Consider the following 262,343-nt stretch of genomic DNA (forward strand, 5'->3'; position numbering starts at 1 on the left):
TTCAGTACTACTCAACCTGGTCCACTAAAAAAGGTAAAGTGAAAATATTAACATAACATTACTTAATAAAATAATGTTAATTCAGCAGTTCTGGGATGCTGGCTAACCATGACACACCAGTTGTTATGGTGCCATGATTTTGGCATAAACTTGACAGCCTACAGGTGTGTGACCTTACTGACATCTGAATGGTTTTCATGGCGCAGAATTTCCCAGACGGTGGATACCGATACAGATGGGGTACATCTGTGATTCAGGGATTTAAATGCAAATTATCCATCGGGTGATCTGAGAATAAACTGACTTAAAGGACCAACGTGTAGGATTTCTGTGGGATCTATTGGAATGAATGAAATAGAATACTCATTTTCATGAATCATCTGAAATTAAGAATCTTTCAGCGTTTTTGTTAAAATGAGCCCTTCTTTTCTACATAGGAAGCATACCCTGTTTCATGTAGTCCACCATGTTGCACGGCCATGTTTCTACAGGTGCCCACAAGGGAAAAACTAAAAACTGGCTCTTGAGAGGGCCTTTTATCCTAAGCCTTCCATAACCTGAAGGCTGCTGTAGGTTCTCCTGCACGCTTGGAAAGGAAGGAGGTATTCAGTTGGTTGCCATCTGCAACTTTAGATGTCACTAAATCCTACACACTGGTGTTTTAATGTGTTCTTATTTTCTAATCAGTCTATCCCGGTGTTGGTGACGAGGCAAAAGTAAGTGTGTGCAGGCTGGAAAAAAAAACAGACCGGTCCATGAATGTATTCTTTGAAAGCTGTTCATCTCCCATAGGTAATGTTGGTGAGAGTCACACAGTCTCCATATGTATTATGGAGTTGCAACCTGTTTGATAGCATGGTACGATGATCCTGGGCACGCTCTGTCTCCAGTTTCCTCTATATGGTTGGATGCACTCGCAATACTGTTCCCATTCACAGGATTCCCTGATTACTGCAATTAAATCTAATTGGCATCTATGACAAGGAGATCCAAGCCCCAGAGATGTACATGTACCATGCTCTTTTTTTTTTTTTTTGCGCCATTCATATGTTGCATAACACATGTGAGTTACTGGGTCACCCTTGCTCCTCTGATATAAATAGTATCACATGGTTAATGCATTGGTGCCTTCCAGTCACTCTCTTGCTGTTCATATCTGTCAAATACCCCTCGGCTCGAGGTAACAGATGACACGTTTAACAGATTTAACTGAGATTTTTCAACCTTTTTTATCCTTTTTTCATGGAACTTCACTGTCAATCTCTAACTTAAGTGAATTTACAGTATGTGTTTTTTTGTTTTTTTTGTTTTTAAAAAGGGGGATGTTGACTTAATGAGCGTTCACTTAACATTAACGTGCTGTGGGATTTCATGCGCTCCCTCTGATTAGAGAAGACTATCAAGGCTTCTCATGAAGATGTTCAGTTTCATTTACAGCAGCGTGGTCTGAAACAAGGAGGTGAGGTGACAGTTTAAGTTCACGTTTGGTCAGTCCCACTGGGAAAGGTTGCTCTTCTTTACTAGTTCAGTTTGCTCACATCGGTTTCACCACTGTCTCACAGTTTGTGGAGAAACAGATCGGGAGAACTCCCTGGAGAGGCCGTGATAGAAATGTTGGCCTGATTCATGTCTGATCTCTGTCTCTTACTGTATTTCCTTTTTTACTTATACAGACTCAGACTAGGTGGGAGGAGTGGGTGACCTCACCAATACAATGTAAACCATTCAGGGCCTCTGGCTTGCTGCTTCTACAGCAAGACTGCCCCACTCCTTCGGATGCAGGATTCAATTAATAGGTAAACGTCTTCTCCTGGAAGTAGATGAAGATAGCTGGAAGAAATAATGATTAATAATTAAAAAAATATCACAGAAGAAACCAAAACATAGGCAGTGAGGCGCATAATCTGCCATCAGACTCGTGGATTCATTCAGAGTGACTTGTAAAAGCCTTAAAAACTCAGGAGTCATGTCACATTAATAAAGTTCAAACACAATTTAACTTAAATTAACAATTTACTTAAAACAGGGGTTAAAGCTGGAAAAGATTTGTGACACATGCGCTGCGCCATTTAACGACTGTTTAGTCTCCTTCTCCTGTCTCTTTCTTCTTGATACAACTCACAATGATGAGAAAGAAAAAAAAAAAGGTTAACTTCCTTCAAAAGCCTTAAAGCAAAAGTAATAAACGTTTTGAAAGTGTCAGGAGTAGAAAGTACAGATAACAAATAAATACTCAAGTACAGATACCTGAACAGTAACAAATTATTTGTACTTCATTACTGGCCACCACTGGCATTGACCAGTTTTGACAGCAGGTGTATATATGTATGGAGCATGTATGTACTGTGGGACTTAGTGGCGTGGTTATCCACTGTTCAGCGTGGTATCTTACAATGTGATCACACTGGCAGGTCAAAGCAGCACCGCCTGAGAGCTCACTTCCCCACTGTGTGACAGTGCAGCCGACGAGCTTTGAGAAAATGAAGGTTCAACTTCAATGCACATTACGCCACTCACTCACCGCAGTGATGAGATTGGAGGCTTTGAAAACACACGGATCTGAAGCACCACCTCGACGCAGGCTACCAGGCAATTGTTGCTATGCTACCGCAGCAAGCCCAATCAAAGTGCAACGTGTTGCTCGTCGAGGCTTGTTCCACATACTTGTGAGGAGCGCTGTTTCTACTCAAAGCCACAGATGGCACACAAGACATGAGGGGAGTGCAGGCGAATGCCGCCACTTTGCTTCACCTCAGGTTTCTGCAGGGGAAATAACAATGTAAACAAGCCAGAACGATGTAGCACATGAATTATATCCACTATTGATCCTAATACTGTATGCGGTCAAGTATATATGCCACAGGAGGGCAGATGGAAATCCCTTTTTCGATTTATGATATCAGACTGGACATGCATTCATGATTATTTAACATTGTCATAAAAATGAAAGACATTCGACTTCAACATTTACTGCTGCAAGTTCATGCTTGGTTGTTCAAGTATAATGGAAAATTAATGAACACGTGCTGGCTGGCCATAAACAAGAAAAACCATGGCCCTTGGTGGAAATCAGGGGAAATGGTATATATATTTTATAAAGATCGATAACGTCGACATGAGGTGCTTATCCACAGGGGATCAGAATAATCAGCCTGAGCAATGAGATATGTCACTTTACCCTTGGTGAAATTATTCTTAGTTTTTTTTGTGCAATTATCTGTAATAGAGCTTGAAAAGTACGCTTTTTTTTAAAAACATTTTCTAAATAGAGATTTTGATTATCAGCTGTAATGTAATAACCAACCCGAGGTAGACTTACAACAAGCTGCGAGATTGTGGAACCATGTTCTAAAAGCCACAAGTCTGAATGATATCAACTATGGTTTAAGAGAAACATGTTTTATTCACAATGTCAAGGAGAAGTACTATACTACCCACAATCCCCAGGTGTAATAGTAATGTCTTGGATTGGCTTTGGACCCCCAGCATGGTGACTTTTTCTTTCTCAATTTTGTTAGTTGTTTTTGCTCTGAATCAACTGTTTTATGGTCACAATTCATCTCGTGACTGGGCGTCCTAGTTCCATGTTTTAAAACTCTTTTCATGAGGATTTTCTGAAATGTCAATGGAGCAAATAAATGGGAAATTTACTCCTGGAACCAGACCTGTTCTTAAAGTGGGTGGTCACTGTAAGGTCCTATACAGAGTCTATATACAGCGAGTAACTTAACACAGAGTCTTGCCTGTTCCTCCCTCAAGGTGCTTAGAAAACTAGCTGTGACACCCCGCAGGCAAACGCACAACCAACTGACCTGAAACACTCGTCCTCCCCACCAGAGAAATGCTCACAAACATGGCACATGGCTTGCCGCCTCTGGAATTAACATGGATGAAGCGCAACACTTAATGCTAAATAGGTTCGCTACTGATGAAGGACAAACACTAATTTGAATCTGTAATTCTGGCCCTTACCTCACCCGTGTCCCTCTTCAGCTCTCGGTGCGTTTCATGTATGGGACATTTGGCGTGGTGCATATTTAACCAGGGCCCCCCCCCCCCCCCCCCCCCCCCCCCCCCCTTCCCCGTGGCCTTTTATTGATACAATCCAAATGAATAATTAGGCGTTTGTAAAGGTCTGGCATGAGGTTAATCTTACCAATGGTTTATCAATATCAAAACAGCACATCTGTGTGCGTATGTCGTCCAGCCAAGTCTTCACTTAGTAACAGCATTACCTCTTCCTCCCTCTTGGGAGTGAGTGCATGTAAGTATGTAAGTGCATCCTGTCTGCACGTGTGTCATATATTCCTCTTTGCTTTTGGCGTATTTTATTTTTCATTTATGCTTGATTTGAGCGCGCCGTTGATTTATCATATCACGACTTGAGGCTGTGAGGCAGAGGCTCCATTTGGTCATTCTGTAGTTCCTCTGGCAATGGGGTGACTCGTGTGATGCCCTTATTTGCATTCAGCGTCCTCAATTCAGTTTTCCTTACATTGAAATGTCAGAGCCCGATGCCACAGCCCGGTTGCCTTGAGAATACAGACAATGGATGTCAACACCAAAACACAAACACAGATTCCCCAGTATGCATCAGAGAACGTGTATTGTTTCATAAATAGTAGCATCTTGTCAAAAATAGCACCGTAGCATCCCTTCCTCTTTTCCTATCTGTATTCTACGTGGGATTTCTACACGGAACTCCTACGAGAAAGGGTTAATGAATTCCTCACACAGATAGATATTGCCATGGAAACAGCTGCGTGACTGCTTGCAGCTTGTATACACACAGGGAAAAAAAACAATGGTGCCAAAGGTATTTTAAAATTCAGTGAGCAGAGGCTTTCCAGTCCACATAGCTGCATTTAAGATTTTTTTTTCCTTTTTTTTTTTTAACAAGCACAGAGCCACAAAGAGTGAGGAGTGGCCACCTTGCTCCTTCACCCCATGTCCTCCTCCTCCCCTCTCTCTCTCTCTCTCTCTCATGCTCTCTCCCTCTCTCTCTCTCTCTTTCTCTCTCCGTCTCTCAAATTGTGATTGGCATTGGAGATGCATTTGAAATCACTACGGAGTTATTGCATTCAAAAAATATATACGGTCTGGATGTGTTGGACGGGAAATAATACTCTGCTCTGTCATTTGCTTTGGAATAACAAAATACCCCCACACACACACAGACATGAATATACACACACAAAAATAGACACACGCTCTAACACAATTTCCAGCAGAGAATAATTAATTCACAATATGATACAGACCTTAGGCAATGTGCCTTACGGTTGAGCTGAAAAAGAAGGAATAGATTAAGGGACGTGATGCAGCTTACACTCTCAAATACAGATATGTACAAATACACAAAACCATGCTTGGCTGCACACACACACACACACACACACACACACACACACACACACACACACACACACACACACACACAACATGCAATAATCATTTGTTGCTTTGTTTCAAAACAGGTGATGCAGCACTGGCGGGATAACCCAATCCATCTCGGCACAAAAACATTCAGACTTTCAGCGCCACTAGCCGTCCTCCCAATAGCAAGTCAATAGTCTCACACTCTCACTGCTTTATGCTTGAGTCTGCAAATATGAGTCTATAGGTTGGTTTCTGCTGCATTCACTGCCTGCACTCAGTTGCCGGAGCAAAATAACTGTATTTAGATTCATAAATATTTTGAGATGCATTGAAAAAGCTTTTAAAGTCCATACAGAGGCGCCGGCACGGTGATGCAAGGAACTGTAGGGGCAGCGGGCGCCGAGCGAGGGGTGTTCGGTAAACAAACAAACAAGAGGAGATAAACAGGGACAAGCAGAGACATTAAAAAAACACAGTTAAGCACGTCTCGTGACTTGCAGGAAACTACGGTACGTGGTGCTTTCTCTCCATGTTGGACTAAAAGGCTGTCATGCACTCAAGCTTGTTGTTTTATTTTTTCCTCCTCCAATCAGAAACAAGAGCAGGGAGCTCTCCCAGGAACTGAACCATATTCCATCAGCATGTGTCCTGTCCATTGCGCTGGATGTTGAGTGTGTAGCACGCTCCGATTTTTTAGACAACTGCACGATATTGTACCAACAATAATCTCCGTGCTTTGTGTTAAAAGCGATTCTGTTGTGCAGGTGTGAGATAATCAAGATCTTTCGAGGGATTTTCGTTTTTTTTCGTGTTGCAGTGTCACTGCACTGTGTTAAATTTCTCTACAGGAAAGGGAATTTGCTTTGAAAGGATCAGAGTGATGCTTCTTCTGTCTGTGATATTGCATTTGATAAGATGAGAATAAAAACTAAACATGAGCATGAAATCAAACGGCCACAGACAAACACAATGACACCGAGTGTTCACATGCACTCGACAAAAATGAATCTGAGCTATTTTCAGGAATCAACAAACCTCGGCTATAATTAGTCGGAAAATGTCACAGGTCGCGGCTCACGCAGGATCCGTCAGTTCATAATTTCAACTCAGACGTGTGCATCAGCCTATTGTGTTAAGTTTTCCAGCCACGCTCACCCGGGCTAATTAAAAAGAGACGGACTTCGCCAATCCCCTCGCCGCACAGCAGGACGAACTGTGGTCAAGTGTAATTACACAGCTGAAAGCAGATCATAACTGGATAATCATTTTTTTAGCAATTCCTTTTGGGATCCAATTCTCCACTGGGAATTTTTAATTGACCAGATAGCTCACAGCTGCCAGGAGTTACAAGATTAGGTGACTATCATAGCTCATCACACGGGCACAGAGAAGTAAGTCATAACGCAAATTAGTGGGAGGCTCTGTGACTTTGTCAGGCAGGTAAAGATATTATCTGATTTGCTAAATGAGCTATGGATGGACACCATCATTTTTTATAGCTAGATGTTACACGGCAAGCTTTTATAGTGACATGCAGACATGAGACATTAAAGGCACATTTCTTAGGCCTTCAGTCTAAATTATTAATATTTCCAAGAAATCAAATTCGGAGGTCTGTGACCAGAATGTCATGTCTCTAATACAATCAGCGCTGACAGTGTGCGGAAACTCAATCTTGTATTTGAGAGAAATCTACAAAATACACCAGGATCCCTTTCTCAGACTTCTGGATCGCACTGTATATATTATGTTGTGAGTGTTTTGCAACCATGTCTCATAAAACTGTTTTGGCACAGCTATATAAATAAAAGGCAACAATAAAAATGTTGTGTAGGAAACAGGATAACGTTTTCTGTTAGCATAATGACAATATTAATTTTTTTGGTATATGTTTTTCTAATACATGAAAAGGTCACTGAAAGTATCACAGACAATGCATTTGTTTTCCAACAAAAATATTATTTGTATCTGTTATCAGTTCCACGTTGGTCTTGATTGTAGTTTTAATACAACGTGTTATTAATATGTTGAAAAAGAACTACAACACAGAGACATTGCAAATTATACATGCCGCCAAAACATTTATCTTAAAAAAGAAAACAATTTTTAAAGCCTGATAGAAGTTGCATTCAATGAATGTTATAATTAAGACCTACATAAAAGCATTTAAGACCTACTGCATACTATTTTAATCATATTTAAGACTTTTTAAGGCATAACACATTAAATTAGAGACTTTTAAAATTTTAAGGGCCCTGCAGAAACCCTGTGAGATGAAATGATCCATCCCACACTCGTAACAGGGCACTTTTTTTATCTCCAAGTGAGGAAGTAGAAAAAAAGAATATTCACAGGTCATATACTCCAATCATCACTGAAGTGTACGTCATGCAGGAGAGCCAATAAGAACAAATGGAATGGTTTAAGCTGTTATATCGATATTTAAGGTTTATTGATTGATTCACAATCCGAGCCAGTACATTCAGGAATGCGCATGAAAATATTCCATCTCAAAGGTTGCTGGTAGCAGTTGAACGTCAACACATTTAATCACTTTTTCTATTTAGATAACAACACCATCTTAAAAAACTTGATCAGCAAACTAATGGTTTGATCAATGATTTGTAAATTGTCCGACATATTTACCTCTGACTTGCAGATCTTGCATGTTTGAATATCTTCTCTAATCCATGACTTGAATTCTAGCTCTGCCTGCAGATGGCTTGCTATGGAGGACATTGCTCTCTTAGAAATTATTACACTGGACATTATAGCAGTTGCCAAAACATACAATTCACATTTATCACCGTTGCTGTCTGCTTTACATTTTCTCTAAACTGACTGGAACTTTCAAATCTCAATTAAAATGCTCGAGATGCATCAATAATCTGATATTCTGTTTATTTATCCGCATCAAAAAGGAAAAACACATATCAAACTTCCCATGTTCATCACTGAAACAATAGCTATGATTAATCATTTAGGGCCCCAGATGAAATCTCAGCGTCTGGTGAGTTGTGTTGATTCACTGGTATTGATCAATAATCCTGTCAGCCCACCGCAGATATATTATATTCATTTTTTTGCGGTGGGGCAGTAAAATCTTACTTATTACCCCTTTACAGTAATGTGGAGCTGTTATTTATCGCAGACATTATTTAGCCTGATATTCAGCTTTGAATCAGCTGTGGTTGTAAACTGAGCCGCTGTGTTATCACCACACTTCATTATTATGTCTGCACATGTGTCACACAATCCTGAAAGAAAACAAGTTAAAATACATTTAACTTTTCCACAAAACTTGTGTTCTTAAAATGAATACAGATAAAGAGTTTAAATGTCCCACTGAAGTGAAATGGCACTGAAATTGATGGGTTGTAAAAGCTATCTACAATTTTGTATCTAGCTGGTCAGCAGCAAATGGAAGGAAAAGTGCTGTCTCCAGGTTTTTGAATGTGAACCTAGTGAAACAGTCAGTATATTTATTGTGTTTAAAGGATACCTCTAATAAATGTGTGTGTGAACAATACTTTGTGGAGTTATTATCTACATTATTAAATAATAAATACATACAGTGCAATACAGCACATTTGATCATCATGGGATTTCCTAGGAAAAGCACATTGAAGCAGATGAATGTGGAGTTAGACAGATGTACCAGTTTGTCTTCATCCTTGAAGAATTTAATTTCATTTAAAGAGATACTGCACATTCAAATATGTTTTTTGAGCTGTTAACTAAATTATATGAAGCTATGTTCTTTCTTCTTTCTGATGAAATAAGCTAATGCCGTTTTTAAAATCACGTTTTTTACCAAATTATTTAAATTAAAAACAATGCTTATGTCAACTGTTAGGACATCTCTACGTCATGATATTTATATATATTTGACAATTCTGTTGAAGTGTGTCTGTTGCTTTTGGGGTCGTTGCTCTTAGCTAGCTAACCTAGATATCTTAGCGTTAGCAAGCTACATGGCATGTTGTGTGTGTGGGGGGGGGGGGGTAGGTGGGCGTGTCTTAGCCCTGCCTCCCAGCACTGGATTCTCAAGGCATTTTCTGAATTTCCAGGTAGAGACTGGTCAACTAAGACTTTGGGGTGAAGTTCCACTTAAACTGAAAAATACTGTTTAAAAATACTTCCAATAAAGCATAAATCTCACCTTTGTGCCACTTGTTGCAGTTTGTATTGTGATGTTGACTTGTTGCCCCTTGTGGCTGTTTGGGGGTGAAAACAGACACACAACAACTTTAGTTTTCACCAATCCGACAAATACTAGAGTGTATTTTTGGCTTCCTGACCTCAGAGGATAATAATAGCCCATTATGGCTTGATGCATCACAATGAAGTAAAAGATTGCACTTGAAAACGTACAAGCCACACTGAGCTTTTCTATTCGTGTTGGAGACGAGACGATCCCAAATAGAACAAAGTGCACTTCACTTACAGTACACTGCATGTGATTCAGCGTGAATCAACAACTCTAAAGCCCTCGCTGAAACGTCTGCCAGATTTTTTCTTTTTTGTTATTCTTTATTCCCTTATTTGTATTAACTCATTTGTTCTTATACATATGGATCCCATCACCTGTCATTTAAATCTATTTTCAAGAATAATACCTAAGTAAGTAAAATTAATGTTGATTTGTGGATAATTGTACTTGAAAGAAAAAATCACTGAACTAGAAGAGACGGGTTGATCTTGTTTAATATTGTCAGTTCCTTTCATTATTTAAATCATTTAAAAGTGAGGTAGTAAAAGTGAGGTAGAGGTGTGACATGCTTCAGGTCGTGTCTTCAGACACAGCTGTGTGCTGACCTTTAGACCCTCACCCAGACCCAAACAGCAGATTACAGCCAATCTGTCAGCGTGCCCAATGCTGTCAACATGTCCACTCCTGTTGACACACTTACCAGCTTCTGTAAAAAGAGCCATGTTTTAGTGCTGCAGCTTTAGCTGCACACACAGAGGGAAACCACTGCAGAGGCGCATAGAGGTTCTGTAGCAAAGAAATCCTTTTTGTAATTCTTAAAATCTTTAGTATAAGATATAGGCAGGTAAATGTGATTGCCCGCTGGATCTACTTGGAAAAATCCAACAAGATCTAAATTATCATCTCAGGAGCCTAAATACGTAACTTATCATGTTGCTTCAGTTCTTTTATAGCCTTCAATCTTCATTTTTCTCAAAGTTGAAGTTCAGGTCCATATGAACCTCTGAATTCATATGCGTTCCTTTGGACTGGCTTGCTGCTCCATTAGTGCACCACTACTTTAGACAGCTGAAAAGTGCCAAAATTGTCCCTTCTCCATTATGTCTACAATTCCTGCTTTTTCCACTAAACCCATCACTGGGAACTCCCAAGGATGCAGTTAAGCCTGTCTTGGCTGAGATGTTGATGGAGACTCTTGAATCTCCTACAGAAACTGTTCAAGCTCAGTATTTGCCCCCCTCAAGGTTGACTGTCTGGTAGCAGGCAAACCGACGCTTCTGAGGAAAGCCTTGTAAAAACTGTACCCACTCTGCTGGACAGATAAATTACTGTGCCCACGCACTCAGAGCCAGAACAATGAGCTTAGCCGCTTGCATCCAGACTCGCTCCAGTACATTATGTTGCTGGCTGACCTGTACCAAAGGTTGGTCACAGGACAGGGACACCAAGTCCAGGACGGCCATTGTAATCCAGAACCTGTTTAAGAGAACCATCAATTTAATGGGAAAGGGAGTAACAGAGGCCAGCTGTGGGCCACAGGTTTATGTATAATGACCCACAATAACCATCAACTGTTGTGCAGTGCAGTGGAGTCCAGGGTGCCTTTCAGCCAAGCCATGGACAAAGTCCAAACCAGATATGACAGTCCAGAGGCCATCCATCCAGGTTGATTGTTAAATGAAGCACTATTAAAAGGTACTTGACCTCAGCTGTCACCGTGCACACACAGGCAGCTTCTGCAAATGTCCCTCGGTTGCGAAGCCTCTTGGCTTTTCCCAGCTACTCGTGTCTGCCAACCCGACCACCACGAACAACCATTCATGATGGTTGTTCCAGAGCTGCCAATGGAGAGCGGTCAATACTAGCATAACAAAATCATCTACTAGCGAGCTGCATTTGTAAATCCAACCAATCATGTTGATCTTTTTTCACTGTGCACATCCTATAACTCACGTGAACAGGCTCAAATTAAACCATAGATCAAATGAATATCAATGAAAATCCAATGAATATGATAAACTTGCCTTCAGAGGGCTGAAGGCAAGTTTATCATATTCATTGGATTTTTTTGACTCGCACCTGGAGCTTAGTCCTCTAACCTTACAGGACGACTGGTGACCAAATACAGTCAATAAGTTGTCCAGTCATCAAGTGTTCCGGTCGATAACGTGCCATATTTCTTCACAAGCTGGATTCTAAATGGACAATTAGCCTGAAGGAAATCATCAGGAAATAAATGTCTGTCATGTTTTTTTTTTGAGCAAACCTTGTTTATCAGATCTGGAAAATCCAAGGACCGAGTCAAACTGCCCTTAGAAAAACATTTGAATATTGGGGTCTTTTTAGGCGTCTATGCACAGGTCCATGTCTTCATTATCCATCCATAGGTATGATCTGCACCATTTATCAGCAAGTGCAATTGCTGACGTCCTGGACATCCCAGTTGTAGCCCACATGTGATGTTCAACAGAATGCTGCGTCCCTCTCATATTTCAGCCGTGTGATTCCATCAGCAGCGGGAATGGCACCGGCGTCAGTTTCAAAGAGGAAATGTCCCTGCTGGAGAAACAGATCAGAGTGGTTCTCCTGGCAGAGATACAGTGCTGGTTTTACTGCCAAACATGATTTTGTTTGGACGTCTCAGTCCTTGATTCAGAGAATTAAATTATATTTTTTACATAAAGGGGTGATTGGTTCTTCACATACAGTTGCTGTAGGAGAGGTAATGGACAGCCTTGGTCAGTGGACCACAGCACCCTCAAAATGTAGAGGAAATCGACAGAACAGAGTGCAAATTCAAAAAGGCCACAGTTTTTTCCAGGACATATTATTGACTTAGAAATGACCGCTCATACTCCAGAAGTGAATAATTTACAGTAATACTGTAATCCATCTAGCAGACCCAAACCGTGAGTTTATTCTCACAGTGGTTTCAAGTATTGACTCCATTTGTTTACCCCAGAAACAGCATCAGTTTTTTTTTTCACATAACCCACCAAGTGGTATTGCTGTGGGCTCTTGAGGCCCACTCCCACCGCCCATCCAATTCCCAGGCTGTGCTGTGTATTTACAGTATGTCATTCACACACACTCATCACATACCAGAAGTGCTTCAAGCTAAACTACTGCTAGCATGGCAACATGCTCACGATGACAATACTAGAATGCTAATGTTAACAAATGGGATTCACCATTCACCATTCACAATTCACCATCTTCGTTTTGTGTGTAAGCATGCCAAAACATGCTAATGGCTAATTATCATTCAACAAAGAAACAAATGTGAATATCATAGTATTTGCCGGCATTTGTTCAAAAGACAAGGAGACAAATTCAGATTTTGACGGCAAAGTTCTTGACGTTCCACCTCAGGCCAACAGGAATACTTTCAAGGCAAATATGATATGGTTTTTGATATATTTCTGTCTGAATCAAGGATAGAGCAACACTGCCACACATATACCTCTTTTAAAGCAAAATTAGCGAGTATACACAGGTTTTTTTTAAAAAGGGCAAAACCCGCTAAAAAGGACATTGACTCTGTTCCCAATAGTAGTAGTAAAGATTTCCTTTCTGTTTTTTCCCCCAGTGCATCATGTTTGACGTCACACATGCACCATACATTCAGACACTCTCTCACCTCGTTGTCTTGCCAAATTAATGCTTTTTTTAGCAGGGTGTCATGTTGAGATGTTGGAGGGTGTTAGTTGGGGTTTTTTGACCAGTGGAAACGGGCCTATAGAGTAATGATACAAGCACGGCTAGAAAAACCTTTTGATTATACAGTGCCCCTACTCTTGTCATTATTTTATATTGCTCGTATAGGCAGTGTGACTGGAAGGCTTCCATATGATTTAGATCACTGTACAAGCCAAACCACTAAAGCGTGTCGTCTGGCTCATTCAAATCCCAGTGCTTCCAGATCACCACTTAATCTCTCCTGGCATAATCAGATGATAGTGAAACAACTGAGGCTAGCATTGTCTGCCCATTTGACACCATGCTAACTACGCCAAGGGCCCTCACATTTCTCACCAACATATGCACATTTGTAGTGGCATGCTGCCACTTCCACTTCGTTTGTTGACACGTTTTATCGATTTTTTGCTGCCTTCTCATTCTCTTAATGTGCATAGATAATGAATTGGATGTTGTCACTTTGCAGCCATTGGCCTTGCTAACAGAATTACGTTATTACTTTGAGATTGTCGCAAGATTTGTTTTGTTTTAAGTCTCTGAGTGATTTTTACTGTTAAGAATTTACATTTAAAATGCTTGGTTTCCATCCATCTACTCTATATTTCATATATATTTAGCTTTGAAATGCAGGAAAAATTCAACACAGGGACTTTACATTCGAGGTTAAATGAGACCATATGTTCATATGTACAATGAGTAACAGAGGTATAAAATAACCTGAGGTCAATGCCATTTTAGTCATGCGCAATCAGCAAGCACTGTTCTGTTCATGGCTCATTGGCCCCACTGATTGTGATGAGATCAATATATGGATAGGCCGGGTGAGGGAGAGGCTGGATTTTAAACATGTCCTTCCTTGGCCTTAAAAATTGCACCATTTGATTCAGTAATATCAGTAAGGACAATAATATAGCTCTTATTTACTAAGTATTAATCATCACAATTATTAATTATATTACTCATGGGCATGAATGCATTCAGTATATTATCAGGCCTACAGTGCATAAAGACTTTGATCAATACAAGTTAATAATTCAATATTCCTTGTCTCGCTGGCCTTTAAAGGTTTATACAACACAGTAATACATTTGAAACCTTGTCTATATTTTGTCCGTGTGACATGTTAACCCATTGTTATGCTGTATTGTTAGGCAACCTTAACTTGGTGATTATGACTCGGTTGGTCGGACGTTAAGGTTGATGGGTACATCTGCAAGACACAGACAATTGTTCTCTCTGTGAAACTCAAAATCGTGACATATTCAAATTTCCATAAAACATATATTTACACCTCAAACAATACAACAATGATTTGATGTGTCCTTCATCCAAAACTGGGTTCCTAGATTGATGATTTGGAGCTTTTGTGACTAACGACAAAATGAGATGAGCTGACGCAGAATGCAATAAAAGAAAATAGGATGCCAACCATTTTTGAATAAAATTCAGGGGAAAAAAAAGCACAGAGACCAAAAGGATAGAGATCTAGATATTTGTGTGGCTCTGGTAAGAAGGAAAGCTTGCAGACCTGCATTTCAAGGGGCACAGATGGATGACACAAGCTGTTGATGCCTCTGCTCCTAATATACTTTTTTATATTCACATCATAGTGCGACGATTCGCCACACATCCATTGCACAGTCTGACACAGATTAGGACCAAGATTTCATCAGACCCATCTTGCACAGTGTCACATGCAATAAATGTATACAATCATTGTTTAGAGATTGAAAGGAAACATAAGATGCGTTGGGTGCACGGCCGAACACAACCCGGGTTTGTCTAGGGAATGCTTATTTTATCTAGTAATACCTTCAATCTCCTGGAATCTTTCAGGAAGATTCAGCTGATTATCAGCTGCATAGCAAGAAATAACACGGTTATAACAATAATGTCTTATTTACAAATGTCCTTCTGTGAATTTTGATGATGAATTAGCGACTCGTGCAGGGGACTCCCTGCTTTCTAACAAATGAAGTTGTGATGAATCATTCCCCTTGCCATTCTCCAAACCCGCCCCAAGACTGAGCACAGAATCTGCACCAGTAGCTTGGATAAGGTTAAGTTAACTAAACAAATATTCATTCAGTCTGCACCTCTTTTGGTGGTGTCTTCTTGACCTTTGGTATAATACATCTCTTTGGAATATTTTTTATATATAAGACCACGAATGATAAATAAACACCGACATTTTATTCATTATTCCATTATACCATTATTCAACTTTTTTCCCCTGGCACAAATAAATTCAATCCCTCTTTTGCATTCATTTACTCGGGATAGGAAGACTGAGAGGAGATAGTATTTTTAGAAATACTGGACTTCATTAAATCACACAGTCGCAGCAGGGAACAACCAAGTACACCCACAGTCTAATGCACTTCCTACCAGGGACCAACTCAAGGTTTAATAAATTGCCAGGAGGATCCACTGCCAGGAGCATCGCTGAAGTTATATAAATACACACGTGTCTCCTGTCTAATGGAATATATTTTGTTAGATATCTGACATTTGTGTTCATTGATATTAATTTTCCTATTTTTCCTACAATCGTGTAGATTTTGTTCTGGCCCTATAGTGATCTCCAAATCGCACACGCTCCCAACAGGAACAGCTGCGGAGCCCACACAAGGGGAGAGGAGGTGTGTGTGTGTGTCTGTTTTGTGTGTGTGTGTGTGTGTATGTGTGTGTGTGTGCGAGTGCATGTATGTGTTTGTGTGGTTGGGTTCAGCCAAGGGACCTGAGCTGTCTCAAAACAGCTGCGCTACTCTTTTCGAGAGGTGGCCTCACCAACAGGAGATGGGAACAAATAAATCAGGCGAAACACATATTAGTTTATCATTGTCTGAAATATATAAAGGAGCTAATTTAAAGCTAGTTCTACAATGCATACAATTATTTAAATCATGCCATGTAAATTAATATTGCTTTTATCCGACTCAATCTGCTGTTTAATAATTTAATGCTATAATTGAGCACAAAATGCATTTACTATAATCACAATCAATATTACAAATGAGCACATGACAGACTGACTGCTTCCTCTCTCTGCCTCTCTGAGATGGTCAGTGTTGAATTAAGCGCACTTGAAGCCTGATTATGCATTCTTCCGTGATGTGGCCTTCAGTGGCCACTAATTTAGAAACAGAATCTTCCCCAGGGCTTCTTTCTGCTTTGCTTGGAAAGTATATATATATATATATACATATATATGCATTCCCATATAGATGATTCACCTCATACTCCGATGCCACGAGGTTGTGAACTCATGGGCTGGTCCTGCTGGGTCAGGGTTTGGACTTCCATATTTCTCCTGGCAGGCTGAGCCTTCCGCACTAAACCAACCCGAGGAAGTAGCGGTCATTACTGCAGGCAAACCGAGCCCTTCTCTTGTGGTGTCAAACCAAATGTAAACTAATCTGTCAACCTAAATGTGCACAGCTCAGTATTCTGCATGTCTTAGGGCCCCGAGGGGAGAAACTCATACACTGTACAGCATCAAGCAAAGACAAGACCAGAGCCGACTCAAGGGCCTGGAAAGCAAATGGATTGTGCAGCATGAGAGAGGGTAGAGAACCAGAGATTTGGAGGAAGTTATAAAGTGCAGCTTACGGTGTCAGGGAAAGGTTGTGTAGCCAATAGACATTGATTTTTCCAGTCAAACTAAAAACTGTGATTTGAAAACACTAACTATATCATCCCGATAAATGTGTACTATGTTATAGCAATAATTAATTAATGTCTTATTACCTCCCCCGAACTTGGAGCATGGTTGTGGTATTGATACATTACATTTTGATGACGATCCGGATCAGGGGGCAGATCCAGGAATAATTTTTCCCATTGCAGGATCGGGTGTTTTCCCAGTTTATAATTTATGGATCTTGATGAAAACAAATCGGGCATATTTAGGCAATTGACATCTATACGTTTGTGCAATTCCGTGCATCTTGATTGAATTTAAAGGGGCTGTTGGGCCTTGGTGGAGGTGTGTGCTCTCCTGAGTGCAATTCTATTTAATCATGATCCAAAAACAGCATTGTGAGAGTGATATTCCTCTCAAGACATTTTATGTCAATTACATTTGTTTACTTTGTGGCCTACTTCTCTCATAAATACATTTTGAAATGTGTAAAGAATAGCCAGCATCACCTGTCCCTTGGGTATCTCATGTGGATGTGTGTAAAATGTGTCACATTTGTGCCTCCTGATCTCATCTGACAGAGCTGAGAAAAAATGGTGGTGGCAAAACACTGCTGATTTGTGCAGATGTGGACTGTCCTCAGGGAGCCCTTCTGCACGCGCTTCATTGATTTCCCAACTGAGGGTAACTGTGGAACCAGAGGTCAGACCCCAGTGCCCCTGCACAGACACTCACCCTTTTACAGGAATAGGATGTACAAGTGCAATATCACATTGTACACACATGTCACCACTCATGTCCACGGGCCTTTTGCTTCAGCGAATGAGCAGCGGCTTTTAATACGAGGAGGAAAATTCCAAGCAAGACACACAGCGACAGATGTAATTCCAATAAGTAACCCTTGACATCCTCTGGTTAGTCGTGTAGAAGTCCAGTAAAGCTATCGGCCTCTCCTCTTCTGGTAAAGAGAATTAGAAGACACTACATCATTCGCCCCGCGCTGTCAGCCCAGAAGTGGCGTGTGACTGTGTCCCTGCACATTCATCATGCCATTACCGCTGAGGGGTAGCAGCCAGGGCCAAGGGATGAAAGGGAAAAAAACAGACAGAAAACATGTCATTTCTAGGACATTTGTAATTGATTTTAGTCGGCAATGCTAAAACATCAAGTACTGTTCACTGGACCAGGATTTTAATAACATGGCGTATTCCATCATTGTCATTTCGCCGTTCAAAATCATCAATCTGTTTGTCAAGTTGCCTAAAAAGCTCACAGCGTAATGTTGTGTTTTCCGTATTCAGCAACATTCCTGAAATACTGTATATGCAAAGAAAAAACAATGACACAATCTGTTTAAAATAGATCTCTGCTGCACAGTGTAGCAGTTAAAGAATGGGGTGATTTTTTTAAGCAGGAGTGATAATAAAAGTTGTTATCATTTCTGTTTTAGAAGATTTGTTTTTGTTTGAGAAGAAAGAAAAAAAAAAAGGCAGTGCTGACCTGCCCCCTTGTCTTACCATTGTAAGTGCTCTTGTACAATCAGGGCCTGAAAGACAGGATTGATTTATGAATCTACCTCCTTCTGCCCCGAGGTATTGATAGACCACTCGTCACACTGCATCTCATACCCGCCATTGATTGCGCTGTATTTCAGGGTGGGGGGCTGTGACCTTAGATACTGTTGTGGATTGCCTGACTGTCACTCACTTCACGTCAAGGGTCACACGCAGGCCCTCCAACAACCCATAATACCAGCGTAACACCAGCGTAACACCAGTCCCCCGACTGTGGGTGAGGAGCACTCTCTCTGATTATCAGTGCTGGACTGATATATATTCTCTCCAGGTCAAGGTAAAGAGACAGAAATAAGAAGGAAATTGTAACACAGCACAAGAACGCATCAGCCGCACTTCTTCCAGTCTCACCTTACAAAAATAAATATGGTCAGAGATCTTTTTCAAACATACATACATCCGTTTCATACAAACAGTACTTTATAAAAAAAATACCTATTGGAAGGTCAATCACAAGTTTGTTGGAACATTTCGCTCTTACATCCTCTGTCCTTCTCTTTTTTGTGTATTTATCTATTTTTCTTGTTGTTTTGTCTTGCTGACTGTTTCTATATATGTTTAGTCTAATTTTTCTGTGATCTAACTTGTAATATGTTCTCTGTGTGTCTTTCTCAATCTTTTCCCTACTGGGGGACAGCAGAAAACCTGCTGTAAAACAGTTCCATACTGAGTCAGGCCTTTGAAGAAAAAGAAAAAGAGAAAATGATTTAAAAATGAAAATAAAAACGTGTATGTGTCAATTCTTCAATTCTTTAGAGACAGAATCTTTGAGGACTCCATTGCAGATTAAACTGACTAAATAAGATGGAAAACGTTATCACATGTTTTATATGAAAACTCCTAAAGCTGCAAAATAAATGGAATGGAGTAAAAATGTACTGTGTTTCCCTTTGGAATAGAAATGAAAAATAAAGTAAAAGTATCTTAAATTGTTCTTGAATAAATGTACTTGACTTTCCAGCGCTGCTACAGCGAGACAATATGAACAAACCGGGAACAGCTGCAAATAAATGGCTTTTGTTATGATGAAAAATGGAGCATAAGGACATACGGTGCTGCAATGAAACTAAACAATCCTTGCAAATGAAGTAAAGTGTGAAGTCCAGACAGACGGAGCAGAACGACTGTATATATAAAGATACTGTATCTTTATATATACAGTCAGTGGGCTGGCCTCAAGACACTGTCAGAGATTCAATAAGACACAGAGCTGATGGCAAAGACATCCTTTAAATGAGAACCTGCCGTCTGTGTTATATATCCAGTCTCTATGCATTCTAATCATATGCAGTACATATGTCTATTTATAACTGCCTGTGTTTACCTGTGCTGGTGTGTGTGTGTGTGTGTGCAGTGGGCTCCATATGTGTTTTCCATAATGAAACCCACTTGAAACGTCGCAGGTTTGCACTATTTGCGCCTGCATGTATGTTTGCGTTGGCATGTGTGAGTCGTCTGTGGAAGTGTGACAGGTGAGGCCTCCTCCTGGCCCCGCTGGGTCCACCTGCTCCCTCGCTGGCAGGTGACACAGAGGGGGCCGACCGTTGCCATAGGAAACGGACAGACCGGTGAAAGGGTTTCTTTTAGGGGCAATCTGGAGGACCATGGGTGAGCACTTAGTTCCTTGGGGCTGCTGGCATCTGTTGGCGCTCGTGGACTGGCACAAAAGGGCGACACGTAATTAACTTCATTATCTCACCTGGCATTGTGAGTCTGGGAGCTAGCATATTCTTTTATCCTTTAACGGCGTGCCGGCAGTACTAAATGTACTAAAAAAAGAGAGGTTGTGCATCAGTCTCAGTGGAATATTTCTTATTTATTAATGTCTCCTGCTTATGTTGGATTTGAGTTCCTCTGAGCCCCCCCATCCCCCCCCTTCATGTTACTGTAATATCTCCTATGACTGTCTCTCCCCCTCTGTGTGCTTTTGTGCACCTAATGCCACTGAGCAATACGTTTTCGCTGCCTGGAGGGATCCCGCACGTGCAATCAAATGCACGTCCTGTTTTTTGAATAAATGGTTGAAAATGTTTTGATGAAGAGGTGACTAATGGATGGGAAATCCAGGACGGAATTAATTGCAGATGCTGGATTGATTGCGTCGCTTCTGACAGGATTTCAAATGTGCGTCGTGGAATTTTTTTGACTGAAACAATTCAGATAATTGTTTTTTGCAAGTACAAAGTCAAAAAAAATGACACACGTTCTGTAATAATCAAATCATAACCGAAGCCCCAGTGTGTGTTTCAAAAGAGGGTGCCATACTGCAGTTATTGTCTGAGGAAGATGCCAGTAAATTTGCATTTCTCAGCAGGATCCAGTAGGGAGGGGGGGGGGGAGAAATGGGGAAACCCCCTTGAACCGAACAAAGCCCACAGAGGGTTTTCGGTCTCATGAAAGTGGGCCTCACAGTGGTAGCAAAACGAATGGCATCCAAAAGTGTGTCTCACGAGCGAGGCGTGGGTTAGCACGGAATTACTCCACAACAGCATGCCCATTGGCTCAGAGAGGAAAAGACAGCTCAATCCGCTCCTGGGGGGGGGGGGGCTGGAGGGGTGGACAGCGTGGAGAGATGAGGATCCACGGGAAGCAGGCGTGCAGGGGAAAGAAAGAAAAAAAAAGACCTCCACAGAGCATCCGGAGAGGAAACGGCGTGAAATATGGAGCTGAACAAATCTGATAATAAGATAAGAGCAACAAAGGTCTATCACATAGAGAGAAATATATATATATATATTAGACATTAAAAGCTTGCAATATAGTTGCCATGGAGATGAGCAAGTCTCCCAAGCCTCGTCATTTCTCTGACTCCTCCCGTGAACGTTGGGATAAAAATAGACATGGGCAGAGAACAAAGAGCTATTTAAAAAAAAAAAAGACAAGATGAGTGAAGAAAAGAGGTTGTGGAAAAATGTGTATAGAGGTCCATATGTGGGTTTATGTATATAGGTGTGTGTGTGTGTGTGCGTGTGAGTGGGTGTGTGTGTCTGTGTTTGACAATCACGGATGAAATGGTGTGAAGTCACCATGCAACCGTGTTTCTCTGTCAAATGGTGGAGCAGAGTGAGTGACAGACACACAGCCTCTTTGTGTGGGCAAGGAAATCCCATCGTTAGCATCCGGGCATCATTGTGTGAACATCACATTGTATTGTGTGAACATCACATTGTATTGTGTGACAAACATTGCATTGGATATTGAAATTAAATATGGAATCATGGCCCAGTTCCTCACGACACAGATCTTTTTTGAGGAGCGTTTGCCTATGAAGTGTGTGAACGAGCTAAAGGTGACAAACTTAAGTAGAGTCAAAGCATGGATGGAATGGGTGCAAACTTTTTTCCCACAATGCATTGCACAGAGGAAGTCACTCTACTCATCTTACTCCGGCCTCCACACTGCGAAAGGATTACTGTCTAGTATTACTTACTGTATTTGTGTTTTATCAGCTTCATTAAAGTGAAGCTGACAAAGCAACTCATTCTGAAATATTTAACTATTATGATGCTGGTAAAGGTTCATTTGTATGATGGAGAATTAGGGTCAGTTGAAGCAAACAAGATAGTGTCGTAATACCACAAAAAATAAGGCGTAAACGAGGAGGAAGTCGTAATATGTGGATAAAGAAAAAGAATCAGGAACAAACTGCAAGGAGAACTCATATTTGCCAAAGTTCCTCTGATTCAAAATCTTGAACCAATATCATTGTTTCTTGAGAAACTATGAAACTCCTTTGATTATCACATAGATTTAAAAAACAAACCTCACAATCGACCACTATCAAACATGTCCTCCTCCACTAAAGAGGCCTGTGCGGTTCTTTCTAAAGAATAGACAGTTTTTTTTTTTCCTGGCTCTGATACCTATGACAACGTGGTGCTGATGAGCCAAAAGTATGAGTATTTTGTTATTAGTAAATATTATTTCTTGTAAAATTCTGACTTTATTGTCAAGTTCTCTGAATGTTTTTCCCCTGTCAATGGCTCTAGTACTCGTTGTACATTTGTTATACTTGTACAGAAGTAAAAATTATGACAAATGCTAGATTTCAAACGTATATTCAAACTCACTTAAGACAGACAAAACAAGCTTAATATTGAATAATATCATATAATACTTTTATGTAGATAGATCTTTTTGCTTTCAGAATAAAGACGCTTCAGACGGCAAACTGCTTGAGAGGCTTATGTTGATACAATAATATAAATGTTCCTATCAACTTATTAAATAGTTTTCTAATGTTAATAATGTGACATTTCTGAATTACAGATGAAAAGTTCCATTAAATCCCAGCGCATTCATTACCACCACCTCCCTCACTGCTACACACCTGGGATCAGAGAATGAGACCAGGGAGTAGTCGACCACTGGTTCAAATCCCTTGGTAGAACTACAGAGAATATAATGCACATGTAGTTGTTATGAGTTTGTATGCACAGTGAGGAAACGCTGCTGGTTCAGTCTGGTTTAAAGGTAAAAACTGTGTGTTCAGTGTGACTGGAGGAAACCACAGTCGTCAGAGATACAGATTGTAACTGGGGGTGACACCGTCATTAAGAGTGTGGTGTTGTAACTCTTTGAAAAGGAACACAAGGAAATTCTTCTGTGGTCTGCAGGAGTCAAGTGGGTTTGTTCCGGACTCAGGGGAGAGGACCCAGAGAGAGAGACAGGACCCGGAGAGAGAGACAGGACCCAGAGAGTGGCAGCTGACCCTGGCTTCAACAGGACAACTGCTAATGGGACGACCCATCTGCTGCTCTTGTTTTCCTGCCCAGCGCCCGTCCTAACGCCAACCTCTGGACTTCTGTTTCTCATAGCACTGTTTACACCAACATCCTCCATCCGCAATTTCTGGTGCATGAAATCAAATGGCAAATGATCAGAATAGTGGAAACCAGCAGTGGACAGTCACAAAGTACATTTTTAAAAGTATTGGTCGAGGGTTAACAATTTGAATTGTTTTTCATCCTTGTTTATTTTGAGGTTATATTGTTTTATTTCATTGTATCTACTGCTTCTGCTTAGTTTTTAGATTCTAGTGTTCTATTTCATTGCTGCTTACCTCAGTATTTAGTTTCATTCCCTCTCATATATCTTGTGATTTGGAATGACAAGAAGTCTTCTTGAATCTTCTTGAATCTTGATTTACTTGACTGCATCCATTTTTACTTTATTGTACTTACTTACTGTAATATGGGCCTTTTCATGCTATATCAACTTAATGCTTTTATTTTGCTGACAGCTCTTCTCTGTATACCGCGATGCATGTTCCACAGCATATAGTTCAATATGCCCAACACTATAAGCTAAACATGGACCACCACAGTGTTGTTTTCATGTCGATATATTAATAATTTAAAAGCAGAAAGACCACTGAGCACTTTTACTTTTGATCCTTAAGTACATTTTACATTTTTAAACACATGACCTTTACTTTCAATGTTTTTTTTTTCTGTTTCTATTTCTGACTTAAAATAATCCCCTGAATTGTCTTAAATAAAAAAAATTCTGTATCTTTTGACATTTTAAAAGAGCTGATGAAGTGGGAATCTGTGAAATTTAAGAAAAATAAATATTAATCCTAATGATATAATAAAAATAATATAAATTTTCAACATGATCCCAGCAACCTTCCATTAATTCACCTACAGATCTGATGCTCAAACTGACGAGCAGAGGGAGAGATTGTCTGTAGTGATGATGCGGTTGTTCCATTAAGAAGTTAGGGCCACTGTCCCCTCGGACCTCTCTAATTTCCAAAGTGCAGAGCATCACTCTCGTCCACGGCGTGTATAACAGCCTCTTTTCTTTTGCACTGGATTTATAGCTGCCATCAGTTACTTGTCTGCATGCCAGACACCAGAGTTATGGTGATTACGGTGATGCGAGCGCCCTCTCCACTTCCTCATTCCTCCGTCCTGCCGCCTGGATGAGCAGCACATGGATCAAACCTGCCTTTGCAGCACCATCTGGTGACCACTGCTGTGACTCAGGAAGCCTTCTTACAGATGAATGAGGGGGGAGGAAAAATAGAAATTCAACTCCAATACTCAGTTTTCTTTGCCGTCTGCTTGTAATACCACTTTGCTCCTCTGGATGGTGTCTCAGCCCTGTGTCCTTCCTCCTCCATGATGATGTGGAGGACCTGGTAACTCGCACACAGTCGACCAAATCAAGAATTCCTCCACGTTTCTGCTTCACAGTTTGCCCTCTTGCTCTTTAAACTATTACTCGTTCCCACATATGGATGAGCTCCTCGTGGACTGATTTGTGTTGGCCCTCGCTCGGCCCCTGTTATTATTTCCCCTCCACCCCTCAGCTCTGATTTAAGCTGCTGAGCAGGTTCATTCTGCCAAAGCTGGAGAGACTAATGTTTTCGGTCAGAAGCCACATATATAGAAATCGGTATCTACGACCTGTATATATCTTTAAATATAACGTTACTTTTGTTATCTTGTTTCAATTTGTGGTACAAAAAGAAATCCATGTTCAAGAGAAGTACTTGATTTCCCTCTTTAGGTCCAGTTTATTTTTTAAATATCCAGTACTTCTACAATTGACCTTTAATTATGTACTAAATTTCAATTCCATGTTCCATGATATTATAGGGGCGGACCCTGACCTTTGACCTCTCTAGGCTGAGTAGGTATTCTTTGATTACACCCAGTATGAGTTTACCACTTTGCTAACCCAATAATAAACCAATATGTTCTGATCCTCTGTGAGTCAAGGTTTGCTCTGTTCCCTCATGATGTCAGGGACTGTACTCGTGACAACGTATTGCTTTTCATCTTTATTTTCAGCAAGATAAAATTAGCATCAGTCAGAGTCTCCTGTAACAAGCAGCACAAAGAATCTTAAAAATAAAATGAAGGTCAGGTTGGAAAAAAAACTTTGATTCTGTTCTTAGACAACAGATCGAAAAGAAAACGTCATCACTCAGAGAAAAAAATGCAGAAAGAATGCCTGTGCAATAATGTAAAAACACTCCATGACTGGTAAATGTCCTGCATTAAAAAGCCTTCTGAAGTATACAAAATACATCAGAAGAAATACTGCTCACTGAAATACATTTTTTTTAGCAGTAAATTAAATAAAATAATTGTTCTTTGATTAAACATATTAATGCTATCACATTTATGACCAGATGTATTAAAACATCTACATTAATGAGTTGAATAAGGCTCATAACATCACCCAGTGTTTCGAACCGTCGTGGACCTTGCAGGACCCATGCTTACACAGAGTCAACCGTTTGGGACGTCTTAACATTACTAAGACCCTCTCGTAAAATGCGGGCGGCTTCTCAACCACCACCTCGTCTACCATTCAGAGATGTCCCCCATCCTCTCCTGTCCCTCCATGTCCTCAGACACGGCTGCTTCAGCCTCAGATGTCTGAGCCTGTGCCAGTGGTTCAAACAGCTCTTGGGACAACTGTGGTGTGTGTGTGTGTGTGTGTGTGTGTGTGTGTGTGTGTGTGTGTGTGTGTGTGTGTGTGTGTGTGTGTGTGTGTGTGTGTGTGCAGTGGGCCCACTTCATTCAAAAGTTAGGGGTGAAGTTTCAAAAGCAAATATACTACTCCAGATGAAGGGGTGAAGATCCCGCCAGAGGTCACAAGATAAATCTGAGGGGTCATAGTACAATAGAGAAATGAAAAGAGAAATACAAATTCTGCTTCACAAATTAATCAAAACTTTTAATTCTTTTTCTTCTCTTTTTTTTCCTTTGTTGGTTTTGAGAAAAATTGGATTAATATGTTTCTTGGCCTTGAACATTTTTCTCAATACCCAGTGTGATGGGTCATTATGGGCTGGACTGCTGTCAATTCATATACATCTGAAATGGATGGAGAGGCACCTTTTTGTAGCTGGAAATCACAGGTTAAATGATTGACAATGTGTTGTATTATGTGTTTTTCATCTTTCAGTATAAATAAAAAGTGATTAATAATCTAAACAACATATTTTGGCTGCCAATTCTTACACATGAGATCTAGAGGAAGAGGAACTGTAGAGGAATGATGCCAAGAACAAATAAACTAACACTTAGCTGTTAGGACTATTTCATTCTGAGGATTGTGAATCAGAGGAAACACATGATGTAAGATACGATTAACTCCAGAAAACTTATTTTGTGCTATGACCGGAGACATAAAAGCAGAGACAATGAAAACTTCCGATTTGAATAATGATTGTGACTCATCATGACCTTAATGTGCAGAGGAGTATATAAACAAGCCTGTCGTAAAGTGTTTCACAGGAATCTCCTGCATAATGATGAATAAGCCCTTACTGTTGTGTTAAGGGTAAAGTTATATTTATTTGAATTCACACGTACGGGCACAGGTCAAATGTATGTTTATTTCTTGAGAAATTAATAGTTTGACAATTGTACAGTGTTTTTAACAACTAAATAAGCTTAGAGTCTAGTCAACGGACAGTTGTTTTACTGTGAAAGCCTTCGACACAACCTGTGACTCCTTCACCTCCACTCACGTCACTGTCACTACCGATGGCGAACTAGCTAGTGCATTGAAATGGATCATATAAAGACAAGAATAGCCAGAGGTGACTACGTTCTCAGTGGCTTTGCCAAAAAGTATTAGCGCTTGATAGCCGCGAGCTAAGTACATCGTAAGTAAGTACAAGGAAAGAAATTGACGGCTGCAGGAGTACAGGAGCTGCAACAATTCACAGATACTTTTCCATGAACAAAAGTCAACCACCAAAACAGGAGGACAAGGAGGAGGCCATAACCCATTTGATTTAAGGACTGTAGTATGTAGCATGTGTGTTTAATCACAGGTGACGGGTCGGGTGGGTCCGGATTAGACTTTGAGATTATAAAAAAAAAACAATATCTGTTCACACAAGCGTTTGGTCTCGGTATCAGTTTCAATCCCCATCCAATACGAACCCACCTGAAAACGTATATCACGTGACCGGGTGTCTGGACATGCCTGTGCAGGTGAACACAGGAAGCATTGGGTTGTCAGTCGCAGAATTCCTGCAGATTGCTTGAATATCAGCTCTTCTCCTACACATGTAAACAGTTTCATCAATGTAAAATGCAGAATTTAACAGCGCAAAAGCTTCTAATAGATTATCCATGTTGCGTTCTACAAAGGTACCCGAGGCTAAAGCCGGTTGTTTTCTTAACGAAGGGGGTCATGTGACAGGAGCCTGACGAATCAGCGAAGGCTACGACGGGACTGAAAAGACCCAATCAGCTAACTGTTGTGTCTACGTCATCGTTTCCAAACGTCTCCATCTCTGACCGTCCACACTAAAACACAACACCGGAGTCCAGCAAAACAGGTCCAGCAGCATTTGTAAAACTTTAAGCAGCTATAAAACTCCAGAGTCATGTGGACACCAGGCGTATCCAGAGGTGATGCACTTTCAAACGAAAACGTAGTAATGTGGATGTAGCCTGAGTTCAGCTCTGATGTAAACTGTGCACTTTAGGCAGATACACAAAGGGCAGCAGCAGGATTATTGGTTCTTGTCTCTAGCCTACTGTCTCTGCGAGTGATTATGAACACAGAAAGAAAATGCTGCCCCCTAACCACCGACAGAATTACATTTCATGGTGAAGAGTTTGACTAAGTAACTGCGTCAATACAGCCCGATTCACGAGAACACCCTCATCTCAGAGAATGCAACTATTCGTACGTCTCCCCCAGCTTACATTGCAAAAATCCACCTCGTCGCTCCTCTCATCACTCTAATTTCCCTGGGGCCTTTATGTATGAGGACATTTTTAAGGGTTGGGTACAAGCTACACACATACACTGCACCCGTCCCGACACCCCGCTGCCATCATTTACTTCCTCGCGTTGCTGCCGAGTGTGTGCATCTGTGATAAAAGCCTGTCCTTTCTCTGCCGTTTGGTATTCGCAGCTGCAGCCTCACTTTGTCATGTTGGTTATGATGGCAAGTCACTTCGGAGTGCAGTCTGTGCTTGCTCTCTTTTTACGAAGGACACACACCATTAAAAAGCAGCGTGTAAACCTGTCATTCTCTCCGGAGACCTTTTCTTGGTAGGTAGATGCATTATTTGTGGCACCTTTTCTCGCACCCCAGTACTTGGGAGGTCCTCCATATTTTCTGCCGTTAGCCTGCATATGGCACTCTAATCAGCTAAAGGGATGCGTGATTTACATTCACTGTCAGCGCTCCCCTTCCTCTATCACCACTCCAGACAAGGTCACCCGAATGCAACAGATAGCCTGTCCACTCATTCTTATGACACATCGGCTGTTAACCTGAGGGACACTTCTATTTTGTCCCGCGTCCCCAGAGACGTGCAGACATATCTTTACACATGTCATCTACCAGGGACACACTCTCCAAATGAAGCCACTAATTTTAGCAAATAGTAAACCCTTTCTAAATATAGCCACTTAGAAGCAGATCATGAAATAGTTAGCAAATATTATCAGAGGTATTCCTAATGATTGGATTTGCAGCATATTTTCTTATCATACATGTAATGACAGGTATGTGATGTTTTGCAGAGATAGCTACAACAATTAGTAACCAATGTTTCCAGTGTGATCAGAGATATGAGCTGAAGTTGGCGCCACAGTTGAGGAGCAAGACACTCGTGTCACGGATGTGAATAATACAAAGATTCAAATCTTCCACCATGAAAGTTGTATGCAACATGAACAGGTGCCAGATATTTTTAGACCGTCTGTCGTGTAAAGCCAGTCTGAGTTTTGCTCGTAGTCGAGTGCAAATCAAATAGTTTTTTATGAAAAATAACACTGAGTGACTTTAAGCCGTAGAGGTTGAATGTGACATGTAGTGTAAAGTGCTTTGAGTGGTTGTTAAGACAAAAGCACTGTCAATGCAGTGAAACCTTTCACCCATCAGGTTAACTCGTTTCCATGGTGATGATTGGTGGCAAAACCCCAAAACAGAGTGATAAATGGACTACATTTTCCAGTCTTAATGACCACTCAAAGCACTTTACAGTACAGGTCACATTCACCCATTCATAGAGCACTACTATATTCTATGCTTTTTATATCACACATCAGGGGTAATTTGGGGTTCAGTCTCTTGCCCAAGGACTCTTCAGCAGGAGGAGGGAGGGATCGAACCACCGACCTTGCAGTTAGTGGACAACCCGCTATAGCACCTGAGGCACAGCAGTAGTGTATCCTATAGTTGATAGTGTTTCTACCAAGTTTGGGGAAAAGTACAATAGAGTATTGGGGCCATATTGAAATAAATTCATTTAAAATAAATTAACGAGAAATAATGTAATGCAATGTAAATAATTTAATGAATTTTGAATAGAAATGAATCATCAAAATAGTTCAGTAAACTACTTTGTCAATTGACTGAGTGTTCCAGCTCCAAAAAGGACCATAGCGGACAATATATCACATTAATTGTGCTCACTCAAATCAGGATGCAAGGATAAATTAAGTATCCCTGGAAGCCAAGATTAATTTAATTCTTTGTACTTTTCTTAGTCTGACAAAATGTCGAAATGTCTTAAAACATGAAAACTGCGCAATGTATAAAGTTAAAACCTATTTGCACTAGTTTCCAAGGTATCGTTGAATATCCATCAGACTGTTGTCTCAAAAGCGAAAGTGATATACGGTACAAAGAGCTGCCGTCACATCAGCTGTCCAAAAGAGAGGAGGGAGCAGACTCCACAAAAGCTGTTTCCCTAATTCATTTGGGATGTTAGGTGCTGACAGCAAAAACAATTCCTGCAGCTGCAGGCGCTGATTTCATCAAGTCCTCTGGTGCTCTATACAAGAGCCCAAATAACAAGGCAACGCAACCAAACAGCAATCACAGATTAAAGTGTCCCAATGAAAAAGCCCCTGAATGACAATCCACCTGAGTGGACCAGAGACTGTGGCACTATGGTGACTCAGAGCTTTAAGAACAAACTCACCTCTAAACAGTGTTAAATGCAAAAAGAAACTGGGTCACGACAATCCGACAAATCAACGCGAGGAAAGGAATAGAATATATAGTAGAACTGTAGCACATGGGCACAAACACACCGAACAGGCTTCGGCTTTGCCTCAGTTTTGCAGGGCGTCCCATCAAAGCTCAGCATTTAAGCCGTTTTAAATTATCATGTGTGTTAGGCCCCTGCCAGATCACTGAGGATTGTGATACTGCAATAAAGAGCAAGAAAGAGGAGCAGGATAAAGAGGGGAAAGGGAGACGTATGAAGAAGTGTGAGTCTGTACGGTAGTGTGCGAAGGAAAAATAGGCCAAGGCTAATCCTCAACATTACAGCTCAGCATATGATTTAGTGGGCGCTGGAGTAATTGCGTAACCAAGTAAAATGCCATTAAGTCATGAAAATAATATTGTTTTCCTGCTTTAATCTTTCTCATTCGGAGTTTCTAACACCTACGGACCTGTGAAATCTTTAAACATTGCCAAATCTACAGCTTACGTGAACTCCTGAAACTAATTCTTTTAACATTTCATGAATTGATAAAAACTAGACTTACAACTCAAAGTGAGGATTTTTGAAATGCGGTTTGCCATGAAACATGGCATGCAAAGTGCTTCAAAAATACACAAAACGTTGTTTTATTGTAACACTTCAGGGCGTTTTCACACCTCCCTTGTTTGATACAAACATTGCTTTCAGTTTTCTGAGCTGAAAACTCAGACTGAACCAAAATAGCAGGTGTGAAAGGGCCTCAGACCACAGTCAACACCAACGGACCAAAATTTAGTCTGACCAAATGAGGTGTTCTGGTTCATGGTTCAGTTTGTTTGCAGTTTGCTATGTATTGCAAAAGTTTTGAATGTCCTCCTGAATTTGCAAACTAACCAAATCAAATGTAAACAATGTAACAAAGACATGAAACTTGGTTCTGAACATGGTCCAGACCTCAGGTGTGAAAACGCCCGAAAAGACCAGGCAACAAGCCAAGCACCATACAAAAGAAACAACCCTATTACAACTCTATCTACCTGTACTCATGGGATGGCAGTGGCTGATAACAGAACAAGTACTTTTTAAGTATCATGCTCAAACACTTATGTTAACTGAATTAAAACCCTAACTTTCACCCATCCATTATTTATACCGCTTACCGGGTCGGGACTGGGCTGGAGCCAATCCCAACCGTCATTGGGCGAGAGTACACTGTGGACAGGTTGCCAGCGTATACAAAGGCCAACATACAGAGATGACCAACCATTCATACTCATATTAACACCTATACAGTCAATTTAGGGTCTTTGGACTGTTGAATAAAGCGAGAGAAAACCATCGCAGACATGATGACAACATGCAAACTCCATACAGAGGGTAAGAAACTTGACTCAAACCAATAACCTTCTTGCTGTGAGGTGACAGTGCCCACCACTTCACTGTGCCGCCTAAAAGTCTTACTTACCTAAGAGAATATTATGAATATTCTATTGTTACAATGTTTTTTATGTAAAAGCATCGGCCCGAACTTCTTCACAGCATCACTGTTTATTTCCAGCCTCTCTCCTGGGTTCCAGCTATTGGCAAGCTGAGGGGTTGTTCCAGTTAGATAAAAAGAAAATGCCCAACATGTAGTCTTCGCAATCAGGAATGCCGCCGAGAGAGTTGTGCACGCATGGGTGGGATGATAACCCAATCTTGTGATGTAAAAGACAGGGAGGCTTGCTTTTTAAGAAAGAGCAATTTACAATATGTGATCACGTCGCCAGATACAAGACGAGGTGTCAGAATCTAAATTTGACTTGGAGCCTCGCTGCCTTATCAAGCTGTGCACTCTGTTCCTGGGAAAACACCGGAGCGTGGCTGGACTTCAGATGGGCAAGTCAGTGCTCAACGGCTCCACTGCTTATTGGAAAGTAGAAATCAAGAAGTAAATATTAGAGTGTGGCGAGTTCATACTCTGAGTTATCTGCCCTGTCTCCTGTAAATTAGATTGAGCACTCACACACTCACTGATCACACACTTTTACCCAGCTCCAGTTCATTATTTCAGTTTCCAGAGGCTATGTTATTGGAATAAATATCTGAAAAGGGTGGCAAATAACATTTTACAGTTAGGATCAATATAAGCTGTCTTTGTAATATGAAGAAATCACGTGATGACACTGGGTGTGTGAATGTGATTCAAAGAGATAAAGTTGCACTTATTGAGCAGTGAACCATCCATTCATGTTGAAGGTCACGGGGGGGGGGGACTGGGGGCAGACTGGATGCGGGGTTCACCCTGGACAGGTCGCCAAAGTAAAGTATCATAGGGCCAACAATACAATCTGCATGTCTTTGAACTGCGAGAGGAGGGAGTACCCAGAGAAAACCAAAGCAGAAACAGAGTGAACACGCAAACTCCACACAGAAAGTCGAACAGAGATTCAAACCGGGAACCTTCTTGCTGTTAGGTGCTAACCACTGCACCACCGTGTCGCCTGCAGTGAACCATTCGTCGGTGTGATCAGTGAACAGAGAGGCTGACGTCACATGTGTTGATCTAAATGCATAAAACATGAGCGAGCAAAGGAAAGCTGACACGGAATACAAGATAAAACAATAAAATCACTGTTTTGAAGTAAAAGAACTGAAGAGAATCTGAAACGCTGGACTTTGCGGCCCCCCCCGGGGTGCACACACCCTGACATTGTACACTGGCTCACAAGGAATTCAAAGGTGTAAAAATGTACTCTCTGTAGCAATGTAGCGAGGCTTACATGGGCGTTGGTTCGACGTACAGTGGAGAGATGTTAATTGCAGAAGGTTGACTGAATTGTGGCTCATGAGCAGAGGAGAGAGTTCGAGAAATCTTGACGCGAAGAGATGAAAGCAAGATAAAGCTTTCTTTAGGTCACCGAGGGATAATCAAGGAGAATGAGAAAGACTGAGGCGCCTTCTTCACTTGATCATTAAGACAGAGATTGGACTGGGTGTCCTGGCGGCTTAGCTCACTAAAGCGAGCACCACGGCAGCAGCTTCGCCCGGGGTCAAACTAGTCTGGGACAATTTGCATGCTGACCTCCTCACGCCCTCTTTCCATCCTGTCACTAATGTTAGGCTCGAAAATATGAATTCATAATCATTCTTCTGAAATTAAGATTTTAAATTTTAATACACTGAAACAAGTACATTTAAACTAATGTTCAAGCAAAGGGCTGAAAGTGCTGAACACATACCCATTATAAAGGTAGATTAAATCAGCTCTTAGCTTACCAAACTAATTTGTTATAATAAATGTGTATTTTTTGGTAAAATGATGATGTATTTTCGCCTACTGTGTTCCACCTTGTATATGTGAGCACTCTCTGCTAATGAGAATACCCACATTCTACAGAAAGAAACGTAAACATGTCCGACCGCACTAATTCTGTGTGACACAATCAATGACAAGGTCACACTAGTTACTTATGTTGTATGCACTGCACTATGTCAGCCTTTTAGTCTGAATACTCAAAAAATCATTTCGTTTTTTGTGACTCAAAGAGTGATTGTGTCGTATCTATTCATTGAGCCTGCGATCTGTCCTCCATCTGTCCATCCATACATCAAACGCACTTGTCGCATTAATTAAGAGGTTCTTCAAAAGATGTTAAATCGAAACCTGATTTTTACGTTCTGACATCAATACATCAATTTCATTACCTCTGCCAAGAAGGTCATGTTTTCATCCCTGTCCGTTTGTTGGTTGGTTTGTACGTGAGCGAGATTACACAAAAAACAACTGAACGGATTTCCACAGAACTTGCTGGGCCTTTTGGTGCGGATCCGGGAGCAGATGTGTATTTTTTTTTTCACTTTCTTTGACATAGCAAGACAGTGTTTGTTAACATTTTCACCATTTTACCAGAAAAATATTCATTTATCTCGTAAAAAAAAAAAGGGTTAGGGTTAGGGTTAGGGCAACTGAATATAAGTGTGTGAAATGTGGTGCAGCTTGAGCCTTGGCAAAGGTGTGTGCTCTACTGAGTGACAGTCTCGGCATTTTATAATGAATCATAGTCAAACAAAACACATAAGCTAATTCACTCACATTGGTAAATGGTATATATTCTGCATTTTTAACCCTAACCCTAACCCTAACCCTTGATGACCACTCAAAGGGTTTTATGGTCCGGTTTTGCCATTCACACACACACACACATTCCTACAGTGCATCTATGTGCGGCACTTTCTCAATCACACATCAATCACAAAGCCGTCTGGGGCAATTTGAGGTTCAGTGTCTTGCCCAAGGACACTTTGGTATGCAGAATGGAGGAGACAGGGATCGAACCAAATTGCTTAGTGGACGACCCGCTGTAACTCATGAGCCACAGCCCACAAACAATGACAATGCTAACCTGCTGATATTAACAGGCATACTGTTGATACCATGTTCGGTGCCTGAGACAGAAAGCACAGCTGAGGGTGATGGGATTGTCAGTAGTTCTGCAGGTATTTGGTGTCACCCATGTTTTTACAATTATTTCCGAGAGGGGCAGTACTATCTGTAACATATCACAATCCACTCGACAGTTATTTAGGTATTGCAGTTTGGATCAAGTCGCTGCACAGAAGAACATTCAAATATGAACATGGTAACCAACGGCACCTGGTTATAACTCTGGTAACTGCAGCCTGTCCATTGCATCTTGTGATTTTCAAGTAAAACTGTGATCACAAATCTTATTCGAAGTGACACGCAAACTGCATTTGAACTGAGTGGGAGGAGAGCAGCACACTGGGGGCATCCACCACCTCAAACTTGACTTACTGATGTTGTGTATATATAGACACAGTATATACACTTACAGCAATTCCTCCTTTTCTGTTTCCAGTGTGGGGTTAATAAGACCAGTCTTGACTGCGTGAGTGCATGCCACGGGGAACACTCCCCACTGTGATACCTCTAAGCCTGTGTTACTCATTCCCTCCTCCACAAATGTTTTCCAAGAAAATCTGATCATTAGTAGGAGATGTCTTCGAGGTCCAAGTCTGCATTTCTCACCTCGACGTTACGTCTCCGCGGCCCATCGGTGGAGGATGAAATTTATGGCAAACTAGCTCGCTACACTGTTCCTCTCCCACTCTGTGCCCAGAGCAAACACGGGTTATTTTCTTCAATCTTGAATGTGCTATTCAAAATTGAGTCCAGCTGTGTGACGGCACAGCCACCTCATTATAAATGTGTACATTCATCAGATTCAGAGGAGGGAGTCCTTAAATGTCGGCCATGTGTACAGTATCAACTAAGTAACTGTGAAAACCTGACACTGTTTGCTGATAATTGTCCCTTCTGGGATTGTATAAAGAGAAATAATGGCTCTCGTGTGCTTTGTTGGACCCAGACAGTGTCATTAGCTAAAAGCTCTCTCCACAGTCAACAGAAGATCTCCACGCTGTGAAGTACCACAATCAGAGAGATTAAAACATTGTGATCTACTAAAACAAAAGAAGGAGCCGGATCAAACTGCAGTCTGTAAAACTGCAGCGGCGACATGAGGTGTTGTATAATTCTGCAGCTTCAGATCGCGTTTCTTTACAACAGATCCTCAAACGCAGAAACCAACAGAGGCAGAGCGGAAAAATAGGCTTTTTGATTTCCTCCTTGTCAAAAATAAGATGAGATTCAATAAATCCTGGTTTTGTGAAGCTTCTATTTGATGAAATAGTTGATCAACAACAAAAAGGTAGTTTTCAAAAATGGATTAATCATTTGTCAGATAAGATAAGGATGTACCCTTATTGATCCTCCATAGAGGAAATAAAAAAATTGGCACAGCAGCACAAAGAAGTGACAGCTCTGAATTAATATGAAAGAAATAAAAATACTACAAAGGACATTAGACTATATAGTATAAATACAATATTATTGATGTTTTTGTCAGTGATTGTGTCCAGTGAGTCAATCCTATTTAGTCATTTATGAAGCTGTATATTTACTGTACCGTGTTGTATTGGACTGAATTGTTCTGTATTTTTAAAAAAAACTTCTCTGTAAAACAAACAAAAAATATATATTAAAAACACAAAGAGAAAAGACAAACCCAGACGTGGCTGCAGAGCACCGAGGTGTGAGAGAATTATTTTGAGTGACGGCGACCACTGTTCACAAGCAGAGCAGTGTTTTCGGTCCTGATAGAAACTGCAGGATGACTAAGACCCACCACAGAGCTGGCGTTTGTTGATTTAATATGCTTCACTGGAGGCACCGCGACTGTCTTGGCTGCACATGGTCACACTAGCTACTGTCAAACCTACGCATACCTCTGTGACACACACACACACGTTGTTCTTTTGTACGTGTGCGTTGAAAAGGACAGAAACCATGGTCTGTGTTCTGCAGGCTCTGTCCTTTAGGATGTGTCAGGGCTGCGCTGATGCGCTTTGAGTTGTGACATTTGAATTGGGGCTTAAAGTCACACAAACCCCGTCGGTGTTGATGATTGCACTGTTTCCTTTGGCAGCTCCGACAGATTTAGGCGACTACAGAAGACTTAAGGTGACGGACAACACGAGGGACATATTGGTCCATTGATCATACGGAGGATCCTCGAGCCCACGGGATAATTGCTTCAGGGCCTTTCACTACCATACCCCCCTCCTTTGACTGCAAAGGTCGCGACCCTTCCAGCATTTCCCCCCCTCTGCCTCCGTGTTGATCAATCGAAATCCCTTTTATTGATCCTCAGAAAATGGGTGATTTTGTTTTTTGTCTCAGGAACCAAAGATCCACTTGTGATTTATGTGAACTTGTCATTCTGACTTAAAGCTTAGGAACGCCCACAACAAAATGAAAATAGCCGGCTCGGACTTTCCTGCATTAATTTAATAACTGCAACCTGCCACGGCTGTATATCGCAGAAGCCACAGATCCCGTGAGATGAATTTTTCGACTTGAGGCCCCAGATACAGTGAAGTCGTTTCTCTCGCAGCACATCCACCCGCTGCTCATTTTTTATCCGCCTCTGAAGACGCCTTTGGCTGTTGATGAAAGCCTCGGCCACTTTTTTTCTTTTTCTTCAAGCTGTAAACTGTTCACAGTTCCGCCTTGGCTGCAGGCTCAGAGTGTTCCTGCTGTATTTATGCTTTTTACTTTCTATGGCTATTTACTTCCTATATCCCTATATCTTCCAACGGCACAGCGAGTTCTCCCGAGTAAACACAGAGCTGAATGATGGAGCTTTATAGAAGGTCAGGCCTTATAGGTTTGTTTTCTTTTCCATGACAGCAAGTTTTATTTTTGGATGTTTGCATTTGCCCTTCCCTGAATACCCACACTGACCTAACTTGCGCCTGCTCAATAATTCTTTCTTATTGCTATTTTCCACTTAAATTGCCATAATGATGTATGGGTGTCTCTCACAACACATCAATAATTAATTTCTGTTGGTTAACTTTGAATTACTTCTCCCATGCGCTGCAGAAAAAGCTCAAGCAGTTGGTTCGAACCGTATCGACGGGGAAGACTCACTCTGCAGAGTCCCTGGTCTTTCTAGATAAGCTGCTCTCGCTCGTCGTTCTCTCAGTTCAGTTTCTCTAGTTAAATCTAGAAGTCTTTTCCACAACAAGGGTTTGACAAAGTACAAGTGATCGGCCTTACTCGTGGTGTTTTACAACAAATTAATTGGGGATTTCAAATCTCGGTTTAATTTGTGGATCCTCGTCCGTATGACTGCTTCAAGGAAATGCTTTCCGGCCAGTCTTTTTGTTTGTTTGTTTGTTTACAGTATTCTCCAACCTGAAAATGATTAGAGCATAGTGTCTGCTTCATAAAATCCACATCACAGATACAAACCCTTGAAGCCTTATAGAGCTGACTGTCAGACAGGAGGGGGTTTTTGTGCACTTAAACCCACCATGGCGAAGAAAGAAAAAGGAGAAAAATATTCTATATGAAAGTTTTTCCATTTTTAACTTAATAATGATAATGATTAATAACTAATAGTCAACTACAAGCACTGCTGATGCTGTTGTCTTTGCTGTAGTGAAGTTCAATTCTGCATTTTACAATGATACAACTGCTCGGATGTATACAAACAAGCTATTATTCGAGTAATTCCTGTATACACTAGCATGCACATTCCCAGTGTATGTGAACGGTCATGTGATATGGATTTTCAGGCGTGTTAGTATGGTCGTTAAAAAAACGCTGTTTTCAAATTAAAATAATAGCATTATAGATGTCGTCTAAATGCTAAGCAGTCAACTACTTGAATAGACTTGTAAACCATTTGCAATGTAAATGTGTTTTACCCTCAAGACATGGAAAGTAACTTTTCTCAGCATCCTCCTCCTGATCCTCTCTGACTGCTTTCATCTGTGTTATGAATTAAAAACAATAAGCATGAATTCAAAATCTTTTCCCATCACCCCACTGGTCTAAATTCACATTATAAGAATATGAGGAATGTGTCTCTCTTACATTTAAAAAAGGGCATTTATAATGTAGCTCTTCGTCCAACATTATTAGAATTTGATGAGCGCTATCAATAGGCTCTGTCACTGTTTTACTATTACCATAGCATTCTTACAGAATGGAGCTTTTGCTGAATTTCTTTGAATTAATATTAACGTTAAATATGCATTATTTATTATGTCCTTATTATTCTATTTAGCATCAGCAGCTTAAACTGAGAGCTAAGATTGATGTAATGACACAGAAAGAGCTCTGAGAATAGAGTATTGTGCCGTTTCAGCCCCAGGGACCCTTTTCTACAGTTTCCTAACATTTGATACTTTGAGTTAAAGTTTAGAAAATTCCTTAGCTATGATGCTGTCAAAGAAATTTCACATTCCACAAGACCACGTGTCTCTGCCAAGGTCCAACAGTCCCATACACTCATGAATATCAGTCCCCTAAACGTTTTTCATCATTCAATCCATGAATTATTCCCAGAGAAATCAACTAAAATCCGGAAACACGTCCTTTCTCACAATGTAGCCACCTGATCAGGATCCACACCAAAATATAATGGGTACTTTCCTGACCTCCGTCCAGTAGTTTTAGCATAATCCTGCTAACAGTCAGACAAACAAACATAAAAAACACACAACCTCCTAGCCTGGCTGAAAAGGAGTGCTTAGGGGAGTCTGTACCTCCTCAAAGGATAACGGCCCATCTCGCCAATTTGAAGAAAGAGAAGTTTTGACGAATATTTGCTGATATTTTTAGTCAATATTGTGCGTAGCTGTGACTGAATATAGTAAAACAATAGAAGTTGAACATAATGAGAGTGAGCAGCAGAAATGTCCAGTCATGTGCCACGTGGAGGACTGATCAGTGAACACAGTGACCTGGGTAGTCTAAAACAAAACCAGAGTTGATGGCTGTTTCCGTGCTACATGGCAGATGACTGACTATACAACATGTAGAATATGATTGTTTGCATTAACCTTTATTTTACCAGACATCTTCTTATATCAAACATTGTATGTGTGTTTATGCGCAACCCTGTCTCCCATGACAATGAGATTCTCTTGCTTACTTTTTGCCAAATATTATTGTCATGACTGCACAATTTACTGATACTGATGCTGTAAAAACTGTGAGTGACACAGTTTTTATATGCAATCAAAATTATGTGTTGTCTAATACCACAGTGACATTTGAGGGAAGGTATTGTTCATATTAAAATATAGTGTGTTGGGATCAACAGCTAAATGACACACAGTAGATCAGTATCCAGACATATGTATCGGTGGTATTTACTCAATACAGTATGCTTGTATGAGCTGACTGTAAATAGAAACAGGTGTATATTTTTGTTGAGTGCAAGGGTTGAGGGGATATTAAATATTACGCAGTAGAAAGTATTTTATACGAAAAAGTTGTCTTTCGAGAAATAAACAGCACAAATACACAACTGGGAACTGAAGTCAGTGTCTGATCCAACAGCACAAAACTGTGTTATCTCTGGAGAACCATTTTAGAAAACGAATGTAAACTTCAGTTGGATGCTCAGGAGCCGAACGGGCTTCTGGGACGAGCAGTGCTCGAGCAGTCTCCAGAGGCTGACTGCATGGACCCTGTGTGTACATCTGGGGACGAGCGTGGAGGGGGCTCAGTTTAAATATATTGCTCTTTTCAGCCATCTAATCAAGGACTAATTAAGGACCAGGATACTGAGAAAATGCAATGAGCCTCAATTAGCAAGGTGATGGGATAGAAAACTAGCTGCGCCCAAGAACCAGGATTGAGAGGCATCGCTGCAGGCCGACACGTTTGGCGATGAGCACCTCTCGTCCAGAGAGCGGCTACACATCCTGTGTGGAAAATGCCAGAGTCCCATCTGGGATTATTTTGAGCAATATGGCATGAATTCAGAACGGTGCTCAGTGTTTCCCATTCACGCAGCGGGAAACCACTTGGCAGTCATTCACTCATTATACATTTTAATATCACCAATAAAAAATGAAATAAATGATAAATTAAACACTACAATAAAATATAAATCTAGAAAACAAATGAATTTACAACTCAACATTACTGCATCATCTGTGCTCACCAGAGAGTAGTGTCACGTTCAAATTTATACCGACACCAAAGAGGTTGTGTTTTTGTGTTTGTGCAAAAACTACTGGACAGAAAACAAAAAAAGTGATATGGTCCAGGGAAGCCATTCAATTTTGGTGCGGATCAAGGATTTTTTTTTTTCACTTTTGTTAACATTGTGAGAAAGGGGTTATGTAACATTTTCCGTGATCCCTCAGAGAACAATTCGTGGATCTTGATGACAAAAAAAAATCAGGCATGTTTTAGGGACTGATATTTATGAGGGAGTGCAATTTGGCGCAGATCCAAATAAAAATCTGGATCTATAAATTTAAACGTGGTTTCATTGGGGTACTGTTGGGCCTGGGTGGAGATATGTGCCATTCTAGATTTAATTGTTTTTTATCCAAAGAAACACAAAAATCCAAACAAATACACATACACAAAATATACTAAGAGGAAAATAATCACCAAGAAAAAACCTATGGATCTAGGTCACCGATCCCTACAGGGCATCACTACGAGAGATCCTTGAGGTTCATTAAAAGTGAATACCGAGGCTCTAAAGCCGATTCCTTGTCTCCGAGGTCTCTAGCAGTCGACAACTCCAAGTACACAATGTCCAGGTGCCTCAGAACCCAAGCACGAGGAGAGAGGGGGAGCTGGGAGCCTTCCAATGCAACGCAACCAATTTTTTCACCAGCTCGTTTTTAATTAAAAGAAAGGCCCAACTTTGACAAGTCATTCAGAATGAGTGTAATGCGCGAGCAGGGCAGCTCGGGGAGGTGGTGCCACCCGCACAAAGTCAATTTCTGGGTGAACATTCTCTACAGAAACACTCAACACTGGCTTTATCATTCATATGATTCTGATCAGGACATAAAAACTCTGGGTCATTTTGGAGTGCACCCACAAACTCCCTATTTGTCATTTTGTTTACTGTAGGTATAAGAGTGTGGGAGACAGGGAAACAGTTACAGGATGATGGATGGAGTGAGGACTTGTTAACAAGCAGCGATATTTTTCAAAAGCAATTACTGTACCATCGAGCTCCTTTTTTGGACCATGACAAACAGTGTTTACGTGTCCGATCCCAAAGCATTTTGGTGATTAATTACAGGGCTGACAGTGATTTGTGTAGCTTGATTTTTATGTGATGATCACAGCACTTCCTCTTCTGAATGCCTTCTAAAGCAATATGCAGCGTATAAATGCAAAGTCTGGCTGTGGGATAAATGTGCACATTACATCAGAGAAAAAAAAAAAACATCATTGTGAAAGTGTTTACTCAGTTGTATTTGCCAAAAGGGATTCTGCTCTCTGTGGTTCCTTTTTTCCCCCGCAGCTCAAGATCGAATAGGCCCCAGTGGCATAGCGACTAGAGTCCTGAAAATGCACACGGCTGAGATGTGGACTGCACGTCATAATGACGGACAAAACCTGCAGCGACATGCCACTGCGAGTGGATTTGATTACTAGGGAACGAGGAAAGGAAGTGGCCGGGGCTGGTTAAATGAGTAGCGATGAGTAGCGTGGCAGAACCACTGAATGACAGGGCAGCTGATGGCTCAAATGAAGAGCTGACAGCATCAGTGAACTGCCTGGCACTAAGTGCTGAGAGTAATTAGTGCTAATTAGGATCAGTGGATGGCGAGCTGATGTGGCGAACATAACTGGTGTTCCCCGCCTGAATTTGTGCGAAGCTTCATCTGTAAAATCTGTATATTTTGTCATATTCATGATGCGAACAACATTGTTGAATGGAAGTGATAATTTGATGCAGCAGCTACTTAGTGCTGCCACAAGGGGGGACGCTCATTGGTTGAAGCCCATCACAACAGGCCGCGCGCATCTGTAAGAATCAAACAGCTGCTCAGTCTTCATGAAAGACGAGGCATCGAGTCCTCAAATCACCTCGTGTTTATTTTATCAGCTCCGACAACCCCTGCACCTGTGGCTCTCACACACACACACACACACACACACACACACACACACACACACACAGAACAACAAGAGCACAAGCCCCTTGGTTGGATTTTCAATACGGGATAATGAATGTAGAGAAAACTGAAGCCAAATGACTCATTTTCAGGGATATGAAATGTCGAAAAGGTCGTGCTCATTAGGTGCAGAAGAAAAGAGGAGAAAACAAAAAGGAATTAGATGAATGTAACAATAAGACGTTTACCGACTTCACATTGAGATACACGCGTTCACGCCTTGAAGCTACAGGGTGCAACCTCTTGAGGTTTAGGTGTGTCGCTCAGAGTCACCACCATCCCCCCCCCGACCAGAAGTAGCAGTTATCAAGTGATAAGACTGTCGCATTCTTATCCAAACTGAGCTGGTGTTGGTTTTGACAACCTCTGAGTGTGAAGCCTGCTTCTCGAACAATGAGCCTGTGAGGATTACAGTGCTCTGTGTGCTCAGAACCGTGCAGCAGAGGTCAGAGAAAGATCCAGACGCTGCGAGGCATTTGGAAACTCTGAATTTGAAATGAAACTTTCTCAAATAGTCTGTTGTAAACAATATTTGTCAAGACCATTTTTAAATAAAGGCTTGCACTTTCCCCGCGTCCATTTCCGAGAGAAGCCAACATGTTTTTGTCCACGAGCTGGGACTAATTAATAAAAGCAGCCGAGACAGGCACACATCTCAGTGTCAGTTTTTCCGGAGTTTATAATTATTAGCCGGAGGACACGATTATGCCGGCGAAAGGATTTTTTTCATGAAAGGAAGCTACAGTAAATGCTAGGCGTGCTGTGAGTGCAGACAGTGTGGAAATGGCACATTGTGCTTGATTCATTCAGCCACTTCTGCTCCGCCACATCTTTTAAAAGGTAAGGATGGAACAAGTTGTGATATCGATGTAAAACCTCATGTTTCACGCCGGTGGTAGATTCTCATATACTGAGGTTATACATAAAACAAGTCAAGGAAGAGATTAAAGAATCTATCTCGGCAGGAGGGATTGATGATATAGGCAGAAACGTTGAAGATTTTCCCCCTCAAATCTTCAAAAACTGCAGATGCTCAAACTCTCTCGCTTCACGGCTCACAAGCTGAACTGGCCGACACCTCTCCCTCTCTCTCTCTCTCGCTCTCTTTCTCCTCTTCCATGGGAGCTCACAGCTAATCAAGTTTATTTCCGCCTCCAGTTATAATTACAGTCTCAAAGGCCTTTGCAACAAAACAATAAATGAAAAGGATAAATGAAAATGCCAACCCCCAACCTTAGACCCCCAGCGAGAACAAGGGGAGAAGCCTTCCGTGGAAAACTTAATTAGGGAGAAGATGCTAGAAACCTCAGGGTGGACCTCACAGAGTGGAATCCCGCTGTCCCGCCCTCACCTTCCCCTCCTCAAAAGCTGCGAGAGGTGATGAAAGTTTAAAAAGCCTGCAGGTTTAAAAAAAAAAAAATGGATTAAGTGTTGCAGAGATTCCCATTCCTGGCACAGATGTATAGGAAACAAACAGTTTATAAACCGTGACGGAAAGCGTGATTCATGAATTTGTTTTATCCTGTGCTGTACCATGAGCGTCCTGTTTTCCAAGTGGGAAGTTCATCATCATAATGTGCTCACAGGTAGCACAGCCCCGCTGAGTGAGGTTACAGCAGAAGAGTGCAATAAACAGGCTGTTATATATGATAGGAAATAAAAGTTTAAACCAGATCTGCCTCAAAAAGCAGTGAAATCGTCGTCGTCTATCTCGCTAAATGGTTTCCAATACAAAGGGTTGCATAAAAAAACAGTGGTTACCAAACTTGAAGTATAGAACCCCACCAGTAAGAGGGGGGGTATTTTAGCATTTATTATTACAACAGATTAATAAAATTGTATTTGAAACTAGAATTAAAAAAAAAAGTGTCCTTTTAATTTGTTTTGTCCCTTCTTAATAATAATAATAACTTCATTTGTATAGCAATTACCTAAACAAGGTTACAAAGCACTTCAAAAAATCCATGGCAAATAATTAATGAACTAAAATAAAAGCTATTCAATTCAGTTCAATCTTAAACGCCAAATAACTTGACCCCCGATGACAGATCAGCAACAGCATCAGTTGCAGCAGGACAGTTGGCAGCACGGAACACGGCAACGTGTGCAGGTAAATATCTGTGTATGTTGGGGGGGTCACACGCTCTGGCACTTTTATTTTGGGGGGGGGGGGGGTCAGAGGCTGAGAAACTTGGGAACCCCTGCACTAAAAGATACCTATAGGTTCAGATCTTATAGGTTTGAGATGATATGATATCTTGAACATCAGAGGGTTTGGCTGCAGGAGCTGCTCATGTATTACTCATGACCGCTAAGCGTTTGTTTGGTTTGCCGCTCGCCGCAGTCGTCTGACGGCACGAGCTTCCAGCACATTAACATGACTACCACCGTCTATCCTACAAATACTGCACGTAACATTTAGCAGTGATGTAAGGTCAGTTGATACTTTCAGCACCTCTGCAACATGTTCGAAATTATAATATGTAAAGAGGAATAGAAGAGGACATTGCTCAGCATGCTTGTGTCCTGCAGTCACACTGAGGGAGGCAGCTTTTATTTGAGATTTGCGTGCATGTCTCAGAACCATTCAGTCAAATAAAACACGTGAGTAACATGTGTGTTATCTAATACCTCTTATTCACCCAAATTTCTTTAAATCCACAAAAAAAAGGTGACTTAAGCCTTTCTCGTGACCATTAGTGGATTTTTTCTGTTCTGTTTCATTCTGTTTGAGTCATGTTCCACAACACAAACTCACCGGAAACAGAGTTATCTCAACTGTCCAGGGTTGCATCTTTGCTAGATACGAAAAAAAAAAATGCTGTTGCACGTTATTTCCGAGATGTTCAAAATGTGTGGCTGTCTACGCGCCTGAAAGTTCAATGCACATCATAAAGTCAAGCAGAAAAACAGCAGCGTCAGCATCCGAGCCGATAAAAACCTGTCTACTGCAAAGCCATTTGACCAGGGAGTGAACGCTGGTTGTATCCATTCCCATTGCAGAAATAACAGATGTTAGTGGATATCGGTGGCCAAGAGAGCTCGACGCACTGCAAATTAAGAAAACCCATGCAAATAGAAAAAAACACGTGGAAATACAGAAACACACTGCAATTAACGGAAACGATACTGGAAACGATTTCCAGGGGCGCCGAAAAAGTGGAGAACCTGGCTGAAGTTCAATCCTTTGTGAAGTTATTGAAGTCTGCTACTTGTCAGTGGTGATGGAACCTGGCTGTAGTTCCATGTGTCATCAAATTGAGGAAGTTGTTTTCTTAATGAAAACAAAGTTTAGGGGGGGAGGAGCAAACAAGACAGAAACTGCAGGCAGTGTGCTTTCTGAATCAGGCTTTACACTGATTCCAAAGTGTAAAAAAACTGACGGCAGCAATTTTTCAAATGCAACAAATTGATTCATTATTGAAGGTGAAAATCCAACTCATAGGTCACTTGTGTCAGGTGGAGCTAATTCCACTGCATTTGATCTTGCACATTGAATGGGAGAGAACAGAAGCAGGTCGGGCACACACATTCCCACCAACACACCTGGGAGTTGACACAGTGCATGCACAGTCTTGTAGTTATTTGCTGCTGCATGAGCAGGGGTTAGAGGTGACTTGCATAAGGGCACCTTGAGCACCTCCGGAGATGTCTCATTTTTTCCTTACCCAGATTATTCTTCCCCCCCCCTGCTCATTTCTCTGATGAGACCACCCCAAGGTCACAGAATGGAGGGGGGGGGGGAGAAAAAATGATCTGCTCCCATTTCCTACTCCCGCAGTGACTCACATGAGACTGCTTTATCACTGTCAATAGCAGCTCACAGGGGCTTGGCATCGCTTGTCAGCCGTGCTGGGACCTTGGGCACCTGCGTCAGTGCTCAGAGCCCCCCCGCTGAAGAAGTGGGCCCACTCGCTGCTGCTGCTGCCTGGGAGGCTGCTGTGCAATAACGCACAAGGAAGAGGAGGAGGAGGAGGAGGAGGAGGAATAAGAGGGGGGTGAAGAGTCCCTTCCAGCTGTCGGGAGCATCACTGACAAGCTGCTCGGTCCTCCCCGAAAAACGTGCGCGTGTGTGACAGATCACCGCTTCCCGAACCAGCCCTCGGGTTCAGGGTTTGCCGCTCCTGGCCAGCGCCAATCTGAGGTGGGTATAAGGAGGGGGCGGGAAGGTTAGTTTGAAGAGGGCAGAGCTTTGCGAGAGGACCCCCCCCCTCTCTTATATTATTTCACCGCTGGTGAGGAAAAAGAGAAAAGAAAAAAAAAAACAGTGGAGAATAAGAGCTGAGGGAGAAATCAGTCGGACCCATCGTCAGAAGCTCATTAACTCGGAGAGAAGAGGAGGAGAGAGGAGGAAGAACACGCCGCTGATACACTGCTGCTGGTGAGAGGATGCTTATTCTTTTTTTTAACATGCTTGTCATTAACCTGCGCTATGTGTGTGTGTGTGTGTGTGTGTGTGTGTGTGTGTGTGTGTGTGTGTGTGTTCCGTGTGACGCGGGGAGGGTTTGTCAGGTTTTACGCACATGTCCGCGGCATGGGCACGGTTCGCCAATGCGCGCAGTGGCACCGTTTCATGCACATGCAACAACTGCTGTTTGTGTTATGTACCGCAGTGTAATTGATGGTTTAACAGGTCTCCCCCCTGTATGCTGCTGCTGCTGCTGCTGCTGCTGATGTGGATGCGGTGTTGCGCGTCGTTCACACACTGGAGCCTGGTATGATGATAAAATAAAATAAAGAAAAACACTTCGCTTGGGAATTAAGTAGTGTTTTCTTTTCTTTCTCTTTCTTTCCTGTTATTGTGGGGACGCAGTTCAGGCAATGGCGCTGTTAAATGTGTTTTGACTTGACTTGTGTGGACTGGTGGACACAAGGCGACACAATGCGACACACGGCGGCGGCTCCAGATGGAAATTGTTACTTTCCCGTTAATGGGCAATTACAGGACGGCGCGCGTCGTGCGTCCTGCACCGGTTTTTTTTTTTTTTGTTCTTTCAAATTCCTGCCTCCTGCTCCTCTGACCCTGGATCAGTGGACATCCTGTCAGAAAGAAGAAAAAAAAAAAACAAACATCCGCAACCAGTGACAGAGGCTAACTTAACCTTGGAACAAAGCCCCCCCACACCACCACCCTAACAGCGCAGGGGTCTGGCAGCTGTCTGCGCCCACCACCCCCAGTCCACAGCACAACAACACTGCCAGGAAAATTCATACCGGTGTCTTTGTTTGTCTTATAACATTAGAGACTTTACTTGAGAGCCGAGGGGAAACAACACATATTTATATAAAATGTTAATTTCTCTTAATGGTTGAAGCTAAATAGATGTGAGAGACACAATCCTGCCTCTCTCTCTCTCTCTCTCTCTCTCTCTCTCTCTCTCTCTCTCTCTCTCTCTCTCTGCTTATCCCTCTCCCACTTTATCTCTTTATCTCCTCACCCCTCCTCTCAGCCACCGACTACATTTACCATTATTCCAACTATTGACCATTTTCAGAATGAGACATTATTTTGATTATGGTGTTTACAGAAGGGCAGCATGGTGATGGTTAGCGCTGTTGTCTCACAGCAAGACGGTCCCTGGTTCTAATCCAAGTTTGGCCGAGGTCTTTCTGTTTGCTTGGGTTTTCTCTGGGTACTGAATTGACCGTAGGAGTGAATGTCATGGTTGTTTGTCTCTGTCGGCCCTGTGTGATACAGTGGACACCTGTCCAGCGTGTACTCCGCCTCTCGCCCATTGTCAGCTGGGATTGCTGCCCCTACTCCCCCCTACTCCCCTAGGAGGTTGGCTAAGCAGTGTAGATAATGAATGGTATGCATGATTACATGAGTTGATAATATAGAATATCCCATTCATATTCCTGTTCACGTGTCACACAGCATGGTCTGATCATGGCCCATCATTACGTACAATATGTCCAACATTCCAACGACCTTCTTGCAAATGTCACAAATGCAATGTTAGCACACATCCAAACCCTTCATAATATCCATTTCCCCTCAAAAGCACAGCATAACTATGGTTTCTCCCTCACTCAAGAAATGTGACTTCTTCATAGCACCATCCCCTGCACAGGCATCATCAAGTATGTATGTTGATGTTGCAAAATACAGTGAAAACTCCAATAGGACGTTATAATGCAGTTAAGACGTATAAATGTCTACATAATGAGACTAAGTTCAGAATCCTCCCCATGTCTTAATTTGATGATTGCTTATGACCTTATTCAGGTTAAGGTCCTCGGAAAATGCAGTTTACATGGCAGTGTCTTATTCAGAGTATCGCTGGGTTTATATCAGAACATTGGCAACCATGTTCACAGTAGGGTGTCAATGGCCTCGTAAGATTTTGCCAACATCCAATGTGTGGAGGGCAGGCTCTTTATCATCACACCCAAACAGCTTAAATAATTCAAATAACATCAAACCCTCTGCAGAGGCCCATGCAACTGTCTTCTTAAAAAATCGTGTGGAGTCGTGTCAACAGAGACCACATGAGCACGACCCGCTCAGAATTACTATTGCATTGTTGTTTACCTTGTTTTTTTGCCGCCCCCCCAAAAGGGAACGGGGTGGCACATGAAGGCAACAAATGGTTTTAGCCGTGGAGAAAGGATTGGCTGGAGTCCCCTGACTGACTGACTAAGCACCTATATGCTCTTCAAGGTGATTTGAATGATGCATGTGCGTGGGAAGCGTGGTGATCGGTGGCCCTTCTCCAGACAAGATGCGCGTAACAAACAATCCTGCTGGTTCTGCATATTTAAAAAGTACTGAGGTGAAAAATGTGTGCACACAGGCTTGACACGCAGATATTTCACATGAGAAGGGGCAATGATGTAGCGGTTATTTGCTTAATCTTTTTCCTGCTTCTCAAGCAGCCGGTGTCAGAGGCCATGGTCTGGGTTTAATTAGTGGCCATCATCCAGGTCAAGGTTAAAAGCTGTCATTCACTCGGAGGATCATTTCCCACCCTCTGCTCCGTCTGTTGCCGGCCAGTTGCCACATTAGCAGGAGACCTTTCCCTTCACATCTCATATTTCAGTTTTTTGACCGCACCTCACATTTGATGTCATGCACAGTCATCTGTGGCAGCCTACCCCCCCCCCCCCCCCCCCCCCCCCCCAAGCCATCTCTCAGTCTGCGCTCTACACGCTTCATAATGCAACGACTCCCCAGACTCGTGAGTGTGACCACAAGTAAATGACTTTTCCCAGCCAGTTTCTTCATCTGTCGAGACATACGGAGCAGTGAGGGAAGGGAAGCGACATCAAACTTATCGGGGTTGTGTCAGGGAGAGCAGATTCTGTTTGAAGGAGAAGGTGTTATCTTTTCCCGGGGAGGTACATTATAGATACGCCGTGCTCCTGCATCTGAAGTGGCGTGATTAGAGGATCTGTTTGTAATTGCTAATCTTCGGGTTCTGCATGCAAACGCAGGGCAAATTGAACGCATGGCGAAGAAGACAGAGGCAGATTGTTGCAGGGATTAGCATTTCTATATATTGTTCCTCCAGGCACAGTATAAGGGATGACGCAGTAAAAAGCAAAGTATCTCAAATTATTTGGAAATGAATGGGAGGAATATCTTCCAGAGTGTTAGGGGAAAGCCCACGTTAATGTATACATCCTGCTTTGGAGACTAATCAGTAAACACACACACACACACACACACACACACACACACACACACACACACACACACACGCGCACAGTGAGAAGCTTGTTTTCGAGATGTCAGTGTGTGCTGAGATCAGCCACACAGCTCAAGTGGAGATGGGACCACAGCGTAAAGCGACTGGCTGATGCTGATAATGATACCGGCTGACGGGTGGTAAAATCACGAGAGCCCTCTAAGTATGTTGGACGACTGCGATCATGTCAGTCATGACCAAGAAGCTCTGAGGGGAAATTTAGAGCTCGGCTCCACACGGGCAAAGATGATGAGAAGCGGAACAAAGCAGGACAATGAGGAGGCTGCGTTAATACAGTCAGGGGAGAGATGCAGACACACGAACACCTCGCTGCTCCAGCACAACCAAACATAATTTGCAGTGAAGCAATTGAATATTTTAAGGTGTGCGGAGGACTTCTGCATTACTCCGAATCTCTCAACATATACTCACTGCCTGCAAGAATTTCACTTACCTCCTTCATTACCTCATTATTTCCCCATTTATGTGCAGGAGAGGAGTAAGATTAATCACTGGAGCTCCATTCACACAGGAATAATGTTACCTCTAAACACCCACTGATTTATGATCCTTTATGTCACTGGCCTTGAGCCTTTACACATTTTCTGCCAAATCTGTGATTTGAGTGAAAAAAATCCTCAATCCGACGACTTGCATTACTGATGCTGGCAGAGACAGAGGAGTCGTGACAACAATGTTCCCATGCAAATGTACATCCCCGTCATTTAGGGACTAAAAATCCGCTTGGCAAGACTGCATGAAACGTTTTCAACAAGTACATTAGGAGCACAGAAAATCATCGACTATTGTTTGATGAACGACCGCGAGAGCCTGTGCAACAGTTGCGTGGTTACCACGTTCACATTGTTCACGGTAGATAATCGGTCAGATCAAATTTGTCATTTTTAAAATATAATTTTGCATTGTACTTCAGTAGCTGTAGTATACTTGCCAAAAAACAGATTTTCAGGTAGAGAATGTATTTGTTTGTGGAACATTGTTGTGGTTCAGTCAGCTTTTCTCCAAATGAATCCGTGAACTGTTCCATTATCACTACAGATTTTAACCTTTTGTACCTCACTCTCTGTTTGTGCAGCGTAGGAAGGAAAATAGCAGGAAACCGCTGTTACAGAATCACATCCTAAAAACAAAAACAAATATCAGATATTTAAGTGAAGCTTTTCAGATTGGAACAACTGGAACCTGCATTTGTGTTGGAATTAATGTCTCTGTATTGTATTGTATATAAGACAAGTGCAGTGCCCATTTTAAACCTGCCTGTTCGGGAATGGGCTGTTTGCTTGGTCTTTGGTGATGGTGGAGTTTTCTTTCTGAAACTGTTAAAGTGACCTGCAGTAATTCAGTCAAGGCAAGTAAAGACCTGCTGCAGGACTCGGTCCACAGACAGTCAGAGACGTATTCCCACATAGGTGACTAAAGGTCGTACAATGCCAGCTTGATCGCTCTTATTTCCCCCCACTCTCCTAAACCACATGTCTGTTCTGTGCTGTGAACTTTAAAGGTGACAGGTTAGTTAAACCTGATAGTCAAAATCTCTCCAGTGCCAGAAGGGCCCAGGAGCCTGGAGCCTCTGGGCCGACAATAATGGAGAGGTAGAACGACTGCAGGTCCTCAGAAACCCCTGACGCACATTCAAGACCTGAAATGTTTTTTGACGACGGAAGATAAACGCTGCATTTAAAACTGTAAAAACCTTCTTAAATCAGTCCAATCACCCATTAATGTGATGGACCGGCATTGAAAAGGAATTAAAGCATTTAATATTGGACGTTTGATTGAAGCTGGCAGAAGACTAAAAGGTATTTTAAAGTCAAAGACAGTGAGCGGTCAGGTTTTTGTGCCTGGTCCAGATTAGTTGAGAAATGTTGCTGGCAAAGACGGTGGGTAATAATTTTGTCAAGAGAGGTTGTGTGGCACAAACTGCAGTTAAGTGTGCTGTGACGTGTTTGTGATTGCAGAGGCACAGACAGTCAGAGGATTAAACCTTTTACATGGCTGCTAACCTCCTCTACATGATGCCTGGCGTTGATATGGAGAGAGGTGCCGAGTGGTTTCTGGGATTTGAAAAATGAGAGAAAAGCTATAATTGTCTTAGAAATATTTTTCTAATGGACCTGTGTCACCATTGTCCCGAGGGTGTCATAATCTCCGACACCAATTATTTTTTTACTGCATCGACAAGGAAACTTGCCTCGTGGAATGTCAAGACATTACCAATCAGTATGAGGCGCTCAGGAGCACGTATATGGTTTTCTGGTTCTTTTTGCAGCAGCCTGGTGTTCACTACACAATATTTAATCAAGAAAAACAATTCACATGTGATTCTGCGTTTGCGGCCCGCAATGAATCTTTCCAAAATTAATTTGCAGTCCTGACATATTCCCTACCGAGTGGCCATCTGCTCCCATCAAAGTGCAGAATCATAAAAACTAAATAATCAACACCAGCATGGAGAGAGCATGGACCAAATCTGACAATGCACGTAGATAGCACCTCTTGGGTTGGTACTGTTGCCTGATTTGGCTTCCTTTCATCCTTTAAAGGGATAGTTCACAAATGAAAATTCACTCATCATCTACTCACCACTATGCCGATGGAGGGGTGGGTGTTTGAGTCCATACAACACTTCTGGAGTGTCAGAAGTAAACTTTGAAGTCAACGGTGGCCGACACTTCAGAGGTAATAAAACCACAGAAACAACATAACATGCCTCCATACTGCTCGTGTGGTGGGATCCATGTGTCCGCAAGCCCCAACATTCATATTCCACTCGAAACGAGGTCATTTACACTGTGTTTTAAGCCTAAAAGTCCACTGGAAGTGGCTCAAAAAGCGGAAGTAGTGTGTCCGAGAATGCACCTCAGAAGATATCAGCTGACATTTAGGCTGAAAACAAACTGTGAATGACCTCGTTTCAAGTCGAATATGAACGTCGGGGCTTGCGGACACTTGGATGACACCACACGAGCAGTATGGAGGCATGTTGTGTTTTTCCTGTTGTTTTATTACGTCTGAAGTGTAGGTCACCATTGACTTCAATTGTATCAGATGCAGCTTCTACAAAGTTTACTTCTAAGACTCCAAACGAGAAGAGTTTCCATAGTCCATTTTCCGGTGAACTATCCCTTTAAGACGTTTGATCTCACTGGGAAAGCAGTGGCCTTAAGATAACACAGCGTTGATCATTTAAAAAGGTCCAGTGTGAAGGGTTTTTCGTGGCACCTTGCAGTGACATGGCAGCTGCAACCATAGACTGTATACGAAGATGGACAACATGTCTCCACTTCCCTCTATGCAGAGATAAAGCCATATGAACGCTGTCATCTTGCACCGAAGACGCCATTTGGAGTCAGAGACTGCACAGAAACGTTCAGGGGATGCAGGGTTGCGGAGCCGTCATGTCGTCCATCTTTATACACAGTGTCTGGTCGCAACTAACTGAATATCCCTCCACTCATCCTTCTCCTTCCAAGCAGAGTAAAGAATGAAAAATTAGCGGTGCAACATGGCAGATTTCCGTGGAAGAGGGCTCACGATGTAGCTGTAAAAAGCTCATTAAGAGCAAATGAAAGCATAACAATTCTTAGTGTCAGGTGATTATACACTAATGAAAACACAACTGTGAATATTATATATCTAATTTCAGCAAATACATCTCCCTCAATCCTGCACACCGGATCTTTTAAGCAGACTTTTTCCAGAATAAATTACCAAACACTCATGAGTCCCAGGTTCTCGCTTGTGCGGATTTACCGCTTTTATTTCTCATATATGATAATAAATGGAAAATGTTCCGGTCGGGGACTGTTAGCCAGAAAAACAAGCAATTTGAGGATGTCACCTTGGGATTTAGGAAATTATGACACACATTTTTAAGTATTTTTCTGAAGTATTTAGGACTGAACAATTAATCAAGAGAATACTCAGCAGATAAAGAGCTAATAAAAGTAATAGAGTAAGAAGGTAATAAAAGTTTGCAGCAGCTCCAGTGGACAATAAAGTCAGAGCCTACCTTTTACAGGTTCAGGTTTGAGCCATGTAAAAAGAGACTTCATCACAATGTCAAGCAGTCAGTTTTATGACATAGTCTATGCAAAGGACTCTAATATTTCTATGGTAATTCAAAGTATTTCTGTACAGAACACAACAGAGACCATAAGTCTCAGCCTCGTCTTTATGCCATACTCTAATATGGTGTAGGTTTGATGATATCTGTGGAATTATTAGTGTTAAATGCATAAGGGGACGTCACAGTTTAAATTATCAAATAAATAGTTCATCTAAATAGTTCAACGATCTGATCGTCGGCATTTACCACAGTAAATCTGTGAGTCAAGGTTATGATGACTGACGAACCTAAAGCTAAAAAAAAAACTATAAAGCCTCAATAAACAGAAGAATCCATGGGAATATGGAATCCAAAACCCTGAGATCAGACATGGCAGCAGGGATGGCCAAATAAACAGAGATGATAAAAAAAGAAGGTCTTAATTCCGACGTCAGTGTGCTGGAGGCTCCCTCATAAGCTCAGCACAGAAACGGCATGGTCACCGTTCAGCTTTAACCTTGACATGGAAACTGTCTGGAGGCTCCTGTATGAGGATTTGGGGCCGGCCGTGCAGGAATCTCAACTTCACAGACAAGCTGTGGCCGGGTCAGTCTACGAGAACATAAACATTATCAGCTCCTGAAATCGATGATGAAACAGTGAGAGGTGAGAAGATGCCAAAGGAGGGAAGGCGTGATCCTCACTCGCTGCTTTCAAAGCCTCACTGCAGCATTTTACAGCGGTGCTGTGCTCACACTGTAGCAGTGTATGCTGTCGTCATTGTAAGCGCTTCAAATAGAAATGTTGTGGCTTCTGGAGATAATGTTTCTATCTGAGCTATTAAATATTCAAAGTAGGCTTATAATAGGGATAACATGGTCAGGGATAGGTTAAAACACAGCACTCTGGTTAGGTGCCAAGGGGGTTAAGAAAATGCATTATAAATGTCATGTAAATTATTCTTTAAAAGGCTAAATCTGGTCAATAGGTAAAAATTGTTGAAGTACCTACAACTCAGGTTGGGCAGAGGAGCATTGATTTTTACCTCCACCAAGGAGGTAATATCTTTTTTTGTTTGTCTGTCTGCTAGATGGCAGAATTACTCAAAACCTACTGGATGGATGACCAGGAAACTTGGTGGAAGGATGCGTTATGGGTCAGGAGGAAGGAACCCATAACATTTTGGTGTGGATCAGAATAAATGGGCAGTTTCTTTCTGTGCAGTGTTTACCACTAAATGAATTGAATCTATGGCGGTTGCGCTCGTGCATCACTCTCACTAAAGAGTTAAAGACAAGTTCTCGTGTGAGAAAACTGCATTGCATGTCACTTGTGGTGACGCGCACAACTGCAGCTGAAACTGTCTCAAGATCTTAAGTTTCACCTGGCTGGCACCAGGCTGCCAGAGGAGTGTTTATGGATGTTATGTTGTATCCTGCGTCAAAAATACAAACTACACATGAGCTGCAGTTTTTTAAATGCACTAAAAACACCAGAATAAGACCTTTAGCGCAGCCATGGGGCCAACTTCTGAATTCTGATCCAAGGTAATCGTTAATGGGGCTACACTTAAACTCTCTTACAGGCCCAGCTGTGTCCTGCACACAAACAGCATTCCTGTCAGAGCAGTATCACTTTGATCTTGTATCTGCTCAAGAGTGCATGTTCAGGATGGTCTTTAAAAGCAAAAACAAAACTGATCTTTGAGTCTGTAACTGAGTATTTTGAGGTGCACAAATGCAAAAATCTATTGAAGGCACAAATACCAGTCAGACAAAAGGCAGGACGAAAGTACACGCTCGGCAATCAGCAGGGATGCCACCCTGATGTCGCTGAGCTGGACAGCCAGACCTTGGTTTTGCCTTGATGCATATCCATGGACATCACAGACACACGAGCGGACAAGTCTGTCGCGCGCCGACACCCACCTTGAACAAGTTTGACTGCATGCCAAGAATGTGAACACACTTATCTGTGAGGACAGGATGACTTGCAGCAGTGACCGCCCCCCCCCCTGTCACAGGTTAACGTGGCCTTTTCCAGTTCTCCTTCAGACGGACAGAAACTCGATAATGTGATGCGTTTCTGTGACACATAATTCTGTTGTGTAAAGTTTCAACAAATAATTATAACGAGAAGAGTTTTCAACCATATTTCAGGCTAGGATTCACCCATTGCTTCCTGCGTCGAGTCAGTAACTTACCAGCCCTTTTCCAAAAGGTGGCAATAACTGCTGTCTATTTCAGGCCAACCTTGGAGCCCATTGGCTACTGTCTAATGACTAATTTGCCTTTTGGGTAGGGCTGGGCAATTAACCCAACATTTTTCAAAACCGACATTTATAACCTCTAACCGACCTAATTTTGCTCATGTCGGTTAATTTGGTTGATATCTACCCCAAAGCGTGCATTCACGAACTGTGTGGTTTCCGCTACGGTCCGTGCTGTGTCACCCTGCTGCATGTCCTCCCTCCTCACTCCCCCGCTGACCTGCACTCACATTACACATTCATAATAAACACCAACACTAATCAGAATTTATAAGGACACGTAGGCTTCAGGACTTTAGTTTGTGTTTGACGAATCACGTATTTAAAAACAGGAGAGGAGTTCCTCCTGCAGATTATGACGCAACGAGTTGTTTTAACTTCATTGTTGGAGAAGAAGAGGTGCAGAATTGCTTGTTGACCGAAACTGAGCAATGCACCGAGGGAAGCTTCCCATGGGGGGGTTATAAAATAATCGTTCAGTAATCGTAATAGAGGTCAAAGTTTGAAGTAATTGTGATATTGATTTGAAGTCGTATCGCCCAGCCGTACTTTCGGGCTTTCATGGGGATTCCATTGTAGACAGCCAAACCAAGACTTCTGTTTGCCATACACTGTTTACATTCCCATGAGTCCATACAAGTTGCACATTTCTCACATCGCACAAAACACTACACAACAGCAATACTTTTTGTTGGTGTTTTAGGTCCAGATGACATTTTGGCTAATCTCTATTAATAGCAATTTGCTTATGAAATTAATTTGAATGCAGAATGCTAATAGATTGCTTTCCAATTTCAAGCACTTCCTTTGAGGTCAGTTTTAATAATTAATTAACCTTTTTGTTTAATGAGATCCCAGCAACGTTTTTACTTTTCTAGTAACCGTGTACTGGCCTCATTCAAATTCACTGGAATACAAAGCTTAATCATCATAAAAGCAAAATTCAAATGTGGAGTTATTTTTCCTCCCTCGGTTTTATAACAACCTTTTTTTAATGTTTTTACTCCTATTTTCAGTGTAACAAACCTGATTTTACTTGATTTTTATTTTACCAATAAGGCGCGCACACACACACACACACACATACACACACACACACCCATTAAAGTGAAACGAGTAGGGCCTGTTTAGTGTTGTGTATGAGTAACGCTCAGGGTTTTTGAGAAGGAAGTTTGTCACTTTTCAATAATGGATGAGGAAAGAAAGGCATACAAATTTGGTTCGAAGCTGTTGTTGGAGTTTTGAAGTCCTATTATTGGACTATTGAAATAAATAGTTTGTACCGTTGGCGATACTGGCCAATATTTAACAGAATGACAGAAACTATTAATCAGTTTGCCAGAAAAACTTTCATTTTACAATCTCGCCAGTATTGACTGTATCCACTGAAGCAGGAGTAAGAGTGTGAGTCTTTCCATTGTATTAAAACAGTGCCAACAGTTATTGGACAGGACAAGGGCACTCTGTTTATAATCATCAATACCTTTCAAAGGGCGTTTGCATTTATCAAGTGCCACACAGGTCACAAATACATGTTTTACATACAGATCAAAGATACTATAAACAGATTAATCCACAATGTGTAAGAATCAATCATAAATAAGTACAAATAGCTGAAATAGCTCTTTTTTTTATAATTTCCATGTAAACACCTATGTCATGTTGGATTATCCGGCTCGTCGAATCTTTTCAGACCAGCAGTGTCTGGCATTTGTTCAGTCTGACAGTGATTGTGTTTTTTCGAGTCGATAAGCATCTTGTCTGAAGACACTGGTGACAGAAATAGATTCACAGTTCCCCGAGCTTGTTTAAAAACTAGTTTGTCACTTATCTTACACATCTATTGTTAAGATTGAAGGCAGGATTGAATGATGTAACACAGCAGTGTCAGTGGTGTGATGATGAGTGTGGTGAGTCTGATCTGTGCTCTGCTGACTGTGATGGAACACTGAGTCCTCGGCAGATGCCGGCAGGTGTGGGAGTCAGCGGCTGAATTCAGTTATCACTTTCACTGATAAATGCCCTTTAGAAAGCCCAGGATTCTACATATTGTAGGCCTGCACATTATGTATCTATACCTGTGTTTCCCATTAAATATCTTGCCTGCCATATTCACAGTTTCATAATGAACCCAAAACACTTACTTACGATAATAATAACGAGATAAAAGAGATCTTTAAATAGGTGTGTGCAGTGCTATTTGCCGTGTGGTTCATACCGTTTTTACTGTTCAAGCAGATAATCAGACTTCATAGTTTCAATTTAAGCTGTGCCATTCATCACAGTTCTTTCCCTCAAGCTAGAACTCACTCTTAAGTCTGTGTACCTGTCACTTGGACTCTGTTTCATGTGGGATGGACCTTTGTGCGTGTGCACTCCTGTTACTAAATTAGATTAAATTGATTCTGTATACTCTAAATTATCCATATTATAGGAAAACCAAGGAGTTATTATCACTGATAAAGTCTAGTTTGTCACAGTCATATTTTCCTCTGACTGCAAAGAATTTAAATTGTGTGAGGCTGCCCAGATTAGAAACCAGAGAAACACTCATCAGTGTGTGTGTGTGTGTGCAGATTGCAGGAGCACTGGAGCTTATTGGCCCCACACTCCAGTCGTAGCTTGAAACAGAGTGGCATGAACGCAGCTTAACTGAATCCTGCTCAGCCCAGCTGCAGTCAGTCACACTTGTTGTAGTTGTGTTCATCACAGTCTCTGCCCAACCAGCAAACTCCACCAGAGTGATACGTTTCTGCACCAGCAGTCAAAGCTGCTTTGATCACCAGAATCACTCTCACCAGTGTGTCAGCCTGTGCAGCAGTAGCAGCGGCAGCAGCGGCAGCAGCGGCCCACACAGAGCACACACAATCACGCTCGTCACAGATACTCTGTCACACTCACATGACGCAGCCGCGGTCCAAGCAGCCGGCTGCACTCTCTGTCTGCCGCGATTGGCCATAGCTGCAGCCAGAGTCGAACTCACCCTTGCTGCGTTCAGCATCGCTGTCGCCAGAAACGTGCTTACCTCAGCCACAATCAGTCATGCTCACTGGAGTGCTGCACAGCCTGAGCAGCTGGCACTGTACTCTACATGAGACCAAGCAGCCATAGTTGGAGTCACACTTGCCAGAGGCGCCCTCACAGCTGCCATCATTCACACTAAGTGGGATCTTACTGGCCCCACAAAGAGCCCCAGTAAATATCCCATCCACAAAGACTCACAGCAGGACCCAAAGCTGATCACAAGCTTGTTCAAAGTCACACTCACCTCATCCCAGTGGAAGAAAAGTGATTTTCATCGAGGCCGAGGAAAAGATATCTGAGAACGGTGGAGGATAATGGAAAAGCTATGAATTTATTTACGTGCATGTACTGACATTCACAGATAAAAATTTGAATATATCTTCCATCATCTGCGTGGTGTAATGAGAGGGTAATGAAATTTGATGTGCGTCTCTGGATTTGTGGGATCCACATTTGCAGTGTAAGGTCTTCTGCACAGTCCCTGCTCTCGAGATAAGATTAGATTTTTCTTGCAAGCTTAATGTATTTCAGGCAAGACCACCACCGTTGCCTGTGGCCAACACACCGACATATCTGGCTGAGTGTTGATAAGTTAAAAGATGAATTGCCTGTTCAGTCAAGTGATTTGTTTGATATACATGTTATCTATAATAACATCTATGACACTGACACACCCGCATTTTACGCGGATTCCCTATATTTCAATGAATTTCAATGAATTTCATTCCAATGTCCAAATAGATCACATTTTTGGCATGTATTAAAAAATTGAAAACATGCTGTGTTTTTCACCCTTACACTGTTTAAATATTTACAGTGTTTCAGTCAAGCGTTCAGTCACTTTTACCAAGGTTTTGATGCCCTCCGTAAAATCTGTGACACATTCAGATTTTTGTTTTGCCATCATCTGTCTGTTTCATGCAGGAAGCTGGAGCTTTACCTCAGCCACAGATTCAAAATTTATATCCAGAAATAAAAAAAAAGGCTGTTGCTGCCGTCATCATAAACATTTACACCATATCCATGTGGTTGTAATACACATCCTTCACTCTTTACAGTATTGACCTGAATGAAAAAAAAACAAGAAAACATATTGAACACAATTTCTGGCTAAGTGCTGAAGACAATCCTATAGAGCTTCAAGGTGAACCGCAGCGTAGATGTTTGATTTATGGTTTAAATTATTCTGCAGGACCAGTCTAGTGCATGTGCTGAACTCTGCTGCTCTATGTATGGTTATTACAAGAGAGTGAAACCTTGCATTCCAATTACACGTGGGCTATATAGCTGTCATTTATGTTAGTAATGACCAAAGCTTCTCCTGCCACTGAATTACCAGGCTGCCTGTGAATACTTTGCCTGTTAGTGTGATCGATAGCTTCTGATCAAGCCACTTCAGGTTCTTAAGTTGGATAGATTCAGTGACGTCGTGTAAAGGTCTAAGAATACATAAGCAGGGTGTAGTGTGTAAACAAACTGCGGCTGTGCATTTTCTAAATTGATTTTCTAATGTACTTACCAGTCTTTATCAACATTTACCTTGAGCTACACACCAAGATGTGTTTGACCAATGACCCACAGCAAAATCCATCTGATTGTGTAGATTGTACAGTAGCTTTACTCTACAGCTCGGCTCGGTACTGCTGGAGAAGCCAGCAAGAGATCACGCTACACTTTTGAAAAAAATGCAACCGATGCATTCCACCTCCACCCATTGGCCCTCTTGTCAAAGAATGAAATTGGTCGTGTTTATCACAGTCCTGCGAGGCCCACAGACACCAGCTTTTTTTCCCCAAACAACTTTATTAGTGATGGTAATTGGGCTGTGAAGAGGATCTCAACAAACCCTGAAACAACTTGCCCAACCCTACCTTTAAGTTTAGAATTGATACCTTAGCAATATCAATAAAATCCATGTAACTAGATACTTGTGTACTGCAGTGGTTGGCTGTCCACAATATGTTGAACTTGCTGAAAATTCTCAACCGAGTTTGGTTTGCGTGGAAAAAGTCAAGGGATGACTTCATGACAATTCACCCCGAGGGGGGGATATGAATGTCTGTTCTAAATGTCATGGGAATCCATCTCATAGCTGCTCAGACATTTCACTCAAACTTGCAAATGTCAACCCCTTGGTGGCACTGTAGGAAATGTTAGGAGATCACCGAAATCATTTGGGTTTATCATCTGGGGCACATGAACGTCTGTGCGAAATTCTCTGCCGGTCTGTCTAATCGATGTTGAGATATTACACTGGATAAGTGAAAACTGTGACATGCTGGGGCTCTGGAGCAAACCGTCAGAGGCCTAATCTTTTGTCTGAGCTAAATTTAAAGGCAAACCGGGCCAATTTTTTATGGGACATTTCAGCCCTGGACCAAAGTGGCAGAGTGACTCAACATGGCTCTCCATTAGTTCACGCTGCAAGCACGGACAAATTGCTGCACAATCAGGAGCGACAGCGAATAAATGTCGGGAGAGCAGCTGACATGTTCATGCACAGATCATCTTTGTTCCAATAGTGATACGAAGTGATGTGGGAAGCATTTGATTGATGGCAGTGACATGGAAGTCCCATCGGAGGATAAACAGCCCATCTCATGTTCTCGCAGTGGTGCGTCTTTACTCGGAGAGACACCACAGGACCCGGCAGACATGATGAAGTCAGACGGATGTTTGCACTGTGCGCCCTCTTTATGTTGCTTTCCCTGTTTCTCTGGTGACTTTGGAGGATTATCTGCCAGTCTCGTGAATGGACTTGCTGAATTGAAATATTTATGCGGTTACATTTTTCAGACTCACTCTATGACCTAGATATGGCTTTGATTTGAGTCAGGGTGGACTAGGTTAAAGGATCACCAATTAAATGGTGCTGGAGATAGATTACATTTTTTTCATTTATGGCACAAATGATTTCTTTACAATTTCCATTTCTATACGCTACTTTTTACCTTTTTTGGATCAACCAGGCAGATGATACCCTTCAGACTTAAAACCGCTACTGACTATTGGCTGCACAAAGGACCACAAACTGAGACCTCCTGTGCTTGAGATGTCTGAGTTTATCGGTATATTAAATAAATGGTTCATTACAAGATGGAGATTTCAGAGAAGATCGGTGATGCAGTCGGAAAACTTATTTAGTAATAATGAATGTATTTTCGTTCAATAGATGACTTTAATGGCAGATACTTAGTCTGAGTACATAATGTCATTATTTGAAAGATAGCATTTTGTTGATAGCCTTTTACTTCTTATTTTAGGTTCTGGATATTACTTTTCCAATTAGTCAGCGTTCTCATGGCCTATACAGCTTATTATTTTTGGTTTTTACGATTAAGACTTTAGTCTGAATTTCATATCAAGGACTCAAAATCACATTGGCTCTAACGTCCACACTCAAACTCAACAATGAGGAGCTTTACGGGGCCGGCAGACCCCCTTGGGTCCAAAGCAGCCCACCAAGCAAAAACTGAACAATCGCACAGTGGTGAGATACAACGATTTTTGAAAATGAATTAGGTGACCAGTCAGCAGGTTAATGAAGAAACAATTATTGCCACCGCAAACAAGTGGAACCTGCTGTTAGCCATGAATAATACCGGAACCCTCAGGGTCAATTAGCGCGGGGCATCATCAATTCACATGTGATTTCACAGGTTTCCAGCAGGCGGAACAATGTCGTTTTGAACAGGGGTCCACTGTGGCCCGGCTCCAAGAGGCTTTCAACCTCATTGTTCATTTTCACCTGCGAGTTCAATCTGCCTGCGGGTACTGTGTCATCTCATGCAGTATGCCCGCTCTCCCTTCCAAATGCATATCTCAGTACTCCATCTCAATTCCTTCCCACTGCCATTTATCCACTGCTATGTTATTGCTTGCTGTATCTATTAGATGCATTTTCTCGACACCCTCATTTGTATTCCCATTGCATCGTTGCAGCAGTAGGTTACCATGCTGACCCGCGATATAATTCCCAGCGCCGAACCAGGCTGAGTCAACGTCACTGTGAACTAATTGGCTAAATATGTGACTAGGCAGAGGACAGGAGAGGAGAGTCATTTTTAAGAGTCTGACAATGTTCTGCTCGGGTTATTTTGCCTTAAAGCTTCTGTATAATGTAGGAGTCACTGTCTTATTAAGTGTAATCCAACTCCAATATCCCCATTCGTACTTGTATCTAAGATACGAGTCTTGTTTCCTTTGCTTAAATCCTGCGTGATAATTAACTGTAAATGGAAAACTCAAATGCTTCCTTCTCTGAGAATGTTTTGTTCGTGGAGGCAGCTGCAGGAACGTTAACAGCCACAGATGTTGCCATGCAGCCAACTCCCACTGAAATAAAACAGTTTTTTTACATTTTTTTGCAAGTGGATCAGTTTTAAATTTTGCATGGATGAGAGGAAGAAAAGACAAATGCGGCAGATGTGAACTTTTTACTCTTACAGCTGCAGGTAACATTTACTCACTGCAGAGTGCGCAAACCTAACATCCCAAGCAAGACATGCATGCTCCCCTTTATTCTCTGTTACATGGAAACATGCTTGTGCTGCACAAAGTCACAGGTTTTGTTCAAGGTTGTGTGTTTTCACAGCACAGGTCTCCACCTTAATGGAAATGCACCATGAGCACTGGGCCAGTGTATCTTTCTTCCCATTCCCTTCCTTCTCACTGTAAGCCAGCTTGGTTACCCCTGCTAATGGGCAAAGACTTTGTTCCAGCTGTAATCATAATCCATTGAGGAGATGCAGAACTTGTCACAGTCTGAACGGAGATATTAATTTCCGCTCCATGTGGGACCCCGCTCTGCCGGCCATGTAATGCTATCAGCTTTGAAGGAATCTTGTCTGGTTAAGCCTCATACAAATGTGATTCTGACATTCATTTTCTTGCTAAGAAGTGCTGGGAGGAAATGTCTTTTCAGAATAAAATTCTGGCAGTATCTTTGGGTTACTTTTGATGCAAATTATTAATCAACAAAATTAAATTGACTAATAATTGCAAAAATGTCCGTATGTGGATGGTATATCTTGAGAACCATTCCTCTCATTGGCTTCGCACTTGGCATGTGTATTGCTAAGGGTCCAAGGAAGTGCGGTATTGAATTTGGTGTAATTTTGACATACGATACTTTCAAAATCAATAAACTATGAACAGCTTTTTGTGCTGCAGTGGTGGTGCAGCTTCAGGGTTCTGTGGACTGAGTCCTACAGTCGGTCTGTACTTTACCGCGGTTCAATCACTTTTACAGTTTCAGAAAGAAAGCTGCAACCAGCATCACCACAGACCAATCAAGCAACCTATTCCAAACAGGCATGTTCAGAATGGGTACTGCATTAATAGTCTTCAAAGAAAAGTTGACTTATTATTCTACCTGTACTTAATAATCTAAAAATCATAATAACTGTTGAGTATTTAAACTCCAAGGAATCAAATGCTCCATTTACAGTATCAGTCACTGTGCACTTACAATGGCAATAGATTAGTCTTATGTTATTATTTATCATTATCAGGTAACTGTTGATTGCACAGTGTATGTTTATAGAATAATGGCACCATGAGCTTTTAGATCGATTCACTCTTAGCGTGCACTGTATCTTAGTGTTAGAACAAGTGCTGATTATGTTATTGTTCTTTTTTTCTTTTTATTTAATAATGCTTGATGATTTTACTCAAATTCGCATTTGTGGCATTTGCACCATTAACCTTACAATAGGCTCTTAAACTGTTAACAGGATGTGTATTTCTTACAGTTATTGCTCACATGTGGCTGATTTACTCTGCTGCCATTATGTGGAACGCTGCTATCTGAGAGGAGAACATAAAGATGTACCAACTTGGCCATTGGGAGTATGCTAAAGGTTAAAACAGTGCAAGGTCTGCAGTCAGCACTGTTGGTTGAGTTTCAAACAGTGGAACAAGACCTGAGGTGATACGCGTGCACAGGTGGTGAGTGCTAGAGAAGGTATTGCTCTCCACCAAGAATCCCTGATGAACTCTGACGGATTTTGCCCACGAGGCAGGAGCCCTGTCCCAGGTTTCAGTCGCTTTCCAGTGGGTTTTTTTTCATTTCGTAGCTGTAGTGACTTGTGTGCACATGAGCAGCTGTTTGGTCTTCTCTGTGTCTGCTTGTAGAAGTCACACTGATTTACATTATCCCTCGGATAAGATCTCTTCCTCCCAGTAGCGAAATGGGTTTTATGGCTGGCAAAATCACCCCATTAAGTTCATAATTATGTTGCATTCTAGTCTGGAAACAAAGCTTAGGTATTTTTCTCAGTTCCACTCTTCAAATTAGAATTATTTTAAGAATAAGAACTGATTGGAACCTGTGAATTATTTATGGAAAATATTGCGTGACTAATGGTTTGCGCTCTATAGAATATGGACTGTCTTTAATCATCAGGATTATTGTGTCAACACTGTTCATCGAGCTCTGCTGGTATCAGTGACTGAGAACGCACTCCAGTCGTTTCTGTGTTGTATACTTTGCAGATTTGATAAATGGTTATCAAATATTGTAGATTCAGCAGTATCTATAGAGAATAGCCCAGCTGTGCACGGTGTGTGCAAACATGCTCAACTGGGTAAACGTACAGATCTTATTCATTTGGAGCTTGACATGTGTGTGCTGTTGACGGCTGTGGTGGCAGTTTCTGTTTAATAATGATACTCTATTGTATAATAATACACACATAACATTGTCTCTCGGAAAGTTCAATTCTAACACCTGCAGGTGGGCTCACCCCACACAGCCACCTATTGTAACGTGTATAGAATGAGCACAGAGCATAGGAGAATCACTTCACTTATACAATCAGAAGCCCCTCCCTGCGAGGAGCCAAAAGGTATTCTTCAGCCTCTTGATGTCTGACCAGGTTGGGCAGAGTTCCTGTCTCAGATCTCCGTCCCAGACCCCTGGTGTGACCTCTGGTGTGAGACAATCTGTCTCCGAGATCCTCTATCTTCATTTACAACATCAAAAGACCCCAGTCCTGTATACAATGCAGAGTTCCCATCACCCATCTCTATCAGACACACTAAGTAACCCCTGCAGTGAAGCAATTGCTAAGACACACATGTGGGGGCCATAAACACTTATAGTCCCCTCTGCAACTTTTGTAAGTCACAGAAACACATTTGTTATCTACTTCTTCTAAATACATATCTGTTCTTATATTAAACATTACACAAATGCAAAATCTGCCATTACACGGCTTATAGCGATATTGAATCGAGGTGTTTAACAAATCTTTTTCATTCAGACACAGAAGGGACTGGGTTCTGCTCCCCCACTTTTACATGGGAAATACGAATGAACCTGAATGTCCCTCAGTGGCGCACATGCCTTCGCCAAGGTCCAACAGTCCTCTAATTTCAATCAAGCTGCACCAAACTGCAAACACTCATAGAAAAATCCTAGGAAAAATCTAAAAATGGTCTTGCAGTGTTAAAGAAAGTGATACAATAAAATCTGCTTCCGTTCCCTAAATGTGTCATAATGTTTTTTCATTAGGATTCATGCATAATTCCCTGTCTCGCAATATTATAGAGAGTGAAAAATAATTCCTGGATCTGCCTCCTCATCAGGATCCTAAACGACATCCTTCCATCAAGGTCCCGTGCCAATCCGCTCTGTTGGTTTTGTGCAATCTTGCCTCAAATCAAACCAACCAACGAGGAAAACGGACAGGGGTGAAAACATAACCTCATTACTGGAGGTAAAAATGGGTGAAATAGATCATGCGGTCCAGGGAGCACTGGGGACTTTGCCTCGGCAGTGAGATATCATGATGATATGGAAACCGAGTTGACATGTGGATGTGTTTAAACATCCCAGGACCTGCAGGAGCTTGCTCTTCTCTGCCGTCTCTGTTACTGTTCCATCACTCGTCTCCATTCTGCTGCTGCCCAGCCATGATGAGAGGTTAAGCCCCCGAACGTCTCGTCTTGTCAAGTATCAAGTCGTCGTCACCGTCACCCACAAGCACGCTTGGAACACATTTTTGTGTTTGAGTTTCATTTTACTTTTTGAAATAAAAAGGGTCTGAGCTTCTTGCTAATATCAAAATATAACAGTTTACAGTGCTGTGACAGTGTTTTGCTTTTAACCACTTTGGCCTCCTTTCGGAAAACCACATTTCTGTTGTTCCTGCTCCACTGTTATGTAAATTCACACACACACACACACACACACACACACACACACACACACACACACACACACACACAAGAAAAGTCCAAATCTGTCACTGTAAAAATAACTCCATCTGGTATGTTTTTTTATTAATTTCGTTATGCTAATAAACAGCTCCTGTGCGTCGACAAGTTTAGCACCGTTTTTCACCCCTGAATGTGCAGCCAGTGGAGACTGAGCTTCAAAGTAGCCTAGATCTCGGCCGAACCAGCCAGTGAGGTTCGACTGCCAAGTTTAGGACTTATAAAAACATTTATCAAGTCACTTCACCTTAAATTCAGAGGAGATCAAATATGTTTAGCTTTGATTAAACTGGACCATCAGGGCCACTTGGGCTTTTTCAGTCTAGTTTTATAGTTATTTCCAGTCCTTTGTTTGTAGACTCGCTCCGAACATTAATTAGCTAAGCCTTGGCACAGCAAGAGGAAATTGACAGCATGAGATTTATCTTTCCCCTGCCCCAAAAACAGCAACAGCTTATTGTCATGTAGTGCCGAGTTCATAATGGATCCTCGGTACTTTCATTACATGTCTGTGAGGAACAAACCGGAAATCTTGACAAATTATCACCGCACTAATACAACCGTGATGGGCCCCAGTGGAAACAGTTTTGCCCGGCAGCCCGGTGGATTGATTAGCTGGTAGTGATGCAGCGTATAATGATCATAACAACGTACATGTCCACAGTCACAAAACAGAGAGGAAGTGTGTCCTCGCTCATTACTGGTCCACCTGTGGTCCCTGTGCAGAGCATCGTCGAACAACTGTGCTTCCCAACCTGTTTGGCCAGACACACATATCCAATCACGTTGATTACCTCAGCCAAAGAGGTTATGTTTTCACCCCCGTCCGTTTGCTTGTCTAGAAGCGAGGTTTCGCAAAAACTGCTGGACGGATTACCACTTCCAATCCTGGAAGAATGCAGGATCGAGACATGTATTGACATTTTCACTGATTTCCCAGGGAATTATTCATGGATCTTGATTAGAAAGGCACATTTATGGAACTGAAATCTATGAGTGTGTGAAATTTGGTGCAGCTTGATGGAATTTAAGGGGATTTCTGGGCCGCGGCAGAGATATGTGCTCTACTTTGTGCCGTTCTGATGTTACACTACTAATTGTGTCAAACTGGATCAGTCAAAGTCATTGATACACTTGGCCAATCAGTGCTATAAGTTTGTATACTTTTTCTTGAGAAGCTTGACATTGTAAGTACCTGCAACCATCTATCCATACAGTGAGTCCAATAATAAAGCTGTTTCTTTAAGAAAGGCTAACCTTTTATCCTTTTATCCAACTATTTTAACCAATAGTCCGTCAACCTTATATTTAGTCATCTGTTTCATAGCCTTACTTTCAGCTACGTTATTTCAATTGTTTATCCATTCGCTTTATTTTGAGAAATTTCAATTATTTATCCATTACTTTTAACAATTTCATCATCAAATTTTGAGTTGTTTATTTCAATCATAATAAAGCCAAGCAAAATATTTTTTATTCATTACCCACTGTTAACTCTTTCAGCTGTTTATCTACAACTTTTTTGAATCCCCGGTTGGGAGCGACTGATCTCCACTCACTTTTCAACTGAACTCCACTGTATTTGTGAGACACATTTAAGCGTCAGTGTCAGTACGGCAACATAAAACTTGTTGAAATAGAAATGACTGAACTTCTACATACAAAGATAAACTGGATTACACCAATATTTCAAATGAAACGTGAGATCATTTTTGAAATCCTGTTTATGCATTTAGTTGAACAATGAACTGCAAAGATCACTGTGTCGACGCACAGAGCATGACCGTCACATCAAACAGTAGTGACGGGATTTAGGTCTATTTTTAGTTAACAGCCACTTGGATTACATGGCTATAGAGCTGTGTCCTAAATTCAACAATCACTCCAGTCGACAGTGTTTATTGGCTGATGAGGTCCCTTCCTTGACATTCTGGGGTGCACGTTAAACGCAGGAGTGGGACTCGTGTTTGTTCCACGGAGCTGTATGATATTACAGTTTGAGATTGCATCTGCTGTCTCCAGTAGGGAACTGCCACATCTTGTTTAAACACATTGTTCAGGAGCATAGTTGTCCAGTCAGATTACTCAGCTAATTTGAATCAAAGGTATTTGAAGCCTTTTAATTCTGTCAAGTGATAGCGTTACTCATCGCATATGCTTTTTTTCCCCCCCAGACAAAAGACGAACTGACAGTAGAACGGAAAACAAATGTTGGAAGAGCAGGAAATGGAGAGCTCTTTAGGTCTACTGTCACCTTAGGCGAGCTATTTTTAATTTGCCAACAAAAGCGCGTCTATTCCTATTTGTCATTCATTCTAGTTCCCGTGTTTGAAGCACAATCTGAGCCCCGGGGACTGCTGAGCCCCTGGTTTGTGTGACAGGTACTGGTGAGTCGGGTGCAGAATTGTAGACAGCGGCCGGCAGCCAGTAATTGAATGCCTGTTTGTCTTATTTTTATGGAAAGAATTTGTCGGCACTTGTAAATATGCTTTCCTGATGATTTTTCAATCTGGCCCTAATTGGTGCTTGTGTTGAAGAAACACGAACGGAACCGAGCAGAGATGATGTAGATGAAGTTTATAGACTGAGTAATCAGAATAATTAGATCTTTACTTTTTTCTCTTTAGTCCTTTGAAACTTAACTGTTTGTGTTTACTGAGCACATCATTACACCAGTTTGTGCTGTGTCTCTTTAATGAGAACTCATCCTCCCTTCCAACTACAACAAAGTACCATAACTAGCAGTGGTGAAACAACTCGGTTTTAACCTGAGGGCAAAGAACAATCAAAGTATTTTAAAAGATGTGCTCATACTGGACATTCAGCGTCTTAAAAATGACACAATAACGATCCCCATCTAAGTGGAAATTACTAAAATCGGAGGCAATCTATCCGGAAATTAGTAAGGCAATTTGCAGACAGACACTATAATAACAGGAAATGATACCTCCATCTCCAGAGGGCATCCTGCAGTTTGTAATAGGGAACATAAAGTCCTCAGATAATGAATAACAATTCAGAATTAATTCAAGCCAGTTTACAAAACGTAGAGAAAGAATTATAGTTGCAAACACTGATGCCTAATATGACACAGGGTTCCCACTACACTCATTTTGCAATAGCACGCCCGCCACTGCTAAATTATTGCCACAGTTGCTTCAGGATTAGGGCAGACACACATTATATGGGCCCGGTATCTTCGTACTGCGTCGTATTACCCTGCGGTCTGTTCTCCCTCCACACTCCCCCGCTGACCTGCGCTCACTTAACACATTAACAATAAACACCAACACTAATCAGAAGTTATTAGGACCCGTATATTACTTGTACTGTTTACTTTTGGTTCGGTTTAATTTGATTCGCTCTACAGTTTATGAGATGCGTATTTACACACATTGCCCAAAGACCAATATTTTGTGCGCACGCAGTTCATCTGCCACACACATCACGATTATGCAGACACTCAGGACGTCAGGGTTAAAGTGACCGGTGCAATCTGGATTCATGATAAGACACCATCGATTAATCAGTAAATAAATGTGTCACGGCGTTTGTGAAGCGACGCCCCCGCTGATCCAGCAACATAAATATTAGCACAACAGGTTTTTATAAAGATCAGCTCAAAGTGTGAGTGATAAGAAAAGAGCAGAGGAGCAGAATCACATGTTGACCAGCGCAGAGTAATGTGCCTCAAGGCAGTGGCGCAGCCAAAGGGGGCCAGGTGGAGCCACCCTGATAGAGTGAAGGCTGTAATCAGAGTTATTCCCTTGAAGGCTGCCCCTGGTGCTGAAAGAATCCTGGAAGAAACACTGACATGTGCAAAAAGAAAAACAAGCTGTTGGAACAGCAGTATGTTTCTGTTTCCCAGCTTTTATTGAGCCTGGGAAGATTGGTTTAATTTAACACAGTCTGGAACTTGGCCTGCCCTTGAGCATGAGACATCTGGTCATAAGGAGATTCTGCTCTAAATGTGGCCACTGGTCCATTTTTTTACAGGGTGTTGGGTGAATGCATGTAGAACAACTTGGGTATTCTCGATTTCTGGTTGAGATATCCAGGTCAGGTTACCTCGCTGGAAAATGTTTGCTTGTGTGGGACCGTCATTATTTCTGTTTCATGTTACAAAAGCAACCCACAGTAGTTATTGTCAGTCAAAGACAGAAGATAGATGGATGGATCTTTTATTTACGGCCAGAAGGACTCAAGTCAAAGGTCAACAGAGATGACTGTAAACATCTGTCTGTGCGTCAATAACACCTTGTGGCTCTTGGATTTACGATGCAAAATGACAATACATATTGACTCTTGTCATGTACCTTGTTAGTGTTAGTGTACATATTAAGTGAAGTCAACGCCTCTTGATCTCCACCTGGAGGCTAGCTGCAGAATAGGTTATAAACTGACATGTTAGTGCAAAGGACATGCACCAAACTAAAAAGTCAAAGTACACGTCAAAGACATTTTTTGTTACAGTAGTTCTTATCACACTGATGTACGGTCAAGTGCTAGTTGAAGCTATAAAAAACGGTGTGAAATGTCGCGATTGACAACTGAGACCGACTCGTGATTGGTTGAGTGGGTGTATCGCACTACTTTCTTTGCTACAGCAGCGACTCTGGCTCCACGATGTGTGCACGTTGACAACATTTGTATCTAGAATCTTTTGGCACATTTCATTTCAGTGGGAGGAAGTGGTCAAAATAGTTCAGCCATTTTGGCATTGCAGCTTTTTTGTTACATCGGATGCCTACGCAGAAAGCAAGGCTTGTACCGATGATCATGTTATTCATCGAAGCTTAGTTTTTACCTTTTGTTGCACCCCACAAGAATCCAAAATGCAAACCGCAAGAAACTCTGCAGCCCTGGGTCTTCACACGTAACAAATAATGGTCCGCTAAGTCAGAAGCCTTTGGCTCACACTACTCGCTGCCAGGATCAAGACTTATGTTCTTCATTTAACTCGGCGTTGAGCTACAATCAATATTAAGATGGCTTTTGCGCGGCGTTTTCATCTCGGAGCGTTCACAACTGTGCCGTACGTGAATGGTCACAGGCTGGGGCGCTATTACTGCAGCTTTTATATTCCAACATTAGGCTGAAGTGCGTCTTTATGTCCGTTCATTTGTTTACTCCTCGTGCGATGATCTGTGTTGTGCAGGAACACAGGGAGCACACTGTTTTCGCCCCAAGGGAAGTGTTTGATCTCGTCTCTGTATGGTGCAGCAAAGCAGGGGTGAGTCTCACAAAAGCACAATGAAAGCCTTTCAAGTGCGACACAGCTGCTACACGCGTGTCGTATGCTCGAGTGGCCACGTAAACGCCGTCCCTCAGTCATTTGCAGATGTTTGGCTTCCTCTCCCTCATCTTGCCGGGTTTTCTTTATTTTCTTTACTCTTCTTTTTTTCAGGCAGCGTTCAATAGCAGACGTGCCGATTTCTGCGTGCATGTATTTTTAATGAGAGGTAATTTAGTCCTTCTGTAAACTGCCAGACTGCAACCTCCTCATAACAATTACCAATAATTACAGTGTGTCAGAAATATGCAACATCCAGAGAGTGACAATATAGAGGAGGGGATCTACATGTGTACAGCTGTATAATGTTTGTTTCAGAGCTTTATATTTATTCACTTGGTTTTGGTTTGGGGATATTTAGATGGGTTGTTTAATATTGAATGTATTCAGTTTGTGTAGCACTACGGACATTGCTTATCCTCATGCCTGTGAGGGTAATAGGTATAGATAAGCTAAAGGGCTGATATGAAAAAAACATGGTTATGATGCTGGCTGTGCGTCACAGTATGTTTAAAAAAACTGTTTTTGGACCCTCCCCTACACTCATGGGAAAAAAGTGCAATATCCTGCAATGTTGAAGGGGAAACAACGAACCCATATAGAACCCGTATACTACTGAAATAGGAAATCAGTGAAGGGTTTCTGATGTTGTAACCACATATCTTAATAAAAACTGATTTCATCACACAATAACACATTGGAGATAAAATAAGGAACTGCGTTGAATTTACCAAATATTCCACCCACTCTTGTTTCTGAATCAAGAGCTGCTGACTGAACAGACCTCATTTCAAAATTTTTGATTTAACAAAAGCAGATATAGAAGAATCATTAAAGAATCCTCATTAATCAGTATATTAGAAGTCAGAAGTGAGACAGCAGCACCGTGGGGACTAACTAAGGCTTAATCCCCGTCCGGCACATTCATAATGAAACTGAATATGAATCCGGTCTGATGTCCTGCTTAATGTCGGAATAGTTGTTTGACTATCACAAATAAAGCAATATATATGAGTTTGAAAGCAGACCTGTTAACCAGACTTGTTTAGGATCAGCAGCTGGAGACTGAGAGAGACACCGAGCACCGGGAAAAACATTATAAGCAAAGCTAATTACTGTCAGAAAATGATGCAGGTCTACTGCTCAGTGAGACAACAGCTGTGTTTGCGGCTGCTCTATCCATAAGCTCTAGTTTTCCATATGAGGTGATATGGGTTTATGCGCAAAGTGATACATATAAATGAAGCTCTGAGTGCCTCTAGTTACTGTGGAGGTGCTGATGATGTAGTCTGTGTTCCAGCATCGTGACTGAATTAAATATATGTACAGGCCATAATATTTAGAGATACCTGCATCAGAAATGCCCAAAATGAAGGGTCAGGCATCAGCAATCTCATTTATTTTTTTATACTGTTACTGTATGGTTTAACACTTAAAATATCTTTATCTTTATAAACTGTGGCAGCTCTTTAACAGCTTCTTAAAGAAACCTATAGTTGTGTATTCCTAGATTCATATATTTGTGTTGTTTTTCAGTTATGACTGTGAGATTAATTAATAAAAGAAGTTCTATTATATAATGGATGTATTTGTTTTTCAAAGGGGTTTAACCTGAGCCAGAACAAACAACGATAGCAATCATCACTTAATACAGGGTTAGCGGCACAAAGATGTTAAATTACATTATATAATTGTCTTTTTTTTAAATGCACTGGTATTGCATCCAAGTCCAGGTATCTGAATCGATATCTAACTTCTCTAATACAAACAGAAGCAATCAACATGTAACTACAGATAGTCATGTATAAGACAAGTAATCAATAATTATTGTGTTGTGCTTCTAACGACTTGTGTGATTGTGATGAGAACGATAAAACCTCTATGCACATCCAAGTCTTGCCCGTGGCCAAAAAACGAATAGCACCTTCATAAAACAACTCTTCTCTTTTTATGCGAGCCACGTTTAATTTTACAAATAGATCTTTTCTCAGAAATGTTTTAAACATTTTGTAGACATAATCCAAACCAAATGAATCAATCAAAGATATGAACCAGACAAAGCAGGGTTGAATTTGAAATGAACAATTAGAATGAAAGCATCTTCAATGTGTCGGTCATTTGATGTCCATCACCTCTGTGATTATCTGTCACTATAAACATATCGAGATCAATTGAGTCAATCCACTGAGTATAGCTGTTGCTCTTATTTCCACAGGGGTCTTCTGTTTATACTGATATGGCTGCTGCACTTTGGAAGACCAAATCTCTGGACTTGGGCTTGTGGATCTGTCTCCTGCTCCTCAACCTCCTTCCTCACGCCAGGTACCGCCACACACTGCTGTCTCTCCACCTCTGCTGGATGTTTACCACCTCCCCTCCCCTCTACCCGTTTCCTTCCCTCATCTCCGCCTCTGCTGTTGATGTTCTCGTGATGTGTTTTGTATTATCCACCTTCATTAATCAGGCTCACTGCTGCGGCAGACACTGCGATCATACCATTAGGAGCGAAAGTTCATCTATATTGCAAGGAGAGGAAAAGCACGACTTGTTTTTGTTATTTTGCACGGTGAGAAGGTCCCAGCTGTGACTGTCAGTCTGTCGGAAGAAATAACCACACCTTGAAAACGGTCTTGGTCAATGAAATAAAATAAAATAAAGTGCAGGATTGCAAGGAAAATCTTTATCATTGACCTGAGAAGTAAAGAGCATTCTTTGTGTTTTCTCCTACGATCTCAAGGACTTCCTGGACAGCACTGTGGCTTTCACATTTTTCAGATATTTTGGACAGGGATTAAAATAGAGCCCATGCCACCTTGTCCTACATAAGGTCTGGGGGAAAAAACAGCATCACGGCAAAATAAAGTGAACATATCCACCCATCGTATCTGCACCAGTCTCAATTTCACTGACTGGTGAATTAATTTGCATTGTGCAGCAGACCACAGCCGTGATTCTCCATTCACAGCATTTTTAACTCCTGCGTCCTGTGCACATTTTTTCCAGTCGGTGTGTTAAAGTCAGCAAAAAAGAAGAAGCTCCAGCTTGTGCAAGTCATTCTAAACTCACCGCTCGTGAGTTCAAATGAAGAGATCGCACAGGTTGCCGTGTTAGCATTGTTGATAAGGTAAGGTGTTGTGGCAGGGAGCATGCAGCGGCGTGAAAAATCACTTTACGATTTTTGCACGCAATAGGAAAAGGCTCCCTGCGCCAGGTAGAAAGCCGACCGGGGAAGGAAATCGGAACGGTATGACAGGGATTAGCCCAGTTTGCTTTGTCATGGTGCCACTTGGCTCTCTGTGCTTATTAGGAGCACACAGCGCTTGTAATTACATATATTAAAAAGAAATGTGGAGCCAGGGGAAGGTGCAGGCCAAACCTGGCAAGAGTTTATGAAATTATTTTTTTGCATGTTAAGTTTGTGCCTTACTCTTTGTTCTTTTTCACTAATGAACATAGTAGTTCACCTGAACCACTGAGCTGCTGTTTGACAGCTTCATCCACATAAATATATCTAGAATATCATCGGTGTGGGGTGACTTGACTGAGCCTTGACCTTAAAACCTTCCAACACCTTTGGGATGAAATGAGCTCATACAAATTACTTTGAATGATCTGCTGCAGTTATACAATGTACATTTAATGTAAATAATATATAATTGTACGCAAATATAGCAAAATAAGTGTCAGCCCTGGGAGCAGAGCCCTGCAGCCACATCCCCCAACGTTTTGTGGGAAATGTTCCCAGAAGAGTAGAGCCTATTGTCCTAGTTTTGATGGAATGAGGTTCAAGGCTTAGGTGTTCACATTACGTGACAGGAGAGAAGGGAAATATTGTTATCAGGCATCAAAATTTGTATCATATCTGAACACACAAACACACACAATACACAGGTTTATTGATTCAATGCAACTTGTATTTTCCAAGCATAGAAAACAAATTCCCTTTGGGCATTCTTGAGACATCAGGTTCACGAGGCAAAACATGTGCTTCGTGAGAGGAGGGCGCAGTGACCTTGACGTTTGACAACCACATTCTCATCAGTTCATCCTTGAGTCCAAGTGAACATTTGTACAACATTTGAAGTGTTCTTGAGATATCATGTTAACAAGAATGGGATGGAACCGACAACTCCAAAATAAAAGGTGCCAGTTTGCCACAACAGCAACCAAAATATTTTAAAATTCTGTCGGCAAGCTGACTCACTGCAGACTCTGATCTAGATAAACACAGCGTAAAAGGTCATACTTCTATAATCTACAGATAATATGTAACCACAGGAAATATAAAACATGCTCATTCAACCACTGCCCAAACTCTTACTGCTACCTTGTCAAATAAAACACAGTTATTTAATATATTCAGTGTTGAAACGTGACCTTGGTTTGACTATTCAACATGACGCCATAAAGAAGATTGACGATTGAATTATTGGCATCAGTGCCCTGGCTGTTAATGAAAGAAAAAATGGAAAATCAATAGATGTGATGAGAGCAGCAGTTAATAATAGAAATGTATGAAGTCTTGACACATACAGGAACGAGAAACTGTCACCGCACTCTTTTCAGCAGGGCTCAATTCATTATGCATGGGCCTAACACAGCAAGTGACAAGGATTTTTTGCAAATGTTAATCTTTCTGCTTAAACATGATGTTGTGCACATATGCAATCCTTGCACAGCAGGCTTTACTTAGCACTTTATACTCAGCTGAACTTGTGCTGCTGTAAATCAGGCTTCACGTTAGTTCATTTGAGGAAAACATTTGTGTTTGCTGCCTCTGAATAAATTCAAAAAACAAAAGATGAAATTTGCATCCGAAAGGTGACAGGCCATCAAAAATACAAGTTGCTGAAGTTTAGAAATGAGAACGTTAGCATGCACAAGCTCCCCAGAATATCGAGATATCAGCGGAGCCGTTTCTCTCTGAGACCTGCTCCCTCCCTGATGCCGGCTGATGCTATCAGCAGCCTCTAAATCGGCTTTACTACAGTTGAGGAAGGAGACTTTCCTAATGGATTCAGGTGTAACAGACAAATCCTCTATATAAGGGTCTGTCATTCTGCACGTCACCAAATTTTCTCATTTCCCGCACACTGGGAGACGAGGCACGATTAAGCTATTATTCCCAAGAATCCATGTATTACATGTAAATGAGGAGAAAGTGTTTATCTTCACCTAGTGAATGTCTTTCATTCCGTCAGCTCGCCTTCCCCCCAGCCCCCGCTACTCCGGTCGACACTTAACAAGCTCGGACAGTCGGGCCATCTTGTTGTCTATTGTGTTTGTAATCTTTTGCCAGGCTGCCGGCTGACGTGGCACGTAATCAATAGCTATACGAGTGCTATATGTTCACTTTGCCAATGGATTGGCTCTGAAGTTGCCCAGCCTCGACTCGCCTTCTCACCCCGTCTCGCATGAATTATTCACAGCGTGGCAGAGAGGGGCATCACTTTGAGATGTGACCCGGTCAACAGATAACATTCTGTTTCTGTTGCGTTGTCAAGGTTAATGTGTCACAGGTCCAGACAAGGGTAATGTATTCATGGCTGAGCCACTTTGCTGATTGAATGAGCAAGCAAATTGTTTCTTCTTGGAATGGAGAGAAAGGAAAAGTCAAAGGTTCACTGGGCGTGACGAATGTTAAATTATCGGTCAATATATGCCTTCTGCTTTTAATTACTGACAACGAAACAGCAGTCGCCCGATATGCTTTTAATGAAAATTGTTTCAAATTAAGTGGCCAGTCAGGTGTTTTACTCACCAGGTTAACTGGTGAGGGTTACAGTGCAGCAGAATCATCATCTGTCTACCAATTCCAGAAATCTATCTGTCTGTGGTTTGCATATCCCAAGAACCTCTCATCAGCTTCACACTTGACATGGGTATTGTTACGGGCCCAAGGCAGTGCACTATCAAATTCAATTGGTAGAATTAGAATGAACAGCTCTTCTTTGCAGCTTCGGGGGTTCTGTGGACTGAGTCCTGTCTTTACTTACCGCGGCTCGAATACTGCAGGTCACATTTAGTTTCAGAAAGTAAAGCTGTAATCAGCATCAAGCAAACAGCCCGTTCCAAACAGGCAGGTATAGAACAGGCGCTGCACCGGTATCTACAATTGGGCAAAGAATCTGTTGAGCCTGTCTGGTTCCCTGTATCTCAATTATAACTCATGGCTGACTTCTTAATTCTTTTCATTGATCTGTTTTCTAATTATAGTATTTAACAATAGTTTTTGTCAAATCCATATATATTAGCTGGTAAGTCTGATAAGAAACCACCCCACAGCTGGATTTCTTAAAGAAAGTGCAGACGATATGTCAACAACTGGGGAGATGTTGCTCAGTGGTGCCATGTGAATCCAGCGTCCATCCACCAACTGAAATTTCTTTAAACCTTTTCATTGATCTGTGCTCTAATTAGTTTTGATTTTCAGTCAATTTCCTATTGACATAGCAAAGTCTGTGGCCAATGATCTTCAAAGTTACCATTAGTGGACATCCCCAGCATGCGTGAATCAGACTGAAACAGGAATGGATTTCCCAGGAGGTGTCCACACAGCTGTACACTGAACGCAGACCACTCAGCTCTGGAAATCCTCCAATACTAAGCGGATGTCTGATGTCTCCTGGAATGAATCACTCCATGAAATGATTAAATCAAAGTGTGTTTTCTGTTGTTTTAAGATAGCTCACAAGTTGTATCTCCGTGTTTTTTTATGTTGGTTATTTCTTGTTTTTCCTCCGGGAAACGGCTCTGATTCACTTCACATTGAGCATTGTCTCTGAAACACAATCGTTTCAGCGCATCCCGTATTCTTTGCCACCAGCAACATCCACCCCCGACTCCCTCTCTGAAGAAGAATCCGAGTCTGAAGCAAAGCTGTGGATAAACACGCCGCTCAATACAGATTAAAATCCCTAAACCTACAGTAACTGCGCCTTTGAATGTGTTGCACAAACTGACTCAGAGTCTTGTAAACAGGGTTTTTCCAGAGAAAATGTGAAAGTACAATGACACAAGAGAAATAAATGTACTTTTCTTTCTGATTTACAGCAACATTTGGCCCCTAAATTGTTATTTCATTAAGTGATACGGATAAAACTATCATGGAAGTATAAACCAACAGTTGCCAAAACACAAAGTCACTAAAGATGTGCAGTAATAAGGAATTCAACATCACACAAAACCAGCTGTATTGCATATTTTAACAACCAAAAGAAATGTGTCAGACTTCTTTGGCGGTTTATCAAACAGCATTATGGGGGCAACAGACAATTTAATCATTCCTGCAGGGAAGCTGGTTACGATTCTCCAGCCTGTGCTTTCAGAAACCAAGTGTTTGGCAGAGTCGAGATAGTCGCTTCTTTTTGAGAAACTAAATCACAGCTCAGCAGCTGTTGATCTACTGACTGAATATCCACTTATTATATCGATGCTGCTAGAATGGTAATGACGGTAAGTGATGAGTAATTACCCTTTGATGACTCCATTAGTTCTTGTTGTTGTGCTGCTCGTCCTCCCCACTTACAACTCACCAATGTTTGGTTTGGGGCTCAAGTAGGAATGCGGCTTGTGCTCACAGCAGCTCAAGAGGGAAACATGGAAACACAGTGTGGAGTGAGATGAACGCACACTGGGCAGGAGGCTGAAGTAGGCCCGATGAAGTAGTATCGAGACCCAGCCAGATTTCACCAGTTTGCTCGAAGTATGAGCGAACACAAGTCTAAAGCGACACGTCAGAAGTTGTTAGGAGTTTTGAGCCATTGGCAAAAGTCCAGATTGTGTAGTCTGGAATAATCTAAATGAGTCCAAACAGTCAGATGGCGCCTCAGACTGACATTGCACCCAGCATTCTGTCTTTGGTTTAGACAAATGTGTTTTTGACAGATGGTCGGACTTAAACATGAAATCCAACCATCTGCCAAAAAGACATTGTGCTTTTTGCTATAACTCTGATAAAACATTAAAAAAAAAAAAAGTAGAATAGCACTTAGTAGAGCGTGTACCTCTGCCAAGGCCCAACAGTCCCTTTACAATTCAATCAAGCTGCAGCAAATTTCACACACAAGTTCCCTAAATGTTCCTGACTTTTGGGTTTATCAAGATCGCTGAATTTCCCTCTAGGAAAACTCTGAAAACGGTCTTGCAATGTTAAAGAAACTAATGCTTTCTTCCCTGACCCATTTCGCATCCTTCCACCAAGTATAATGGAAAACCAATCTGTAGTTTTTGTGTTATCTTGCTTACAACGAACCGACCAATAAACAAACGGACAGGAGTGAAAACGTAACCTCCTTCATGGAGATAACCAGAGAACAAGAAGGGTTGTTTAACTTCAAAATCACTTTGTCAGTTGTTGAAGACAATTACTTGTCAACTTTTATGTCAAATACCTAGTAGACAGAAAGACTATTTGATTGTCTATATAAAATTATTTGGATTGTTGTTCATTGTGTGTTAAACATGAGCAAACAGTATTAATTGAAACATACACTGCAATAGATTTGAAATCTAATTAAATGTTCTTTAAAAAAAATAGATCCATTCTTCAGGGCACCAGCAGAGTCTAGACCCTCAAGGTATTTATTTGTTGTCCCGGTAACATGAAAAATGACTGCACTACATCCCACAAAAGAAAACGAATAATGCGTCCGAATTGGTCATATAACGCTTATCTTTATCCAGCTAGCTTGTCTTTCAAGGGACGCTTGGGCGACATAAAAGAAAGTCAATTATGGTTTTATTTTATTGACAGTTTTGCTGCCTTGTCAGGTTAACCAGTGGCAGTAACGTTTATTGACGTCGTATTACCATAATGGTGCAACACGAGCAGGGAAACATTTACTATGAGCGTCTGGGACGGTCGGCAGCTTTAACTCGTCGACCAAGGACAAAAGATTGTGCAACAGACATGAAATATGGGCGCTTGAGTCATTCTGGTCCCGGCTCTGGCCGTCGTCCAATAATTAGCTATGTGTGATGACTTCTAGTCTGGTATTGATTACTTTTAAAATGACTTACACATTTATAAGTTGTCAAGATATAGAGTTTTATCTGCATACAGGTGCAGGGTATTCACTTCGGTCAATTGTGTTAATATACACTTAACTCTCAAGTATTGATTGTGATATTGAAGCTGTCCGATAGGAAGACATTTCTCTTTCTAATAAAGAAGAATACAAATGAGTGGCTAATAGATGCCAACAGTGCTGCTGATAGATGACACTGTAATAGCGGCCGATTCCTTCACAGTTCATGTTCTATCTGTTGCTCTACCACCTCCTCACAAGTGGAGGTGTGATGTTTGCCACCAGTTTGTCATATAGCGATTACAATCTAGCCCTTAAGCTTCTGACGGCATCTCAGGTGTGTGGGATCGCTAATATGTCAATTTATCCTGGTTTCCAGTCCACTGGGCCCATTCTCAAATTCCCTTGCCTCATTAATCCAGCTCAGCTACCTGCAACTTTCAGATGTGACATGAAGTGCGTTTCCTTCCATTAATGCCCCGGTAAAGAGAGCAGAAACTCTGGAAGTTAAAGAATTTATACATGGCCGAGATAGAAAAGTTAATGTGTGGTGAGAAAAGCAAAATAGAACAAAGTGCAGAAGAAATAGACTTAATCATGACACACATCCAACATGTGACTTAGCTGTACATTGAAACTTCTGCTTCATTGAGACAAAACATTATGACCAATAACAACATCGGATGTGTGTGGAGGTGCCAGGTTTCCACTCTGATGTATCCAACCCCTATTATTTGTCTAACACAGATTGATGGGAAAATAGATCCATTTGCATTTTCTTTTCTTTTCCACATTTCTGGAAATTTGGTTCAAATACGAGTGACACTAGGATGAAAACGGATGATGTTCTCATTCTTTCTCACGTCAGAAACATCTTCAAAGCCATAGTTTTGCTGTCAAAAGGACTGAATTTCACCATCATATAAACATGAATTTATATACCATGTCTGCAGGTTTCAGCTATAACAATCCAATTGATTGGAAAATAGTTCAACTCCTAACTTCATTAAATTCAAAAGACATTTTTTTGACACATTTGCCAAAATTCCAGCTCCTTTTGAGAGGATTCACTGCTGTTCTTTGTGCCATGTGATAGTAAACTCAAAGGCAAATTTAGATGTTTCGTGATTAAGAAATGTCAGTATTTGTAGATATTTTACAGATCAATTAATTAATAGGTTATTTGATATATCTATATTGACATCGATGGTGTTTTGTTACATGTTGTAATGATCATATTTCCAGTTTCTACGGTGGTGGGGCTGCAGCTGTGTGGCTCTGCGACTCGAAGGTCATCTGAATGTCCTGAATGTCGCAGTGTGGTTGTGCTGCACAGCCCGCTGTGACTGACATAGGTTGCTACGCACGAGCGCTCACTGCAGTTGTAACAACACCTTACAATGAATGATGAAATAATTCAAGTAAACTAGTAAATGTCACTGTGAAAAACTGAACATTTATGTTTTGTTATGTATTCACTGAGGAAAACCCCTTTATTCTAAAGTGTGACAGCATACCTGTGATTAATATGTTGGAGTAGAATTAGTAAACATACACATCCTTAGCTCAGCAAACAAAACAAACGAAAGAGAGAAAAGAAAGTGAAAGGAGCAGATCATTCATAGATGAGGAGAGAGCACACGTGCTAGAGAGATGGAAACCGATGAACGGGATAACACCGCTTGTCAAGGATGCGATTAATGAGAAACAGGAGCTTGAGTATTTTTAGCTTTTGTGCCACAGAGGACCAAACACTGACATACGCTGCCCGGACAGATGGGGATACATATGTTAGCTGTAGAACCTGCTGTATGTGCCCTTTACCTGTGGCTTCAGCATCACTAAATCAAGAATGTATAGGCTCTATAAAGAAGATACACACCAGCACTCAATGGTCTGCAATTTCATGGAGCGTTGAATGTAACGACTGGATTTATGTGTCAACATGTTACAATAAACTGATTCATTGGATTCTGTTTGTCCCTCCTCCTCTGGATGAAATAACTCTGTATTCCTAGAATTTTAATCAGATTTTGAATTTGGGGGGGGGGGGGGGGGGGTTGGCCTCAAGATCATCAGCTCTTGATTTGTTTTTAAACTACTTTTCCTGAGGCTCTATAGGAAATGATTTGCCGTTTGAACTCGTCGACCGGTCCTGCCATATACCGGAAAAAATAAGCACATTTTTAAAGAGTCAGCTTTTACAGTTATAAACGATCTCTTCACTGCTGCTGATGCTGGAGATTGTGTTTCTGTGATTCCTACCAGTGCTGTATGGCTTTTATTCTCGAAAGTAGGTGGGTGTCACAGACGTTCAAATATTGATCTGTATTTAAGACGATTCCCTGTTGCTGTAACGAGGGCGTTGTTCAATCGAGCATATTTCATTTGTGGCATTCAAAGTAACACACCTACTTTATGTCTTGTAGATGTCTTTATTATACCTTTATTTTTGTCACTGTTACATTTTATTTAAACAGATGACCTTGAAATTATTGTTTAAAATGTAATGCCAGGAAAACTGGACATAGCCAACGTAGCTGTCACTATGTTTTGAAATAAAATGTTGGCAGTTTTTCATTTCGTGTGAACCTAAACCTCTCAGAGGACCAATGAGGATCCTGTGTGTGGCCTGAATAGACACTGGGGAGACAGTTCTTTGGCCTCCCTGGGACCTTGGTTGTCATGGCAGTGGATTAAAGCTAGTTAAAGATCAAGGACAACAAGACGGAGGAAAATTGTTAAAAATCCAAGATCAAGTCAGGCAGAGGCTTTTACAGCGATGGATTGGGGAATTTAGACTGTGTGGGAGCAGTAGACAGGATGTATGTGCGCTGAATGAGAAGAGGAGATGAGGAGACGATGGACCAGACCTGTTAGACTAAAGACAGGAACAAATGATGCTCTACAGTTAAAAAAACGATTCTGCATTTGAGTAGATTTATCTCACTTATCAGAAATCTCATCGTACACAAACTGTAAACACACTTTTCTGTAACTTCACCAAATATAAACTTCTGAGCCGCTACAAGCAATTATTGAGTCATCTTCCACAAAGACAGCATCCGTTTTCTGAACACCATCAACTGCTGGGTATAGAACAGCAGTGTTGGGCTGTTTGTTGGTAGTACCAGCTGGAAATTAACATTTTTTTCCAATAGATTTTTACTTTCCTCCCTTTGTTTCACTGTCTGAACAGACTGTGCTTGTTAAACACAAGTTCCCAACGTTTGCTTTCCAATGGTGATCAATGGGCCAAGGAGTCCCTCAAATTGGCTTCCACCTCTTGCTTTAAATGGAAGTGTTAAACAGATGCTGGGGAGGAAGTGCTGGCCGTCTCTGTCAATGGGCCATTGAACTTCTATTGAAAAAACCTTTTCCCTGAGTTGAAACAGTTTTAGTGTCCTCTGCACTGAGCAAGACTCTTTGGAAATCTCTCGGCAATGTATGAGATTTTTTTCAAGTCAATACAGAGGGTAAAAGTCAGCGCTCTGAAGGGAGCTTCCCTCAGGACACATAGGCTAACTTGGCGTACAGTGCAAACACACATTACAAAGTGTGTCCGGTGGACGTGTTACAGGCATTTTCTGAAAATGTCCCCAAGGTTCCTGCCTAACAAAGTGTTCCACGCGCAGCCAACTGGGAAAAAACCTTGGGGGGCGATCCAAAACAAGCAGCCCAGCTGGTATGAGAACCTGGGGGCCCCACAGGAGAAGCTGGGGGAAGTTTGTGGGAGGAATGCATTGATCATTGAGCATTGTAGGTCAACAGCTCTACAGTGGATGTAGAGTGAAAAGTGTATTGATGGGATATTTAACAAAACCAAGAGTCTAAAAGTCACGTATAAATCCAGAGCTGCACCCAATTGCCGCTGTATAAAAACAAGTAGTGCAGGGAAAATACTTAATCTAAAAAAATAGCTAGCAAATATAACTCTGGACCTAAAACTCATGTAACTAAGCACACGATCCGACCAAGGAGACAGGAGAGCAGAGAGATTAAATACATAAGGGAGGTAGGGATACTTGGGCACAGGCGAGACTCTATGTGGCAGGGCAGACAATCACAACAGCAACAGGAACAGATAAATTAAACAATGTAACAACTACAAAACAAGTCTATAGACTACATGTGTCCAAAAATAAATCAAAAGTCCACAAAGTCCCTTTAAATCCTTCACCCGGAGCAGAAGGTTGATACAAAATCCTTTGTGCATTTCTCTGTACAGTGAGTTCTTATGTTCTGAAGTATTTTTGAGATATTGTAGGCGTGGTCAAATGCTCACACGTGGTAATTCACCATGTTAGTTAAGCATGTGAGTATGATGGAAAGTTATTATTATTATTGTTATTACTATTACAATACATCCTGGAGGGGGTAAATGGTGACAGTGTGTAACTTTCATGGCTATGCATCCAAAAGTTGTATTTAGGTCGAAACAAAAGAAAGCACCCATATGGTGGCACAACAGGAAAAGTAATGGAAACACCAGAAACATTAGGATTAATCTTCTGGGGACCATGAATATCTGCATGCTAATCCATTCAGTAGTTGCAGAGAAATTCCATTCTGGACAAAAGTATGGATCGACCAATCCCTACAGCTTCACTGCTAGCATGGCTAAGAAATGCCTTTTTTTGCATTATGAGAGTCTGTTGCAGTAAAGATATGATAAAACCTATTTATATAAAAAAAATTAAGTTCCCCTTCTACAAATTCTTAAAAAATTTAAATATATACCATTTTAGGGCTGCTCCCTTTAAATGCTGAAACCAAAGTGGATAAAAGAAGTAACATGACAAATGTTGTCCTCGATGAACGACTGTAGATACGGCAGTTCTCCCTGGAGTCGGCCTCAGCCACTGTATGTGAGCTGATAATAGATTCCACCCTTCAGCTTCTCTTGTACATATTATCTGCTCGAAACAGGCAAGTGAAAGAAAGGAAGCAACCCGAGACAAACCCTATATTTAAAGGAAACAAGGCATCCATTGGTAACAGACAATATGCTGCATAATGTGCTGCTGCATAACATTATTAGTTTATTGTTGGTAGACATGAGGCAATGTGAGTGGGAGGATCTGGCAGGGAAGATTAGTTATGTTGTGAAGGTTAACTCATGCATGAATTCAAGTTTGGAATTTACTATTTATTACATAATCAAGAATGTGCTAATTAGACGTCCTCCTCCCCCATGCCTTTTTCTGCACATTGAAGGATTTAGTTGACAGGAGGATGGAATTAAATATTGGTTGCCACATACCATACACAATAAATAAAACAGTGCCTCCATAACTGCAGCGAGGGAAAAAAAATCATCCGCTTCCAATATATCCTTTCCACAAGGCTCACTAATCCCCTCCATTCGATTTTGGTCGCCTCCAGCACTCAGCAACAAGATAATTCAGTGAGTGCGTCCAGGCACTTTAAGCAGTGGAAGGATATCAGGATTCTTATCAGTCATCCGTGGCACACCCGTCACTCCATAGGGGGCGACGCACCCTCGGAGAGAGGGATGGTGTAGTTGGATGAAGACGTTGAGGCATATTTCCTAAGGTGCTCACTCTGAATTCAGGATGCATGAGCAGCAACAACAGCTGCTGCCAATTTTTTATAGATGAAAAGCTTGTTGGTATGACAGTGACAGAGGCAGAGACAAAGAGGCTGTTTGTTTTAATCCTCTCTTATGCTCTTATCAGAATACGACAATATCCACCTTTCTCTGCCATTGACATCAAAGGACTTCACCCATTTAGCGCAGCACTCCCCTAACGTTGTCATACTGAAGATGGATGGAGCAGAACTAGAGATGTTGTCTGTTTTTTATTTCGAGCGTTCATGTTACAAAATAGTCCACCAGGACTGGGTGCTTGCGTGTGTTTGACTATTCAAAGCAGCACTTTGCCAGATGTCTCGTCGGTCCAACCCTGCGCTTTCGTGCCAGAGCGCTCCAAACTGGCACCTCTGCAGTGATGCTGGGCTGCCCTCATTCAAATTCATGAGCTGGCTGATGATTTTTCCATCATCATCAGTTTTGACCTCATGATGTACTAGTAGGTGCGACTTAAAAGTCCAGCCAAGAAACTCTTCACAAACATTTTTACAATCTGACCTTTCTGACTCCTCCATCTATCAAAGGAAACCGCCTGAGTCCATTCGCTTATACTCACAAAGCCAGATCCCTCGCTGTCCTTTGGTTCGTTCGAAAATTCTCCTTTTAATGGAGATACATCAGATTAAGGAAGTAAAAACACCTCATGGGACCTTTTCATTGACTGTAGCTACACTGTGCATAGGAAGGAGGAGAACACTGACCAAACACTCAGGTCTTACGCGGTCAAGTTTTCTTCTGGCCTCTCCTCCGCCTCCTCTGAGCTCTTGTCTTTGGTAGATAATGAAATGCACGCCCTGCCACGTGCGCAGAGCCGATTTACAAAAATAGTTTCACACTCTTTCAAATATTCAACATCCAGCAGCTGTAGGATGAAATAACTGACCTCGCGAGTCAAATCAGTCACAGAGTGAAACGTCTGCACACAACCGCACGCTTGAACTGCAACTCGGACAATTACTCCTCCGTCACTCCGTCAGCATCTTCCGCTCGTACTGCCACCCCCAGCGGCTCTCATTACTGCTCACTTCCCTCCAGGGTTCACCCACTCGCTCCACGCCCCCTGTCTGGCAGCAGGCACCCGTGTGCCCTGAGAGACCACTGCTACATCTCTTCCCTGGCCAAAGCCTGTAATCCCTCACCTGTCAGGCTGGTTCAGTGCACTAACCTTGGGTCCGCGCCAGCCCACTCACTCGGCTCTCGCCCGTTCCACTAACTCAGCGGGTTCGGCCCACACGCGCTTTTCTCCCACCAGCTCGCAAGTCTCGGACCACACAATCTCATGTCAGAGAGGATACAGGGCCATCTGTGACCGTTGATAAACACCATCAGAGTCTAAATTGTTTCAAGTAAACCGGAGTTAAACAGTTCAACAATATACGGGCACTTTTTTATTGTTGCCGTGCGGGACGTTATGTGCGGAGCGTTTTATAAAGAGTCTGTGTTGCAGAGTGAAGTTAGAAAACTTCAGGGTTCATCCTACCAGGTTTATCTGTGAAGCCGATGAGATGAACAACTCAATATGTGTTCCACATACAGACAGACAGACATTTGTGGAATTAGGAGGTCGATTTAAACTACTGTGCACTAATAAATGCTACATATTTGCATATCGGAACATTATATTTTTCAATTTCTTCTCCACCATTGAGCTTTGAGGGAGGAAAAAGAAAAAGCACCTACGCTTAATTTCAACCGAGGTCCACTGCAAATTCAGTGCCTATAAGAAATGGGACTGAGCAATAATTAAAGACATGATTTCTACGGAGCATAGCCAATTAAGAAACTTTTTTTTTTAACAGGGTTACATTTTAATGCAGTCTGTCTCTTCTGAGAGAGACTGCACTACAATGAAAGTTCAAAGCCTGTTTGCAGACACAGTATAAAGTTGTTTAATTGTCCGTGTGCTCCAAGATATATAATCCCTGACTTAATATTTCTCTATGTTCTATCTAATTAAATCTCACTACTGTTGGAGCGCTTAATGTGCCCCTGCTTTATACTGCGATGGATACCCCTACTAACATGGTACCTTTCCTATGTAATGACAATGGCTCAATATGAACTCATCAACATACATGCTGCATGGAAATAAATCAGACGACAGTATTTTTTATCTAAAGCCATTCAGTGTGTTCAGCTGAATGTTGAATAACTGATTTAATAGCGTTTAACATGCCAACAAAAATCCATTGTAGCTTTTCGTTCCAGTCCAACCAGCCTCAGGTGAACATTGTGCAGCACTCACTGCTCCATTAAGCCCGTGTTGGATGCAGCAGTGGTTTTCTTGTCACAAATAGTGAAGCATGACTTCTGAATCTTGCTACTTTTGGAAAATGTCACACTTGTCAGTTTCTGTTACAGTGTGTTGTTGCTGCAAATGGGGTAGTGTTGTCGCAAATCGAACACGGCCGCTGTGCATTCACCGTAAATGACGGTCGCAACGTTTGACTGCAAATGTCGGCCGATGCAACATAACTGCCGGCTACTTTGCTCACTTGGAAATGATAGCTTAATTTCTTGTATGTGCTGACTGTTTTTCACGACATGGAAATTACGACACCATCTTTTCTCCAACGACGTGTCCTTCTCCCCCTGCCGCCATTTTCACATGCTTGGAAACGTGCCGGTGGTCCCTCCCCTTCCCCCACATATCCAGAATGGTGACTTTTTGACAGTATTGAGTGCACCACCCAGGTGCATGTTAACATACTTGTCAGTGTAAACACACTCGTGCGCTCAAAAGGGCAATTGTGGGTATGGAGGTACACAAGTTTAGACACAGCACCTTTACTAAAGGAGCTTTTTTTCCAGCTGTCATTTTGTCTCGTCATATCAGCAAAAAAAACAGACATAATTATTGACATTATTGATTAACCTTCATTTACAGTAATTGTCTTAGTGAAGTCACCATGCACAATAACACGACCTTGGCAGGGAATTAGTTACACTAATGCCTAGATGTCAGTAAAAACTAAAAAAAAATCTATGACCATTATAATAATCTATACATGCAGGTTGCCAAAATTAGCATCTATCCATCCATCTTCCTACTAATTCCAGAAATCTCTCACCAAGACCTGTTCACCTTATCGGCTTCACACTTTGCATGTGTATTGTTAAGGGCTAAATGAAGTACACTATTAAATTTGGTGCAATTTGAACACCAGCGACCAGCCCTCTGTAGCAGCAGCTGCTGAGACTCATCAATGAGAGTGATGCAGTTGATTACGACAAGAGAGCCTTAATGACAACAGCAACGACAACTGATTCTCCAGTTCTGGGTTCTTCTTATTGGGTCAGGCTGCACCGAACTTTGGATAAACAAGGTGAACACCTCTTTGTGCAGCAGGGGGGGGTGCAGCTTCAGGGTTCTGTGGACTGAGTCCTACAGCAGATCTTTCCTTGCTGTTACTTGCTGCAGGTCACATCTACAGTTTCAGAAAGAAAACCGCAACCAGCCTGACCAAAGTGCAACCAGACTGTATGTTATGCCTGTCTCAATATAGTTGTATTGAGACACTGAATATTAAACTATTAAAGACTAATAAAATAAAATAAAGCGGCTGGAATGATTATGTAACCTGTATTTTTCAAAAAATCATATACCAAAGGAAAACTCCCATCGCTTAGTCCTCATCGGTGAATCTAAACAGCTGGCTGATCTTGGAAGAGGTTTAAGTGTGTGTGTGTGTGTGTGTGTGTGTGTGTGTGTGTGTGTGTGTGTGTGTGTGTGTGTGTGTGTGTGCGTGTCTGCATGACAGAGTACGAGTGCTTTGGTGAAACACGCAGATGGGACACACCACACGAGTACTTTGTTTTTCTGAAGTGGATATTTTAGTGAGGAGAATGGTTTCTTAGGGACCAAAGGTTTCTCATTAAATTTTGAATTTCCACTGGTGCAAGCAGAGAAGCCTTTTTGTTTGATATATGATTCATGTTAAGCGAGATATTACCTTTTCGCAGTCAAACTAGTCCCAGCCATTTCCCAAAGCTTTTTGTATTCGGTGTTTTTGTGTGTCTGAGCCGCCTCGGACATGCACGCCTGTCACTTTTTGATAAGGGGCCTGATTGAAAAGCCAGAAATGTGTATTGCATTCAAATATTCATCATATTCTAACCCATTTTTTGGTTCAGCTTAATTATACAGTGAGGTGCCCATTTGACAACCAGAATATATCAAACTGTGACCCATTCAATAAGGTTAAAAGGCTCAGGCTCAGTGGACTGCACAGTGGAGATACTGAGCTTTAAGTGTCTGGCATCATCTGGCTAATAATTAGAATGTTCCTCTTAGCATTGTTATCCGCAAGGTTTCATCCTGGTTTGTTTTTCATCAGCCACGTCACCTTGGTAACAGGCAAGAGCAATTTAACAGGACAGCAAACACTCATCGAACTGATCTGCATTTTTAATGATTGTGATTTTCCTGTGGCTTCTTCACAATAAACCCTGTTTTTCACCTGATGGATGCTTTATACTTAATATTTTATAATGTAGATTATAGATGTATAGCTTTTGTCCTAATTTTCCAAGAAATCCTGTTTATTTTCTCTCTTTCTTTTGGGTGGGGGGGGGTTCAGAAATCCTTATGCATTATACTGTAAACAACGTGAACCATTTAGGAAGTGATCTGTGGAACATGAGGGAGTCCTGATGCCTAATTGTTATTTATTTATAGCTCACACATAATAGCCACTTAGCGAGACTGGAACCATTTGCCCAAACGTCTCAAAATTAGGATGTGCATATTTTGCATGTATTGAAAGTGACCTTTACCTAATGAGTGTTTTAATGAAAGGGGTTGTGGCTCCGATGGACTCTTTATGTTGAGTTGTACTTACAGGAGAGATTAAGCCACAGAAAGCCATTCGAGCAAAGACATATATTATAGTTTAAAGAAAAATTCGGGTTTCCCTTTAAGCCCTCAATTTGTTCAAGCCCCGTCCCCCTACCAGTGTAATGCTGTGCATATGAGAGTGCATGCACATGGAGTGGTTGTTGATGGGGGTTACGTGGATATTACAGGTCAGTTCCTCAGGGGGATTCTAGTTTAATCAAAGACGGTGCTGATTAACTCATCAGTGCTCCACCTACAGTATAGTGGCCTTTTCATCTCCCCTACAATATTGTTCTGCAGGGGATTGTGGGCCAAGTAAATTAATAACCAGTGGCTGATAGCGTGTGATGTATCCTCTCGCAAAACGCTGCCGAGTGTTGAATATTTGGGAAAGAATTCATTATCAGTTATCTTTGCATGTTTGTTTGTTTTGTTGGTTAAAATATTGTGATTCCAGCCTGTTAAGACAAATACAGCAACACAAACACAACCAGACAGTTATTATACAAATATTGATCAAAGCCCAAGGCTGATCAGTGATATCAGATTTTCACTGTGAGAGAAATATTAAACAGGCAGGAGAAATCAGACCGAATTTCTTATTAGAAAAACGTCAAAACTGAATCAAATTAAATATGTTGTGTACTATACTTAGATTATATTCAAAATAACTTATTTAGTTATTAATTATAAGTCCTGCCTTGGATCACGTTTCATATTTAGAACAAAGTGTTCTCACAACATGTATTTTTACTGAAAGCTGGTATACAGTATGCAATGTTTTAATTCATAAATTATTGATGTATCCATCTGTGCGACGGAGTGTCACAACACATAAAGCCCATAAAACTGTGTAGTAACTGTGAGAATATAGATTGCATTAAGCACCAAACACCAGGCTTTCGCACCACTGTACACTGAAGGCATGTTGATCCCAGTGCTTCGCTAATGGAGCCATGTATCAACGCTTTTATTACACAGAGTGTGTTTTCATGCTTTTGAATCCATCTTCCTCTCCTGCATTTCTCCCTACAGGGCAGTAGTTGGACACAGAGAGCCGCTGCCTGATGATAGCAAAGACAATATCACCATTTTCACCCGGATCCTAGACAGGCTGCTGGATGGATACGACAACAGGCTACGTCCTGGGCTGGGAGGTAAGCAACCGTAGATGTTCGATAAATCAGAGACTTCGCAAGAGAGGAGGCTTTCAGGCTGCTTCACTGAGCCTCTGTTTTATGACACAGATAACTGGGGTAAAAATGCAAATCAGCACGTACATCCTCTTTTCTCTTTATAAAGATGTTGTTATTATGTTTTAAGTCAGTTTACATATTTTATTTCATAGTGGTGACATAAACTAAAACAAAAATAAATATTTTGTTCAGATGCAAGCAGCTTGTTTAATATTGGTCTCCTTCAGTTTTTTATTCACCACACTGATCACTACACATATAAATTAATAATAATTTATCCGAAACATAACTCACTCATTTTCTCATTGCAGATGTAGCTACGTTGAGAGTCATGGTAACAATCTTGCACTGACGTCAGCTTTTCATTTTGTGCAGCACTGTAATAGAAATCTGCCTTCCCCTGGGTGAAGCCTTTGTTCAATCATGCCCAAATGGCAAATAAGCACATATGTCAGTGCAAATCCCTCTAATTGGTGCTTTTTCTATCTAAATATTTGCCCCCGGAGGACGAGAAACCTAACAGCAAGCCCACATGCTCCAGCAGGCGTTGCCATTTCTAAGCCAGCCAGCTGGAATGGTCACTTCTGCTCTAATGCTCGCTGCTGAAGACACGAGCGTGGCTACCAGGGCTTCGGCGCCACCAGGCCGGATGACCTGGACTCTGTGGCAGCGCCCAGCGAGAAGAACCAGGCACAAGATGTTAATGTCATATTGTGCCTCTGCTCACGTCTTCAAGGGCAATGGGATGGCGAGGCTCGCACCAGTCATGGCTCACAGTCATGGAGGTTTCCTCATGTAGAGCCCTGACTGAGTCCTTTTGTGGAGCAGTGAAAGCAAACAGGCTATTCCTGGAATAACGGCACAGTGGATAATTTTGTGTTGCAGATAAATTAATCTAATATATCGGAAAATATTATGACATTACAGGACGTTGGAGTAACTTTGCAGATTATATTTTCCCTGAGCACGATTCAAAGACCTTGGTTTAGAGTTTAAACCAATTGGGGCCCTGCTCAGTGTAGCCAGCATGCTCATTCAAAGTCAAGGTCATCTGTCTGCAGACGGACAAGACGACCAGTCCTGTCCTGTCGGCCGCCCCCACGCCCCACCAGTCACGTGGCTCCGTCTCAGACCAGACAGAGGCTGGAGAGCACCATTTCATTTCATTTTCCGAGGCATCTATTAGCTCTGCCCTATGCCCTGGTGCCTTGTTGTAAACAGCAACGGGGCAACTCATTCAGTTTCCCCCCGCCAAGGCCTGCCACGCAAACTGCTGACTCGGTGTTGTGATAATCACGTATTTGCGAGAGCTATTTCTGTCGCAGGGTTGATTAATGTGAAAGTGGATCTCCTCTCTCAGGGGGGCCCTTTGCCAGAGGACTGGAGACTTCACCTGTGGGTGGTCGCCGAGATCTGGGAGACAGTTAGAGCCATGGATCCATTCACTTTTGGAGAGAGGCCTCATCACTCTCTCGTTGTTGCACCACTGGGAGCAGCTATTTGTCTCGCCAATAGCTCAAAAGGCTGCTTTACACATTTGCCCCAGAGGAGCTGATTCAGCCCACGCTGAGGAGGGCAAAATTTGATCTGTCACGACTTTCATATCATGCCCTGCTTAATGTTTTATTAAAGCCATTTCAGTCATTCCACATCTCTGAATTAATGTCTCATTTAAAAGTCTTGAGCAACCTACTGCATAATATTTATTATATTTGATCATTGTTGGCGCATCAAGAATCATCTTTAAACCATTGTGACACAACAGAAGCAATTAATGGGCTTGTAAATGTTAAGTGCAACGACACATGTAATTATAATTACAAGAAATATACGGAAAAGCCTCATAACAGTCATGCCAGATTCATACTACAATAGACTACATCATGTTTAATGTGATTATAATGTGTGTATAGAATGGCCTATTATTTAAAAAAAGAAAAGAAACACACACACACACACACACACACACACACACACACACACACACACACTATAAAGGCTGAGCTGCTTCATTTTATTCCCGAGCCAGTCGTCCCTTAGGGACTGTTAAATGTTTTTGGGGCAGGCTAACTCAAATTATTTTGGGTCAAAAGGGATGTCTCCTCCACAGATATACACTCAGGCCTGGCTCAAAGCCGATTTTATGCTGTAGTGGACAAAAATAGCTTCAGCAAAACAAATGGTGGTTTCAGTGAACAAAAGACTTCATACAGAATGTAAAGGCAATATTTATGCCTCTGAAATGAGGTTGAAAACAACGCTCTGGGGGTCAAACAGTTGGGAGTGCTTTCCAACAATGCATGAGTCTACATTTCAGAAACATCATCTAATGCTGTTAGTCTGGTGTTACGCCCCTTAAACCCTCAATCTGTGGGAAAACTACGGCATAGTTTGGACAAAATGATGCACAAAGACCTTAAGATTTCAGGTGCTGATCCGTCCTGGGGGAAACAAATCACTTTAATCCTCAGTTCTTCCACAGTTTGAAGAGATCCTCTCACCCTTGATTACGACTGAATCTCTGTGTGAAGCAGCTTAGTTTAATGCCAGCAGGCAAACTTTGCCTTCGTGTACACAAACAGCCAGCTTTACAAAGACTGTAGCAGAGCTTTTCGTATGCGGACGACACTGTGATGGGTTCTGTTCCTTGTTGTCTCTTTCCTCAGAGAGTGTGACAGAAGTGAGGACAAACATCTACGTGACGAGTTTCGGGCCGGTGTCAGACACAGACATGGTGAGTTATTTTCTCCTCTCTGCGCCTCTGCTGTAATCAGCACCGTGAGTCATCAAATCTAAGCAGGTTATTAGGCTTTATTCTGCTCTATTTAAGTTGGACAAAAGTACTTTTGTCGTTTTGGATTCGGCAACCTCGTGAGATTTCCCCCGGCAGAATAATAGAATTTCATTTCAGTCAGGATTTCACACACTGGGAGTTAACAACCATCGAGTTGGAGGAGTTGGAGGATTTATTTAGATCATTCCAGCTTCAGCAGATACATTTGTATGAGATGATTCTAAGAGGAAAACATATAAAGTTACAGCATATATCAGGAATAGATATTTATCCGTAGATGGTTATGAAAACACAAAATATGTATATCTCAGGTGCAATAAAAATCTAATTGTTTTCAAAACAAACACTTCCATCAGGCAGGAAAAGGCTGAATTGTATAGCAAGCAACCTCATGTTTTTCCATGTTTTCTCTGTGGCCACAGTGTGACAGACGACAGCTATTTCAGACCAACGTTCCTGCTGTACACTGCTCTCTGCATGTGGTGTTCTACCTGTCCGCTCGATGTTTCTCCTGCACATTTCCTTCATGACAAATCGGTTTTTTGTATTTTTATTTTTTACACAGTTTTTTGGCTACTGGCCCATTTTGTTTTACTTCATGCACTTCAGCTGGAAAACCAAGTCGACTATTGATGGAGAACTAAAGATGAGAAGGTGTGAAAATTCCATCACAGAAAACGTCTCATCCTGAGAATCTACCTGAAGTACTAGATATATATATATATTTTACAATATTATTAACTCGTGATATGATTCTATTGCAGCTGATGGGCATGCACATTTCATTGTTAAGTTACTACTCAGCTGGTGTCAAAAAACCAATGGTGTGAAGTTCTTCAAAAGCAGAAAAGACAGCATTTAAAACACTAGTCTCTTACAACAGCCAAAAACCGTTCAAGGAAATTACATTTCAAATCAAGGAGACATATTGTAAATGGCTTTATTGGAGAAGTTCTATCAGAGGCGCCGGATGACTCCTTTTAACAGCAGATGCTGGGGATGGTTTGCAGTTAGTCTTGGGACCTTATGCAGCATTTGACAGACTTGATCGTGCAGCTCTAATTGACCGCCGTGAGCACTGGGTGGTTTTCTCTGGCTCGGTTCGGAGCTTGCTCGTCAGCCTGTATGACATAGCAAGATTAGCGCCTGTTGGAGAGCTGAGTTGAGTTTTTGTGGTCTCACCAGGGGGGTTTTCACATCAACGTCTCCGGAGCAGCTTACTTTAAGACTGCAAGACTCAAACTTTACATAAGTTGGCAAGTGAGGATCTCTAGAGATCTGATGGACATCTGTAAAGACCATTACAGTGGATCATAAAAGAACTCCCTTTTTCCAGTGATGCTGTATTGTAACGGCGATATGAAGCCGATTGCTGGAGCCATTTGTTCTAGAGATGTTCCAATGCAGGCATCGGAAATGCCTCCAGTACAGTTAAAAAAAAAATGCTGGGGTGATCGTTGGCAAGTGCGCAAATATATGTACCGATCCAGTACCTAATCTCAAAAGCATATTAGTTTCACCCAGATCAAACTGTAATTTCCTTTTCCCAGAAATCCCTTCTTCTTCGCTGCTCCGAAACAGCAGTTGCGCTGTTTTTAGAGCAGCGAAAAGGAAGTGATTTGAAGTAGCGTGGCCCGAGCACCAAACTTTGAAGATCACATTCATACAATTGTGATCAATACCGTACTGCTTTTCAGCCATTGGCACAATAATTAACCATTGCACATGAAATATACTGAACCTATTGAGATTCAGCTGGTCTTTACACATATTTTTATCAACACAGTTTCAACTTCTTTTCCTATAAAAACGATATATATTTTGAAATTAAATTAAATCAAAAAACTAAAATCCTGGGTCTGGACACGCCTTCTGCCTTGTTGAGACCACCCCTGCCATTGCAAAGATCCACTGTGCGGACCACAGTATGCTGAGCTTGCTTTGTGGGAGACTGTTCACGCTTTTACTTTATCACAATAGACAGTGCTTTATCTTTTGCAGCAGATATCACCTTTGGGGTCTCTCAGGGCTCAATTCGAGCCCCAATCTTTTATTCTCTTCACATGCTCCACTTGGCAACATCATGAATCAGTGGCAAACAGCACAGAGGACAGTCCGTAGCAAATGTGACGGCTGCGCGGGCACCACAAACCCACTTGTGGTGTTGTTTTGTAAACAGGGCCACAGTTAGTGTGGACACAGCAAGGGTTTTCTGTGTCCTGTCAAAGGCAAAATAGTGGTTACACACTCCCGCTTAGACCTTCATCTCGTAATCAATGTATGAATTGTGGGTGCCAAGGTTTTATCTGTTCCCAGATGTGGACACGTAGCATCAACATATTGATTTTTTTTTTCATTTTTGCATTGCAGTTTTAGATTTGAGATCAGGATTATGCTGATCATTACGCAGGCGAGGTTCCTTCTGGACTGAGGCTACGCTGCATTTTCTTGCTCTATGTGCAGTGTATGTGTGCGTCTGTGAATACACGGCTTCTGTAAGTCTTCTGTTAATACATGCAAAGATCACCCATTTGTTTTTAATTCATAGGACACTGGTGCAGTGCCCGTTCTAACCTTGCCTGTTTGCTTGGCCTGCGTTAATGCTCCGGAGCCTACTTCAAAATGATTCATTGTCAAGTTGATGTGACGCCGATTTTGACCCGCGGTTTGACCCAGTTGCCGACCACCGCTGTAAAGTTCATCTGAGGACATAGAAGAAGACATGGTCAACTCGATCCGCAGACTGACTGCTAGCACACAGCCCCGCCCCCCACTGACTGCTACAGATACAGACGTGCCCAGTGCGAAGTCGATAGGACGAACGGTTGGCGAGATATGTGTTCCACATACAGACAGATCGACAGATAGTCAGAGACATTTGTGGCATTAGTAGGTGGATGTGAATATTTGTAGTGTGAATAACGAACCCTTTTACTTTGTCTTACCTGTCAATGCTTTTTGTCAGTATCTGTTTACTACTCTATCCACATGGTTGTTGGCACAGCACAGAGTTCTCACCAGATGTCCCAAAATGTGTGCACTTTTTGTACTATAAAATTGGGGAAGATGTATTCACGTAACTCAGATGAACAATTATGGAGATGCACTACTCATTTCCCTTACACCGCAGTGAGTTCCTCAGCTGCAGAGCTGTTGTGTGGGACTGCAGGTCGACACTAGGAGCTCTGGGGCCCTTCAAGCGGAAGAGGAGGAAATGAGGGGACAAGACCAACAGTGACACAGTATAATGACCAAATGTTGATATTACGCTGCACTGGGGGCTTGACCCCTGGACTTGAACAATGAACGGTCTGAATTCCACAAATTTGTGCCTATTTCCAAAAGGGAGGGCGGGGAGTAGCTGGGCGGACGGCTCAGTTTTATTTTTGAGTTGAGAGAATAACAAAGGCTGTTGCACTCGGCAAGCAGAGAGCTGGACCAGGTTTATAGAATGGGTCGTTGTGTGATGTACTGAGGGGCGAGGTGTTTTCATGACTTTTTTAAAAGCGTATTTGTGCTTTGAAGACAGCCTACAGGGCTGGTGCTCGGAGCCGATGAAGGCAAATCTGCAGTAGGTCAGGGTCGTGCGATCGTGTTTTCTGGTTCATGGGTTTCCAGGCTAGTGAGTTCAGAATGAGTCGGATGTTTTATTCGAGTGTCTAGCAGGACAGCCTCGGTGTATTGAGCATTGCAGTAAACAGATCGGGGAAACATAGGCATGGAACAGTTTTCTAGGTCAGTTAAAAGAAGAGGAAATAACTAATCCTGGAGGTATTTCAGAGGTGGAGGGAAGCTTTTTATGTGTTCACCAAAGAAAAGTCCTGTTTTGGAGACAATTCACCAGAGTTTAGTAGATTAATTTGGGGCATTTATCGAATCATTAAAATAAAGAGAGGTAAATCAGCTGTATCCTGCTACGGACATAAAAAAAAAATATCTTTTAACTTTGTCTAAACCTTGTTATCATGTTGTTACTGTGTCATTATTTTGTCACAGCTAGTTGTTTTCTTCTAGATTCCTTTAATGACTTATGTAATGAACCTCATTAACACTTTAATAAGCTTTAAATTGATAGTGCTCCATCTCAGACTAAAATACCACCTATAAATACCCCTGCTTTGGATGCAATGCAGGAAACTGAGCCCTAGATCACCCCTGCTGGTTCAATATCTGTGGGCTCACTCACTCACACAGGCGGAAACAGAAAACCTATCAAACGAGAAAATGAAAGTATGTGAAGTCAGAAACATTTTATCCTGGTTGATTCTTGTAATTAATTACCTTGGAGCTGCAAAAAGATATGAAGAAATGTATTTAAGGCTTATGTTTTACGTATTTAAGAATCAGACAAGATACCTTTACCTTGGTGATCAGCATAACTGTAACATATGAGATAGAGGAGGGCACAGTGAGTCCAAGAGGCTGAGATCACTTCAGATTTTTAGATTGGGTCTAGATTGTTCTATCCGATAACTGATGTTTATATTTGATGTGTGCGGTTTAGTTGTGTTCCTGAAACAAGATTTAGGCTCAAACTAGACACTTCAATTTTAGAAAATGTGTTAGATTTCCACTCACAATCATGAATGTTCTCCAATTGTTCAGCCATGACCAGAAGGCTCACACAGCGTGTACATGCCCTTCACTCAGACCAGCCTAGCTTCTATGGTTTTTGTCTATAGGACACATTGTGTCATCATGTCCTGGTTTCACCTTCACTGAGTTTTTTTCAACGTGCACAAGCACAGTGTGTCAATTTGGCAAGAAGCTGGCAATGGCAGAGCACAACTTCTGACATGACAGCTCCTGGCTCACCCCTGTGCACTACACAACAAAGCTGGAATTTGGTCTGACTGAAACATGAGTCATGCATCCCAGAAATTGAGTCAAAAAATGCCTCAAGTTGTAGAGGTTCTGTGTGAAATCTAACATTTACATGCAAACTCGATCATGGAGACAATGCCAGCATACTGATATTGTCCATTTTGGTTTTTACTGGTAACATGAAACAAAAGTAAAGCAGAGGCTCCATTTTTTCAATACTTTTTGTCCAACCAGTCATTACTGGGACTTTACAACTGCAAATGTCATACTCATGAAGTAAAGTGAGGACAAGGCAGGGAAACACAACAGTCAGTAAGATACACTTTTTTGGGCACCATAAAAGTACCAAATCATCTTGTGGTTGCACAGACATTTCACTGGATAAGTGAACATGTTCTCTTGTTGGTGGCACTAGACAAGAAATTACCAGTTATTAGGACCCTCCTCTGGGACAATGAATGGTTGCACCAAGCATGGCACTCACTTCAATAGTTTAAGTGTGGAGCAGAGTGCTGACTGACTGGCATTGCCATTTCTAAAGTCATTTTACAAGCCTGGCTGAGATGTGGAGCAATAAAATGCTTGAAGAAACTGTTACAACTGAAATCTTCCTAGACAGAGCACACTCTATTCCCCAGGCATCTCATAGTTTATGTTGCGTACAGCCAGTGGTCCAATTACCCATCTCTGCAGCATCAAGTGTCCCAGAAATGACCGCTTCTCACTCAGCCTGAGGGTCAGTTGTTCAGCCTTCACTCAGACCCCAATACGCCACATCTGCCGTTAGTGCGCCACTATAACAACAGGAGGGAAGCTAACTGTATAATTGGAGTGAAACTGGAATATTAGGCCAATAACAAAGCTAACCCTCTTCAGAGTTGTGTCTGGCCAAGGCAGATTCCTGCGGTGAGTCACACCGAGACCCAGAATGTGGGTTGTGGGTTGCTATCTTGATGCTGATCTCTGGTAAGTATAGGTGGGTGTGTATCTCTACCTCAAACCTCCCTCTTCTCACATTGTCATGTTGATTGTTCTTAGTCTTTTGTTTCCATTTGCCTCCCTCCCTGTCAGGGAGTCTATGTTGTCCCATCTCTCCGATGTATGCGGCATCATGGCACATTTACCTGTCTCGAGGTTTGACAGGTCTGTTCTGAGGAACTGGAAGCGGTTTAGGCTGTCACTGGTACTGTGCTGAAGTTTGCTTTGACAATGTCAGTGACAGCTTGATATCAGTAAGGGATGCACGATCTCTGGGGGTAAACATTTCTGGAATATTTGAGATATTCAGCACACAGCCGTTTGCCTAAAATTCAAGTCCAACTTTAAGCAGTTCAAGGTCTTCTGGAAATAACAGATGGAGGTTTGTGTTGCTAAAAGTTTAAAGGTGAACTCCTGGATTCTGCATCAATCACATTGTCCTTGTTCAAAGACATGCAAACCCAATTAAGCCCATTTTCACGAGAACACACTGAATTTTAAATAAGTATTAGAATTCCAGCACGAAAAAAAACCTGTGGTCTTAAAATAGGGCTTAACTTTTTCCTCCCACCATACAGGTCATGATGTTCCCCACTGTTACAATATGATTCATGTGCAGGTCAGGAACAACTTGAAAGCAGAGCACATACAGTCTCATGGCACCATATTTTTTGTGAAAATGCCAGCCACAGGTAAAAGGACCTTTGAAGACTTTAGTGCCCTGCAATCATTGATGACTCAAGTAGGTTCCCAGTTGTTTTTTTTCAGCAATAGGAGTAAGCTATTGTATTACACCTAGATTTACATGTTCATTTTCTGAGCATTGAGAAAATGACCCAACTGCAGTCACACCCAAGATGACAGCGTCAAATCAGGTCATGTCTTCGTGATTCTTTGCCGTATGCTGTGCTATCGGAAAAAGCCTCTTGAAATATCTGAACTGAACTTTTGTGCTTCTCATTCGTAGCCCATCACTATATTGTTTGACATTGTTCTTGCATCGGTGGTAAAAAAAGAGGTTAGTAGTGGTTGAGTCTGTTGTGTCAAACGGGATACAGGATAATTAGCTAACTATTTTTTAGTTTGTCTTGGTTTTTTTTTTAGTTGCACAAAATGCAAATGTTCTCTAAATGACAAACGTCCAAAACATTGCTGTAAAGACTGATTTGTGACACAACAAAATAAACCACCCCTCCACAACTTTGGTGTAGCACAAGAACACAGCATTTAGTGGAATTATGGATTACGTACCCTCGTGACAGCACCTGTACAACAAAAGACGTGTAAACTCAACATTTGCAGAGCCCTGTCTTGGATCTTTAACGCTCTCTGCCACTGCCAACCAAGTCGAGCCAAACATAACGCGCCCCCGCCATCTCCATACATTGTCTAAGTTGACAAATTCTGTTGTTTTTACCCAGTCTGAGTTTACACATGTGTCCGATGACACTGTTTGTGTATGTGTCTGGCTGGCTGAGTGTCAGCGAGAGAGTAGTGAGCAGCGGAGTCACTGTGTGTGTGTGTGTGTGTGTGTGTGTGTGTGTGTGTGTGTGTGTGTGTGTGTGTGTGTGTGTGTGTGGTGTGTGTGTGTCGTTAACTTTCCCTCAAGACTATCAAACAGAATCTACACATTTTGTTTGTAGTAATCAACTGCTTACAGTGATCAATTTGGCCCCGGAAAAACGTGATCACTATAAGCAGTTTCCACTGAAACAGAATGTTGTCAGGAGGCAATCTCGTGGTGCCCTTGAAGGTGTGTGTAGATTTAAGATGATGCCACCTTTATCACACAAAGTTACACAGATTTGGCTAATTAATGTTATCGGGTTCCCTTTTGGCATTCAGATTAAATCTGAAATGTTATCAAACAGGCATTTTTGGTTGTGGCTTTCACACCAAATCCCCCACCATTGTCTTGTTGGTCACTTTTATTCTTGTCACGTGATCATCAACTTTATACTCTGTACATGAACATTCTGCTACAACCACACTTGCCACTGCACAAAAATGAAGGGAATTTTGCGCTGGTCATTTAGAGCCAGAGTCTGGACAGCGGTGATTTATGGTATCAAATAACTGAACCAATAAAACCAAACTACTGGAAAAATGAACCCTTGAACGTACATCATCGTGATAAGAACGACCTAAAATGACATAAACTGTCATGTATTTGGCATGTACTTTGACATTTTTGGTTTAGTTTGGTCCATGTCCCATCGGTTAGCATTGAGGAGGTGGGGTTTAAGTCCCATACTGCAGCCAGCTATCCAGCTTCACTTTTGAAGAGCTGCCATGTCGTGCATCTTTATAGACTTTCAGCTCAGAACTGTGACATCCGACTTAAGTATTGGTGATTAGTATTTTGGGTGAAGTTTTTCTTTGATGAATGCGCCACCACTAATACCCATAAATGAAAGACGGTGTGGGCAGCTATGTGCCTGTAACACCGGTAACAAACTACCGCACTAATATACAATTGAACACAACTGTTACAAAATGTCTCTGTCATTTCCCTCTTGAATGTGAAACCACTTGAGTTTTTGTTTCTGAGAACAGTTCAACATAGCTCGATAATTCCCTGTTTTTGCTGGCTTATGTTATTGCATAAACACATTCACTGCGACATATTCTTAATTTGTTTGCTACCATTTAATTCCAGGGCTGATTACATCTGTGGAACAAAATGTTAGTGTCTGAAGTGGAACACAATTAACTGCAAAAGCCTGTTTATGCCTCAGAGCTGCAGAGGCCGGAAAGCACCGAAGATAATTGGAGTTGGTGTGGGATTCACAGCTCATTGAAAGTCTCGCACAGGTTACACCTCCAGCTGGGAAAGGTGGATGGCACACAAGATGCGAAGCGAGGAAGAATAATTGACAACAGGAGAGCAAGAAAGGCCCAGTAATTAAGACATTAATCAAATCTTTGAGTAATCCTTCCAATGCCCAGAGTGTGAAGTTCACCGGAGCCGGGTCAAATTGATACGCTGCCGCCAGGAAGTGGTCTGTCTCATTACCATGCCGGCTAATCGCAATGCTATCTCTGATTGCTGTCAAAAACTAGTCTTCATGACATATATCAAATGTAATTTTTTTTTTCTTAATCAATTGGGGAAAGAGCCCGCTCGCACAGTGTAATATTTCGTCAGGGCAGGGGCACTAAATCAAACCTGTCAAACCAGTCGGCTAATGTAGATAAACAAAATGCGCATGTCAAGAACATTGGACAACAAGTTTCTCTCAGGGAAATATCAATTTCCTGGAAATTAGCAACTTGTTCGGGTCCCTGCCGCTTCAGAGATATCCAGTTGTTCTTTATGTAACATATTACATTAAGCAAAATTTAATTAGTTGCGAGATTACCCAGATAACGAGTCAAATCTGCATAGATGACCAGATCTGTTACGTAAAACCAAATTAAGACTAAAATGTGATGGAATAACTAAATGTTTAGGATTTAATGAACTCATTAATTTAAGATAAAAGGCCGCATCCATATTTTATCAGATATTAGACACACCCTTCCTGCCATTATCATAGAAGCAGACGTTGTCATTTTTTAACGTCAAGGCTCATTTACCCAAGTCTACTGTACATCCTACCTCAACTGCCAATTTATCAGAGGCTCTGTTTCCTCATTTCCTTCACATCCTTCTCTCGGCGCTGCAGCCCTGCTGTTAGCTGGTTCCCTGCAATGCTCTTTGTGTTCCTGACATGCCTCTTCTCTCGCTTGTGTTATATCCCCCCCACTCTTATCGGTTTCCTTTTCTGCAAAGCAATGCTTCCTTATTTACTGTGTTCAGTACTTAACCCCTGAGTTGAACATGTTGTATACCCATTTAGTTATATAGCATACAAGACAGGGACTGTAAAACAAATCCATATAAACACATAATTACTGGCGCTGCATCCAAAGAAAGACCGGGTTAATGAGGATCCTAAACTGTACAAGAATATTGTAATAATTAGTTGTCTCTTTTTCAGCTATTTCTACACAACAGCTAATTAGATTTAACCTGATTTGACCAATTTAAACCTCTCCACCTGAGATACAGTGGAGGCTGACATACATGAAAGCCTAGTGTTTGCACTTTGAAGTTCACAGTATGTGTAGGCCTGCTGCGAGTGGGTCTGCAGCGAGCGAAAGAGACAGCACCATCGAAATCATGAAAAGTCATTCTTTCAGCACGTCTGGCAGCCAAGTGCTTGAAGTGTTCTATACCTTTGTTGGTCTTTTGTCATATGTTTCCACCTCTGTGTTTCCTGTTTCTCACTGTAGTCAATAGATGCAAAAAAGAAAATAATCTTAAAGGAGAAGATTGATTTTTAGATTTGAAAGGGCTGCAGTCAGTTTGGGATTAACCAAATTTTTAAAATAAGCCGAGCTGTGAAGGACCTGTATTGTGAAATGATTAGTCCATCGATAGAATATGAATAGATGAAAGTTTGATGTCTAAATAAATCCTTCTTCATGAGATAGATATCTGCCTCTTAAGCCTCTAAACGCTCCACGATGTTCAACAGCTATGTGTGTTAACTCTGGCAGGTAGCTTACGGAAGGTTTATCAGAGCTTTGTAGCCGTACAAGCTGCCGAGTCAGGGGATAATTCTCGGTGGGTCTGACCCCTTTCACAGCACACACTTGCTTTTGATCAGTTGTTAATCTAAAATCATTGATTTCAGCAGCTTTAAAGTCATTTATCAAGCAAGAAAAAGCAAAACATTTGCTTGTCCTGGCTTTTCAAACACGGATCTGCTGCTTTACTCAGTTTTATATCACTGTCAACAGCCAGGCTTTACTTTGAGACTGTTGTCTGGCCAACAGTCTCCGAAGGAAACCGCACTGAAATTCACTCGATCCAGATTTTTATTTTGATCTGCACCAAATTGCACAAACTCATAAATATCACTCCCCTAAACGTGCCGGATTTATTTACATCAAGATCTATGAAACATTATCTGAGAAATCAACCCTGATTTGGATCCTCGCCAAAGTTATAAAAGTTCTTTCTTGCCACACACCTCCACAAAATGTTATTGAAATTGTTTTGCATAATTCTGCTAAAAAATAAACCAACAACCATCGGATAGGGGTGAAGACATAACCTCATTGGCAGAGGTAATGATGAACTGGGGCTCTTGAAACAAATCATGGCCATTCTGCCCTTTTTAAAAGTTATGTTTACATCATTGGTTAATTCTAGGAACATAAATATGAATAGTTAATTAATAGATTCTGGTTAAATATAAATGTTTTACAGTTGTAGAGTTGTTGGAACTTTATTTAGGAGTGCCTCGGTGACCCAGTACTCGCAGACACATAAAACTTGTCTGCAATGTCCCACTTTCGATCCATCCAGGGACAGCTGTGGCATGTCATCCCCCTTTCTCTCTCTCCCCTCCATCCTCTGCTTTCCAATAAAGGCACGCTGCCAAAAACATAGCATATAGGCATATAAAAGGGATCTGTTTGTGTATTCATAAATCTGTTTGTAACCCTGCCATCCAGGTGCCATAAATGTGTTTTAAAATGTCATTTCAAATTACAGTTGCTTGCTATACAGTAAATCCATCCGGGACCATAAAAGAGAAATCTGAAATCTAGTTTTGGGCCGAAGTTCCACTCTGTCAAGGAGAAATCAATCACTCTGTCCCTGGAGGAACGCGAGCTGGCATCCGAACTGATTGTGCCATTTTGCCTTACATGGAAATCGACAATGCTTTTTCCACATCCCGGTCTTTCAATTCAAATTAATTCCCAGTGTTTACAGGGGATTTCTGTTCAGAAGGAAAACAAATGATTGCTCCGCCCAGCTGGGCCCAGCACACTGTTTATTCACTGTTCACTCTTTATTCATCGCTGGATGTTTTACACTGAATGGGATGTGATTTGGCCACTCACACAGAAAAAGACTGGAGGGAGATAAAGTGCCCAACATGAGAATAACTGGGGCGATGGGGATTTAAATGGTCTTTCTGTGCCAGGAGGGAACAAACTTTGCCTGAGTGTTGCCTGAAAGTTCACGAACAAGATACAGAGGACACTGAACAATAGATCACAATATAGCGTGTGTCTGATAAACTAAATATGATAAAATAATCGTTGAAGTAGCTTAGTTTTTCAATTATTTGGACCTTGGAAGAGAGAGCAGCGCGTTTGTCACACCTTTATGTGTGCGAGACTCTCTGTGGGCTTTATTAAGAGCACCGCGGTGAAGGCAGATGCGGCGCAATCGTTTGATGGTTCTGTCGGTGTGCACTCCATCAGGAGGTCAATCACATCAATTAACAGGCGCCCAGCATGCGCAGTTTAGAGGAGCCCTGTTGATTTGTGTTGAGTGGGAGCCGTGCACCTCTCCTGCTGAGGGTGATGGCCTCCTGTTGTTAAAGCAGCTGAGAAATGACTTTATCCGTTTCCCCCCCCCCCCCTCGTGGAGCCAGTTACAGCCGACATGGCGGGCAACTGCAGCTCGTGAGCTCGTCCACTGTGCGAGCAGGAAGCACAAAGACAATCGGAGAGAAAACACATATGCTGTGTTTTTATTGATCGCTGATAATGTGTACTGTTGCGGGAGATACAGAGAGCTTCCATCCGTCTGACTCCGTTCAGACAGCTGCACTCAGTCGGCAGCGCTGCTGTACCAGGCAGACCAGGGAAAGGCTGTTGCTAGGACACCGACTCCTACTGAAAGAGTAATGTGAAACAAATTCCTTTTGACTGGCTACTTCCTGCATTCGTTTTTATTAACTTTTTCATGTGTTGATGACAATACAGAAAGACTTTGCTGCATATTAATTAAACATGAAACAGATGTATTACAAAGATTTTGCACTGGAGCTCATTTGTGTGGTTTGAACAGTTTGAACATCGGAAGGAACACTATGTTAACAGAGTAGTTATCACATGACACAAGAATACATGACTTTAAAAGACACAATATTCTCTCCAGATGCTTGTATGTGTAGCGGCGTGCCTGTATCTTATTTTCTGTTAGAGCGGTTAGCGGTTGACGGACAGTAAAGGATGCCACACGTGTGTATCTTGTATGTAAAATGGTGACAGTTTCACAATTGCCACAAATCTTGCATGTTTTTTGGTCACTTGTTTACTTTGTGAATATCAAAATGCATGAGATGGAGTTTCCTTAGTTTGGATTTCGATTATATTTGGTTTAATAATTCGTGGCTCATGGACCACAATGATCGAAAAGATGCTAATCTGTCAATGAAGACAGCATGTTGAATATGCTGGGTATTTATTTAACTGTCCAAAGCACTTGCAGCCTATAATAGTTTTACAAAGAGTTAAGTATTCAAGGTACTCTTCACTGCTAAAATGTTGACTTATTGAAACATGATTGGTCCGTTTCAATAAGTGTTCCTGTGCCCGTGAGGTTTCATTACCATTATTCATTAAAACTATGCTTTTGCTAAATAGTGTCTGCTGTGGAAATCTTAAAGAGTTAAATGGATTTATCACCTCCATGCAACCAGTACTAAGTCCCAACTCTCCAAACTGTCATGTTGCCAAATAATCCCTTGGCCTCTCTTCCCCTCAGGAGTACACCATCGATGTCTTCTTCCGTCAGAGTTGGCGGGACGAGAGGCTTAAGTTTGATGGGCCCATGCAGGTTTTACCCCTCAACAACCTCCTGGCCAGTAAGATCTGGACTCCTGATACCTTCTTTCACAACGGAAAGAAATCTGTGGCCCACAACATGACGACTCCCAACAAGCTGCTACGACTGGTTGACAACGGCACGCTTCTCTACACGATGAGGTGAGCCTTTATTCACACTGCCAACAGGGCCACTTCCCTGTTGAAGGGGTTACGTGACAAGACTAAGAGTCTATGGCGCTGCTAGCATCTCAATGAGGCTGCACTTAAGGTGCGTTCACACCACATAAGAGATGTGAAAGGTGCCATAAACCACGGACACAAATGTTGTCAGACGGAAAGAGGTGGTCTCGGTCCGACTACAACTGAACAATGGTTTGGTTCATACGCAGTTTGAAAACGCTTTTTAAGTATGAACCAAATGCAGGAAGTTGAGACAGTATTAAACAAAATAAGAAGAGAAAGAAGCTGAACAGCTCACCAGATTGCTTATGTCAATGATGAAGCAGTCATTTTGCTGGTAGTAACACAATAATGATTCTACAGTGACAACAAAATGAACGAAGTGAACCAGTTCAAATGGAAAGAATGAATACAATGAGTAAATAGACAACACACCGATGTCTGACACACGCCCGTCTACAAACCAATGAATGTCAAGTATATATACTGTAGATGCAGCCCACGTATAGGTGATGACTGGACGTGAACCTTGGTTTGGACGTTGGTCACAGATGTGCTGTCAGCTAAATGAGTCAATGTAATGTGTAACTCCCCTCACTGGTGACTGCTAAAAACAGCTGCACGGTGACACATTAACATAAAATACTTTGCTTGTAAAGACCTAGTTTTGTTCTGAGCTGAACGTAACAGCTTGAACAAGCAGCAAACTGAAGACAAAGACAGAACCAGCACCAGATGTAACATTCTAATGAAAGCAGATCCAGGATTGCTCAACTTAGAAAGAAAAACTTTACCAGCGTAGACAATTAATATATGAACTTCTGAACTGAAACAAACTAAATGATTCAAATCGGAAAAAGGGGTTTGTAATGTTTACCTCTAATATGAATGTCACTGTAGTATTGGACAAATTTGAAAATTTTAAACTGATCATGGTGCCATGTGAAAAGGTTAAGGGATCACCCAACTTATTACAATTCCTCCTGAGCAGAGTATGAATATCAATTTCAGAACAATTCATCTCACCGGTTGTTGAGACCTTTCACTTGAACAGCTCATATGTCAACCTCAAAGCCTCGGCGCCGGAGGGATTAAAACGTCAGCTGTGTGGAGCTGATGCAGCAGCTCCTTGATTTCATTTCATCGGTCCGAGTGTCAGACTGTGCAGCCAGTCTGGGCCACATGTGTTTCACAGACAGCTCAGAAAATAACAATCATCTGATCAAAGAGTTGCCACTGTGTCTGTGCCGTGCCTAAAGTGGACTGTAAATAGCTGCCGAGACAGTCAGAGTCGGCGAATGCTATTATCTACATGACTGGAGCAAAAAATAATTCGTTGGTTTCAACTCATCTAATCACTGCATCTGTCAGTCAGGCGGCGTTCCCTGCAGCTTTGCGTCAGAAAATGGAAGAAAAGAAACGTTACGGTCATCCAAATGGTCAGTATTGATTTCCGAGGGTGAAAATGAAATGGGGAGAGTTTCATATTGTGGCTCCACCCGAGTGGATTGGATGTGGTGGCAGTCCTGCCAAGGCCAAGAATGACATTTGCGCGCTAATGGAGTATCACAAGGACAGATGTGTTTGCGTCACCAAGTAAATGTCGGGTAAGATGATAAAGAGATTGCATGAGGACACAGAGTAAGATAAACCACCGTCAGACATTTTGGGAACCAGCTCATTGGTCTTTATATATCCAATGTGAGGCTGCATTTTTTTTTTTTAATGATTTCAAGCTACCGAACCCATTTCTGGAGTCACTATCTTCTGTGTTGCACTGACACTGTGGTTTATTTGCGGTATTAAAAGCTGCAAATGATTCATTTAGACCATTGCTTTTTTTCAAATGTATCCCACAAACTATGTGTATTGTTAAAGGAAGTCTGCAGAGAAGAGATTGATAACGTAGGTTTTACTCGGCACACTTCACATGTATCAGGCTTAAGAATGGGACAGAAATCCATTTGTTTTAATAGGATGTCGAGTGTGGAGTACATCACCACAGTACCCTGTGTTGACCGGCACTCCTTAACAAACAGCTGCTTAAATCCATTTAATCAGCACGTCGACAGCATCTGCACTGACGAATGCTGTGAAGGCCTCCACTCTGCAGGATTGCATCATTATCTTTGGATTGAGGGAGCTGGTATTGTCTGCCGGTGCTGCTGCTGCTGCCCGTCCTGTGCTGGAATGAATGATAGCGAATATCAATTTGTGAATAATGCAAAATACTCATAGAAGACGGCGGTGTATATTTTTAGGTCAAACTTTTAGCGAGAATGTATTTGTTCACAATGGCACAGCCGTATTTGACAATATCCATTTCATAGTGTTGAAGGAGATTTTTAAACAAAAACTAGGATCCATTGGACCGATGATGCACAACTAAACACTCAGTGCTGTGCAAATACAGTTGGTGCAATGCTGCCTTATAGAGGAATTATTTCTGGATTTTGAACACATAGAAATTTGAATATACACTTTACTGTGTAATGTACAGTCTTGCTTTTTAGCAGTGCTAGTGGATCTCCACCTTGATCCTGACTGTAACACCTATTTGATGATTTTGCCTGGACTTCTGATCTGGAGTCACACAATGAGGTTAACACTGAACTCTCAACTATTCATTCAGTGACAAATTAGGTTTTGTTTATTAAAAATGATCTGTAACACTTCCCATCACCCTCAGCGTTACCTTGTTGTGTAGCTAAGAGCTGCTAGCGGCCGTGGCTCAACACACCAACACACGTGACGGACACAGAACGGAAAAAGATCAAACAGAATACAAACATCTCAGGATGAAGACACCGATGAAGATGTCAAATTGACAACACGATGAGATTCGAAAGCTTTCGGTGATATGGGCTGACACAGAAATATCATTCCAGATATTTTCCTGTGGTTGTGAACGCCTCTGACTTAGACCATCTCCTGCTGCGTTCTTCTTATGTGAAAGACATTTCCCGATATGAAAATTGCTTTATTAGCATTTTTTTTCCTCTTAATATCTTTTAGTCATAACGCAGACAGTTCTTGTCATCTTTGATCAAAACAACTGTGCTGTCTGATCCATATGTGGCACAGTTTAGGCACGAGATGAATTTGGTCGATTAGATGTCAGTTTAAGTGCTGTATGATATGCAGCGGTGCGTTGCTCACGTGTGATTTATTTTGTAACATGTTAATTTGCGTAGTTGCTGAGACACTTATCAGTAATGAGGCAGCACCAGAGAGCAGTCAAGGGGGGGGGAAGCAATGGGTGCAAAGGGTTGTTGCATTGCAACACAAGGAGCTCATTAGAAACTGTACACTGGTCTGTGATGTTGATAGTTTTAATAATTTGGCTTTAATAAGCTTTATATGAATGTAACATTTTACAACATGAAATTGTGTTAACACTGATAAGACAAGTTAAATCGACTCATTAAATCACTTTTTTTAAATCATAAAAACCGTAAACATACCAAGGCACAAAATACACTCAATATCTAAGCATGATGCGTATCAAGCTATGTTCACTTTATCCAGTAAGTTTATCAAATTTGAATTCCTCATAAAGCAACTACATTTACCTACTTCGATATCCGGCTCTACTCCCAGTTGCTCAAATAACGCAGTTCTGGATTGACGCCTGGTCTATAAATGTTTTAACTGAGTTACAATAACCCTGTTTGTGGTCCATTTATAAGCGACCCAGTCCACCGTAGGGTGTTTTTATGGGCTGCGGTTTTGTTTGAACTCAGCAAATTGAATCCTCACGTTGATTAAATATGTATGAGTGACATAATATGCACAATTTCTCTGTTTATTTAGAGTGCATTTTTGCGGTTCGGCTATGGGACCAAATAATATAAACTCCGGTGCTCTGTGGACATTGTGTGTTTGTTGAGTGCAGTGTGTTTTTTTCAAACATACATACCGTGGCGTAAAAATGACTGAAGTGGTCATTGTGTCATGTTTACATCCCACATTTTGATTTTGCTAGTGTCAGTTTCTTGGCGCATGATAAATACAGTCGTATCACCTCGGATAATGCTGACACTGCGGCATCACCACTGAAATATTGATTCTCCCCTTGTCCCCTCAGGTTGACCATTCATGCCGAGTGCCCCATGCACCTGGAGGATTTCCCGATGGATGCACATGCCTGTCCTCTGAAGTTTGGAAGTTGTAAGTCAGTCCACATAGCCATGGGAAAGCAGGAGCACGATATGAAACAGTGCTGCAGAAACAGTGGGGGGGTTTTCTCTGCAGGTTTCGCCACCTTTTCTGTTCAGGAAAAACTTCAAACCGCACTCACTGAGGAATATGAGAGAAGGGGATAACTGTCATACTGAGAAGTGTTTCTTGTAGCAACGCAGCAAAATTAGTCAACCGTCAGCTTAGAGTGAGAGCTCCCTTGATAAAAACGAGGCTATGCATTTAACACACTAAAATATGTTCAGGATATTCAGTACAGATTTATATTTCTCGCATATGGACTCACTGCAGCTAAAGTGTATGAGTGGTGCTATATACTGTACTTTTTAATGGGATCGTTCACCCAGATATGAAAATGCACTCATTATCCACTCACCCCTATGCCGATGGAGGGGTGGGTTAATAGTTTGAGTCCACAAAACACTTTTGGAGTCTCAGGGGTAAACAGTGTTAGAGCAGAATACAATACAATTGAAGTAACTAGTGGCCGCTTCTTCAGATGTAATAAAACAGAAAAAAACACAACATGCCTCCATACTGCTGGTGTGGTGTCATCCGAGTGTCCACAAGCCCTGACGTTCATATTCCACTCAAAACGGCGTCAATACACCTATTTATTTATATAATTAAGAAATTTCTTGAACTTCAGTTTGTTCAGTTTATCTTGGTTTCAAAAAGACTCGACAACCATGCTAGCAACTTTAGGACAGTGGCTGATGCTTCCCTCCTGTGATTGGTCACTTTGAACACTCCAGTCCCCGAGACTAGACAAATGCCATGTATGTTGCCTTTATGCAAACTGTCCGGCGTCCATGTTGTGTGGAAGAACACAAAGCGCTGTTCAAATGGCTAAAAATTATACAAAATAAACACAACACAACATAAAGAGTTTTCTGTTGCACAACGTAATAAAGGTTAGAGCATAATATGTGAAACAATGTGTTTTTCCATATCGTTAAACAAAATGTATTGTTATATCCTATAGTCCAATCACAAAGTTGGTAGGAATCAACCTCTGTGTCAAAAGCCTATATAATATAATTGACTGAGACTAGAGGATCACTAAACAATCACTCTCTCACTGCTGTATTGACAAGAACATTTTCTGAAGATGACTGTTCTATGGCAACATTTTGAACCATAGCAATTGTTGATGTGTTCTACAATGAGGACAGAAAAGATAAAGTTGCCTCCCATGTTCATCTCTTATCCATCTCACCATCTGCTTTTTTTTTTGCTCAGATGCTTACACGAACAATGAGGTGATCTACCTGTGGACTCAGGGAGACGAGAGGTCTGTTGCTGTGGCGGAGGACGGCTCAAGGTTGAACCAGTACGACCTGCTGGGTCACGTTATTGGCAAAGAGACCATCAGCTCCAGCACAGGTAGAAGAGGTGACACCTTCAGCCCAATCAGCAGTACACAGCTTTTCCTGAATTCCATCTGACGTTGTGCGTTTGGACAAACCAAACACCGCACTGAGCTTTTATGGCTGCAGTGTACAGGTGTATTCATGGCAGTTTGACAGCTGTAGTGGACACACCAAATTCTAATATGATGGGGGGGGGGGGGTACTGCAAGCAGTGAAACAAAGTTAGTGCATCATCACTTCTCCTTTACTTTCTGTTAACATACAGACCTCACTGTTTATTGGCACTCTTCTGTGTGTTTTCATAAAGTTACAATCTGCACTTTTCTTCACTTTCTGCCATTCTACATTCAACTTGCATTATCTGGCTCCATCGGGAAAATTATGACTGTTATCAGTTTTCTGGGGAAAACTATTCAGCATATTTACAGAGATACTAGAAGTGTGCCAGAGGTGAAAGCCTTATTTCCATTCTGTTGTGGGCTAACAGCCCAGAGTCGACTGTATAAGCACAGAGATAAAGGACAAATATTCTTCCCCGTACTTTTGATTACATATTCATTTGATTCTTCTCATCAACGTTGTGGCGGAAGCATTTTATCTGACAAACACAGTCACATCACTTTTTATCCATTTCCCCACTGAAGCTTATGGCGGCGTGAAGTACCAAGGTAACAGCTGGGTAGCGACATATAATAGTATAAACAAAAACAATATTCCTGCAACATAAAATAGAGAAATATGTGCTGTTTCTTTTTTATGCTACATATTAGTAGTGATCATTTACAAGAAAATGTAAATTGCCAAGGTATTTTGATAGAGATCTATCGGGGGAATAACATCTACAAAACAATTCCAATGTCAATTTAGATAACAGGATTTAGGTAACACGGATAAAGTGCTGAAGCACTGATTGCTGCAGAGCTGAAGATAAAGGGTTGCTTCAATGGGGCAGTAGGTAATTACTGAAAGAGTGCGTAGCTTACAACACAGCAACACCGACTTTCATTTTGAGAGATTTACCCTCCGTTGTGAAGCCGCTTGCTCGCGTGGCTCTCAGGAGCTGAGAGTCACAGATCTGTCTGACTGTGTTGGGAGACTAAAAGCTTTGTTGGATGACACAGTGCCTGTTTTCCAAGGAGGCAGAAAGCTGTTGAATATAATAGAACTCGTGTAACTCCACAGGGAAAACTTTCCTTGAGCTCATCTTGTGTGCTGGTTTGAACTTGCGTCTGGCAAATTTCGAGGGGATTTTTTGAAGGAACAAGATCATCTAAAGTCTGACTAAAAAGAGCCAATGGAGTCAACCTGACCACTTTCATAAACAAGTTCAGCTTGAGGATGTCAGATTTTTTCTTTAAACTTAATGGAGTGCAGGGAAGCCGAGAGACTGGCTGGATTTGAGCCAGTTCAGCTCTGGTTAGAATCTGCTCATAAAAAAATAAATAAATAAACACCTCAGGGAGTGAAAGGCTGTTTTTCTCATATCTTTGCAACACAGATTACAGACATGGCAACGAGAGCTGGTGCTTAGGGGGGACTGTGATTGTGTCCATTCACTGCCATCACTGACAAAATCTGAGCAGAAGGAAATGTTTTATAGCAAGAGGTTAGAGTGATGCAGGCGGAGGGTTTTTTATATAACAGCAGCAAAGAAATCTATAGGAAAATGTGAGTGTGGGTTTAAAAAGGAACACTCCACTGAAAATCTATATTTTGACTTTAAGGTCTGACGTTGGCTTGAAGGGTGGCTCTGAAAAGGTTCTATAGCCGTTCCACATGGAAAGTGTTTTTAAAAGCTTTTTTGACGTCCATCACTCGGACATGTCACCAACAGCTAGGATCCAGTTAATCAAATATTTCGCTGCGAAAGGACTCGACTCCCCCCCCCCCTCCCCCCCGAGATCCCCAGCACCACAAATCAAGTTTTTCCTCCCACCCCCCACTTACGTCACAGATCATTAAATGGTATCTGTAGTGACTGCTTTAGGGTCCTGGTGTCAGTGACTATGTTTACATGGACGCCTATTTTCTGACTATTGAATTTATCCACAATAGAAAAATATTTTGATAGTGGTGTTTACATCGGTTGCTCATAGAATATTCCATGTATATTCCCATCTACATGCTACAGAGCACAGTCTGATTATGACTCAGCTTATGATTACAGCCACTACATCATATGTCGGCTGTTCCCACAACCTTCCTGAAATATACCTCCTCGCCCCTCCATGGATGGACGTGCCCTTCGAGCCGTTATTTATACCGCTTATCCTTTTGAGGGTCACACAGTTTTCCTCCTGTATAATCCGCATGCAGCCTGGTTGAAAACTATTTGTGTCCAGTAACTTTCTGCCATCAATCAGCCTGGTGTCTGGCTGCTGTCCTTTCAGCTCCCCGGGTAGCTGCTGACAGACAAAGATGAGGACAAAGATGCTGAGCACTGGTCAGACTCGGTGTAGATTAAAGAATCCAATGCCTCAGTTTCGGTTAATGTTGATTCCCAGCTATGCTGCTCCTCTGGCAGCTGGAGTCAGGCCAGCAAACTTTTCAGAGCCACCTTCTTTGTAGCTAAACAAAGAACTCATTCAGGGGTCATTTTTATTGCTGGCCATGGGGATATTTAGTGATATTACATTTTGAAAGGATCAATCTTGTGGAAACAGTATTTACGTATTTTATTTTCTATACCTCCAGTGTCCTTTTCTGTTAACTTTTGAATTTCAGCTCAAGGTTTCCTCTCGTGTGTTGTGCAGCGCCGTGTCTGAGGAATAGAGAGGATATGCCCTTTTGACATCTTCAGTTCATTTTTACTATGAGAGATTCATGCATTCAATTTGGCCACTCTTTCCAATTCTCCTCTTGATGCTTTTCCAAGTCGTCCTAGATGAAACTGAAGTGAAATGGAAGGCATTCATGTGTCTTTTATACAAATTGCCCATCAAAACGACCTTGGAAATATTATTTTCTGTTTCCATGTGGTTAAATGGCTCATCTTAAGGACCTATGAGCTATACTTTGATGATGCAAACGCACACGTTAATGGTTTTGAATGTCTCAGCTTATGTTGCTCCCAGCTGTGCACGGCTGAATCAATAATCATGACCCTGTGTGTTTCTCTCCATGTTTCTTTCCTCTCCCTCAGGAGAATATGTAGTGATGACAACATATTTCCATTTGAAAAGGAAAATTGGCTATTTTGTGATTCAGACCTACCTGCCATGCATCATGACTGTCATACTGTCTCAGGTCTCCTTCTGGTTAAACAGGGAGTCGGTTCCTGCTCGCACTGTGTTTGGTGAGTGCCGTCTTGTGTCTTTAATGCAATTTTTTAAAATGCACTGATTAATTGAACAAGTAAGATCAGTTGTTGGAGCTTTAACAGAAAAGGTGCAGAGCTGATGATGATTCAGCATAATGCAAAACAAGTGGAGGGTTTAAAAAAGTTTTTCCCCCTTGAAAAGTTCTAAATAACATGAAAACCTATAGCTTGGTGCATTTGGGGCATTTTGCACATGGGTATGAATGAGTAATGTTTTTTTTCCCCCAAAGCTTCTATCACAGTATTGATTTGTTCCTACTTCTGTAACTACAACAACACTAATTAATCAGAGAAACGTAGAGGAAAGTCTGGAACAGGAAAAATGCGGCAGGTGATCTACAAGGTGCTGCATCTGTCAAAGAGGATGTTTGGCTACTTTGTCAACTACAGAGCAGCCAGTCTGGTTTCAAGTGTTATTACTTACTGAGCTCGAGGTGATTTAGATAAAGCCGGGCACGTCACATAATCCCACTGAAGTAACAGTGGACTAAGAAGGGTCAGATTGCACGTTTCTATTGGTTGGAACAAACCAAATCAATTCATTTTAATGGAAAACGGCACAAGATCAAATCGCCAATTTTTCAGACAGCGTTTTTGAAGTGGACAACAAATCCGTTAACCAAAACCTCTCTCAGGACGATGTTATATTTTGCAAATAATATGCTGAAGGGTTTCATTAAAAAAATAAAAAATAAAAAGTAAGCTGCACAAAATGCATTTTATTTTATTTGACATTTCCCCCTTGTTTCACATGTGCCACTTCACTGTGTTATCCTCCCTATGTACCGTGAATAATAATAGAATGTGCTGCATAATCTATGAAAGAGCCCCTGACCTGTGTTTGTTGAATAATTTGCATTTTGATTTGGAAATGAGGCACACAAATGTATGTACGTACACACACACACACACACACACACACACACACAATCAGAGTGACAGATTTGAAATAGGATGCAAAGCAAGGGATTGTTTAGGAAATACAAATTAAAGTTACAAAAGCTTATTTCCATGCATTTAAAATAATAATGTTCCTTCAGTTCTCCACAAACAGACCCCGCAAGAACATTTCTCCCCCAACAGTCGTCTCAAAAATCATTTCAGTCACAAGAAATTCTATTTGTAGAGAACAATTTCCTTCACACGAGGAGAGGAGCTGTAATCAGTGTCATTTTCTCCGTGGAATGATTGAAACATCTACTGTGAAGGACAAGGTTCCCTCAAGTGTTCACGTCTCATATTTTCTCTTCTCATTATGTCGCAGCATTAAACTGAAATGAGGATCTTTCTGCAGATTTCTTAGTGTCTTTGTGTTCATCCAAAACTAAACAAATTTATCAGTCCTGTTCCCTGGCTCATTTTAAGTCTTATTTTGAAGGGATATCAGGTTTAAGAGCCTGAAACATTCGATTTACATTTGGATTTTATGTGAGCATCTTCACTGATATTACCCCATATCGTAATACCTAAAAGAAACAAGACTATCGCACACGTTTAAATATTGGAATGTCATCAAATTATGCAAATAAATAACCATAATGATCATATTTATAATAATAGTAATGTTTGTCCTTTAATTAAATAGTTTGCCATCAGTCCTTTTCTCACAATTTCTCATTTCTCACAAACGGCTCACTGAAATAAGTTGAACTCACTGTTCAGCAACACAATATTCAGTTTTAGAGTTAGCATACTGGGCGTCTATTTTCACTCAGATGAGAAAGATTAGAACTGATAAAGTACTTTATTTTACACGGTTGGATGGACGACCAATACCCAAGCCTAATTTAATTCCCAGGGGTGTTGAATGTAAAGATGTGACATAATGTGTCGAACTTTTAAAAGACTACGTGTTAAAAGATGCGTTTCCAGATTAATTAAGAAGTAGATGGAGGTCTGTTTTCTCTACTATGGTGTAATTCATTATCATCAAACTAACCCTAATACATTATTCTGCACTAAATGTATACAGGTCACTACAATCTTTCTTGTTTGTGTATTAGGTAAAGGACATTTCAGTTTTCCAATGGTTGTTAAGGGAAATGTATTCATTATTTTTCACTATATATTTTGGACTCCAGTAGACACGGCTCTACAAGGGCATCTATCGGTGTTCGGAAAAACATGTCAGACCGGTTTAAACAAAAGTAGAGTCAAGCGTACAACCTGGAACATTCACTTTAATGGTTCATTGTATTGAGAAGCTACTTCCTGCTCGAACCTACAAGACTGACCCAGCAAACGCACACTGTTTATGCACCACTGAACTTTGTTAGTGTGGCTCCACTGTCTGATTTCTCACAGCCGATGATTATGTAAAGTTGAGGCTCCGCAATGCAGTGGACCATTCTGTTTGGCTCCTAACTTTTTACTCTTTAAAGCCCAGAAGAGTAATTTACATGATTGAGCTAAATTGGATAATTTAAGCTTGTCTTGACCTTCTGTTACATGGCCTGAGTGGACACAGTTTAACAGCTGCACACAAAGTTTCTAAAATCTCTAGAAAAAAGAGGCAAGACTGTTTAGATCCTTTTGCAAACTTGAACTCAAAGTTGTGAGAAAATGAACTTTCCTTTAAGTGTTTCCCAGAAGAACCTGTTTGCTAATGTTGTTATTTCATCCTCAGGGGTCACCACTGTCCTAACCATGACCACCCTGAGCATCAGTGCTAGAAACTCCCTCCCTAAGGTGGCCTATGCCACTGCCATGGACTGGTTCATGGCCGTGTGCTATGCCTTTGTCTTCTCTGCCTTGATTGAGTTTGCCACAGTCAACTACTTCACCAAGCGCAGCTGGGCATGGGATGGGAAAAAAGAGGGCATGGAAATAAGGGTGAGTGATTCTTAATTAACATGTTTTCATATTTTAAAAAAAATGAATTTATGGACATGACTTGCCTGCACTTGTGATTCATCAGTGTGCACTAGCATTAAGAATCATCCCTAAAAAACTAAAAGGTTTTCAGGAAGGAGTTTGTCTCCTCATTTATTTTCTTGCTTATTAAATTCCAGAATAATTTTCTTCATCGTTTGCTTTGATAAACGTGTTAAAAAGGCTCAGAGTTTCTTAGAGAGTCCTCATTTTACACTGAAGGAGTGACGAGGGCAAATTGCACTTTGGGAACATTGATAGAAAATTCCTCCCTTAACACAGCCTGGAGTACTCTATAAAGACTATAAAGAGAGCTTTTATTTATTCATTAAGAGCCAAATGGAACAGGGACAGTGGGGCGGAACAGTGAGAGCAAAAAAAAAAAAAACAGAGGTAAACTCCCAGAGATGCTGGCCCTGATTTATGATGGCAGCATATGTTCAAGTCTCATCCTTAAGTCAGCGTAAACTCATTCTCCCCAGAAAAAAAATGGCAGCCTTGCATCTCGTCTGCAAATTAGAGGCTTGCAGATTAAAAACTGAGCATCCGTCTTTTAGAATCAATCAACCTGAAGCTGACGGTTTTATTTGGAGCATGAAATCTGATCGTGAACAGTTTACAGGTTTTTACTTTGGTCCGAGCCGATGTCGCCATTGTTTATGAAGCTATAAGATGGTGAGTGAATTAACATCAAGGTAGGAAAAGTAGAAGAATAGATTGTGCACACAGTAGTTTTATTTGGAGGATGCAGGGTGTCCGAACAAGGCGCGTTTCTATGAAGTTGTGGTGAAGTCATAAATAAAAAGGGATCAGTGTCTCACGATAGACACAGTTCTTAAATTTACAATGATTCCTTTGATGTTTTATGGCTGATCACATCCAGTGAAATAGATTGGAGGCATGAGACGGCATCAGAGCACAAAGAAGCAACAAAGAAAAAATAAAGCACTTGGTCCTGCGCTGAACTTATGAAATATCCATATTTGTCTTGATTAATTGATTAGTTTTGCTACACCATACACTTCAAAGGCGTATATATGTTTCTGTAATGAATGGAAACAAATGTATTGTCCATATGGATTCAATGAATGACACAATTAGGTGATGACAGTCTACTGGGCTTTAACTGACATTGAATATAAATGTTTATATTTACATCTGCTAAATCTTACTGAGTGGTTTGCCCATTTGAGACTAACTACTAGCTGGTAAATGTGCATGTGCATGGTGCCGAGTGTCAACTGTCAACAATTTAAAATGTAATTTACAGCACAATTCGCACAACTACACGTGGTTGTTTTTCCAAAGGCACACGTACATTACCGACAGAAAGGAAGCTGGCAAACACCATGATGTATTTGCATCAACATCCATTGCTTTATATTAAATTATGCTTTTCTAGAAGTCTAATTGAGTCGAAGTAAGGAGGCAAAGATTGGCAGAGGAGACTGTTGTTGCTGCTCGCACATAAAAACGCTGGAACACTTCTGTCACAGAAGCCACATGAAGAAAATGGCACAGCCACAAACCTATTTTCTGCTATTTATGTACAAACTGTTTGACACAATCAGTGCAGCCTTTTTCAGTTTATTCTTTTTTTATATATACTTTGACATTTGGTCCTCTGAGTGATGGGCAGGGATGTATATTGCTGCCATGGAACTTTTCAGTTGGTGGGGATAATTTGCAGCGATACACTGCAGCAGAGTGGAGAGTTACTTTTTTTTTTTTTTCTTCTTCCTCCTTTTGATGCCTCCTCTTAATGGCAACAGCCTGAGCTGCCTTCTCAGGGGCTGTGCTGAGCATGCAGTTGTCATGATAGATAAAAAAGAATGGGGTCACAGAGGGAGACATGGCACTCCCATAACACTCCCCCGCCAGAATGAGCTACTGGAAAGCAAAGGCATCACACTACACTTCCTTTTTTTCCATTTTTAATGTATTTAGAATAAAGGGTGGAAAAAAATCTATATAGGAGGAGAAGCTAAGAGAAAATAGTGTTTTTAAAGCTCAGTTTGAAAAATACAAGCTCTTCATCTGAGGCAAGGCCACTACTCTTACCTCCATACCAGAATGAAAGACTCCACTGCCCCCCAGGGTTTTTTATTTCAAGGTTTGAAGACAGCTATAGTTGATGTGCACCAACTTACTTTGCAGGATTCTGGGGGGTCTTAGCCTTTTTCTTAACATTCTTTTTGACAAGCGCTCTACCTAATTAGCTCTCTGTCACCAGCTAAAGGTGTGCTTATTACAGAAATTAGCCGGTGGGGAGTTTGGTTGAAATAAAAGCCCGCGTATTCTGGGCTCTCCATGACACACGATTGGACACTACTGTGTTAAATTTATTCAACGCTGGTTTCATCAGCAGAGACTGGAACCACTGGCTCATTGTGCGGTGGGCTTCACCGCCGGAGCCAAGGAATCATCACCGTTTCACATTTACGCCTCATAATCTGGTATTTCCAGACCTGCTGCATAGATGACTACATCTACAGATGTGTTTAACGCAACGTGGTTTGTTAGACAATGGTGGAGACGCAGCCTGTCAGCATCATTCCTAGTCACATTTGGTAGAGCAGAGCATGACACTGTTACTCACTTAAGCGCTGCAGGAACGAACGGGGAAGCCGCTGCAGCTTGTTTGCTAGCGTAAGTTAACTTTTCTCTTTCGGAGGTTGGTGTGCTCAGGTGGAAAAACAAATTTTAGTTGCCTTTCCTGGAGGCATCTTGTTACTAAACTTCTATAATGAAAAATTTCCCATGCCATTGTTTGAGCTAGAGGGATCTTTATACACAAATATATAATGGAGTTTTCTCTATCATTGTAATACAGCAAGATGAAGTGGTTATATCACACTAACCCTGCTGAACTAGGCTTTTATTAGCACCATTGTCATCAGACACAGGCTTTTATCACTCCACCAGAGTCCTGCATGGGTAAAGTTTTGCAAACTTGCACCCGCAAGGCTCCATAAGCCAACCTGTTACCGGAAAGGTATCTGTGAACCGTCAGTGATGACTTGTCTAGCTTGTGGCTATCAAAAGCTAATATGTTTTGGCCCTTTTTACGAGCAGCAAAGCCCCTGAGAACATATTCACCACTGGCCACTGTTGTCTTAATGTGATGCATTTTGATGGAAGTGAGGGGGTGAAAGGTGGTTTTATAAGCTTATACTATAAAATAAATCCTTACGACTGACTAGGATTCAAAGAAGCTTATTTCGTTTTAATTTCATATTGCTCCAGAAAAGAAACATACATAATTCTCTCCTGCTGCCCACCAGTGTTTAGTTCTTTTTTTTTTTACCAGTTACACAACTTTTTGGCGGGTAACCCGACCCAGTGCAGGACTTTTTGAAATTGAGGGCAGAGACGAAAACAAAATGATAAACATAAGTCGGAGTGAAAGGGAAGCAGAAGTGTTTTGTAGAAACTGTGTTTGCCTTGATTTTGGATTACAAAGCAAGTTTGATTTTGACTTTGACACAACCTGCAGGGATGACGTAAAGCTCAGGCCACCTCTAAGTGTCATATTTACAAAAAAAAAAGGCATCGCAAGTACCAATAAAAGACACAACAGGGACTCTACATCTCCATAAAAACCATGTCTGCATGCCCACACACCCACATGCTCACATACTTGAGGCTATTAAATATGCCAACACCTCATCTCCAACCTTAAACCGGAACAGACTGTCACAAGGTTCAGTTCTATGCACACATGCCCACACTGAACTCCAAACAGCAGGACACAGCGAGGCACAATTACCCCCGGGGTACTTAATCACACTCGTAAGGAAATTCTGATGCATCAATTTGCAGAAGTTACAAAGACAAGGTCAATAGATGCATTGTATTCCGGGGTTATTTGTGCCTGCAGCCAGCCAAATGACTTTGAATAGTGTACAAGAGTCTTTGGCCGGAAGTGAATTATGTGCTTTGTCACATTAGGTTGATAAAAACATGCACACAGCCTGATGCCCTGTGTGGTTTCTCTAATAATTAGACCATATAAATTACTGCAGAGGACGGCGCAGTCAAACAACAACAGAAAATTACTTTGCTTTGCTCTTTGGTCAGGTTAATGGGCAAAGAACATCCTCGGTGCCAGGGACTCGGGGCGCGTTCAGGGGTCTACGCTTAAAGTCACAAGACACATCACAGCAGTCATTGGCTTCTCCTGCTGATGTAAGCAATCACTGTGATGGAGGAGTCTCGCGGTGGTGTTAGATGTGGCGGAGTCGATAACATGGCAAAGTATGTGGTTATCCATGGGCCATCAGTGCGACTCTTTCTCACCCTATACTAATTGACTTGAGATAGACCCCTTCAGGCTGCGGCTCGCCGTTTCTCTCCGCTTAATGCAATCAGCTGCTTCCGAGCGTTTGTCTCTCTCCACGAGACTCGCTGCTTTTGCACTGATCACATTCAACATGTTTCCACCTCAATTCTGCTGCCTCCATCACCTTCAGACAGAAGGTCTGAAATTTAATAGTGACTTAATGAGCTCATTATTTTTACCTACTCCGAATATCTTTCCACTGCTTGTCACATTTGACATTAACAAGTGGTCTCCCTGTGCGATTTATGCACACTGCTTATGATGGGCAATCTTCCCATCACCGGGTGCGTGTGCAGGGCGTGACGGCTGCATTGCTGATCTGCTGCCTCTCCTGGGTACATGTTGGGGGCGTGTCTGCTGCGTGAGGTTCCTGGTATAACTACTGTATTTCCTTGAATAAAAGTAGATCCATGTACTCAACTATGTCAGGACTCGATGAAGCCGCGTAACTTCCAGTCCTGTAATAACAATCAAAACCTTTTCAAAACAAATGAATGGATTCAGTCAACAGACACGGTAGAGTGGTTTTACCTTGAAACAATTACAGGAATATTTATTTAGTGACATATTCCACAAATTTGCGAAGAACTGCACACAGTACGCTGAGAAAAACAGACGAGACCTTGACTCTCTGGAAGAACAGTGTGGCTGCTCTAAACTGATAACGTGGCGAAATGAAAAAATAAGTGCATGCGCTGCTCACGCATCCAGCTTGGCCCCGGGGATGAAAAAGTATATCACAATCTTCGTAACACAATCATGATTCACAATCTGAATTACAGTATTCCTTCCAAATTTTGAAATATACTGCAGACACGGAGTATATTTCAAACCCGGCTGACGGACTTACTTGGATCTATTTGCACCATTTTAAACACAATATTGCATTAAAGTCAGTCTTGTCATGTGCATTAGTGTCTTGAATCCCACGTTGTCCCACACGTTTAAATGGCACCATATCCTTAATCTAGATGGAATGTGATCGCTCAGTCACCTCTCATTGCTCTTATCGCATTTTTAGCGACCGCTCTAATGCATCAGTCAGTGTTAACTCTGGGCCTGATGAGATACCGACCTGGACGAAACACTCTCAGCGTGTTCCTCTGGATTGGTCCCTTTTGAGGAGGTTGTTGCATTCGAGGTGACTGATCATTACATAACACATTTTACAGATAACTTTGCTTGAAAATATATCTGACTGCCGTGCTATTAGCTCACGTTGAATCGTTTTTCAAGACTTGGGGTGTAATTTGGCCAGTGAGCAAAGCCGCCTAGTCGTCAATCATTCTGTTGGTTTATGAACATAGTGTGGATCTGTGTTATTTGGTTAGATCAAGTTTGTACAGTGATAAAAATCTGTTTGTTTCACTTCAAACATAGATCATAGTCTTCATGATCAAACACAATATAAATCAATCAGATATGCACCCTCACACTGGTCTACCGCTCCTGCCTTGTTGCATGTATGGCCATTTCCCTGCCTCCATTTGTGAGTGTGTGCGAACATTTAGGATGAAGACCAGGCAAAACCGTTGCTGATAAGCCGTGTGCCCAAAGACAGGGAGGCATTTTGGAGGAGGGGAAGAGGGCACATTAGTTATGCTAATTAAAAAGATGGAGTGAAGGGAAAAGGAAGGAAAATTAAATGAGGATGAAAAAGTAGAACAAAAAATTAAAGCCCGGCTCAGAGCAAAAGCGAAAAACAGGGGAGCAGTGAAAGTGAAACTCTTGTCGCACCACACGTTCGACTTCAGTTGCGCCGCAGATCTTAAAGTGGCCACTGTGGGGATGAACGGTGTGAAGAAAATTAGCCCAGTCTCACAGACTCACGTAGCGTCTGCCACATGGGAAACTCTGCCCGGTGATTAATCTCTGTGCCCTACTTGTTCCCTCACATTCACCGTGTGCACGGCCCTGTTCGCTCTTAGGCTGACAGGATCCTCTGGTGATGTAAGTTTAGCTTTCTGAGCGGACCAATTTAGCAAATAAATCTCAGTCTCCCCGTGTGATTTCAATATAAAAGACAGTAATGATTTCTCTGTAGTAGCAGGGAAGAAAGCCGTTGCTCCAGCCAGCTTTATCATCACACAGCCTTTGTCGTGTTTGTTTTGTCGCAAGCTGTTTGCCTGAAGAGGCCTGGCTGCTCTCATTGACACAGTCTGTCAGACATGTTTTCAGGCACTGTTATTTTGCTTTGTTTCTAATCCTGCTCTGTGCTGCTACTGCTAGCAGTATCAGACGCCAGTCCAGCCTGGTTCTGCAATGATACAAAATGCAATTGTCCCCATTTCCACACACTTGATTTAACCAAACTGATAATTTTGTCATGAAATTTTTAATCATGACCGTTTTTTTCTGCAATCCACATTTGTATGGTGCAGATTTGAATTGACAATATTAATAGTGTAAAATGGTGTTAAAAGGAAAAAAGTAGTACTAGCTAGATAGTGATGAATAGAGTATGTAAGATTGGTAATTTTAATATAATTGGTAAACTTTTTTTCTTTTCTACTTTTCTTTTCAGGAACCGTTTCAGGCTAACATGGCCAGGATTAACGATATGGTTAGGCTTTTGTTTTGTTCTTGTGTGTGTCGTGTCTCGTGGTGTTGCTTCTATTTCCTCTTTATGAGTTCAAATGGAAGTATTGTTAAGTCTGGTGCTTCGCCCCTGACGACCTTTACTTTATTGCCTTCTTCCTTTTCAGAGAAGAGAATCTGCGACTTTGTCCAAAAAGGCAAACAACACCTTCAACATTGTCGGAACCACATACGCCATCAACGTTGCTAAAGACCAGGGTTTGACAACCATTTCCAAGAGTGCCACTGCAGCGGCGGCCAAACACCAGTATCTGCATAAAATGGATGACCCCTACACGGAGGCCAAGAAGTCCTACAACCGTGTCAGCAAAGTGGACAAGATATCGCGCATAATATTCCCAGTTCTGTTCTTCATCTTCAACTTAGGCTACTGGGCCACATACGTCAACAGAAAGCCCGCTATCATGAAGGCAAACAACCAAAACTGAATTTGACCAAATGCTAGGCCTGATCTGGTTCAGTTCAGAGTGTAGACAGGTTGCAGAAGGCCAAGTCCATTACATCTTATTGTGTGTGTGTGAGTGTGTGTATGAGTGTGCGCGTGTGTTTGGTGTGTCTGTCTTTTCTTAAGAGTTTGATATTTTGCACGTCTGTATAGATGGAAGGCAAATTTGAACATACAATAGATTCACATCTAGTAGTGGACATTGGAGGGAGCACATCCTCACATCAGACTGTGTTTGTGTAGCGTTTTCTTTTCTCCCCTCCACACTTAGCTCTGGCCCTGTTCCCTTTTGTGAGTAACCAAATTGTTCCTTTGCTGTATCTTGATTGCTTGCTGTTTTGTAGGAGTAGTCAAATTGTATTTTCACTATGTTTTGACATGTTTGCGCTTTGCTTGTAATAAGTTAGAGCAAGCATGCGTTGAAGTTTTCATTGTAGCTCATTACCACTGATAAGGTTTTGACACATCCATCAAGTTAAAAACACGCATGCACGCACGCACACATACGCACAGTGATGCATCAGAATTTGTTGGTCGTTTTGCTGTGCTCTGTTAGCCGGGGGCAGGGTGTATAGTTCCATAGGAACATCATTAATAATCTTCCGTGTCTGGCCTTCAGCTTGCGCTGAATCTCAACAGACCCAATGCAGTTTCATCTGGAATTGCTTTCGCGTCCCATGGGGCTGCCTGTACATTTTCTAGTCCAGTGGCTCTTATTGTTTTAACTGGCTGACTGTGTTCAATGACAGAGAAGCTATGTGCCTTGGTGAATACACACATCATAAAGAAAAAGGCTTTGACACACTCACACTTGCATATACAGCACACATATGCACAAAAGGTCTGTGTGTATATTACATGTAAACATACACTGGTGTCCACAGGCTCTGTGCACTGCTGTATGTGGCTATGCCCCGCCCACCCACGGCCCATGGGCTTGGGCACCGAGTGTAAAATTGCTCATTAGTGTGGAAGGGTAACAGACTTCTGCCTGTGAAAAGACAAAGCGAAGAGATTAGAAGGCTCCAGCGTAGTCCAGAACAATTATCATGTGCATTTATGTTTTGGCTCCCGGTGTGGCGTCTCAATGAGCCGAGCAGTCATAACAAACTACCACCATTACCTCAGACTGAAGTCAAATTCTGAATAGCAGATTATTAAACCCTTTCCATGGAAATGCAAATAAAACTAGATGTTTTATGCATTAAATCATAGCAGACACTTTCTTTCTTTAAGTATACCGTGGGCAGGAACCCTGCTGCCTTGATCTCTTTGTTATTTCTCTGCATCAGGCTCTGTAGCTGTTTGGCTCCATTATGATTTTTTTCTGCATTTCTGCCTCATCATAAGAAAGAGTTTGATTCAAGTTGTACTTCTGCCCTTTTATACTTGATTGTGTAAAAGTATATTGGTGTTGATTCGCTTGTCTACAAACAGTATATGCTGTTCTGGTTTTGTGTTTTGTAGTAGACAACAAAGGCCAACGTGTCACAGTCACACTGTATTCCTGAACACATTTTGGAGATATTCTATCACCACTGGAGACTATTACACTGCAAAAATGCAATGAAATCAATGAAAAGAAAAAGGTTACTTGTGTCTCCAACAATAAAACGATAAACTAGATTTAATGTCTGTGATCCCACTGAAGAGCAAACCAGCCGAACTGATTCTTTTTTCAACAAGATGGACATTTTATTCATCTCCAGATGTGGCAGCTGTCTCCAAATTGTGTCTTCCATTTGTTGAGTGACATTTGTATTTTAGTTTTGTGTTGAATTTGGTATGCGTCTATACAAATGTTATATAATTATAAGGCAATTTCTGTTGCTGGATGCACTCTGGTATATTTTGCATTATCCCCAATTGAGGACTCTTTGACGGCCACTGTACCTTAGACCCGGCTGCAGTGGATCTCCTCAAACTGTATCCTCAGTGGTATAAGCTTAGGAGAATGGCTGAACCGTGTGTTGACCTCTCTGGAGATGTGTTAATCCCACAAACCATGTATCAATGTGTCAGTCATTGGTCAATGCATGACAATCTGTACATGTGTGTCTGCATCCGTCACACTGAAATAGGGCATAGTATCTATGTTTCTGTAGTTCGTCCCAGTTACTCATGAATTACCTGCTCAACCTCTGCAGCTTCTCACGCTTCAACTCCAATAATTTGTGAGTATTGATGTAATGCTAATAATTTACAGATGTTCTGAAGGTGTTTTCACCCTCATCTGGTAGTGCATTGATTTTAGGTCAAACTCAACACACACACAACTATGTTCTTCATCTATCTCTGAAAAGGGAAGTCAGTTTGCGTATGGAGATCCATCACCATACAAACTGCAATTTCGGTCCCACCTGGGTAAACAACTTCAGATCTGTTCAAACTAAGGTTTGATGTGAAAATGAAAGTTATCATTCTTTTTTGTTGTTCATTAGTATAACTGATGAATAACAGATTGGACACTTATTCATTTATTTTATCATGATTAAATGTTGTGGTTGGTGGTATCAGTCTCACCCACTCTAAAAAGCATCCCACGTGCATGAGGACCATAGAGACCTCACAGTACATGTTGTTTATTTCATTCATCCACTGACTTGGAACATAAATGTGCATCTCCTGGAAAACCATATTCATATTCAACCTAGAATTGCACTTAGTAGAGCACATACCTCGGCCAAGGCCCAACAGCCTCCCTAAATTCAACTAAATTGCAGACACTCATAAATATCAGTTCCTTAAATGTGCCTGATTATTTATAATAAGATCCCTGAATTATTCCCTTGACAAATGGTGAAAAATGTGGATAAAACACCTCTCGTAATGTTAGAGAAAGTGAAACAAATTAACGGATCTGGATAAAACTTTAATGGCTTCTTCCCTGACCCATACCTCATCCTTCCACCAAGTTTTGTGGAAATCAGTGTAGTTGTTTTTGTGTAATCACGCTTACAATCCAACTAACAAACAAAAGGACAGGGGTGAAAACATAACCTCCTTGGTGGAGGCAAACAAAACAATAGACAGACCGACACGATAAACTTATTAAACTCATATAGTGAAAATATGAGGTAAAATATTTAATATCTCAACACCATCATGGAGGAAAATAAAGAGGAGTCATAACAGTGCTGACACAAGGTCTCTTATATATGAAATACTACTGTGAGGAGCCCAGTCTCAAACTGATTCATGATACACATCTGCTGTGGGTGTTCAAAGCCGGCTACCTGCTGCTAATTCAGGATCTGATGACACACAGTGCTAATGTTTATGTATGATTCCTCTGAGTAATGTGATCGTCGTACTTTGGTTAAGTCGTTTTGAGCATCAGCCGCTGGGTATTTAAACTGGAATTCTGAAATAGCATACCTCAGAGACGGTAATAAAAAAAAAATCAACCCCAAGCACACCGGCTCACCTCTAACCAGTTGACAAGATCAGTATGAAGTGGTAGCAAAGATGCATTCACAAAGGAGTTTCATCCGTGTTCAAACTGTAAAGTAATGCGAGTGTAGCAGATGTGATGAATGCAATTTCACCCCGCACGCATTTGTAAAGTTAGGTAATTAGTCGTATTAATAAGGAAACTATTCCCCAGAAAAGTTATTGGAACTATATGAAAAAAGTAAGTGTTTCTTCAGTATCTCGCTTTCTGAAATGGTTTACAAGGAGATTCATTTCGATTTTGGTGTTTACTCCATTTGTGATGTGACACTTGAATGTTTATTATGTATTTGTTCACCTTACTGTGTTCATATATATTTCTGTATGTCTGGTTATCTATTTCATGATAGCTCCAAAAGGTTTAAAACAAATTTCCCTGAGTGCAATATGCAAAATGATTTCCAGAGAAGAAAGAAAAATAAAGTTAAGACACACGGCCACACAACCACAACCTCTGCAGCTGAACTACAGAAGGACTGATAACTGGCCATAGCAAAGAAAAAGAAAAAAATTGCTAAATTAAAAGATGATGCATTATATTTGAAAAAATAAATTTAAACTAGACAGTATTTTTATTTGTATGCATGCATACTGAAGTTATAGAATTTTTTGACATCTTCATTCCTGAGGGGTTTGGATGAACAGAACTCTACTGTATTGTTGCCATTCTGTTTGGTTGTGATTGTATTATTCATGTGATAAGTATTTTCCACACAGGGCCAGAGTTAACTTCAGCAGAAACATATCATCCTATAAGATATATATTAAGAGTATATTACTATATGAATACATTTATGCTATTCAGTAAAGTATTAAATATTATATGTTTTATACAACATAACCGCTACAGAATTGATGCAAATCTCTCAATGGTAGAAAGCCGTAGACAAATAGATTAAGGAAACAAATTATTAAACTAAGTGGCAACAAACTGACAAGTGTTACCAAGTTGTGAATTTGTAGATATTGTGAAATCAATTCAGATAGTTTTTGTGAATATTGATATGTCACGTCATTTATTTTTACATCTGATAAGTACTGCTGTCTTACTTTGAGCTCTGTAACACTACGTGTTATGGTGGTTATAAGACGTACACTAGAGATAATATTCATAGCTACTTACAAGATCAGTACCCTGTGTGCACTTTTCAAACCTTACTGTGAATTAGCAGCTGTCCGCAAACAGAGTTGTACACACCTTGTTCTCTCTACTGCAATTTCACTGCATGTCTCTACGCATCGAGATCTAAACGACTTTCCACACAAAGGCAGCTCCAGGAGATGAGTGGACTGTCTTTGGTGGGAGGTCGTTCTCTATATGCTCAGTGACTGGACTCTGTATGTTGCCCTGTCTCGTTCATGTGCTTACTGTATGAGATGTAGCAAATGGAAATGGGGATTAAAAGGACGTTGCATTTTATCTCTGAGTGATAAAGATCCTTTCTTGGTCACAATCCAGCCACAAAGGTGCAGGGATTCATGAGATGTTCCTTTAGAGGCTCATTTGAAAAGTGGTTTTGTCTGTTTCTTTGTGTCACCGACTATGATTACATCAACACAAATATTCCAATATTAACCCAATTAATACGAATAAGAAGCTGCCATGTATGCTGCATTTTCTGCTGCTCTCCAATCACCCACACGCAGAACTGATCTCGACAATAAACCGATGAACTCACATCTCTGTTCCTGGATAAACGGGGCGTCGCTTCTTCTGCAACAACAAAGTCTGCTCGTCTGTGTCGCTCTGTTTAAATACGTGTCTCATAAACTCCAGAGCAAACCAAACAAAACGCAAAGCAAACCCCAAGAACTGCACGGATCCCAAGAACCTCTGACCAGGCGCAGGTCAGCGGGGGAGTGACGAGGGAGGACATGCGGCAGGATGTTGCATGATAAAAGGACACCAGACATGTAATATGGGCCTCCACCGATCCCAAAGTAGTGATCCTGCAGCCTCGTGTCGGTATTGTTTGGTACCTACACAAAAGAAAAAATACCCTGACGTTTTTAGAATTTTGGCATCAACTTGGTAGCGAAGTATCGGTTCTCATGACATCCCCAGTTGTTGGGAGGAAACCCAACGTGGAACAAATCTCTGAGAAGTCTTACATAAATATATGCAACTCACAATATCTTTCGCGATAGGTTACACACAAAACAGAGAAACTAGCCAAAGCGCAACACATGGCTTACACATGCATTTTCATAGGCTCACTATTTATACTGTATACCCAATGTTGTGCCTCAGAACTGCAGTTAATTAATATTGATGGAGCCCCGCCGATTTGAACAAATCAGTTTCTTCCCAAAGGTATCTCAAGGGTCCAGATATCAGAAATTGAGTTTCCCTGTGACAGCGCCTGATGGATACACACATATAGAAAAGTATTTGTTTTTGCAGAGCCTAACATGTACACATATTATAAAGCGGCTGTGGTGCAGCAATTCACATTCACAAAACTTTACTGTCTAAACCGGAGATTGAACTGAAATAGACAAACATGGATCAAATAATGATAAATGTCTGTAGAGGGCAATGAACAAAGCAGAGGGCTTTTCAATTTGGACATTACTGAGTATTTTTATTTAACTTTGCAGTGGTCTAAAGACTTTGAAGGTTAGTGTGGCTGCCTGGCTCTGGTCCAATGCTGACTGCCCTGTAGCTGCCTTCAGCTGCCCAGGAATGCTAATGTTTCAGGCAAAAACACTTAATTTCTCTCAGCATGAAAATGAGCTTTGTAAAGCCCCCTACATGCACATATTAGGTTGTTTGCTTGCTTGTGCTTCCTATGATAAATGAAACAATACACCGCATTTAGAGGCTAATCCTCACACCAATTTATAGGACCATGTAATGTTTTGTGTTTGTGAGCTGCACCACAGTTGTGTTTATTATCTGGTCACAAAAAGAATAAAGATAAAATTAGTGGAGGTGAAGGCATTTCACCCCTAGCTATTACCCTACTACATTTTACATTAAATGTAGTATAGAATGAGAAATGTGACAAGTCTTCAACACAAATGATCATGTAGGTAGAAAATGGTAATTCACAGTTCATAACATGAACGGCAAAAACATACACATTATTAGAATGGCACTCAGTAGAGTGCATAACTCTACCAAGGCCCAGAGGGCCCTTATGAAACGACATTTGAATTTACTAGATTCAGATGTTTATTTGGATCTGCACCAACGTACACACACACAAGATCCATGAATCATTCTTTGTGAAATGAATGAAAATGTTGAAAATCGTTTAAGAAAGTGATTTAAAAAAGATGCAAACAAACGTGGACGAAACAAATGGTAAATGGTCTGTATTTATATAAAACATTTCTAGTCTTGATGAACACTTCACACTACATTTTGGCCATTCACCCATTCATAAAGTGCATCTACGTGCAGCACTTTCTCTATCACACAGCCACACACTGCCCGCACAGCCGTCAGGGGCAATTTGGGGATCAGTATCTTGCCCGAGGACACTTTGGACAAGGACACTTTGGACAAGGACACTTTGAAGAACCTTCAGAACAGCGGATGGCCCACTCTACTCCTGAGCCTCATCTGAGATAAAAATCATAGACAGCAATCTGACATCACAGAAGAGATGTTTTCATGTGAACAAAAGGCCCATTTAAGTTCCATACAAGTGTAACTTTAACAAATAGTACAAACCGAGAGCTCAGATATTATGTGAAAACCCATGGACCCAGTAAAAACAAGCAAATAGCACTAATGTGCTTCTTTCTGTGACATAAAGTCAGTATTGTGAAGAAAGGCAGTTATGGGGTTGGCCATCTGAGAGACGTGAAAACAACACGCACTAAAGAAAGAAGTTAATGTCTAATCTCCACTGACTTATGAGGGTGGTGCAGAGCAATCCTGTCCGACATAACAGATGTTTCCCCTTCTGCCCACCACTCTTTACTGATGTTTATTCGGGGGGTTACTGACAAAGTGTCTCCGTCCTTTTGTCTTGCTGTTCTTTACAGAGAATAAAGAGAAGCACTTCCCCGTGTCTGTTGACTTTAGTAAATGCACTCCTGATTTAAGTTAATGAAAAACATCAGAGAGGAGACTGAGGCTGCAGTAATAGTCTGGTTCACCAAAGGCTATTTGGGAGAGTCTTCGATCTCACAGACACTCAGTGCTGCACAGGGGACGACACCTTCACACCGCAGCCAGCTGGCGGAGGCACTTGCGATGTGGCTCAAAGTTGCAGAAACTTTTCAGACAACCAACTCACATGAAACCCAATTATATGAACGCTGAATGCACCTAATTAATTTGTTTGTGGCCTCGTCAGACCAGCACCAAATTCAGCACGGCACAAACTGAGACAGTAATGAACCCCACCACAGCAGAATCCCATTAGACGACCCAACGCCAAATGATGTAGAATCCATTAAGAGGGAGATGACACCAGCTGCCGTGTGGCCACTGCCTAACAAAACGCATCCAAACGGTGCAGGGAATAAACTGTCTGATAATTGAGATGAAAAAAAAAAAAAATCTAAACCCAGCCTTCAAGTGGATATGCATCAATAAACATGTCAGCCACTGTATAAAACACACTGTTAACCAAAGCACATAAAACTGAGGCAAATAATCTCTGCTCATGTTATAATGTGCTAATTAATGAGTTTTATGTTGCCAGTAAGTGTATCAAAGTGGAGCAGTAACATACATTACACTGCATAACACTTTAACGTGTCACTTCTAAATATGAAGGGAATGGAGAGAATGTGAATGTGACAGCCAGGCATTTCCCATGAAGCCAATATTGCAGGAAAATACTTGGGGATGAACTCCGTACCAGACAACATGGCAACAGACATACACAAAATTTGAAAGAACATGGGGACCTGCTTTGGCCCAGTGCAATATATCTTTCCGTCCACAGCAATTCTGACCTACCTGGCTTCATCAGTGGATGTAGTTTATTACTCTGTTCACTTCTTCATGTTACTTGGCCTTATCTCCGAGATAACTCTATTGTGAGCACATTTCCAAAAGTCCATAAAGCAATTGAGTAATCCGTCTGGCAGCTTTTTAGTTTTAGTTTGCTTGTTAGGTTTTGTTCAAGTCAAATTTCTTTGTATTATATGTCCTGTCAACACTTTGTTATGTACCTGAACATGGCAACAGACACATGCAGGAATCCAACAGACTTAGTGAACCAAAAGCTAAATCCTCCAAAACAGCCACACAAAAAACTAAACAGCTCACAACATCTTAGATTTGTACTGCATGGTTTGACAACAAGCTGCAGCACTTAGCGTAGGTTCTATTATTCACCGACCCACAGCCTTAGATCTTCAGATAAAGCCCTGTTAGAGATTTGTCTGCCAAGACGGACGACCAAAGGTGACGTGGCCGTGCTGTCAGGGCCTCAACCCGGTGGAAGGGTTTACCTGAGAAACTTGAAACGGCATTTAACTTGAATGTTTTTAGCTATTTATTTATGTATATTTATATATATTAATATATATCATTATGTACATTTTCCTGTTGCCATTACTTTGTCATTCTGTAACTCTCTTTGTTCTCAGTGTGTAGCGTGCTCCAGCTCTTCTGGACAGTGGGTAACCAACGGGCTACAACTTCTCTTTATGCACAGCTCTTTATTCTTCTTCATTTGATGCACACTAACATGGCAACAGTACACGGTTCCCGACTTAACTCTCAGGGTTCACAGTCACCTCTCTTCTTCTCCCGTAGCACGAGGCTCACTCCCTCTGTCACATTCATACCTGTCCCCCTCTTAACAATAGCAGGTGGGAACAAATTACTCCATTGCAATTTAAAGAACATATGAAAATATACAAATGAAATGATAATTAAAGTTCTGATTATGAGAAGAATTATGTATTTAAAGTCAACTTAATTCTGCCAGTGCACAATAATACTGCGGAATTGCTCCTATTGAAATATATAATTCCAGAGTAGTCTACACAGCTAAATAAGAACATAAAATTGCCATACTAATCTAAGTGATTCAAATAACCCAAAATATAATCTGTACTGTGACTACGATTACAATAAACTGTCTTTGATTCTGTATGCTTCTGCGAGTTGTCTTTAATGTTTTGTTTTCTTGTTTTGAAAGGTGTTGTATAACTTGTTGTTGTTGTTATTATTTCTGCAACATCTGAGTCATGTTGGACTCTAAATTTGTATTCATAACTCACCATGTTAAGTTATTATTATGCAGCTGTCACCCGAAAACCAAAAAGGAAAAAGCTAGAAAAACCTCTTACACACTTAAAAACAATGCGATTACAGCACACGTGTTAAATGACCATATTAGAGCAAGCAGATGCCAAGAAGGGGAGCACATGTGGCACGAGGAGCAAGTAACCAGCAGCCATATTTACACAAACTGAACACAGCACGTTTGCTGGCATGAATATCAAATCCTTCTCTCACGTGGCTGTAGAGTCACGATTATCAAGAGCGGACATGAGCCTCCTGGGTGAGGCCCAACATGTGACCGAGCTGAACCGGCATGAAGTTCTCCAAACAGCGGCCGTCCTGAAGATACAGTGCAGGGCAGGTGACCTCACTACTTACAGCATAAGCCAAGTAAAGTCACACGTTTCTAATATGAATCAAAAAGATGGCACTGCAGTTAGATGTTCACTTGTTGCAGCAGGAAAATCAACAGGTGAGTTTGACCCCGTTGCTTTTAGTTGCGGTGGTTCATGAGCAGGGTTGCCAGGTTTGCTTGACAAAACAATCCAATGGCCAATCAAAGACCAGCCAATACCAGAACTCATAATATGACACCGCCGTTAAAGTCCAACAGTATCACTATCGTTGCCAAATGTGTTGTACAAAGACACCATAAAAAGCATCGATGTTTATTGTGCCAACATTAAAAGCGGTTAACCCTCAACCTAGGTCCTAAATTGGTCTTGTATAATTAGACACTATATATTATAAATAAAATATAGCTCTGGGAACGTGGTGTGTGACGGCTGCTGCACCTTAAAGGTGATGTTTTCAGTTTAGTGAGGTAAAAGTTGTTTTGTTAATGACTTTCCTGTCAGTGTCTTGTAGTCCACCATCCTCCCTGCAACCTGGCAAAGACTGAGCCGCTGCAACTCCACAGCTCAAGTAGGGGAGGTGATTGGAGTGCACCATTCTGCTGTAGACTGAAGGGGGGGTTCTCAGGAGCCACCTTCATCTGTTCCACAGCTGTTTAAAGAGGACTGTCTTTTCTTCCCTGCAATGATCTATGGACTGGCCAGCTCTGACTATATAAACCCGCAGTCAGGAGCTAAGATGGTGTCATTCAGTCAGTATGTTAAGTTCTGTTTAGTGGACTTATGTTTAAGCTCTAGAGCAGTTTTTCCTTTTTAGTAAATGTACCCATCTTAAATTTTCTAAATACTTTGTGTGAACGAAATGTTTATTTTTCCACTAATCCCTGCTCTCCTAGTTGCTATGCTTACCCTGGTCCTTCACATGGTGACATACATTTAAATGTTAGTTTTTGCTCTATCGTCCCCTTTTCCTCCTCTACACTGCTTGGACAACATGGATTTACTGTTTATATTCACATGCATTTACTCTAGTTAATGCAATGCCTTATTTCAACTGAAACACCTTATTGTGTTATATGTTTTAGCGACATGCCGATTTTTGATACATGTGTAAATTGTATGTATAGCTTGTAAATGTATTTACTTTAAGCGCTTTTATTCATCTTATTTCAACTGATGCACCCCATCATGTTGATTCACAACCTTTAAATGATAGAGGCTACTCACAAATTAAGCACATGGCATCAAAACCTGTGAGTGGTTGTGAATGAACCCAAATGAAATATGAATGTGAATGAAATAAGTAATTGCAATAACTCGCTGGTAAGACATGACACCCAGTTACATTTCTGAATGCAGGAATTTGTTGCAATTGACTGCAAGTTGTGATATTGCTACTTTTACAAAATAATTTCAATTTGTCTATCCCAAATATTGGAGTCAGACGTATAGACAAAGTTTGAATAACATTCCCAACTGTCTCTCAAGGTCATATACTCAAGATTTTCCAAAAATAACAGTAACCCTATTACCATGGTTGTATCTCCAGGGAAATCATATTTTGTGTAAAATACATTCAAACTAAATCAACTGTGCAATAAAAGCATGTGTGTACTGGAAGTCATTACTGTCACTTTACTACAGGATTTAAATAAGCACTCTGTATTTTTCTTTCATTTTAGTGACACTGACCAAAATCTTTCACTGTGGCAGACTTTCTTCCGCTTACTGTTGACATATGAACTGAAAACATTTTAAAACAACTTGTTTGTGAAAGTAGTAGGCGACTCTGTCCATGAGAAAATATAGAGTTCTTTATGGATTATGACCTTTGACCAGCAACTCTCAAACATACAATAACAGAGAGTGTCCATGAAGCAGATTCGACTGTTTTAAAGGTGCTTTAGAAATGCAAGTTCTGGCTGATAACAGAGACTATAGATATCCCTTGGACTGACATTTAACGTTTCAGTCATGTTGCAACATCTTTAATGTCCTGAAAGCCTCACGCTCAATGCCCACTGATGTCTCTGACAACCACATGTAGGGCAGTATTATTATCTTTAATGGCGCACCATGTAGTGATCGAGTGCACGGCCTTGACATATTCAAGTCTTGGCTTCTCCTCAGTCAAGTCTGATTGTTCGCGACAGCCTGCTTCTTTCCGCCCCACTCAGCTTCAACCATTCAGGTCATTTTTTTTTTATACTAATTGTTCTACCAGAGTAGAAATGTAATCCCATTTGCACATGAATCCCTTCAATAATTCAGTCTTCAATGGTGAGTCCAGCGACGACTGAAGGATAATGCCCAGCTTGATTTGACATTATTCACTCAGCCACTTGTCATTTGGACAAGAGAAATAACCTTTTCCTTGTCCAAGAGCCCATTTATCCCCAGAGGAGAAGTGTGTCTGTATCTGCGTCACATGGACTCTCTTCCCACTGATAGATCCTATAGAAAATGTGGCACACATCCGAATTTCTTTTCATTTTGACCCCATCGTAATAAAGTAATTATCCAAGACTTGTTTACCTCCTTTCCTCAGTTCCATACAGTAACAATGATGCACAGTCCGTAAATTACAGAATAATTACAGTGTGCGTCACTCTCTAAACTCTTGTGTTAGTTATTGTGTCCTTTTCAATAGACCTCAAATCCAAGTGCTCTCAGAATATGCTCTAATACACAATGCGGTGTGAACCTGGACTATCCATCATTTGTTCTCTTTGTTTACTCTTCCCTCCAGGGCTCCTCTGCTTTGATGACACCTTGTAATATTAGCACTCGCGTTGTTTACTGAACCCTCAGCTCAGCGTCGCAGTTTTTCACTGGAGGAGACGGCACTCGTCCCCAGTGCCCGCTGCTTTTCAGCGATTCGTTCAGGTACTGGACCCTTCCCGGCAGACAATGTGCCTGAAGGGCTCGTTCAGGAGCAGGGTTTTGTTGCTTTGTTGTGAATTATGTTGCTTATTTTGTGAAGAAGAAAAAAAAACACTTGAGCTGTGTCCATTGACGTCTGCTCCCAGATGCTCCAGATGTGATGGATGGATTTGTATTTACTGGAAAGTAGGAAGTGTTCATTTGAAAAATACAGGAGTGGAATCATGTCAGTGTAAAAGTTCATTTATTGGTCCATTATTATTAAGTAACCAGCTATATTTAAAAGTAAAAGACTTGTGATGAGAACACACCAGCAACAACAGCCATCAACACTTCTGCATTATTGACAGGCGTCACTGCTGGTCTGTAGTTATACCTCCACCAAGGAGGTCATGTTTTCATTATCATGATTATGCAAAACTTATTGAACTGATTTTATTGACACTGTGTTGAAAGGGTGGGTTATGGGTTGTTTCCACTTTTGGAATGGATTTGCTTTAAGGTGTGGATCCATGATTTTGTGTACGTAGGCATCTGGACACACTCACCTCTCATCCAAAAGGATTCTTCAGAATCAAGTCCAGTTGTACAACTTCTGAAGACACCATTACCTCGATAACTGAGAATCTTAACAGGGATCCATGAATCTTTTTGGGTTTCTTTAACATTGAGAGAAAGACAAATAATACAAATAAGAAATATTTAAGTGGGAAAAACAGCCATATGCAGAGTGCTAATATCTATGAACAGATGAAATTGTAAGCAGACTATAGAAAATGTCTGTGTACGTGGTAGATTTATCTGATCTCAATATGTGATATGGTGATTAAGTGGCCAACCTGCCAACAAGCAAAATGATACAGAATCTCATAAAATCCAATGACAATGAATAATATAATACAACATTGTTTGAAATTAGTGGCAAAATAAACATTAGTAATAGCTAAAAACAATCAAGAAATAGACATTTGGTAAAAGCAAGTTTTGAGTCTGAATTCAACAGGTAAACAATTCAGTAGAGATCCGTGCACTCTCTGGGTCCCCCTCTTGTTTAACCTAACGTGGATGGGAACGACTGAAACAGGGATTCAGTGATCCGTGACTTACACAACTTGGGCCCGGGGCGTATTTACAAAACCTCCTTCTTCTGACAAACGTCTTCAAACCAGACCGATTTTCGACCTCAGCCTTTATTTTGATCTACAAAACCATGACCATTTGTGACTGTATCTTGGACGGTTGGGACGCTGTCGTAGTGACAGACAGACAAAGATAAACTCCTCTGGTATAGTTCCTGCTATAGGAGCAGGGTTTTTGTTACATGTCATTTCCATATCTGGTTTCATTGTAAACTGTTCTGCAACAACCAAATTATCCCTAGGTTTATAAAAGATCTATTTTTTTTTAAGACGCTCCTCTCTCAGACGATAGCGTTTGATGGTTTTGTCATTTTATCTGCAGGGGAAGAGATCGCCTCGTAATCTGTGTTGATTTCTCAAGCATACAAGAGCAGAGCGACTGGTCCACACATTACAATGAGGCCATTAATCTGCCTTTCAGGCCTGACGCAGCATTGTGCTGCCGCTGGGACGAGTGAAGGCCCTGTGGCTTCAGTTTAGAAATAAATATGTTATGACCTGAAGGAAACTTTACTTGGAGAAAAGTTTACTTGCACATTCTTTTACCTTCGGGGCATGGGGAGATGCCGGATAGACACAGATCTGTGCTTGAACAAGACCAACGTTACACAGACATCGATTTAACAGCATTCCATTTTTGTAATCTCACCGCTACAGAGAGCTGCTTCAAAATAAGTAAATTCTCCATTTGTGAAATAGCGAAAAGACATAATAAGACTGGGAGAAAAGGAGTTCTACTGAAGCCTCTGCAGTCGTTTCAGCAGATCCATCAGTATGGGATAATATGGAACTGATTAGGCATCTGCCTCGACTCAGCCCGACTGTATCTGCGGGAGTCTAATTTTAAACTCTACCCATGATCCTCGGCTTGGGCTTTGCATCGATTAGCGAGGTAAAATTGACTGTGTTGGCATGTTTCGCTGTAGCATACTCGACAGTCGTGGTACATTAGATTAGCCGTGGAGTGGAAAGCTCGGATGCCCCGCAGTCAGAATGGGGTATGTCCTCACGGAGCGAACAACTCAACAGCTGTACTTGTCCTTGGGAAGATAACATAGCAGGAGCAGCAGAAACAGAGAGGCGGAGGAGAGGTTTTCATAGAGGCGATGAGAGAAAATGAAATACAGCATATTGTAGGTAATAAGAAAATGCACTGGTCCTGAATTTTAATATTCCCTGCTACTTGTGTGTCTTATTGGAACGGCTGGAGGATTCGATTGCAACGAGATGAATTACATTAACATATAACTCATAAATCCAGCTTTCTTCCTTTTCCCGCACACTGGAGACGTATTGTTCTTTGCTGGTCACTGCTTGGACTGTTGCTTCCCCCAGCTCCGACTGAGACGCAGATTAGAGAGTGGTTCAGCGAGCTGTGCACAAATCTCACCCCTGATGGTGCCAACCTCTTCAGTTTGGGTTTGTATCGCCTGTGCGCCTAAAGTCAGTCCACGTCACATCTCCTGAGATGATACCCCTGACATCCTCACCCATTCAGCTCCCCTCCTCCACGCCCCCCTCACCCGACCTCCCCCAGGAGACGCATGGATGAGCAGGCTTATTCTCCTCTTGGGGTGTTCCCCATGCATGACTGATGTTTAGATTAATATTCTTGACTGATTCCTGTTCCGTTGTGAGTAGAGGAGCACGGCCTATCAGAGCACAGCCGCCCCCTCAGGAGTCCATTGATTTTCACACTACTGACAAACCTGGAACTCCCGGACCCACAAAACACTTGTTGTCCATTTACACGCCGTCTCCTCGGGCCCAGCTGTCCACATCTGCTTTCACAGTGTCACTCTTTCTGTCTTTCACCTGCACGCTGCGTTTCTTTTACAAAGTGAGCACGCTGCCTGACATTTATGTCAACCAGATCCTCTTAGGCATTGTTAATAAAACTGATCTCCCTGCTGCCATCCCACATCAAAAGGATTGTAATGATATTTAACACATAGTATAGTATATTAATAAACAGGCCTGAAACACAGAAAAGGGCTGTAATAACAACCTTAATTAAAACTCTTTAAAACACTTGAAGTTGCTTTTTTCTATGTGTGTAAAATAATACTTTTTAGTCCTTAGTACCACAATTTTCCAGTTAACCCCTCACATAGTGTTTGGGTCAAATATGACCGTTTGTGACATTTGACAGCAGTAAAAATACCCTAAATGTCATTTTTTTTGCCTGACATTTGATGACTTTTCCTACAGTCACACCATATACACAAAAATATTTTTAAATAGTATACTTTCTTACAGGAAGCAGGACAAATAACAATATGTAATTGCCTAGTGCTGTGTGCAAAATAATGCACACAATAATAATCTTGCAGAATAATAATATGTGTGATGCACCACTAGGCACAGATAATAATCAAAATATAAACGAGGAATAATAATATGTGTAATGCATTGCCTAGTGGTGTGTGAAAACATGACACACGCACAGATTTTCCTGAAACCACTGCCACAGATTTCTCTCCTGACACCTGCAGCTGTTTCCAGTTGTTTGTCAGATTGAAGTCCATCCAGAAAGATCAGCAGTTTGATTCTATTACCTCTGGTCATTCCATCGTAGTGATTGTAGCTCCACTTATCCATTTGTTTCAAAAGGGTTGCACCAAATCTTTGTATCATTAGTAAAAAAGCGAAAAACTTAAAATTTACATTGTTAGAATCGATTCTTCATCTTTGCCATGGACTTTTGTGTGAAGCACTTTGTAACCTTGTATAGATAAGTGCGATACAAATAAAGTTATAATTACATTTACATTTATCATCAGCAAACAGTTAAAATAAATATGAAAACTAACTGATGACGAGGTCATTTATTGTTATTATTATTGTATTATTGTCATAATTAATATATAAATAAAACCAATTGTAAAAAATGTAAGAAACATTGTTTGTCTTGTGTTGCTGTGTTGTGTTGTTGTGAACAGTAGCACACTAAACCATTCACACTGATGTGTTTAACTCCAACACTGTGTTAATTGATCAGAGCCATGAATCCTGTATCTATATTCAGAAAGACATACACAGGTAGATGTTACCTTACTTGTTATATTTATTTACAAAATTAGAGAGAGAGAGAGAGAGAGAGAGAGAGAGAGAGAGAGAGAGAGAGAGAGAGAGAGAGAGAGAGAAACTTCCCTCATCAGTCACCATGGCAACCAGATGCTTCCATTTGAATTTGAATCTGAATTTGATTGGCAGTGATAACTGTGGTCTTTTTGACTTTGCCTCACACAAGGTCAGAGTGCAATAAGAAACTTTCTTCAACTTTAACTGTATTCAAGGCAGAGTCAAAAAGACAACAGCCAATCAGAGGTCTCCTGTGGAAGGTTTCCAATCAGATTGGTCCTGTTGTCCCAGCCCCAGTGGAATTATGATGGAATTAAAATTACTCCAGAATACGTAAATTTTCACCACTTTCTAATTTTCAATTTCAACAGGGCCTCACTGTCTCATTGTCTCCCACCCTGTTCGGTGCTCGGGCCCTAATTAAAAGGAAACAAAATGAAGATTAATAAAAGAAAAAACATGATCATTTATTTGTAATGGCTTGTACTGATTTTTTATTTTACTATTTTTACATTATGTATTTTGAGAAGGTATCTTCTTTTAAATGTCAGACAAAAGCGAATGTTTTTCGCGGTGAATATTTCTTAATTTTCTTGGGGTTCTAGGCTATTTTTGGTCTTATTATTTTATTTATTTATTTTCATTACTATTTCTTCTGTATTTCAACCACTGGGTTTATGTTGTGCAGCACTTTGTACTTTGTGTTTTAAAGTGCTCTATAAATAAAGTTATCATAAAGAAAGCTATTATATGTGGTTTGGCAGCTGCACAATTTTATTTGGGCTCCAAACTCTTTTGCATTTGCAATGTGAGAATGAATAAAATACTGTCTGCAGCCTTTCATGTGAGTGCACATCAAACAGCTAAGGAGCTATAGTCCCTTAAACAATGGCTCTAAGAAGGTTAGGATTTGCAGTGAAGCAGTGCTTGTTTAAATATGCCTCATAAAGTCTCATTTGGAATGAAGGCTCAAATCCAAACAGTGAGGGGAAAATGGTAATATCGCCCCCTGGTGTTACTTAAAACCTTATGAAATATGGTCAAATCTGTGCTGCAGTGTGATTCACATCCAAAATGAAAAATTCCTCTTATGAAGTTAGTGATGTGAATTATATGCGTTAGGTTTTATCTCTGGCATAATTTTACAGTGTGCTGAACAGCAAACCACATGACAAACAGCACTGACAGGTGTGATATGGGATTTCATGCTTCGCTCACTGTCTGTCTCTGTTTGTGTCGGACATGATCCATTTTATATTTGAACAAGCGGCTGATTTTGCTTGTGACAATACTTGGCTCGTAATTTTTGCAGCATTTAGAGATAAAGAGGCAAACCAGCTTTGAATTTGAATGTTTCAGGTCAACTCAGAGCTTAAATAGAGTTCTGTGTGAGTTCAACTTTTTTTTAAGGGCAATGTATGTAATGTATGTGTTTTTGTGGACATAAAAACCCAATAGAAATATTGTTACAGCATCAGAGGAACACAGTCATTATAAGAGAACTTCATATGAGGGGGAAGCTGGGAGGATTCTGTGATCAATATTGCAGAATAAATCTAATAAAAACCCAAAGGCAAAGAAATAACGAATATCATTTGCATTCTATAGCTAGGTCCAAGTAGCAAATTCCAAGTGTTTCCATCATACAAGTACTGTAACATTTTATTTTTGAGAGACTAAATCATCAACATTATTTATTCCTCACATGTGAAAACTGTGGAAAATTACAGCTTTTTCCCGGAGAGAGCTGTCGAGCAGAAATATTGCATTCATATTTCTCCATAGGCCGTCATCTTCTCCTTTCAGTTTCTCCTGACAAACTAGGCTTGAATTTATAGAAGCAAACTTTAAGTTCATTAAAGAGCTTGAGAAATATTTAGCATCTATAAGTGAGGCTGTGCTGCAGTTTTTCCTCCACATCCAGCTGTTCCTGCTCAATCTTCTACTAATTGGCCTCTTTCCACCAGACCTTAAGGGTCTTGATTTCACTAAGTCGCTCCAATCTTTTTTTTCCTGGAGGAATTTAGCATCTCAAGCAAGGAGGCCAACTCATTTTTTTTTTTTAACTAAGGATCACATGCTGTGAGGCCATTTAACCTTGTTACTGCTCCTCTCCTCATGCAATGGGGGGGGGGGGGGGGGGGGGGGGGGGGGGGGGGGCTGTAACCAGAGTCAGTTTTCCCTTATGAGAGTTCGAAAACATGCTGTATTAAAATGTCTCTTAAAAAAATTCTGAAAATGGGATCATCTTTATTTTAACAGGCAACAGCCAGTGGGAAAGAGTCTGCTGGTGAGACATCTTCTTTTCAAACGTCAGCGGTGTCTTTACTCCTGAAGGAAGGCCTGATTCACCTCAGCAACCTTTTTGGAGACGTCCAGGTTGAATCTCTTTAATATTCTTCTTTTCAAGATGAAAATATGAGCCAAAAATAATGTGACTTTTGAGTCGTATAGCTCTCACATGATGACACTTGTTTATTAAATATAAACCAGTGGTACAAAAACCTTGAAAAGACAAGATTCTATAATCAACGGTTCTCAGGTGGGGGGCTGTGGCACACTGCCAGGGGTTGCATGAAAAGTTTCCTGATTTATCCATTAAAATGATGATGATATATGATTATTCTGTGTTGACATGGTGAAGATATTGCTATTGTTTAATATCTTCCTAAGATAATTATCTTGTGTTGTTCTCTTTCATAACCAAGTAGAGGTTTCAAATTATTACAAGATACGTAAATGAGGGGGGTCCCCACGATATGTTCTGTTGAAGGTGGTCCTTCACTCAAGAACAAATTGAGAACATCAACTGTATATAAAAGGTAAAAGGATTTGTATCTACATAGGAATGAAATGAAATAACAGGTTTGTGTTGAAATCATCAGGATAGTTGGATCACTGTGAGCATGACCTGTCATGACCTTGTCCTTTGTATTTATTAATTTTTGACTCACATATTTTCTTCCTAATGAGTCGTCTCTGAGCATTTACCAGAGATTCATGTCATTAACAAGATGTCATATTTTCATATAAAGCACAATATTGTGAGATTTTCCCATTACACTGTAGCAGAAAGGAGAAAAACCAAAACAGACAGAATGGCCCTTTACTCCTCAACAGGAAAAGGAGGAGCGAGGGAGATGATAAGTTGGACACACCTGTGAGCCAGAAAGGAGAGGGAAAATCAAACAAAGGCAGCATGGAGTGGAAGCATGTGAAGTGAGAGGAACTGTAGGAAGGAGATCACAAAAAAGATAAACTAGTTTCTGGAAAGTTGATCCAAGAACCGGTTGGATTTACTTCACAATCGTCCTGGGCCCATGAGGCAAAGAAGCTGATCCCTGGAGCCTGAAGTGGATTTTAAAAACCCATCTAACCTGCTCGGATTGGAACGTGATCCCCCTCCGTCCTGGATGAACCATACAAGCTAAGTCTCCCTTTTGAAACTCTCCTGGCTTCACCGAATCCGTTTGCCTCTAGAAAATTCACCCCTCATCTTCCCTCTACCTGGAGATTAAAGGACCACAAAAAAACCCACACATTTCCCTCACTTTACCTTTTCATTGGACCCTAACTCCCCTCTACAACAACCACACACACACACACACACACACACACACACATATCCCTCTTTACTAATCAAATTATGAACTGAATGGAATATCATAACACACTCCCCACACCCTTAATCTCACACTTCATCTGAACTCGGACTATACTCACCATGAACTCTTAATGGACACTTCTTTCGTATGTTTATTTAATGGACGGTTAATGTTTCTTATTTGGAAATGAATTTGTTTGCTATTGATTACTGGATATTTTGGTGAATATGAGTTCTTTGTCTGTTTATGAATCACACCTCTTTGATTTGATTGTTAATTTGATTTGATTTGATTAACAGAATTGATTGGTTGATTTCTTTTTCTTTGATTCCTTTTGTAGTTGAGTAAATAAGCTATCCAGGTTAATGCTCTTACCAGGATATATTAAAAAATGTTGACAGGTGAAGAAGCCCTGTCTGGCGCCCAGGTCTTTTATTTTTTTAATTTAGAAAACCTACGCTACAACACCACCAGTACAACCCACCCTGAGAGTCATCTTCTCCCTTACTGTGCATAGTAAAGCACTTTTGGCCACAATTACAACATTTCGCCACAGAGTCATTTGCACTCAGATTGCTGGATCTGCTTTCAAACGGGTGCCGCACTACATTCAGTGCTACCCACACCTCTACGCTAATGGAATCATGTCAGCGTGTGGTTATCTCAAAAACTGAGCATTGGCCAACCAAAGTAGGCGCTGTGGGAAACGCATTAGATGCATCCACTTCTCCTCTTTTGTCCTCCCTCGAGAACCCATGTCAGTCCATTCCCTGCACCCTTGTTTAATCCACTCCATCTCCCCCTTGCATGTTTGTAAAAACAAATTTGCCATACTGAAGTGCTTCCCAAACCAATCGGTGAAGAGGGCTTACGTCAATACCCCCTGCTATCGTGGAAACATGGTGCCATTTGAGCGTGGAGGAAAGAGGCTGACAAATGAGTTCTCTGTGGCCGCTGGTGTTGGCAAGTTAGTATTTTGTATTTCACTTCAATCAGACTTGTCTCCCTTCTCCTTACACACAATGGAGCGATTTCTAAGGAAACATTTGGGTCCCATCTTCATCCAAATCGTACAGCCTTCCTATTGCTGTGACATTGATCATTTTTGTCCATAGTTTGGAGGATGCGTGTGATGCATTAACCTCCAGTTACTTTTTGTGTTAGATATTTTCAAGAATAGTCCAAAAAGACACACAGGGGTGAACATTGTTATGACTGTTTTCTTGCAACAGGAATAAAGATGTTCCACAATTACTACTTTTATTAGCTAATCAAAAAGTGTAAAAAAAAATACAGCATATGACTAAAAAAATGCAGCTACCACAAGCAATCTCCACAGTTGTCGATTGCTTTCATATTTACATTTTCATTACAATAAAACTGTCAATGTTTATATTGATGGTGCACTATGGAAATCAAGGGTTCTCTCATTTAGGACTATTGACGTGCACAGAAAATACTGAGTGTTTACAGCCAATGTCTTATGGCTGTACTAGTTTTATGGTTATACCAGTCATGCCGTCAACATGTATTATTTACCATGATTAAAGGGAACAGCTCAAAAAGAATTTAAGGTCCCCTTTAAAGTCTCAATTCCATGAATCCCTTAAAACTTTGATGTGCAGATAACAACATTGCAGTGTGCCCTCGGGCAAACACATACCATTGTCAGTCAGAGATAGACATGTACAGCATTTTTCAATAACAGGGTTAAAGCATTTTATGTACATTCAGTTGCAGTTGCCACAATAAAAGCTGTTTTTCTATAAGAGTTTACTGTCATAAGATTCCTGTGTGAGGATGTATGCTGGTTTTACAGGGTCTGCAGGCCTTGAATTCATAGCGACAATATTGAATAATACATATTTCCCTTAAGCGCAACTTGCCTACATCGGTGATTCATAAACTTTATTAACCAATGTGGGAGGGTGGGTGAACACAGGATGAAAATCATTGTACAGAACTCCTCCCAAGAGAGCTTGTTTCCAAGAATCCCATCTGTGAATCATTTTCATGTGGCGCATTGAACCGAGTGACTGACTTTACTTTATATATCTCACCCTGTGGAGAAGGAAACCTATTAACACAACTATTAAGGTGTAGTGTTTAAATGACTCCAACGTGGGGTGAAATTAAAGTGATACACATGCGTCTCTGGAGCCGTGGAAGCAATGGAGGTGTAGAATACATCCACAATAATGTCTGTTACTTCAACACAACGGGGTTTTACAGGTTTTCGGTGAACGTACCATCTTCAATCGTCACGTGTTGAGCGCAGAGTCCTCTGTGTTGTGTTCAGGAATAAAAATAAAGCCCGGAGATTTGACTCTCAGGCCGTGTATAACTTGTGTTGGGTTAAATTTTACCGAAAGTTTTACCCAAAAAGTGCATTTTATTCGTAAATACTTTATTAGAATATCACTTGCGTAATTATATTTGTGCGTAAACTGAAACGTTTTATATTGTATATTTAGCCCCAATATCTCATTTTTAATCGGCGCAAAACCTTCATTCATTCACATTCATGTATTTACTTCTTGTAGTTATTGGTACAGTTCCTGGTTAAAAAAAGATAGCAATTCCCCCAGTTATCAAATAATAATAATAATCTTTATTTATATAGCATTAATTAAAACATGGTTACAAAACACACAGATAAAAGATGGAATAAAATGAAGTAAGAAACAGTAAAAGGATCACATGAAAAGAAACTGAGTTCACGTAAAATCTGGAAAGGAAATACGATGAAAATGTGTTTTGGGCAAATATTTAAAAACGAAACTGACTTTTCCACAGCCTCGGGGCAGCTTTCCTGCCCCCTTTAGTTGTGCGGAGCCTGCCAGGCCAAACTCGGGGCAACAGTTAGCATCACTTCAGTCCACGGAGGTAGACTTGGTAAGCTAGGCTAGGCTAAGCTAGCTTCCTCCCCGGTGTCGGCACCGATGCTAACGCACCCAACTCCCCCCAGCAAGCCCCGCGTTGGCCTGATATGAGTGAGGACAGGCAGCCACAGTGGAACCGTGCTTCACAACATGCCGGTGCCTGTGTGAGTGTCCAGAGAGGCTAGCAGCAGCTACGAGGGAGTCTTGACTACAGCTGCTGCTAGCTGAAGTTCCCCGGCACGTCTGTGGATGAGGTGTTGTTAGCTAGCTACACAGACACACACACACACACAGAGACTCACACACACACACACACACACAGGTCGAGGCGGTGGATACATGTCTACCTCCGAACCACGACACGAGCTACGAAAGAAGGCACATCTCGCAGTTCATGTTTCGCCAAGAAGTCAGTGTGACGTCGTTCATCCCATCTTGTTCGTATCTTTTCCAACAAGAGAAGAGGAATATGTCCAGGTATAACATATACAGCCTGCTGGACTGGGTCTACGGCGGCGTGGACCCGAAGTTCGAGGGCAACGGGGGGCCCGAGTGCGCCGCCTTCCTCGCGCCCCAGCAGCGGGTCAGCGAGAGCCTGGTGATCGTCCTCATCTCCCTGCTGGAGATCGGCGTGGCGCTGAGGAAGATCAACCTGACCAGGGAGCTCAGGGCGGTGGGGAAGGAGTGCACCCGGGCGAAGGAGGACAGTCTGGGGAAGAACCTGTTGCTGGTCGCCCTCTGCATGACTTTTGGGGTGGAGGTCGGGTTCAAGTTCGCCACCAAGACTGTGATTTATCTGCTGAACCCGTGCCACGTCGTGACCATGGTCCAGGTGAGGATGACACTTGAGTTGTTGCCATGAGATTTACACATATTTCGTATACTCCAACTTTCCCAAACACACTGACAGAGTTGACTGATGGCCATGATCTACAATGCGATGTCCCGCATGATGTCGATGACACTGTTTTAATAAGTGTGATCTCAGCTGAGCCCACAACCCGATTTGTGTTTTCCAACCAGTGTTACCTGAAGTGCTCTCTCTCTCTCTCTCTTTCCTTGAGTTACACTTCATCAGGCTTTTCACATGAGCCCCACACAACAGGACACTGTAGTACAAAAGTTTTCAAAGTTTGTTTTTTTTGTCCTCATCACCTGCTCAGACAAGGGTCCACATCAAAACCTGGCTATAAAAACGATTTTTTTTTTTTTTTATGACTGGAAGAGGAAGTGTTGAAGCCACAAAGGAGCAGCTGCATTTATAACTGCCCAGAATTTAATGATTCACCTGTAGAAAATGCAAATGGATGTTTATAGTTTTGTTGTCTTGACTTTAATTTGGTCTCGCCCCAAGTGGCACTAAATTTCTCATTGGCCCATGTGCGCTGCTGCTGTAAGAAGGCACAGCACCTGCGTGTTTGACACCCTGTGTTTATCTCGTCCTTCACGGTGCACGGTCGAACACGCCATGACACGGTTACAGGTCACTGCCGACTGCGCTTTAATGTGTCGGATCGTACTCATGAAATATGGGGAACGCGTAATATTGATATTATTTAATTCTACGCCGACGTGGTGTGATAGCCAGGGGACATTGATAAATTACTGGCTGTGATGAAGAAATGACTGATGGCAGCAAAATGTCCCCAATAAATGTTGACCAAGGTTTAGATAATCCACCGCAGGTAATTCCTTGTGAATGTGATCGGAACAGTATGAATTGTGGTACAGTTTCTCTCTCTCGCTCTTCTGAAAGTGGGTATCAGGATGGTGTTGTTTCTATCGACAGAGCGGCACAGCAGGGGTTCTTTCCAGGTCTTTACTCATCACAGGGAACCAGGCCAGGGACTTGCTGGAGCTTGTCTGTGTGAGATGTCACAGAAAGAGGTGGAGCAGAAAGTGTGTAATCCATACTTGCTCTGTTGAAAGTGATGTAAGTGTGTACGCTTGACACTTGGTGGCGCACCTCAAGGATTCCTCCCACGAGTGGACTGGAATAAGGATTAATACATGTTTTGAATAGTTGACAGCTCAATAGAGGTGATGTTTCTGAGGATGTGTCCGTTTGATTGTTTTAAATCGATTTCTCTCGACTCGTAAGTTCGGACTCCACTCACCAAGTCTTCATCAGAGCTGCTGGATCTGCAGTAGGAGGGTGTGGCACAATTTTAATCTGTTGCACGTGAGGAAAACAAACACGGATTAAGGATTCCTTTTTTTAAGTAGACAAAAGGATAATGCACACATGTAATTACATAAGCCTGGGAATCAAATAGGCAAAATAACCACAAACAAATATACACACCTACACATACCCATGACCACCCATGCACACTCACACTTATGTATGTGGGCCCCTGTAAAGAGTTATCCATGGTACTTGTTGAGATGGGCAGAATTAGGTGATGCTGTAGCTAGGGTTGCAAAATTCCGGGAATATTCAAAGTTGGAAACTTTCCATGGGAATTAACGGGAATTAATGGGAATAAACTGGAAACTTTGGGGTAATTTATACTAACTGTATTTACCTTGTCATATACAGACATAAATATAAACATTTTGTTTTGTCATAAGCAGACATGCATGCAAACATTTCTAATTACATTTTTGACTTAATCCATTTGTGAGTAGAACTCTACCGTCTCTGTGGATCTCAGGATAGAACCCGGTCAGTGAAAACTTATCAAAACCTGCAGGAACGATTTAAATACTTAAATATGAAAATCTTAAATATGAAAATCTGACTTCAGCAGTTTCCTCTATGTGACAGTATGTTGGAGATGAGTATTGGTGGTTTCTGAATATATTTTTACTTTGGAGGAAATGGATGTAAAGTGCAAAGGGGAAGTAGTTTTACACATAAACGTCAGTTAATGGGAAGTAGTTCACAGGTGTTAAATGTCTCCTGTGGCTCAGCGGAGGAGAAAGCGATGTTGATGTCATCGACCATGATCAACCATGATCTTGGATGTTTTAACCAAGATCATGCTGCAAGATCTAGAATTGCTAACGTTAGCCACTTGCCAGCAAGACAATTTTGTTCCTGTGGACTATAAATACAGTCACCTGTTTGCGTTGTCAATCAATAATGGATACAGCGTGCTTTCTCGGACAAGAGGACTTCGGACTTTCATTTGACGCATTTGATCATGTCGGGTTGAGAGAAAAATAAAACAATCCATTAATTCTGTCAATTTGGTTTACAATAGCTAGCTACATCCTTTTCAAAGAAACACAGCGTGTGCTGCATTCCATACATCTTTAAAATAGTTTTGAATGACGTTTTTATTGCTCAGCCTTTAATTTGCGGTAATTACTTTTATTTTTGATAAGTAGCCCAACTCGCGCTTTTTTGATGGACCCCAACAGCCGCGAGTAATCGAGGGGATGGTGTACTTTTGTGTGGACATGCATACATCCTACTCTCACTGCTGTAAAAAGTTAGCCTACTGTATACAAATAAACTTGGTATTAAAATGAACATGGCTTCAGTGTAACAAGTGACAAAGACGTTCAAAAACAACAGAAAGTCATAGGTTTACGTTTCTGGCAGACAATGTTCCCAACTAGCTGCATCCAGGTTCCAGCTGAGCTAGGCTTGCCTAGTCTTGTTTTCAACTACATTTAAGTTACCTGTTATAAGCTAACATTTGCAAAAAAAGTGTCAAAATTCCCGAGCTTAACTTCCCATGGAAATTTTCCGCCCCTTTGCAACCCTAGCTGTAGCTGAAGTTACTACAGTCCTTGAATAATCTGCATCTACTTTACCAGTGAGCTGCTAAAAAGAATAAAGTCACTTGACTGTGTTGCTATGCTGCAGCAGGTTATAGTCTGTTATTATTCTATTTTGGATTGAAGATCAATGTCAGTGTTATTGCTAAATCGTTCTAGACTACTGATGTTTACTTATTAGATTAAAACTGTCCCATACTGCACATGAACAACAACCTAATTTGGGGAAACCTTATTTTTGGCTGAAAAGTGAAATATAAGGCTCTGTACACTGAAAACCCAAAACTTTTTGTTATAGCTGTACCATGAAAGTGTCACAACTGCAAATCTCTATCTGATTTTTCTTACACGCAAAGAAACTAAGATGTGATCGTCACGTGCCAGTAATCAGATGGCATATGACGATGCTACAAACACTATTATTAAACTCTGCTGTGAATATAATCATAAGCATGATTTGTGGTGTTAACTTGAATTGGTCATTACTGTAGAAATGCTATCCAACATTGTGGCTGCTCAGGGACGATGGGTCATAGTGTTTTCATACAAGCGTCCCATCCCCTGATGTGGGATTCTCAACTGAGCTGGAAGTTTCCTTTTTAATACATGATGGTGGATAAGCTCCTATCAGACACACAGTCGCCCTATCAAGTGAACTTTCTGACTCATAGATCCCAGCAGGAGTCTATCCTGATTGGTCACACTTATCATTTAAACCTCTCATAGATAGATTTGGTTGGTGGATGTGGATAAATACTGTGACAGGCAGCAGAAAACCTCCTCAGGCGTTTCTTCAGCAGGTTGTAATGGAGTAAATAGAAGTTTGAAACACTATAACACAGCAGCAGCAAACTTTTATGCTTTGCTTTTTGCCTCCAAATGGAAGCCCCACGTTGTTATAAAGCTGTGTGCAAATATCCTGTATCTGTGCACCAGACTACATTATCATTACATATAGCCACATTTATCAGCTGCAGTGCTAACACCCAGCAGAACAGATTGTTCTGCTGAGTACTTTTCAACAGTTTCCCTTCACATCTTTAGAGATTATTATGCAGCTACAGCTGGGCTTTCACCCTTAAATTGCTCTTGAACTGATGAAAAATATTTTTTGTTGAATTTTGTTATGTTTGTAGTACACAAGCCCAAAATGTGAAGAAAGGTTAAGCTCCCAAAAAAGAGCCATTACCATAAATATCAGTTTTGTGTGGTAAACAGTTTGGTGTTCCAGTATTTTTCTGGACAAGGTTTATCCCAGTTAGATTAGTGTCGCCTGGACTCACTTCTTTTCTGGCAGCCCTCTGTCGTCACCTGCATGTTTATTAAATACTAAATATTTTGATGCAACACTACCCCTGCTCATGTTTCAGATTCATGTCTTCCTCGCAGGCCCATGTCAGGGGACAGGAAAGATGTAGGCACTCTGTTTCGTCCTGCTGTACCTCAGTACAAATTTATGTTTCAGTAGTAAAATTAATAGAGAGAAACCACCATTAGAGTTAACAGTGTCTTTTATGCTGCAACAACAGTCAAGGCTGGTTTGTCTCCTGACTGTCATCAAGCATTGAGAAAGTCTGGCCTGGAAAAGATTTAGAAGCTAAAATAGTGGGTCTTGTATTCGATATGTTGTATTTAGTTTAATGTTTTAAACCTATTTCATTTTGTTTTAGCACATAATAAAATGGAGGTCAAATTCTGTTCAAGCACATGGCCTATTTAGCAGTGATCAGAGTACAAGCAGGAAATGCTAACCCCCAACATTTTACCACGCACTGTAAAGTCTTGATGTAATAAAGTGACGATTGGTTTGGTAGTGAATCAAATGAGTCCCATACAAAACGAACAAGATATCTCAAAAATGGTCTTGGTGTGAATAATCCAAACTTTTGGCCGACTTTTCAGATTCACATCATTTCTAATCATTCTACTACCTTTACAAAGAGACTAATCCATTTAGCTCACACTCATGTTTCCGATGTAGTGAATTTGAATCCGACATATGCAAGGAGTTTGCACTAAAACTGTGAAACTGATGAACATCTGCTCAGATCCCAGGATCTCTTCTTCCTGGTGGAGATCTACTAAAAGAGTCTTGAAATAACTAAACGCACAAAGACGTTTCCAGTTTCTACTTAAATTATGTTTCAATCCTCCTCAGTCTCAGTTCTGCATTTTGTTTTTCTTGTTTTTCGAGGGACATAGAACTTGACAGTTGCCAGAGGGATGCTCTGTTCAGGGCTCCTGTTCTTATATTATTAATAATTGTTCAAGTCATTCGTACATTTTCATTACTTCCAGCAATGAGCACCGGAAGCTCTTGGAGCATTGAAGCTGTTCAACAATGACTCTGAATTTACTGTGATAATGCAGTTTCTCATTTTTCTCTGTGCTTTCTTCACAGATCTTCCTGCTGGCCTGCCCGCCGGGTAAAACAGCAATGGTTGTATTTAGGTGAGTACATTTACACCATGGCTCATGTCTGGCTTTGGTCTCTGTTATATGCCACCATGTATTTTGGCAATAAACATCTGTAGTCATGCTAAAGTGCTGATTATAACCGGACTCACAGTTTCTCACATCTTTGGGTCATCCGCCCTCATTTCAACCTGCAGTTGTAGGTAGCAGTCACGGCTGTAAATTTTGAATGCAATATAAAATGATTGGGCCGACACACCACAATTGAAGATGGATTTTATTTTCATATAAAAACAATTGCCTCATTGATTGCAATTACCTGTGCACTTCTACAGAGTAAATTGGGTTTTCACGGTTTCGTTGTAATGGATTCACTGGGCTTTATGGTCTCCTCTCCTCAACGACTGCTCAGGTCCGGGCAGTTAATTATTCAGGAGAAATGACTGTGTTCTTGCCGGAGGGAACACGATGTGGAATTTACACAGAAAAAAAACAGCAGGGTCACTTTCTGTTGCCGTAGCCCATGGGAGTCTGAAGCTGTGTCTCACCTGAAATGGCCATAAAGTATCCTGCTAAAAAATAAAACAAGAGTCTGAGAAGTTTTACGAAAACACACAACATTAAAGGCTCGGTAACCGGAGTCTCTATCCTTTCTAAAGGCTGCAGTCAGCCGCCCACAGCTCTTCATCCAACCACAACTAGGCCTGGATCTAGAAGTTGGCAGGGGTGACCAATGCCCGCCCAATTGGTCAACTTTATTCGGTGCCATTTGAATCTGACAATTACGTTTAATTTATTCGCCCTGTCAGAATTTCCTGATTTCTGAATTGCTGGTTGGACACAGGGGCTGTGTTTGAAAAAATGATTCTCTGATAAAAAATAAACACTACACAGAGGACAACCAAGCCAAAGTCTCCAAGTGTTTGCAGTTTGTTCATTTACTAAAACAAACCAGGCTGTTGAACTTGTTTTTAACATTAATTACATCTGTATCATTAAAAATAATCTTCAGTGGCGTGTTTAATTACAGCGTCATCCATTCACAGCTTCCTTACTGGAACTCATCACCTGCATGTGTGCTGCGCAGGAGGTTTGGTGGAGCTCTGTGCGTGTGACGTGTACAAAATAAATAATAATAATAATTATTATTATTATACCACGGCTTGGTTGAATTTCCTATTGTGACACGTTCTTTCAAACTTGGAAAAACTCTCAACACTAAGTCCACTGTGTCCCCCCCCCCAATATCAGCAATCTAGATCCAGGCCTGAACCGAACTTAAAATGTATTATTGCTAACAATAAATGATATCATACGTGGATACACGTGGAGCTCTGGAAAAGTCAATATGATGGTATAATTGTTTGTTTATACTGATTCATATTTGATGGTAAATGCCTATTTCCTCCCACAGCACAACAGCATCAGTGATTCATGTCTCGGCCCAAGTATTGATCGGGACAGAGAGAACTTCCTCATACCAAAAAGTGTTAATAAGAACTTCATTTTTTAAACATAGTCATTGAGCAGGGGAGAAATAGTCGGCCAAGAGTGCTACTGATCAATAAACGTATAGTGAATGTGAATTTGAATGAAGCGGGGCTGTTTCTCCAGACGGGTTCAGGAGGCCCTTGAGAGTGACTGCTGAGTTTATTTAATCTGACACTCCGACAACGCTGCTGTTTTCCCAGTGACCTTAGCTGTCACAACAGTTGTTTTGGCTCATTTGACAAAAAGAGCAGTCAGAGGAGTTAAGATGAAGGTCTAGACTTTGACACATAAACTCCTGGGTTTTTATTGATGGTGCCTCTGTGAATGATCCTTGGTTAAAAGGGGCATTTATCCTCGTGTTTGACGGTCAGAAGTTAACTAAACAAACATCACACACCCTCTGTGTGTGTGCACTTGTACTTGTATCTTTGTGAGGACCATTTTGAGCATAGAATTTACGTAGTGAGGACATTTTAGGAAAGTGAGGATATTTGGGCCGTTTTCAAAAGTGTTCTTATCACCATACTACTAATATGTCTGTAATGCAATGATGCATGCAACGTAGAAAAGGTTGTTGAAAGTTTCCTGGTGGTCTCAGACAGAGGTGGGGTTGACTGACATGTTAAATGGTCATTTGTCAATATCCTTGGTTAATGTTTTCCTCTGTGTGTTTTCAGGCTGCAGGTCCACATGTTGAACGGTGCGCTACTGGCTTTAATGTTCCCTGTCGTCAACACCAGACTGGTAAGTAACCAGCACTGGAAATCTCATTCACACATTTCCCTCTTCAAGCCTTTGTTCTGTTTCTGAAGTTAATAAGGACGGTTTCTTCTTCATTATCCCTATTTCTCACTTTTCTGACAGCTCAACAAGAGAGCAAGTTCTACCCCCTTAGCTGTGATACGTTTTGGAGACTAACTTGTGACATTTTATCTTCTTCTTGTCTAAAAAAGTGACATTTATATGAATGTGAAGTTTAAATACGTCTAGTCTCTACAAGAGCACGAATCTAAAGAACAAATTCTAACAAAATGTCAAACCCTGGTAGCGTAAAGTTTGATAAATGATGGAAATGTTTTCGTGGAGTTTGGACAGTTCGAACTTAATTATATATGTATATACATACACCGAAGTAAAGGTAAAGTTTTCGGCCTCAACTCTATTTCATTATCAGCGACAGATCTCAGACATATGAAGTATGCCTTCACATAACGTTTTTTAACATCCATGAACATTGTCATATGTCTGCTTGCACTTTATCAGTTTTCACCACAGATATAGAAAACACAACTGTGGGGACTGAATGCTAATCTGATTTAACGTTAACTGAAAGGCAGCATCCATCAGATCCACATGAATTTTTAAGTCTTGTAAGACCATTAAGTGTAATCCTTAATGGTTCACATTTACAGAGAATAATTTAATAATTTGTATTCATTAAAAATACTGATCTCTGACCTGACTGTGCAGACGCATGTTGAATTATATATTTTTTTACAACACCATTAATAAGTGTCTGCAGTCGTGCAGTTTATTTTTTAATTTTTATGTCACTGATATAAAAAAAATGTAATCTGTATTTTTCTATATATTCCTTAATTTTCTTGTTAGATTTAAAAGAGGTTGAGTGTTCTGCTGATCCTAAGTCACATAGTGCTCTCTGTGATCAGGTAGTCAAACCCTCTCGTGACATCTTTTCACTCGCAGTAGAATAGGATGAGTCACATCAAGCCTGACTTCCTCTCTGCTTGTAAATTCTGGTCTGAGGTCACACAGACCGAGTGCAGGAGGTGTGTCTGCAGGTTTAAGACTAAGCCGAAGAATGTAAACGTGTCGCTGGATGGTTTGATCTGTATAAAAGTTATGTGAATCATATTCTATGACCTTAACAATCACCAGATCTCACCCTAATTGAACACCTGCGGGAGATTTAGGACTGGCGAATTAGTTTTCTCCACCGTCATCATCAAAAAAACAAATGAGGGAACATCTTTTGGAAGAATTGTGTAGCTGGAGAGCAGGAAATCTAAGCACAGGCAGGGTAGATTTGTGCGCCAGAGTCACTGTGTGAATGTCTTCAAGAAACACAAGCAAATCCAGGTGTAAATGTACACATGTAAAACTCTGTGACTGAGAATCTTCACAGAAATGAAACGTTACATTCTCTCCACAGCTTCCGTTTGAGAAGGAGATCTACTACATCCAGCACTCCATGCTGTACCTGGTGCCTCTTTATCTGTTCAGGAAAGGAGGTAGGATTACATTCATTTTGTCTGCTACCCCTGTTCTATCTCCATTTCATTGACACACATGAAGAAATACCTTTCACGTGCCAAACAAGCAAGCTTATATTACCATGACACCTTTCTCTGTGCATGGATTCCCTTTTGTTGGTACTGGCTCTTTCTGTGTGCGTTCTGTCGTGTTGACTGTTGCTGCCTATTTAATCTTCAAAGCTCTGTTTATTCTATGTGTTGCTGCTCTGTCTACATGAGCTTCATGCTACTGAAGAGCAAACATAAAACCTTGTGTTGCTCAACTGTGTCTTCCAAAGTTAAAGTTATTAATTTAAATGGGAAGGAGAGATTTTATTCCTCCTGTGGTTAGAGCTACAGGAGGCAGAGATCATTAGACTTGCAGTTTAAAGATTTACAGCTTTTGTTACTAAAAGTGGGACTGATGTGACTGTGTATGTATGAGTTATGTATTATTATATCATTTAATTATACAGTAAATCTGTTCACCATGAAGAGACTACAGACAGACTCATTCCACAGATACTCCCTTCTCTCCTGGCAGCACCCAAGGTCAGGTTATAGATAAAGGGCCAACTAGCAGTACATTGTAATATCTACGCTCATAGACTTTCATATCTAATTCAGATGCCCAGACAGAGAGGCACCAACTCCAATTCTTTTGCGTATTACATCAGTGGCTAGATGTAAAGGTTAGATATGCGTGCTTTCGTGGATGCGCGGTTGGGATGGGTGACGCAAGGTGAGGGAGATAAATTGAGACGCTTTGGGAGACATCTTCAGACTTGTTGCCGTTTGTATATTGTTCCACCTTCTGGTCTCCTTGATGCATCAAGTCTACATTAAAATCTTCTGCATAAGACATCAGCTGCTGCCTGAGTTCTCCTTTCACCAGCTTCCAAATCACAAATGGGAAGCTATTTTAAAAAGACTTGTTCTTTTTTTTGAATGTCATTAGATTTAGATTATTATTAAGTATTGTTAGATAGAGGAAAGAAGTATCGACAAAATATATTCATTATACAAGTCATGAAAAAAGATAATGTGCTCAATAATTTTTGTACCAACTGATTTTCTAGATGTTTATAAACAGTGGTGCAGAAAACAGCTTACCTAACGTTCAGATATGATATACAACACTTGTGCAGTTATTATTCTGCATACTGCATTTTGATATGAAGTGAACTAAATCCGACTGCTGGATCGTGTCTTGAAGGGCACAAACTTGCAATGTCTCCAGGTTCCACAAATGGTAGCAGATGCATGTTGGCTGGTTGTCTCTGAGAAACAGCTGTCCAGGTGCCCTCAGAGTCACCGAGGGGCAAAGGCAGGAGGACAGATGTTGCGTCGGGCAGCTCCCAGCTTTAAACGTGTTGTAAATGTGGACCAGGACATAGGTGAAATGATTAAAGGTTTCTACACAGCCCACAAGAACAAGGACGGGACAGCTTTGAATAACATGTCACATTTTATTTTTGATTTAAGTGTATTAGAATAGAAGTCAGGTCAATGACAGAGATAATTATCTAGGGTGTTGCATGCACCAAAACTCATCCCATTCTTCATTAGTGTCACAACACTGGACCCAAACAAAAGAAAATATTTAATGCTCGGATTACAATGACCAGCAGGTACACATTTTATATTTCCTCACTGTGCTGTAACCAATGTCAGCAGTGAGGAAACCGGAAAAGCCAGTTTGACACCACATCCTGTTACTGGTTCACAGTGTTTGTGTCTTTTGATTCGACTTGTATGTGAAGGATGTGAAGGGAAACAGTATTTTGTTCTTTAGTGTTGTCACAGAACACGCATCCTGTGTGTTTGCGCTCTTTTCAACCGCCAAAGAGGAATTCAAGAAAAAAAGTCTGTTCAACCCAGGGATGAGGTGGAAACTCTGGGTTTTGTGTTACTGCAGTCACTTTGAAGCCGAACGGCTCGAGTTGCTTTCAGGTTTTCTTCAACAAACCCAGGTTCCTACTGTTACCTCCCGTCAAATGGGTGTGTTTTAATTTCCTCTTTCATACAGCCACTAACCATGCAAATGTCAAAACCCATGGATTTGCATTTACCTATTCGACACTCATTTGTTACCCAAAACCCATGCTGACTAACAGTGCGGCTTTTATTATGAGCTGTCATCAGCAGTCATCAGTGTGAAGTAACTGAGACAATGTCAGGTTGTCTGTCATTTCCCTTGCACCGTGCAATGATCACTGTAAAGTTCAACACAACTGGACAAAATGTACTTTAAAAGTAAGTTTTTACATATAAACTACATATAGTCTTGTAACATTTCAGTTACAATGATAGCATTTAGTGCATGTTAAAAAACAACAGTTAAAGGCTGCTGAGCAAGATTTAAAATGTTAAATAGATTTCTAAAAATGTCCACTCACTTTTAACTGCTAATCACCAAACTCAAAAGTGAGTCAGACTATCTATAAACAAACTGTCCCGTCTGTCTGATTCATATTTCCATGTTCTGCTGCCAGCAGCACGTTGTACACGTTGTAGTATTAGGGCCACATAAAGGAAAATGAATTTTAGGCTGCATGTCATTTTATAGGACAAATATCAGAAGATCAGCCTGTTACCTGTGTTGTCATGAGGAATGTGAAGCATCTTGCTAAGTTATACTTCATCTTTTGTCACAACAGCACCACATTATCATAAGTATCGGGTCTTTCAAAAGACTGCGCAAGAACCGTGGTCTAATCCAGAAACAGAACCACACAGATTTGAGGGAAGTTGTGTCTGTTTGGTAATGGTGCCTTGCAGTCTGTTTCTGTTATGACTATTTTCCTCATTAGATTACAACATTATTCTCGGGGGGGGAAAAACCCTAATACTCCATTATAATGTTGGTTTCAGATGAAGAAATACATTTAAATGTTGAATCTAAAAAGCAGCAGGTGTTCTGGCCTGTGCTGAATGAAGTTTATAGATTTGTCCCTCCAGCTCTTTCACTGCTGTTGCACATTAATCTGTCTGGCTCTGCTGGATTAAAATGGAGGCTGTGCTCTTTATTTACCCACTGCCACAGCGAATGGCCGAATCACTTCCATTTTTTTTATTCACCACACACACACACACACACACACACACACACACACACTTACTCTTTACTCAGCCCGGATATACTCAGTTGGCAAAACTACGTCTGAAAAGCTGATCTGAAAAGTTTCCCATTTTAGGGTTCTTTGACTCAGAGTTCAGGTTCAGATGTTTTTGAAATGCGCTCTCCCAGATGTTTTACAAACAGATGTGTGTGTTTGTTTCTGCAGGTGTATACAAGCCTGAGCCTCTCGGGGACATGTGGTGGGCACTCCTCGCCACGGGCCTGCTGTTCCTCTACCACTTCCTCTTCTTGCAGGTTCTTGGCCTGGTAAGATGGAGCCCTCTGCTGGGCATTGCTTGACATTTCATTATGCAAAGTATGTGCCATCATCTAGTGTCAGTGGTTTCATTTCCATGGAGAATAAAGTTTATTTGGACATAGAGGTGTGATCAACAGGAATACATGTTAATATTATCCAATACTATACTGATCCAAAGAAAGGGAAATGTGGTGGTGAGATGTATTTATCAGTTTATATATTGGTGTAATAATTAAACATTCATTCATTAAAATGAATGAATGAATGTTTCAAAATAAAGATTTGTAATAATGACTGAAAATATGACGGCTTATTGCACAAACCCATCTCACGACAGTGAATTAGAACACGTATGCTAATCTGCACAGTCCAGAAATAAGTAAGCAAACATACCCAATGCAAAGATATATACATTCATTCTTGCACATGTATATATACTCATGCACACATGCTGCATAAATGCATTCATAGCCTGATTGATACTAGATTTTTGAGGCCAATGCTGATATCAATATTTGAGATATTTATCTATTGGCTGACCTAAATACAATATGGTACTAAGATCAATAATTTAAGATCAGCCTTGGTCTCTGTTCACATGAACATATACAGTTTACACACATTCACATACACACACTTATGCAAACTGGTGCTAACACCTTGTTGACTGGAAACGACAGGACACCCCCAGAGATGCCTCTGCGGGTCAGGGCTGTTTTGGCCTTCTCCTCTGCTCCTGGCAGTGATGCATATAATCCATCCTCCAAGATAGTTGATCAAATACATCCAGGTTTTCTGTTAGTCCTCTCTTGCTGATTGAAACAGCAACATGGCTTACTTTAAGCGTGATTTCAGATTAAAGTCCATGTATTGTCACGGTGACTAACACGACTCGTTTACAATCAGTCTTGCAGTTTTGCTGTAGTATACTAAAGATGGCTTGGCTAGCCAGGTCTACTTGGGTCAGCTCGACTATACACATAATGTTAAACTGACACAGTACCCATGGTGATAGAACGCACTCGACTCGGGCTCGACTGATTGTATAAAACATGAGTCTGAACTTGTATCGGCCCCAGGTCGGGCCTCTGGTCCTGCAGTTCAGATGGATGCATGAAGACCTTTACACTGAATCAGATTAATAAATGTTTTTAGCTTCACAAAGTCAGTTTAGAATGAGTTTCATTGTGTAATGTTGTAATGTGAAGGTGTTTCTCCACAGATTTTAAACTATTATAAAATATATATAAGTCTACATTAAACAGCCACTAATGCCAACTTGTGACTGCAAAGTAATGGCTGCAGTCACACATTGAATAATAGAGCATTTACTGACTGAACTCATTAAGTTGATAGTTTTGCAGAGCAGAAATCCAACAGAAATTAATAACACGTATGCAGGGAATTCAACCATGACATTTAGCAAAAACTCATTATCCAAGTGAGTAGCACTTATTATTCTCACTAGAATTAGCATTATGTTATATTAAGACGCGTGTTTACTCAATCCGTCTGTCTATCTGTCTGTGACCCCTGCAGGCGACTGAGGTCAACCTGAACAACATGCTGTGCCCGGCGGTGTCCGACCCCTTTTACGGGCCTTGGTACCGGGTTTGGGCGACGGGCCACCAGACCCTGCTGACCCTCGTTCACGGGAAGGTCCTCACGCTCCTGTCGCAGCACACCGGCTCCGTCTGCAGATACCTGCTGGACGCGCTCCGACTGCGCAGCAAGAAAGTCGACTGAATGTTCGCAAAGATGCACACAGACCTAGCCTTTCACTCTAAATGCCTGCTCATCCAGATTTCTTTCTTTTTTAAAGCAACATTTTAATGCATCTTTTTAGATTTAACCATCTGTTTTACTGAAACTCGTGAGCATTTCAGGGCCAGTGAATCAATGTGTCATTCTTTTAGTGTTGTAGTTGGCTTGCATACATACATACATACTTGCATGGACAAACATAATAGGACTTCTAAGGCTGGTAGTTAGCGTTGTTGAGTTTGCCAGAGCTAGCCTTGCTTGGAAATACCATTTCCAGAGATATGTAAGTGAATTTGTGGATGATTTCCCAAGCTGCCTTTTTCTAACCGTTGTGACAGAGAAATGGGAGTCACCGAAAATGTCACTACTGATCTGCAGTTGTTACACTTTCATTTCTTTACCTCTTTACGCTAGATCTTTGTTATGTTAGTAAAGCTGCCATTTTATTTGTCTCAAGATTGTAAATGTGAGCTGTCGTAAACGTTATTGCTCGTTCGGTTGGAGGATTTTTGTTCGACACGTATGATAACTTGTCAGTGTTGTCATGACTGAAAAAAAAACCAAACTTATTTATGGCGTCCCCCTGTTCTCACTTCATCACACACATGGACAGGTAGTGAACGCATCGCTGTTCAATGGCCTCTTCTGTGTTTCTGTTTCCACCCCGTTCTGATCATTCCAATTGTGGTAATCTGGGGACATGAGGATGTATTACATGCTGAGACTCCTAGTGATGAATGAGGATTTGTGGATCTACACCGGGATGTTATTACCTCCCACCAAGGAGGACATGTTGTTTTTGTCTTTTATTTCCCGGTGATGTCGGACCACGTTCAGTGAAGTATAGATTTCAGTGAGTTGAATGAATGTGTGGAGAACTTGAAATGTTTCTGGGCTGGATTCATGCATAATGACACTTGAATACAATTTGTTGCTTAATCTTCCAAAGCATCCTGAATTCACTCCACCACCATATTCGCAACAAATCACGACCTCAGTTTTTTAACAAATTGCATCAAATGATCTTTATGAGATCAATTTGAGTCATATATTGACTATCCATGTGAGAGAAAGTATTAGCTGATGATGATTGAAAAATGTCAGTCTGGGTATAACATTTCAATTATGAGGGATGTGTTTATTACTGTAGCATATTATTGTACTTCACTGTAAAGAAGGGATAAGACAAAGTTTTGTATTTTTATCGGTTCAAGTGTATGTTCTGTATTGAGAATAAAAGTGATGTCGACCACTTCTCGTGGAAATGTAGCATCTTTTCGAACCATGTTCAAGGTGGATTTTGTAATGTTGAATACATGCAGTTTAAAGACTTAAAACTTGTAACTTTTGAAGACTTATTTTGTTTCCACTGGCACAGTGAACAAAGCTTTCAAGATGGATTCAAGATTCACAGTACAACGTATAATAACACTGCATGCAGCTCACAAATATACATATTAATGCTATAGTTTCCTAAGTAGAAATAAAAGCACTGTAAAAGAAAAATCTACAACTGAAATTACACGTATTTAATGAGTGTATAAATAAGATGCAAACACACATGGGATTATTGCAAATATTGGATGAAATAGCTCGTACTGATAACGGATATATAGAACAGCCATGTATTAAGTACTGTAAATGCTACAAGTGACGGAAGTTACTGAACAACCTGATGTTTTGGGAAATTCGCACAATCCCTATCTTGCAGAGCATTTAGATAAAAATAACAAAAAAACAAACATCTACTAGTGCCTATAAAGCTATGTATTGTTCTTTGATCTGTACAAAAGCATGAAACCAATTTGGTGGTCTGGGTTATTTCTTTACTAGGGTTAGTGACTTTTTGTAGGGGTTTTTTTTGTTATTGCTTTTTTTGTATAGATTAAACAAATTTGATATAACCCTTAACGTGTTAACCAAACAGCTTTACATGTGCTAGAGGACTAGGCTAGAAGGTTTTGTTTAAGCAGAGCCAGGCTAGCTGGTGCCAGCCTTTATCATAGACTGAATATAAAGATGGACGACGCGTCTCCACTTCCTCCCACTATCCAAAAAAGAGGCCAAAACATCCTGGATTCGAACACTGCCATATTGCGCCGATGACATCATTTGGAGCCAGATTCTGCGCTGTACAGCAGAGGATGGAGCCTCCAAGACACACGTTTGTCCAATCGTAGCTGTCAATCATCACGTTTCACCTGTTATTATAGCATCAAATAACTAATTCAAACACTTACCAGAGAAATGAACATCTGGACCTACATAGGTTTGATTAGAACTACCTAAAAATGACACAAACCATCTTTGAGAGAATGTTCTTAAATTTGTATTCTGACTTTTTTAGTTTGCTCTAAGGTGGGTGGAAGGTGGGTTTTATGACCTGTACTGCAGACAGCCACCAGGGGGTGATCAAGACGCATTGGCTACATATTTGGGACTCAGCCATGTCATCCATCTTTCTATACAGGCTATGACTTACACTAAGCTAACCAGCTGCTGGCTCCTGCTTCGTAGAGCAAGCAGGGTCGTGTCATCTAACTTCCAATAAGAGAGAGAGAAAGCAAACGTGTATTTCCCAAACTGTCATGCTACTCCTCAAATAGCTGCCCAACTCACCACAACAAAACTATGACACAGATGCCAAGTTGCATGACTCATACAGTGTTTTTGCACCGTATGTTTGGCTTTGTTGTTTTCTGTAAGGCCAGACGGGGTCTACGAGCTCGAAAGAGGAGCGTATTGAATGAAGTGCGAAGTGTTTTCACAGGCCTATAGCACCGCATCTCTTCAGACTGTCAAGAGAGGAGGTCGACTTAAAACACTGCAGCGGCTGCAAGGAGGCCTCGGGGTGATGGTGAATTAAGAATAGAAAAATGTTGAAATATGCTGCTCTTCATTTCAAGTGTCTGTGCAGATTCAGAAACATCCACGTCACAGGGAATCACTACGTTTCTTTTATAGGATCAGGCTCCATTGTTTCCTCCGCTCAGGAAGGTTATGTTTTCACCCCTATCCCTTTGTTTGTTGGCATTTGTTTGTGAGCAAGAAAACATTGCACAAAAGTCCATGAAACTTGGTGGAACGATGCAGTATGTGTCCCATTCAATTTTTTATCTAGATCTGGGGCAGATCCAGGATTTTTTTCTTCCACTTTTTTTAATGCTGAGAAACAGGTATTTTGGACATTTCCTCTGATTTCCTAGAGAATAATACTGATAGTTATGAGTGTGGGTATTTTGGTATTTTGGAGGAAAACATTCATTCACTTGCTGCGAAATTAAGTTTCCCTGGCTCCAGCACAACCAACACCCAGGCTCTTGGTCAGCACAGAAATAATCAGTGCTCAGGGAAATGGAGGGTAGTGACAGCAGGGTAATGGAGCTGACACAGTTGACACGTTTTGTAACACAAATGGCACATAATACGAAATAGACCCCTGGTGAAATAAAGTGAATTGAGATTGAAAATGGACCTGGTGCAATCACTGTCTTTACAACACCAGTTTACACTCCATGCATTCACTGGTCGGTATCACTTATTCAGACAGCTGGAGGCCCCAGAGGCAGGAGATAAAATAAAGTGCTGGTTTGCATTTGATCTCAGGCCAGTGCTGGGTTCATGTGTGGTCTCGCACACAGGCGCTTCTGAACCACTCAGCTATCTGTGAGCACTTAGCCCCGAATATCATGTAACAAGCAGCAAGGTATTTTAAGATACACCTGCCCAGACTTCTCCTGACTGGGTGCTGAGTGGTTTTGGTGTGGATACTGACAGAAGGAGCAGGCGTGTGAGACTCCTGCTCCTCGTTACAGTCGCAGCTCCACGGTCGCCATGTGTAATAAGTCAGAAATGTTTCGGGGATTGATATTTAGGAATGTGTGCAATTTGGTGCAGATCCAAATAAAAATCAGCTTCTAGTGGATTTAAATGTGGTTGCATTGGCTGTGCTCTACTGAGTGCCATTCTAGTAACATTTAGTGTATTAAATATAGATGAATTTATAAATCTAAATGTGTGTTTAGATCAATAAATCTAAATGTATGTGGAAATGATGGTACTGACCAATCCTGGTACATATAGAATTATTTATAAATCTAAATGTATGTATGTACCGTCCCTTCCACGTACATTTAGATTCATAAATAATTCTACACGTACATGGATATGACAGTGCCATCATTTCCACATGCATCAAGATTTATTTATGAATCTTAAAACTGCATTAAAGACAAGACTAGGATGGGCAGATATTACCACTATTAATATTTAACAGAATAATAACCATTTAAGTTGATACAACACATCCCAGTACAGCAGCTTGGCAATAGATGCTACAACTGTAGGAATACTAAACAGTATTTGACAAATGATTCATAAAAGGAGGATGTTGTTGTGCAAGTTTCCGATGCTTTGAGCAGCACAGACAAATGTTTAATTCACATCCTCTATAGTTAGCTGGTGGGAGATACTCTTTATAGAGAAATACTTTATTAGGAATAAGCCCTTGGGGCGTATCAACTCGTTTTCAACACAATAGTACAAGTACATTAAGTACAAGTACATTCAGACAACATATTTAATACACACATACACACATTAGTAGAACAAACAAAATACAAAGTACAAAAGCATCGATAGTTTATAGAATAAAAAAGTCAGTAATGTCACTACTGTCATTGATAGAATTAGAGTAGAACATAGTCATACTTATTATAGGTATTATTATTGGGGACATGCACAGCTGGTCCTATATAATAAGAAAACAGGGCATTTTTGAACAAGTGAATAGATGATATGAATCAAATATTTGCTGGTTTTTGAGAAGGATCTGTCAGAACCTGCTCATCCTAATACCACTAAGTGAGAAAATTAGTCAACCCTTTAAATGTGATGATGTTACAGTCCCATTGGGAACATGAAACAATGATGTTTCCGTGTTATTCCACTATTATGCATTATGAATTGCCGTTCAACTGTAATTCCACACCATCTCTGGATGAGTCACAGGATGGCGGTTTTGACATCATTCTCGGGTCTGAGGTGTTATCTTTGCACTACAGTAAAGTAAAAGTAAAATTAAGCCATGATATGATTTTCAAATCAAATGAAAACGATCTCATCACAAGATGCGGTTAGTATCGGTCATAGACGTTTCAGTCGTATCGCATGATCATCAGCAGTTAGTCGAGTCGTCCTGAAGGGCAACTTGACATGAAGAGCTCCATTGTTCCGTTTAAAGAATATCTTATAGCTTGATTCTGGCCTGAGCACTGAACAGCATCTTTACCGCAGGCAGAAAATCCTTTCGCCCTGAGCCGCAGCATGATCCCTGCATGATCTAAAGTTCATATAGAAATGTGATGCCTGGAGTTATTACAGACAAAGCACTGATACATTAATGCACTTCATAAGATGGTGCCAGGAGAACAGGCACAGCTTCCAGTGTTACAGTCAACGGTTGTTGGTCGCTGTTTTGTCGTTCTCAAGAACGCCCCAAGAGAATCCTTTCAAGCTTAGCACAAATGTTCTCTGAGACTCGTGGATTAGCCGATTAGTTTTGGGTGGTCAAGGTCACAGTGGCCTCACAAAACATATTTTGGTCTCTTGAACATGAAATATGAAGTCTGCCTTCATTGAAATATTTTTTTTTAATTTTGACCAGTTTTCACTTGGACACAAAAGATAAATGATTAGATTTCAGTGGTCAACGGTCACAGCGACCTCACGAGTCTGGACAGAGAATATGTGTATAGACTAACTGCACTGGTTGGCGAAGCAGCATTAAACCACAGGGCGGTAATTCTAGTTCATAATGTGACTCAATAGAACTGTTTACAGAACTCCTTCTCAGCTGCCTATTGAGGTTTACACTTTATGAAAAGCATCTATCACTGGATGATACAGTTGTGTAAGTGATACAGGAAATTACAATGAGGGAGATACGTTCACCCATATCCAAAGGCCAAATTACCGCGGAAAGATAAGTTACAATAAGTTAAAATGAAACTAAATGAGAAATGAATTTCTGGTGTTCCCAAAGCTCCCATGAAGCAGCTATACAACGTGTAATAGAAATGTGGATATCAGATTTAGAAAGTGATGACATAAGGCTGCAAATGCAAAACACACAAATAGAAAAACACATGGTGGAAAGTCAGTTGAAGACGGATAAGGTGCTACGGGTGGACTTCATTGAACATACATATCAACTATTACATATTCCACTTGCACTAAAGAAGACTTGATAAAAACAGGAATATTGTCTTCAAAATGAATGATGAATTGTTTCTCACTGACTGAAAAGATCACACCATGTTTGACACCTCCTTTAGTCTGAGGCCTTCAGCTTCAGAGAAGGAGATACTCAAGACTACTTGAAGAAAAGTGAGCGGCTTAGCTTCATGGAGAATGAAACAGGCCCGTGGTTGTGAGAAATCAAGTAAAAGCCAATATCCCTGGTGTGAATGAAATTTGGTTCCTGAAACAATACACAGATCAGCAGGGGAAATCTACAGGCCATAATGTGGATAGTTTTCATAAAAACGGTGAACGATGAATTCAATTTCAGAAAATAAGACAGAAGACCACTTCAATTGAGGGAGGTGTAGATTGCATCTATCTGAATGTGTTTTAAGTCTGGATCTTCAAGTCCTAAAACTTGAAAACACTTGAGAAATGCTGTATCAGTGTGTTTGTGCTTAAAGAAAATTCCACGACACATGTTCTCTTTTCAGTAGATTTTTTATCTTTTATTGAATAAATGATTTAAAAGGTAATAACAATGTTTAAAACTACTACCTTCACATCCATTGCTTACATACTCAGATAACCCATCTATATATATTCTTTCAACCCTCCCCACTTTTCTTTTGCAATTTTTTTTTTTGCTTTATTTTTTTGCTTTTGTTTTTTTTTGTGTGCGTTTGTTTATTTTTATCTTTTTTTTCCATTTGGAGTCATACTATCTTTAATAAATGCCCGTTTCAAGTCTCGTCACACTAACAGCAAATTCAAGAGGAAGAGAGGAAGGGTCTAGCTCTACAGGGGGATGGATTTGAAGTTCCCAGTTCATAGTTTTCCATCAACATTTTTCAAGTTACTAAAGCAGAGGAGAAAAAAAGATCCAAAAATCGAAAAGGAAAAGAAATAAAAGTTGGTATGAGGAGTTACACCAGGCAACCCTCCCAGCCCATCAGGCCACTGCAACTGAAGAAAATCATTTTGTACAGTGACACGTCATCGAAGTCAGTGTCTCTAAAATTCAGAACATAGAAAACCACTAAAATAATTTTGAAACTAGATCCAAAATATTCTTTTGAAAAGAAGTAATTCGATGTACAAAAACAGTCATTTTCGTTTTTTATGTGCATTTTTTAAAATATTTTTTTAATAAAAGTCTCAAACACAAGTTTATTGTAGATCTTATTTCATTTGTCATTATCATTATTATTATTGATTCATTTAGACTTTTTTCATATTTTTTTTTTATTTTTTTAATTCATCTATCAGTGCGATTTTATACCAGTGCAGCTACTGGGTCCAGAGTAAAGAAAACAGGCTATTTCATCTTTAATGGCATAAAAAATAAGGAAAAATCCATCTTTTATACAAAGTATAACTGCTGGTCTTTAGGGAAAAATAAACACTTATAAACCCATAAAGCTAGGAGGCACACCATGGGATTTTCATTTTTGTAAATTAGAGCAATAATAATAATAACGATAACAATAATAATAAACAAAATAAGTAACAACAATTGGCAACCAATTTTAACCATCTTTGATGCCGTGTACGGTTTCAGAGATGTAAATTCATTGAAAAATTAGGTTGCTTCATAAGTCAAGACAGTTGAGAAATCGCAACAAAAAAAAAAATAAAAAGACATAAAACATTTTGTCAAATGCAGGGGTGTTTTTTGGAAGGACAGGAAGCCAGGCCTGAAGAGCAGCATTTGGGCATGGCCGCTGGCATCTTTGGTTCAGTCAAACATACGAAGGTAACACGAGCTTGAGCATTCCACGACACATGAGAATGACCACACAAGGAATGCTGAGGCTGAACTCTGACCCCGGTATGGAACCAAAACACGATCTGCTACAACAAACTACGAAACGTCGTTCCATAATGTCTCATGAGGTATCAATGCTTTTTAAAACAGTTAAATCAGTACAGAACCAGGACTATATTCTGCGTGTTCTACGTAAAACATTTACTCTGCGTCCCATCAAGTGGGATGCTCCCCTTCAAACAAGGTTCTCAGCAAACCTCGCCCTTTCAGCAGCTAGAAGGAAAAACGAAAGGATGTGCTCGTTAAAAAGCAGCACCCGATCTTCCAGGAGAGGCAACGAACACAGTCTATTACCGCCACTGTCTACTTAACGACACACACTTCGCACCTCGACAAACTAGGCCATGAGGTTGGGCCACAGTGTAGGGAGTAAACGGGGGGGGGGGGGGGGGAGGTTAACGTGTTGACTTCTTGTCCTTTCAAACCTGCAGGGGTGTTGACTTGCACTGGTTGAAAAAAAATAATAATAATGAAAAAAACAAAACACCTGTTGAACAGATCTGCATATATCAAGGATAGTAAAGGTAACACATGGAGGATTTTCTCTTGATATACCGCTGTAAAAGAAACCCGCCATGACGACCATTAACAGTACATTCAAGAGCCCCTATGACACATTGCTGCTAGGACTTTTCCCTCTTTACTCTTTGTTTAAGAGAATCCATTTTTTCCCCCCTCACAGGAAAGTTGATCCCACACTGCAATTAATAAAAGCAGATTCTCGGGGCCTTTTCGTAACGGCGACCGTCGTGACTCAATTCACAGCGATGCACCAAAGAGAAAATCCTACATGAAGCATCTTTTTAAGTATGATATGATCAATGAGTCCGCATGACCAGTCACGAGCTGTGACCACCCCAATATGAGGTCCGATAGCACCATATTTGTCTTTTAAATCTCTTAATGGTTAATAAGAGTGTCTAAGCCATAGATCAAGCATATCATGGATAAAACCATAGGTCTCATACTCAGACATACATGCAACTGAACACATTGCATGTGTATACAAAGACATATATGTAAAAGAGCATGGTCAATTTGGTTTTGCAGCAGAAAAATTCCAGTTGTGCTGTATTTAATGGACCAGGAGATGAATGCCTGACTGTTCTTCTCTGAAATGTCTTTGTGTAGTGTATTTTAAAAAAACATACATTTGTCTAGAGGCGTGAAACGATGAGGGTAACACCACCACGGTGTCAGAAAGAGAGAGAATGTGTTAACCAGGTCTCTGTGGAGCTGTAAGTGAAATGGAGGACCAGTAGCTGGCTAAGATGTGCGCTAACAGGGCAGGTGTACACAAGCCCCCATATGCATGTATGAGGAAGTATTGACAGCATTCAAATAACATTATCTCTTTCCTTCCCTACAATGTGAAGATGGAGCTGGGACAGAGCCACAGGCCAGAGGGACACTCAGAGTCATCTCCTGGTCCATCACTTATTAAATCATTAATTTAAGGCAACACAACTGAATACTGGGTCATTTCGGGTTACTGTGGATGGAGTGCCAAAAGCCCTTGACATTTTTGCATAAAAGAAAAATAACCTGTCAGTTAGTAAAGGCTGTTACGCAGAAAGATGTTGGTCAAGTGACAAGAACCTCTCAAAAATTCCAGTTCGCAAAACTAAAAACCAAAACAAGCAGATCGCGCGATGACCCTTAACTGTAACATTCTTTAAAAGTAAATCCAAACTAGCCGTGTGTGTGTGTGTGTGGATGCCGACTCACAACGAGTGATATTTGGATGGGAAATGGCTTCTTAAGTCCTTTATACAAAGCCCTGGCTGTTTTTTGTTTTTTTTATTCGTAGACCTCAACTGTAAGCCGCCAGGCCCCGTGCAGAGATTCAGCTCTGACTAATTCAACCGTGTTTGCTCAAATCGGCTGCCCAACAGCTGACTAAACACACCACAAATCAAAATATGTCCTGTGCCGTGGACACACAGATCAAAGGGACCCTGCTGAACGGCGGACTAATCGGAGAAAGGTGGTAGTGCGGTTTCAACAACTAAAACTGGCTGCGTCGTGGCAGCTCCACAATGACATGCACTACTAAATGACACAAACATGTTAATTAGCTCACTTCCTTTTGTGCGTCAAGTGTCTTCATTCAAAAAATGACAATTTTTAATACAGCGTACTTCACGGACGAGTGACAATGGTTAGCTATAGTCTGAAAAGGCAAGACAGTGTTTCCATGACGACACGGGCAATATACACGACACCTGACGAATGACTGAAACCGCTGATTCGACGTGTGTCTTTCGTGATGCGGCCTTGCCTGAGGCTGGTTGGTATACGTTTGCATTCGGTGGTGGAACAGTTACCAGTTTCAGTGGCACAGAATGCAAATACATCAAGCCAAACAACAGACTACTCTTACAAAGTGTGGAATAAAAAGAGAATATGGCTTTAAGTAGATATAGCATGTCCCTGTTAAAGTGACTCCCTGCCAGTAAACTCAGACACCAACAGACGGTAAATTTTAACTGAAGCATCGTTCATGCATTTTCTTTTTTTTCTTTCTTCTTTTAGGGACATGTAATTACACCTGGTCGCCCCTCTCCACTGCCGGGAGAGCAGAGCCCACTTGTAGCCCATTTTACATAACAAATCACCAGCAAGGACGTGATTATCCTCAGACAAATGGCTTCCTCCGCAATTACTGTAATTTGAAAAAGAGGGAACATCGTTGCAAGTTTACAGGTTCCACCACAAAAAACACGACAAACACTCAAGGGGAAAGGTTCCCAAAAGAAAAACTGTCGGGAGTTTTTAAAAATCAAATTTCTAATTTTCGTTTGTTCTCGTGGCAGATCAACGTCCATATCCACACACTGAGATACACACAGCTCGCACAAGAAACGCAACTAGCAATGGCCAGTCAAAGGGCATTACTATCCTACTGTTTATACTTTGGAGTACACAGTTCCCAATAAATAGTTCCAACTACAACACTATAAGAGTTTACAAGGCTCAAACAACCTCCACAGTCAATCTTATTTTTTTTGTTTTTGAGAGGAATCAGGACAGAGATGACACAGCCTTTGAGAACTGCAGTTGCCTTGCTACATGGTTATACATGTCGGGATATTAAGAAAGAAAATAGGAGAACTAAAGATTTTTTAGTTAATGTAGAACTGTAGCAAAGCCTAAACAATATAAGTGTTAGACTAATCTACTAAGAGACTTCCTTCCATCCACAGAATCAAACACCTGATTAGGTTTGCTGAAAAGATTAATAAAATCTATTAGTTGTTAATTTTCAAACGTATGAGTAAAGGGGGTTATAGTTATAAGGATACATATGCTGCAAAAACTTAACCACAGGCAAAGAAAGAAAGTGAATTTCTTGCCATAATCAAATGATGCTTCGTTGCCACCCGTTGCCATGTCAACGTCTGGGAGACGGCCAGCATGGCAACGGAAACTATCATCATAAAATGGTACAGTAGTAGAAATAGCTAGACCAGGAGGGGGCAGGCTCTCCTGGGAAAAGGTCCGCGGAGAGGTCCAATGATTGGTCATGCGGCTCGCTGTCAGGAATAATGGTTGTACGGTGGTAGAGGGTGCCCAATGCCATTCTGGTAGTGATGGTGCTGACGGTGGGCGATGTACTCTGCATAACCCATTGTCAACTTCTCGCTACGGTACCTTGGGATGAGAAGAGATGCATCGGTAACGGCAAGGCTGGAAAACGCACAACGAGCCAAGACACAGAGCTGCACCTACTGTGATTCTTTACGATCAGTTTACAAGACCATACTGCACTTTGGAAACTTTTTTATGTGTTCCTTTTTTCTATTTGAAAAAGTGCTCTACTGATTCAGCATTGCAAATTATCAGTTTCGCTGTGGACAGTTTGAAATATGAGGAAAAGAATTGCTGCAGCAAAACCAGAGAGATTGTTTTTATCTAATCATAACCTGTCTATGAATGTGCAGAATCTGTAGGTGAGGAACACGATTTTGGGACAGGAAGCCTTCTAGTTTCAATTTCTAGTTTGACCAATCATATTTGAGCAGGCTTTGGTTGCCCACGGGTAAACAGTCCGTGTGGAGAGCGAAATACATCAGCCATCTGCTTATTTATTGTTGTTATTTGGATTCATATGGAGCTAGCTGTTGATTTAGATTAGCCAAAACATCATCTGGAACTAAAAACACCTACAATCAGTTTATGTTTTGTGCGGAGGAAAATTGTGACTGTAAACAAGTGTGCGGATATCTGCTGTCTACACTGGAAGCCCCAAAATATTGCCCGTTGCTCCGAGATTGCCCACAATGCAAAGTTGGGTCAAAGATTGAGAATTTATCAGCTTTCCTGCAGCTCCCTCTGGAGCCAAAAAAAAACCTTTACACAACTTTTCCCCAACTTATGCAGGAGATAGATACTTTAAAACAACACGTGTAATCTTACCTGGTTAACTTAATGGTCTTCCTGAAGTCATTTGTGATGGGAGCTTTATAACCTCCCTTTCGTAGTAAGGAATCTATGGTTTGAATGTGGTCCCAACCTTGATGAAAAAGAACAGTTTTACACAATATCCAGATTTAGTTAGATTTGTAAATTTTTATTAAAAGAACACAGATCAGGCTGGATTTCAAGGAGCACAAAAAGATCTCACCTTGCTCCTTCGCAACCTCTGGTAGGTAAGTGGCGGTGCGCTTTGATCCTTTTTCATTGAAAAATTCTATCCTAATACCATGAACACCCACCTAAACATCAAGAGAGAAACAACAATGAAAGAATATGTTTAATCACATAAATCGCTCCATCAAGTCGAAGCTGTAAAAAATGAGCAAGCACTTCAGGCAAAATGGAGAACTGCTATATTTTACAACCACATTCAACGTTATTGAAAATTCCCCCCTGATTGGTTAGTGTAAAGTGTATCCACTACTGGCGTTAATGAATGATATAGATATATCAATATGTAAGCACCAGCAAAGCACCCAATCAAGCTCAATGAATTGTGGTGCACAAAAAGCTACTTGCTATAATAGATTATTGATTTATTTGAGCACTATTATTCAGATAAAAAGATAATACACAAATATTAAGGGTGCTCCGATTGATCGGCCGATATTCCCTCTAATTAGTTTGATCGGCGATCTCTACAAATGCCGATCTGATGAGGCACAACAAACAGCTGTCACCCATGAGTTGCGACTCTCAACAGAGATAAGAAGGAATCTGTGAATACTTTTGTATTCTAACTTAGGTAGTTAGATGATTACTTTTCTTCCCCCCCCCCGGAGCTGATGGTGGAAATAACCAACGAGTGAGGCATCTTGCTTCTCTTCTCATCTCTGTTGAGAGTTGCACATGCGCAGTATCGATTAAACAGTGCAATGGCTGCATCATGGGCTTCGGCGGTGTGAGCCTTCTTGTAAATTGGTTGTAAAGTTATTTATTTTTTTGTGTAAAAACGTTTGTGTGCCTTTCAGGGTGATGTACATTACATTTCCTTTAGCTGACACTTTTATCCAAAGCGACTTCCAATAAGTGCATTCAACCATAAGGGTACAAACCCAGAACAGCAAGAATCATTTAAGTACATTAGCTTCAAAAAAGCCAAACTTATTTTTTTCTTTTTTTTTTATTACCAGAGTTAACCAAGGTGTAGTCGGAAGAGATGTGTTTTTAGCCTGCGGCGGAAGATGCGCAGACTTTCTGCTGTCCTGATGTCAATGGGGAGCTCGTTCCACCATTTGGGAGCCAGGACAGCAAACAGTCGTGATTTTGTTGAGTGGCTAGGTGTCCCTCGCAGTGAGGGAGCAGCAAGCCGATTGGCCGATGCAGAGCGGACGGACTGGGGTGTAAGGTACGTGTACGTGTTTATTTGCATATAGAGCAGGGATTCTATCACGAGTGGTCTGTCTGATCGGGTTGTATAACCTCCTCTACTGCTGTCCGCTGTGTGTGACTCCCTGGTGAGAGCCTGTCACAGCCCGGCAGGACAGACGCTGTGCGGTGCGAACAGGACGCACATTTGTCCTTTCTCTGGTATTATTGCCTTTTTTCTTCGTCATCTATCTGCATTATGAATGATTTCCAAACAGTCAGAGAGAGTTGAAATGTGTGTCCTGCTCATATGGTTGTTATAAAATCCCGCACAGCGTGACTCCTGCAGCTGCTGACAGCGCAGGTGAAACGTGACACAGACACAGCTGATATAGGAGTTTATGTGGTGCTGAATTGGGGAAAAAAGGAACATCTTGACAGTAATAATGGATATTTACTGAAAAAATTCTGAGTAGGATTTAGCCCTGTAGTGTTTATTTGGTTATAGAGCGGGTAAGAGAAAGCCGATCATATCAGGCCCAAAAATCCTGATCGGAACACCCTTAACAATTATTCTTGGTCGTTTACTTGTTGCTGCTGTTGCAAAGAATTTTGGTGCAGACAAATAAATCTTTAAAAAAAAAAAAGTGTTAGAGCTGCCTGAGTATAATTAGGAGAGAGACCAAAGCTGTAAAGCACCACCATCCTCAAAGCAAATATTATTCTGTGTCTGTGCCTGTTTTAGCAAAGCATGTGTCGAACCTCCCAGTCAAGGTAATCACCGACGTCTTCAAAGTTGGTGAGAAGAGACACTGAGCAGAAGAGGCGAGGCAGCTCATCCCTTGTCATAGGGGGGAAGCGGCTGTCTTTAAGGGCACTGCAGACAAGAGAAAAGGCACAAAGGAAAACACCATTACAGGAGGAACTTCAGAAAGTAGCTGACTCAATTATGGCGAAAAACGGTTGGATAAATATGCGCAGGGTTCGAAACTTAGATCCAGTACAATTAACTTTTTTTTGAAAATGAGGGCAAGTTTCCACTTAATTTTACAACATGAGATGAAGAATCAGGGGAGACATTTTCTCTAATATAAATTAACTTTAGTTGCAGCAGTCACTTACAATGTCTGTCCACAGTGCTGTTTGTAGTGTGTGTATGTGTGTGCAGTTAAGAGCTATGTCTCAGTGTGTTTAAGTGTATTTGACAGGTCTGCCCTCAGGTCAAAAGTACTAATGAAGACATTCCACAGCAGGTGAGACTCTACTTTTTACTTTCACCAAGGAGGCTATATTTTCATATGCGTCCGTTTGTCTGACTGTTAGTTAGCAAGATTACATCAAATCTATTGGAAGGGTTACCAAGAAACTTGGTGGAAGGATGTGGTATGGGTCAAGAGAGAGAAAGTGAGGATCCAGGATTTTATTTCACTTTAACATTGCAAGGTTTTTGTGGACTTCTCAGAGAATAATTCATGGATCTTGATGGAAAAAAATCTGACATATTTATGGGACTGATATTTCTGGGTATGAGCCATTTTTTGCATATCCAATTAAAAAAAACACGAGTGAGGTGGGTTACATGATATTTAAAAGGATCAGTGTGTAGAATTTAGTGACATCTTTTGGTGACGTTTCATGTTACAGCTGAATACCCCTCATCTCACCCTCCCCTTCCAAACATCACAGAGAACCTGTGGTAGACCTTAGCTGTCATAAAACTCAAATGGTATTAAGTTTGTCCAGTTTAGGCTAGTGTAAAAAACATGGCGACCTCTGTAGAGAGGACCCGCTCCTCCTACAAAAGGGATCATTCTAGGGTAAAGAAAACAACCATTTGTAAAATTTTGATGATTTAACATTATTTTATATTCAATTTCTGCCAATAGATGCCTTTCAGCTAAATCTTACACACTCAACCTTTGATAGACAATAACATTAATGTGAGATGCTGGCATCACCCCTGTCACTGTGTTGCTTGTTCACTTTAATTTACAACAGTGACTTTATTTATCAACAAAGATTCTCTATCACAGCTTTGACAAAGAAAGAATTAATTCCACATTGTTGCTTACCTGGTAAGGGTGTACTCCCTGAGTCCTGAGTGCAGATTCATGGCAGAAAAAGTACCTATACAACCCCGCAACCGCTTGTCTCTGCCTATTTTCCATGTGACAAACAGCGGGCTGAAAAACAGGACAGAACAGACACCATGTCCAAGAGGCAGAACTATAATAACATGCACAGCGAATGGACATTTCTTAAGTGTGAAAACCTTTTTGAATGTTTTAAAAGAATGATATATTGAGGCAGAACTGTCAGCATGTGGGATTCCATTAGAGAAGAGTTGCTGTTAATGCTACATTGCTACAGGGGTTATTTTCAAAACTGAAATGGGTAAAACAGCACCTCCATGATTTAATAAAATAAAGGGCATGTTTACAAGAGGCAAAGGTTCCTGTTCCTTAACTCAAAAACAACTGCTTCAACATAATTATCACTAAATGGTCACAGTCTGTAGTTTAATGGCCAAGTTTGCAGAGTGCTGTGTCTGTGTCAAATGTTGTGGTTGTTTTGGGCGTTTCGATAATTCGGTCTGACAATGCCCCCAAGTGAAGCATGTGTCAAGGACACTGCCAACCATAAGTATGGGTCTCTCAAACCTGTGGGCATTAGCCTTCTGCATTCCTCTTCACAATGAGCAGGTTGGGTTTAGAATCTGGTTTCATATGGTGACGGTTTGGCCAAACTCTCACTGTTTAGGTCTTACAGGCTTGGGGAAAATGGAAATGTTATGTATTATATAATATTATATAATACATTTGTGTACTTCCTTTGTTTTCTTGTGCAACATTTTGTGCTTTGTATTGACATGTGTGTGCAGAGGAATACAGACTTTGTTTACAGTATACATATGTGTGAGGGATTGTTCCCCCATAATGGATCATAAATACCACCAAACAACCCATGATGTGCATTTGAAATGTCGGCAGCCTTGGATAATAGTGTCTGCATTGTGTGAAGAGTCTGCTTTGCCATACACTTTTACGCCTTCGCTGATCATACGACCGTCGAATGACACATTTAAAAACCACAATACACCCATTACTTGAACTATTTCAAACACGGCCCCTGTCAACAAGTCGCGCCAAACTTCCCTGGCCCCATGTTAAGTCGATGAACTGGGACAGTCCGCTCTGTCTTCGGGGGTAAACAACCCACAGCCTCAACATGGACGTAAAAACGCCTACAGAGTCACATGCTATCACATTACACCGCCTGTACGTCCAGGGGGTGAACGGGTTTAGGTGGAGGGCGCCGGAGTGCGGTTACAGAAAATATGAATCAATCCTTTGAGTCGATAAATGTCAACGTCCACATTTAATCCTACGTCCGGTGGATGTCTTAGTTTGTCAAACACAGCATTTGTCATGTTAATTGAATGCTGTCATTTGGGCACAAAACTGCTTGACAGGAGCCTCCTTTTCTTTATGGGCTGATGCTACACTCGGCTTGTTTTCGCTTTGTTCGAGACCACACTAGCCCCCGTTACACAAAACCAGCTGTAAGGTAAACCTCCACCCCGCAGTGGTGTTAGACTTTCCACACATTTACCATTTCATGAATTAATACAAGCCCATTAGCGCTGCCCTACCACGCTAATGTAGCTCATAGCTAACAAAGCTAAGCCTATTATGTGGCAATCCAGAGTTCATTGAGGGTAGCTGGAGAGATTAAGGACACAAATGTTAACTTTTGATATTTTCTGTTTGACATTTTGGGGGAAATCTACAACGACAAGCACAGCTGCTGCTGATGAAGCGATAAAATGATGAGACATTATCTCCTATAGCTCGTTCCACCCTCTCCCTGCAACTGTTGGTGGTTAGCTGGCTTGAGCTAGGAGCTAACCTCCTTAGCTAACGTTAGCTAGCGCTGTTCGAGTGGGATACAGAATCGTGAAATGTATTTTATGCCAAGTGCCGACGGGATGTTAATAAGCGACAGTGTGCGTCAGTCATTGATAGGTGATCTAGCCCGATAACATCAGATCCGATCATTCATTTTAGCGTCCATGCTAAGCTAGTGTGGCTGCGGGCCAGTGCAGACAGTCTCCTCGACAAGGCCCAAATTCCAACTTGAACAAATTCACCTCTGATCGCGACTTTTTCGCTTCAAATTCATGGGAAATGAAAAGGTTGTTTCGACGTGACAGTCTGTGCCCGTAAAGCGGGAGCGGGGTGTGTGTGGGGGAAGCTGTGAGCGGCGCCGCGGTTCACAATAGTAGAGTGATTATATCAATGAGCTTTGACATGCAGCAAAACAACAAAAGACAGAAAATACTCACTAGGGATCATTTGTAAACCTGGGTGTTCTCGGAGGTTGGTATCCGTACAGATGGCAATAAAGCACGTCAAAACAGAAGCAGCACATCTCCGCCGAGACCACCATTTTTCTGCCTCCACTTCCCGAACCGGGTCCCGGGCTGAGATTCGGGGAGAGGCCGGATGAAGAGTAACCGGCCGGGGCTGGGGACAGAGCGTTCGTGCCGCTGCTACCACTACTACTACCGCTGCCACTAACGATACCCCCGGGTCCCCCCAGGCCGTTGGCTCTGCTCACGTTCGCCGCCGCTGCAACGGTCGCGGAGGAGCCAATCCCCAGCTCCGAGCCACAATGTCCGGTTCCTGGCACCCCGCTTCCCGCCCCCACCCCGCCGGGACCCCCCGACCCAGGCGATCCCGACAGTTTCTGCTTCTTCACCCCGCAGCACCCGGCCGCCATCTTGGAACAATCTGCACCGACACACCGCTTCCGACCCATAACCGTCACCGCGGGAAGGGTGGGGGGGAACGCCGACCAGACGTAGAAATCCCACTGCGCCGATACGTACGACGGACGATACTCCACTTTCACGCTTTTATTTTTTGTCGGACGACGAAATAAGCGATGTGGCGAGAAGACTGCAATGTCACCCTAGCGTTGCCTTTAAAATGCGCGACTTCGCTACGCCAAATCCATACTTTGCGCTGGATGAGCGTTTTTCTTTTTTATTCCTTGAGTAGTCAGCCGGTCCAGCCTTTTTGGACCACGGTGTTCCGGTGGATCACCGATCTAGTCCGGGCCAAATAGTCAGCCTCTCCTCCCTAACACGACACCATCCGAGGCGATCTCAGCCGGTTCCCCTGGTACACACACAAGTTCAGGGAGAGCACCCTCCGAACAGGCCGCAGATGACACTAGGCAGGCGGTCCAGATGTGAAGCCGACAGCCGGTGCGCCGAAGCCCCGCAGCAGCGCACCTCTCCAAGTGGGAGCCGGGAGCTCGAGTACGCAGGACCCATAAGCCTCAGCACGAATTGCGCACAGTGTCCGCGTCGCTCCTCGTTGCACCAGCTCTGTTTGCTCCTGCCTCGCGAACTTCTACTGACACCACAGGCCCAGTATGTAGGAATCCCAGACACCGGGATCACGCAGAGTAAAATGGCATCTGACAATGCGGGGTTGGCATGGCACGATGAACCGCGTCAGCACCGAGCGAGTCATTTCAGCAACGTTAGGCCACAGTTTGCACCTGCATGACGGCGTCTCTGTTGTTGGAGCCTGGGTTTTTTTTTTGTGGAAAAATAAAAACGTCAATAACACCCCCGCGTCAGATGTAGAGCTGAAAGTTTTCAGCAGGGGTTTGTTTGCAGGTTGTCATCCGTGTGTGAGGAGACATACAGAGGAGCAGGTCCGGTCCGTGGGAAATCCTCCGGGTTCGGCCGCCCCTCGCTCCGCACCCGTCTCTCAGCTGCTACCATTCAGTGCTGTTCGGGTAAGAAGCCCTGTGATCGCTCTGTGGGCACGGGCATCGGTGTCGTCGGCACGTCGGAACCGGATTCAGAGACTGCGTTGCGTCCACTTGCCACACATCGTGCGTAGCTGCCGTGCAGGCACGCGCGCCCCTGACGCTCATACGCGCGTATGCGTGCATGAGAAAGTATGGGTATACCCCGAAGTTATGAAAGGCTTTAGGACCAGAATGGCGTCCATCTGGGCCTTTTTCTTTAGATGTGTATTCGCATAATTAGGGACGCTGTGAGGTGATGCATCCTGGAAGCAAGCATCTCTGTTAAAGTGACTCACTCTAAGGTACTACATCTTTAATAGTTCATGTTAGTAATTTGTTATGTGAGTGTTGTGCGGTCAGGGCATCCTGACATATGTCACAAATGTCCCATGACCAATTCTGGCTCTCTGAATTGTTATGCACTCCACACCTTGTCATCACCCCTGCCTCATGATAAACATCTATTAACATGTACATTCATCAGTATAGAGAGAGGTGAACATTGTCTAAATGTCAGACATGATGAGTTGAAGATGACCCTGCAGACTACTGATTCTGTAAAAAAAACACTGTCTGATAGAGTTTCCCTCTATCACCTGGGTGGGGGGATGTAGGAGATTTTGAACCCTGGATGCTCGAGACTGAAATTGAAATCCATTTAAATTGTTGTTCCCCTCTCATTCTTTTCAAAAATACTTAGGCAATAGGAAATCTACACACTCAGTCTGCATGGTCTGCACTTAAGTTGAACTTAATTTGAAGCAAAGCAGACGTGAAGAAACTGGTGAGACTAAAAACAGTGATATCCTTCTCCAAGCTTGATCCCTTAGGAGTTGACGGTTTTGGACATTTTTAATACATTTGATTTTACCTTTACATACCACATTGAAAATGTTAAAACCATGCCAATCCCTGGTACTGTTTTTCTTTTCAGCACAACATTGCCTATCTGAGTGAACAATTTCTTATTAATCATACCTTTTTATGTTTTTACACTGTGAAGGTTTGAACCTGTCATGATCTGATCCTCATCTAACCCTCTTGAATTTTAAAACCTATACAAAGCTTCACACTTTGACAAAAAAGGATTTGGCCAATAGAGTTTACGATGTCCAAAGAATCAGACTTCCAACCTCTCAGATTAAATAATCTCAGAGGAAAATATTCCCTGCCGCTCACTGACCTCAGAGAAAACTATGTGAAAGCTGAGAGTAGACTGTCATATTAGTATCTGTGCTGTTTGCTTTATGTGTCGTGTTGATCCTCATAACAGAACCAGAGCCAATGAAACAGATGACAATGTCTGCAATATAGCGATGCCAAAAAAGGGGCCTGTACTTACATTAGACTTGCAAATGTGCCCTCAGTGTCCTCTTGCTTTGCCTTCACTTGCTTTTCCTGTCAAGTTCAGATTTAAATTTTACATTAAGTTATTTTAGAATGGAGTACTGATTGTATTGTTGACTTTAGATGTTTGTCTGGTGAAAGGTCATCTTTGGCAAACTAAAGTACATATTAAGCTAAATATAAAAGGCGTGTATATAAGTTCTGATGTGTGTGATGTGCAAAAATACTGAAATTCACTCTAATTATATTGAAGAACTTTATCTACATTATTGTGCATATATTTACATTTTATTTTCTGGCTTTTTTATATCTGTATATTCCCCTTGTAAATCTTTATAACAGGTACGATTTGATATGAGGATGACACTTTCAAAATGTCATTGCGCTAGCTTGCACAGTGACAATATAGCTATTGAATTTTGAATCTTAAAGACTTTCTACTTAATTAAAATGTTTTTCTACATAGATTCACTTTATTTTGATCTAATAGTACATATTCAGGGGTTAATGTGAAGCACAGAATGTTTTAGCTCACTAGAGCCAAATTAACTGTGATGTACATGTGGCTCAGAGCAGCTGAGCAGAGTGTTTTCTCTTCAAAACACCATTCATGTGACCACTGGATTTTGGGCGTAGGTGATGTCACTGCAATGCAATCCATCCAGATTATCTTTTAAAACTACAGCAGGGACGCTGGCAGGGTGAGTTACTGCCTGTTCCAGCTACAGCATAAACTGCCGTTCAAGGTCAGCGTGGCTTTAAGTGAAGTGAAAAGGCTGAGCTGCAGAGTTTTAATCTTCCTATTCAAGAGGAATTCTGACATGCACAATCATCACCCGGTGAATATGTATATGGAGAGAATGGACTGGTTTGTTCCATTCGTTCCCCCTCTGTTTCTATTCCTGGGAGCAGGAACAATCTAGCATGTTGTTATTAAGCCTTGTAGTGGAATTTCCCCACAGCCGCAGGACCCGCTCACTCCGGAGATATCATGTGCAAAAGTCGACAGTTGACAGCGAGTAGGCCGTCTTAATTATAACTCAAGTCCACGGAAAGTTTACTTAAAACCTTGCAGGGTCTTCCAAAAGTCAGAAAACACAGAATAACATTGTATGTTTGGATTTGCTTTGCTCAGTGACTCAGTGATAACTTCTCTCCAACTGAGATTTCTACATATTAAAACAAGCACTTACAGTTGGCCAATCTCCTGTTGTTACACAAAATCTCTCGCCCTGTTTAAGATAAAGGAAATCGTATCTCTCCTTTTTTTTATTCATGGTTATTATCTTTATGGGTTCAACTGCCCAGTAAGATGATAAATAATCAATATGATAGGCTGGTTAACACATTAAATACCTCTGGACGTGTACTCTGAAAAAGATTGTAGGAGGTCAGCAGCACCTTCCACAGAGGTGGAGGCTGAGTCACACATCTGTGTCACAGTGGATAAACTCAACTAATCAATGTTGTTGCAGTTCCCAGGGGTCATAGGGCAGTTAAAGGTCGCGGCTCGCACAGGACCATATTTATAACCAAGCTGTTGGTGCTAATAAAATCCCCAGATGGATTTGCAAAACAAGATTTGGTTACAGGAAAATATGTGTGCTCAATTGTGCAAATGAAGGAATTAATGGAAATGTTAATGCATCTCATGAATGCAAATGTAATTTTGTGCACCCTCTGACAATACTGCCTCATTCTCTTCCCTCTCTGTCTGGACTCAGCTGTTTCCCCCTCTGACTCCCATTGTAATGACATTTTGTCTCCTCCATCAGAGTCACTCCCTATTTTATCGCAGGCTGAAAACTCATCTCATAAAGAAGGATGACATGTCACCCACTCAGCTTCTCCTCTCCCTCTATATGCACTTATATGGAGTGAAACAAAAATCCCCCCTGAGCTTTTTATTTCTTAAGTGGCACGTCTATCTTTCAGAAATATTGAGTCACATACTGTTCTGACAGTGACTCTTCTCTCTGCCTCACACCGGTCCTGTGGTTGTTTTGTAGGTTTTGGTGACCTAGAAATCGATGTACTTTCTCATGTGGTCGTCATTGTCAGTAAATGAGGGGATGAAATGTCAAGTTTTAAGTTTTAACAGTGATTCACCTTCACGCCTCGCTCTGTCATTATTATTAAAGTGTGACAATCTTAGGTTAGAGAGCGCAGCTTTTAAATCACCATTGGGAATTTAGTGAGATATATTATGCCTGTAATATCTGTTCATTCACGAGTCATTTATGCATGAAACAGTAAATGTTCTTTGTTTTATATAGCACTTCTCTAGTTTTAATGACCATTCAACGTGCTTTACAGTAAATTTAGCTATTTATCCATTCACAGTGAATCTATGTGCAGCACCCACTCCATTACTCAGCCCTCACACACTGTCAGCACAGTCGTCAGGGGCAATTTTGCGGCACTGTGTCTTGCCCAAGGACACTTCAGCAGGAGAAATGGTTAGTGGAAAACCTGCTCTATCTCAGCACATTAGGTCAAGGATTTGAACACGGAATCAATTACAGACTGCTTGATGCGGTGATACAGTTAGATTGAACAAAAACTGAAATTTGTTTCATTGCAAATGTATCCAGAATCTTGAATGCATCACTTGAGTAATATGAAATGAAGTGAAAGATTTTTTTTTCACTGTGTAGAAGGCACAAGCTCAGAGAAGACAGATGGAAAAAAAGGAACGAAAAGCTGAATTAGCAGCAGGAAGGCATACTGTATTGAATAGAGCTTCCTTTCATTGCAGAAGTCTAAGACACTAGACACAGGACTATTGTTTGTTTGTTTAGCTTTATCTCAATCAGGTCAGTATAAACATTTTAATAAATAAATGAGAAAATACAGAACAAAAAAATTTAATTACAATCATCACTCTTTACATTTCCATAGGGATTAAAAACATAGACCTTTTGTTTCCAATAAACAAGATGACTACCTTTGTCTCACTAAAGGTCCCTGTGATCACATGTTTTAATCAAATTAACTAATACGTAAAATTCCTCAGCAGAGCATCAAATATTGATGGCCACATTCATGTGACTTGCACTTATCCATCTCGGAAGCTGTAGAAAATTTCTGAATGCACCGTTATATCCCACCTGCATGAAGACCTTTTCAGTTTTGCATGACTACGGCTGCACCACAGATGGGCTGTGAAAAGTGGAGTACAGCAGGCTCTACAAAGTGCTCTTTAAACATCATCTGTACACAGAGAATTCACGTGCCAACATGCTGGCTTGTGCATACAGTTTACAGCACTCACCGTCATCACCACATAAATCGTTCCTAATGATGTGACCCAGATATCTTACTTTGTTGACTACATTTAGGAACTGCATGGTTTCTAGCACAAGAATGACAAGCAGAATAATTCTCTCAGACTTTAAGATAAACAGAGAAAGATAGAGAGTGATTGCATTAATACCATCTTATAATCATTGACAGAGCAGCTGACTTGCACACACTAGAGTCTTGGCGTATTAATTTCCCATTCATCACTCTTTGTACATATTGTCTGTTGCTTATTTTTTGCACAATTCTTAATCTATCATTCTTTGTATGTGTTATTTATTGTTAAGTTGTTTGTAATATCCTTAACTCAATATACGCTGTATGATCTTTTACTAGAGCAATGCTCAACAGACTCAAATTCCCTGTATGTGCACAAACATAAAGCTCATAATGCATCCTTTGTCAATGCTGTACTTTTCTATTCTTCCTGTGGGGGTCAGTAAAGCGGCGCAGGTGCCATAAAGCACGCGTAGAAGAAGGCTGCGCGGGGAGGAGCCGGGTGTTTGAAAGTGGCGGGCAGTAACAACACTCATCTCACAGACGACGTCGGCCTCAACAACACAGGCCAAGAACAACGTTTACAACAAGTCAACACTCAGAGGAAACGTTTCACAGAGGCGCGCGGATATCCATGTCCTCTTCTATCGACCACAGCCTCCGGGTGCAAGTTCGGTGACACACGTTTCGTGCTGTTGGAGGAGACGTGGAAAGGTAACTTAAAAAAAAATCAACGTATTGCTAATAACGGCAGCTAGCTAGTTGATGACATGATGTTATCAGGGCGCTCGGTTCACGGTGGTTTGTTTCTCCACCAGTGCTGCTGTCAATTCGTTCGAATGCACTTTTAACCACCGCTAACGACAAAGTTGCTAGCTTGAGTTTCAGTGCGTCTCCATTGGAATGAACGGGAGCTGCGGTTAGCCTACTGGCTCGTGTGTCCTATAATACGAACCGATTGACCGAGTGACATCACAGGGAAATAGATGAGTTATCGTAAAACGGTTCGTCGCAGGGTGATATCTTAACACACAGCTCGGTTCTGATGTGTCCGCTCGGTTAATGGAACTGGAAGCTGTGGTGTTATCCTCAGGCAAATCAGCTGCTCCACACACGGTGAATCGTGGACCGACTCTGGGGACAGTTGTGACAACACCCATATCGATTCTCCCGAGACAATTGTTAGATTCACCGCCATAAAACCAGTCCCATGTTCCAGACACTGATACCATTTACCTTGACTGTACTACATGTGGGGACTGCTGCCCACATGTGTAACTTTATACTTTACAATATAGGACAAGATGGTGAATATCCCTGTGCCACACAGTTCAGTTTGATCAAACACGGTCATAACAGAAGATTATGTATTTTAGTGTATGGTAATAAAGTGTATCTGACATTTCCATTTCAAATGTATTAATCATGTTTACATCGGTATACATAATAATAATAATAACTAGAATTTGTATAGGTATGTTATTCAACGTTTTAGGAATAATGATAAAACAATGGGACTTTCCTTTATTTATAGTCATTTTGAAGTAAAGGGTAACATAACAACAAAGGACAGTCAACTGAAAGACAACTGCAGATGTTATTATTATTATCATTATTACACAGAGAGATCTTTAAGAAGTTTTTTCTTCAAATCACATCTATCTATCTGGAGCAAAAATTCCATTATAATGCCAGCCACTACGACAGCTACTGTATATAAATAACAGAACTTTGATGTTGTCTCATCGTCACTGTTGAGTTGCTTTCTTCAATTTCAATGTTTTCCCTGCTGTTCTCAAATTATAACAAAACATTGACGCTAGGCATATAGCTATAGTCTCCTCATGAGAAAATTCTTATTTTGAATAACAGGAATCACTGGGTTTATCTCCCACTTGGGTCAGTGTCAGCACTTTATTTTTTAGTGTCTCTTGTTTTAAAGGTTATGTTTAACTGACAAACTCACCTGAGTGTCATGTTTGCATCACCTGAATGCTGTACTGGACTCTCATCTTGCTTTATAAACACGGGGAGGGACGATATACATGACATTAATGTGTGCCTGGAGTAGCGACTAAAACAAAGAACAGAAAAGCTCCGATCACAACATGCTGGATTGTGATTCTATTCTCTGCTCTGGATACCATTACCCTACTATATCTTTACATAGAAAATATCTTGGCTTCTATATTAATGTTTTTTTTTACTCCTGAACGATATGTAATGTTTTTTTCATAAGTCCCTTTTCCAGTGAAAATATTTAAGGACTTCTGATGACACATCTGGCCACATTATTGGACTGGTGTTACTCACTTCTCTTCTTCATTATAACATCCTCCTCTTCCCTTTTTCTTCTTTTCTTCCCTAACAGGATATTTACTGGAATCTCTCATCATGACAAATGAGGAGGGGAAGGTGATCCCAGTGCGGGTTGCTTTGCGATGCCGTCCGTTGGTACCGAAAGAAATCAATGAAGGATGTCAGTGCTGTCTCACTTATGTGCCTGACGAGCCCCAGGTGTGAGCTCAATCATTTGGGAAAATACTTATGTGTTAAACTTTAATGCGTAAAAATTGCTAAATTTATGTTTGTTTTCAGATAATTGTCGGCACAGAGAAGGCGTTCACCTATGATTATGTGTTCGATCCCAATGCTGAGCAAGAAGAAGTCTACAGTACGGCTGTGTCCCCCTTATTGTCTGGGCTTTTCAAAGGTAGCTATGCCTTGTGAAACAGCGATTGTCTCTGTCTGTCCAGTTTTACCCTAGTACTGGGATATGACCATGCAGGGTCTGCAAAATAAGAACAGATTTGGATCTATAGTTTTGCTTAAAGAGATGTAATATCATTATTGGCTGCAAAAAAGTAAAATGTAGAGCATCATCAAATGAACTAAGTCAAGTCAAATTATTGTTTTTGTTGTCTTCGTCATTTTGTATCCTCACTAAATTGTCCTTTTTGTAGGCTACCATGCCACGGTTCTTGCTTACGGACAAACGGGATCAGGAAAGACCTTCTCCATGGGAGGAACATACACATCAGCTCAGGAGAATGATTCTTCAGTTGGAGTTATCCCAAGAGTTATCCAGAGAATATTTCAGGAAAGTGAGAAACGGAAAGACAGTGATTTCTCTCTGGCAGTATCTTACCTGGAGGTTGGTGGACATATTGTTTTGTGTTATACATTTTTTTAAATGACATTTATTGTTGTCTTCGTCATGCAGCAAATGTTACTTTACTGCACAATAGTTATATAATTTTATTTGGTGAAGCATTTCCTTTTGATTGTAGATCTATAATGAAGATATATTGGACTTGCTATCTTCATCTAAAGATAAACCTTCCATCAGCATTCGGGAAGATCCCAAAGATGGCATTAAGGTGAGTGACATCACACATTGTCTCTTGTATTGGGAGCTTATAATCAATGGACAGATAAACCTGAATAAACTACATCCATGTCTAATTCTATATGTTGGTGTCAGCCTGTGTTTTCATTGACTGTCTTTTACAGATTGTGGGCTTAACTGAGAGGAAGGTGTTCACTGCCCAGGAGATGGTGGGCTGTCTAGAGGTGGGAAACTCTGCTCGCACTGTCGGCTCAACAGCTATGAATGCTGCTTCTTCACGCTCACATGCCATCTTCACCATCACACTGGAGCAGCGCAGAGGGACAGACAAGTCAGTGTGGTGTTTTCTCCATTAATCATTTTATCATTGTGATACTTACTTGTTGGTTTAACATACCTTTAACACCACAAACTTAACTCTCTCATATTGTTCAGACCTTTAACTCAGTACTTTGAAGGAACTGCAATTATGACTTCAAGTTTTTTTCTTAAAGTCTTTCCAAGCTTTGCACACCTGGAGCTGTGCTGTTTAGCTTTTTCTTCCTGGCAAATCCTCTCATGGTCCCATCAGATTAGTGTGAAGTGTCTGTGAGCTGCCATCTTCAGGGCTCAATGGGTTTTAAGTCTGGAGTTTGGCCAGGCTACTTAAAGGCAGTCAGAGACTTGTCCTGAAGCCACTCCAGTATCTACTTGGCTCTTCTTGCCCCAGCCTGCATTCTGGAGTAGGTTTCTTCAGGGAGCAATAGCTGTATTTGGCTGCATTATTCGTGACCAGTCTCCTTGCCTGTGTTGCTGTGCAGTACCCCCTATTGCATGAGGCTGCTGCCACCACCATGCTGCACCGTTTGGTTGGTTTTAGCCTAATCTCTTTAACCAGATTCTACATGTGAATATGCCGGATCTGTGAGGGACAAGATTTTGGGCCTGGAAGCGTCTGGTTTCTGTTTCTAGTTTGACCAATCACATTCGAGCTGACTTTTGTTGCCCTCAGGTAAATGGTCTGTGTTGAGAGAAATAGAGGCGGAACACATTGACTGAAATGTGTTTGCTATTGGCTTTTTAACTTATTAAACCTAAAATGTTGTCTGAATCTGAAACATCAAAGTATCACTTTTTGTGTTTTTATGTGGACACAAGTTTGACTTGTGTGATAAAAGAAACAAGTCAAACTGTAAACAATGTGCAGTGAATGCAGTTTTGGCCCATATATCTGCTGTCGAGACCGCAAGCCCCAAAATATTGGCTGTTGCCCCCAGAGACTAATTTGTCATCAGTTGACATCCAATGGGCTCAGTGGTGATCAGTGCCTGGTGTTCTCAAGACAGAGTTTCATTAGACTAGCAAATCATTTTCTTCAGACTCAGTCATTTTAAATGTTTGACAATCTCCACAGAGGCTGGTTTGTTTGTTGTTAGTGTTTTTTGTTGTAGAGATACCATATGCTACTGACCCTGAAATTGGACTATTATGTGCAGTTCTATATGCAATACATGCTTTTGAACAATTTAAACTTTTGTTGCAGAGTCGACTCAATGGTTTCAAAGTTGCACCTTGTGGATTTAGCTGGTTCAGAGCGACAAAAGAAAACCAAAGCAGAGGGCGATCGGTTAAAAGAAGGTAAATTAATATATCAAATTTTCTTAAGATTCAGTTATTTATAAGTTGTCAACTCTCAATTTATGTTTCCCCCAAATTTTGTATATACTCCTTATGAACTTTATACTCTTTGTATTGTGATTGTATCCTTAATAACACTATTTCTGTTTTGATGCCATTTATTTTCTTCTGTAGGCATCAGCATCAATCGCGGCCTTTTGTCTTTGGGTAACGTCATCAGTGCGTTGGGAGATGAAAGCAAGAAAAACTCCTTTGTTCCTTACAGAGACTCCAAACTCACCCGCCTGCTACAAAGTAGGCTTTAGTCATTGGTCATTATGTTAGTCAGATTCCATTCTCACTTTTAGTGTCTAACTGTCTGTTTGAAAGTCTTAATTTTTCATCCATGTATCTGTTCTGTTGCGTGCGTGTTGTTGAACGCAAAACCGACAACTTTTGTTTTTTTCTGTATTTGCTTCATCAGACTCTCTAGGAGGCAATAGCCACACTTTGATGATTGCGTGCATCAGTCCGGCAGACTCAAACATGGAGGAGACCATCAACACCCTGCGATACGCGGACAGAGCTCGCAAAATTAAAAACAAACCAATCGTCAATGTTGACCCCAGATCTGCAGAAATGGGCCGTTTGAAACAACAGGTACAGAGACTGAAAAAAAATCTTTGTCGAGTAAATTCAGCTCAGTTACTTATTTACAAGCTGGAAATCTTTGTTTATATTAACTATTGTTTAAAAAAGAAATCAAAGATTGATAAAGCTGAGAGTCCGTGACACGCAATCTACCTTCCTCTCTTTAAAGTTGATGGTTTAAGTGTCTTGATTTATTCTTTAGGTTCAGGAGCTGCAGGTGATGCTCCTGCATGCCCGTGGAGGGGTAGCTCCGGTGCTCTCTGGGTAAGACAAAAAATTCCCCAGTTACATAATGTGAGATAAATACACCAGGGTTACAGTATTACCCACAGCAAAAGGCTGCAACAGTCACACAGTCCGTCTGTTACAGGTCAGATTCATCGGAGAATGTTACCAAGCTGGTGGAAAGGAACCGCGCTCTGCAGGGCGAGAACATTAAGCTGAGCAGGGAACTGAGTGAGGCAGCTGGACAGACCGCCTTCATGTTTGAAAAGATCATTATGGTGATGACCTTAAAGTTGACCTTCCCTCTTTCAAAACCATAACTGAAAACAGAAAAATAAAATGGCTGTTGATATAAAAAAAGTTTTATTCATTCACTTAGTTTATCTTTTGGTGTTTCCTTTTATCTGACAGTTTACTGTTCAGTATTGTTCTCCATCGTGTTTAACATATTGCATTTGCTCTATTCTATAGACGGAACACGCAAATGAGGTACTGCAAAGCAAACTGGAACAACTGCGGCACCATGCAGCGTAAGTTCACAAAGGCATGAAGCCAGGAGTGATTTAAAGGGTCGGACAGAGAATAATGAAGACATAGAAAACGTTTCTGTGCCAAGCCATTCTTCTTTAAGGTTTAGTTTAGCTTTGGATCGTCAGATTTTTTTCCTTTTTATTTGTTGTTGCATACTAACGATCTCAAGAGCTTTAACAGTACAACTGGTTTTTTTTTGTACCTGAAAGACTATATCTTCTGTTGAGAAAAGGTATTAAATGATTGATGTAAAAAGTGTATTGACCAAGGAGTTGATTATATTGAGCCTTACTCTTTATTTACCTTTGTTTCAGATGTACAGTGGATCTTGAGAAATTGTTGGAGACGCTGGATGACCAGGAATTGAAGGAAAATGTTGAGGTGATGAGGAATCTGCAAGAAGTCATCTTAGAGCTCAAGGTACTAAAGTCAACTTATACAATTATTCACCAAAAGACAGCAGGGTCGAGATTTACTGAAATTTGCAGTGGACATCATATTTTACTTTTTATAGACTCACTTGTGTAATCTATAATTAATAAGTGAATTGAGCTTTTTGACCATTATTTATTGAGCACAGCTTTTGAAGCGTGTGCAGTTTGGACACTGTTCAAATGAAAGCTGGCACTTTGTACCAATTATTTCTTTTCAAATTGAATGTACTGAAACTCGGAGCTTGAAGACCAAAAATATGTTTCTGTCCAGATACCTACAATCTCGACTATATATCCAGCTCTGGATAATTTGTATCTCAAAACCATTATTTTTTAAACAGTTTTACTGTTTGTTGGATTTTAAAAGAATGAGAGCGCAGGCATAACTGCCTCCATCGAAGCTATGGCTGCAGGAGAGGACGTACCTGAGATGTCTGCGAATGGAAGTAATAATGCTGCAGAAGACAACCAATCAGTACGTTTACATTTATGCTCTTATTATTCACATGAAATAACATTTGTCAAAGAATAAAAAAGTGTCTCCTTTCTTATCTTTTTACTCCTGAATGATATGTAATGTAAGATGTTCCCCACTTCCAACACATTAAACAGGATGCCGCCGGTGGTAAGGACTCCCCGGAGGCCTTTGCAACCCATCATGCATTGCGGCAGGCCCAGCTCTCCAAGGAACTGATCGAGCTGAACAAAGTGTTGAGTTTGAAGGAAGCTTTTGTGAAGAAAATGTGCCAGAATGACAGCCAGCTTGAGCCGATGCAGTCAGAGCACCAGGTAAGAGAATGTTTGATACATTTCTGACATGAATGGCTTAAAAACTGCTTTGTAATATTGTGCTCATATTCTGTATATTTAAATTCTAAATCCTATTTATGATCCTATGATTTTTTGAATTTACTGACATTGATTGTGTGGGAATCCACTTAACATGAGGTGGGTCGTGTGAGCATTGAAATGGGTTATGTATATATCATAGTGTTTTTGTGTGATTAATATTTGTTATGAGCCATATAAATTAAGTTTTGAAAATTGAACAGGTTTTAATCTTCAGAACAATGTGTCTCCCACAGAAAAACGTGATGTCTCTACAGTCGTCAGTGGAATCTCTGCAGAAGGAGAAAGAGGATCTTGTGTTGGCTCTTCAGTCTGCAAAGAAAGACACTAACCAGGCCAAGTAGGAATACTGAGTTTTTCTTTTGCTGTGGTTTTGTTGCATCTCCATGTAATATTGAAGCCTATTTATGAGTTTTATTGGTTTTTATGTAAAATTTCAAAAGTGAACTAATAAGCCCTCACTCTTTTACTTCTATCTTTGTCTGACAAACATCACCTCCGTCTTGTAGGCTTAGTGAGCAGCGGAGGAAGAGGCTGCAGGAGCTCGAGGGTCAGCTCACAGACATGAAGAAGAAGCTTCTTGATCAGTCTAAAATGATAAAAATCAAAGAATCCTCAGTTCAGAAAGTTGGCAAACTCATGCACGAGATACAGGTAACAACTGATATTCTTTCCATTTATTTAATGTCTGTGATGGTGACCATTTTAATACTACTTGTTTCACATCTAAGATGCCCAATCTAAGCACAATAACACTTTCTCACAGTCCATGAAGACGCAGCGTACGCAGCTGATGAGACAGATGAGGGAGGACTCTGATAAATTCAGACAATGGAAGAGCAAGAAGGACAGAGAGGTGCTGCAGCTGAAGGAGAAGGTGTGTAAGGATCAACTTCTTCTTGAGACACTTTAATTCACTCAGTGATTTTTCTTTTCTCAATTCTTTGTCTTCATTTTTTTTACAGGATCGTAAGCGCCAGTACGAGATGCTGAAACTCGAGCGGGATTTCCAGAAACAGGCCAATATTCTGCGTCGTAAAACTGAAGAGGTGAGACGTTTGATCTCAAAGTAAATATGCTTGCTTTAATATTTTCAGTATCTGTAAAATAGAAAATACATACCATAAACATTATATTTTGTACCAACAAACGTCTGATTGACTCATGCTCTAAGATAATTAAGTTTGAATATCATGTTCATGTTAAACCGCTTAAATTAAATATAACCTGAAATGATCCAAAGTTGAATTTTGCAAGTTTATTGTTTCCCTTTCAGGCTGCAGCTGCAAACAAACGGCTGAAAGATGCTCTACAGAAGAGAAGTGAGGTGGTAGACAAACGGAAAGATGCTCAGAACAGAGGAATAGAGGGAGCTGCTGCAAGAGTTAAGGTAGTAAAACCTGCTTCTAGTGGCATTGACTTTTATTTTGTCAATTAGAGGTCATTAAATGCAAATGGAATTATATTTATAATAATACATGAGTAGGTTGTACAATGAAATATTTCTATATTGACCATCTTTGTATTGTTAACCCTGCGTTTATGTGATCAGACTTGGCTTCTCAATGAAGTGGAGGTGATGGTCAGTACAGAAGAGGCCCGGCGCCACCTCACTGACCTGCTGGACGACAGAAAAGTGTTGGCTCAGGAGATCAACCATCTAAAACAGCAGCTCGATGCCGGGGAGAGACCTGCTACCAAAATAAGGGTGAGCTGAACTTGAGATAAAAATCCACAAAAGTGAGAATAAGTGAGAAGTCATTGCACCAACAGAGCAGAAATGTTACATAAAATCACAGTTTAATTTTGTCCATTCATGCAGCGCCGGACCCTGATCATCTCTGAGCTGGAGAGCCACGGGGCGCTGGAAACGCCTCTGACCAAACAGGTGGAGAACCTGCAGACAGAAATGGCTCTCAGGTGAGTCACAGAAACCCTCTCAGACTTGGTCCTAAACTGTTCATTTGATTTGAGCTTTATATTTAATCTGCATTTATCAAACTCTGTCTTACCTCAGGCTGAAATACTTTCCAATACATATTTATCAGCTAATATGTTTCTCATTTGCAAAATAGTTTAAAAAACTGAACAATGTTCCATCCTGAGCTCGCTAATGTCTGCTGGTAGTCGCCACCATCTGGCTAAAGCGGATATTGCACATTTTCTTTCAAGATACTGTATGTGCTTTCATTTCATGTCAATGCATTGGATTGCCAAATAAATGGAGGAAATAATAAGAATTCAGTTGTAATATTACGAGAAGAGCAGTCAAAATTTTTACAAGAATAAAATCCTAATTTTAGGCTACATGTCAGAAGAATTTGAGCAGATGTCACTCATTATACAGTAAGCAACAATACGAATACTGAAAATATTCTTAAAAAGAGCACCACATTATCACAAGTATCAGGACTTTGAAATGATTGTGTAAGAAACTGTCAATTCTGACGATCACGCGGATTTGGAAATGTTTGGTAGCATTCAACTGCAGGGTTATTGTTGGTTACATCTACGTTCAAGATTTGGGATCCAGAAGGAATTTTATTTCTTTAGCTTTATTCTCTTAAAATTATGACATTGTTCTCCATTACATCTTTATGTTGGTAATGCTGGTAACACTATTCTCGCGATCTTAGAATTCTTTTCTATATCAAGATGGCCTAATACTAATAATTTTGTGACTGTGAAACCATGATATAGATTTTACAAAAAACTCTATTTCTGTATATCCTTGTTCAGCAAAGGGATAATTAAGTGTTCAGACTAATTTGTATTTGAACAGGAACGCCCAGATCGCTGACCTCCAGCAGAAACTTCTTCTCGCAGACAGCGAGGGGCGTTTGAAACAGCGGATCGACGCCATCACAAGCATCGTGGAAGCCAAGTGTGCCCTTAAAGTCTTGATGTCTGAGGTGATTGTCTTCTCTTAGAAAGTCCCATGATTCACAACTTTTTTTTTTTAATTAATTCATCGCGCATTAATTTGCTGCTTTGTGGTTCATCTAGCTGGTGTCTGCTAAAACAGCCAGTTCCAAGCTGGAGAGTGAAGTCAAACAGGAAAAAGGAAACTCACAAGATATAAGGAAGATGCTCGCTGATGAGAGAAATGTGATGTCAACCATGGACATGGAGCATCAGCAGCAGTTGGTGGAACTGGAGCAGGAACATCAAGAGAAGGTGTCCATTTGAACCAGTCTGAACCATCATAATCCTTTTTAGAGAAAGGTTAGCCATAAAATAATAAGTTGTGTGTGCACTGTGTGATATATATTAACTTTTTTCATTTCTGTCCGCAGGTGCTTTACCTTCTTAACCAGCTACAGAGCAAACCCATATGTAGTGAGTTGGACACAACAAAGCCGACAGATGAGGAGAGTTCAAAGGAGAAGGAGCTTCTCGAGCGCCTCAAAGTTCAGGTTTGTCTCCGCTGGTTCCAGAGTGTTTAATCCACTCTCACCGTTTTTCTAAGAAAATCATGCCGAAGTCAATCACGTGCTTATTTGTAATATCATTTTAGGAAGAAGAGCTTGAAAAGCTGCAGGAATTAAGCGAGCAGAACCAGAAACTGCTGGAGCAGAACGAGCAATACAGACAGGTGACTGTAGAATTCACTCAATAAAAAAACATTTTCTTATCATTTAATGTGAAGTGAAATTATGAATAATAAATTCTGTGCTTTAATTTATAACACAGCTTTAGAAAAACGTACTATTGAAAAATGTGTCGTCTGGTAAATAGTTGCATTTTGATGTTGCTGTTTATTTATCTTCGCCTGTGCTGTGTGATTGAACACAACCATATATTGTGTTTCTCCTCAATAGAAACTCTCATTGCTTCACCTGGCAAGTGGGAAAAAGATCCTTGTGCCTACGATAAACAACGAAAAGAGCCCAGATGACTCGTTTGAGTACGTTCCTCCAAAGGTTGGTATTGCAAATATTATACCTTTTTTATCTATTGTGTGTTTAATGTTCAAGTTGGGTTATTTAAATACGAAAAAATTTACATTATATTGAATATACATATATTTTATTTGGCACTTTTCAAGCTTAAGCAAGTGTTTTCCAAGTGAAAAGAGAGGAAGAGTAGAAGTTACTATCAGAAATTCATATATAGCAACAGCACTGAGCCTGTACAGTGATAAATAGGTATCTTGGTAATCTTGTTATGAATAAAATAAAATGCATTAAAACAAAGTCTGTCTAAAACAATATTAAGAATGATTTAGTCAGAAAGTTGTAAAGTAAGACAACAATGCACCAAGAGTGAATGATTCTGTGAACGTTATCTGTTTTATTTTAATAATTAAGCTATGTAGCTGAATCCAAGTTTTGTTTTTGTTTTTTTCTCTCTATGAATAAAAGCCTAAAGTGAAGCGCTTCACCACAGCAAAAGCACCACTGAACATGGCCATCAGCATTGAAGAGCTGATGTCTGAGAATGAGAGCGAGAAGGAGGAGGAGGAGGAGGAGTGGCGCCCTGAGAAACCCGAGAAGGGACGCAGGGCCTCAAAAAAACCGAAGGCAACTGGGGTAAGACTGGGATGGGGGACATCTTTGTTCAGTGGAAGGTCACAAATGTTGTTCGTGTTAAATTTCTCTTTAAAGAATGACTATTAATTGACCTGTCTACTAAATCTGTAAAGCTGCTTTCAGACATGCACTGAACTCTGGATAATCTTCTGACATTTTCCCCGCGGGGCTGTATATGAAAACGCAATTGTCTGAGGGAGGGTGTCTGAACTTTGTCCAGAGTTTCTCCTGCCAGCCTCCCAGTTAAAATTCAGCAGACTGTCTGAATCAGCTCATGTCACCAAGAGCAAGTGGGTGTGTTGATGACGCCTCTAACATGCGACAGACTAAAACAAAAACACAAATATCTCCAGATGAAAAAGTGGAGCCATACATGTAGAAGACACAAAGATGTCCAGAGAGCTTTGGTTATAAAGGGTGGTGTTGATGTGCTGTAAACAAAAACATGTGATCACCACTGCGGTATTGATGCGTTACCTTCTGCCTCTGCTTGCACCTGAATGCTCTGGAAGATTCTGTGTTGTTGTGAACAACAATAACACAGATTCTCCTGCCGAGTCTGAACCCAATTCAACGGCCTTCTGCCAGAACTCATGTCTGAAAACGGTTTATGTATCACATTTTACAGGTTAATGGGCTATACACATATAAGGATCAGGCTTTTGATGCAAATGCCACGATTGTGATGATTTCTCCTCTTGCAGTGTGCGTGTAAAGGTCGCTGCAGTAACAAACAGTGCAGATGTCGCAAAGGAAAGATGACGTGTGGGGAAAACTGCCAGTGTGATCATGAGAAATGCCGAAATATGGACAACCAGGGGCCTTCTGAGGTAAATCATGTTGAATTGTCAGACCATGTTCAGCATCATCAACTGACTGGCTTTTAACTAACTAATCTAACACAACAGTTGTTCTTACAGTTCTTAGGTAGGAATATTTTTGAATTATTATTAAATTTTACAAATCAATAATGGCAAAAAAAAGTTATATAACGTGTGTTACATGCAACTTAAACTTTGTCTGTATATGTTTTCAGTGTTGTGAAAGAAAATCTGATACACAATCTTTTCTCACATGTGCAGGTTGTGTTGTCAGGATGTGTTTTGAACACTCACTAATATCAATCATCAATGTAATAAGTGCCACAAATATTATTAACGTATCAAGTTAAAAGTTATCATTTTTATCGTTTTTGCTTTTATTTATTCACGACTAATTTATTTATGACAACTGCATGACCTCACCTATTATGGAATTGAAATGTTAAACATTTAAGTTAATTACATGAAATTTGTATTAATCTAAAATGACTTCTAGTTACGAGCTCTAGTTAAAGTTTATTTGCAGCCACAGACACTTTCCACTTGTCCAGTCACATCTGACTTTTAACTGAAAAGATATCCTCGCTTTGCTTTATTGAAAACATTGGCTTCTTTTATAATAAATGTATAAGAAACAATAAGCATTGTTCTCGGTTTTGAACGTTTGTCTCATTCCAGGATGCTGGGCCGACAGAAAATGTTTCCAGAGACTCTGAATCTCTTCAAGAACCGACAACTGCCAGCCCTGATAACACCACCTTCTTCAAGCCGCCATCTTGTACTCCCACAAAGAAGGTAAACTGGCTTCTTCTGAACACTCAGCACCACAAAGACAAATCCTTCATGCGGTGGTCTTGAGAATGATTGCCTTTTTAAATGCAGAATATGTGCTTGAGAGTTAAAAAGAAGAAGATTTAAACGGACTGAGATGCATTCTCTTAAGTCTAATTCACATTACATGATTTTAAGCCTGATTTGCCAGCACAAGTTGAAAGTTGCAGACTCTGTTCAGTGTGTGATTGCTGCCAATTGCTGTGTGAGAACTCCTCAAAGACGAGAGAGGCTCGCAAATGTGTCAGACTTGGATCAGATTTCCAGCAGGCTGCTCTACAAAGGTGTCAAAATGCCATGAATGAAAATGAAAGTGTGTGTGTATTGCCAGGACATTGATACCGTGGCTCAATTCCCCCAATAGACACTTTGCATACTCTGGCTTCAAATGACATCATGTAATTTGATTTCTGCATAGTGGGGGGGAAGTGGACATGTCATTCATCTTCATATACAATATATGGTCTCCTTTATTCCTCCTGTTTAGGCAAACTCTGCAAATCCACATTTCAAATTTGTTCTGATTTCAATTGTGTGTTTTTGCGTTTAGTATTTGGTCCACAAAGATCTAATGCAGAACCAGCACTAATGTACCAATCTGTACCATTCTAGGTGCTAAAAGAGATTGTTAGCATGGGGCATACCGCTTCAGACCTGAAGCTGCTCAGGAAACCCATCTTGCCAGAGGAAGAGGAGGAGGAAGAGGAGGAGGATGCAGGGGAGGACAGAACAACAGTCAGTTTCCTCAAGAAGAAGAAAAGACTCCTGACGAGTTTTCAGAACAGTTTTTTCTCTGGATGCACGCCAATCAGAGAGGAGTCTTAATTGGGATGGTGCCGCGGGGCTTTCGACGTTAGGTGTCCGTATGTATGTGTTCGGTTTAATGTCTTTTTTATGTGTTGTCGTAACTTGAAAGTAGCTGTTGACTGTAAAACACTTTGTTAACATGAGGACTGTGAATAGCTTTTATTAGTTTATTGAAATACACAATGAGATGATAAAGAAGCCTGTATGAAACTTTTAGTTGAATGTATTACATCATATTTCACCCATGAAATGAATCTACTTTTCTAATACATTAATTCAATAGATCTTTAATCTACAGTCACATTTTTAATGAGCACCATTCCACACAATGTAGCTCAACATCCTGGAGAGCAACTTGTTTTTAACTGTTCGTGTAGTATCGGAGCGGAATAAAGATTTACAGTTAAATCTTGTTTTTAAAAAACATTGTTTTTCATTTTGTCTCCAAGTGTACCAATGTTTATTATCGTAGCATCGTAAACTGATGGAAAATAGTTTCATTAATGATTAATGTTTTTACTTTTGATATTGCTGAGTTTAACTGAGCAGTTTGAGTATTTCAAATGTAGCACACGTTTCTTTCAAATCCCCCAAACGTTCATAAAATCAAAATAAACAGCCATTGATGAAGTCGCTTTTTGTCTTTTGTATTTAAAACCGTTTCATTTGCTGCTTAAAGAAATATCTTCTCCATCGTGTTTCCTTCAACTGGTGTCAACAAGTTATCCAAGTCCAAAGGCTGCAGCTGGTACTGATGTCACTAATGTAAATGTATGTATAAATCACATAGATTGGTTTGGTGCTTATTTGTGTTAATCAAAGCCTGAACCTCAGTCACTGGGAGATGTCCTCCATGTTGAATGACAAGCACGGGTCACAGGTATAACTCAACACACTATTGAAGAGCAGCCTTTATGTCCCTTTTATGAAGTATTTTACATTATAAGTAGCAAAATACAAAACATTTAGTGGTTATTTAATGTTTTTGACAGTAGCCCAGACTGGACAAACTAAACCCCTTTTGAGTTTTTATGACAACTGAAGGCTACCACGGGTTCTCCATGTTAGACAGGGAAGGGGAGGGTGAGGTGAGGGGTATTCACCTGCAACATGCAACTTCACCACTAGATGTCAGTAAATTCTACACACAACCTTTAAATTTAAGTCAAGTGTTATTTGATTGACTGGGACATTCGATAGCAGAATAATGAGCTAAACAAAGCTTTTGAGGGGGATGTTAAAGGATACACTTAATGACATGATTTTGACATGTCTGTGTTACACCCCACAATTATGTGGCCCTATGGGGCAAACAACATGTCAGATCACTGACATGAAACGACAACAGAAAGCCTTTAAAACAGCCCATACATGGGATTTATTAACATTAAACGACACAATACACACAATGTTAAAATCCCAGGCTGAGGCCCAGCAGAACCAGCAGTCCCCACACTGGAAGCCTCTACTGATCCTGACACAGGAGTTTTTAAAGAACCTCAATCCACCGGCCAGGTGCACCTCATCGATGACTGATCGGTTAATCAGAGTGGCGCTAGAGGAGAGACAAGAGAAAAACAGGGAGACAGAACAAGAACACTACAGCCATAACAGTCTGTACTGCAGTTTATACATATCCCAGTTCCTCCATCATGTGAAACATCCTTAAAAACACACCACACACAGGTCTCATAACAACATACGTCACACAGTGCAAAAGAAGCAGTTGTCGGAGACTGCTCAGTGTACAGTACAAAGGAAGTGCTCACTTGACGACTGGCAGCGTGTTTGCTCATTCTTTCAACGGCCTCCTGTGGAAAGCTGAATAAGCAATTATTGATCAATAGATTATTCATCAATTGTGATTACAACTGACTCATTGCACAAGTACTATTGATCACATGTACCTGCAGGGGGTTGATGCAGTTATTGTTGAATCATTCATGATTGAAGGTCTCGCTAGGTGTTGTCACTTCAGCTGGGAACAGAAGCCCTTCACCTGGTGGCGATTAAAATCACTGCCATTTCTTCTCTTTATTGACGCCCACAAACATTTTGACATGAGCAGAGGAAGCTGCTCTGCTGTGTGCAAGGGACATTTTTGGGGCTGTGGCGGCTGCTTCCCAGTCCAAACAAAAAAGCAAGACAAAGCCGTATTGTTTAGCTGAACAATTTGTTTATTGAAATTGAGCTACTTTTGGACTTTGTGAACCAAAACAGAGTGAAAATATCTCCCTACAACGGGGACATGGAGGGACATATTCCAGATGGAAGCTCAGAGGAGGATGAACCAGCAGAGGACAAGTAGGGTGTGGGTCTAAGTTAATGTTAAAATGATCAAACCACTCAACCAAAAAGTTAAAACACACTGATTGTTGTTTATCCACGAGACATGAGTCACCTCTCTCGATATTTGAGGCCTGGCTCTGCGGACTGGAAAACGTGTTTGAAGTAGCAAAATGGCAGAGGTGGAGGAAGCACTTAAACATTTCACAAAAGTAAAAGTACAAAGAGTAAAGGTGCCATAGAGCAAAAGTAAGTTCTTGCTTTTAATGTACTTAAAGTATTAGTAAAAGTAAGTAAAAGTAAATACTTGCTGACAGTAGACATAGCAGTCATATTAATAAATAATGCTGCAGATGATGCTACTGAAAACACTCTGCATTGTCATGTTAATTAATTGCTGAGTCATGGCGGTGGCCTCATCTGAATCCATTTTGCTTCAGGAGGCGGGGTCTAATGTTACCTGTCCGCTCTGATTGGATCAGTGGATCAATTCGCCTGTGGTCATGGTTTACTTTTACAAATATAAAGAACAATGTAAACATGTAATGGAATGCAACGACAAATGTAGTGGAATAGAAAGATGTTTGCTGTAGTGGAGAAAATAATAATAATAAACTTTATTTATATAACACCTGTCAAAACATGAAAACATTAAAGTGAAACAATAGGAAACACTTAAAAGCAATTTGAAGATCACACAACATAAAAGCATAGATACACAGCCATTTTTTACAGATGAGAAAAGAGTAAAACAAAATAAAATAAAACATCATAAAATGATATAAAATAGTTGGTAAGATCAGAACTAGGAGAGAGAACACTTATAAAAATGTGTCTTAAAGAGAGATTTAAAAAGAGGATAGGAGGTTTGTCACATGGATCTCCTCAGGGAGATCTACTTAAGTAAAGTACAGGTGCATGAAAAATCTACTTACGTACAGTAACTAAGTAAATGTGTTCAGTTACATTCCACCACTGCAAAATAGAAAATGGACATCATGTTACATTGCACGCACATTTCTCTTTCTTTTGAGTTAAAATGAGAAAATAGAAAGTATAACATACAAAGAGCAATAACTAACAGGAGCTTGTACATGTTTGGGCTCTCTCTCATGAAAGCAAATTTAACAACACAATTAGCAGATGAGAAACCAAATCAAACAGACGTGAGCCACAGATTTTTTAAATCTTAAGTTAGACTCCATCATCTCCCCTAATGGACTCAGTCATTCCTGAAATGAGATCATTGTGCAACAGACATCAACCTCTGCCGAAATTTTACGGCCGCATTGTGACGTGTGTGCACGAGATAATTTCATGCTCAGCAGGACTGTTATCAGATCTAAATTGCAGCAGAAATGATTACGACCTGGGGCACCGTCCATTCACAGGAACGAGGAGCGACTTTTATCAGTGTGGCAGATTAATACTGTGCCCATATTCTCTCTCTTAAAGACACTGGACTCTGCACCCAGACATTCCAAGCCCTTGAACATTACAGATAAGATAACCCTGCTGCAATTTCACTGTATTTTATACTTTTATTTTTTTTTTTTCAACGCTGAAGGAGATTGTGCTGGAAATGTCTCCATGAGGATGGAAAAAAACTGGCTGTCCTGCTGATATACCTTCTGTTTCATTATGAACCTGCTGATATCGAAAGAGTTTGGGATCTTCAGATCGCATCGACAAATCAGACATACAGTTTGTAATCTATTCAGCAGCAGAAACGTGTCGCACGTGAGATTAGAATATAAAAACTGATGGAGAGAGACAGAAACTTGCTTGAACCCGAGCGAAACAGTCAACTTTAAGTTAAAGTTTCTCTTGTTCAACTTGTTCTTTTGTTCTGGTGTGTACTCACCAGGATTACAGTTTGTTTCATTTTTAATATTCTGCATGCATCATAGTGCACTCTGCACTCTGCACCCTCCTCCTCCTCCAATCTTTTACACACCATTCAATCAGCCTTTTATTGTGCTGCCGATCCCTCCCGCTCTGTGACTGCAGTCCAGAGTCTCGTGCTTCCTCCTGCGGTTTCTTCATATCTGCTTTTTCCAGTAAATCTACAAAGGTGTGTGTGTGTGTGTGTATCGTGCATGTGAGGAAGATGGACACTCACATGCTGATACTTCATGGTCCTGATCTACCCACTTATTCCACAAACGTTCGTCTGTGTGTTTGTGAACCTCATATCTCACGAATCGTTCATCTTTTCCCCTTCACACTTGGTGTTTCTGTTTTTAATGACCAGAGGAAGTGCAGAGTCGAACTTGGTGCCATGTGGACACGTGAAAAGATTTGAATAAACAGGCAAACAGCGCCTTGCATCATTGGGGGTGGGGGGGCTGCAGTCTTCTTCAACAACCTCAGATAACCCACAGCAGTGGTCCACAATTTGCAGTCAGCAATCATATCCGTCCAGCCAGATCATTTTGATACGGTCATTATTTTTTATTTCACCATATCGGGCTGACACAGACATTCCTCGGTTGATCATAGGTCACCTTTACAGTTTCAGATAGAAAGCTGCAACCAGCACAACCACAGTACAAGCAAACTGGTTCAGAACAGGCATTGCACTAGTCTTTATTCATAAATAAAAGTCTTATGTATATATATATGTTTATGTATATACAGATTAGACTCAGAGGAAACACATCCCCCCCACTTTTCTGTCCTCAGGCCCTGCGAGGCGTTGAGTCCATATTTTGTGCCGGGGACAAAAGAGATGTGCTTGACTCAGGCCCTACCCTCTGTGTCAGTCTGTGGAATCAGGATGTTGGACCGAGGGGCAGGGCGCTGGAGGGCCTGTTAAATATTGACTGCAAGTGTAATAATTAACCTTCCACCAACCCCCGATCTCTTAAACTGGCTGCTCTGCCTCGCTGCCAGTGCCTCGCTGTCATTGCCGACAATTACATCTGAAAAACATTTCGCTCTTTTAGTTGCCGTCCACGGTCTGTGACTCTCTCTCTGTGTGACTTCGTCTGTCTTGGCCCTTTGTGTTTTCTGTGTTTCTGCTTCTCTCTGCTGCGTTTTCACCTCTGCGAGATCGGCCCCCGGCGGCCTGTGTCACGACAACCTGCCGCTCCTCAAACCTTTGGCCCCAGCCCGTGAAAAACCAGCAAGTCATGCATCTAAAGGTGAGTACAGCTCAGACAGAGGACAAGAAACTTATAGTACTACAAAAAAATTTGTTTTGAAAAGCAACTTTTTCCTTATTTTAGTTTTTCTACAATGAACAAGCTGTTTTCAGGAAGAAATTACATTTCGTACGACTGAATCTTTCTTATTTTAATCGACAAAGTCCACAACTACATTTGAATGATTTCTTTCCATTATAATTGTTAATAAATGTACAAGGTAGGCAATCAAGTAGTAAAATGTGTTTGTTTTTTTAAATGACTGAGTCAGACAAAGTGTAATTGTGGTGATTTTGAATTTATTGTTTCTGACCGAGAAGAGGCAGGAAGTAGATGATGCCGTCTGATTGGTCTGTTCAGCAGAATAAAAACCAATCAAGTACGACCACAGGGCCTCTTAACACTGGGCTGCTAATCATTTAATTGCTTTATTGTTCTGCTTTTCCTGTGCACAGTTTTACTACGAGACAAAGTCTACGCACTTATCACACTGCAAGTCGAACGAGACAAAGAGGAAATGTTTGACAGACTTTCAAAAAATAACACGACCAGGGTCAATCTAATCGCACCACTTTTTTCGTAATCATGAGGACGAGTGTCAGAAAAAGCAGGAAGTGCGAGGCCCGGCATGTACACAGGTCAGACACACCCATGTACTCACATATCGGAAAGCCTCCCTCATGTTGACGGCGACCATAAAATCTGCGTTATCTACACAGGCCTTGGCCCTTTGGTCGGGCTGTTGGAAAAGAGTGTGAGCGATGATGCTGACTCCTCAGGCAATAAAACTGGGTGGAGGAAACCTGCCGGGGTCAAAGTCACCTGCGAGCGGAGACTCCTCATGTACTAAAGCAACCGCCTCCGAGTCCAGATCCTGAGTTAACCTCGGTGCTTCTCCTCTCTCGCCTCAGGTACGTTTCCCACACTCGCACCGAAGCAGCCTGGAGGAAAACGATGAGTGTGACCATGGGACTTGGAGTCGAAGTGGAGATGCTGCAGTTTGTCGTCAGCCTTAATTGTTGTGCTTTTGCTGTATGTAACAGCAACTCCATGTGGAAGTCATGTGTGTGTTCCAGTGGAGGTGGTGTTACCTGCAGAGAGCCGCCGAACACAACATGATGTTTTTTCTGTTCTTTTCTTCTCTTGGCTAATTTTCTTTGTTTTACGGAAAGATGAGCCTCACTGTTAAAGTGTTTTCATTCATTGTTGAAGTAGCCGAGGAGCAACGGGGCACAAGGTGATGACCTATGAATTGACAGCCAGTGATTGTAAACTCTGCCTGTCAGTTCTGTAGGCCACTGCTGCGTTCTCTCTGAACCTGCACAGACACACACAGAAAGAAGGTCTTGGTCTCGTGGAGCTGGTGCATCTGTGGCTTGGACATGAATTGCAATTGTTTTTGCAGCATCTTCAATAAATAATTAAAACCTGAATGTGTTGCTTTGTGTTTGAACGAGTCTGTCATTTGTACTCTGTTGCTATGAGCGAGATTAATGTGCCAAATAAAGTAAATTTTATATGTATCACACACGATTACAAATCATATGTTTACCTCAAACAGCTTTTTTAACATGTTTGCTAGTATAGTATAAATAGTAAGATTACCTCGGCAAGAACTTTTACTGATGTCATGTTTGCAGATTCATGACAGAATTTGTGTTTCAAGGAAAGTGAATGGGGTGAAAAGGTGATGACATCGTCCTCACACAGACGTCTATGTTCTATTTATGGTATTTTACATCAACGGAACTCATATGCAGATGTGAAAATTATCGTATACATTGAAAATAAATACATAAAACAAGAAGGCTGATTTAATAATTTATGTTTTCATGATATATGATGTTGCAATATGTTATGTTGTGTGCTCCTAACAAAATCTGGGGTGTTTAACAAATCATGATTGAACTATAATGGCACTCAGCACATACCTCCGTCAAGGCCTAACTGTCTCCTTAAATACAATCAACCTGCACCAAAATGAGTACAATCCTAGACATCTCTTCCCTAAATATGTCGGATGTTTTTCATCAATATCTCTGAATTATTTCTTTAGAAATTCACAAAAATGTCAAAACACCCCCGTCTCCCAGTGTTAAGGAAAGTGAAACAAAAGTCCTGGATCCACACCCTTTATGGATTCCACTGTGTGTTCTTCCTGGGGCTATATTCCACCAAGTTTCAATGAAATCTGCTCGGTAGTTGCATAATCCTGCAAATACAGAAACAGCAATAAAAACACGACCTCCTCTGCGGAGGTGATGACACTTCCTGAAACCTCACGTCCACGTGTCACTTCATTCAGTTCACTGTGCAATAAATCTGTGTTTCAAAACATGTCACATGTTCACTGCACAGTTAAACTTACTTAGGATTGATAATTAGAACAAATATAAAGTCTCTTCAGCTACTTTGTGTTCACATGCACCATCATTCAGCAATGATCACACTACTGGCAGTTCTTCTGCTTATCTGATCAATGCTTTAACATAATGATTTAGACAAAGAGAAGATGTTTTTTTTCACCTGTGACGCGGGGGAAGTGAAATGGGCTGTCCGCCAGTTTGAGTGTGTTGCTCAGTGGATTAATGGTTGGAGGTGGTGGAGACGTGCAAACACATTCACACCATGTATCTTATTAAGTATGGTTTTTCATATTCAAGCAAATTACAACTTAAACTACAGACTGTAGATCACTTTCTGACTAAACCACAAGTTGAAACAAAACATCGATGAGACAGAAGGGAGGAGATGGACTGAAACAGTGTTTATCAGCAGGTGCACTCTGTGTGAGTCTGTTTGCTGTGCTCTAGTTTAATGCAATTTATTACTGGAAAAAACCCAACAAGCTTTGACCTGGAATGAATGGGGGCCTTTCTTATTTGCAAATACGTTTAAAATGCTGCCTTTGCTGCCATCTAGCGGTCAACAGGATCACTGTGATGCCGTATTGAATCAGTGATTTGTTTGGTTGAACCCTGAAAGGCCTGAACCTTCGAACTTGTCGTCGTCAGTGTGGGATTACTGTTAGACAATATAGTTATAGACACAACACCACTTTACAGGAAAGGGCCATGAGGCTATTTATACTAATGCACATGTTCCTAGAACCAAAACGATCACGTTTACCAAGAAGGTTTTTACCCATCTGTTAGTTTGTTTGTGAGCAAGATTACACAAACACAACTGAATGGATTTCCATGAAACTTGACAGAAGGATGCTGTATTAGTCAAGAAAGAACCCATTATATTTTGGTGCAGATCTGGATCCGGGGGCGGATCAAGGATTGTGAGTAGGGCTTTAACTGATTTCCCAAGAGGATAATCCATCGATCTTGATTTTAAAAAGGCACTTTTAGGGAACTGATATCTATGTGTGAAATTTGGTACAGCTTGATTGAATTTAATTAGACTGTTGGGCCTTGGCGGAGTTGTGCGCTCTTCTGATTTCCTCCTCTGGTGGATCCAGTGGACATTTAGGCTAAAGACATGCTGTAGATAATCTAGTTTCGAGTCGAATTTGAGTGTCGGGGCTTGTGGACATTTGGATGACACCACAGGAGCAGTATGGAGGCATGTTATGTTTTTTTACGTTTGAAGAAGTGGTCACCAGTTACTTCAATTGTATTGGATTCGGCTGCAACACTGTTTACCCCTGAGACTCCAGAGGTGTTCTGTGGACTCGAACACTTCACCCACCCCTTCATCGGCATAGTGGTGAGTACATAATGAGTGAATTTTTCATTTTTCAGTGAACTATCTCTTTAATGTTTTCTCGCAGACCCAACACTCTGACCCACACTCCAGCACAGTAGGTGGCGGTACTGCACCTTAAACGTTAGGTGCCACCCGCCATTACACAAAAAGAAGGAGCGTGCAGAGGAAACGCTGCCATCTAGCGGCGGAGCGGCCGATGAGCACTTCCCGTGACGCAGAGAAACGCGGTAAAACGGTATCCCGGTCATCCGGTCCCCCTCCTCATCCTCATCAGCAGCGGCAGCAGAGCAGCATGGCTTCCTCCGACAGCACCATGAGCTTGAACGGCCAAAGACAGAGCGTCGTCCTGAACGGGGAGCCGGTGGTGAAGCGGCCGCGGGAGAGCGCCCTGCAGCCGGACCCGTCGCTGCGCATCCCCCTGGAGCCGCAGAACAAAGTGACCGTGGTGCTCGGGGCGCAGTGGGGCGACGAGGGCAAAGGGAAAGTTGTGGACCTGCTCGCCATGGATGCGGATATCGTCTGCAGGTGTCAGGTGACGGAACCACACGGTGGAGCTCACATTTCACACGCTCTCTCTCTCTCTCTATCGCTGTTTTTAAAATGTCCGCTGCACGGAGCGGAGGCTCAGTGGGAGTCTTTGCCGCCGTGAAACATTCGTAACCTGCCTCTGACGTCAACAACCTTGTCTGACCTCCCGGATGTGGAAGTTGGTGCTAGCACGGGATGCTAACCTGCATCTGGCTGCTACGTGTTGTTATTATAACAGTGAATCCCCCGTGTAAACACTGATCATCGTTTGAAGTCGGTGTAACGTTACGTAAGAAAGCAACCGGCGGGCTGTAGCCAGTGTTTTCCCTCTGCACCGTCAACCATGTGACACTGAACACAGGCGTGTTATCTGGTGCCCCCCCCCCTGCGAACAGTGTTCACGGCGTGTGTTGTGTAAGAGCAGGACGTGTGAGGCGGTGCTCGGTGTTTGTGTTTCTGCGGCGTTGTGGGTCACGAACCGAGATCTGACTGATTCCTGTGTGTGTGTCTCTGTGTGTGCAGGGGGGCAACAATGCAGGTCACACAGTGGTGGTGGACTCGGTGGAGTACGACTTCCACCTGCTGCCCAGTGGAGTGCTCAACAAGAAGGCGGTCTCCTTCATCGGTAACACTCCACCCATGTGCTTTTGTTTGTACACAGACGGGAAGATGAAGAGCCCAGTAAAACAATAAAATGTGAACAGATGAATGTTATCAGCGCAGACTTGAAAGCAGCCGCAGCAGATAGTCGTATAGGTTGTTGAGGAAGTGACAGTGTTTAGTGGTAACAGTTAGATATATCCAGTAGACACATACAGATACCTATTATTAATAAGACACTCCTAGCTAAAAACTACAGCCCTATTCTCCATCCTGTCTTCCTGAAACTTAAAGTACATTCGCTGTATTGAATCTGATCCAGCGGGTTTCCACTTTATGATCAGTTTGTTTCCTATTATTTTGTCCACACCATTTAATATCAGTGAGGGTAGATTTGCGCTGGTCTTATCAGAGCACAAAGGAACCACCAACCAATAATATCGTGTTCAAACACGCACACAAGAGCAGAAGCTCGCCAATAACATCACTATTATGTTAACGCGGAGGCAGCTGGTTTATCTGGTTGTGGATTTTATTTCCTCTGTACTTCTCTGTAGCATTACCCTGAAAGCTGACTTTGTTCTTGGGTCCAGAGTATGAAATAGATCATTGTTGGAATGACGATTGCAGGCACAGCAACATGTAACATTAATGCAACACAAACGTGTGAGTCTGGTGTTATTAACACAAACACCTCCCAGAATAACACAGTTCTCTCAAACAGCACCACAGACTACATCCTCCCAAATTACCTTCCGCCTTCCAAAAAGTCATTTCTTAATTTTCCATTTCCTCTTTTTGGTGGTGAGGTTTTTCTCACTGCCATAGAGACAGTAAACATTTAAGGAGCCCTTGTTTGAGTGCTGGGCAACAAGATAGCTTGTGTTATATAAATAAAACTTCAGGGAAATTATTAACAGTATATTACTCAAACAATTTACCATCAGGATTTTTAAAGGTTGCATTTTTACATCACAGGAAACGGAGTGGTGATACACCTACCTGGTCTGTTTGAGGAGGCTGAGAAGAACCTGCAGAAAGGCAAAGGTAAGGAGAGGTGCAGGAACTATCCCTTCGTGGTATCAACAACTGGTGGCAGTTAGACTTTTTTACAGGTGACCATTTTATCATAGCACAGTTGAACAGGTATAAATAAAATGAATGATGGCTGAATTCCATTTAGCTGCTTCATTTTCAGGGTCCTGGTATTGTTCAAACTGACTCACCAAAATAGAAGAGAGACATTGTAAATGTTATTAGTAACACTTATAGGTAAACTGTCCTATGTTTAGTAAGTTGATTTAGTTTTTGGATGTAATACCTGCTGCACACGAGAGGATTTTCAAATCTTAACAGATGTTTAAAACCGTGGAAGACCACAGACATAAAAACTGATTTTAGCTGACGTTTTTTTATATTTATTAGAATGCAGTCATTCGAAGAGTCAGTCGAGATGCAGGACCAATCACTTGATGTTTAAACAATTTCTGAGCGGGGGTTCTAGAGACTTGGGAACTCACTGAAACTCACGTGATCAAAAGTTTAAAATAAGACTAAACATGGAGCATTATTTGGCCAGATTATCTGTTCAGATCAGTCTCTAGTCGGAAAAAAACCCACAACTGTCTGGAGGGTTGAATTGGACACCAAATCGACCTGATTGTCCTCTAGTGTGGGGCCAGCATAAGTTAGTACAAGATCAGATCAGCAATATTATCAAATGCATTAGTCAATTTGGGGAAAGTCTGAACAGTATAAGCATTTGCGTGTTTGGATTTGTTTCATGTAAAACTTTATTAGATGATATGAGAGGCATAACTTGGTGTATTGTGGTGACTAATACCACCCAGATAAATGAGGTGGAAGACAATTTGTTGTTTTGTAAACATGTGATGAGCTATTTATTGTGTTTGTTGCAGGATTACAAGGTTGGGAGGAGCGATTAAAAATTTCTGATCGTGCCCACATTGGTGAGTTAACATTTTCTCATTTTAATTTATTGAATTGAATATGAATTTGATTTGTCACCTTATTGACTGTCCCGTATTTCTGCCTCTAGTGTTCAACTTCCATCAAGCTGTTGATGGAATCCAGGAGCAGCAGCGGCAGCAGCAAGAAGGGAAAAAGTAATGTTTAACTCTTAATTTGTGTGAAATGTTTAGTATAATGTTCTCGACAACACGGTTCTCAACTGTGAGTAACTTTTTTTCTGTTAAATAAACAGTGAATTATGTTTCTTTGTTTGATCTCCAGTTTGGGAACCACAAAAAAGGGTATCGGTCCTGCTTACTCCTCCAAAGCAGCTCGGAACGGTCTGCGAGTCTGTGACCTCGTCTCAGATTTCAAGGCTTTTGAAGACAAGTGAGTATTTTCATTTCATTTTTATCATCTTCTTTATTAGGGTTAGGGTTGTAAAGTTTTCACTCTTTAAATGTTTCCTGAACATTTGTGGTCCAAGATGGGATGAGGTGCTATAACACATAAGCACTGAAAGTGAGAATTCAAATGTCCGAGTCGGTTGCTCCGGACTTTCTCTAAAGTTTCTCCAGCCTAGTTAAAACCCTGGAAAATGTCAGCAGGAGATCCCTTCGGGGGATTCCCTGCAAGTGAGTGAGCATGTTGATGACGTTTCTAACATGTTACGAATGCTAAACTGAAGTAAAATAAAGTATACAAATATCTGTTGGTGAATAAGAGAAAGAAGCCAGATGACGACGAGTTTTGGTGATAAGGGCTGATGCCAGAGTCAATGTGCTGTAAAGACAACACAACAGAATTTATACTCTATGTCCTGCCTCCTGCACGCTGCCCAACCCCTCACCTGAAAGCTCCAGAGATTTTTCTGATGTTGTGAACGTGTCTGACCTGTAGAATCTCCTGCTGCATTCTTCATTGTCTGGAGAAAGATGGATATTGTGCAGATATTTTCCAGAGTTCATGTCTGACAGACATGAGAGTTGTCTGATATCTTTTCATACAATACACAAATTGTGAATATGAGCAGATGTAGTTTTCTTAAAGTATAGTTTTTATCCTCTTAACATGTTGCTTTGACTTTTGAAGATTCTGTACCTTCTCCTGCCAGCAGGTGGCAACACTCGGCCATGGTACATGTGAAAACTGCTGCCAGCTGCTTTCATGGCAACATTATAACATGTGTCCTGTATATAATGTTGTGAAGGGGATGCTGTTATAGAAATGTATAGATCCTATGCTTACTCTGACCAAACCTATCGCACGCTTCTAGCCCTCTGGCTTGTCTACTCGCTTAGTGACCGTGTATTTACATACAGAGGAGCTGCACATATAGACTTCAGCAAGCCTCTGTAAACAGACTGTTGAACTCTGTCATCTCTGCAGGTTTCGTATGTTGGCGGAACATTTCCTGACCATGTATCCAAAGCTCAATGTTGACATTGACAGTGAACTGCAGCAGCTGAAGGTGAGGACAGTTCATCATGTACAGTTCATGCCATGACTGACAAAACACACGTCTCTGTATTTTTTTTCGTGGCTCTTTTCACAGAAGATATCTTGTCATGTAGGAGAAGGACAGATGTAAATGATGGCTTCATTCCATTTGGCTGCTGTGTTGTTGGGCATTGTGGGTTCGCTGTCACACTGTCATAATTTACCGGTAACACTTGAGTTAAATGGAGCCACCATTAATGTTATTAGTTCCACCTCTGCTTTTCCTACTGTGACAAGTGTCTAATATAAGTAATTGTCACTGTAATGCAGCTTTGAAAACGAGAAAATGATTCAGGTTTGTCCACATTTTAGAGAACTTTAATAACAAGGCTTATGGTCCATCTTTGGTGTATGAATTTGTTTTTGTTTTTGTTTTCTCAGGGATTTACTGAGAGACTGCGCCCTCTGGTGACCGACGGGGTGTACTTCATGCACAAGGCTCTGACTGGATCCCCTAAGAAGATCCTGGTGGAAGGAGCCAACGCTGCTCTGCTGGATATTGACTTTGGTGAGCAACAAGGGGTTTGTGGACTTGATTATGAAGATGGATGGATGTTTTTTTTTTTTTTTTGCCTACTCTGGTTAACAGATGTTTCCTTTACTCAGGCACATATCCTTTCGTGACGTCCTCCAACTGCACCGTGGGAGGAGTGTGCACCGGCCTTGGCGTGCCTCCATCCTATGTCGGCCGAGTATACGGTGTCGTCAAAGCGTACACCACCCGGGTTGGCGTTGGTGCTTTCCCCACAGAGCAGGATAACGTGAGTTGTTTTATTGTTTTATTTTTAAGGATATTTAAGTGAAATTGGGAGAGAGCCGAAATGAGGAGCAGCAAAGGGTCGGTTCAGAATCGGCCACTGATCAATGATAAGGAACTGTAAGATCATTAATGTTCAATCCATCCCACTTGACATCTCAGGTGCTCAACAGCAGCTTTGTGGTAAATAGCCAACACACTCCAATTTACAGGGGATGCTGTATGTGTTGTTGTCGAATTACTACACACATACCAGCCAATCACGGCATAGAGGCACATTTTAAGTAGAGGATGGGTTTATTACCTGGGCCAAGGAGGATATGCTTTCGTCTGCATTTTTGTTAGATTTTAGCAGGATTACACACAAACTACTGGATGGATCATCATGAGACTTGGTGGAAGGATGTGTTACGGGTCAGGGAAGAACCCCTTAAGGGGGCAGATCACTTTCTTTAACATTGTGAGATAGGGCGTTCTGCAACATTTCCCTTGACTTCTTAGAGAGTAGTTCATGGATCTTAATTCAAATGTTAAAATGGCATGTTTAGGGACTGATATTTATCACTGTGTGCACTTTGGTGCAGATCCCTTCAAATTCATAAGGGCCGTGTTGGGCCTTGCCAGAGAAATGCACTTTCATACCTCTTTTACACAAAAATTAGCAGTTAATCATGGGTTAACCCGCTTAAAAAGGGAATTGACTCCTTGTCCTTTCCCATCGCCTGTAGAGGAGTTTGCCTTTCTGTTTTTCCCCCCCTGGTGCATCATGCTCGACATGAACACGCTGAAAACTGAGGCGCTCTCTCACCTCCTCTTGCGAAATTAGCACGTTCACGCGGGTGTCTCGTTTCCAATGCTACCGGCTATCGGTGCCGAAAGCCGATAAAAACTTGTGTCTACTGCAGAGTCATTTGACCCTGGAGTGAATGCAGATTGAATCCATTCCCATTGAAGACAAAAGCCAGGTGTTCTTGGCTGTTCGTGGGGTTTTTGACCAGTGGAAAAAGGGTGTGTGTCTCTCTTGTTATGTTTTTGTGAACAGGAAAGTAGGGTTCATGTCATTTTTCAATGAATTCAAATCTCAAGATGAAAGCAATACACTTAAAAATCTGAAGATTCAAATTTTGTTGCAATCTGGAAATTTCCTTTTTTTTGCAAGAAACATGCATGAAATAAACATTCACCAAGCGTAGATAGATTTTCCATTCGAGTAAATCTCGTAAAAGACTATGGACACTGCAGCGGAAATGTTTGTACCAAAATAGTCACGTAATAAAACACTATACTGAGAGTCATTCTTTTTAATTTATGGGCACTCTGCTGCTGTCCTGCCTGCATCGGAGTTGCACAAACTCACACCTTGGCCTCCTTAAGGTTGTATTCAACACACTACCTTATTATCTCAGTGAAATACTGAAACAAATGTGTGTGTGTCACAAAAAGGCAACGTAGCATTTAGGCTGGTTAAAAATAATTATGCTCGGCTAGTAGATTCTTTTTTTCATGGGGCTATTGAGTGAAAAATTAAAATTCAGATGCTTCATGCACTTAACAAAGACGCTTAGACCCAACCACTGTGGTGGAGCTGCTCAGTGTTTAACCACAGACGAGTGTGGTCGTACGGATGTTTCTGGAAAAGAGCAATATGACCTTACCAAGTTAAGCTCCTTTTTGGTCAGTGTACACAGTCAACAATGGCGCGTCAATGGCGTAGACACCCAGGGAGCCATGCACGCCGCCAGGGCACAGACCCGGGGACTAACGGAGTGAGCACAGCCCGGCTACAGCTTTACCAAGGCAGACACCCAGGGAGCCATGCACAGCTCCACCATGTTCGCTTGCAGTGTTCATTTGGGTCTTTTCAATTCATCATGTTTGGACGGTAAAAAAAGTTACATTTTACCTTTTTTTTACCAGCTCTGTCAGTAATTTACTGCTCCCCTCGGTGTCTCTATCATTCGTGCTGCGCACTGCACCATGCAGGGCGCCCCAGAGATCATTAAAAGAGTCCAGGTCACACAGGGGAAAACCCTGGTTGGACATTTTTTTTGTAGTACAGTGAGAGTTAAGTACCGGGGAAAAATTACAGATGGGAGCCAGTATTGGTTCAAATGGGAACGGTACCCAACCCTATTGCTCAGCTGACATCACTGACGAGAAGTAGTTTTTTTCCTCCAATCAGCTCACAGTGTGTTTCTTTGTGTTTCAGGAGACTGGGGCACTGTTACAGTCCCGAGGGCGAGAGGTTGGTGTGACGACGGGCAGACGGAGGCGCTGTGGTTGGCTGGACCTGATTTTGGTCAGATACGCCCACATGGTCAATGGCTTCTCTGCGTAAGCAACCATCACACAACTGTGGCTTCAACTAACAATTAATTTGATTATTTTTGATTAATTAGTTAAAATGACAAAAGCTACATTTAAGATATCTTAAATTCAGGCAAATTAAAGATCATAATATAATGTAATATTTCAACTGAATTGTAGATATTTATGAGAAATGTAAACAAAATTTTTATTTTACCATGTTTTATACACATTTTGAAAAGTTTTGAGTAGTTAAAACAATAAATGATTGTATTGACATGATGAAGTCAAGTGTGTGTATATATAATCTATATCAAACAAATTATTTCTCTCTCTCGATCTCGTTTAGTCGGGGAAGTGACCGTCTTTAAAAGTGTTTGAACATTTTCCGTTTGAATCTCAAAGAAAACTTGTGTAAAGCTGATTTCACAGGACACAGCAGCACATTATCACTGCGGTATGAACCTTAAAGTTGTTAATGATCCTCCAGTGAACTGAGAGAAGAGGACGCAGCAGAAGCAGAGCTCCTACATGTTTTCCCTTCAGGTTCATACCAAGGTGATGTCGTGCTGCTGTTCCATGTGAAGTCACCTTCACACAGTTTGCAGCTAACGGCCTCTGAAGGCTTTAATGTAAAGTGTTCTCACACTTTTGACGACTTGTCTCTGCTGTATCTTAACTTCAGACTTTTGTCTTCACCTGCTGATATAATTGGAGTTTTTGCTGTTGACGTCATCAGAGAATTGAACAGTGATTGATTTCTTTGCAGAATTGCCCTGACAAAGTTGGACATTTTGGACACGCTGTCTGAGATTAAAGTGGGTGTGTCCTACAAAGTTGATGGAGAACCTCTCCCAAGTTTCCCTGGTAAGTCCTTTCAGCTTCTATGTTTCATAGATCTGCTCTTTGTCTGCTCATCATCATTTAGTCAGGTATTCAGACACAGAAGGACTGGCCAATATGCCACTGCTGTTATAAGTTATTAACAAAAATTAGCTTGTTATTATTATATGCATTATTATTAACTGTTCTCTCTTTCTGACCACAGTCAAAAATCGAAGGATATACAATTTTCAGTTATATCAGTTTACACTTTAATTCTGTTTAATTGAAAATACTATATCTTTTTCTGAAGTTTATTTGTCCACAAATGTTTTAATGTTAGAAAGCTAGTTTGCTGTAAACACAGGAGAGCTTCACCATCTGTGAAAAGTGTTTTAATATTTTGAGAGCTGCCACTCACAAGTGAAGGAACATACAGTGGCTTTAATGCTCTCTAATGTGTTATTTTACATTGGTCAGCTTTTCTGAGCAGGAAATGCAGCATTCAGGGTTTTTGAAAATCTATTTTGCAGCAGACTTTCAGCGTCTCTCTGCTCGTCGAGCCAGATGCAGCAAATTGTGTTTTCAGCTAATGAACCAGACGATGATAAAAACAACTTTGCTCACTTTCACACTGAATCCAATTTTTAACGTCTCTGCTCAGTGTACTCGATGTTTAATGAAGTGGCTCTTTTCCTGACTCTGATTTACAGAGACACTCCTCTTATAAACAGAATTATATGACTGTTAATGCTGGTTTTAATATTGCATTTATTACCAAGTTTATAAAATAAAATCTACATTCATGGGTTGAACATGGCTCCGTGTTTCAAATTGTCTTAGACCTTTCAGGTCTTCAGAAGTCAATCGTTTGGAACGTCTCTATATATTGATATTTATATAAACATTTGAAAAAAGCTGACATCCTCCATTAAAAGGAGGGCAGGCCCCTCGCAACCAGCCACTGCTAGTGAGTGGGAATCTGGAAAGCTGCACTCATTTTCAAATCTATGCTGAAACTAAACCCCTAAACCCCAAAATCATATACTATTCAGAGATTTTCCTCATCCTCTCCTGCCCCTCGGCTTATGGGTGAAGTTCCACATTAATGTCATCCTTGCAAGTGTATGGACCGGACATACAAGTAATCTTTCCAGCATGTTGTTTTCACCATCGTCTTCTGATGAGTCATTAACAGTGAACCAAAACAAAAGCACCTCCTGTGTCACTCAGTGTTATTGATCTGCCTGTGTTGCAGCCAACATGGACGTTTTGACGCGGGTGTCGGTGGACTATGAGACGCTGCCCGGCTGGGGCTGCTGCACTGAGGCGGCTCGGAGCTTCGAGGAGCTGCCGACACAGGCACAAAACTACATTCGCTTCATCGAGAACTTCCTGCAAGTGCCAGGTTTGTAAAGAGACACTTATCATAAATGGAGAATCTCCGGCCAGAGTTTTCTTAACGTGGCCAAACCTGTCCACTCACCTCTCTTTTTGTTCTTCTCTCATTTCAGTGAAGTGGGTCGGAGTCGGCAAGTCCAGAGAGAGCATGATCAAACTGTTTTGATCCATCTTCATTTCACTCACATGTAATCCTCCTCCTCAACAACATTTCAGATGATAACTTCAGGTACTGAAAGGATAACCAGAGGAATTAAAAATGCAAACATGATCCTAAAGGAAATAACCTCACCAGCAAGGCTATGTGTCAAACGATTAGTCGCTGCTTGTGCATCACAATTACTGTCATCCTTCATAGATATAATTTATGCATTCCACATAGTGTTTTCTATATTTATTAGGATGTTCATTTTTAAAAACCTGGTGCAAGTGGATCGAATGGTCACTATTCCATTCCCAAGTCAAAAGGACAGTTTCTTTTTTTTTAGCGTTGGAGCTAATTAACCTTAACTGACCTTAATCTGTTCGCCATGTTAATTCTTTTTTTTTACACATATTTGAAAAAACAGATGTAGGAGCTTACGTGTTCAGGAGTGTCACAATAAAGCCAGAGATTATTTTTAGATATTGTGAAGAGATGGGAGAATTATCGAAAGCCATGCAATCAGTATAGTTGTGAACTTTTCTATTGAACAGTTTTAAAACTTAAAGAACATGAAATGCATCTGGGTTGTTAAGTTTATAATCGTATTTTCATGATTGTTAGAATGAACATTGTGCTTTTTAAATAATCCTCGAGATATATCAACGTAAACGAGCTTGAGTTTAAATGCAAACGTTTTTCCTGATAACGGAGGGAAAATAAGAAAACATTCCTCATCCACACAGAGACATTGGTGTGTGTTTGTGTGTAGATGTAAAGAAAACAGTGGGCGGTAACGGACCAGAGCACATCTCAATATGACATTCAACTCATGTCAATAAAGCAAAAGACTCTTGTTGAGCTTTATTATTATGCTATTATCAATAAAAGGAAACTAACATGTAAAGCTTCATGAAGTCGTTTTTTTTATAGTTGTTTTGCCTAAAAAGTGTGAATAACATGTTTTTGAGAAGGTAATTAAATCTAGCAGGAATTCCTCGACAAAAGGATGAACCGATTAGAAATTGGTGCTCAGGTCACGGTGGCTTCACAAAAACATGTTCTTGGCCTCTTTAGAACATGATATCACAAGACTGCCTTCAGGGGACATCTTTAGATTTTGCACAGTTGACTCAGAAATGAACTGATTAGATTTCACAGGTCAAAGGTCACAGTGACAGTGGCAAAAACACCTGGAGAGAGTTTTATTACATCTGACAAAAACATCCACTTGAGGCAATCTCAAAAAGTGTTGCACCATTTTGCTCCAAATGTTGAGCAGAGGGCTTCGAGGTGTTGACCAATCGGCACCACTGTTAACATTTAAGTAAATGTTTTATTCAGGCTGAAGTAGCCCAGGACAGCAGGAAGAACTTATAAGAAAATGAGCGGCACTGGAAAAGTTTACTGTGACCTGACATGCATTCCTTTCTCGGAATGGATATCTCAGGAACTCCTTGAGGGAAGTTTTTCCCATTTGGCACAAACATTGATTTGGACTGAAAGATGTGAAGCCGCTCTTCTACACTCTGCTCACAGCACGGTTCTGCCCTGTTTGAGATTCTCTTCCCATCTCCCATTGAGGAATTAAAACTGCCTATAGCTTTAAATACGATGTTATCTATGTTCAGTATGTATGTAAACGACACATTAATAAGGGACTTGTGGGTGTGTAGATGCTTTGGTAAAACCCTCAAGTGTTTTTTATCTTTGGAGTAAAACAATAACCGATGCAGCAGTAACTAAGTACATAAGTAATCAAAGGTAACTGACTAAACTCTCTTCACTTCCCCTCCATGTATGACCACCATAACTGGAGGCTTCCCGTTTCTCTGTAAAGGAAAAGCTGTTAAGCTAAGATAAGATAAAGGTCCTTTACTAGTCCCACTGTGGGGGAGTTGTTACAGCAGCAAAGAGGAAATAGTGAAATACACTCTGTATTAGAAATATATGCAAAAATAGAATATAAACACAAGGAACCATGAAAAATGGAGTATTATTGTCTTTACAACGTATGATGAACCTTTTTATCAGCCTCCTGGATTTCTCAGTAAAAACAATCTTAAACTAAAAACAGCATGTCTATAACTGGTAATTATTATAATCATACATGTCAGTATGATGATGCTTCACATTTCATCCAAACATGCACAATGGCTTTTATTTAATTCCTTTAGAAGCAACCATCGAATGTGGTGAGTCTGGAAAAAATGTGTGTGGAGACTGAAAGTGCACTGGTTTTGCCGTGTTGTCTTAAGAAGGCCTCGAGAGAGTCCTTTCAAATTTAGCACAAATACTAACTTCGAGTCACAGATGAACTGATTTGATTTTGGTTGTCAAAGGTCAATGTCACCATGGCCTCACAGAAAAAAAAGTTTCTTGTCTCTTGAACATGATATCTCAACTCTGCCTTTGGGGAATTCAAAGACTCAAAGATGAACTGATTCGATTTCAGAGGTCAAAGGTAAAGGTCACAGTGACCTCATGTGATTGTGAATGCAATATGTCAGGAACACCTGGAGGGAGTTTCATTACATCTGACACTGAGGCACAGTCCAAATGTTCCCCCTCAAACACTCAGACTTTGGGGCACCTTCCTGGTAAGTGAGTGAAAGCTCACTGTGAAATCAAAAGTGTGTGTGTGGGATCTCTTGCAGACTTTCGGAGCCCTTTATGCAGACTTTGCCAAAGGGAATTACCCACAGTTCATAGCGTTTTGACTTGGGTAAATGAACCGAACGGCAACGTAACAATAAACAAGCATGGAAGGAGCAAACCAACCCCAACAGGGACAATGCAAAAAAAATATAACCCATAGACTGTAAATAAAGAACCACACTGATGTGACTGACGTTCTCACATCAATCCATCTGCAGGAGTTTTGAAAGGACGCCGCTCACCTTTCAGCCAGTCCTCCTGTAACAGACTGCCGTTCTCTCACTCTCACTTTACATCCTTCTTAGTTATGTCGACTTCCTCTCACTCTGTAAAAGCTTTTCAGGAACTGGAGGGATCGGATTAAAGCGTAAATTAAAGTGTACTAAATGGATTCCTTGGCAAATCGATCAGAGGTGTAACCGTGTGCAGGAGCGCCTCTCTCCGGCTGATTAGCCCTCCGCTCAGGTTGATGTCGGACGGAGCGATGCCAGAGAATTGCATTAAAGTCATCGCAGTCTTTAGGTCGTAGACATAAATATAATGACGGTTGGATAAATTATTAATAGGTTGTTGGGTGTGTGCCAAACCTGAGAGGTGTGTACGTGTCCACGCAGTCACGAGAAAAGGTCCAGTGAGGGAAGTTTATCATGTTTGACTCTTTCAGTCCTTTGTCTTGAGGAACATTCAAAGTAGTCAAATCAAAGGTTTTGTCCCATGTGTCTGTGGCTCATGTGTCTGTCAAGGTCTATTCCACCGACTGTAAAAAAAGATGGACCACACGTCTCCACTTCCTTCCACTATAAAGAAATAAAGCCAAAATATGCTGGCTATACAAACGCTGCCCACACATTTGGGTCCAGAGTCTAAGAAGTATACTGACTGGGGGATGGAGCTGTGGTAGCGAGGTACACACCGATACATGTGTTCGACCAATCACAAGTCAGTTTCATTTGTCAATCATGATGTTTCACCCTGTTTTTATAGCATTAAACCACTAATTAAAACCAAACTCACCAGAAAAATATATCACTTGGACAAACGTCAGTGTGATAAGAACTACTGAAAATGACAGAAACCATCTTTGAAAAATAATTTATTTAACGTGTACTTTGACTTTTTGTCCCATCTACTAACATGGAGGAGGCAGGATTTATACTGCAGCCAGCCACCTGGTGGTGATCAAGATGCTTTGGCTCCACTGTTGGGGAGCGGTCATGTCGTCCATCTGTATATACAGCCTATGGTATTTATTTAACTAACTATTACCCCCCGCCAAGGAGATGTAGTTTCTTTTTGTCTGTTTGTTTGTCTGTCTGTTTGTAAGCACGGCTACTAAACTTGGTGGAAGGATGTAATATGTGTCATATGAGCCCTTTACATTTAGCTGTAGATCTGGATCAGTGGCCAGATCCTGGGTTTTCTTTCCTCTTCCTTTAACATTGTGATATGGGGTGTTTTTCAACATTATCCATGATTCTTCAGAGAATAATTCATGGATCAGACTTGTTTAGGGGACTGTTATCTATGAGTGTGTGGAATTTGGTGCAGATCCAAATAAAAGATTGGGATCTAATGAATTTAAATGTGGTTGTCGTGGGTTACGTGGCATAAATAATGATTTTGGATTATTATAATATGCAGTACAAGTGGCCAGATCCTGGGTTTTCTTTGTATAAATTAACAGTCAATTAATAGGAAGAGAGGCATTGGATTAAAAAATATGAATAGTCACAAAAACATGATTTAAATCAACATTCTTTAAACATAGGAACCTGCAGCTCATTTATTGTAATGCAATATTAATACACTGTATATATAGCACATGAAATTGACCTAAAAGAGGAAAAACTCATCAAAACAAAACAACAGAGGCCTAGAAACAGAACGTATTTGTAGTAAAATGAAAACTCTTTTATCAGTAAAAAAGTCTTGATTTTCTTCTGCTGCCGTCTGATCAAATAAAACGTTATTTTCTTGTTTTTTCTACCGCTGCTCATCGACAGAGCCGCTTCCCCTCGTTCACCAAAGTTGCAGACGTCTGCTAACCGGTCAATTTCCAGTCCAAGAAGGCCGTGCATCATCAAAAATAAACGGCAGAAATTGAGCTCACAGTATATGCAAGAAGGCTTAATTGAAAATAAAGTGCTCATAATAGCAGCACGTTCCTCCTCCACCACCACCACCACCACCACATTCCTGTCCCCACCCTCCATCCCTCTCTTTTATTTACCACCACCTTCCTATAGCTGCAATTGTGAGGAGTTTTTTTTTTCTTTTTATCAGGTCAATGAATCTGAGCTTTTTCATTTCGGTGGAGCTTCTTCTCAGATCGGTCACACCTGAGCAGATCTACTTTGTTCCCTCCGCTGGATGGAAACCACACACAAAAATAAAAGGACGGCTGAAATTGCAAACATCCGTCGACTAGAAGTAAGGATTTCTACCTTCTTTGCATGAATGACCTGATTTCAAGGCTGATTTGAAATGAGAAAACAAAACACAGTACATTTTTGATATCAGCTTGAACTTTAAGGAAATTATTACTTATTAATTTGTCTTTTTTTCCCATAATTCTATTGAACTATTTAAGGCAATGAATATGATGACTATGATTTATAAAGTAGGAAGGGAACATTTTCAATCATTCCATTATCTCCCTCATGTATTTCTATTTAACGTTGATAAATACGTTGATTAATGCATGTGTTGTTTTCTCACAATAAATAACCATTCCTGTGTCCGTGCCTGTGCACCGTCCTCGTCCTGCACCGTGCACAGGATCCATGTAGCCGGATACATTAGACACCTGTTTCACTGCTGCCGGACTGTTCTCAGCCTCCGTGCGAGCAGAGCGATGGGAGCTCTCACGCAGATTGAATTGAAGCAGCTAAATGTGGTTAACAGTTGATTTGGAGAGTGCGTGAAATAAATCCAGTTCTGCTGCCCAGTGAGTGTATGGATCCGGTATTTGCAGGAAAAGAAGGTGAAAGATGTGTCCACTTCTATCTCGTTACAAATGTATCTAAATAAAATTATATGTTGAGGTAAAAGTCTGATGCAGGGCTGGATGTTCCTCAGTGTTTGTTAGCAGGATTACACAAAAACTACTCAACTGATTTCCAGGAAATTTTGTTGAGGTGTGGGTCATAACCCAAAGAAGAAGATTTGGGGGCGAATCCAGGAATATTTCCCCCCTTTATTTTACATTATGAGATAGGGCATTTAATTTAAAAAAATGTTTTTACTGATTGATTTTTTTGAGGGATATCTAGACGTTTATGAAATTTGGTGCAGTTTGAATTTAAGGGGACTGTTGGGCCTTGCTCTACCATTCTAGATTGTTACTTAAAGTCATCACCCAGCTACAGTGAAATAATAGCCTATATACTCAGTTAGTGATTAATGATCTATTTATTACACTGCCTAAATTTGTCAATAGGCAAAATGTGCACATCTTACACAACTAGTAAATATCACATAGTATCAGAGTGAACCAAAGGTAAAGTTATATATTGTACACTTTAATATAAGATGACAGCTTTGCAGATGGAAAACCAAATGTTTATAATACAATATTTTTGTGTTTGATTGGTCAAAGGTCAATGACGTGAAGTTCTTTATATAAATTAGAATGGGCCTTAGAGAGCATACCTCTTCTACTCCTCATGAAGCCACATTTAAATTCACCAGATCCAGACTTTTATGTGGATCTGCACCAAATTGTAAACATAGACATCGGTCCCCTAAACATGTCTGATTTGTTTTCCATCAAGATCCACATCTGACAAAGCAACACAAATGTTGAAAACCTCCATATCTCACAATCTTAAAGAAAGTTTAAAACAAATCCTGGATTTGCACAAAAATGTAACGTGTTCTTGACTCACACAACATCCTTCTACCAAGTTCTGGGGTTGTCTGTTCTGTAAGATTTGTGTAAACCTGCCAACGAACAGTCGGACAAACAAACGCAGATGAAAATATAATCTCCTCGGCCAAAGAAACTAGTGATGGTTTGAAAAATTGCCATCTCATCTTGTATCTTAAGGTGTGTCAGAAACTTTCATCCATCAAGATGTAATAGACTGTTGGTCCAAGTGGTTAAGATCAGTTCATTAGTTCATACCCATTAGATTAATGGACATTTTTCTATTAAGGTACAAATTTCCAACTGTCCTTTTTTTTTTGTTGACCAAAACAAAAGTGTTGAATCAGCAGAAGAAGGCTGGACATTTTTTTTTTTTTTTTAATCTCTTTAGTTTAAAAAAACCTGAATAGGAAGATAAGCGAATAAATGGATTTCAAGATGTTAATATGTTATAATTAAATATCAACCCCTGCTTCTGCCCAGAAAAAGACATGCAGGTCAAGTACATTGCTCATAGGTATGTATGTGAGGGTGAATGTTTATATATATATATACAGTATATTTATATATAGCTATGTGGTACATTGGCGACCGGTCCAGGTTAAACCCCGCCACTCACCGGATGAATGGATAAATAGTACGTTTATCAACGATAGTATATATAAATATAACAGATTGAAAAAAAATTGTATCCATACGATCAATCTAATTTTTTAGTCTGCATTAAAATATATTTGTAATTTTATAAAACAAATGAAAAGACCCTACTTTAAACCAAGCAAAGGGTTGAATACATGCAATTGCAGTTAGAATATTTACTTGCATTTACATTACAACAAAAGTCAGAATGAATATTTCCCTGCAGCCACACATGTTCAGCAGTGACACAGCAGAACAGCTGCACACCTCCTTCCCCCAGCAACCTCCCCATCCACCAGCACAGCTCTGAGCGAATGGGATCGCTCGGTCTGCAGAACCCCAACGACCTGCTCCTCTGTCAGGGCCGGTCGTGACTCCTCCAACAAACACCACCTCTCGCCAAACAAACGGCACTGAGCTCATTCAATTACATTATTACATCATGACATGTCATTGGGTGGATGCTTTTATCCAAAGCGACTTAAACTAGTGCATTCAACATCTATGAGGGGCCATTTAGGGGTTGAGTACATGGGGAAGACAGAGGATTGAGCCGCCGAGCTTCGGGTTGGAGGACGACCACTCTACCCCTCAGCCACAGCCACAATTCAAACCACAGGAGTCTGGAGCTTCAATCTGCCTGTTTGCAACACAACGTTCAAACGTCTCTGTTTAATCATTCTCCATCAGTGGATGCCAGGGACTTCAGCAGAGCCAGAACCAGCCTCCAGAAGGAACGTGTGCCAGGGCGTTATATCAGGCTGAGTATAGGATGAACTGAGTTATGGTTTAGAGATGAGAAGCATACTTGCTGCTGGAGTTGGTACAATTAACAGTGCAGGGTCACCATTAATAAATAACAATTATTATAATATGCTTTAGCGAACGTCAATTAAAATCAAGAGCACTTAGTTATGAGTTCACTCTCAGTTCAAATGAACTGCTGGGATATGTGGGATTCATTTTATTATAATTGATTCTTGATTGATCGATTGATACACAAACGCCTTACATACAAAAGATGATTTATTTTACGTTATTCATTTATTTTGTGATTAAGTACACTGATCAGGCAAATATATATATCCATGAAAAGTGGTGAGAATGATCTCGTGTTTTTCTCTCCTTACATGTGATCCTCACAGAAGGTGAAGGTTGGTCCTGACCCAGCAGCACTGGAGCAGTCACCATTTCTGCTTTTTTCATCTTAAAATCTATACCTAAAAAATTATAATTTAAAAAAAGTAGAAAAGCACATTTCCACCTCTAAATTATTACTTTATTTTGTATTTATTTTTTACAATCTATTTCATTGAAACCATTGTTTATACTGGTTGCTTCCACCTTTTGGTTAGTTGTTCTCCCCTCAGAGGTAGAGAGATGCTAATGAAGAGTATTCCCATTTTACTTTACTTTATTTTATACTATTGTATTTAACAGGAACAGTGTACATTGATAATCATTGCTGTTGATGCGCCACAGTTTGCCAAGAGTCTGTTTTTTTAATTTGTAGTCCCTGGACAGATGTGACCAAGTCAACCAAGCCATCCGAGTTGGTTGAAACTAGGAGGGTTCTCAGTAGAGTGCAAACCTCCACCAGGGCCCAATGATCACCTTAAATCTATTTCAGTTCCCTAAATGTGTCTGATTTTATTATTCCCTGGGAAACCTGGGGAAATATACAAAAAAATCTTCCTATCCCACGATTTTAAAGAGAGAAAATAAATCCTGGATCCGCTCCCTCATCCCGATCTGCACCAAAATTGAATGGTTTCCTTCCTGACTCATACCACATCCTTCCACCAAGTTTCATTGTAATCTATTCAGTTAGTTTTTGCGCAACCTTGCTTACAAACAAACAAACAAACAAACAAACAAATGGACAGGGGTGAAAACGTAACCTCCCTGGTGGAGGTAAAGATAAAATTCATGTTCGTAGAAACAGCATATTAAGGACAACCTTATATTTCATTGACAGGTGCTTTTTAAACACAGACACTCATAATACAAAACATAAAATAATTATTTAAATATTGTTATTTAAAGTTCTGAAAAAATTAATATCATAGCATTTTGTTAACCATGACAATGATAACGGCCCGAAAGGCGTGACCACAGTCAGTTATATATAATGAATGAATGAATATTTCCCTGTGTCCACGGATACATACAGTATATATACAGATGCAGTTATTCAAACTACTTCTGCTGTGTAATGTCATGGTGTCTTACTGTTATGTGCTGAAACCTGCAGATAATCATGTTACTCATATGGAGTGATGTCATCATCTAACACCATTAAACTTTGCAGCCTGGAATCTGAAATGTGAAGCAGAAATGTCCTGACCTGGTCGGTACTTATGATCACACACACACACACACACACACACACACACACACACACACACACACACACACACAGAGAAGTAGAGCAGCAGCAGTTCTGTCAGGCAGCCTGTGAGGTAGATGGGATATTGAGAGTGAGGTGAATGAGGCTGAGCTGGCTTCCCTCTGCAGAGTCGGCAGTGTGACAACAATTAGACCTCAATCAATCCTAAACATCGATCCCACTGGGACAATCAATGTATATACAAATCTGTACACTGTACAAACAATACAGTTATTTCACAGGAGTGAACAGTGGACATTATAATCACACACTGAAGCACAGTACGAGGTCCGTTATGTGTCTGACAAAAAGAGAAGAAAAAAAATCCCTGCAGATTTTCGGAGTGGGAGTCTATAGCGTTCATCTTCACCTCCGTCTTGATCTGTGCTGCTCCCTCTCTCCAATTCCCTCTCTCACTCTCCATAAAGTCAGTTTGATTGAGTATCTTTTTCTCTCTTGTGCGCTCAGCAACAGCCTCACACACACACACACACACACTCTCATATACTCTTGCTCACACACACACACACACACACACACACACACTCTCATATACTCTTGCTCACACACACACACTCTCATATACTCTTGCTCACACACACACACTCCCTGTACATGGCTGCCTGAACTCTGCAAGAGGCGACCAGTGCTCTGGATTCTCCTGATCGTGCGTTTTGAGGTGAGGCACACACACCGGACACTGGACTGCCAGGTGCTGTGGTCAGTGCCATGCGTCTTATGGAGGGATTCGAAATGGTAGTAATAAATCGGGATCACTATGGGCACGGCTCGGCTGCAGCAGCGGTAACAGCCCCTGTTGGCACTCGGTGGAAGGCGTAGTATGATTTTCCTTTTTGTCAAGTGGTGCATTATGTGTGTGTTAGGTCTGTCTGAGGTGGGTTTACTGTGGTGTGATACATGCTGATAGAAGGATTGCACATTCAGATGTTCTCTGTAACTGTGTTGCTGGACCGAAATATACTAGAATAATATCTGTGGTGTAAAACAATCTTTAATTTGTGAATTGCAGGTTAAATGTGATGATCACACATGGACGTTTGTCCCGTTTCTTATTGCTTGTGCCACGACTATACAGTACGACTAGCGTAATGTCAGCATCAGACCATATTCTGCAAAACTGTGGAGCCGTGATGTGTCCAATTTACTAAGTAGACAGTCCCTTTGTTTCCAGCAGCTGTAAAACCGTTTGGAGAGCAAGTGTATATTCGCTGTCACGATGTTTATTACTCTAAGTTTGGATCAGAACCAGCTGATCTGCTGACTAAAGAACTTTAGAAGATGGGAGGTTGTAGTTTTTTTCTTTCTGGCAGCAGTCCAGTGATCCGTCCCTTATCTAATAATTTCCCAGGTTTTTACTGGATAAAGGGAGCGTCGGACACATTTATCAGATTCTTGGCGCCACAGCTTTAACACCAGTGTGCACAGCCTTAGCTGCAGTTTCAGTCTGATCCTCCTGGTTTGAGCTGACGATGACCAACATCATCGCCCTGAGGCTGGTTTCAAGTTTCCAGGTTCCACTCCTATTTGGAGGCAACTTTTCTTTCTCTCACCTACAGGACATAGATGTTCATTTGTCGCCTCTCGTCACAAACTTCCATGGTGCATATAATTAAGAAGATGGAAACAGAGAACGTGTAAAAAATAAAGAAAGTCAACAGGTGTTTTTTGTTCAGTAGCATGTCTCTGTGTGTGACGCCGCTCCGTCTGGGAGCATCACCTTGTTGTTGATTGTTGCCTTGTCATTGTGGATCATCCTCACCACTCACTGCTGTTGTGTTTGTGAGACAGTGAATATCTTGTTATTCTTATTGCTGTCCTGTTGCTAAAGAGGTAGAGCGGGTCATCCACTAAGCAGAGGGCCGGCGGTTCGATTCCTGCACACTGTGCTGAGGTATCCTTGGGCAAGATACTGAACCCCTGGCGGCTATGCATGCTATGAGTGGTGTGTGATAGAGAAAGTGCTGCACATAGATTAAAACAACTGTAGTGTAAAGAGTTGTTATCAAGACTAAAAAGGCGCTATATGAATACCGACCATCTACCATTGAAAATCGCTGAGTGAATGCACATATGTCTGCTCCTACCTAGTGTCCCATCCGTCAGAGTGTGAGGCGGACGGGCTCCCTGCTGGTTACGGGTCCAGGGACTCCATCCTCAGGCCTGGCGTGAAGAAGGACTGGAAAAGGCGCAGGCGTGGCCATCTGAGGCGGATTGACAGGTCAGTGTTATGTGTGCATCTGTTTGTGTCTTTGTAATATTTATCAGTTGTTTTATTGCTGTTCTGCCTAAAGTGTTAGGTGGGTCAGATGACAGGTTTTTATCAGGGATGTTGCACTTACTGTGTCAGCAGTGTGGTGAGGCCTAGGTCCATTTAATGCCTGGTGTGCAGCTAATGGGGGGGGGTGGCTGCTTCGGCAGACATGTGTGTGTGCGGGCCCCCGTGTTGCTGTCTGCCCCATGTGGTCAGTGTGAAACTGCTTGTGTCTGTGTGGATGCTGATGTCTCAGCTGCAGCAGCTGGGATCCGGGCCACGCTGAGGCTGGCGAAGGGAAGCAGCAGTCTACATTTGGACTGGGCGGAGGCGCAGCCATGCGGTGCTCCACCGTGCTCGCCATCTTAACGGGGGTGCTTCTGTACTTGGTGCTGGGTGCCGTGGTGTTCCGCGCCCTGGAGACCCCGCGGGAGGAGAACAGGCACATGATGCTGCAAAGCGCGCGGCAGGACTTCCTGTTGAACTTCACATGTGTCGGCGAAAACAACCTACAGGCCTTTATAGAGGTAAAGTAGATCTTCTTCGTGACAAGAGCCACTGGCAGTCTGTCTCGGGCGGCTTCTTCCTGTGGTCCAATTTTAACTGGGGAGGCATTGTGGTGGGTGGTCTTGAAATGGGCCTGAATTCCCTTTTCCATCAGATTTGACTTAATTAAAGAAGTGGTTTCCATCTATCCTCATCACAGATATTGGCCTTATGTAAATTAAGATATAAATAATGAACAGCTCAACCAAACAATGATTTTCCTTCCCAGATTGTGTCAATTTGAAGAATTCTAACAAGCCTCACAAAGTTAAAGGGAAGTAATCTAAATTTATTTTGTGTTTCCCCCCTGTCTTTAATGATCTTTGTTAATCCTTCTAACCACAGGCTGGGATCTACAACTATGCCGCAATATATCCCTTCTTCTTTCACTGTCAGGTCTTTACAAGTTTTCATACTTTTTTATTCCCACTAAAGCTTAAAACACGAAAATAACATGTAGTCGGCTGAGTAAATTCCTGTTGGTGCTGCCGATAATTTTAATAAACTGTTCATATTTTCATATTATTATTTTTCTCTTTAAGTTTTCTCCTTATGTCTTGTGTCAACAGGGTCCAGGTTACTGGACCTGGAAACTGTGCATCAGAAAGTGTGACTGTGACAGTGGACTTAGTTACGGCCTGTTGTTATTTATACGTAAACAAACAACAGAGGATCTGTAGCTTAGACACTGATAACCTCTAGTGGCTAAAAATACATTTTGGCAGCGTGTCTGACCGACAGCTGACTCTGATTCGTGTATTATATTCACTGCATGGAACTTGAGTATGACAACACAACTTATCACAACTCATTTTGTCAATTCTCTTGTGGGTCCTGAGGCAGACTTCAGATTCGTTTGGGGGGGGGGGGGGGGCAGAGGTGTGGTCAGAGCAGTTTGTAAGGATGGGTCAACTCCAGCGTGTGTGTGCGTGTGTGTGCGTGTGTGTGTGTGTGTGTGTGTGTGTGTGTGTTCGTGGTCATGTTGTGGGGACCTAAATGTCACATTATGTGGACTTGTCTTTCTTACAAAAACAAGTCCCCATAACGTAAATCATTACCTTTCAAGGTGAAGACGTGTTTTAAAGTCAGATTAGGTTTAGGTTTAGGTCAAGGTTAGAGTTAGTCTCCAGGAAATCAATGTAGCTAAGTCAATGTGATGTCCTCTGAAGTCATGGAGACATAAAGGCTGAATGTTTGTGTTTTATGAGCCAGCTTGGCAACCGTGACGTGATTCCGAGATGTTTGTCCTCGCTCCACAATGCACGTTGTAAATGACAGTTTTAGCCTGAAAGTGATCTGCATACAGTGGCTGACATTTGCAAAAAGGGACTCAAGGCTGACGTATGGCAAAGGCATACAAAGGTGAACACTTTCCTTATTATACATGTAAAAATATGCATTTCATCATTTAGTTTCATGATGTATTTTGACGGGGTGACAGTGGCGTGGTTACCACCCTCTCGCCTCTCAGCCAATCGCAACTCCTGCCTCTAAAGCTAACAAACTCAACAACTGCAACCAGATCCAGCCTGTGTGCACCTGTTTGCTAAAACGACAATAAAAAAAATTCAACCAACTAGAAGCTGTTGCTTTAAATAAACACAGAGCACAGACACTGAATCTAACACTGAAGCACATCATGGGCTAATTTGCTTTGAAGTCGGAATGTGGGAAAAAAAGGAAGCTGTAAAACAAAATATGTTGTTTTCATATACAATATGTAGCACGTTTGACCGACACCTTGACACCTCTGCCCAATATTTGCATGATAATAAAGAGGAAAGAAAAAGGATCAGGTGATAGACATATAAATAACTTAAAGGGGACATAGCATGCCCATTTTACCACAAGTTGATATGGTTCCTTGGGGTCTTAATGAAATGTCTGTAACATACTTTGGTCAAAATACCACAAGGATCATATAAAACAGCACCCTTTTTACCCTGTATAAAACAGCCCTCCACAGAGTGACCTGTTTTGAGTGCCTGTTCCTTTAAATGCTAATGAGCCAGCTCCCCCCTCCCCCCTCTCCCCCCATGATTTTAAACGATATAAATTACATATTTTATATGATATAAATTATCAAATATGCATCCCATACTTTGTATTCCCCTTCTGTTGTCCTGGAGTTTTAATTTTCCCAATCACATAATGGCCAAGACCATGTAGGGAGACTTCCAGTTCCTTGTTACGACACAAAACCCAGGAAGCGCAATCGAGTCGCTCAAGCATGACGTTTCTGACTTAGAGGAACTATAACAAAACGCGCGAGTGTTTTTTCCCCAGAGTTTTTGGGTTGGTAGACATGCCAGATACCCACATTAACCTGTAGAAGCACTAACAAAGTGGAATTTGCATGCTATGTCCCCTTTAAAACATATACATTTAACCATTAAAATTGGCTAAAAAGTATGGTGTTAGGCGCTTGCGAGAAATGGACAGTTAGCCTGTGACAAAAGTTACATTTGACAAGCTAAAATTACAAGACAATCTAGAGCTAATTGTAAAATATGATGTCAGCAACTTGTGTACCGGAATTTTTGCTGACCATCCGAGTTGTGGCATGTGGTCACACATATGCAAATGTTTCCGTGGCGCATGTCCAATCTGTGCAAGCGAGGAGGTGGGTAGAACATATGCTTCCTGGGGCGAGGCCAATCGTAGTGTGGCTTCACGCAGAACTTTGGTGAACTTTGTCGTGCAAAATTTGCTTCACATTTGCGCATGTTGTTCTCATTTGAGGTGGCGTTCACGCGAATTTTTCCAGTCAGGGACTTAGTTTTCCAATTATTCCGACACCACATTAATGCACAATGGGCCATTGTTTCTAGCAAGCTACCTAGTTGTATGACTGTGTGTATTTTTTTGTTTACACGGTTACACAGAATCAAACTAAATCCAAACAGGAGGAATATTTTGTCGTATAAAATAAAAACTTCCATAAATAGGAAAATAGGAATCATTAAGTAACATTTCTAAATATTTTAGTAGGTTTTAATCGTCTCAAATGATTCAAATATTTCATATATTACACAATTTATTCATATGACAAGTTTATAACAATACATTTCATATTGAACACTTCATAGATAAAATCAAGATTTTAGACAAGGAAAAGAAAAGCATGCGTTTTTCGCAATTTTCACATCATAATAAAATATATTCACTCACATAGGCTAATAAACAGCCAATGATCTGATGGCATCTATTCCCATCTAAAATAAAACGTAGAAATCATTAGGATGAACTTGCACTTGTAAGATCTTAAACACATGAGCTCTTAATTACATCCTGTATACAAACAGGAGTAATCAGCTGTCACAGAGTCAGACGGGTCCGGTTTCACACAACCAGTATCGGCTGATGTTTGATAGACTCCAAGTTCCGTCCTTCAACAATGTGATGTATTGGAACTTGAGATCTTATCCACGACACAATGTCACCCTTGTACAGTTGTTTGATACCACTGGCTATTAATGTGGTGGGTCATGTGTATGGCTTTGTGGCACAGCTGATTTCCAGGAGACCTTTGTGACTATAAATGATCCGATAATAAGAAACTGATGCATGCTACATAATTTTAAATAGTCAACTAATCCATCAATCAACAGAATTTTTTAATAATTGTCAATGATTTAGGTTATGAATATGTTTTAGTTATTTATGAAGCAGAAATAACAATCAACTTCTGCAGTTGTTTTCACTGTAAATCAAAGACTTTTAGGTTTTGATCCAGCAACAACCTGAAAGGGCCACCTTGGATTTAGTAGAGAATAATCAACAGAAAAACGATTGTTGGTTGCAGGTCAAAAATCTATTTTATTATTAAAAATGTACAGAATGAATATTAGCTTATAATTGTTTGTTTATAATAGGGCCCAACTGAAATCTGATAGGCTCTTGAACTGCCCCTGTCCTGTCAGTAGCCTTTAAAACAAAGAAGTTACTTACTAATAATACTAACAATACACATGACAATTTGTTAAGAATTTTTATTTTCCAAGCTTTTTTGAAGAAAACAATGTGCTTGAACAAGCAACAATTTTCTAAAAATATATAAATGATGTGTGGCTTTGCACAAAGCTATAGAGCTAACAGTAAACGTGAAAAAGTAAAAGTGTGCATCTTACTGAATCAGGAATTGTACATTGATGTTGGACATATAATTGGCCCCTCTGTGTAAATTGTGGCCCCTTTATGGCTCCTGATTTAGAAAAATCCTCAATTCGCCCCTGTTGTGTATTGTTATACCTGTGGTTGCAGGTACGTCAGGGCCACGTAAAGCTGAAGTTCTCTGCTCTCATTTATGGCTTGTAGTCCCGTCTACAGTCTATATCAGTGAAATTTGAAATCGTCAGACATCAATGTCAGAAACGGTTTGTTTTTGCTCCAAATTGTTCAGACAAATTCAGTGTTGTGGTGAACAGAGACAGAGACTGACGTGCACATGACTAACTTCGAAATGTACCCTTTAATGCTGGGTAAAAAAAAAAATCTCATTACCCATTATATTCCAAAATGTTCAGGCCACAAAACCACACTACAATGTAAAATGTACTGTATTTACCGAAATGCACCTATATGCACCTAAAGTCACTATAACGTCTGCAGAGTCCATGTGCAGTCACAGCCTCATCATATTCGCTTTTAATTTTAGGGGGAACAAATGTCTTCAAGTACCAACGGACAAAAAACAGATAATTAGATCAGGTAATTAGATTATCTGTGCTGGCAGGGGTTCGATATACTTGGGACAGAGTGGAGCCGGTCGCCGTAATGCATCAGTAATCAGTCTCTTTGTCACTGACAGGCTGATGCTGATCGTGACTGTGCATTTTCCACATCATTTGCGGCCGGCTGTAAAGTAGTAAATTAATTGATCTTGAACTAGGCAAAATTACTGATGGGTTAATCTATTCATGTGTAAAATCTGATTTTTAAGCTCTCTTTTTACTGTCTAATTAAAGGTTCAGTGTGTAGAATTTAGTGACATCTCGTGGTGAAGTTGCACGTCGCAGCTGAATACCCCTCACCTCACCCCCCCTTCCAAACATGAGAGAGAACCTGTGGCAGCTGTCAGTTGTCATAAAAACTCAAAAGGTGTTTAGTTTGTCCAGTCTGGGCTACTGTAAAAAAAAACATGGCGACCTCCGGAGAGAGGACCCGCTCCTGATGTATATATAAAGTATATAAATATAAAGGGCTCATTCTAGGGTAAAGAAAACCACAATTCATAAAATATAGATCAGGGGTCTTCAACGTTTTATAGGCCAAGGACCCCCAAACTGATGGAGAGATGGAGCAGGGACCCCCTACTATATATATTGTATAAAATTGTGTTTTATATTAAACTGGGCCTAGTGCCATGTATAAACATAGCTACCCTGTTATTGTGCATTCAATACTAAGCTATTCAAATAATACACAGGTTCATATATTCATGTTTTTATTTTAAACATGTGCAAGGTATAGGAGCTGCAGTGTGTGCATTGCTGACTGAAAGATAACATCTTCTGCCTCCATTTATCCGTTCGCTACAATATGTTGGATTCATGTTAATGTGTATTTAACGACATTTAAATTTGTGGAAAAAGAAAATTTAAAATTTAAAAAATATAAAAAATGGTCTAATCAACCAGAAATTTCGCAACCCCCCTGCAGTACCTCTACGGACCCCCTGTTGAAGACCTCTGATATAGATCATTACACACACTAGGGAAAACACCACTAGGATAATTTTGTATATAAGTATAATTTGTATATATTTCATAATAATAACTCTTGTCCAATGTCCCTTCCCAGGAAATGGTGGAGGCCATCGGTGCAGGTGTGGATGCCACCAGCAACACCAGCTTTGTCAGCCAATGGGATCTGGCCAGTGCCTTTTTTTTCTCAGGGACAATCATCACAACCATCGGTAGGTGTCCAGTAGAACTATTAAGACCACAACATTTAATTGTAATGACGCATTTTTGACTGGAATCCGTTTACAAATTGTGTCTCTGACCTCTGACCCTACTTGTCAGGTTTTGGAAACATCTCCCCAAAGACATACGGAGGGCAGCTGTTCTGCATTTTCTACGCCCTGGTGGGAATCCCACTGTTTGGTATCCTACTCGCTGGGGTTGGAGACCATCTGGGTACTTGGCTGAGGAAAGCTGTAGCCAAAATAGAGACTCTCTTCCTGGTCAGACCCCAAACAGTGCTGTTCATGTCTTCTTTGCTTGTTCTTCCTTTCATTTTTCTCATCCCACTGTGTTGTTTCACCCTGCGGACAGAAATGGCGTGTGAGTCCCACTATTGTGCGAGTGATCTCAGCCGTCCTGTCCATCCTGCTGGGATGCGTGCTCTTTGTTGCAGTGCCTATCCTGGTTTTCCAAAGGGTGGAGGGCTGGAGTCTTTTGGAGTCGGCCTATTTTGTAGTTATCACCCTGACAACAGTGGGTTTTGGAGACTATGTTGCAGGTACACAACAATAGATCCACCGCATGTCAATCAATCAATCAATCACATTTTATTTGTAAAGCCCATATTCACAAATCACAATTTATCTCATAGGGCTCAACAAGGTGCGACATCTTCTGTTCTAAACCCTCAACAAGAGTCAGGAAAAACTACCAAAAGACCCTTTTAACAGAGGGGAAAACATAGAAACCTCTGTCAGTAATGGTAGAGTGTGTGAGTAGGCATTTTGTATATCAAGCAGTCTTGTTGAAAATAATAGTCCACCATCAGCTGCCACCTCGATCAGGATCCACCACCACTATCTCTGATCCGCTATCCACCATCATGATCGTCGATGTGGCCGCAACTGCGGTCCTGGATCTACAAACGAATGGTGCAGCTTTATTAAATTCAATCAAGCTGCACCAAATTCCACAAACTCATAGTTATCAGTTCCCCAAATATGCCGGATTTCTTTCATCAAGATCCATGAATTATTCCCCTGAGAAAACAGTAAAAAAAAAAAGCCTATCTCGCAATATTAAAGAAAGTGATTCCTGGATCTGCCACCTGACTTGGATCCGCACCAAACTTTAATGGTTTCTTCCCTGACACATACCACATCTTTACACCACGTTTTGTGGAATTCTTTTCTATCGTTTATGAGTTTCTTACTTACAAACCAACAAACAAATGGACAGGGGTGAAAGCAAAACCTCCTTGGCAGAGCTAATATCGAAATACTAGAAAAAGAATCTGCATTCACAAAAAAGAGGAAGGCAGAAGGAGAGGGGAGGTAATGATATGCTGTGTGTGTAAAAAAATTTCTGAAACTTTCGGATACATGCTTATTATGGTCAATGCTTTCGAAGTGGTGGCTGCCAAGAAATTCACTGGGATATTATAGTTATCATGGATGAATGGACTTGTTAATGACGTAGCTGGTAAGGTGGTGAAACTTATTTTACCTACTAGTGTTTATTTATTCAAGAAAATTGTATCATGTAAAATGGTAGTAAAGTAAAATCAAAACTAAACCATCAAACCTAAAGTTATCAACTGTACACACAACTTCCTTCAGAGTTGAGAAGTAGCAGATCTTCAGAAAAAACAAGCTACATTACTTTATCCATGAAAGTCGACAACTTCCACCAATAATACTCAACAGGGTTTATTTTAGCCCTGAGGTCACGTCACAGCTGAACTTATTCTCACCACAACAGAGGTCAACAGATCTAATCAGTGCTCAGACATATCCCCTTTTAATAACCCCTGATAACTTGCTGTTATTCAAAATGCTTTAATATACAAATCAATAAGAATTGACTTCTTTGTGCTGAAGTGAAAACGTGGCTTCCGTTCTTCTGCATTTGCTTTTACATATTTTTGAATCTATTGATCGGCAGATGAGTTGCTGATATAACTTAATTAGTCATCTGTCAATATGTCTGTCAGTTGTGATGCATTAAGTTCACTTAGCACAGATAATTGTCATTTTTCTCAATCAATTATTCAGGAGGATTTTCTTTTAAAAGGGCAACTATTGATTTATCTTACCTGCTGCATAGTGTCTCCCATCATGACTGTTTGGACATGGATGGGTGTATATTATATATGGTTATTGCTGCCTTAACTGACTGCTACTGTGTACTTGTGTCTTGTCAAAGGGGATTCTGGGATTGCAGGGAGCGACCACTGGTACAAGCCTCTGGTGTGGTTCTGGATCTTGCTGGGTCTCGCCTACTTTGCGTCTATCCTGACGATGATTGGAAACTGGCTCCGGGTGCTTTCTAAGAAGACCAGAGCTGAGGTATACTTGCATTCTTCTGCTTGGTTTTATTATGTTCTATCTCCGTTTCTTTCTTTCCATCATCTCTCTTTTTTATACTCTTTATTTCATTGAGTCTGATCTTGCAGTAGTTAATTCTCCAAAGGAGAGAGAAAGGAAGGGAAAAAGAAGCTATTACTCAGCTTTACAACAACCACTATTTATCCCTATACCCCCTCCCATCCCACCCTGAGTCCCAACTTCCCAGATTAATAATAATAATAATTATTATAATATATGAAAAATACATTATAATCAAACCTTATCACAGCTTAATGGAATGACAGGCTAAAAAAGTGTGTAAACTATGATTTCAGGAGAAGATTGGCTTAATATGTGGGTAACATTACAGGCATCCACACACTTGCATAAATGGGGAGAATTTAATTGGAAAAACTTAGTTTAGTGCTGGGATATATGATCCCCAAGAAGTGTTGAATGTTATACTTGGGCAATATAACTAATAAAAAACTAAAAAATCCTGATAAAGGTGAATTACACTAAAAACCGTAAAGTGTTCAATGTCTAAAGTTATATTTTTTCTTCTTTTCTTTTTCTTTATCTTTTTGTCGTGTTTTTTGTTTTGAATATTTGCATGAACCCAATAAAGACTACAGTGGTAAAAATATAATACTACTACTAATAATAATAACATTAACAATAATAAAAATAACAATTATTTATCTGAAATAAGAAATTTAGGTTGCATGAAAAAACATTACCAGTATTTAACCAAAATGAAACAAGAAAAGAGAAAGAGAAGAAAAGAAAGGAATGTAATAAAAAAAGGGAGAGGTAGAGATAAATAACTGTGTATTAGGTTTGGCTCAACTCTGGTTCGATCCTTCTCTCTCAGATGGAAGAACTGCGAGCCCACGCCACCGACTGGACTCAGAACATCCAGAATATGTCGGTGGATTTCCGCATCCCAGGAAAAATCGACGACCCCTTCAAGCGGCGCCGGAGGAAGCGTCGCCATGGCTCTCGCAGCCACGGTCAGAGTGCGTCAGGTACGGGGCCCTCTGATGGGAAAGAGGAGCAGCGTGAGAACCAGACCGATTCTGGATCGTACTCCTCCTCCTCTTACTCGTCCAATGAATCCGGGTCTGGGTCAGAAACAGACTCTCGGGCCACGCAGACGGAGCGAGTGCCTGAAGAAAAACCAGAGAAGGAGGACCCCCACCTGTCTCAGCCTCTGGACTACTTTGGGGAGAACCTTGCCTTCATTGATGAATCCTCAGATACTCAGAGTACTAAACTTCATCTGGATCCTCTGCTGGACCCAACACAACCCAACCCTGCTCGCTCTCGCCAGCCGAAGAGGAGACGCCACAGAAGGCCTGTTCCACAGACAAGCCCCGAGGCCAATGGCTCCAACTCTGACAGGAAGGAGCCCAATGGAAACCCCAAACCAGTTCCAGATCAACCACTGAACCTCCGGATTTAGGCCTGGTACAGAATCTCCAACTTGATATCTGAGATGTGTGGAGAAATCTGACAGAGAGCTTTCCAGTGTAGCAATGTATCTGTGTATATGTGCTGCTTACTTACAGACACTTGATGGAAACATATTGCAGAAGAAGCCATAGCCACTTGTGGTTTGCATTTAATGGCCTTAGCATGCGAGTGTGTTTGCCTTAATCAAAGATGATGAAGTGACTTTTATGCCAATGCTCCCTTTACTTTATGAAGAGCTACTGCCCTCTACTGGGCCAAGACGGAAGTGCATCTCAATTTCAGGGCTCCCTATGTGTTTTACTAATCCACACCAGTGCAAAAAATTAGAGAGCGACCTAAAGAGGAGGTTGCTTACACTCTTCAATCCTGCCAACTATAATTAAACAGGTAGTTAACAGGCTCTTTTTAGGTATGTAACAAACTTTTCTAAATACTGTGTGAATACTGTCTAAACGACCATAACATTTGCATTTTGATGCTTAAATGCATTAATCCAACTGTACTGCATACATGTAATAAATATTTTTTAAATTAAAGCAGCACTGTGTCTTACACGCATTTTTATTATATTGTTCTAAGTACATGTTTTCTAAAGATGCTGTTCTGACCCTTATGGCTAAATAGGGTAGAGCATCCTCTAACCAGAAGGTTGGTGGTTTGATCCCAGGCTTCCCCATCTTCATGCCGAAGGGTCCTTGGGCAAGATAACCTGCAGAGGCAAACAACCATACACTCTCACATTCACACCCACAGTCAATCTAGAGTCTCCCATTGACCCAACCCCTGTCTGCATTTCTCTGGGCTGTGGGAGGAAGCCAGAGTATCCAGAGAAAATCCACACAGACACTGTGAGAACATGCAAACTCAGCATCAACATCATTACATGAAAAAGCAGTTCAGTCTTTCTAGTAAAGCTGGGGTTGAACATACGGTGCATTAGGGTTTATGTTTTTCCATAGATGACCAATTACTCTACATTCCTGGAAGATATGTTTTGGCTACAAAATGTGATTTAGTGAAATTTTGTACTTGATTCAATCACCAACTTTCATTTTCCATTTCCTGTTATCTGCTTTTAACAATAAACACTTGATTGTAAACAACATCCCACTGTATAAGCCGGAATTTTAAATTGGTTGCAGGAAATATTTGCAGTATTTTCTCAGATTTCTGTCAGTAAATTGAAATGACACATGCCTTGTGTTGTTGGTGGTTAAAGGAGTTCAGCTTCACCCAAAAGGCAGAAACACAACAAAGGCAGGTAGTTCCAGAGAAGATAATTTCCTCCGCTAATGTTTTCACCACTGTCAGTTTGTTTGGTTTGTTCACAAGATTACAAATAAAAAATACAAGATGGACCCCCATGACACTTGATGGAAGGATGTGGTATGGGAAAGGAACCCACTAGATTTACATGTGGATACAGATCAGGGGATGGATCCAGGAATTATTTTTTAATTTAAAAAAAACCAACATTGTGTTTTACAACTTTTTCACTGGGGAATTAATTCAAGGATATTGATTTAAAAACCAGGCAACAAAGGACTGAGAGCACTGAGACTAAATAGACAAGGAAGCCATAGGCCACTGGGGAAACACATCTGGGAGGGGCAGGCCATCACCAAAGAGGGAAAACTAGACAAAGACAGGAAATAAAGGAAGAAATATGATATCAAAGTAAAACAGGAAATAAAAGTCCAATGGAATAACTTAAGCGGGGCAGGTCACCACTGTCATGACATAAGGACAGTATCTTATAAATGTGATGGTGAGAATGAAAACATTGGCGTGGCCAGTGTTGGCTGGTGGCAAGGGAGACAGGTGCTGCGAGACTTGAATAGCAGACTGTACATGCAGCACTGTTTGTACTGTATAAATGCCCTTCAGTTTGTCAATATGTTCCTTTTAGCATGACTACGGCTCCTCAGTTGATCCGTGTAAGTGATACTCGGCTGGTAACTCTACCTTGGTGTTTCAATCTGAAAATGGCCCCAAGGACAAACATTGTGCGACATCAAATTGTGCCTGGAGTTATTCTATCATCTGTATATTCAGGTTGTTTGAAAGCAATGCTGAGGTCACAAAATATCTGATGGATAAAGATTTGCTCATTAATTTATAATTAAATGTATTACTACCCCCCTCTTCTCTTCTGAGTAAATGAATGCTGCTTTTCCTCTGTAAACACAACCAGCAGATGGCACACACTCACACATTTTGATCTGTACAGCACTGAGACATAACATCACAGAATAGAATCCATCCAAGGTCTTTGACTCAAGTAGACTTGAACTGATTTGTCATTGACCAACTTAATGATTTGAAATGAGACAAATCACAGTCCGTCTCTCGTCCCCCTTGCTCTCGTGTTCTCATGGTGAGTGAACAAGACGTTTTTAAAGGAGCATGAACTGTGTGAACGTTCCTCTGGCCTTTTGTTAAGCTGACACTTTACTGCAGGAAATAAAAAATGAAAAAGCAGCGTTGTGGCGTAGTGATCAGGAAGTGAGCAGGCCCTGGTGATGTGCTGTGGCAGTGGGTGACCTTTTAGTGGAGGACACACACACACTCAGCTGCTATAACGTCATCAGCAACTCTGCTGCACTCTCCCCAGGCTGCCACTAGAGGGAAAATAATTTTGGCAGTGTTGGTAAATGCTGATGTCGGCGATACACTCCTGACCTGGAGTTAAAGGGGAAATCCGTCCAGAAATAGAATTCAGACATGTAATTTCGTTATTAATGTGCTCAGGTTTTAAGAACAACTGAGACTGCAGGGATCATGTTATTTAGACAAGAAAATGAGCTGCGCCATAATAAATAATGAGGACATTTTGTCCATCACAGATTAAATAAATCAAAAAAATAAATAAATCAAAATCTTTTGGAGGTGTTTTCATTTCAATGGATAACAAAGTTAACCCGTGTTTACTGATGTTCTGATATCCAATCTAGCAAAACACACGGTCCATATTTAACCATACAGGCTTTACTATAGGTAAAATCGTTATAATATAGAATATTTACCCCTTGTGTTTTATTTAAAGGAATAAAAAACATGAAATACACTTTTATAAGAAATTATATGTTTAATTTTGTTTGGTTTATTTTCTCCTGTCACCTGTTCATCCATTTGTCACCTCAGCTGTTTGGACCAGGACAGTGAACCCCAGCATGCTGTTTAAAATCCTCAAACCCATATACTATGATACTTTAACCTTACACTGAAGCTTGTGGTGCTTGTATACAGATTAGGGTGTTTATAATGTAGGTGTAGACTGATCTCTATCAGTTCTGTTATCTATGACTCAGTCCATGCACCACAATGAAGTGGTGCCCAATAGTCTCTCTCTCTGTGTGTGTGTGTGTGTGTGTGTGTGTGTGTGTGTGTGTGTGTGTGTGTGTGTGTGTGTGTGTGTGTGTGTGTGTAGCAGAGGCACAAAGGCTTCTTGGTATTTATGTATCAGCTGACACCTGTCTGAGGTCACGACCTGCTGTAAGAAGCGCCCATAGGGACCCCAGCTGCCATCCACTGTTTAAAACACACCAGCATGGACAACACTGTACCGCGTCTCAGACAGCTGCTCTTATCATATTATAATTCACGTCGACCAAAACACCAACAACACCAACACAACCCCAGAATCTAACATGACCACTGCTCTCACACACACAGGGATGATGATGATGATGATGCAGACTGCAGCAGAGTGTGTGTGTGTGATGCAGCCCCGCAGAAGTGCAGTGTCTGCAGCAGAGACTGGGTGACCTTCATTCAAGGTCGCACTGACACTGCTGTCAGTTTTTCCCTCCCGTGCACGCACCACGGAAATCCTGTCCCGCTGCACACACACACACACACACACACACACACACACACACACACACACACACACACACACACACACACACTGCTTCATTATGCTTCATTATGCTTCAAACAGATCAGACTAACGTTTATTATTGTCTATAATCAGAGCTGGGGGCTTATTCAAATCGTGCAAAAAAGATATCCCTGGAATTTGAAATCGCCTCTGATTTGTATTATTCTAAGATTGCTTTATTTAAAATCTAAACCAGTGGACAGTGTGTGACAACCTCTCTCTTCCCTGTGTCAGCTGCCACCACGCAGGCATGCAGGAGACTATTTCTAGAAGCAGCAGGCTACAAAGTTAGACAGAAAACAATATTTAGATGACACCTACATTGTAGGTTTCTGGATTTAAAACTCTTGATCGTGGTCTCATGCCATCACAGTAAGCCAGAGCCTTTCCTCTTCCTTAGCAACTGTGCTGGGTCAGTGTCACAAGACCGACAGCATGACTACATTTTCCATAGAGGTGTGCCTCAGGAGACATGTGCGATCTCTCAGCAACACTCAGGCTGATTTATATATAAAACCATATCTGGTTTTTAACAGGTTAAAATGCCCCAACGACGGAGATACTATAAGTGGATAATCTATACCTTATAATAAAGCCAAGAAGAATATTTGGATTTTTATTAAACAGCTGAGTGGCCACTGGGAATTGAATAATCAGACATTTTTAGTGGGGGAGGGTCCACTTCATCAGCTATATCCTGATTCTGCACGATTAAACTGACTGGTGTGAATGTTCAGTAGCAGACACGTGGATATATAACTAGACTACATCAGGATTAACGTAGACTGGGTCATATACATATATAACCTATATAGGGAGATATTTTAACGACTTGCAGGCCATCTTCATCATCATCATAACGCTCTGATGACGCTGGTGGAAGGTGGTCATGTACGTAACGGAGGCATAGCGGACGTGAAATGGACAGAGGGAGGAGAAAAGACACGGGATACAGACCTTCGTCACAGCGACAAGTTACAGAGAGACGCTCGGGAAGGGGGAGGAAGTCACGCACTTCCAGATTTTCTTACAAAATAATAGCGGGATTTTCTAAAGTCAAACATCATCACACTGCTTTTTTTTGTGCACACAGTTCCTCCCTCTATTCTTTCAAGATAAATTCTCCTATAATAACCACCAACTTAATGTGTCATTCCACATATATAAACTCTATATTGCTCATGTCGAGAAGAAGAAAAAACAGAATCAAATATTTTTTTATTTGCATTGTTTTGTTAAAAAATTCAAAAACTATCCCCTCAATTCTTTAGTCACCGTTATGGGTGAAATGTGTTTTTTTATCCAATTATATTTGCGACCCATTCTTTGACTCTCAAGACCCTCTTTACTTTGGAAACCACATTTATTATCGTGTATATACATTTACATCTCTCATATACAAATTGTAAACCAATGAAAAACGTTTGTTTGGCTCTGTAATAAAGGTTTAAATGCTTTAAGCCTTGATTTTGTCTTATTTTGAACTTTCTCCCCCCCTCCTCTGACCGGATGTTCGCTGTTTCTTCTTCTACGCTTGACGCTGACGTGCAACTACAACCTCAGTGGAACAGTGGAAATTATAGCAGCGGGGGCTCGGACACCGACACAAGACCCGGGAGTGTGGCCGGTTGTTGCTGCTTCCGTCACCGCCTCATGACAGCAGCACCTTCGGGGGTGTGATGCGCGAGACGCCCGGAGAGGCTCGGACACGGACAGCGCCATTAACCCGGGTTAAAGCCTCTGTGGACCTGGCAGCCGTGAAGACTCGACCGACTTCAGACACGAGAAGAAGAAGAAGACCCTGCCTTGTTTTTAAATGTCACTGTGAGTGTCCTCTCTCTATATTGTACATGTTACTGCATGTGGTGCTTTCAGGCTCCTGACTGCTTCGGTGGACATGTCAGCTGTCTCGGGTCTGGTGCGTTCACGATCCGCCTGCTGGAGAAGGAAGTTTGCGTGGCCACGTTATTTGGTTGGCTGTAGGGGAATACATACTTAGTGGTATGTGTAATGATTTGCATCACGTATGCGTCATGCTCAGCTCAAATACCCACATGAATAAACTAACTAAATAAATGATGATTACAGCCTCATCGTTCTGTAAAACACCAGTAGGAAGAGATAGATGTGATGCATGGCTGTGCATTGGTGGGATGTGGATGCAGTGCGTAATTGTCCTGTGTGGCACATGCACGGACGCACTTCTCTCAACTGTGCACACTTCTTCTACCCGTGTACCCCCACTCTCTGTACCTCTATCCGCCCCCCCCCCCCCCCGAGTTAATCTCCATTCTGTCTTAACACACTGAACTGTGCGAGTCACCGAGCCATGCTGCACCAGGATTGAGATCACCGATCTTAACGCCTAATCCACTTTGGCAATTAACCTTTTAACCAGCCCGAGATCAGCGGGCAAGGTCACCCCTGGGTGCTGTTTCTCGCCGCCTCCACGGTGTCGCCGTGTATAACACACCCCCACACCCCCACCCACCCCACCTCCTCCTCCTCCTCAAACTGACTTTTATTATGTACAGTCAGTGTGATGCGTTCGGTGTCAGTGACAAAAGACCACTGGTTCCCCCCCTCACCAAAAACTATGACAAGAGGATGTAAAACCATTAGAGACAAAGCAAGAGCCCATTAATGTGCAATAATAGTATTTATCTGACATTTATTATAAGGAGTTACCTGAGTTAGGCCATTTGCTGGTACAATCAGCTATGATTTAAACCTTTAACCTTTCAAATGCTGCTTAAAAAATATAAGTGATCACTTCCAAAGAATATGACTACTTCATCTCAGTTTATTTGCACATATCACAGTCTTGTTCCTCAAGGTTAAAGTCCTTAAAAACCCACTTTACTCTCCTTTGCTGTAATGTGGCATATCTGCTTTTTAAATGTTCAAACACACAGTCATGTTTAAAGTTTAAAGGCTCATGTAAATCATTTTTAGTGTACAATTTTTTTTCTGGTCTCTAATTATTTACAGAGAGTTATCACCAAACTTTGCTTATGACTTTGAGTAAAGAGACAAGGTGTTGGCTCTACTCGTCTGTCCTTCAAGCATTCCTGCGGCTGTGACCTTTGGAGTGTGTCACGCAGTGTAAGGGGGAGGGTACTTCAGCAGTGTGTGGCAGTAATCTGGATACATACAGTGGGTTATGTATTTTTGGAAGGAAAAGTCTGTTACCATTTCACACAAAACGTACATTAGAGGAAAAAAACTCTAGAGGTTTTCTCCGGCACGTATGATTGGTGGCACTGCTTTTAAATGAGATAATGTCTCCAACTATTTCTTAGACATAATCGTCATTTGGACATTAAAATCACAGATGCAAGGTTTAGCATGTACACGTATCATCTTGATTTCTCTGTAACTCAAACCCCTTTGCCTATATTTCCCCAGGTGTCCTGAAAACTGCAGACTTCAAATCCAAGCAATAGCACTTCATTAGGCCACCACCAGGAGTGAGGGGGGAGATACAGGCTTTAAACTACACTTCACCAAACAGGTAATATGTTCCCACATCACCTTTTATGCTGATGAAATATTATGCCATTACACTTCGATTTGGATTATGTCTGTTATTTGTGCGTTGCAGCCCAGGATCCTCGTTCCTTCTTGTAATGTAATGACTCTGGCTGACATTATTAATGTCGTCTGTAGGAAATACTCGTAGTCAAAGGAGGGATCTGGAAGGCGAACACAGATAATTATTTTAAAGGCATTCTCATTTCACAGCTGAAGTATTAAGAGTGGCCTTGTGATTGGATATAACAATTTTTGCAATCAAGTAATTCTAAGGACACGTTACTGTCTGAGAAAAGCAGGACCAGCTGTGTGGCCAGCTGCAGCTCACATGCAGTATGTCTTTTGGTCTGTTGTGTTGAAATAATTGGGCATTGACACACTGAAACCTTGAGAAGGGCTGTGATTGCCCTAAAGACACAAAAAAAGGATGAATGAGGGACAAGATAGATAAGCGAGAGGATTGACCTCAGCTTGAAGCAGAATGTGCAAAATCTTGTGTGAGCAGAAAAGAGCAATCAAGGCATCAGTCTGAAGGGCTCTGATAATAGTCGTGACTTTGAGGAGCATGTTTTTCTGGATGCTATGCAGCATAGAGGGGACATTTTTAAGTTTTCTGCAGCAATTTTGGTCAAGATTCAAATTAAATCAGACTAGGGTGACAATCAGTAGAGCACACACGTCTGCAATGGCCCAACAGTCTAAATTTCACACACTCATATCTTTCATCAGTTCCCTAAATGTGCCAGATTTTTTCCATCAAGATACATGAATTACTTCCTGTTAAAGCAGTGACAGTTTCAAAAAATCCCTGGAACCTATGTTAAAGAAAGTGATGAAAATAAATTTCCAGATCGGCACTAAAATGTAATGGATTATTGAGCCTGACCCATATCCTTCCATCAAGTGGTAATTCGTTCAATAGTTTTTGCATTATCCTGCAAACTAACAAACAAACAAACAGCCGCCGATTAAACTATACCCTCATTGATGCCTACAATTTATTAATTTGCTAAACAACACTGGACAACTGACCAGTTACACGTGAGTCGCAGATTTCCATTCATCATTGTAACCCATTCAATTTTGGTGCAGATCCAGATCAGGGGACGGATCCAGGATTTTTTTTTTGTCACTTTCTTTAACTTTGTGAGATATGGCATTTCACTGATTTCTCAGAGAACAATTCATGGATCTAGATTGAACTAAATCTGGCATTTTCAGGGGACAGATATCTGTGTGAGTGTGTGTAATCTGGTGCACGTCCAAATAAAGATCTGGTTTCTAGATTTGCTGATAGTACGCAAGTAGTTATGACTATGCTTTATTAAAGGGTTAGATCAAGTTTGCAAATTGGGACTTTACATATTTCACCTCTTAGTAAATATACCTGCGAGGATGTCCCCCTATCATATGAAGTAATACCATTCAAACCTAGGATGAATGAATAAATAAATACGTTTGTCAGTCAGATAACGCAGAGTTGCTCCTTGCACTAATGTGTCCCAGCCCCAGCTCCTCCATCCTTCTATCATTTACCAGCTGTTGGGGGAAAGCCGATCGTAGCCCGGCCCCATCTCAACAACAGCAGCAGCAGCCAACACGAGCTAGCGCCCGGGCGCCGAGCAGCTCTGCAAACTGATTTCTCACTCACATCTGTGGCACATTATCACAGCGCGGACACGCTTTAAGTCCTGGCACGGTCACCGTCAGGTAAGATGCAGACTAGCCCGGGTTAGCGGGACAAAAATAAACCTCGGCCCCGCGAGGAGAGAGACAGAGAGCAGAGCTGGACGGTCAGGATTAACGCTAGCTAGCTGCTAGCCGAGTTAGCCAAGAGCTAGGCTAGCCGCTCACTTGTGTGTTGTCGCTAAAGCTAACGCTACTCCAAACATGCGTTTAAGTGCACACGACACGTCTATGTGGCGAGTCAGCACGTTAGCCACTCTCACCTGTAGCCCCCAGCCTGCTTCCACTAAACCAACAAGCAAACTGTTGTTTATTCAGGCTCGAGTTCCTATATTTGAGTCGCAGAGACCACCGCTGTTTCCCATTTGCCAGCGCAGATGTGGGAGAGTGGGCATCGGTGCGCATGGCACAGGAAACCTCGCTGCTCACCAAAGTCCGAGCAGACTGAATCTCATTGTTAATTACCGTTAATTATTAGTGCAGCCTTTCACCCACGCTTGTAAAACTCAGTCCAAGTAAAGCTAAACTTTAGACAGGCTGAGGTTACTGTGACCTCCCCCCCCTCTCTTGTCGCTTGCCAAACAGAACTACAATCATGTCCAGAAAGGGCAAACTCCACAGAAAAGCATAGGACAAGCAGCCACTATAGCACTGGGTTATCTGCTGCAGCAATAAATAGGATGAAGGCTGACTGGGTTTACAATTAGTGACGATCTGTCTCAAACTCTGGATGTTAGGTGAGGAAGTCTAAAACTACACCTTACTGTACTCCATTCTGTATTGTTATTCAAAGATCTTGTCATTAAACTCAGCTACCATGAGATTGTAAGAGGCTCCTCTCTCCAGTCAAGATGTGTAGAATAAACGTGTAAACATTTAAAGGAATATAAGCAGGGGGAAAAACAATAACGGTTGCAGTTAATGTGTAAAACACGTTGTCTTTGCAAGTTCCAACCCATCTCAGTGGGTCTGGAGCCATGTTTATATGCCTGATATTGAACAGCTTTTATCACACTAATATAAGGATGTTTTTCACATTTTGCATCTGATATTATATTAGTGTGTCTCACTGTAGAGATGAACAAATGCGTAATATATATATATATCATTATCATTATATATAATTTTGCAAACTGACAGACAGCACAGTTCAAGACTGAGTGCACCCCGGGTTAAAAGTTAATGTGTAGAGACTTGCATGCATGCAGTGAGCTGTGGTGAAAATAACAAAAATCGTATGCATACTTTAGCTCCATGAATCTTCTGCAATAGCTGCAGATTAATCTTCTCTCTATGTACATCGTATAGTAAACACAATGATGAAGAGTCTTTTTAATTATTAAGCCAAACACCCATAGGTTTATTTAATTAGGCCATTCAGCCAGTCTCGTGGTTACCAAGCATATATGCATGTAAAGTAGTCAATATGGGCCTGGCGAGTGACTGGAGCACTGAACCAACCATAAGCAATGTATTTTCAATATTGCAACACTTAAATGTACAGGATGCAACTAGGTCCAGCTGATGTTACCAGTGTGTGAGCATGAGAAAATCACAAATCCCAGTCAGGTCTTAACTGGATTGAGGCTATTTAGGCTGCAGAGAGCCCATCTCATCATCCTCACACTGTGAACTATTAAGTTGGAACAAGAGCGCAATAGTAAGGCTCAGCAATTATGTATCCACTGATGAGTCGAAGCTTGGAGACAGACGCGGCACACGCTACAGTTCAAACCTCTGCCCCCTTGAACCCGCCTTTCCCTTTTCACCCATTTTTCTGATCCCTGAAGTGCTTTTGATAAAGTCAATCTAACAACAGTGGAGGCTATCTTTAACAGCATAGTCAGCGTCAGACAGTTTGATGAAATGAACAATCTGTCTTTGTTTGCCTATTCAGTATATGGTCTGGGTCTTCTTATAGGGTTGTAATTACAGGAGTGGTACACCTACACTCTGAAGTAATGACCTTTATTTGGGCAGCGAAGAGAAGGGTTCAATGTGCTTACACAAACATTCGTCTACCTGGTCGTCCAATTACTGCAAGAAACCTCCTGAGCCAAAGAGTTCAGACAGCTTTGAGAGTAATGGTATTGTATAAAATGGACGTGGAAGTTATCCATAGCTTAAATGTAAGATGAATTACTCATGGTGATCCAACCATTCACAATACTCCAGGTTTATGATTGATTGTGGGAGTTCTGGAGCTTTATACTCAACTTTGGAGTCAATCCAAACTAACGACACTTTGATAATTTTTTTCGATACCAAGCGTTTTAAGTTGCTGCATTCTCTGCTTATTCAACTTTGGATAGTTTCACAAAAATCCAAGCAGATCTTTATTAAATTTTTCAGTCCAAGACTGCATTAAAAAAATACTCAAATAATTGAATAAATATGTATTGCTTCAAAAGTATAACATAATGCACAGATAAAGCGTAAAACCTTGTGTTGGTGGTACGAAGAGTTCTGTGTGCCTGCCGTGGACGTTCAAAAAATGGAATATTTTGAGGGCACTGCACACAGATCGATAATGAAGCAACAGTGCAAAATACAAAAAAACAATCCAGCGATCTGCTACGCAAAGTGGTAAATGACACTGGAGTCTCATCTGTGGGTTGGTGCTCCTGTCAGTGTCTGAGACTAGATAAATGTGCTTTTTAAAAAAAAAACCTACTTGTGGACTGTGCTCTTAGAGGACCTGCATGGTCGCAGGCATGTGGTGTTCTGTGTTTTTGGTTTATCAGGACCATGGTGGGCAGGTGGCAGGTGTGCTTACTGTGTTGCTGTGCTCTTCAAGACATCACAATACGGACAGAGGGGAAAAATTAGCATTTCCACCCGGGTGTCATGTTTACATCACATCACTTGTGCTTTATAAACGGTGTGGTGGGGGGCATTCACCAACATGAACATGCGCCTGGACCTGCTATCAGAACACACACAGAGGGAGTGTGTTGCTCAGGAGGCCATTACTCCACTACAACCTTGCATAGAAAATAATTGTTGTGTGTAACATTAATGTTAAAAACCTTTTGTTGTGACACATTTTCCTCTTCAATAAGTTTCTGTTACAATGCTCACCATCATTTTGGACATGCACGTCTCATCATCAGGCTTCACTTACAGAAAAAATAATCAGCAACTATTTTGATAATGGATTTATCATTTCAGTTATTTTTCAAGAAAAACACAGAAGAAAATGGTGTTGGGCATTATTTGCCAAATTGTTGATATTTTATAGACTAAACAATCCAAAAATAAACAGAAAATGAATCAATAAGGTAAATAATTGTTAGTTGTAGCCCTGAACATATTTTCCGTTTAATCACAAGCAGAATTATTATAGCTGTCATAGTTTCTGTAATAAAAACTAAAAGTCTAGCAGCTATGTTACTGCGCACTTAGACACAACATAGTTATGTGTTAGAATAGGGAAGTGTGGGCGCTGTTTATGAGCATGGCGACCTTCATCTGCTCACCTTGGCTATTTTAGCGTCCGTAAATGTCACATACAAAGATTTAAAACTTGGGGGATGACTCAAGGACTGAATAGTTTTATTTTAGGTATGATGGTGAATCTAAGGTGCTTTTTTGATAGCTTGAAAAGTTGAGGAAAACATGGCACCAAACAACACAGATACTAAGTTCTGCTAAAGACCATGAGAGGAAAGATGCAGGCCCTTTGTGGTGCTAATACAAAATGTCACAGCTTTTCACAGCCCATGCTTCCAGGAAAGAAAAATGACCGTAATGAAACGTGACCAGGCAGGACACCAGTTCAGATTACTTTCCTTTTTGGTTCCTTACATTCCCTGTGTTTACACTCAAATCAGCCCACATGGGTAAACTACAGGCGTGAGTGTAAACATGAAAGTTTGGTGTAAAGACTTGAAGACAGATTCTGGGTTTGGAGGCTCAGTGGTCAGGGCCTATAGCTCATGATGGGGCAAAAAGTGATTTGAATGGAAATGCTAATCTGTGCCAAGATAAAAGTTCTATTAGATAATAAAAGTTAATATCACACTTATGATGGATACCGAAGTCTGAAAAATATCTAATTGAGCTTGACCTTTCTTTGTTGTTTATTTTTTTGCCCTCCAGACATCATGTCTTCCAGGGAGCGTCGATCAGATGTCTACATAAAGGCAGAACCGAGTAGTCCAGAGGGAGGTGGGGGAGGCCGCACCAGCCCCGGTGGGGCCTCGTCAGACTCTTCTCAAAGCGGAACCAGAGGAGATGGCACTAAACGTTACTCTCCGCCGCTGTACACACCAGCGCTGCGTTGCCACTTTAAAGACGAGGTCGGTGACGGAGCGGAGGAGGGCTCCGCCGGCAACGGTGCGGGGCGATGCAAGTACGCTCTGAGCACGTTACCCAAGAGGCTCTGTTTAGTATGTGGAGACGTGGCCTCAGGTTACCACTATGGCGTGGCATCATGTGAGGCCTGCAAGGCCTTCTTCAAGAGAACCATCCAAGGTATGTACAATTTAAGTGCACAGCAAAACAACCAGAGGACACTTCATGTTCTCCCATGACCCCTCTGTAATGTAACTATTTAATGGGATTTACATTTGTAGCACTCTAAACATATTTGATGGGACACTGACTACT

General features: G+C 41.1%; 7 protein-coding genes and 1 long non-coding RNA gene across 14 annotated transcripts; 6 read left to right on the forward strand and 2 right to left on the reverse strand.

The window, feature by feature from the left end:
* The first annotated feature begins 46,758 nt into the window (after nucleotides 1-46,758).
* On the forward strand, nucleotides 46,759-131,747 carry LOC117774437 (gamma-aminobutyric acid receptor subunit alpha-3-like). Of its 5 annotated transcripts, none has more exons than XM_034606862.1 (11): nucleotides 46,759-47,347; nucleotides 75,748-75,854; nucleotides 94,048-94,169; nucleotides 96,875-96,942; nucleotides 110,363-110,583; nucleotides 114,692-114,774; nucleotides 116,047-116,199; nucleotides 119,320-119,472; nucleotides 122,123-122,328; nucleotides 129,234-129,272; nucleotides 129,415-131,747. In XM_034606862.1, the coding sequence occupies exons 2-11, from the start codon at nucleotides 75,769-75,771 to the stop codon at nucleotides 129,733-129,735; spliced, it is 1,452 nt and encodes a 483-aa protein (XP_034462753.1). In that variant the 5' UTR covers nucleotides 46,759-47,347; nucleotides 75,748-75,768; the 3' UTR covers nucleotides 129,736-131,747. The 5 variants fall into 5 exon arrangements, with proteins under 5 accessions (XP_034462753.1, XP_034462754.1, XP_034462755.1 ...); XM_034606863.1 differs by having other exon boundaries at nucleotides 46,759-47,110; XM_034606864.1 differs by having other exon boundaries at nucleotides 46,760-47,347; nucleotides 116,047-116,190.
* Nucleotides 131,748-131,898: 151 nt separating this feature from the next.
* Nucleotides 131,899-150,492, reverse strand: LOC117774438. Its single transcript, XR_004616081.1, has 3 exons — nucleotides 150,463-150,492; nucleotides 138,817-138,820; nucleotides 131,899-132,012 (listed from the first exon to the last, which is right to left on the reverse strand). It is a non-coding gene; the product is annotated as an uncharacterized LOC117774438 (long non-coding RNA).
* Nucleotides 150,493-153,327: 2,835 nt separating this feature from the next.
* Nucleotides 153,328-169,677, forward strand: LOC117774056 (transmembrane protein 164). The gene is made up of 6 exons (XM_034606101.1): nucleotides 153,328-154,185; nucleotides 159,487-159,536; nucleotides 161,669-161,735; nucleotides 163,165-163,243; nucleotides 166,534-166,634; nucleotides 168,166-169,677. Exons 1-6 carry the CDS (start codon nucleotides 153,748-153,750, stop codon nucleotides 168,370-168,372), a joined length of 942 nt encoding a protein of 313 aa, XP_034461992.1. The 5' UTR covers nucleotides 153,328-153,747; the 3' UTR covers nucleotides 168,373-169,677.
* Nucleotides 169,678-175,115: 5,438 nt separating this feature from the next.
* Nucleotides 175,116-188,154, reverse strand: ammecr1 (AMMECR nuclear protein 1). The gene is made up of 6 exons (XM_034606094.1): nucleotides 186,594-188,154; nucleotides 184,321-184,431; nucleotides 183,011-183,125; nucleotides 181,089-181,179; nucleotides 180,881-180,977; nucleotides 175,116-180,115 (listed from the first exon to the last, which is right to left on the reverse strand). Exons 1-6 carry the CDS (start codon nucleotides 187,067-187,069, stop codon nucleotides 180,001-180,003), a joined length of 1,005 nt encoding a protein of 334 aa, XP_034461985.1. The 5' UTR covers nucleotides 187,070-188,154; the 3' UTR covers nucleotides 175,116-180,000.
* A 5,051-nt stretch (nucleotides 188,155-193,205) lies between these two features.
* kif4 (kinesin family member 4) lies at nucleotides 193,206-207,767 on the forward strand. The gene is made up of 31 exons (XM_034606024.1): nucleotides 193,206-193,438; nucleotides 195,096-195,241; nucleotides 195,323-195,437; nucleotides 195,688-195,878; nucleotides 196,015-196,104; nucleotides 196,238-196,404; nucleotides 197,596-197,690; nucleotides 197,865-197,984; nucleotides 198,154-198,329; nucleotides 198,523-198,584; nucleotides 198,691-198,823; nucleotides 199,017-199,075; nucleotides 199,391-199,496; nucleotides 199,878-199,985; nucleotides 200,123-200,299; nucleotides 200,596-200,699; nucleotides 200,869-201,013; nucleotides 201,126-201,236; nucleotides 201,325-201,408; nucleotides 201,636-201,749; nucleotides 201,912-202,067; nucleotides 202,182-202,279; nucleotides 203,142-203,271; nucleotides 203,366-203,536; nucleotides 203,656-203,775; nucleotides 203,877-203,954; nucleotides 204,181-204,282; nucleotides 204,724-204,891; nucleotides 205,596-205,721; nucleotides 206,391-206,507; nucleotides 207,156-207,767. Exons 2-31 carry the CDS (start codon nucleotides 195,119-195,121, stop codon nucleotides 207,366-207,368), a joined length of 3,759 nt encoding a protein of 1,252 aa, XP_034461915.1. The 5' UTR covers nucleotides 193,206-193,438; nucleotides 195,096-195,118; the 3' UTR covers nucleotides 207,369-207,767.
* Nucleotides 207,768-216,678: 8,911 nt separating this feature from the next.
* Nucleotides 216,679-227,434, forward strand: adssl (adenylosuccinate synthase, like). The gene is made up of 13 exons (XM_034606079.1): nucleotides 216,679-217,031; nucleotides 217,550-217,652; nucleotides 218,606-218,674; nucleotides 219,547-219,597; nucleotides 219,687-219,753; nucleotides 219,881-219,988; nucleotides 220,988-221,069; nucleotides 221,480-221,606; nucleotides 221,705-221,859; nucleotides 224,065-224,189; nucleotides 224,932-225,029; nucleotides 226,243-226,392; nucleotides 226,499-227,434. Exons 1-13 carry the CDS (start codon nucleotides 216,696-216,698, stop codon nucleotides 226,549-226,551), a joined length of 1,524 nt encoding a protein of 507 aa, XP_034461970.1. The 5' UTR covers nucleotides 216,679-216,695; the 3' UTR covers nucleotides 226,552-227,434.
* Nucleotides 227,435-231,151: 3,717 nt separating this feature from the next.
* LOC117774038 (potassium channel subfamily K member 4) lies at nucleotides 231,152-249,374 on the forward strand. 3 transcript variants are annotated; one of them, XM_034606076.1, is made up of 8 exons: nucleotides 231,152-231,615; nucleotides 238,191-238,320; nucleotides 238,610-238,880; nucleotides 244,702-244,816; nucleotides 244,926-245,086; nucleotides 245,178-245,364; nucleotides 247,011-247,153; nucleotides 248,028-249,374. In XM_034606076.1, coding segments are annotated over exons 1-8 (1,599 nt in total). In that variant the 5' UTR covers nucleotides 231,152-231,614; the 3' UTR covers nucleotides 248,619-249,374. The 3 variants fall into 3 exon arrangements, with proteins under 3 accessions (XP_034461967.1, XP_034461968.1, XP_034461969.1); XM_034606077.1 differs by lacking the exon at nucleotides 231,152-231,615 and adding an exon at nucleotides 236,674-236,760 and having other exon boundaries at nucleotides 248,028-249,371; XM_034606078.1 differs by lacking the exon at nucleotides 231,152-231,615 and adding an exon at nucleotides 236,783-236,837 and having other exon boundaries at nucleotides 248,028-249,371.
* Nucleotides 249,375-257,611: 8,237 nt separating this feature from the next.
* Nucleotides 257,612-262,310, forward strand: LOC117774067 (steroid hormone receptor ERR1-like). Its single transcript, XM_034606116.1, has 2 exons — nucleotides 257,612-257,756; nucleotides 261,834-262,310. The coding sequence occupies exon 2, from the start codon at nucleotides 261,839-261,841 to the stop codon at nucleotides 262,265-262,267; it is 429 nt and encodes a 142-aa protein (XP_034462007.1). The 5' UTR covers nucleotides 257,612-257,756; nucleotides 261,834-261,838; the 3' UTR covers nucleotides 262,268-262,310.
* The last annotated feature ends 33 nt before the right edge of the window (nucleotides 262,311-262,343 follow it).

The sequence above is a fragment of the Hippoglossus hippoglossus genome, chromosome 14 (genome assembly GCF_009819705.1).
Source record: "Hippoglossus hippoglossus isolate fHipHip1 chromosome 14, fHipHip1.pri, whole genome shotgun sequence".
Lineage (NCBI taxonomy): Eukaryota > Metazoa > Chordata > Actinopteri > Pleuronectiformes > Pleuronectidae > Hippoglossus > Hippoglossus hippoglossus.

Bases quoted from the DNA above. Each gene is read 5' to 3' on its own strand.
- adssl (XM_034606079.1), top strand. From the start codon at position 216,696: ATGAGCACTTCCCGTGACGCAGAGAAACGCGGTAAAACGGTATCCCGG. The intron at 217,032-217,549 runs GTGACGGAACCA...CTGTGTGTGCAG, and splicing joins ATATCGTCTGCAGGTGTCAG to GGGGGCAACAATGCAGGTCA. The intron at 221,607-221,704 runs GTGAGCAACAAG...TCCTTTACTCAG, and splicing joins TCTGCTGGATATTGACTTTG to GCACATATCCTTTCGTGACG.
- LOC117774067 (XM_034606116.1), top strand. From the start codon at position 261,839: ATGTCTTCCAGGGAGCGTCGATCAGATGTCTACATAAAGGCAGAACCG.
- ammecr1 (XM_034606094.1), bottom strand. From the start codon at position 187,069: ATGGGTCGGAAGCGGTGTGTCGGTGCAGATTGTTCCAAGATGGCGGCC. The intron at 181,180-183,010 runs GTTCGACACATG...CTTGATGTTTAG, and splicing joins GTGATTACCTTGACTGGGAG to GTGGGTGTTCATGGTATTAG. The intron at 180,116-180,880 runs GTAAGATTACAC...TCTCATCCCAAG, and splicing joins AAGACCATTAAGTTAACCAG to GTACCGTAGCGAGAAGTTGA.
- kif4 (XM_034606024.1), top strand. From the start codon at position 195,119: ATGACAAATGAGGAGGGGAAGGTGATCCCAGTGCGGGTTGCTTTGCGA. The intron at 199,076-199,390 runs GTAAGTTCACAA...CCTTTGTTTCAG, and splicing joins CAACTGCGGCACCATGCAGC to ATGTACAGTGGATCTTGAGA. The intron at 201,237-201,324 runs GTGTGTAAGGAT...TTTTTTTTACAG, and splicing joins TGCTGCAGCTGAAGGAGAAG to GATCGTAAGCGCCAGTACGA.
- LOC117774056 (XM_034606101.1), top strand. From the start codon at position 153,748: ATGTTTCGCCAAGAAGTCAGTGTGACGTCGTTCATCCCATCTTGTTCG. The intron at 159,537-161,668 runs GTGAGTACATTT...GTGTGTTTTCAG, and splicing joins ACAGCAATGGTTGTATTTAG to GCTGCAGGTCCACATGTTGA. The intron at 166,635-168,165 runs GTAAGATGGAGC...TGACCCCTGCAG, and splicing joins TCTTGCAGGTTCTTGGCCTG to GCGACTGAGGTCAACCTGAA.
- LOC117774437 (XM_034606862.1), top strand. From the start codon at position 75,769: ATGGCTGCTGCACTTTGGAAGACCAAATCTCTGGACTTGGGCTTGTGG. The intron at 94,170-96,874 runs GTAAGCAACCGT...CTCTTTCCTCAG, and splicing joins GCTACGTCCTGGGCTGGGAG to AGAGTGTGACAGAAGTGAGG. The intron at 110,584-114,691 runs GTGAGCCTTTAT...TTGTCCCCTCAG, and splicing joins ACGCTTCTCTACACGATGAG to GTTGACCATTCATGCCGAGT.
- LOC117774038 (XM_034606076.1), top strand. The intron at 244,817-244,925 runs GTAGGTGTCCAG...CCTACTTGTCAG, and splicing joins GACAATCATCACAACCATCG to GTTTTGGAAACATCTCCCCA. The intron at 247,154-248,027 runs GTATACTTGCAT...CTTCTCTCTCAG, and splicing joins CTAAGAAGACCAGAGCTGAG to ATGGAAGAACTGCGAGCCCA.